Here is a 281,783-nt window from a genome sequence, read left to right on the forward strand (position 1 = left end):
TCTCAGGTGTCTTTAAAGAATCACACTGCTTTTTGTGGGACTGTCATTTGTTTAATGCCTAATCCAAGGTGTTTCAGAAACACTTTGGCCTGGAAAGAGTTAATAAAAATGCAAGAGTTCTGTGTTTTCATTTCTAAAATATGGGACAAGGTAAAAGCCAAAATGGTACGGAATGGGCCAGAACAGATTAAACAAACAGGAGTAACTCACAAAAACAGTGGGATGCAGGGGTAGTCAAATTTCATTTAGAAATGAAAAAGTAGAATTCTCGCCCCTTTATTAACCCTTTCCAGGCCAAAAAGCCTCTGGAGCATCCTGGAACAGGCTGGAACAGGCATTAAACAAATAATAGTACCTCAAAAGGCAGTGGGGTGTAGTTAAGGCATGCCAGAATAATATTTTGGTACTCCAGATGCAGAAATATTGTGCACATTAACCTGTTTGGGGCCAAAATACCTCCAGAACACCTCAGAACAGACTGGAATGAACATTAAACAAACCATAGTACCTCAAAAAACAGTGGGATGCATTCAAGGCACTCCAGAACAATATTTTGGAAATCAAAACACAGAAATACTGTGCACAGATTAACCCTTTTCAGGCCAAAATGCCTCCAGAATGGAGGAAAGGGGAGGAAGCATTCAACAGTTAAATGGCTGCATTCCAAACTGAGCAGAGGTTTCCAGAGAGGTGCTGGGTAGTTGTTGCTCATGGATTCAGGAGTGGACAGAAAAAACCCAGGGCCAACAAGAAGCTTGAAATTCACAGTGCCACTCCTCAGAATGTAAAGCTTCACTAAACTTGCTGGGCATGTAAGGGGGCGTCCCAGGGAGAGGAGCTGCAAGTGTCTACATTTAGAGTACCAAAATATTCTTCTCAGGTGGCTTTAACACGTCCCACTATTGTGTTTTTGCAGTACTCTTTGTGCAATAAAAACACTAATGGTTGTGCAGATGAAAGTCATAGGACATACTCAGAAATAACATAGTAATTTTGTTTACATTGGATAGTACAGCATCAGAGCTTTTTAAATCCAGAGTCTTTTCATTTCCAATATATGCTCACCAAAGATTCTCCTTCTTGATAATGCATGCTGTAGAGTCTCCTAATTAGACTGGAGGAGTAAGTTAATCCCTTTTTAACAAAAGCTCTCCAAACGCTTTAGCATGTCATAGGCTGACTTTTGTCTTAGTAAATCACGGTATTCAGCTGTACTCACCATACGCCATAAAATGAGCTGTGCCCATAACCTGAAGGATATTGATTGGTAGACTTGTGGTAAAGTTTTAATATCCTGAAAGTTAGCTGAGTACCTGGTTTGGCTGATAAGTGCAGTGTGCAGCTGAGTGCGTGTGGTCAAAAAACAACAAACAAAGAAAAACACATTGTCCAAGGTTGTGCTTAACTAATATAGAAACTATTTATTAGTAGACTTAATTCTACACAACCTTGTAGAAGAGAAGATTCCTATTCTGATCTAAATAGCTGGATGGGGAGAGATGCTGGAGGCATCTCTGCACTCACCACGTTGTAGGCTTGAAGGAAGAGGAAGAAAGTATCAAGAAACAGGAACTTAACCCTCTAAGTGTTCCTAGCTATCTTACTAACTGTGTGATAAAGAGAGTTCCTGTTTGCAGGTAGAAACAAAGCGGCATCACTTTGGAGAGAGTTGTTGTCCTTGGACAATCAAAGAGGGTATAAAAGAAAGGGAGTTACCTAACTCAATTACTTGCCTGCTGATCTATTCTGATCAAGAGAAGACTTGCTGAGTCTGACCCCCAGATATTTTGCCAGTGGGCTTGTTGAGGCTCACTGGATTCCCATTGCTGTAGAAGACTACACCAGTTTGGCTGGAGGGAATCTCTGAAAAAGTTACATTTCCTTTTTTCTTCTTTTTATAAAACTTATTTTTCATTTTTTGTCTCACTCTTTGAGTTTCTACAAGTGTGTGGGTGGCTGTGGGTGAGTGGGGTTTGTGATTTTAAATTATCTCTCTCTTCTGGGTTTTATGGCTTTTTAATTGTTTATTTTTTAAAAGCTTAAAATTCTATTTTGATATTCTCTTTGGTGGAGTCTGCTGAGACAACATTCCAACTAACATGACTCTCAGAATATTGTTTCCCTCTCCCCTCTTATTATGGGAGAGCCAATGTATAGCATTTGCACGTGGTTTTACTTTGTTGAATGTTGCTCTAAATTGGGAGTCCTAGATTAATTTTCAAAGAAAATCCCCAAATAGGAGAAGATATTAATCTGCTCAGTATTGCTTCTTAGTTATAAAGATTTCTCTTTGCAGTGGCTTAGTATTGGAGACCTGTTAAAGATCTTAAACTTTTGAGTATAGCCCTCTATCTTGACAGCTATTAAAGTTGATCTGATTATTTAGTGGTTTGATAGCTGCCAAAGATGATCTAATGCCTACTGGTTTGACAACTTGTTTGCAGTCAAAGCTCAGGTGATTGGCTTCAGCTGTTTACAATTAACTCTTACTCCATTCAGCTGAGTATTATTAGCAAGTTGTATTTCACTATGGTGCCTTGTGGGTCTACATAATGCAACAGACTGGATCCATGTAATGCAGGTTATTACACTGCTTGGGAGCAAAAGAAATTTCTGTGCTGGTAAGCATTTGGAATGTATTAAATGTTTGGGGAGTGGTTCTTCTAGATATTGTAATGGCTCTGTTTGTATTTTCTGTATTTATCATATTTCATATCTTTTCAGATGAAATGTGCTATGACAAAGCAGAAGTGAAACAAGGTATTCAATACTGGACTCTTGTTGCATATTATATATTATTACAAAATAATATGTGCAACTGGAATAAAAAAGAAGACAACTTTTATATGCACCTTTGAATTTTTTTTTGTTGGTTTTGTCAGCTATGCCATGGTGTTTTTTCTTATACTTATGTTGTAACCGTTTTCTGTAAAAGGGATCCCTTGTGCAAGCACCGAGTCATGTCTGACCCTTGGGGTGACGCCCTCCAGCATTTTCGTGGCAGACTCAACAGGGTAGATTGCCAGTGCCTTCCCCGGTGATTACCATTTTACCCCACAGCAAGCTGGGTACTCATTTTACCGACCTCGGAAGGATGGAAGGCTGAGTCAACCTTGAGCCAGCTGGTGGGATCGAACTCCCAGCCTCATGGTCAGAGCTTCAGACAGCATGTCGGCTGCCTTACCACCCTGTGTGACAAGAGGCTCTTAACAGTTTTCTGTAGCTATCTGTAATTACCTCGTTGGTGCCTTTTCCACTGCCTGTCTTAAGCCAGATTGTTACAGTGGTTGGTGTTTTCAGTTTATTTGTTAAATCTAAAATTATAGTTTTCACCAAGACCAGGAAATGGGACCCACTTCAGTGGTCAATTCACAGGTTCAATATTGAGCAGATTAAGACCTTCTCCTATTTGGGGATTCTGTTCTTGGCAAATTAATCGTGGAAATTAGAAAGCAAATGGAAGAGACCATGAAGTGTATGGTATTGGTGATAGTGGATAGAATAATCTATGAAGAAAAATCAGATGAATGTCGAAATTGAGAAGAATGAGGGGGACTTGCTGATTATGCAGTAATGGTAAAATTAACAACTTATTCATAAAATAGATCAATTTTGAAATTCAAAGAGAGGTGGGGTGTTTATAATTACACAAGCAGGTGATAAACCTAGGATGATAAACAGTTTCAAAATTATATTAACATGTATTAAATTGCAGAAATAGAATGAGAATAAGTTTTGAATATAAAGATATAAGAAAAATAGATTTTGAACAAAAATATCCTTATTTACAATGTGAGATAAATAACGTATTATTTATCACCTCCACCACCCCACCATTCTATATATTAGAAGTTGTGGTAAATATGTAGAAAAAAATAAATATAGAATACAGTATATATGTTAATGATGAAATTAATAATATAGATGTAAAACAAATTTATTATGAAATTAGAAGTTTGAAAATGGCTGAAGTTTGAAATATTGTATTTCATAAAGAATGTTTTGAGGATTGTAATGAAGGGGATGTTGGGAAGAAAACTCTTTCTATTTTATATTTGGCTAGTCTTTCAGTTTCTCAGACTTTTGCTTAAGAAGGGACTCCTGAGGGATCTCATTTGCCCTGGCTCTGGCTCATTTAATGATTTCAATTGGGTGACCCCATTCAAGAAATGAATCCTCTAAGGTATCTGCAGATTTTTTACAAGAGTCCTGGCTCATATTAATTCTTTTATGTTGCAAAAGGTAAGTTTCTTTTGAGATGTAATGGATGGTAGGATCTGAAGCTTAGGAGTGTATTCCTATCTAATAGTTTTCTATAGGAGTTAACACTTAAAGAGCCCTCATCAGAAAGCAAAACCAAAGTGGCTAAAACAGTAGTTGTTTTGTATCAGTATTGGCCATAAATGTAATAGTGGGGTGCTGCTCATTCACCCATTTTAGAAAAGACCCTAGGGCTAATTTGCCACTCAAAATTAAGAAAATAGCATCCAAAAACCATTAATAGAAATTAACAAAATGATAAGATGAATTAACTTCTGAATTGCGCAGCCAGTTAAGTTCCAACATAAATTAGCAATTACTTTATGACTTGTAAACATGATCATATGAATTTAAGATTTAAGGTTCTTTGATCTGAAGATAATTTCTCATAAGATAAATCAGAAAACCAACACTGCAAAGATTTTGCTCTAACACAAAGATTTTTGATTTTTCGTTTGCATACCTGGACATTTGAATAACATTCATCTATGTCACTAATTAGATTATGAGGCATTTGGCTATGTATACTAGGGCTCCAAAATTCTCTTTCTATCAAATTAAAGACACTAATGGTCTGCCCATTGTACTTTAAAAACCATGTCATTTCTTAATGACGACATCATGACCATGACATTTCGCAATAGTTGGTATGTACGATATCTATAGATGTAATCATTATGAGAATCCCACCTTGTTCACACACAATTTAATAAGGAGGCTAATCCTCAGTGATTGCCAATTAATTCAATTAGAACTTAGGATGGTCTTAATTTAAATCATTAAAACCTCATGTTATATAATTTTAAAAAAATTAAGATTGTATTAAACATAATAGACCATATGTACACTATATACAATATCCCAAAATAGGTGCAGTCAAATTTTGCTGGTCTGCATTCGCCACTTTTATCATCTTGCTATCAATTGTACCTCCACTCATGAATATGTGAATCATATCTACTGAACTCTGTAGAGTCCTTGTACTAATTCTCTGAACAATATCTTTCTGCTGGTTTCCTGGGATATCCAAGATAGAGGCCTAGAGGCCTCTGACAGATAGACATGTTTCCTTCCCTCCAACTACCCACCCCCATCACAGACAAGAGTGGGTCAGTCCTGTTTCCTGAATGGACCAGTGAAATGTGAAGAGTTGTTTTGTGGTGCCTCACTTTTTTCTTTCCAAGTGCTGTAAAGTCACCTGCCCTGGCCTCTGGAGAGAATTGATGGACCTATATACACGCTTTCCAGCTGTGTTTGAGTAGACTGAAAACTCACATATTAGTATTGAGGGGGGATTTGCCTGAACTGTCAGCATGGCCCTTGTTCCTACTAGGATGTATGTTTTAGATGGAGGTTTGCTTCTTAGGTGCCACTCTGCAGTGTGATTTTTAAATAAATCAACAAATGGTAGGTAGGTATGTAGGTTGGTAAGCTCTGTTTTATGATTTTAACCTTCGTACAAATTTTATGAGGTAAGATGCCTTGAGTCTGCTGTGCAAGGAGGGGCAGCCTAGACATTTAATAATAATAATAATGATAATAATGATAATAATCAGCCAGTTTGGTGTAGTGGTTAGGAGTGCGGACTTCTAATCTGGCATGCCAGGTTCGATTCTGCACTCCCCCACATGCAACCAGCTGGGTGACCTTGGGCTCGCCACGGCACTGATAAAACTGTTCTGACCGAGCAGTGATATCAGGGCTCTCTCAGCCTCACCCACCCCACAGGGTGTCTGTTGTGGGGAGAGGAATGGGAAGGCGACTGTAAGCCGCTTTGAGCCTCCTTCGGGTAGGGAAAAGCGGCATATAAGAACCAACTCTTCTTCTTCTTCTAATAATACAGACAACCTTACTTTGCCTACCACAGGCCTCTTGTGATAGAGGTGAAGCTCAGAGAGCTCTCAGAGAACTTTGGAAACCCTGGGGGTGGCATGTGGAGGGATGGGGAAACCAACCTGCAAGATGAAGGTGAAGACAGCCAGCCATTGCCAGCCACTTAATTTCTGCTCCAGGGTGTTCCAGAGGCATTTTGGCCTAGTAAGCATCCTTGAGTGTCATAATGCATCCCATAGTTTTCCGTGGTACTGTTGTTCTTTTAGTACCTGTTCTGGTGTTTTCCAGGGGCATTTTGGCCTGATATAAGGGTTAATTAATGGGTGAGCATTACACTTCTTCATTCATTAAATATTGTCCTTGAGTGTCTATAATGCATCCCACTGTTTTTCGTGGTACTTTTTCCCCATTTAATGTCCATTCTGGGGTGTTCCAGAGGCGTTTTGCTTAGAACGGGTTAATAAAGGGGTGAGAGTTCCGCCTTTTCATTTCTAAAATATTGTCCTCAAGTGTCTATAATGCATCCCCCAGTTTTGTGGGGCACTCTTGTTTGTTTCATGCGCGTTACGGGCAGTTCTGGCTTTTACCCTGTTCCCTAAAATATTGACCTCTAGTGTCTGTAGTGCATCCCACTTTGTTGCTGTTTTTTTTCTTTGCCGGGACTATGTTTATTTAATGCCCATTCCAGCTGATTCATGACTATTCCTGTAAACCATACATTAAAGTGGCTGGATGGGACAAAATCAGGGCCACAAATGAAAGCGGAGAGGCAGGGAGAAACTCACAGCCTGCCATTTCCCTGCTGTGTAACCAACATGCTTGTGAGACGGAGCAGGACTCAAAGCCATCCCTATTGCAGGACCTTTGGAGCTGTCTCCCCTCCCACCAGACCCTGCAGTCTGTCTCTCAAACAAGGACAAGTCCCAAAAGCTCTTCTTTTGCCCGTGGGGAGAGGTGTAGGGGGGGTGTGCTTTTGAGAGCCTCCCTGTCTCCTTGCTGCAGGGGACAGATGGCAGCCTGAAGCCCAACTGAGGTGAAACCTTTGTGTGTGAGAGAGAAAAAAAGGGGGGGGGAACCTCCCAGCTCAGCTGCTCTGTGAGAACCCAAGAATGCTGGCGAAAAGGCCTAGGGGGGTTGGGGGGCGGGGTGGGAGGCAGGGAGGGGGAGTGAAGAAAAGGCAGGCGAGAGAGGGCTGGAATCAACAGAAGGGCTGCCAAGCCGCCAACCCCCCCCCCCCTCCACGGAGGATTCCTCTTGCACACAATATCATGTCCGCATTCTCACACAGGCACACAGCAGAGCTGATCTCCCCTCCCCCTCTGGCCTGATCTTTAAGCCGCTCTTTCACAAAATCGTTTGTCATGCTCGAGCACCGACAAAATAAGAATTCCAGGTCTCACATGGCTTTAGCATGGCTAAGGCACAGTCCTTGGGGCTACTTTCAATGCCAGGCCTCTGTGACGGCGCATCCGTGCCAAAGAGCCTCTCAAGGTGTGCATTCCTGTTACCCTGCGGTGGCTGACATGCCAACAATGTCCTCCTAAGCAGAAATGACAGTAGACTTAGGCAGGTGCAGCTGGGTAGGATGACCCTTCAAGGCATTCTCATTCTCGCACAGACTGCTTCAGTGACTCCATCCAGCCACCTCATTCTCTGTCGTCCCCTTCTTCTTTTGCCCTCAATCGCTCCCAGCATTAGGCTCTTCTCCTGGGAGTCCTTCCTTCTCATGAGGTGGCCAAAGTATTTGAGTTTCATCTTCAGGATCTGGCCTTCTAAAGAGCAGTCAGGCCTGATCTCCTCTAGGACTAACCGTTTGCAATCCTCTAGGACAGCCCATGGCACTGAATTGCTAAAAGCAGTGGAGTGCCAGCCTCCAGGCCGGCCTAGGGTATGTCCTGGAATTACAGCTTATCTTGAGATATGGATGCCAGTCTCCACTTGGGACCTAGGGATCCCCCAGTATTGCAGGTCATCTCCAAGCTACAGAGAACACGGCTGCTTTGGAAGGTAGACTCTCAAGCCTTGTACCCCACTGAGGTCCCTGTCCTGCCCAGGTTCCATCCCTAAATCTCCAGGAGTTTCCTAACCTGGAACTGGCAACCCTACCCCCACCGCACCCCTCAACAGTGCCCAGGGGAACCTGGCAGCCCTAGAAGTTCAGGCTACAGGCATCTAGTAAAGCCAGCTATCTGAAGCCCCTGAAGGTAGGGTCAGTTGCTTAGACCCATCCTATTTGATTAGGTGCCTAAAAGTGGGATTTGCTGAATGAATAACAAAATGGCCTGGCCACTGATATAAAATCTCAGGATGTTAAAATGGGGGGAAATCATTTATAAGCCACCTGTTTTCTTCTTCATTTATACCCCCAATAGAGTCCTGAGGTAGTTTATATCACTCCCCTCAACTCTATTTTATCTTCACAACAACCCTGTGAGGTAGGTTAGGCTATGAGCAGGAGACTGGGAGGCATCCAAGACAGTGTGAGGATTCAAACCTAGGGCACCCGGATTCTAGTTTCTTGCTTGTGTGGTGCAAAGGCATTGCCTCTGAGCACGTTATGCACATTGGAGGTGTTGAAATGTCTGTGTGTCAAGAATTTGGTGGTGGTGCAAATAGCATCACTGTTTGGGTTTGGACTGAGTGGTCCATGCACTGCAGGGGCTATGCTAATTTCCAAGCCCAGTGCTGCTATGAGGTCAAGTGATTTCGTGGCTTTATTGTTTTCCCACCCAAATGGGGAAAATGAAAAATGACATGTTTACAATTTGCTAATGAGGAAAAACCTGAAATGTGAGAATTCGGCAAGAAGACTTTAGGTTTTACAAAAATTGAGAACAGTCTTCATATTCTTGAATATTGAATCATAGAGTTGGCAGGGGCCAGACAGGCCACCTAGTCCAACCCCCTGCTCAATGCAAGATCAGCCTAAAGCATCCATGAGAAGGATCTGTCCAGCTGCTGCTTGAAGACTGCCAGTGAGGGGGAGCTCACCACTTCCTTAGGCAGCTGATTCCACTGCTGAACTACTCTGACTGACATACTTCCTAAAGTGAACAGTAAAGATGTTTGTTTGTTTTTAATTTAAAAACTCCCCACAAATTAAGAAAGCAAAATAAGCAGGTGACCGTTCCGGGCTTAGAATGCAGAATCTGGGAGGAGAAGGCCAGCCGTCAGTCCGGTCAATGCAACATCTGGCAGTTCTGGTGATCATTTGTCAGTGGATTGGGGCTGTCAGAGACCCACCCCCTTTCTTTCTAGAATTTGTAACTAAAACCGGTTTGGGGGGAACTCAGCCTGAAATTTGACATGCAGGTGGTTTGCAGATTCAATAGTCGCTAATGTAGTATTATTGTTCTTAAAATGGCTCTTCTCACTCCATGGCTTCTGGAGATCAAAATGAAATTCCACTAACCAACTTGTTCCTTGCAACAAAACCAGAAACCAAAACGGGACGAAGAATTGCAGGGGGGAACCATATGCAATGAGTTCCACTTCTGACTCTAGCTGTATGGCAAGAAAAACAGTTTCAGTGAGTACCTTTTCCAGTTCTCCTCTCTGACCCTGTGTAATATTTTGAGTCTGCAGATCAAGGACTACCCAAAAAAGTAACGGTGCGAGACGCCTTCAGTGTGAAGAACAACTAAGCTAGAGCATTCAGTGGAGCGTGGATTGCAAGAATTTTAAAATCTCCATGGCTATTGTAGACATCTTTTGTCTTTTGCCTGCCTCTTCGTCTCCCTAAGTTTATACCATTATTGAGAGGGCACTTTTGGTGGTCAAATTCCCTGCCCCTGCCTCTTGTGGTTCCATTCCAGACTGGTGCTGCGCACAACCGCAATTTAAAAGCCGCAGCAAATCCAGTTACAGAGTTCTTATCTTGTCCCAGTCTAATGGGGCCATTGTCGTCTGACCTCCACCCATCCCTGCCTTTATACCTTTCTTTGTGTTTCCTTTTCTTGTCCAAGAAGAGGATGTTCCTGCCTTTCCATCTCCGCTTCTCCTCCCCCCTGTGTTTTTTTTTTTGTAAATGCCCACATTTCACTGTCAAGGAGGCTGCTTGAATGGCTGTGCATGGGAACAGTTGCGCCTCCAGAAACGGCATTAGAATTGCGGAGCTGAATGTGTTAAGAGACACTTGACAAGGATACCCATCAACCTCTGCTCTTTTCACACCAAACAAGCAGGCAGGACTTGGGAGGAGACTGTTCATAGAGGGGGAGGGGGGGAGGTTTTAATTAAGCCTCTTAGCTGAGAATTGTTCCCCCTGCTTCCTTTCTCCCTTTAATAAATCAGAGGCGACTTTGATGCAATATTGTTTCCATCTAATCAGCGGCATCCCAAAATTACCATGTTGTTCTTCCATTCGAAATCCCACTCGCAATCTCACAATGTCAGGTAGAAAAGTGGCTCTCCTGCCTTTTGCCTGCCTGGGCTCACACAAACAGAAGTGGTTGGAATCTGAACTGACACCGGATTCTGTAGGAAAGGAGGCCCGCAACGTAACAATTTGGCGTTCAATGAGGATAAGCAGTGAAGGTCTGAAATACCTGATACATATTGGGTGACTCATGCCTGCCATTCACAGAAGCAAGAGGGGGAAGTGGGCCAAGAAAGGACACGCCAGTTCGGGGGGGGGGGGGCAGCACTTACATTGGTCTTCCCCCTCGCTTTGCCTAATGCAAATTTGAATTTTTTGCAGCCTTTCCTCCCCCCCTTCTGCAAGGAATATAATAAAAGTCCTCTGGCTAGTTGTCAGATTGGGGTTTTAAGTGAGTTTTAAAAAATGAGTCTGGAGCTCAGCTTGGTGTGAAGGAAACCCATCTACAAACCTGGAGTTTATTGTGGGAATTATGCATTTTTTCCTATGCTGGGATGATAACGACAGACTTCTCTCTCACTCTCAGCCAGCACTGAGCTTGGCTTCCACTTTGGCTGCCGCGCATGAAATGTGGGGAGAGAGAGACGCCGGAGATGCAGCTGGGTGAAGGAAGCCTCTTGCCTAGCAGCTGGGCCAACTCCTCTGTTTGGGCTGCATTCTTCTGGGCAAGTTGGGTGGCAAATGTGATACAAGACTATAAGAAGGACGGTCTAATAATTAAACCAAACAGAGAGAGACAGACCTATCCACTGGCAATATAATAAATGCATAAAAGAAAGAAAAGCGTCCTATTTTTGTAGTTTTCCTTGTTTCTTTATTCTGTAGGACTTCTGTCAAAACGAAATCCAAGTAATATCCGTTTGCAGTGAGATTCTTTCATCAGTGACAAGTCCTTATATATATTAATAGTATAATACTGGCCACAGGCTCACATAGGTATGGGGATACCTGGTCTGTATTGACACGTCTGTTTCTCTCTGGGTGGCTCTGCCCAATGCCTGTATAAAGGTGCTGAAAGGGCTGTGCTTTCCAGGCCAAAAAGTGCTGAAACCCCACAGATTTCACTGCCGGTGGTGATGGGCCTTTGCATTGTGGCAGATTCTGAAAGCAAAAACCAAAAAGGAGGGGGGGCACCTGGAACTGGAATCATAAAAACCCAACCAATGACAGTTAGGACTTTCAAAGGTTATATGTCTGTATTAATGTTAAAATTATATGACTTTTATTGTGCACAATTCTAAAACCTTTAGAAATTAAAAACATCTATATTGCAATGAGTGAAGTCACTCATTGAAATACATGCACTAGTAAGAGAACACACTATTGAAATTTTGGGCAACCTCTTCATTAATTAAATGACTCTGATACTTTCCAGCTCTTACTTTGGAGCTTTTATTGGATGCTAAACATACATGTGATGAACTGGTGCGTGTTAAAACCATACCTTTGAAGAAGACCCTATAAGGGCCGAAATGCGTCTGTCTGTTGGTTCTTCTAGTGCATAGCACACTGTTTTGCAATAGCCTAGGGGCTGCATATATGTTTTCAGTTCCTAAAGTTTTTTTTTAATTGTGCACAATAAAAGTAATATAATTTTAACATTAATGCAGTTGGGTTTTTATGGTTCCAGATTCTGAAAGCAGGAGGATTGCTGCCCCACAGGTACAGTTCTCCATATAGCTTTCATGGTACTGACAATGGAGCATCCATGTGGCTGTTTCCCTGCACTTCCCTTGCCTCTCCCCCACCCCGTGGTCTCCAGTCTTCCCTACCCTTGTGCCACCAAAGTGCTTCAGGGGGGTTGAGAAAAGAAACTCTGGCTATTGACATATCACTAGGGGTGCCAGCTTCCAGGTGGTGGCAGGAGATAGCCTGGGGTTACAACTGTTCTCCAGGGGACCAAGATCGCTTCATCTGGAGAAAATGGCTGCTTCAGAAGGTGGGCCCTTTGACATTATACCCTGCTGAGGTCCCTCCAAGCCCTGCTTTCCTCAGGCTCCACCCCCAAAATCTCCAGGTGTTCTGAGTTGGCAACCCTACATCTCACTGTAACACTATAATACTGCAAGATCTATCAGCAAGATCCTCTGAAGCCCCTTTCATTGAAGAGATACAAGGGGAAAGGCATATCTCCATGGCAAAAGGGAACAGAATTTTTTTTTTAATCTGGCAATTCAGATGCAGTTGTTTATGAATTGCCAATTTGTAGCTATGTTGCAGTTGTTTATGAACTGCCAATTTGTTTTCAAAAGCCGTGCAGTGGCATGGCAGCCAGGCGAGGGGCTGAGGGAAGGGAAATGATGCTAGCAGGAGGGGGGTTAAAACTATGCATCTTCCTATTTATACAGCATACAGCTTTCCTTTGACTGCGATCTTCAAAAAAACCCAAAAAAGATCATACCGAATCAAAAACTAGGAGAGAACACAGTACGCTTGGATCAAAAACAGCAAGTAACCAATTTGGGACAGTATCATGGATACTCTTTTAAAAAGAAGAAGAAGGAAAGCTCAGTCTAGTTTGGATGTCAATGAGAAGTAACCACCCATTTGGAAGCAGCTTTGCTAAGATCAGTTTTGTGCTCAGGGACTCGGTCAGTGAAGTGCAAACAGCCGTGCTGGCAAAACTCCTCCTTGAAGACCTTTTTTACCTCCCGTATGCTCCATCCCCACTTCAGTGCAGACTCCCCCCCCCCCCCGCCCCCCAGTCCCTTGCTTGGAAACTGAGTCGAATCCTTTATGTCAAGATTTGCCCATGAAAGGCCAATAGTCCTTTCTCCCTGGGGAGGCAGGAAGGGAGCAGACTTTTGGGGGCGGAACCGGTCCACCCCCAATCTGCTCCCCGTTCCATCCGCCCGTCACTTGCCTCGCGTGTGAAATGAAACGGCTGTTCCAGGACTCCACAAAGGGAGGCCCAGGCAATGGGAAGAGGTCAAAGGGCAGGTCTGTTTGGGGAAGGGCCTGGCAACTCTTCCACCGCTGCCCCGCATGCCTGGGAGAAAAGAGACTCGGTCACACCGCACACATACGGATGGTCCTCGTGTCACCAACGTAGCAGGCAGCGGGAATTGTTTTCGGAGGGTCAGTCGGTGAGGCAAGGGGGGGGGAATCATGTCTGTCATGGAGGCTTCCTCTGCCATGGGTTATATGGATCAGAATAAGCATGATAAAAATGAAAAGAGGGGATCCCTCTCATGTTCAGGAGGGCAGATGGAATATACATACACATCCTGGCCTGATGGGGGATCCATTGCCTTTATTTTCTTCCGTATTCCACACTGGACAGCTACTGCCCTTCTTGCCCAGTCAGAATATGTTTTTTCTCAGAATAACCAGGAGCTGCTGAGGCTAGAGTTGCCAACCTCCAGGTGGTGGCCAAAAATCTCCTGAGCTCCAGACACCAGAAATTAGTTCACTGGCAGGAAATGGCTGCTGTGGGAGGGGGACTCTGTGGCATTGTCCTTTTCTGAAGTCCCTTCCCACCCAAACTCTGCTCTCCTCAGGCTCCATCTCTCCCACCCACCCCCAAAAAACCTCCAGGTGTGTCCCAACCCAGAGCTACCTCAAGCCCTTCAAAGTCCAACACATCTGTGCATGAAGAGCTGGAACCTTCGGATGGGGAAAATGGCAGGCAGGGAAATGATGTCATCACAATGGTCAACCAGTCTGGAAGACCGGGGACATCCTATAACTACACTCAACATGTAAGAAAGCAAGACTGGGGAACAAACAAAATGAGATGCTGTAGAAAAAATATGGAGACCCAGAATAGACCTGCTTAGTCTGAGCTTGTCAGAAGTTAGAAACGAAGCTGGGTCCACTCTGGTTAGCACTGGGATGGGAGACCACCTTGGAAGTCCAGGAAGTCTATGTGGAAGATACAGTAGCCAACCACCACAGCTTATCAGCCAACCACCACAGCTGGAATGCCTTGTAGAAGAGGTTCCCATAAGCTGATGATGCATTCTTCTTGGGGCTTCACTTTGGAAGACGGATGATGCTTAACACAAAACCTCCTGCTTGCCCACTATTGTCCCTTCACAGCAATAACTCCTGTGGAATGTTCTTAGTAAAAAAAAAAGGAGGCAAGTACTTTGTCTTTATTCTCCCTTTGGAGAGGGAGTCACTTTTGCACAGAGAAATCACTGCTCCCAGTGTCATAGCTGAACCTTCATTCAGAAAAACAAATGGCCATACCTTTGACCATCCCCAAATGGTGATGAATCGCCACACCCAATAATGCACTGGAGGTAGAGTTGCCAACTGGAGAAATGCCTGGAGATTTGGGACCTCAGCAGAATACAACTTCATGGAGTCCACCCTCCAGGGGAACTAATCTTGGTCATAATGGGAGGTGTTCTCCATGTGAAACCTGGAAGTTGGCAACCCTTATTGGAGAGTTTTGCAGCAGGTGGGGCAGAGATGTTGGGGAAGTCCTGGCCTTCCTGGGAAGTGCTCTTCAAGTGACTGGCACTGGGGTGTGCAAAAGGAGAGGGAGACCCTGTCATGAAGCTAAGCCTCTGCATGGCAAACCTCCACATTCAGAGGTAGTCAAACCCTGGATCCCAGGACCAGGAGCAACATTGGGGGAAAGCCTCAGCCTCTGTGTCAACATGCACTTGGGAGGATGGCTGCCAGGGCTCAGGGGTTCTGGCAGGGCCCACAACTGCTATCCGTTCCCTGCCTGCTTGTTGCTTGTGCTCTGCCACCCATGCAGCCATTTGCATACTCTGCCCAGTGCCTTAAGGCAGGGGTAGAACCTGTGGTCCTCCAGATGTCCATGGACTACAATTCCCATGAGCCCCTGCCAGCAAACGCTGGCAGGGGCTCATGGGAATTGTAGTCCATGACAATCTGGAGGACCACAGGTTGACTACTCCTGCCTTAAGGCAAGGACTTCAGGCAGTGGGAAGTTTGCACACAAGACAGGGAGAGGATGCACAGGCAGGCAGGGAAACACATGGGGGAGTGAGCAGGAGGGCCCTCCCCTGGGAACACTCTGCCCAGGGACCTCCAAAACCTGGAACCAACCCTGGCTGGCCTCGGTTGACCACCAAGGGATCTGGGATAATCAACATGCTTGCAATTAGCCCGTCAATCCTCTTTTATATTCCTTGTGTTTCTCGTACAAGCTAAGGACCTATGTGGCTCGGGAGGGGGGAGGTATGAATCCTATTATTTGTGCTCCTCACCATTTGAGCGGCCCAGTTGCCATTCAGCTCACCTGCCCAAAGCCCCAACAGCAACAGTTGTCTGGTGGAGGGCAGTAGCCATGGAGGTCATGGCTCAGCCACCCCATCCTTCCTGCCTGCCTGCTTGCCTTCCACAGCACTGCCGCTGCCTACCGTAATAGCTCATGTGGTGGGAGGCCTCCTGCTCTCTTCTCCATCCGTTCGTCCATCCTTCCCACCCACTATCTGCAGCATGGCACCACTTCTAGAGTGGCCACGTTTATTTGGTGATTTATTGGTCTTATAAACTGCCCTTCCCCGTGAGCAGGCTTGGGGTGGCTCACAACATGCATTGCATGTGCATCACTATAAAGTCACAGTTCAAACATCTTAAACCTTATGGTGCTCTATTGTTCCTGCCTGTTAGTTGATCGATCCTCCACCTAGTTCACTTGATGGAAGATTAATTTCATGGAGGGAATAGCCCAGAGGTGGATGGAGGGAGGCCTGCAGGTTTTATTGGCTATATTAGCTTGTACCGAAGGCCTGATGGAAGAGCACCATTTTACAGGCCCTGCAGAACGTAAGTAGTTCCGTCAGGGCCTGGGTCTCAACTGGGAGCTTGTTCCACCAGGCAGGGGCCATGGCCAAGGAGGACCTGGCCCTGGCTGAGGCCAGACTGGAGACCACCAACATGTTGAGTCCCAGGAGAAAGGCAGGCTATAAATTTCATAAATAAATAAATAATAAAAATAATAATTATAAGATCTTAACATTCTTCCGGGGAGCATACTGAGAGAGGCGGTCCCACAGGAAGTGCCAAACTTCTGCTTGGCCCCTACCAGGATGCTCTCTTAACACTATCTGTTCTTGTCTCCATCTCTGTGTCCTCCACTTTTTCAAAACTGTTCACATTTCCCTGCACATCTAAAGGATCCTTTAGAAGCCTGGATAGCCCTGACTAGTTTGAGCTTTTCAGAGCTTGGAAGTTAAGCAGGGCAGGCCCTGGTTAGCAGTTGGCTGGGAGGCCACCAAGGGATTGCTACTATTACTATTACTATTACTATTACTATTACTATTACTATTACTATTACTATTACTATTACTATTACTATTACTATTACTATTACTATTACTATTACTATTATGGCTTATTATCTGCCACTTTGGCTCGTGGCGGGTTACAATTTGTCCATATAAAAACCCAATAAAACACCATTAAAAAATTCCAGACACAACGTACAATAAATTCAGATTCCTAAACCATGGCAGTCTTCAACCCCCTAACACCCCAAAAAAGCATCTTCATAGAGGAGTGGGAGGAGGGATCATGGATGATAATGCTAACGCCTACCCTCTTAGCACCGGGGGGCCCATCAGACCTTCCTCGCCACGCTGGCCTCAACCATAAACCTGGCAGAAGAGCTCAGTTTTGCAGGCCCTGCAGAATGCCAGAAGCTCCCACAGAGAAGGACAATGACAAACCACCTCTCTCTATCTCTTGCCTTGAAAACCCCATGGTTGGAGTCACCATATGTTGGCTGCAACTTGATACTATTTAATTATTACAATTAACTAGTCCTTCCCTCACCCCAAGGTTGGAAGAAGAAGAAGAAGAAGAGTTGGTTCTTATATGCCGCTTTTCTCTACCCGAAGGAGTCTCAAAGTGGCTTACAATTGCCTTCCCTTTCCTCTCCCCACAACAGGCTCCCTGCGAGGGAGGTGAGGCTGAGAGAGCCCTGACATCACTGCTCGGTCAGAACAGCTTTATCAGTGCTGTGTTGAGCCCAAGGTCACCCAGCTGGCTGCATGTGGGGGAGCGCAGAATCAAACCCGGATCGCCAGATTAGAAGTCCACGCTCCTAACCACTACATCAAGCTGGTGATGGTCGATAGACCTACTTGTGAGGAGCAATAGGGTAATTAAATCCTCTTTGTCTGAATTAAAACAACTCATTGGCCACTATAATTCACAAGAGTATATGATAGGAGAAAACACCACTAATTTCCACCCTTTGTAGATGTCATCCTTCCAACTTTGAGCAAGGTCAGGAGTCTGTTTATTTAATCCACATTTGGGATGAGAAGCCATATATTTCCCAAGTCAATGATCACTCAGTGGTTTCGTTCAAACATTTATTTAAAATAAATCATTATTCTTCAAATGATTAGATAGGCAATGCTCCCAAATATACAGATTAAACTTGCATAAATCAGAGCAATAAGGAACAGATTAGCATACATGACATTTCTACGCTGTCTGGCTGAATAAATTGAAATGTCTAAGATTCTTACCCAGAGTTCTATCATGGAGAAAGAAAGCAGCTTTCACTGAATTTCGGATGATTCACATGTCTCACAGGATGGAACCAGCTATATAGGCTACGCTTACATAGGCAAACACGTCACTCTAATAATGCATCGCCTGATTTTTTGCAGCCAGGGCAGGACATTCCTTGGTGTGGGGATTGACGCTTTCCAACAAGTAGCCATTTCTATACTATTCCATCCAGATATTTTTTTCTTCTTCTGGGCATAGAACCAACCCTTTATAACTCACTGGAACAGTTAACAATCGCCTTTTCAACTCCCTCCAGGAATGTATCTGCTTGAAAGCTAAACAGGGAATGTTGAGACAATAAGCTATGTTGGCTTGTTACAGGAAGAAACAAGCTGAGCTGAGCAATAAAATAAACCAATGTTCCAATAGAAACAAACTTATGGGGGGGGTTAGGTGTCCCCCCCCCCAGTTGCAACAGGCTCCCCCCTTGGCCAACATCGCCTGGTGACACCTAATGGAACATCACAACTGTGAACAGAAGGGTTGAGGTGCTATGGGGTCAGTGGATAGAATACTGTTGCCGCCATCCATTGTATAGTTTTGTTGGCAAGATGGTAGTTTTGCCGGTTGTATGGGGATTGTATTTTAGTATTTTATGTTTTTAATGTAAACCACCAGCAGCCGGCTGGTCCGAGAGTGGCAGTCTATAAGTCTAATAAACAAACAAACAAACAAACGAATACAGATACAAACTATATAACATACATTAGTAACATGAAATCCCATTGCATCACAATGTTATTTTGTAGTACAATGCCTCAATCTTTGCATCTAAGGATCCGCAGCCAAGGCCATGTTAAGAATATAATGACACTCAGATTAAGCAACCGTCGCAATGGGTTATCCTTGTCTTACTCCTCTATGGACATGAATAGCGTTATCTGTTCTTTAAAAAAAGGACAGTGGCATAAACTGGGTTCACCGTTTTGTGCTACCCAAAGACAGCGGAAATTCCCTCCGAAATTTGATCCGGTCAAATCTATTTGTTGGCCACAACAGAGAACCTCAGGTCAAGGCTGGAATTAGAGCTGATGTCCAGACTACATGGATTGCTTATTTTATTTTTTGTTTAAGATATGGATTCCACTTCCTTAAGAGGAAATGAATGCTTTGGAAGGTGGGCTGCTTGGCCTTATGGCCTACTAAGGTGCCTCCCCTCCCTAAAGCCCACTATTCCAGGCCCTACCCTCAAATCTCCAGGTATTTCCAACCCCAGAGTTGGCAACCCTAAGCAAAATGCCAGTATGCCTTGCATTTTTGCTAGGTGCAAAGTCTTGCTTTTTCTGATTGTTTGTTTTACACATAAACAGTCCTCCTGGGATAAAACCCTGCTGATTTCTTTCCACAATGTTTGAAGTTCCCCTGTTAATTCTCTTTGCTGGCATCTTAGATAGCATTGTAGAGTTTAAACCAGAGGCACTTTGATAAGATTCTGCCTGTTGTTGGTCTTTCCTTTTGTTTTGGGATCACTTCAGCTGTTTCCCAGATAATGCACTTTCTCCCAGCATTGTAATTTGGGTGAAGAGAAAGAGAGAGAAAAATGGCTACTTCTCCGCTGAATGCATGATAGAATTCATTATGAAGCCCATCTGCTTCAGGAAACGTACCACTCTTCAGGAACTGAATCACTTCCTAAACTCTCTCTCTCTATGATTTACAGAAAGTTGAGGGGTTTCCAAACAGTTTATATAATTTTAAATTTCTCCCCCTGAGTTTTATATAAAATTATTACAATAATTTAACACGGCAAAAGTGATTCACTGTCACGGGCATTGTACTTTATCTTTGGCTTCTTACATTTTCTTAATTTTTCCTCTTATGATAAGAAAGAAAGAAAGAAAGAAAGAGAGAGAGAGAGAGAGAGAGAGAGAGAGAGAGAGAGAGAGAGAGAAAGAAAGAAAGAAAGAAAGAAAGAAAGAAAGAAAGAAAGAAAGAAAGAAAGAAAGAAAGAAAGAAAGAAAGAAAGAAAGAAATGAACTTTGGCCACCTAATTAATTTTTCCCCGACCTCTGTTTGACTTCTGCACTACTTCAGCATGTTATAAACCCCACAGCTTTATATCTTTTGCCAATGAATCTCTATTTATTTATGCCCTTTGGCTCTATCCACGCCCGGGTTAAATACCTGTAATAGAGAAGGAACAGAAATTCAGACCAGATCTCATTCAGCTGGCAAGAGTATATTCTCAACCTTCCTTCTTAAAGAAAATACCTCCTTGTACGGACCTGAAATGGCCCCCCGGGCATTTCTTGCCTTATGAGATGCTGCATGCATACTGAGGGGCTATTCTTGCCATCACCCTTCATGGGTCAAATAGGACTCCCCAGGGTCATTTTAGGTCAGGAAAATGGAGGGTGGATTTTCTCCCCCTGCATCATTGCTCTGGTCCAAATCAGGACCCAGTATGCTTGGGGAATGAATTCCCAATTGCATGATGCCACAGCTGACAGTCTGAGACCTGAGTTGGGGAACCACAGACCTGACTATAAAAAAAAATCCCAAAAACCTTTCTTCCAGATTGTACCTCAGGTGTCAAATGCAAAGGCATCCAGCACACATTGGATAATGCACTTTCAAAACACTTTAGAAGTTTCACACATGTTTCACACATGAAAATCCAGCTGCAAAAGCACATTGAATGAGCCTGTACAGATTCCTTAAAAAATCGAGAGCGTAGGAAAACTACAGCAAGTCTTTATTTTGAGAAATATCTTGGAGATTTAGTACTTTCAGCACTGTTTGGCACTGGAGAGACACCTGAACCCTATATCATTTTTGCTCCCAGCATACCAAGAGTACACTTTGACAGCCATTCTCCACACACTATGCCGGGTGGGGGCAAACTATGGTTCTCCAGATGTTCATGGACTAGAATTCCATGAACCAGGGGCTCTTGGGAATTGTAGTCAATGGATATCTGGAGAGCCACAGTTCACCCCCCACCCCCGGCTCTATGACCATTGAAATCAACCAAGCGTCCTACATGTGATACAAACTGAGAGGCCACACAGCAGTGGCCTAAAAGCTTCCCGCTTGTTTTATTTATTTATTTTTTATTCTATATATCTTCCGGCCCAGTGAAGTGCTCTGGAGAACATGAACTGTACAGTGGGTTGTGGTGTTTGGGTTGGTCTTACCCAAAGGTATTCAGTGGCTTTGTTTTTGGATTTCGCTATGAAACATTGGCAAGGTTAGGGGCATCCATATCTGTCTGTTCTCCAGAGCTAAACAGGGTTGGTACTTGTATGGGAGGTCACCAAGGAAGGCTCTGCAGAAAATGGCAATGACAAACCCACCCCTGCTTCTCAGTTGCCTTCAGAGCTCTTTGCTTGGGTTGCTATAAAACATAAATCAGCTGGCCTTTTTGACCCATGCTTTACGGCGGAATGGGTTGATATTTTATTGTCCGCCATTTTGTTGTTGTTAGGTGCGAAGTCGTGTCCGACCCATGGGGACCCATCGCGACCCCATGGACAATGATCCTCCAGGCCTTCCTGTCCTCTACCATTCCCCGGAGTCTATCTTGTTATGTCATGTTATTATTCTAGTATGTTCTAATGGGGTAGCGTTAGGGGATTTTATTGATCTTGTAAACCGCCGCGAAACATTTGAGAGCGGCGGTATATAAATATAAATAACAAATAAAAAATCACTTGCATACATTAATTTTTTGCCTACAACAGCTGATGTATTTTTTAACAAAAGAAAACCAAAAAGGGGAATAATGTTACAAAGGACAAAAAGCGACAAACCTAAGCCACAAGTAGTTAGGACCCCAAATGCAAATGATTAAATTGTATTCACATTTATAGTGCACAATTCATAAAGTTAAAAAGTTAAAAACATAAGCAAAGCCGTTGGGCTAATAATATACACCATACAATGTGATAACTAACCCATTTTGACCCCCAAAAATCTGAACACCATGTAATACAGTAGAGAGTGCCGGTAGCAGCCAGTGAGATAAAAAAAATATTTTTCAGTTTATTTTCCATGTATCACAAGGTCAATTAAAATGGTTCTTAGTGGTTCTCAACCTGGGGGTCGGGACCCCTTTGGGGGTCCCACGACCCTTTCACAGGGGTCCCGGCAGGGCGAGCAGCTTGGCTGGGGAGGGGGTGCCTCCACTGTTGCTGCTCCTCCAGCAGGTGCCTGCGATCGGCCACCAGCCGCTCCAGCAGTGCCTCCAGCACAGTGCGGTCTCCCGCCAGGCGCTCCATGTGGTGGTGCAGCTTGGAGGGACAAGAGGAAGAACTGAACTGAGAAACCCGGGGGAAAAAACAATTTATAACCAATCATGAACAATGGATCTTCATGCCATTGGTCAGTTTCGGTTTAATTTCTATGAAAGAACACTGGCATAATTTTATGGTTGGGGGTCACCACAACATGAGGAACTGTATTAAAGGGTCGCAGCATTAGGAAGGTCGAGAACCACTGCGTTGGAAGATGTCCGTTTATCAACTATATATCTCCTTCTCCAAGCTGCTAAAAAGTTCTGGTGTGTGTCAGTAGCTTCTGTGCATGTACGAAAGAAGGTGTTTTCAACAAAACCTGTGACTTCTGTAGCCGTATTGATAGCCGCGGACTTACCTCTGAGCTAATGATAGAGATACAACGAAATTGTCCTTAGAAATCGTCAGTCCCAATTCTGACACTTCAGGGACCTTGGCTGGATCAGCATTCACTCCCCCCCCTCCCATAGAATCATAGAATCATAGAGTTGGAAGGGACCTCATGGGTCATCTAGTCCAACCCGCTGCACTATGCAGGACACTCACAACCCTATCGCTCATCTACTGTAACCTGCCACCCCCTTAACTTGACACCCCCACTGTCCAACCTGTAAATTTGGGGTGAGAAAATGCTTCTGCCCTTCTCCTCCCTGACCATGTCTTCTCCCTGCTGGGCGTATAGTTCTCTCTACCCTCATACCAAGATTTCTCCCCCTGATTGCACTGAATGGTCTCCATACCCACAGATGTTATTGCATGAAATACAGTAACCCAATCTGCTGTTCTTCATCCCCTGCCAAGGAAGCCCCAATGCAAGGGAAGGGAGTAGAGGGAAAGAGGGGCTGGTGGTAGCTTTCCTCTTGCTGCCCTACCCATTTCACAGCTGCTAATCACTTGTCATTTATAGGGTTTCCAGCCTCCAGATGGGGCCTGGAGATCTCCAGAAATTCCAACTGGTCTCCGGACTTCCCCTGGAGAAAATGGCTGCTTTAGAGGGTGATGTCTTGGGCTGACGCCCTTGCATATACATGCACATATTCAGCTGGGGCCCTCTTCTCCCCAAATCCCACCCTTCCCAGGTTCCTCTCTGAAATCTTCAGGAATTGTTCAACCTCTAGGAATCACCAAGAATTTCCCAAGATCACGCTTGAAGACCACTAAGTTGAGTTTTCACAAATGTGAATAGTGTTTTTGTGGTCTCTATTTTTTTCATTGAACCGTAAAGGTCAACAGAAATTCCTTTTTACAATGGGAATCATGGCTCTGCATGTGAGAGGATACCGGTTCTGAATCTAGCAGGATTCAACCCAGATATCTTAGAAACAAATGCTGTCTCTATTCCACGGGTCACGATGACGATGACTACATAACAGTACAAGTCTCTGGGTGGTAAACGATCCAATCAGTGGTGGAGCTTTTTCTATTACTCAGTTTAACCTCTCCACTTCTCACCTCACTTATACCTTTCCGAGACTCCTTTGAAGCACCACACCCACCTGGAGCTCACAGGGAGCTCCCCAGGTGGCCTTTTTGCCTCTCTTTGTGAAGCCGCTCCAAATTTGCATTTTAATCTTCTCCCTGAAGAAATTCTTGGCCTTTAAAAAAAAAAATCTGGTCTGTTCTTGCAGTTCTGTTTTTCAGGATCACCTTGGCTGGGCTGTGATTGCCCTTGAGCTGAAGGGCAAAGGAGGAGCAGCTGCAGCTCCAGCATAGGTGTGGCCTGTGACTTTCCCGCCTGTGTGGTGATCCAGAGGCCTCCCCCGAACAAGAGAGGCCAAATACAGGTCAATCCCTAAGAGGGAGGAGGACTTCACACCCTTCCCTTTCACACCCTGAACTTACAGGAGAGGTTGGAGAACAGGGGAAAGAGTGAGTGCTTCACAAAGCCAACGCTAAAAGTAAGTGCAGCTGACTTACAGGAACTCTGTAGGGTTTTCAAAACACAAGGTGAGCAGAGGTGGTTTGCCAACACCTGCCTCCGCATAACAACCTGTGACTTCCTGGATGGTCTCCCATGCAAGTCCTAACGTAGGCCAACCCTGTTGAGTTTCAAGATCTGATGAGATTGGGTCGGCCTGGGCCATCCATGGCCATCTTTGCAAGTATGGTAGAACGAAGTCATTTTGGGGAGTTTGAGAACTCAAAAGAACCTGGAGGAAAGGTTGGAAACACTCTCACAGTCTTTGTTGAGTGGTCTACCCAAAAGGGATTCTATTTTATATAGCCACAAATTCTGCTTGTTTGATGACGATGATGTCATCCATTCAGTCGTGTCCAACCCTCGGCATTTCTATAGGAAAGTCTTCGTCATGTGCCCCTGTCTTTGACTGCTTCTTTTAGTTGGTTCATGGTCATCCCTGTGTCAGCTTTGATTGTGTTGAGCCAGCGGATCCTTTGGCTACCATGTTTCCTTTTGCCGCTGACTATGCTGAGCATTAATGATCTCTCCAACAAGTTTGATCGCATGATGTGTCCAAAGTAAGTGAGCTTCAGCCGTAATATCTTCTCTTCTCTTCTCCTCTCCTCTCCTCTCCTCTCCTCTCCTCTCCTCTCCTCTCCTCTCCTCTCCTCTCCTCTCCTCTCCTCTCCTCTCCTCTCCTCTCCTCCTTCTTCTGATAGTTTAGGAGAAAGCAAAAGTTGCAAATATAATAGAAAATATATGAAGATACACTAGGGTGAGAAATGTCTTTTGTAGGTATGTGCTGTCAAGACACAACCAATTTATGGTGACCTCAACCAGAGGTTTTCAAGAATAAATGGGTTGCTGCTGCCTTCCTCTGTGGAGCCTTCCTCAGTCGTCTCCCATCCAAGGTCTAACCCTGCTTAGCTTCTGAGATCTGATCAGAGTGAGTTTGGCTACATCATCAACCAAAAGGGAGGCTGCAACCAAGAAATCAAAAGGGTGCTGAGAAGGACGACCATGAAGGAACTAGAAAAGATACTTCAGTGTAAAGATGTTTCACTGATGACCAAGGTCAAGATAATTCATACCATAGTCTTCTTCATTACTGTGCATGGACATGAAAGTTGGGCAATGAAGAAAGCAGACAGGAAGAAAGCAGATTCGTTTGAGAAGAGAGGTGGCATTGGAAGAGTGTTTCATGAGTACAGTGGAGTGCCAACAAGCCAAATAAGTGGGCAGTAGATATAAGCACTTTAAAAGACAATAATGCTAGGAAAAGTTGAAGGTAGCAGGAAAAGAGGAAGCCCCTTGAGCCTGATTGACTCCATAAAGACTTATGGTCTTTAGTTTGTAAGACCTGAGTAAGGCTATTAATGATAGGATGTTTTGGAGGTCATTAATTCAGAGGGTCACCATAAGTCAGAAGCAACTTGATGGCACTTCACACACACAGGCCAGGCAAAGTTCAATAGTCTTAGGACCAAGTAAAATGCCACTTAGTAGAGAGCAAACTTCTAAGTATGCCAGACCTCTTAATCAAGCTGAAACAGGACTGTTCAGTGGCCTCCCCATTGTTGAGACAAATTGGACAGGGTGCAGTTTGCCAATATTCACACTGTACTCGGCTTCAAAGAAAACATATCAAAGAGCAGACAGGAAAGAGCAGGAAACTAAGGGTTATAACACTGGGCTGAAGCCTGTAGACCAGGGTTTCCCAACCAGTGTGCCAGGGTCCAGCACCATACCTCAAGGGCCCCTCAAGTGTAGCGTTCCATGGGGGATTCCAAGATGGTAGCCGTACAGAGCCAGCAGTCATCGCCACAACAGCACTGCTGCTTCCCCTATGGGGTTAGTTGGCCTGGTGGGTCTTATGTTGGGCATCAGGGCTATCTTAAGTGGGGGGAAGCATATTCTAATTTTATTTGGGCATCGCCCGCAAAGTGTGGTGAGGTGAGGAGATGGGGGCTGGTTTTTATGTTCATTTGCATATTATATTTGCATATGGGGCATGGCCAGCTGACATCACTGCCGTGGTACTTCAGAGCCTGAAAGTCAAAAGGTTGATAAAGTCTGGTCTACAGTGAGTGCTCTTATATGGGACAATGTCCAGCTACACCCCTAGGGCCATGCCACTGATGGGCCATCCCTCCTTTGAAATGGGTCTCAGTGGTTGGAGCTGCATGACTGAATTGAGAGCCAAGGAAGCACAGATGCAGGGGGGGGGATGTATCCATTCCACTAATTGGCATGAATAGTTCCTTTGACCCTAATTAGCTGCTTGCAATCTCCCTAATTTGCATATCAGAACAGAAACAAATTTGCATAGTTGTAACTGAGAAATGTTTCTTTCTCGGTAGGGTGTTTAGCAGCTTGTCAGAGAGCATCAGCGGCAGTGGCAGTGCCTGGCAAGATGGCTGGAGTGGCATGCCTACCTGCAGGGAAGGTACCAACCATGTACAGCTGCCTGGGCCAGTCCCGTGAAACACGTTGAGCTGGTGTGGCTAGGATGCCACATCAGACCATGATCATGGAGACTCGAGTTCAGATCCCCATTCTGAAAAAACCACATCCCTGTTTCCAACCAGCCATCAGGAACGGAGGTGAACCCTCAGGCGTTTGAGCGTACCTGTGAAGCCCGTAGGAGGCAAGACGGAAGGGGATAGCCTGATCTTGTTGTATCATGGAAGCTAAGCAGGGTTGGTACTTGGGTGGAACACCATCATGGAAATCTGGGCAGAGGAAGGCAATGACAAGCCTCCTTGCCTTGAGAGCATCTTCCTGGGGTCACCATAAGATGCTATAACCCACACTCATCAGATCTTGGAAGCTAAGCCAAGGCAAAAGATATTGGGTATTGTGACACAGTTTACTAATCCTTATCCATTGTTGTTCCTCTATATATTTCTGAAACAGCCTAGGGAGTGGGACGTGTCCGGCTGTCCAATTTAGAATAGGCCCAATCAGGGTGCAGCCAGCTTTGTCCCGATTGGCCCTGCAGCTCCCGCCCTCTGTACCTGGACTCTAGCCTCTTTGCTCTCAGATGCCTCAGTGCCTGGAGCCAGCAGCAGGTAAGGGGAGAGGGCCCTGGGCAAAGGGTTGTGGTGGAAGGCTTTCTAAGGAGGGCCTATTGGCCTGTTAGGCAGGGCCTGCTAATGAGGGCCTGCTGACTGCCTGCTAAGGAGCTCTGTTCTGGCCCTGCTAATGAGCTGTGCAGCCCCCGCCCACCCCACTTGATCTGGCTGCCCAAGGCCACCTTAAGCTGCCTGGCTAGGGGCCAGGGGAGGGGACCTTTTCAGGGCCCATTCTAAGGAACGGGCTTTGAAGCTAGTTTGCCATAATTTGCTTTTGCCTTATACCTCCACAGTTATGATGGTTGTTCATTTTGTCTGAAGAAGAGTGCCTGCACTCGAAAGCTCACGTCTTGAATAAATCTTTGCTGGTCTTAAAGGCACCATCAGACTCTCTTTTTGTTGTTTCTATTCCAGGCCCCACTGGAGGCTGGTGCAGCCTTAGCCTCCCTTCTCTTTCCAAAGGCCCAATGGACTCTTCAGCCAGAACAGACAGAGATAAGCAGACACTAAAAAAGAAGAGTTGGTTTTTATTACCCCTATTTTCACTGCCAGAAGGAGTCTCAGAGTGGCATACAATTGCCTTCCTGTCCCCACAACAGACATCCTGTGAGGCTGAGAGAGCTCTGACAGAACTGCTCTGTGAGAACAGCTCTAACAGGACTGTGACTAGCCCAAGGTCACCCAGCTGGCTGCATGGGGAGGAAGAGTGGGGAATCAAACCCGGCCGATCTTAACCACTACACCAAGCTGGCTCGTTGGAAATTAGAACTTGAGCTTGCTAGAACTGTTTTACTTTCGAAGCAGTCCTGCTGTTCCCAGGGCGCCTTTGCAAAAATGCCCAAATGCCTCTGCCTTTCCTTGGGCATCAGATTCTCCAGTCCTATTATGCCACCTCCCACACACACACACACACACACACTGCCAGTTTGTGAGGACCCTGGCTGGAAGGGGGAGGGACGGGGGTGTTGTTTTCACTGCTCCCACCCCCGCCCGCTACCTGACACACACAGCCTTCTGCCTGCCTTGAGCTTTCTGGCTTAATATACAATTTTTTAAAGTCAGATTGCTAAAAGGGTTCTACGTTTAAATATAGCATCGCGCAGAACTAATACCTCACATCAGGAGGAGGGTGAGAGGGAAGGGTGAGGAGAGAGTCTGGCTAGTACAGATTGCTCGAGTCATGAATATTCAAGTAGGGAAGGAAAGCCAGACTTGGTATCGCAACTCCCACCCCCACTCCCACCAACAACAACAACTAGCATTGCTACCTTTGCCAGGATGGTGCCAAAAAGAAGAGGGCAGATGCCCTCAAGTAGCAAAGGGTGGGGTCAGCAGGGCCTGCCTCCGCTGGGTCATGCCAGGAGCAAACGCAATGCCTTCAGAAGAAGTGCCCGATATCAAATAGTTATGCATATCACAACCCCCGTCAGCAACTTTGGCCTTTTGCTTTATTTCCTGGTTACATGAAAACTCGTGTGGCACTCCTGAGCATCATGCAGCGTGTCAAAACATCACATGTGGCTCCTGAGCCACTGAGTGAGCGTCCCTGCTATAGGGTTCAGCTATAAGCTACAGCTGCGTCATTTCAGATTACTCCTCTCTTAGAATTCTGCCAAGACAGGAGATGTCAAGGGTTGTTTATTTGTTTTCAAGATGTGCAAGGGGTCTGGCTAGTCCGAATGATTTATGCTGTTGCCATCCCTATGGAGGGAGGCAGCATAGTACATCCCGGTCTCATCAGATCTCAGAAGCTAAGCGGGGTCAGTACTTGAAGAAGAAGAAGAAGAAGAAGAAGAAGAAGAAGAAGAAGAAGAAGAAGAAGAAGAAGAGTTGGTTCTTATATGCCACTTTTCTCTATCCAAAGGAGGCTCAAAGCGGCTTACATTCGCCTTCCCTTTCCTCTCCCCACAATAGATACCCTGTGAGGGAGGTGAGGCTGAGAGAGCCCTGATATTACTGCTCGGTCAGAACAGCTTTATCAGTGCTGTGGCGAGCCCAAGGTCACCCAGCTGGTTGCATGTGGGGGAGTGCAGAATCGAACCCGGCATGCCAGATTAGAAGTCCGCACTCCTAACCACTACACCAAACTGGCTTGGAGATCAGTTTCCAGGGGAAGGTGAGCCTCCTGAGCTTCTCAGTTGCCTTGAAAGCCCCTTGCTAAGATCCCCCTAAATCAGTTGTGATGACCTGATGGCCTGTACACATATACAGTCCATCTGACATACTTTTGCTACTGCCATGGCAGATCATAGAATCATAGAATCATAGAGTTGGAAGGGACCTACTGGGTCATCTAGTCCAACCCCCTGCACTATGCAGGACACTCACACCCCTGTCACTCATCCACTGTCACCTGCCACCCCCTTGAGCCTTCACAGAATCAGCCTCTCCGTCAGATGGCAATCTAGCCTCTGTTTAAAAATTTCCAAAGATGGAGATCTTCATATCTGCTCACAAAGTCCTGAACAGGTGCCATGGCGGTGGTAATACCCATCATGTCCTGCAAAAGATCGCAGTGTGTTTTCCAGGTCTGATTCCCTTGGGAAGCTCTGAAATGACCCATTGCAGAATTGCACAGAGGGAAGTGTGGCACAGATCACATCCACCTCAAGACAAACCAAGTGCACAAAGGTGTGGGAGCTGGTCCTGGCCCCCAGAAATGAAAGGCAGAATGCATGCCAGAAATTAGAGAAAGTAGGGGGAGTGCTTTTTGAAGCACTCTGCAAATGCTAACGCAGACCTCTTCCCTCTTCTCTGAGTTCTTCTCACTTTAGTCACCATCCTTTTTGGAAATGAGGCCTCCAGCACTGCACACAGTATTCCAGGTGCAGTCTGATGAATGTGGTATGCAGCAGGACTGTGATATCTTGCAATTTTGATGTGATGCTTTGGCTGATACAGCCCATGACTGCATTGGCCTTCTTTACCACTGCATTACACTGTCTGCTCATATTTAGCTTACAGTCCACAAGTATCCCAAGACCTCGTTCACACACACTGCTACCCAGAAGTGTATCGCCCATCCAGTATGCATGCTTCTCATTTTCGTGACTCAGAGGTAGAACTCTACACTTATCCTTATTGAATTGCATCTTATTTCCTCATTTGCCTACTTTCCCAGCATGTTCAGACTTCATTGAACACTTTTCTATTGATACTCTTCCCAATTTAGTGTCACCTGAAAATTTAATGAGTAGTCCCTCCACTCCTTCATCCAAATAATTGATTAAATGTTTAAAAGTACTGGACCAAGTACTGTGCTTATGGCACCCCTCTGCTTAGGTTCCTCTAATCTGATGAAACACCATTGACAGCTTCTCCTTGGGTGCATTTTTCTAACCAGCTCCCTATCCACCTAACCATCAACAAACCCAGTCTGCAGTCCTCCAGTTTACCCATCAGAACATCATGGGGACCCTTACTGGAAAAGCCTTCCTGAAATCCAGGTAAACAGCATCAGCTGGGTTTCCATGAGTTTGTCTTAGCCTCTTGAATGTTCTTCTATCATTTGATAAATGAAATTGTCAGAAAGTTACATGACTCTGGAGTAAGGTGACCAGATTGTCCCACTTTTGGAGGAACATCTGGGGGTACCTGGCAGATTGTACTTATGTTAAAATTAAAAAATATATATATTACAATACTATTTTTGCATTCTATACGTTGTATGAAACTTTTTGTTGTTCCATATAGACCAAATTTTTAATCAAGAACCCCACCCCCACCCCCACGGTCAATGGTGTCCCACTTAACCAATGTTAAAATCTGGTCACCTTACTCTGGAGGCTTAGAAGAGTTTGTTACCCAGCCCACATCAAAGAAAACAAGGCCCTGTTGCCTGGATTTTCTATCAAGTAGGTAAAGGAGGGCAGCATCCACATTCTTACCCTGGTCTGGCAGTCTGTAGCATAGAGCTCATTCCCCGAGAGCTACCACTTCCTCCAGCAGAGCTGATCTCTGTAGTCTGCAGATCAGTTTTCATTCTGGGAGGTCTCCAAGTCCCACCTGGAGGCTGGCAACCCTTATTTGTAAGGAGCCAGAGTCACCAGGAGACAGTCAGGGGAACTTAGCTATGATGTTTGATGGAATGTAGCCCGATATAGCTCAAACAATGGAGGCCCTTGTGGATCTTCTTTTAATCTAGAGAAGGGCCTCCAGTTCGAGACCAGCGAGGGCCAGAAGAAAGGTACGCCTGAGTTCTGGGTGTAGATGAGAAGCTGGCAATACCCATTTAAAAAAAAAAAAAAACCCTTGTGGCGTCCTTGAGACGGATGCAGGCATTTGACCCGGAGCAGTTTCTTGCCAAGCAGAGTTGAGCGCGAGAAGCACTGAAATGGAAGAAATCCTGTTGAATATGTTCTTAATTTCTCCTGGCAGCTGCTGACACCAAATAAGCCTCTTCTCCCTCACTACTCATATGGGGAAGGGGCAGGAGACACCCCCGCTGTTCCCCTCCCCTCCCTTTCCCAATTTGCTTTCCGTGATGAGATTCACAGTAATAAGGAGCTTGGTTGTGGGGAAACAGGAGCATTTGCCGCAGCAAAATGCATGGATGGAGGCAAATCCTTGAAGCATATCCGGATACCCCCTCGGCAAACAGAGGGCTGTGTCAACAACACATGCCAAGATTATTATTGTAGTGATATCTTTACGAAGAGATCATGCTGCGCACGATATTGGAGCTCCAGGCCTGGAATTCTAGATGTGAAACTTTACCACGGGAGGGAAGGCGGAATGGCATAGCGGTGTGTTCAGATCATCAGATTGGAGGGGGGTGAGCAGCAGAGGGCCACAAGACTCAGTACTGGGTCAGGTACTTTTCAACATTTTTATCAGTGATCTGGACGAGGGGGTAGAGGGACTCCTTATTAAATTTGCAGATGGCACCAAATTTGGGGGAGTAGCGAGCACCCCAGAAGAGAGAGAGTTCAACAAGATCTGAACATGCTTGAAAAGTGGGCAAATGAGAACAAGATGCAATTCAACAAAGAGAAGTGTAGAGTTCAAGATCTGAGTCACAAAATTGAGAAGCAGGCCTACTGGATGGGAGATACACTTCTGGGTAGCAGTGCGTGTGAACGTTACCTTCGAGTACTTGTGGACTCTATGCTAAATACGAGCAGACAGTGTGATGTGGCAGTAAAGAAGGCAAATGTAGTCTTTGGCCGTATGAACAGAGGCATTGCATCAAAATCGCAAGGTGTCATAATCCTGCTGTATGCAGCATTGATCAGACCCCACCTGGAGTACTGTATGCAATTCTGGAGGCCTCTCTCCACAAAGGACATGGGCCATCAAGGAGAGCATCAAGGATGATCCAGAGTCTGGGGACCAAACCCTATGAGAAAAGGCTGAGGAACTGTATACCAGCTTATACAACCAGCCTTCTTTCTGAGGAACACAGAGGGGTGTGAAGTGCCTCAAGTATTACACCTCAACAGGGGCCGTTGCAGGGACATTTTGTGGCAGAAAGACAGGCCACATTCGGGTAAGGACAATACCCCAAGGAGGATGGCTCAGCTAGTCTGCAGACTTCCATAGTCTGCTCTCCTGGGAGCAAGTGATTAGGCAGGAGCAGGCTGAAGACAAGGCCAGGCATGGAGACTCCAGACTTCAGAGGACTGAATCTAGCTGGCTATACATCTGATAGGTAAGGGGTTCATTGGCTGCTTTGCAGGGAGAAGGTGTTCCCCTGGGGATGTGGGGGCCTGACTGGATCCGGACATACCTGACAGCGAAGTACAAAGAGCAGAGTCAACTGCACCTAGGAGGTTGGCCACCTGAGAGGGATTGACACTCTGTAAGTGGCATGTGTGAAGATAACTGCAGCCCAACAGTGCTGTTAACTAAAGATGGCTATTGGGTTGTAATGATGTCATGGTTAAGAGCAGCAGCCTCTGATCAGGAGAGCCGGGTTGGATTCCCCACTCCTCCTCCACACGCAGCCAGCCGGGGGACCTTGGGCCGGTCACAGTTTCCAGAGCTCTCTCAGGCCTGCCTTCCTCGCCAGCTGTCTGCCGTGGGGAGAGGAAGGGAAGGTGCCACTTTGAGACTGCTTCAGGTAGGAAAAAAGCGGGATATGAAAGCCAACTCTTCTTCTACCCGGGAGGGAGCAACGTCACGCTTGCCTGCACATGGAGTCATGTCCTTTGCCAATTCCACTCCAGCTGGCCCTTGTCCAGGCGAATTAGGAAACAACAGGCCCCACAATACACTGGCTCATTTTGCTGGTCCTTTTACCCTCATCTCTACCTTCACTGGTCACAGGAATACTGAAGCAACGGGGTAGAATTCTACTCCCAGCAAAGAACCTGGGCTCAATTCATCGGAATGACAGCAGCAGACAAATCTTGTTCCGGCCCTCACAGTCTGGCATATGCTCATGGTCATTGCCTGTGCTGCTGAGGGCAGAGAAGCATGGCACTGCACATACTTGCAGATCAGTATGGGCTCACCTTCCTATGCGTTGTGTTACATGTTGCTAAGTCGCTTCTGACTTATGGCAACTTGTTAGCCGACAACAAGGCCCCTCCTAAGGCTATATGGTGACATCTATCGTAGCCCACCTGGGAGGCAGATGGCTGCGGGAAATGGGGGTGGGGCGGGGGGGGGGGGTTATGCTGCCAATCTTGGTTTATGCTGCTCATTTTAACGTGCTGTCAGCATTGTTATGGGACTAGATGGGGTTTCGTGTGTTTGATGGGGATTTTTATATTGGAAATGTTTTTATTTAACCCGCCACAAGTCTCTAGAGAGTGGCAGGCTAAAAATCTAATTCGATGATAGATAGATAGATAGATAGATAGATAGATAGATAGATAGATAGATAGATAGATAGATAGATAGATAGATAGATAGATAGATAGATAGATAGATAGATAGATAGATAGATAGATAGATAGATAGATAGATAGATAGATAGATAGATGACGGACGGACGGACGGACGGACGGACAGCTTATAGCTGGAGCAAGCTAATAGTGTCAATAAAATCTGTGGCCCTCCTCCATTATTCTCTCCCATCCTAGAAGGGAGCTATTTAACCAAACCTAGCAGCTATATCAACTCAATATATTTTAATGCTTTTACTCTTGTGAGGTTTTCTTATGATTATATATTTGTTGTAACCCGCCCTGAGATGGCTGTGCCAAGAGGGACGGTCATAGAAATCCAATAATCAATAAAATCGACGGGCCTCCCTCCATTCATCTCCAGGGTATTCCAGCCACAAACTGAAAAATAAATTCAAAGCAAAAATCAGAGCACTACAAGGTTTTATTTATGTTTTAATTGTAATTTGAATAGTATACATGTTGTGTGAAGTGAACCGTACCGAGCCTGGCTGCTGGGAGGGGGCGGTCTATAAAACCAATAAATAAATCATATGAATTATTTCCCTCTTGGCCTCCTGCGATGCTTGCTTACACTTAATTGGGGGTCTAACTGCACATTCTGCACCGGAATCAGCACGTTTCAATCAGAACCAAATGGAACTGAAAGAACAGAGAGGAAGCAAAAACTTGCCCCAGTTGTACCATTCCCCTTCCCTGCCTGGCTGAATTGCCTGCTCGTTCCTTCCTGCATTGCCTGCCAATATATTTGTATCTGGGGATAAACTTCAGAATCAAAGGGATCCTTAAATGCAAGAGTATTAATTTGGAAGCTGAAATGAAGACAAAAATGCACTGCTGTCTAAGTGGAGCATCGGGAGGGAAGATGTCTCTCCCGCGTGAGCTTACATACAAGTCACAGTTGGCTTATGGCAACCTCAGAGTGGTTCTCAAGACAAGAGCTAAGCAGAGGTGACTTCCCGTTAACTTCCTCTGCGTAGCGACCCTGGTATTTCTCCAGGGGAACTGACCTTTATTGTCTGGAGACTGGCTGTAATTCTGGGAAATCTCCAACCACTGATGAGAACCACAAAGGTTAGTAATAAAACCATATATAGAACAATAGAAACAATTAGCAGAGCTTGAAAATGTTTCAGTGCCATAAAATAATAGCTGATCTATCAAATACACGTAAAACATCTTGGTGTGTACACCACAAATGCCAGCAAGTTTAGGCCTAACACATTTCGATCATACGGCTCTTCCTCAGAAGTCAATATACAGATAAACATGGTTGTATATAACATTTTTTTTCCAATTTTCGACAGATGGGTAAAAACTTATTTAATCTGTTATGGGCTGGTTCTGGTCCTATAAAGTATTCACAGTGGCAGAATCCTTGGCCAGCCAGTATTTCTCATTCCTTCCCTGGGTATTGGAAAATCCTGCTGTGTGTTTCTCTGCAAAAAGGTCCAAAATGAGATCTTTTAAGGGCAAGAGACGAACAGAAGTGTCTTGCCATTGCCCTCCTCTGCATAGCAACCCCAGTTTTCATTGGTGGTCTTCCATCCAAGTAGTAATAATGGCTAACCCTTCTTAGCTTCCAAAATGACAAGCTCAGGATAATTGAGGCTATTCAGGCCACTGCACAATTCACTGAAGTATTTAAGTAGCTTTCAAGTTGCGACCTACTTTTGTCAATCCCATCAAGGGGTCTTTCAAGGCAAGTAAGAAGCAGAGGTGGTCTGCCATCATCTTCCTCTGTAGAGGTGATCTCCCACCCAATTGCCAACCCAGCTAAGCTTTTGAGATCTAAGCTATACCATGCCACCTCCCATCCAAAAAATAAATATTCTGGAAACTGATTACTTGAGTGGGGAATGACCCAAATTTGACACCTGGGAGCACTCCACGTCTACCTTCCTCCAGAATGTAGTTCCCGGATCTGAGTGCCGTCACTGATGTTTCCACCTGCCAAACCCAGCAATGCTGTAGGCACTTTGGGCAGATGTGCTTCTCTCTGGAACAACTTGACCCCCTATGCAATGGAGGGAACGTCTTGGAGGTTATTGACGTAACATTTCACTTGGCTTTCTGCAAAGCTTTCCAGAAAACCAGGCTGGCATGACCAGGTGGGTAGGGCCTCTGTGTGTGTGCTCACCCTTGGCTGACATTGTAGTTTGGATCACCTGCTGATTTTCTTCCTGGAAGCATGATGAGAACTTGAACCAAGTCTGAACCAGCCTTTACCCAGAGGTTCTTGGGATCCTTATTACTCATGTTAGAAGGACAAGCTTTTTCTATCAGCATCGCAGGAAGAAATCTTGCAGTTCTTGTGAATTTCTCACCACTCTGTTCACATCTACTCCCTCTCTTCACTTCTGCCCGCTATAACTTCAGGCTCTTGTAAGACAAGGGCCAGTCTCTTGTCCAAAGAGAATTGCTCAAAAGGAAAAAAAAAACTTAAGGACCGTTTATGCACTGTAGTTTTCATGCCGGGCTGCAGGCTGGAGTTTTAGTTGTGTCAGGTAGCCCCACCTCTTCCTGAACCCACGCAGAGGAGCATTAGGCCCAGTGCTCCTCATCTGTCCCCGATTTTTGCTCCTGCACGGGAGCTGGGGCAGTGAAGTTCCCAGTGCATAAATGGTCCAAGTGAATAATTAGGTGGAGCTGTAAGGGAACATCTGCTTGGTAAGCAGAGAGTCACAGGTTCAATCCCTGGCATCTCCAGTTAAAGGATGTGGCAGCAGATGATTTGAAAAACCTCTGTCTGAAATCCCTGAGAAGCTCTTGGTGGTCTGAATAGACAGTAGTCTTTACAAACAGATCAGAGAATCTCCCCCCTCATCATAGGAAATAGAGATTGGATAAGGGCGTCCTATTTGGGTGTCCCTAGAATTGTACCCCCAAAGCAGCCATTTCTTCCATGGGAACAGATCTCTGTTGTTTATTGATCAGCTGCCCCACCTGGAACCTGGTAACCCTAAACTTGCACCCACAGGGCTATCAGTTATTTGCACATTTTCATTTGCATAGTCTTTTCTATAAGAATAATCACGTACATTTTTAAAATGATATGAGCCTCTTAGTCTCGTCCTACAAGGCACTGTAGGGAAAAGGGAGAAGCGGGGAAGGGAGAGAGGAGAAACTAAGAGCCTGAAAACCACATGTGGAAACTGGCTTTGCCCCCTTCCAGGGAGGAGCAATCAATAAGAACTAATTGCAGGAGGGCGGTAAGCCTCCAGGCCAGTTAAAGCTGTTCTGCTTTGCCCCATTGTTATTGACATTGCAGACTCCGCAACAGATTTACGGGAAGAAGAAGAAGAAGAAGAAGAAGAAGAAGAAGAAGAAGAAGAAGAAGAAGAAGAAGAAGAAGAAGAAGAAGAAGAAGAAGAAGAAGAAGAAGAAGAAGAAGAAGAAGAGGAGGAGGAGGAGGAGGAGGAGGAGGAGGAGGAGGAGGAGGAGGAGGAGGAGGAGGAGGAGGAGGAGGAGGAGGAGGAGGAGTTGGTTCTTATATGCCACTTTTCTCTAACAGGAATCTCAAAGCGACTTACATTCGCCTTCCCTTTCCTCTCCCCACAACAGACACCCTGTGAGGTGGGTGAAGCTCAGAGAGCCCTGATATTACTGCTCAGTCAAAACAGCTTTCTCCGTGCTTCATTAAAAACCAGGTTGTCCCGTTCTGCTCCAGTTATACCTCTGGATACCTTTCCAAGGAAGCACTGCAGAGTTTGAGCATAGCCAAGGAGTGTATGGCTGTGACTGGGTTTTGTCTTCACCAGAAGGAAGCAACCAGTAAACCAAGCTGAGCTGGTTTAACATGCTCCTGGACCCCACTGCCGTCTGTGCATCCAGGACGTACCCAAAACAGTGAAACTTGAGTCTGAAAATACATAGTTACAATCAACTTACCACAATACCAGCAAGGGGCTTCCAAGGCAAGTGTGGAGCAGATATGGTCTGCCACTACCTTCCTCTGCAGAGTCTTCCTTGATGGTCTTCCAAGGAAGCAACAATTTTGCTTTAGCTTCCAAGATCTGACAAGTTCTGGCCATATCATGTTGCCTGTGCTGCCATTACGGACACTACTTATATAGTTTTAAGCATTTTAATGGCAATGCTAAAGCATCTTCCTGCTGTTGAGAGATTGCATGTTCTTCTTCCTCTTCGCATACATACAGGAATAAGTGCAGAAGGCCACTGTCGCCTCTACAGAGAGCACCGTAGGCTGGCTGGCTTGTGAAGGACTATATGCAGGGAACGTAAACAGAGGCTGGCAGGAAGGTGCCCCTGATGCCGCTCCTGGACTCTGAATCTCCTGGAAGGATTTGAAGCCGTCTGGAAATGACGAATGTGACAATTGTTTGTACATCGGTATCATCAAGTCACAACTGATATTTGGCAACTTCAATAAGGGGCTTTCAAGGCAAAAGAGAAGCAATGGGAATTTGCAGTCACCTTCCTCAGTAGAGCCTTCCTTGGTGGACACCCAACCACCCTGGTCTACAGGAGAAGCATAAGACTAGAATCCAGAAGTACCTGGAAGACCATTAAGAGGTTAGAAGCTTTCAAGAGTCATTAGTAGCAGCCGCTAGTACTAAAATTCTATGTGAGAGGTATAGAATTCCTGCATGGGACATTCCAAGCCATACACAGTCTGGGGATGATCAGAGATTCCTAAACCTTTCATTTCCACCACACACAACCCCCACAGTTTCTGCTGCCTTCCCTTCCCACTGCAATCCAAGAATCTGTTCCTGCCCACCTAATTCCCCAGGGCTGGGCACAATTCAGTCATTTGTTCCCTAGAATTACTTCCTAATATGGGAGAAGGGGAAAAATTAACTCTTCTTTGTTTTGGTTCTTCAGAATCCAGTTTCTCAGGCTCAAAGCACGGGATGGAATCTGGAGAGGATCAGGGTGACCTTCTGCCTCCAGGGTTCCCTTGGGGTGTCTTGGGAGATCTCTCTGCCTCATCGCCTTAGCTCTCGTTCCTGCCTGCAGCTTCCTCCCCCCCCCCCCAATTTCCTTCATTGCCAGCTCTGTTTGCACCGCACAGCCAGGTCTCCGCAGAGTAATTTACTGGCAGAATCTCTCCCAGAATCCAGCTTGAAACCAAGCTGTAAAAACAGCTGAGAGTGTAAATAATTCATGCCGACAATATGACTTTTTTATGTAAATTCAGTGCATTAACCCTCTATTATAATGATGGACGACAGATATGGGCGACGTTGCCTTGGTAAGAGCTAATGGATGGCCGCCATAAATTCACTGCACATTTTATTGTGTTGCTGGAAATTGTGCCTTCAGGCCATGCTGTTTACTTTTATGTAAAACTCTGGGTTCCTTAAATATTACAAATATTTTACATCTGACTCCTCAGCATTTCGGCAGAGGGCACAAATCAACCTTTCTTCCTGCGAGTTGTAATTAAAGGTTTGTTGTTTTCTTTTCTAGGGACAATTATCTAGAACTAAAAAGAGAAATATTTTTCCCTTTAGATGTTCAGTCATTGGCATATTAAAAAAAAAAAAGCCCCTTTGAGTGGGTGGGGGGGAAGGAACTGCGAAACATGCATTATAAGGTCAGGTGTCCGACGCGCCGGCAATTCAGGAGGGGCTGCTGTTTTCCAGCATTTAATTGGATTTGGCCCTTGTTTATTTATACAGACAACATGCCCTTCCCAAGTCCATCCCATTTGTTCTATAATTCCTAGCCACTTTGAAACCGAGAAATACTTTGACACATGTTCTGGAGACAATCTCAATAACAGTGAAAATGTAAACTCTCTCTCAAGTGGAATTTTAAATTCCACAGGGTTGGCTGAGGTGGTTGGACACCTCTGGATACATTGGCTTTTGGTCTGAGGACCTGAGAAGAAGAAGAACTGGTTCTTATATGCCTCTTTTTCTCTACCCGAAGGAGTCTCAGAGCAGCTTACAATTGCCTTCCCTTTCCTCTCCCCACCACAGACACCCAGTGAGGGAGGTGAGGCTGAGAGAGCCCTGATATTACTGAAGAAGAAGAAGAAAAACTGGTTCTTCTATGCCACTTTTCTCTACCCGAAGGAGTCTCAAAGCGGCTTACAATCACATTCCCTTTCCTCTCCCCACCATAGACACCCTGTGAGGGAGGTGAGGCTGAGAGAGCCCTGCTATTACTGCTTGGTCAGAACAGTTTTATCAGTGCCGTGGCAAGCCCAAGGACACCCAGCTGGCTGCAAGTCCACACTCCTAACCACTACACCAAACTGGCTCACAACAATACACAAGCTGGCTTTGCTTTCCACATTGCGTTGGTTTACCTTGCAACAGAACGGTTTGGCTTTCTCACGTCTGCTCTGTGGCTGGTCAGGGGGAAGGAAAGATCAGACATGGATGACTTCAGTTTCCACCCAGGTTATATCATAGATTGAGGAGGCAGAGGGGCTGTGTGTGGCCTGGGGTCCTCAGCAAAGACCTTTGCCTTTTGTCCTGTATGTAACCATGTTCTTTGTTTATAATTGCATTCTGTGTACCCAGTTTTTGATTATTGTTTCCTGCAAAGCACAGGGTAAGCTGTCCATTGTCAAAAGGGACAGCATTGAGAGGGCATCCTCATCTGCTTTACTTCTGCTCTATCCATCTACAACTTGGGGAGAACTGACCACCTAAATGCAGCCCTCTCCTTTGCCTGCTTTCACCTGGATGGTCCTCAGATGCTAAGCAGGGGTGACCCTGGTGAGTACTTGGATGGGACGCCACCAAGGAAGTGGAGGGTTGCTGTGCAGAGGCAGACAAGGGCAACCCACCTCCTCCAGCCCTTTTCAACCTTTTGACTGTGGAGGACCCCCTGAAATAATTTTTCAGGCTTGGAGGAGTCCCGGAAGTGATGTCAGCTGGCCACACCTCGCTGTTACGTGGCATCTCTACCCAGGTTAACAGGCAGGTTAGAGGAGGACTGATGGGGAAGAGATGGGAGGCAGTTCGAGCCCAGTTCATTAAAGCAGGATGGGAAAGGCCATGGACCCCCTCTGGAGCTCCCGTGGACCCCTGGTTGAGAGTCCCCGTGCCTTGACCCGAAAACCGTCCAAGGTTGCTGTAACACGCCTATGACTTATTGGCACCTCCCACCCTGGCCCAATAGTTGTACCTTCTAAAAGGATAACAGCAGTATAATAAAAGCTACACTAAGAACTTAATTCCTTGAGAACTGCCATGGTGAGTCTGCCTATGGGTACAGTGAGCATGGCAGTCAGTTTCCAGCATTGTCCTTTGAAGACAGCATCTGTTATTCAGACAAATACTTCCTGTGGGGATGCGGCTGTGAACTCAATCCCAAACAAATGAAAATTGACCTGAACAAACCCAATTGGTTTCTTTCATTCGGGCATGTGGAATGAATAGATGCCATTGGTTTGTTCACGATCGTTCCTCCTCTTTCTCCTTTCTCTTCTCCCAGCAGCCCTGGTTCCGCTATGATAGCAGCTATTACAGCTAGGTTTGCCAATTCTGGGTTGGGAAATTCCTGGAGGTTTAGGGATGGTATCTGGGGAAGGTGAAGTTTGGGGTGGGGAGGGCTCTCAACGGAGTTTAATGCCACAGAGTCCATCCTCCAAAGCAGCCATTTTCTTGAAGAGAACTGGGCTGAATCTGCTCAGAGCTTTTATTCCAATCCCAGGTCCATTCAATCCCTGCCCTCTACACTGAATGCGATTTCCATTTTGATTTTGGGCCATTTAAATTTTCCCTCTGCAACAAGCATAATTGATCCAGAGTGACCCTACCTTTTCCCTGCCATATCCTGGAGTGGCTATAACCCTCAATATTTGGAAAATCGGCATGAGTAAAGGTGCAGCTCCCTGCTTTTTCAGAACTAATTTGCTGCCTTGAGCCTCCAACACTGTAGAAAAGCCCTGATTGGCCAGGGCCTCAGTTCAAAGGCTTCCTCATTCCCAGGTTGCAAGGTTTCCCTTATAGGGGAAGCTCTAACTTCTCCCAGCAGACACTCCCGAAGCCCTAACTTCTCTCAGCAGAGATTTGCCTCTTGGATTTATTCCCCTCCTCTGCTGTCTCCAATCGTCTCCCCCCCCCCTTCAGAAAAAGAAGGAAAGAGGTTCCTGCTGTGCTTGGCTCCCCTCCCCCCCCTTCTGAGCTTCCCTAATCACATGCAGAACACTTTCTGTTTCAATGGGGGGATAGAGGAATACCTGAGTTCCAATCAATCTGAATTCAGCAGGATCCACAACGGAATAAACAAAGTAAGACCTTTGGTTGGTAGAGTTGGTGTTTGGTCAGTGCTTCCTAGCTTGAAACAGTCACCCCTGGTGGAATTGGACAGTGACAAGCTTCCCCATGCCATAGATGGAGGCAAATATGGCTTTTTAGGTTGGTGATACCTGTGAATGTGTCTCTCTATTTTTTGTTGTCCCTAGTTTTCTCGCTCCAAACTACCAGAAAGGATACAGTTTTGCTCAGGACTGCATTTTTATGGATTTCGCTTTTATTCTTGGCAGCTCCAATTGGAGTTTTTTAAACAACAACTTTTATGGATTTTATAATCATTGTTCTTTTGTGTTCTTTAAAAAAAACAGTTTGATTTATATGGTAAGCTACCTTGAGCTCTATGGGGAGAAAGGTGGATAATAACTGCTTTAAAGCAAAAAAAATACAGTCAACTTCTCTTTGCTGATTGCACATTAAACATCCCTTCACTAGTGCCCTGGGGGAAGGGCTGTGGCTCAGGGGCAGAAGGTCCCAGGTTCAATGCCAGAGCTCAAACAATGCCACAGGGCTCGGAAAAGGGAGCTCTTCCACCAGGCTTTTGATCAAGACAAAAAGACATGTGCATTCTCAAAATAGCGGTAGAAAGAATGTCCCTCCCTAGCTCTCACCCCCGAGCTTCTGGAGACGCAATCGCCATTTTTTCCCCCTTAAACCTGCGAAAGCAACAAATAAACAAGTCTTCTTCGGCTGAAGTCCCTCCACAGGCAATTCAGAAGTGCTTAACAGTAAAACAAAGCTCCCTTCTGCAATTGTCTTTAAACTTTCCGAGCACAATACAGTCCCCTGTTTGACACCGCCTGTAATTTTGGCCGTCAATTGCACTCATGGGGGGGGTGTTACTTGAAGAGCATGTAAACGATTAAGCACCAGCTCCTACGCCAATGAAAAAGGTCTTTCTGAGACACTGAATGAACTGGTGTTTTGGGGTTTTTTAAAAACAGTATTTAAAGGGAAAGGGGCTTTTTGGGAGCACGGACACAACATTTCATTGGCTGTTCTGTTTGATTGACGGCCGGGGGCGGGAAGAAGCACGAAAAAATATTGCCTCCTTTGTTGCAATTCCGGCGAGACCAGAAACTTGTGGGAAACAAAAACAGCGCTAGTGGGAGAGCCTTTTTTCCGGTAGGAACGGCTGTGTGCATTATCAAGACCTGCCGTTATTAACTGTAGCACATAGCGCTTACATTTGGCTACAGAGGCAGTTGTGCAGAATGGCTCTCAGTATGTGTTGATTTAATGTTCTTCATATTACCCTATTTTTCTACCATGGTCCTAGCCATTATCACTGTATTATTGTTAAACTGAGTTATCTGTATCGTTTCCATTTCATGGGGCGGGAGACAGACAGACCAACAGACAGACCGACCAACCGACCGACCAAGAATAAGTGTTTGGCAGCTTGATGCATTACCATCTTCACATGGATTTCCTCCTGAAAACTCATCTGTCCCTCTTCCAGGGCTGTTTTCAAGGGAATCTGACCCCAGGAGGAGGAGAAAGCCTTGAACCACCGCCAACCCGTTGTACAAGCCAATCTCATTTGCTCCCATGCTGCCCTGGTAGACTTGTGTGCCTTAGCTAAGTGTTGGGTGTTGTTGAGGTTCGAAAGAAGGCTGGGAAAGAGAAAAGAGAGTGGCTGTCATTTGTCTCTCCTCTGCTCAATCCTCAGTGGCAGCTCCGTCCGGGCCCTGCAAGCATAAAGCGCCCCCAATTTAATACCACTTAAGTAATGCACTCTCTGCTCATAAAGAGCAGCTCCACGCTTCCAAAATTATTCCGAGGCTTCACGTTTGAATGAAATGTGTTGACAAGAGCTGAAGTAAACTTTTTGCTAAGTCTCGGGAGTTTAGCCATGACAAGCAGTATTAATGAATTGAATTAATTAAAAAGCATTTGGAGATGAAACAGGGCTCCATTCTATGTAAAACGGCCGGTACGTTAGAAAGGTATTATGGAAATGCCGGCTTTGTGATGGGCTGTAATGCAGCCATTAAGGAAAGCTGCTCCAGATTCGTGGAGAGCAGGAATGGGGAGCCACTCTGCCATTGCTTTGAAATTCATGGACTGTTGTGCGAGGTCTTTCAAGACAGGAGACTGGGATGGTTCTATTCTCCCATTCTGCCACTGATTTCTGGAACCACTGATTTCTGGCATGTGAGAATGGGTCCCTGGGATTCTGAAAATAGGTCCAGACAGGGAGGTGACTAGCGAGGTCTAGATGGGGCATTGGTAGGATGGCCAACTTTGGGAAATTCCTGGATATTTTATCAGGCATGTTCTTTTATTATTGAAAATTTCACACAACTACACACACACACAAAAAGACACAAAACCTATAAAACACTACCACCAACACCACCTCAATAACCCCCCAATGAAAAATAATAATAAAGACGCTTCCTCCAATAACCAAAAACATACAATGACAAAAAATAAAAACGTTTAGAAAAGACCTCCGACCATCTACGAATCAGGTTCCTCAGTTTTCTAGTACCACATGCACAAAAAGAAATCAAAATTTCACAATTATGTCTTCATTGACCATTCATAATTATAATGTATGTCCTTAATTAAAAATAATATAATCATGAAATACATATTTATATCTATTAAATCTTCACCTTGGAATACATTTTACTCTCTTCTTTCTAATAAAGATATACTCCATCCTTGTCTTAACTAATTTATTCAACATAACCAATAGTAATACTCCCATTTACCTTATTACTTTTAAGATAATTTACAAATGGCTCCCAGTTTATTATAAAACTATCTAGCATTTGGTCCCTCATTAATATTGTTAACTTATCTAATCCTGCACACTCCTGAACCTTATCTAACCATTCATCTACAATTGGTATTTTTTCATTTTTCCAGTACTGAGCATTTGAGGATGGGGCTTGGAAATGACACAGTACGGTGGGGATAGGACTCTGTTATGCCATCCAATCCACCCTCCTGAGCAGCCATTCTCTCCAGGGAACTGTCATCTCTGTAAGTTTACCTCATCAAGTCACATCTTGAAATTACATTTCCTCTATTGTTCCTCACCACCACCACCACCACCACCACCATTTTATATCATGAAGTAGTGTGGCACTGGGCCACGCTGAGCCTTCGAGGAAGGGCAGACTAGAAATCTAATAATATATTAATAAATAAATCTGGAGAAGAGTGGTAAAGGCTCCATGCGGAGGTCTGCAGACCCAGGCCTTAGAAGCATGATAGCTCTAACTGGATGCTCCAGACCATCTTGGAAGTCAAGCAGGGCCAGCACTGGTATAACCAGCTTGGTGTCGTGGTTGAAAGTGGAGGCCTCTAATTTGGAGAACCGGGTTTGTTTCCCCACTCCTCTGCATGCAGCCATCTGGGTGACCCTGGGATAGTCACAGTATGGCTAGAGCTGTTCTTGCAGAGCAGTTCTGTCAGAGCTCTCTCAGCCCCACTTACCTCACAGGGTGTCTGTGGTGGGGAGAGGAAGGGAAGGCGACTGTAAGCCGCTTTGAGACTCCTTCAGGTAGTGAAAAGTGGGGTATAAAAGCCAGCTCTTCATCTTCTACTTGGATGGGAGACCACCCACAAAGTTCAGTAGGTCATGGCAAACCCTACAAATTCACCATAAGTTGGCTGTGACTTTACAGCACTTCCCACCACCAGGCTGATAGGAAACCTTTTGATGGCAGGTCTTTTCTGATAAGAGCCACCCACCTGCCCTGTTAAGAACTTGGATGGGAGACCACCCAGGAAGACTGGGGTTGCTACGCAGACGGTGGCAATGGCAAAGCAATTCTGACCTGGACACCTTCATACCCACTAGATCAGGGGTAGTGAACCTGTGGTCCTCCAGATGTCCATGGACTACAATTCCCATGAACTCCTGCCAGCGTTTACTGGCAGGAGCTCATGGGAATTGTAGTCCATGGACATCTGGAGGACCACAGGTTCACTACCCCTGCGCTAGATAATACATTTTCAGCGCATTCTGCAACTGGGTTTGGCCATGCGACACAGCAGCCTCCCCTTGCAAACAGTTGCTGAAGCATTATCCAACGTGTGCAGAATGGGCCTAACTTTCCTTTAAAACCCTGAGGAGTTTCATACATACAGAGAGGCAGCCCCCCCCCCCATCCCACCCTCTAAGGTGGACACCCTTGCCTCGACTCTTCCGCAGGTTGCCGATGCTGCTGAAAGGGTTATTTCCCATGCAAAGCTGTTTGCAGGGAAAGCTGGCGCCTCTCCCAGAGGCCCTCTCAAACTGTGCAATCCCGCTTTCCCTCCTGCCTGTGCTCCCTTTGTATGGCATCTACCCCACCTCTGCCATGCTTCCCCCGTGCTCCTGAGGCTGTCCGACCCACACGCGCACGCTACACCGTCCTGCAGTCCCTCCCTCCCAGAGAAACCTAGGAGGAAATGTCTTTGGGAAACTTAATTAGCTGCTCTGCCTTTTACTGATGGGCTGCTAAGGGCTAGCTAGCCCTTGCATTAGCCTTCCCATTTGGAGGTTTAACAAGCTGCCCCAATGGGGCCACTTCGGGAAGATGCTAATTGAAGGTGGCAAACCCCAGTTACCTGGGCAGCGCTGGCATCCAGCCGTCACGCATCAATATTTAATTTAATTACTGCTGTTGTGGTGCAGGAGTCACATCTGATTTAGGAGATAAATCGGGCTCTTATTAATGAACATCCTCCCCCTGTCAGTTTTGTGGCTTGGGCACTGGAGGAGGGCAAGGGGGGCATTCATAAAAGGAAAAGCCTGCACAGTGGGGGGGGGGGCGATTTCCCATCACATGCACTTTCCTTTGGGGCGGGGGGGGGTGATCTTTTTTGCCATCAAGGTTGCAGGAATGTACACAGCGGCGTTAGAAGGGAGACAAACTGGCCAGAGTATCTGTGGGAGGGGGGGTGAATGGGGGAGGCACCATTTTTCAATATAAAGATGCACTTGTGTTTTAAATAATTTATCGTTTGCATTATTTTGTTACATCGGTGGTGGGGGGGGAGGGGAGTCCTGCCATTAACGTTGCAATGTGGCTATAGTTAAGTGCAGGGGAGGGGAGGGGGACATGAAGCCTCCCTTGGCCCCAGTTGAGAACAGAAAAGGATTATCCTTGGGGGGCCTCTTATGTCTTGACTGATATCTGCTGATCGATAAGGCAGGTCAAGGGTGGGGTGCACGAGGGGGGGCTGGTCTTTTGAAAGTGGAGGTTTTTGCTATCTGCATTGTTTGGGTGAGGCTAGGGGGGGATGCTGGTCTTCCTGAACTTTTGCATGGGCTGGGTACAAATTGGGACCTTTCTGGATATTTGGGGGTGAAGCTGGGAGATGTCAGGGCTGGGGAAGAGGAAGGACCTCAGCCGGGTATCATGCCATGGAGTCTATCCCCCAAAGCCACCAATTTTCTCCAGGGGAATGGAGCAGTGTTGTCTGGAGATCCCTTATAATTTCGGGAGATCTATAGGCCCTACCTAAAGGCTGGCAACTCTACTTGGGCATCTGTGAAGAGTTGCTTGCCATTTGCCTGTATCGGAAGCCTCCAGGAGCAGAACACAGGCTGGATGGTACTTCTACCATGGTCATCACAAGCTTGGGTGGAGATACTTCTAATCTGGTTGGTCTGGGCCTAACACAATTATTGTTATTATTTATTTGTTATTAAATGTATACCCTGCCCCTCTCCTCAAGTCTGCTCAGGGCGTCTTACAAATAAAAGGCAAACTGCCTTTACAATAATAAATACAAGCAAAACACTAAAATCAACATCCCCCCCCCATTAAAACATAACAATCAAACCCCACAAATGACAAAGCAAGGAAGATGGCGGACAAAAAACCCCAAACAGCTCCAAAGCTTCCAATGCCCAATTAGTTTCTTGGCCCCACGAGTGGGCAGAGATTCACCTGCAGACCCTACTTGCTCCAGTAGGTAAAGGTGGCAGATGGCAGACACAGGTCCCAATTCCCATAGCAGAGGCAGAAAGACTCTCTGACCATACACAGCAAGTGCTGTGGCTGCTGACTGGAGATCTCTGGAGCATTGCAACTGCTCCTCTGGAGTAAATGGTTGCTTTGGAGGGTAGAGTCCACTGCCCAAACAACACTCTCCCCTCGTTCCACCTCTGAACCTCCAGACATTTCCCAACCTGGAGCTGGCAACTAGAGCACTGAAGCAGAGGTCTAGGTGTGGGTTAATGTGCTGTATGAGAGCTGAAAGAGCCTCTTGTGGTGCAGAGTGGTAAGGCAGCCGACATGCTGTCTGAAGCTCTGCCCATAAGGCTGGGAGTTCAATCTCAGCAGCCAGCTCAAGGTTGACTCAGCCTTCCATCCTTCTGAGGTCGGTAAAATGAGTACCCAGCTTGCTGGGGGGTAAACGGTAATGACTAGGGAAGGCACTGGCAAACCACCCCGTATTGAGTCTGCCATGAAAACGCTGGAGGGCGTCACCCCAAGGGTCAGACATGACCCAGTGCTTGCACAGGGGATACCTTTACCTTTACCTTTACCTTTACCTTATGAGAGCTGAAAGACGAATAAGTAAATGAAGGTGAAAAGGTGGAGGAAAGAGAGCAAAAGAGGAGGGAAAGAGAAGAATGCAGAGAATAAAAGCAAGGAAATGCTGGAGAACTTGGAAGATGAAGGCTGAGGAGGCACCAGGTGAAGGGGAGGACGTCCCCGTAGAATTAGTGTTGAGACAGGTCCTATTTCATTCATTCATCATTGATCTAGAATGGAGGAAGAGCCGTTTTCCCATGACGCTCTGACCAGAATAGCTCAGGCTAGCCTAGTCTTGCCCAATGTCTGGAAGCTAAACTGGAACATCTGTGGTTAGTACTTGGACAGAAGACCACCAAGAAAGACCAAGGCAGGGGAAGAGAGCAGCAAATCACCTCTACTTGCCTGTTGCCTTGAACCCTCCATGCGATCATTGTAAATCAGCTACCACTTGACAGCACTCTCCACTCTCAGTTTGCAGCATGATGCCAAATTATTCAGGCTGGTGGGAACCAGGGTGGATTGTCAAGAACTCTAGAGGGATCTTTCTAAGGTCAATGAACGGCCAACGAGGTGGCAAATTAAGTTCATTGTCAGGAAGCATTACGGTGATCATCATAGGGCTGGCAGATCATGTATCTGCCAGGTGTGTACAGCTGTGAGGATGGGGTGGACTGGACCAGCCGTGTTGTACATGACCATTCTGTAACTCTCCTTTCTCCCTGCCATCAACACTGTTGGATGGACCGTTCTCTCAAGACAGCATGACCTATGGGGCCTGCTCCAACAACTCCTGGGGGAACAGCCCCAGACAGAACCAGAGATCAACAGTAGCAGGAAGGACCAAGAAGGAGCTGCACCAGCAGCATGACATCTCCAGGGATGTATTTGCCAGAATCCCCAATGGTGGCATTCAGGGACTTCACAAGCACCTGTCCTTTGTCAATGCCTTGGCCTCAGTGCAAGCTGTCCTGCAAGATATGTTTCTCCTTCATTTCTTGGTCCACTTTTATTCCTGCATCTCTTACCCTCTGTGAGCTCCAGTCAACGAAACAGAGACTGGGATGTGGAAACCACCCATAGTTTTAATGATCAGTGTTGGTCATTCTGCTTGGAGAGCACACCCAGTGACTGACTCCCTGTCTTGTCCCAGGGAGACTCATGTACCTTTGAAGAGGGATGAAGAGATGGCCAGGATTCTAGTAGAGCATTCTTGCATGTCCATATTACTATCTGTGGGGAACCTAGAATGTTTCAAGAGCCAGGGTCAAATGAGAGCCCCACAGCAGAGGGGTGACCAAACTGTGGCTCTCCAGAAGTCCATGGACTACAATTCCCATAAACCCCTGCCAGCATATTATTGGCTCATGGGAATAGTATGCACAGCTTATCTCAGGCTGGCTCATGGGAATTGTAGTCCATGGACTTCTGGAGAGCCACAGTTTGGCCACCCCTGAGCCAGAGGTTGGCCATGTTGCCAACACAGTATGTGGTAGCCTGTCCAGACCAGTTCTACACCTGTCTAGAAAGAGCCCAAAGAAACAACAGTAAGTAGTTCAGGGTGTGGAACCAGCTGCATGTTGGTGAAGTTTCCCTCCTCCCCTTGCTCTCACACCCTTTATGAGAGCCACCTGCTGGGCCAGGGTGCCTGTGGAGGGCTGATACCAGCTGCCAATAGGAGGACATGGTTTGTATACATAAGAATAAGTACAATTGCCAGTCCCTGGAAAGGGCCTGGAAATCTCCTGGAATTAATTTCCGGACTACAGAAATCTGTTCCCCTGGAGAAATGGCTGCTTTGGAATGTGGAGTTTATAGCATTATGCTCTGCTGCCAGGGATATAATGCTATCCCTTTCCCAGACCCCATCTTTCCTAGGCTCTCCCCTGCATAAAAAACAAAACAAAACAAAAACCATCCTCCAGGACCCTCCCAACGCAAGAGGTTCCTATGCATCATGAGGTGATGCTTCAACTGATTAGGGCTCCAAATTGCACCCCACAAGGGTGTGCTCTTTACTTAACAGCTCTATGGTGGTGGTGGTGGTGGTGGGGATGGAGGTAGGATATCCACTGGGTGATGGAACAGAAAGACAACATCAAGGCTATCCTGTAAGGAGGGAGACTTGAAATTGCAGATGGCACTGCCTAGTGATTTGTATGTGGGAGTAAACATGGAGCAGGTGGTGTGGGTGACTGTAAATGAGAAGGGCACCATGCTTTGTGCGGGTCCTACGCAGATTAAGCATGAGCACATGACGGCTGTTGGTATGTCATAACTCAAGGTTGAAGAAAAACTGGGCAACACCCAGAAGAATAAAAGGGCAGGAAGGGGGAATAGGTGACTAGTTAATTATTATTTAAAATCCCCTACGCATTTCTCTTTGCAAGCTTCATTGAAGGATCATTCACCTATTAGTGACAAAGCCTCCATGGTAAAATGTGTATAATGCTTTGTATAATGACAAACCCTTCACGTATCACCTGGCAGTTCCTAACAGTTAAACAATTTAACAATGAATAAAGGTGAAAATACAGTTTATCTTATCTCTTCTTGTAATAGTACTCAAACAACCAAAACGGACTCTAGATTCATACCGTTTTCAATGTAGCATTTTCACCAGTGGTTGTTTCCTCCTATTACTATTCTATGAGCATAAAGTCATGAACTGTCATTGTTCCTTTGATATCCAACCAGTATAAGGTGACCAGATTGTCCTACTTTTCGAGGGACATCTGGGAGTACCTGGCAAATTGTACTTATGTTGAAATTTTAAAAAATATATTACATTACTATTTTTGTGTTCTATGAAACTTTTTGTTGCTCCATATGGACCAAATTTTTAATCAAGAACCCCCCCCCCCCCCGGTCAATGGTGTCCCGCTTTACCAATGTTAAAATCTGGTCACCTTAAACTAGTATGCGTTGCGGATCTAGTCCTCCACTTGAAGCTTTCCCATACCTTTGAGCTAAAAGCCAAAATATATATTGTTAAAATTTAAGTGGAGAATAATAGATTATAGATAAGATTTCCTGAAGTAAATTATAGGTGTTGTTACTGGTTCTTCATGACCCTTGGAGTTTCAGACAGGAAAGTTATAAAGTTGGAGAAAAATGTTAAGTACTGCACAATTAGGGTAGATAAGTGCAGGGAAGGTGATACTGGAAACTGATGAGATTATTACCCAGTCCTTGGGAGACAAATTCTAATCCTGTTGCAGTTATTTGAGTCTCACCAATATACCCATTTTCTCCTGCCTCCAACCTGTCCTGCTCAGCACTGAGTGGATGCAAAGAGCAGTCACATGAATGCATGAATCTGCTTTACATGGAATCAGACCATTGGTCCATCAAGGTCATTAAAGTCGACTCAAACTGGCAGCAGCTCCCCAGGGTCCCATGCTGAGGTCTTTCACATCACCTACAGCCTGAACCTTTTTAAACTGAAGATGCTGGGGATCGAACCTGGGACCATCTGTATGCCAAGCTGATGCTCTGCTACTGCTTGGCATACATAGCCCCTCCCCAGTGCTCAAAAGACCATTGCAGTGCCATCATAAGCGGCTCGACACAGACTCCTACTCAGGATTGCCAAACTCGGGTGGGGACTAGAGAACTCCTAGTATCACAGCTGATCTCCAGGCTACATAGATAAGCTCCCCCCAGAGAAAAGTTAAACTTTTAAGGTTAGAATCAATGGCATTATCCTGCTGAAGTCCTTCTTTTGCCCTCTCCAAGTTCTACCCACCAAAGTTTCAACCCAGAGCTGGCAGCCCTGTCTACTCAGGTCAATTCAATGAGGCTTACTTCCAGGAAAGGATCAAATGGTTCTTCTTAACAGCGTTGGTGCTTGGTCCAACTGGACGCCGCATCCAGACGGGCATTCTGCTGCCAACAAGTAACTGCAGAGCTTGCAAGACCCAGAAAGTCTGCAAAAGGGTGGCAGACAAGGAGAGATGGAAGCCACCTGGAGTCTTACCAGAAGGCAAGTCAGATCTCTGCACCTGCTAGCAGTGGAGACTGTGCTGGGTGTGACCTGCCTCCCTGCTTCATCTACATTCGGCTCCCTCAAAGGCACCGCTGGCTGCTCGGAGCCAGTGCTTGGAAGAGCCGCTCCCTTTGCCTGTGTGTGTTCTGGACTCGGCTGCCAAGTATGTCCACACACAAGCAAAAGGACAGAAGAGATCCCACTGAAAGAACAGCTTGTCTTGCAGCTCAGGCAAAATGGCCATTTGTGCAATCCGGCTGAATAAAAACGTGGACGTATTTTCAAGCTCTGTGTTCAAGTTCTACCGTGTAGCTCTGGCCAAAAAAAAACCCCATCCGGTTTACATGAAGTCAAAAATAGTAAAGAACGATTCAGCAGTTGCCCTAGTGGATGAGGTATTGGGGAAAGCGAAGGAAGAAAGCTTGCTTTTGGAAAAGGGAAGAGAAAGAGAAAAAGCCCAGGGTTGTCACACAAATCATTGTGATCCCAAAAGGATAGATTCAAGTGGGTAGCCGTGTCAGTGTGAAGTAGCACAACAAAATCAGAGTCCAATGGCACCTTTAAGACCAACAAAGATGTATTCAAGGCGTGCACTCGAAAGCTCACGCGGCACCTTGAATATATCTTTGTTGGTCTTAAAGGTGCTGTTGGACTCTGATTTTGTTGTGATCCCAAAAGTCCCTCTTCAGATCCCCATACTCATCTCTTGCCATTCACACTCTCTCAGGGTTTCCAGTCTTCTGTAACATCTTGCAGACTTTTGCTCTATTCACACACACATACTGCTGTCAAGACATGGTAGGATATGGCAGCTGCCTCAAAGCCTTCCCATACGGTAGGGGTAGTCAACCTGTGGCCCTCCAGATGTTCATGGACTACAATTCCCATGAGCCCCTGCCAGCAAATGCCATAAGGTACTATATCCTACCATGTCTTGACAACGGTATAGGTGTGGGGCAGAATAACATCCATAATCTTCCTTTTTGCTTTTACAGATCTGAGTGTGGTTTTGTGGTATTTTTTTTACTTTGCTTCTGAAAATGCCAGAGATGTTTTTGCATTTTACTTGAAGGCATTATTGTTTGATGCACACTAGTATGCATGTTCCTGTGCCAGTTTAGTGTAGTGGTTAGGAGTGCGGACCTCTAATCTGGCATGCTGGGTATGATTTTGCACTCCCCTACATGCAGCCAGCTGGGTGACCTTGGGCTCCCCATAGCATTGATAAAGCTGTTCTGGCCTAGCAGTAATGTCAAGGCTCTCTCAGCCTCACCTACCTCACAGGGTGTCTGTTGTGGGGAGAGGAAAGGGAAGGTGACTGTAAGCCACTTTGAGCCTCCTTTGGGTAGAGAATAGCGGCATATAAGAACCAACTCTTCTTCTTCTTCTTCTTCTTCTTCTTCTTCTTCTTCTTCTTCTTCTTCTTCTTCTTCTTCTTCTTCTTCTTCTTCTTCTTCTTCATACAACTCCGGTTCCCCATCTGCCTCCTTCTCCATTTCCGCTCTCTCCACTCCAGAAGTGTACCATGAATTCAGCCCCTTCCTTGGCTCTGCTCTGTTGAGGATAGTTAGACTATCTATGCAGTGAGACGAGTTGTTAGGGAAGCTGCATAGCTTATCTTATGAAAACTGTGGCAAGATAAGTGCTTATTTCATGCTTGTGAAAAAGACAAGGTCAACTATTGGGGAGGTGAACCTGATCTCACCAGATCTTAGAAGCTCAAGGTCAGCCCTGGTTAGTACATGGATGGGAGACCACCAAGGAAATCCAGGGTTGCTATGCAGAGACAGGCAATGGCAAGCCACTTCTGAACTTCTCTTGTCTTGAAAACCCTATGGGTTTGCCATAAATCAGTTGTGCCTTGATGGTGTTGGTACTAGTGATATAGTAGCGGTCAGTGCTATCCCACCATACTGCTACCAAGTTGTGGAGATTAGGGTTCATAAAATCCCACTGTCCATTTTTTAACAGCGACCCCTGCCCAAGTCACTGTTTGCATGACCTATTTTATTTTGAATATGTAAACCTCTTTAGTAGTTAACCTGTCTATTCCACAGCCTCAGCTTGGTGTAGTGGTTAGGGGTGCAAACTTCTAATCTGGTGAGCCGGGTTTGAATCTGCTCCTCCCCCACATGCAGCAGCTGGGTGACCTTGGGCTCACCACAGCACTGATAAAGCTGTCCTGACAGAGCAGTGATATCAGGGCTCTCTCAGCCTCACCCACCTCACATGATGTCTGTTGTGGGGAGAGGAAAGGGAAGGCGATTGTAAGCCGCTTTGAGACTCCTTTGAGTAGAGAAAAGCAGCATATAAGAACCAACTTCTTTTTCAGTGATATCAGGGCTCTCTCAGCCTCACCCACCTCACAGGGTGTCTGTTGTGGGGAGAGGAAAGGGAAGGCGAATGTCAGCCGCTTTCAGACTCCTTTGGGTAGAGAAAAGCGACATATAAGAACCAGCTCTTCTTCTAAACTTAAAGGTAAAAAGCACCCCTTTCAGTACTGTAGGCCTTTGTTAGCATAAGCAGAGCATAAGCAGACACTAAAAGAAGAAGATACCATCAAGTCACAAGCCAAAGTGTAACAATATTAAAATGTTTATTAAGGAATTAAGGATTCAAAGGCTGACATGGATATTTAACTTGGCATTTGTGGTACGGCTACCCTCTTTGTTAGTTTCTTTAAAGTTGCTGTAATTAAGGGAGGCAGCAATCCTTGTGCTGCTCTCTCCCCATTCAATCCCAATAGCCAATTTCTTTCAGGCTTGTCTTTACCCCCCACGTGAGCCTTATAGTTCCCCTCCTCCACTTGCTTATCTCTGAAGCTTCTTCTGTAGTCAGGCTTTTTCTTGGCTACTGAAAGTAATGACATCACCGCTGGAGTGAGTGATGTATTCCTGCTCAGGAACAAAAAACCCATTGACACTAGGCCAGGTCCTGTTAGTGAGGACTCCTCAGAGGAAGAGTCCTGCCAGGACCTCCCAGCTTCACCCAAGGCTCAGTTGGACGAGAGTTCAGATGCTGAACAGGAAGAAAGCTATGACCAGCAGAAGGAAACTGAGCCACAGGCAAACCAAGGCTTAGACTCTAAAGTGGTTGCAGAAGCCCCTCATTCCTCTGGCCAGTCTCCAGATGCAGCTCCTGGCCCTGTCAGCCCACCTGGCTCACCTGAGCCCTGCTAGCCCACCAATGATTCTCTCCATCCTTTTCCACCCCACAGTTCTTGGCCTACCTTTCCTGGCTGTCTTTTCTGTGACCACCAACATCTACTACCAAATTCTAAGCAATTCTCTTTAGGTCTTTCAGTCAACCAGGGATCACCATGATTCAGACCACCAGCATATTCCTTATCTGAAAACCAGTGACAAATGATAAGTTCATCATTTGTGGCTTGTTCAGATTCTTCTGTTTTTCATATATATGAGGTGGACTTGGGTAAGCCTCAAAGAGAATTCTTCCCTGGCTTACAGTATCAGTGAAGCAAACCTACTTTGTGGGCTGTTCAGAGGCCTACATTTTTGTAGTCCTGGAAATCAACCTTGGCAGTAAAATTGCTGAGCTTTTACCTCATAACTTTGTGAATTCTTTTTCTTAAACAAAAACCTTTCCCTGTAGAGCCGTGATTTTTACATTTTATGTATATTATAAACTGCACCAAGGATTTGAGGTTGTTCCTCTCATATTTTCTACCCGCAACAGTACTTATTCCAGCCCTCCCTTGGCAAGGCTTTCTGCCAAGGACAGATTCAGTCCTTTCCTCAGGTAGCTGCTTAAGCCAGCCAGAACAAATATCCCTGCATTTATTCCCTACTTCCCTCCAGGAACAAAGAACTGTTCTTCAAGGGAGAGGGAGTGGAGCTGGCATCGTTGAAATATTTTAAAATAAGGGACAATCTCCGGTAATAATGATTAGTAATAATAGTTTAAAACCCTGGTTAAAGTGTTGCCAGCATGGACTTCAGAAGAAAATCCTGTTTACTGCATTCAGAGGCTAATTCAATGTCAGTCTGAAGATTTCCCCCCAGCCAAATCTTGCTTGGTGCAAAAAGGAGGAATTAAAAGCAGTCTGGAATCCATAAACCAGGTGCTTTAAACCCTCTGCCATAGCTGCAGGCTGGAATCAATGTAAAAAAAAAACCCCGAATAAACCATTGGTGCTTGTAGGAAAGGATCTTTAACATTGGTGAAATTCCAAATATTAAAGATTCTTTCCCATTTTTTTTCTATTTGTTGTATTTGGTGCAAAAAATCAATGGAATCAATGTCCACAGGTCTTCCTTTCCAAATGTATCGATTCTTTTGACATCTCACTGATTTCTCAGCTGTCTCTAAAATCCTCACTGACGCCAAAATTACCTGCAGACCGAAATCCAGGTACAGCAGTTATACATTGGTTCCTTTTTGGCTAGGAAATTGCAGGATCAGGGGGAAAAACCTAGAAACTTCTTGGTCAACGGGCATCGCATTTCCCTACAGTACCTGAATATCTTTTCTACTAAGCTAACAGCAATTCTTGACTTCAGCACCATGGCCAGATCCTAGAAAGGTATCTTGAAACAGATGACCGTGCTCAACAATTACATTGTGCCTTGTCCTCAGGAATCTTCCCCAGAGACTGCAGATTCCCCAAATGTATTATCTAGAATTTATAGGAAGGAGGGGGCTTGGAAGATCTGGAACAGAATCTTGAGGACCAGCCTGAGGACCAGGCGGGAAAGCTCCCCCTGAAATTGTTGGGACAGAGATTATCAGTGTTTGCCCAGCCCTACCCTTGTAGAGCCTCTTGAGGCGCAAAGCGGCAGAAATGCTGTCTGAAGCTGTCTGTCCATGAGGTTGGGACTTCGATCCTAGCAGCCGACTCAAGGTTGACTCAGCCTTCCATCCTTCCGAGGTCGGTAAAATGAGTGCCCAGCTTGCTGGTGGGTAAAACAGTAATGACTGGGGAAGGCACTGGCAAACCACCCCACAATTGAGTCTGCCATGAAAACGCTAGAAAGCGTCACCCCAAGGGTCAGACATGACTCGGTGCTTGCACAGGAGATACCTTTACCTTTGCCCTTGTACCAATGCTCTCCCAAGGACACATCCCCCAGCTTCCTACAGAATTAAAACAATTAAACCACTCAGTAACAAAAACTTGAACATAAGACACAACACAACTGCGGAGGAGGTCCAATAAGAGTTACTGGAAGGGGTAGGGGTTCTAGCAGTTTTTGCCTCTTTATCTTCCTCTGTCCAACTCAAAGACCTGTTTTTCATTATAAGGGGTGGCAATTTTTCAGGCTGCAGTGATGACTCCTTATTCACTGTTCCCATTTCTTCAAGACCACAAGCAGGTATTGTTTTTATTTTCTATTTATTATTCTTTTGTTACTGAGGCTCAAAGTGGATTTCCCAGCACAAGCCGGCGCAACCCACATGAAGAGACATCCAATAAGCAGTGGACTAGGTCTACAGAAATCTGGATAGGTTTTGCATAATTAGTTACAGTGTAGTTACAGTGCAGAAAAATAGCATTATGTCAGTACCGTAACAACAGTGCCATACGGGCAGCAAAAAGAGAATACAAACTAAAACACAGTAGTACAGTCTATAGCCCCTTCCCCCCCCCCAAAAAAAAGCACCTTCCTGAACAATTTGGTTACAACAGAATTAAACGGTGAAGCGGCTGGTAATGTTGCGAGGCATTCACTGGCCGAGCACCATTTGAGATGCACTTTGGTTTCCTGCAGCTCAGATCTCCGCTCTAAACCACAAATCATACATGACACAACTAAATTAATATTTAAAAATAATTACTCGGTGCCTGAAGGTAAACAGAAAAAGGGGCAAGTAATTGATAGCAGAGGGACCGGCGCGCTGGAAGTCTGTGGGGTGTTTAGCCAAGAAAAGTTCAAAGCAATGGGATCGTGGCGGCATCAAGGGGAGGGTTTTTGCAGACCCAACTAATCCTCCCCCACAACCCCCTACTGACACTCCGTAACACTCATGGAGTTCTGGGATTTAGAACGGAATTTCAGCTTGATTTCAGGCTATAGAAGCTTATTGAAGACAGCAAGTTTCCTATACTGATTTGGGTAAAAGTACCCAAGGGGAGGTGGGAATGGTTGGGGTGAGGGTCTCCCAGCCTGTTGACATCTAAAGAAAGTTTTCATGTGTTCTCTAAGATTATTATTCTTAAGAATTTCTTGAGCCGTTTTGGTTGCATAAAGTACTTTACATTCTGCAGCTGAAAGAATTGTGCTTGTAAGAATCCAGCAAAGGGAGGCTGAGAGGCAGTGATTTATGCATGAGGCCAATTGGAGGTCTCCAAATCTGATCAGGAACTGGAAATTGTGTCTCTCCCTCCCAATACCAATATGTTTTCCATGGCATTTAAGAGAACCATAAGACTGCTTTCTCTCACATGTCATCTATGGAGGCCCAGTCAACTTCCCCAGTAAGCAGACTCTTGGTTGAAGAAATCTCTTTATTTCAAGGATTAGAAAAACAGGCGCATGATGTTGTTTGCCAAAATGAAACACAAACCTGCCCACCTATATGGCTGCTCCAAAGCACATCCTGCAGGCACCCTTTGGCATGCAAAATGCCAAGCTCTACAGCTCTACATTCCCACACCTCCCACACCGCTAGCCTTCCAACACAAAAACAATAAAGCAAATTGCTCAAGACATACCAAAAGCATGGACCCTGCTGCCCAAGGTGAAGAGGTAACCAGGAGATGCAAAGGAGTCTCTTTGGAAATTTACTGTGAGCCTCCTCAATAGTTAAAACAATGAAGTCCATAAGACATTTCCCAGCAGGCCCCATTTTTTGGCAAAGTAATGACAGCAAATTAATGACACATTAACACCCAGATAAATGCAACACAGACCACTGAATCATCATGGCAAGAACACGCAACATGCAACGACAACGTTTTATTGATTTATCTTTATTTATTTGTTCAATTTATTTCCCGCCACTGCTGGCGAACCATCTTGCAGCAGGTTACATAAACAGAAAGATAAAAATCCACATAAAATTAAAACCCATCTCAGACCCCCCATTCCATGGTGGTGAAAACAAAGCCCCAACCTCCTCCTCCTGTTTCCAGCAGCCCCCTCCCGGTGCCTCAGGGGAAGGTCAAAGGTGCCATCAATCAAATCATAGTACAATAGATGTTTAACCTGGAGCGGCCAGCTTTGGGTTCCCTTGCAGTTTGAAGCTGGATGGGTAGCCCCCAAACTTTGGTATGGCTTCCCCAGGGAGATTGGTCCGTCTCCCTCTGTCGTTGTCTTCCACCAGTGAGCGAAAACTCTTTTGTTTCATTTGTAAACTCTTCTTCCCACATTCCCTTTGTGCTGAGCTTGTGTGCCTGTGTTTTTATTATATCATGAAATATTTTACATATTTGAACTGGGGGTCCTATTTGGGCGGAAAGGCCACCAATAAATGTTTTTAAAAGATAAATTGATGGCTAAGAGGAAGAGCTTGAGCAATTTAGATTCTAGAGTGGCCTATGGCCTAGCCTAGCCTCATCTGGTTTTGGAAGCTAAGCAGAATTGACCATGGATGGGAGACTTCTGGTCCAGGGTCTCTGCACAAAGGCAGACAATAACAAACCACTTCTATTTGTTGCTTGCCTTTTAAGCCTCGTGGGTTTGCCGTTAGTTGCTGCAACGTGATGGCACTCTATGCATATGCAAACAAGGGGTATAATTCTGTATAATTACAGGTTATTGCTCACAAACTGTCTCACGGCTTTTTTTAATGCATTCCCTGATCTTCCATATCTTCGGATTTCTGCCTCTGTCCTCCTGATGTTTCCTGCTGTTGATTGTCCAGGGGTGTTTCTGTTTCTAGCCGTCATCCCAATGAAGGTTCGCTGTAGGGCGCCATTTTCCTTGAGCTAATACACTCAGATTGGGAGAGGGGGGTGCTGCTGGATTGTATAGTTTTGTCTACATTTCTACTGTTTACTGTCTGCAACCCACAGAGTCCCTAGTGAGGGAGAAAAAGCAATGAATATGTTTAGATACGTAGCTGCAAAGAGGAAACCCGATCTGGGTAGCCCAGGTTAGCCAGATGTCCTCAGTTTTTGGAAGCTAAGTAGGGGTGACCCTGGTTAAGACTTGGCTGGGCAGATCACCAAGGAAGTTTCAGGGTTACTGTTCAGAGGCTGGCAATGGCAAAACATCCCAAATATCTCTTTCCTTGAAAACGCCCTGGCAGGCTTTCTCAACCAGAGTTTTGTGAAGCCCTCGGGTTTCTTAATGGTCCTGGTAGAATTTCCTGAATGGGGGGGGGGGGAGTGAATTAATTTTTATGTAAATGTGTTAAACATTTATCAGGTGATATGATCCTAGATGGTCATGTTGACCCGCCCCCCATTCCAAAATGGCCAGTGATGGGTCTGGAGGAGGTAGGAAAGGGAAGGACCCTGGTGGACATGTACACAGCTATGTCTCTCAACCATATTCTGCATGACTGCGCCACTTCTGGGGTTTCTTGAAGCCTGAAGAATGTTTCAGGGGTTTCTCAATGGTAAAAAAGTTGAGAAAGGCTGCTCTATGGGGTCACCATGAGTTGGCTGTGACATGACAACAAAAATAAGAAAGCCTCATTTTGTTACCAATATGAACGGTGTAAATGAAGATTATTAGCGTAACTGGATCTGTAGGTTTTTCCAGAATTTCCTCTATTTCTCTGACTCTTTGGAAGGAGAGGATCCTGACTCCACCTCCTGGACCCTGTGGATTCTAAGAAGCCTCTGGATTTCGGGTTGCCAATTCCAGGCAGGGAAATTCCTGGAGATTTCGGAAGGTTATATTTTTGGAGAGAGAAGGGACAGCGGGGTAGCATGCCACAGAGTCCTCCAAGCAGCCTTTAAGTAAACTTATCTCAGTTGCTGGAGATTTAATTCTAGGAGTTCTCCATGGCCCAACTGGAGGTTGGCAACCCAAGTTGTGACATTTCCTCCACAAACAGCCAACATGTCCCTAAGCCTTGTCTAACTCCTGCTTGATGTGACCAGGGATGGCCAAACTGCCACACTGACCCTGAGCTCTGTTTAATAAGTTGTCTATTTAATATATTGTTATATTTTTGTGTCCCTCCCCCTCTTTGGTTCCACAATAGAAGCATGCCCTTGGCTGCTAAGACACTAATAGGCAATTCCTAACTGAAGAAAATGGGTAGGGTGTATTTCTTGGATAGCCTGCTGAGAAAGGAGATCCTAGAAACCTCTGACCAAACAGGGGAGCGGTTGGATCACTAGCATCCGAGCCAAAGGCCGGGGTATACTTTAAACAATTGAATAGGTGCAATAGAGAAACAACCACTGAGGAAAATTACCCTCTGAAAACAGGAGACATCCAGAAACCGTTCTGGTTGGATCCTACAATAAAACAACAAAGAAAGAAGAGACTTTTGACTTTACTTTTCTTTATTTTGTATACATTTTGAAAATATTGAAAGTAGCCTTGGGATAGGGTTTTCTCACTTTTTGATTGTAGACACTACAAACCGTCCCTCTTGTCTGTATTTCTCAATTCACAGCCCACTCATGGAGACCCCAGCAAGGGATTTTCAAGAAGACGAGGTGGTCTGCCATTGCCTTTCTCTGCAGAGTCTTCCTTCGTGGTCTCCCTTCTAAACCAGGGGTAGTCAAACTGTGGCCCTCCAGATGTCCATGGACTACAATTCCCAGGAGCCCTTGCCAGCAAATGCTGGCAGGGGCTCCTGGGAATTGTAGTCCATGGACATCTGGAAGGCCGCAGTTTGACTACCCCTGTTCTAAACACTGACCCTGCTCAGCTTCTGAGATCTGATGAGATCAGGCCATACCGGGCTGCCTTTCCTGCTGTCCAAGCAGATACTGTGATTTTATGAAGAGAGAGCCCGTCTTGGAGAGACGTCTCCTAAGAGCAGCACAGATCTCAGCCGCGAATACAGTTGTCTTTGGGGCCCCACGGATGGTGCTGCCTCCCAAGGGAAGCCGAACGATTCTTCCTGCAAGCAAAACAACCCATAGGCAAGCCACGTGTGCTTGCCAAAGGCATGGAGGTGCTACAGCATCCTTGCTACACGGATGCCCTCCCTTGCCTCTGGGGTTTATCAGTGTGACAGCAGGGCAGAATCGGGCAGCATGAATAATGCATGAAGCTCCCCCTCGGCAGGCAGCCGTGCGCTCCGGCATCCAAGTGTGCGAAGTCGCCATGCGAAGGAAACAAACCCAGGAGCTTGCTCACCGCGAGCCCAAGACAAATTCGAAGCGGGGGGGGGTGGCGGTTTGAAAACCTTTCTGCAACTTTTAGCTAAACGGCAGGATGGAACAAGCCACCAGCTTTGCTGAATCTCAGCTGACAAAGAGGAGGGCTTCCAGACAAAGACTCTGATATCCGTGGCTTCTTGCAGAGATCATTGCAGCTTGGTGCAGAGATAGGAGCGTGGCTGGATGATGAAGATGCAGGAGGGCCAGGCTGGCTTTTATATGGGGCGGGGGAAGAATCTGGGAATGGAGAAGTGCCCGACCTCCCGCTTGAAGAGAAGGGGATGGCAGGAGAAGCAAAATACCAGACCAGAACCACAGTCTAGTCCAAAGGGATACGAATTAGATTTGCATTTTGTTCAGGCCAAAGGTTATGAAATACCTTTTGCAGGAGGGGGAAACAGCACCACTTGTGGGTCTTTCTTTCTCTCTCTCTCTCTCTCTCTTTCTCTCTCTCTCTCCCCCCCCCCTCTTTCTTTCTCTCTCGCTTTCTCCTGGAGCTGAGGCTGACCGCATTTAAAATGAAAAGAAGTCCAGTAAATAAACTGAAAGCACACACTGCATAAGGAAGCACAAACAGACGGAGCAAGGGTGAAAGGAATGGGAATAAATGCAAATCCCCTTCCCCGGCATTACTTATCTCCTACAATGGTAAGAAGAGATAACACTATCGGATTCTGGATTCTTTACGGTGTGGTCATTTAGGACTATTCATGACTGTGGCTCAAGTATTCAGGGGGTCTTCCCTTTAAGGCTGCCAATCTCCCCGTGTGGCCTGGAGATCTCCAGGAATTGCAGCAGCGCCCCCAGAGGTCAGGTTCCCTATAGAAAACAGCTGCTTGCAGGGGGTGTAGGGACTGCCAATTCCAGTTGGGGAAATCCCGGAGATTTGGGGTATGAGGTCCACAGAGGGGAGGGTTTGGGATGAGGAGAGGCCTCAATGAGGTAGAATGCCCTAAGCCAGGGAGGGCCAAACTGTGGCTCTCTGCAGGGGCTCATGGGAATTGTAGTCCATGGACATCTGGAGAGCCACAGTCTTGGCCACTCCTGCCCTAAGGTCAACCCTCCAAAGCAGCCTTTTAAAATAAATCAATAAATCTTTGTTCTTATATCCTGCCCTTCGTAAATGCTCAGGGCAGTTGACAACATTGTTTACAATCAGTAAGAGTGTATAATGTTCAATAAAACATTATATTACAAATAGCTCCTAACTAGTTTGGGTTGTGGGGAATCAGATCTTTGGAGGGCTGATCTTCTCATGAGGCCAGCACTTCTTGATGGTCCTTCTGGGCCCCAGTCATTTTTACAGGGAAACGGATCTGTGTCATCTGGAGATCAGCTGTAATTCCTGGAACACTCCAGTCCCCACCTGGGAGTTGGCAACCCTACCGAGCCAACACTATAGTTGATGGGGCCATCTCTTGCCTCAACCCTCCCCTTTCGACCCAGATAGAAGTCACAAGGGATGCTAGCTGGGACAGGGAGCCCTTCCATTCCCATACTCCTTTCCATAGCTTTCTGCTTCTCCTCCTACTAAGCCCATCAATATTACATGGAGGGGCATCAGGGGGTGAATGCAGGCAGTTTTGGAACCTGAGCTTCCTCCTTGGGGCTGGTCATCCTGCCACACAATGAGATTTTTCTGCAGAAGACAGGACCTCTGGAAAGTTGCCTGGATGGATCCCTTTGCCGCAAGCTCAGCGCCCCTCCTCCCAGCGGCAGCTCACAGCGAGGAGATGTGAGGCTCCTTCGAACCCCCTTCTCAAACAGCAAGACAAGATGTGTGATGTGTGCTGGGCCTGGAGGCTCCTGTTCTCCATGGCTGTTCAAAATCCCACCCAGATGTACCTTAGCCAAGGAATGAGCCACGCCACCCCTGGGAGCTTGTCCTCCCCGGAGCCAAGAATGTACTGCAGGACCAGACAGGTTGAGCCTGTTGTTTTACCAGAAGGGTGTCTCTTCCTATCTTCTTTCCCCCCCCCACACACACACACACACAAACACACATACACTAGCAACTGAGAGGGAACCTGGAGGGAGGGAACACCTCTGCTCTGCTTACGCACTGGAGTCAGGGGAAATTGCGGTGTTCCCTTCCCCCAGGCCCAGCCCAGGCTCCACCTGCCTTTTTACCCTTAGAATCATAGAGTTGGAAGGGACCTCCTGGGTTTTCTAGTCCAACCCCCTGCACTATGCAGGACACCTGCAGGAATTTCCCAACCTGGAACTGGCAGCCCTGTCCTCCTGGGTGAGGATGGTGCATAGTTGTGCATAAGTGTTAGTATATGCAATATGTGTAGAGAGCACAATGGAACAGAATCTGAAGAATATCCTACAGGAAGCATCAGAAGAGACATGTAGCTAGCATATTTAGATCAGGAACTTCCTGTTGTTTTTTTCCTCCGAATTATCTCCTCCTGTGTCCCGACTGGGTCAGTTGGACACTTCTTGCTCCTTAACCGACAGAATGAGGACAACACGACCATTAGACTTTTAGGACTTCTCTTCCCTTGCAATGCTGTTCCTCTTCACGATAAAACTTAAACTCTGTCATCTCTAAGAACCTCAGAAGACCCAAGGGCCATCTGGTCCAGCATTCTGATCCCACAGTGGTCAACCAGCTACTTCTGGGCAGTCCACAAACATGAAGACAGCAACAAGACCGCATTATTATTTTATTTTTTGTATGCCACTGCTCTTCCAGTGGACAAGCTACTGTTAAACAGAAATAAGGAGAGCTGCTTTAGGCAGGGAGAAAACAGTCATCCAAGTCTGCAGGGCAGGCAAGCCAACTAAGGGTACCAGCCTCCAGGTGGAGCCTGGAGATCCCCTGTAATTATAGCCGGTCTCCAAACTGCAGAGCTCGGTCCCCCTGGAGAAAAGGGCCACTTTGGAGGATGGTATCCTACCCAGCTGAGGTCCCTCCCCTCCCTTCTACAAACCCTGCCCTCCCCAGGCTCCACCCTTCCTGGACTGGCAACTCTACCAGCCAAGTGCTGACTGTGTCTCCTCCCCTTTCTCAGTTGGAGGAAATGCAACTTGGTTCAGAATGTGAGCAGAGCAACCGTTGGAATCTTGGGGTGAGTGGTCCATCCTTAGCTCAAGGAAGAATGAGGGCAAATTCTCTTGCTCTTAAAGATGTCAGTTCCAGAGGGGTTTGTGGTATATTGGTACTTGAGGCCAACTTCCATAGGCTGTCGAGAGAGGAGATAGGTCATTACTAGAGGAGGTGTTGAGCCCTAGTTGTGGCCTGTTCAGTTCGTTGACTGTCACATTCCAATAAACATGGCTTTTGTGATCAGCGCTGATTCCTTCCCCATGTAAAGATAATACAGAACAGACACATTATTCTGCAAGACAGCTGTTGCTGCTGTTAGGATAAAATGAGATTGTACTTCTATTGTAATCCACCTTTGGGAGAAGACTAAAGAGAGCACATTCATCGCGGGCATGATGAAAAGTGAAAAGCAGAGTATGAAACCCAACTCTTCTTCTTTGTAACCAGTTACTAATTCATGAAAGGACGCATTGTTTTGTTTTTTGAAATATTTGCACACTGCCTTTCTTCTTGGCTTGAGGTGGCTTGCAAGCAGACATTAAAACATTATTGATTAAAACCAAATAGAAAACCAAGATATCTCTATCCCCACCCCCCACCCCAATGCAGGAGCTTTCAGCGTTCGACAAGGCCTGCAAAACGGAGCTCTTCCGCCAGGTCTACGGTTGATGCTGGGTGGCCAGGTAGATCGTGGCCCCTCCTATAGAAGCGACAGAGGCGAATTCCATCTGCACCCTCTTCCACCCTCCCCCTTTAAGATGATACTGGGGATATTGTTAGGGCTGGGGAGAGTTGCCACTGCGTCTTATGGGATTTTATGAATGTAATATTGTTTTATGTCTGTTTTTAAGTGGGTTTTTATTGGGGGTTTTATTCAGATGTTTGTAACCCGCCATGAACCTTCAGGGAGTGGCAAGCAAGAAATAAATTAAACAAACAAACAAACAAACAAACAAACAAATAAAAGCTGCCTGCAATTCATACTCTCATCAAAAGTCCTGGCAAACAGGCAAACCATGCAGTGCCTCTTAAAGTTTCCCAGTGAGGGGACTCCCCTCCCCTGCCTTTCCACAATGTGCCTTTCCGCCATGTTGGAAAAGGAGTGGGCTCTGGTTGATGCCAGGCAAGCCACCCTGAGTGAGGGAAACAACCAGATGGGACCAGACTGAAGACTGTCGTTGCAGGGGAAGAGGTGATTCTTCAGATATGTGGCTGTGAAGAGCTTTACAAGTCAGTCTGGTCACTCAGAAACAAAGCTGTTTAGAATGAGCAACCTAGTCCCAGACACGAAGGGGATGCCACAGTCCGGATCAGGTGTGGCACTGAGGTCACCTTCATTGGGTGGTGCATTACAGTCATCCAACTACAACTTTACAAGTCAACATGGCCAGCTAAAGAGAAGGCACTCTCGGTCACTGCGTCAGCTTGCTTTTCACCCACCAAGGCACCCCTAATATTGCCCCTTCTGGCTTCCACGACTCAACTCATTAACCACAGTGTCTTCAGGGGTAGTCAAACTGCAGCCCTCCAGATGTCCATTGACTACAATTTCCATGAGCCCCTGCCAGCATGGACATCTGGAGGGCCGCAATTTGTCTACCCCTAGCCGAGGGTGGGCCATGGCTTTGTATCTTTTCTGTGTATCTGAATAAACTTACCAACTTAGTCAGATCAATGTTTCTTTTAAATATATATATTATTTCTGGATTACAGCTGGCCGAGTGTTGAAAATTTTTATCTTTTTCGGGTTTTTTGTTTTTTGGCAAGTTCTCTGACATGCAATTTCCAGGCTATCATAGACTCTAGCAGTCCGTTTATTTTAGTGTGGGTTTTTCCACTTTTAATATAATACATCTTGCGTGATTTTAACCATCGTTGTAGTCCCCGACTAATTGCCTTTTGAGGGGCAAAACACATTGGGGAATTTGGGGGTAGTTTTTTAAAAAAACTGAATTATAAAATAAGGTCACCTCTTTTGCACCAGCAGCCTTCACCTTGTTTTTCCATACAGGTGCAGCTCTTTATTTTCTTTCCCCATTATCACATGTCCTTCTGTAGCCTCTCTGATATCTTCTCTCACCTTTAGAATACTTGCAGAGTCAGTGGCATATCTACCCTATTTGGGGCCAAGGGCAGGTGGGTGGGCATGGATTGGTGATGTGGCAGTCAGAGGCAGGGCCTCCACAGAGAAATGTCCACCCACAAACTGGGCCTGTCCTGGCATCTGATGTCCCACCACCCCCAACAAAGGCAGTGGTGGAGGGGCCAGTCACCTTGGTTTGCCCCCACCATCTGAAAAATGGGATAGGGGATTGGGGAGCATTGGGGCTGGCTCACACGAAGGCCAAGTGGTGTCCCATCAAGTATGGCATCCAGAGCATGTGTCCTGGCCGCCATACCCTATATATGCCATTGCACAGGGTGGAGGAGTTTGTTACAGCTACGCATTCTAATCCTTTTCCCTCAACCTTTTCTTTCATGCCCGGAACGGCCTTCCCCTTCCTTCCTGTAGAATATATATCCAGAGATGTCAGCACCCTACTGACTATCCCCATTCCACCTGGATCCAGATAAGACCACAACATATATACTCTCTTTTGGTACTAAGCATCAATATTGGTTCAGAAACTTCTCAGTGCGGACAGACCAACACCAATACCCTCATCCTCTTTCAAACAACCCAATTGTGTACGATACTTCCTTTGATTCTTTGTCTCCTCCTGATGGGGATCATCTGTCACTGAACACACATCCCCAATATCTATCCTGCTAAGATATTTCTGGGGGCAGTTATGTTGGTCTCTGACAGAATAGCTCAATACATATCCAGGAGCACCTTGGAATCTGACAGGAGTTTTGGACATAAGCTTTAGAGAGCTTTGAATGTTTCCACCGTCAACATTGGCCGATGACCCTGCCTTAGGTCAATTTAGGTCCTTTACAATGTTGATTAACTTTCAACACCTGTGGAACCAACTATGATTTTCCTGGCCTAGCTTGCCGTTTGATCGCCTTTTGAGAGCATTTGCCTATCTGTGGCTCAGTGGGAAGGGTAAGATTAGAAGAAGAGTTGGGTCTTATATGCCGCTTTTTCTCTACCCGAAGGAGTCTCAAAGCAGTTTACATTCTCCTTCCCATTTCTCTCCCCACAACAGACACCCTGTGAGGGAGGTGAGGCTGAGAGAGCCCTGATATTACTGCTCTGCTTTATCAGGGCTGCAGTGAGCCCAAAGTCACCCAGCTGGCAGCACATGGAAGGGGAGTGGGGAATCAAACTCGATTTGCCAGATTAGAAGTCTGCACTACCACTACGCCAAGCTTGCTCTCACACCAAGCTGGCTCTCTTTTTAAGCTATGTTGTTGTATTTAGTCCTTTGTAGTTCAAGATGATGGTGTAGTTCAAGATGATGGTATAGCTCCTTGTTTAGATTTTCTTTTCTCTCACATATTTTCTTTTATCTTACATATTTTTTTAAAAATAGTTCTCCAGACGAAGTTTGACTAAAGCAATATTTACTAGAAATTGTTTGAGAACTAAGTCATAAGGAGGACTCATTCCCTAGATCAGTCCCCAACCTTTTTATCACCGGGGACCGGTCAACGCTTGACAATTTTACTGAGGCCCAGGGAGGTAGTCTTTTGCCGAGGGACGTCGCCACCGCTGCCTGAGCCCCTGCTCCACTTGCTTCCCTGCCGGCGCCCCTGACTTCCCACCACCCACTGGGGGGTGCTGCCAGCAGCAGCTGCGCAGTGCCACACCGAGGGGGAGCCCCAGCCATGTCGGCCACTGGAAAGCACCAAATGTAAGCTGGCAGCAGAGTGGCCGGGCAGCCCCCGAGGCAGCAGCTGGGGAGGAGAACGAGGAGGAGCCATGGCCCAGTACCAACTGATCCACGGACCGGTACTGGTCCCCGACCCGGGGGTTGGGGACCGCTGCCCTAGATGACAAAATGTTTTGTTTGCATCAAAGCAGAAGCTGTTTGATTACATTAATGACATTTCTTGTTTACATTTTCTTTACCTTGTACAGACTCATCTTTTTTGCTTAACTTACCTACTGTGTGGCCACATTTTGGTCCTTAAAACAGATCTCCGAGCAACAGAGACCAGTTTACCTGAAGAAAATGGCCACTTTGGCAGGTGGACTCTCTGACGTTGTACCCCTTCTCCTGCCGAAATCCTGCCCTCTTCAGACTCCATCACAGAATCTCCAGGTATTTCTCACCCATTAAGCTGGCAACTCTACTCTTCCTGTACTCCCCCCTGCTGTTGCTTTATTGCCACTGGATCTCACGCTCTGTGATCTTTTCATTGGTAGGAACAAGCTGCCTGGCTGTTTCATTTCTCACCAAGCCAGTCTTGGCTTGTCCCAAAATGTCACCAACTTCCTAACAAACGAGCCCTTTCTCCTGACACCCCTTCTCATCTACATGTTGACACTCCTGAAGGCAGGCTGCTTATCTGGCCCTGCATGTGGAGCAGGAAAATTCTGAGAAACCTCCCCTGGAGGACTGGGATGTTCATCAAGCAGGTTAGCTTTAGCTTCCAGGACCTCTTGGCTACATTTCCCGACATAATTATTGCTAACATGCACCATGGCTGCTAGCTCCTCCCCCAAACTTCCTAACAACCTATCAATGGGCAACATGACATGTGTGATCCTTCACTCCATGCGAGCAAGTCACTGCAATCATCATAAACCCAACTCTCCATGCATCTCATTTTTAAATCATTCCCTAAGGCAGGGGTAGTCAACCTGTGGTCCTCCAGATGTTCATGGACTACAATTCCCATGAGCCCCTGCCAGAAAACACTGGCAGCGGCTCATGGGAATTGTAGTCCATGAACATCTGGAGGACCACAGGTTGACTACCCCTGCCCTAAGGGGCTCCTTGAGAGGGAAGGCACCACAGTATAGACCAGTCTCAGAAGTTAAGCAGGGTTGGAACTTGGTTGGGGAACCACCAGGAAGCCTTCTCAAAGGCAGACAATGGCAAACCACCTCTGCTTCTCACTTCCCTTGAAATCCCTTTGCTGTGGTTGCCATTAAGTCCTGGAAGTTGAGAGGACATAAGTATGTACATGCAAAGCTCCCCACTCCCCAGCGGCATATCCCCCGTGGGAGAGGACATTTGCTTCTGGTGTCTTCGGAGGGATCATCTCCAAGTCCCTCAGTATGATGCCCCCCTCCCAGCCTCTCCTTGCTTGCTTTCCCAGGTGACGGGAATGATGCAAGATTCAGTCTCTGGAACAGGTTTTCAGGCAGCCGGTGAGAGGAAACACACACATTTCTTGTGAGCTGTAACAAGAACAACCCAGCAACTCATCACCACGGGCGAGTCGGGGCAGGGAGAGGAGGCTGATCCTCCTCAGGGCCTCCTTGACGGCAGTAGGAGTGTGTTGGCGAAACACAATATGAGAAAGATGAGTCGCAGAGCAGATTGCGGCTCCGGGGAGATGAGTTGGAGAAGGGCTGGGGCTCTGCCAATAAGTGGCTTGCAACAGGAGGCAAGGGGAAGCCAAGGGAAGTGGCCGGAATCCAGGCATGGAAAGGCCTGTGAAAGGCCCACCAACACATGCTTCAGATGATACCCCCCCCTTCTGTCCCTGTGGAGGGGTGTGGGGGATATGTGACCATGAGAGAATCATCTGGCTCCATGTGCACAAGACGTAAACAGCCACTATCTGCAGGGCCCTGGTGGAAACTCTTCCAGAGTACAAATGAAACCACATCCATCTCTTACTTTTCTGCTCTTCCTTTAAGGAGGTCAAGAGGAGAGGAGTTAGTTTTTATACCCAGCTTTTCACTACCCAAAGGGGTCTCAGAGTGGCTTCTAATCACCTTCCCATCTCGACAACAGAGACCCGGTCAGTAGGTGGGCCTGAGTGAGAACTGGGCCTAGACAAATGTAGAGTCTCTTTTTGAGACTGGAAACCATTGGAGTTCTAAGGATGGTAAGGGAATGTCTGGGAACTTCCACTCCAAACTTGAGAAGGTATTCCTGGGGGCGAATCTCATTGATGGATGAGCAGGATTCTGTGGACATCTGCCTCGGCATGCGCTGCTGGCCATGGAAGGCTCTCTGGCCATGACCCTAAGCAGGTGGCTGTGTGCTCCCTACAAGCTTCTAGCAATGGAGAGATGTCCCCACCCCCAAGGGAAGCAGTAAGAGCCAGCCTCGTGCAGTGGTTAGGAGCGTGGACTTCTAATCTGGCAAGCTGAATTTGATTCTTCACTCCTCCACATGCAATCAGCTAGGTGATATTCGGCTCACCACAGCACTGATAGAGCAGTTCTGACCAAGCAGTCACATCGGGGCTCTCTCAGCCTCACCTCCCTCACAGGGTGTCTGTTGTGGGGAGACGAAAGAGAAGGTGAATGTAAGCCGCTTTGAGACTCCTTCGGGTAGAGGAAAGTGGCATATAAGAACCAACTCTTCTTCTTCAGTAATAGCAGGGCTCTCTTGGCTTCACAAAATTAGCAGCAGCAGCATAGAGATAGCAGCCACTCCTGCAGCAATTCCACTTCACAGCATCGCTTCCTGCCAAGCCATGCCTGATAACCAGGTTTTGCCAGTCCTCTGTCGAACTCTCAATAAGCAGACTCGCTGTTAAAGAAAATCTCTTTATTAAAGAAAGCAGCAAACAGAGCGTGAGGTGCTTCCCCCCAAATCTGGAACCAGCCTGTATGGGACTCAAAGGCTTCTTAGAGAAGGGGAAGTGGCATAGGCAAGGCATTGCCAGTAATCCAAGAGAAAACCAAGTGCAGAGTTATTCCAGTGCACAAAAACAATCACGCAGGATGCTCCTGTGTTTGTTAATGCCATGCTGTGAGGTCTTGTGTATGCCAATTCCTTCTAAAGGACTCACAACAGCCAGTGCTTGGTCTGGGGAAAGATGATGGATTCTTCATCCCCATATCAATTATCAGCAGTGCTATATTCTTTTCGTCATGCTTATATGCCTTTCTAGTCCGGCTGGCAGTTGCTTTTTTGCTCTGAATTTTCCCAGACAAAACGGGCCATTTCCACCGCTTCTCTGTTTCTCCCTGCAAACTCCCATGTCTCCCTAGAAGCAACGTGTTGTGGAGATTGGAAGGGGATGCAGTGGGAGGGGAGCAGCAGGAAACTCCCACCCCACTGATGGTCCCCACCCCACCCTTAGGCCACCCTCCCTGGAATGCCACAGGTTGTGAGCTTGCCTTATACCATCGGTCCATCAAGGGATTGTCTTCTCAAACTGGGACCATTTCCGCACTTGGAACTTTGTTGCCCCAGCTATCCAAGGCAAATGCTGGCAGGGGCTCATGGTCCATGGACATCTGGAGGACCACAGGTTGACTACCCTTGCTCCAAGGACTCAGAAAGAGATCTTTGTCACCACCTATGGCCCCGTCTCCTTAACCAGAGAGATCCTGCAAGGGCTCCTCGACCACTGAGCCATTAAGGTGCCAGATTAGCATCTGAGTCACCCACATTTAAGCCTAGAAAGCATCAGGCAGCCCATAATATCATTCCTCTCTACACACCAGGTGGAGGTCTGTGGCAGAGAAAGGACAGCCTGTCGCCAAAGAGACTGAAAAGAACATGGAGGGCCTCCCCCATTCTCTGCTTCTGTTTGTAGATGTCATGGGAGGGCAGGCTCGACAGGGGCGGTCTATCAATGCAAATAATGAATAAACAAGATGACTTTTAGGCCGCACTGAAAGGTCCAGAGATCTGAAAACCTGCAGGGCTCTTTATTTTCCCTTGCATGTTGTGCGCTAAACGTCAGCTAATTATGTCTCTCTGTGTGTGGTTTGCACTACCGGCCCTCACTCCCTGTCTCTAGGACCGTTCTCGGAAGTAACTAGTGCTAGAATCGGCAAGACCTCCAGTGGGCCTGATTTAAGGGCATGGCTGAAGATTGTGCCATTGGAGAGGCTCTCCTCCTGTGTCCTCATTGGCTCAGCTGGAGATTTCCTGCACCTTTGAACAGACTTCCCCTGAGTACAGCAAGGGAAGGGCAAACCATGAAACCCTTTCGTGAGTGCCCTGGCCAGAAGAAGGTTGTAGTCGTCAGAAGGGCAAGTCAATGCTCCCTCCTTTGTCTCCTCTGGGTCCGGAGTGTCAGGCCCCTGCCTCGGAAGCTTCTGCCCCAGACAGTTTCTCCCTTTTCCAGCAATCACAGAAAAAGAGTGTGTCTGAGCATGAGCAGAGCGTCTCGTTCAGCATCACCGCTGAACCTGGAAAAGCTGGTCCAGGGCCCTGACCGCTAGTTTAAACCAGGGCCAGTTTTGGGATGCGTGATCGGGAGGTCCCGCCAGGCAGACCGAGCGTCCCTTCAGCGCCCCCCGCCCCCTCAGAAGCTCCAAGACAAGATCCCCGGGCGGAAAGAGTTGCTTCACACACACCCGCCCCCTCGAAGGCGGCCAGCCTGCCGACCCTTCTCTGGGGTCACTCCGGCCGTCGAGGCCCGACCTCCTCAGGGCGATCCGAGGTGTCTGCTCCCGGCAGGGCTGCCGCTCCCTCCCGGCTGCTGCATAGTCCAGCGTCCGCGCCTGCCAAGCGACGGATCCGCCGGCAAGCGAATGGGAGAGGGGCGCAGCCCCCCCCCCTTCGAAAAAGAGACGGGGCCTCCTCCCGATGTCTCCCCCACCCTCCGTTAGCGTTCTGGGCTGGCAAGGCACGGCTCCCGCTTTTGCCCCACACTTCTGAGCGTCTGCAGAGCGCGGGTCGCGCCACGGCCAGATCCTCCCTGAAATCCAGGCGCCGATTGGCAGGGCAGGGAGCGCCCCGCAGGTTTGGACGCCGCAGACGGAATTTGGCCTCGACGCCGGCGCCCTCCGTCGAGCTCTGCGCCGGGTTTTCCGAGCGTCGCGCTTCCTCCTCCGGGGGAGGGGCAATGGGGTGGGCGGAGGAGCGACCAGGGGTCGGAAACAGAAGGGGCGCGCAGACCGCGTAGGTCGCCATCTCCAGCTGTGAGGGGGGGGGGGGGTGCTACGGCGCTCGACGTGGAGCGGCCTGGGACAAAACTCTGGTTAGGGAAGACCCTCCCTCCCCCGGAGGGGGAGTCACGCTGCCCGCGAAGAAGGCCTGGGGGTCCTCCAGGTCAAATGGACAGGGGTGGGGCTCGCTGCTTCCTCGACGGTACCACCAGGCCAGGTGAGAGCTAGGGATGAAAGGCCCACAGAGGAAAAGGAGACAGGAAGGCTTCAGCGCTCCTGGCTTTCCATGCGGGATGCTGACCATTCTGCCCACCTTAGATCATGCCCTTTCCATGCATTTCAGGAGGAGATTTTCCTGTTTGGCCCAAGGAAATCCAGCTGCAAAAGCACCCTGAAAGTGCTTCTCCAGGGTGTCCAGAAGGTGCCCAGAGCCTTCAAGAGGGCTTCTCTGTGTGGCAGCAGCCTACAAACAGTTTCACACCTGCCTACGTTGCACAAGGCACTTTCAAGGTGCTTTGGCAGCTGGATTTTCCCCCAGGCCAAACAGGAAAATCTGCTTCTGAAGTGCACGGAAAGGGCATGATGGGCGGTGGGCCAAAGGGGGGAGAGTTAGGCGGGGCGTGATAAGCTGGAGCCCACACTGTGGCTTTGTGTTGTTCAGTGGCTCATGTCAACCCCAATGCAGGTGAGCACCTCAGTTCTGGGATTTCACGCTTCCGGTTGGTCCTACAACCCCGTTTGTTGAACGTCCCAGAAAGGAGGTCCTGTAGCTACGCCAGCCCTGGACCACTTAGGACAGCCTGTCTCAACTTTTTTACTGTTGAGAAACCCCTGAAACATTATTCAGATTTTGAGAGCCCCCTCCAGATGTGGCATGATTGTGCAGAATATGGTTGGGAAGCAGAGTTGTGTACACGCCCACGTTTAATTAGTTTAATTAACTCCCACCCATTTGGGAAACCCCTCCAGGGCCCTCAAGAGAACTCAGGGTTTCACGAAACCCCGGCTGAGAAAGCCTGGCTTAGGACTACAGAGAAACAGTTTAAATAAAGAGAGAAGAAACAACCACAAATACCCCCAAAGGGGCTGCAGCCCTTCTGCCTTCTCCCTGCAGGACGAGCCACCAAAGACCGCTGGGAGAGACTTCCCTGTCAAGAACCCGGAATGGTTCTCACATTAGTGAGAAAGAGAAAAAGAAAGGAAGGGAGGAAGGAAGGAAGGTTACAGCCTTTTGGATAATAAGTCCAGTAGCACCTTTAAGACCAACAAAGATTTATTCAAGGCGTGAGCTTTCGAGTGCTTGCAGTCAAAAGCCCACACCTTGAATAAATCTTCTTAAAGGTACTACTGGACTCTGATTTTATTGTGCTACTTCAGACCAACATGGCTACTCATTTGAATCTAGCCTTTTGGATAGCGATAGACTAACTCAGGGGTAGTCACACTGCGGCCCTCCAGATGTCCATGGACTACAATTCCCACGAGCCCCTGCCAGCATTCGCTGGCAGGGGTTTGTGGGAATTGCAGTCCATAGACATCTGGAGGGCCGCAGTTTGACTACCCCTGGACTAACTCTACAGAAAAAACTCCACTGCAAGTTGAAATAATTTACCCACCAACTCTCTTTTTCAAGACCGTTTATGCACTGGGAATTTCACTGCCCCAGTTCTCATCCAGGAGCACAAATCGGGGACAGATGAGATGCACCAGACCAAATTCTTCCCCATGTGAGTGCAGGAAGAGGTGGGACAATCTGCCATGAATAAAACTCCAGCCTGCAGCTCAGCATGAAACCTCCAGTGCATAAATGGTCCAAGTGACGCCCCCGCCCTGTACACCGCCATGGCTCAGATATTGGAAAGGAACCAGGCAGCATGTTTTGCCTGTGGCTTGACTAAGTGCATGGGCTGCCTCAAGTGGCGGCAGATCCCAGGTGCCACGGAAGAGCAATCGGTGGACAGCGACAGGCTTCATTGTGATCTTTGACCTTCTGGCTCAGGCTTCCCAAGGTCTCCATCTGCCATAATAGCCTACACTTTGGGCTCAGGTGTTCTTTCCTGGGAAACTCCTTCCAGCAGGGAAGCGATTCAGCCCTTCCTTCCTATTCAGAAGCCAATCCTCGGGCAAAAGTGCAGCTCTCGAAAAAGCTGGTGCCACTGGAGAGCCTAGCAGCGCATGGATAAGATAGGGAGGGGCTGTGACTCGGTGCACGTAGAAGGTCCCCTATCCAACTGCTGGCATCTCCATGAAAAGGACCAGGTAGGTAGTGACGTGAAAGGCTCTGGAGAGCTGCTGCCTGCCTGAGTAGGCAATACCGGCCTTGGTAGACCAGGGGTCTGATTCAGTAGAAGGCAGTGTCATGGGTCCCACCACTGTCCATTTGAAAATCCTCCAGCATTTACAGTCAGGGATGCTTGGCGAAAACTGGGGCTGGAGCCCTGACCCAGCAGCCACATCAAGAACCACTGAAGAACTCCAAAGCCAGCCTTTGGAGGAAGATAGGACAAGTGCCGAGGGGCTCTGTGGCTCAGTGACAGAGTGTTTGCTTGGCACACAGAAGGTCCCAGGTTCAATCCCCAGTCTCTCCAGGGGAAGGTGGCATGAAAGGCCGCTCCATGAAACCCTGGAGAGCAGCAACCAGTCCAAGCAGACAATACTGACCTCCACAGTCCAAGGGTGAGATTCAATATGTTATTTCCTTTGGGCCAGGGATCCGGAAGAGGTTCCTGACAGTCAGAGCGGTTTCTCAGTGGAACAGGCTTCCTCGGGAGGTGGTGGATTCTCCATCTTTGGAGATTTTTAAACAGAGGCTGGATCGCCATCTGACGGAGAGGCTGATTCTGTGACGACAAAGCGGTGGCAGGTTACAGTGGATGAGCGATAGGGTTGTGAGTGTCCTGCATAGTGCAGGGGGTTGGACTAGATGACCCATGAGGTCCCTTCCAACTCTATTATTCTATGAATATAGGGCTGCAGCTTCTCGTGTTTCTGGGTGTTCGAAGCAGAACCAGCCCAGTCCTGAGTCGCAGGTGCTCCAGGCGTCACCTTGGCTGAAGTCAAAGGCGTGGGTCATCCCTGAACCAAGTCAGATCTGGTCAGCCTCTTCACATGCTGTTGGGTCTGGAGGGGAGAAGGAGGTGGAAGAACAGTCCAGTCTTTTCCTGAGCCCCCCAACCCAGCAGCACCTGAAGGGAGCCTAAACAGACAGGAGAGATGGTGCAGTACAGTGGTTGAGCCAGGATCCGGGAGAGCCGGCTTCCAGTTGCTGCTCAGCCGTGGAAGCTCACTGGGCTACCTCAGGCCAGCTTGGTGTGGTGGCATCTTCATGGTATGGTGCAGTACAGTGATCCAACTACAAGGGTACAAATCAACATGGCCAGACAGGCTCAGCCTAAGAGGGGAGAGAGCTGGTGCACCAGATGCAGCTAAAGAGAAGGCCCTCTTGGTCGCTGCAGCAGTTTGCTTTTCACACAGCAAGGCACCCCTCTACATCCAGAATAAGTAGGCCCAAACCCTCACAAACACCCATTCTGCTTCTGGTGAGGCATTTTCAAGGAATTCTGGGAGGTTGGTGAGACAGGACTTCCCGGTGTCATGGTTAAGAGCGGCAGCCTCTAGAGCAGGGGTAGTCAAACTTCGGCCCTCCAGATGTCCATGGACTACAATTCCCATGAGCCCCTGTCAGCGAATGCTGGCAGGGGCTCATGGGAATTGTAGTCCATGGACATCTGGAGGGCCGCAGTTTGACTACTCCTGCTCTAGAGAGACTGGTTTGATTCCTCGCTCCTCCACATGAAACCAGCTAGCTAGGTGACCTTGGGCTAGTCACAGTCCTGACAAGAGCTGTTCTCACAAAGCAGTTTTTCTCAGAGTTCTCTCGGCCTCACCTCCTTCACAAGGTGTCTGTTGTGAGGAGAGGGAGGGAAGGGGATTGTAAGGCACTCTGAGACTCCTTTGGGTGGTGAAAAGCAGGGTACAAAACCCAGCCTCCTTCATCATCAATCACCCCCCCCCATCCCCAGTTTCACAGGATTTGCCATGAGGCTAAAAATGAAGAGAGAGCAGCATAAGCACTCGATTCAGTTAACTGCTGGGATGTATTTTTACCCTGCCTTTCTCAACGATAAGCAGCTTGTCTCTTCTTCCTCCTCCTCCTCCTCTCCTGCATTTTACCCTCCGAATGACCCTGTAAGATAGGCTAGGCTGGGAGCCCAACCTTCCAAGGTAGAAACCTGGGTCTTCCAGATATTCATCCAACTGGCTCCACCACACTGGCTCTGAGCCCCATTGGGGAGGAGCTCAGTGTATACCTGAAGTCAACAAGAATCACCACCACAACAGAGACTTGCAGCACTGTAAGGTGAACACATTAGGATGCAAGCCTGAGGACAGCCTAGCCGTCACCCTCTAAAGAACTCAAAGAGCCACCGGATAGCAGAGGAGGGAAAGCTCCTAGTCTTAAGGGTGTCAGCTTTGCAAAGGTGGGAAAGGAGGCTTTGAGTTGGCAGCTAGGCAGAACGATTGACAAGCGAGGATAAAAACCTGTATTCTTACCCATCACCACTACCCTCCTTCCCATCTTTTTAAACCATCCAAGCCACAGTCGGGGAAGATTCGGCTTCCAGATTACACTCCGGAAGGCAGCACGGAGCAGCAAGCCTGCTCGAGAGAACCACGGGGAACCGCTGGTGTCGTGGCCACCAGACGCAAAAGCTGGGCATCCGACCAAGGAAAGCGGGCCAAGGTCGCCCGCTGAATCGCTGCCCCCTCCCTGCACCCCCGCGACCCCGTCGGGCTTCTCAGGTCAGCCCAGGGGCTCTCACCTGGGTCTTGAGCCCCCTTCGCCCCGTCGGGGCCACGCCACGCCTCTCCGCCCCTGGACAGCAGCCAAGACGGCGACGCGGCCGGCTCCGCTTCACCTTCTCTTCCGAAGCCTCCCCGGGACGGCCGCGGGGCAGCCAAGGAAGACGGACCCGCCTCGGCCTCCCGCCCGCCCGCCTCTAGTCCCGTCCCGTCCAGCCGGGCAGGCGACTCGAGCGCTTTCCCCCCCCACGTGGCGCCGTGCGGCTCGGCATGAATGAAGCGCCTCGGCGGCCAATCAGGGCCTCCCGGGCCGTCCCTCGCGCCAATCCCCGGGCCGGCGCCTCCAGACGGGGCGGGGGCGGGCCCCTTGGCCGGGGGCGCCCTATGGAGGCGCGGCGCCGGCTGCCAGTCGCGGGCGGCGGAGCCAATGGGGCGCGCCGAGGGGGGCGTGGCCGCGCGCGGGCCCGAGCGGGGACTCTAAAGCGCGCCGGGCCGCCGAGGGGGCCCCAGTGAGAGGCGCGGAGCGGAGGCGAGCCGCCCAGGCCATGGCCATGGCCACCACGGCGCAGTACCTGCCGCGCGGCAGCCCGCTCCTGGCCGTGCCCACGCCGGACGCCGCCGAGCGCCTGCACCCGGGCGCCGCGTACCGCGAAGTGCAGAAGATGATGCACCACGAGTACCTGCAGGGGCTGGCCGCCACTCCGGGACACCCCCTGGGCAGCCTGCCGCACCACCAGTGGCTGCCCGGCGGCGCGACGGGCGACTGGGGAGGCGGCGGCGGCGGCGGGGGCTCGCACCTCGAGCATGCCAAAGGCGGCGGCGGCGGCCCGCGAGGGGACCTCGACGGCGGCTTCCATTCCCGCTCGCACTTGGTGCACCAGCAGACGGCAGGCGGCGGCGGCGGCCACTGGGCGCAAGGCGGGCAAGCGCACCACCTCGGCGGTTGCCCCTCGGCCATGTCCCCGACGGCCGGCGGCCACCAGTCGCTCCTCTACTCGCAAGCCGCCTACCCGTCGCTCAACGGCATGCTGGGCCCGCAGGCGCCGGGCCTGCACCTGTCCCACGGCCACGCGCCGCCGCACGGCCACGACGAGGCGGCCGAGGCGCACCTGGACGGCTCCCCGCCGCACCTGGGCCACCCGGGCCACGAGCCGCCGTCGGACGAGGACGCGCCCAGCTCGGACGACCTGGAGCAGTTCGCCAAGCAGTTCAAGCAGCGGCGCATCAAGCTGGGCTTCACGCAGGCCGACGTGGGCCTGGCGCTGGGCACCCTCTACGGCAATGTCTTCTCGCAGACGACCATCTGCCGCTTCGAGGCGCTGCAGCTGAGCTTCAAGAACATGTGCAAGCTCAAGCCCCTCCTCAACAAGTGGCTGGAGGAGACCGACTCGAGCACGGGCAGCCCGGCCAACCTGGACAAGATCGCCGCGCAGGGCCGCAAGCGCAAGAAGCGCACGTCCATCGAGGTGGGCGTCAAGGGCGCCCTGGAGAGCCACTTCCTCAAGTGCCCCAAGCCCTCGGCCCACGAGATCACCTCGCTGGCGGACACTCTGCAGCTGGAGAAGGAGGTGGTGCGCGTCTGGTTCTGCAACCGGCGGCAGAAGGAGAAGCGCATGACGCCCGCCGGCGGCCCCCACCCGCCGGCCATGGAGGACGTTTATTCACAGCCCGACGCCTCGCCGCAGCTCCACCACACGCTCCAGAGCCCCGTGCAATGACTGAGCCGCGGAGGGGGCGGCGGCGACGGCGGGGCCAGCCCCGGAGCACTGGACGGCTGGAGCGGCGTGGACTGGCTGCCGGACGCGCCGTCGGGGTGGTTCACTGCGGCCGACCCCCGGCACTAGGACGGCCGGACAGAGCGCCAGGGGCTGCGGGAGAGGCGCGTTAATTTATTCCTTCAGCCGGCAGGCCACTGACTCGCTTTCTAATTTAAATCTCTGTATTTATTTTGAACTTCCAAAAACAAAACAAAACAACAACAACAAAAGAAGCCAACCACCGACCCAAAACCACCCACCAAACTTGCTCCGCCTGAGCAAACAGCCGCCCGGCGGCGGGTGAGGAGAGCTATAGACCAAAGGTCCCCTCGCGTTGCTTTGGAGCGCACATCCCAGGACATGGAAGGGAGGAGAGGAAAGGTAGGGGGCGGGTGGGGGGGGGGCTGCTCACCCGGGGCTCCCGGCTGGGCGAAACTGGAGGGGCTGGTGGGGGGAGAGAGGGAGGATGGATGCCTCGCTTTCCCCAAGCTAACGGGCTGGCCGGGCGCCTTCTCATCGCCCGCGGCTGCCATTCGCAAGGAGCCGTCCAGGAACTACCGCTTAGGCGGGGGGGGGGTCTTCCAGGGTCCACGCACAACCAGCTGCCCCCCTCCCCGGGGAGTGCTTGGGAATCCGGCTCGCCCCTGCCTGTTTCTTGGCCCAGCGGGCGGTCCTCCCCGGGCCCCTCGATCGGGGCACGTCCTGCTCCTCCGCCTCCCCGCCTGTAAGCTCGCTCCGTTTTTATTTATGTTACAGCCAATATTTTATTACTCGCATAAAACATTTATCCAGGAAGGAACGCGCCTCCTGTCTTTTTTTAAAAAAACCCTTTCTCCTCCGCGTTTTCCCAGGAGGGGGTCAGAGGGAGGGGAGGAGAGAAGCCTTTGGGCCAGAGCGCCTAGCCCTCCCCGGGGACGCAGGGAAACCGTCCAGGGTACGGCGCCCATCCCCTTTCCCCTGCTGCTCTTCAGGCACGGATGCAGCTCGGGCACCTCGTCCTGCCAACTCCGGCTTAGGGAATTCCCGAGGGAAGGGGCGCAATCTCCGCGGAGGATGGAGCCCTGCAAAGCGGCCCTGTTCTCCAGGGGGTCTGGCGCCCGGCCAGAAGCCCCATCTGCAGGATGACCCCCCTGGCACGCCGCAGTCGAGCGAGAACAGGACTCCGGACGCGCGCTGGGGGGCCTCCCTTCGGCTGGGCCGGCCCGTCCCGTCGTTTCTTGGCGATTCTTTGGTCGCTCTATCCAACATTGGTGGGGAGGGTGCTCCGGGGACCCTTCCCTTTCCCCTCCGCCTCCCATTGCCAGACGCAGGAGTCCAGAGAGGAAAAGTTTCCAAACTTCTTGGCCTCCCTAAGAGGCTTTCGCGCGGGCCCCTAAGAGCAGCGTGCCCAGCTCATCCCCCGGCTCCTCCGCTCTCCAAAAGCCGCCTGTGCTTGTTCTTATAAGGCCGAGGCGCTTGGATCCTCCTCGCCCGAGCCAGTTATTTGGAGGGCAGGGGCATTCCCGGACATCTGGAGACCCCTTTGAGGGGGCTGTCAAAGGGAGGCGGGTTCGAGTTCTGGGGGTGAAACTAGAATCGGCAGCAGCTGGCAAGGCAGCGGGGAAGGACGGGGCGCGCTCGGCTGGGAGGCCTGGGGGGAGGGAATGGGGGGGGGAGTTCCTGCTGGTTTCCTTGGGGGGTGGAGGCGGGGGAATGTGGAAGGCTCCCGCAGGCTCGCCGTCCTCGGAAGGAAGCAGCCGGAGGGCAATTTCCGAATCCGAAGCGTGTCTGTCGATCTGGCGGAGCTGTGAAAGCAGCGTTTCGGGGGGGGAGACGAGAAACCCTCCCGGTGGACTCTGGGCACCCACCAGACCCGGGGGAGAGGGCGTCCGTCGGTGCTCTTGCCTCCGACCGCTCTTGGCACTCGTCTCCCGCACGGCCAGCCACCCCGAAGCGGCCTTTCTAGACAATAGAGACGGCTCGACAGTGAGCGTCTGGCTCTGGGTGGGAAGGGAGACGGGGCTGTTCATTCGCCTTCCCTTATCGCGCAGAGCAGCCGCGCCTTCGGGGCTTCTTGGGAGGGGGGGGGGGTCTCTGGCTGCCGAATTGGGCTTCCCTAGTGCTGGACGCAGGAGGGGTCGTTGCTGCTTTGTCGGAGGGGGGGGGGCTGGCTCTTAGCCACGCGCCGAAGGCTTCCCGCAGGCTCCCTCCTTCCGTCCCGTCGGCTGAGGCCGGAGGCCCCGGGTATAGCCTGGGGTGAGCTGACGTTCCTTCAGCTGCTTTGTTTCTTTCTTGCCCCGACGGTGGGAAAGATTGGTTCGGGGCTGACGGCAAACACTGCCAAAATCTGTCGGTCAGGGAGAGCCGCGGCCCGGGCCCTCTTGCCGAAAGATTCAGCTGGAGATCCTCCCCTCTTGGCCTGAGTTGGGACGGGCAGGACGGGCCCTGCCACCTCCCCCATGGTATCTCCTGTTCCAGGGAAGCCCGAGTGGGACCGACAGGGACAAAAGGACCGTGTCGAGGAAGATGTTGGGGTCTCTCTGAGAGGCTTGTGACTGAAGCTGCTGCGTACGCACCTTCGGGGCTTCTTCTCCGCCCGGCCGTCTCTCTGGAACTCGGCGCTGGGCCCGGACATTCAGGCCTGCGGCTGGCTCGAGTTCTTCTCTACTGTAGGGCTAGGCACCATGTCGCTGCCTCTTTTCTCCAAGGAGACCAGCCCGACAAAAGGCTCTCGGGAACACCTCCCCAACCCCCAATATCGAGCTATTGTTAAGGAGAGAAATGGGGGGGGGGACTGCATCCGTCTTGGCTGCCCTGTCGGGCAACTCTACCAACTTTCTACCAGATTCTCAACTCTAAAATGCCAGGCAGCTGTCTTCATCTCAGACATCGTGGCAGGAAGCGGTGGTGGGGGAGCGATCCCACAAAATCCCACCTCAGCTGCCTCAGAATATTGCAGCCGTGCACTACCAGTGTGCTGGCTGCCTGCTTCGGAAGGCAGATACAGGAATCCCCATTTGCCGGGCCTTCCAGCCTCAACATTTCAGGCACCTCCCTCTTTCCCACAGCTTTTTGCTACAGGTGGGTGCCATCCAGACACCCTGTCTCCCCTCCTGCCCTTTGATCCTAGAGGCTACTGACCAGTTGCTGGGCTTTGGTGGCCCGTTCTTTGAGAGGAAGGGCTAGAGGCGGTGGGTTTGGGCGTAGACAGAGCGCTCTCTGCTGTCGTGCCAAAGAAATGTGTTAGGATGGTCTGGTATACTGACACATCGATGTCTTGTGGGATGGGGGGGAAGGGGTTTCAAGCGTTGTGTCTGGCTGTGTTTTGTCATGGGTGGTGTGGTGTCACAGTCTCTGTCAGCAGGAAGATGAATTCTTCAATTAACCTTTGTTGGGGAACTCAAGGTAAAAGGCCCGAGGTCCACCTATGGGACAAGCGGCACTGATTTGGCGCTCGGAGACAGTAACAGAGGCTTCCCTGCCCGGAGGGCTCCATTTGGGACAGTGTGTCTGATACTCTGCTCCAGCAAGGCTGTCTTTTGAGATGGGGCCCCAAGACTGTGTTTGGCCAAGGAGAAAAGGCACATTGGCTCAGCAGGTTGAAATCCAGCCTCGGATGTTGGATGCCGGGAGACAGAAACAAACAAAACAAAAAAACCCTGTCCCGTTCTCCCCACCAAATTGTGACATGCTCAGACAGTGGAAAGGCAAGTGTCGGGAAACTGCCATGAGCCCAGCGACGCCAACGGGGCTGGGAACCCCGAGAACACGTGACCGATGATTTCTTCCCTCTCCAAGAATAATTCCAGATGTCAGTGAAGGAGCCTTTGGTCATGCTGTGGGTAAGGGAGCATCAGGAAGCGGCATAGTCTGGGCGCATGTTTGCTTACGCACGTGCGCACGCACGCACACGCACACTCTGCTGCCAGATGGGTCTGGCTCACAGCCAAAGGACTGGCATTTACACTGCAGGATTGGCAGGCCGTACAGACGGGTGATTTGGGTACTTCCAGGCACCAGTGCACAAACACAGCCCTCTGCAGAAGGCATGCTACTCAGGATCAAGTCCTTTGGGGGGGGGAAGGGTCATTGGTCTAAATCACTGTGGCTCCCTGTAAAGTCCCAGATAAATTGGATGTTATTGCAGGATTTGCCAACGCCAGGCTTGTAGCTTTTGTGTTGTCTTTCTGAGCTCAGTAAATCAACTAGATATTCCCAGGGCCGTGTTTTCCGTGTTCGAAGCTCTGGAGGCCCAGAGGCAAAAATCCAACACCTAGCTTGCTTCACACTCCTTGGTGTGGTCTCTTAATTTTCTCGGGTGTTGTTTGGTCCCTGATATTTTAATATGTATTTCCTACATTACAAACATTTATATTAGCTGACCTGGTACTTCTCTGCCATTAAGGGGTTTCTTTTTGGTGCATGTGGTGGGGGGAGGGGTGTTAAGTCCGGTGCTTTATAAAAACTTTACTAAAGGAAACCTAATTTTACATTTCCATAACTCTTCCAATATTTCAGTTTGATTTCTCTCCATTTCCTTGAGGGAAATACTTCCTTTTTCATTCCTTCGCTGAAACAATTCCATTATTTTAATCATTAAAAATTTATTGAAGTTTAGCATTTCATGTTTTCGTGGCAGTCGAAACTGTGAGTTTTATTTACTCATTAGGAAGGATGATACCGAAACTAGGAAACCCAGATTCAATTAAAATACCAAAGAGGCATTAATTTTATAATAATTTAACGGAGTGAATCACAACAATGGTGCCAACCTGGGAGGCTATATAAAATTAGAATAAACCAGGAGAACATTTTTTGCGATACTAAAACTGTTAGCAATTGGGTACAAAAATTGCGTCTTTCCTATGTGAACGAATGGCAAAGCGAACTGCCACTTAAGACATACAAATCCACACAATTATGCCACTTTAATATAGCTGTACATAAAATGCGGTGCTTTGATTCTCCACAAATGTTGTTATAGAAGTCGTGTTCATTAGCAAAGAGAAGTGTTTTTGTGGGATTCTTTTGTGCCAACCCCCTCCCCAAAGCCTTAACACAATCAACCCATTCTTTTAAAGCTTTGTAAAAAAAATAATAATAAAGCTTTAGGTTTTTAATTTGAAAATGCCATTTAGAGTGCAACTCTTCTATGGATATAAACAAATCAGCAACACATAGCTGCCTAGCGACCTTACATTTCATTTGTAATTTCTAACTTTATCTTAACCAGGGCATTTTTGTTTTTAAAATCGACAGATTATTCTTTCAATTTCAGTAGATGTGTTTATCTGCATGCTTTGCTTTGCTTTATTATTTTTTAAAAAGAAAACACAGACTAAACCATCTTTTCTGGCTTGGGTCTAGATGCTTTTCCATATGGTTTTTCGTAGTCCTTGTGATTTCCGTCTGCCAGAAGGCAGTTGAGAAAAGGACTGTCTTTCTCTTCCAGCAAGTTTATAAGAGGCTTGTTGTGTTCAGGCGAAAAGGAAGATGGGACTCTGAATTCAAAGAGTCTGGATTAAGCAGTAAACTCTCCAGCACTATTTCCTGTAATAATTTTTTCCCCAAACTGCACCAGGGCATTTTTTGTGACGGGATTCACCACGACCAAGTGCTGGCTCCGTTTGGGGGCTCTCCCAAGCCTCGACTGGGAACTAGTCAAAATTGGCACAACCTTCAATATGAGTTGTAGCACCTTTTTAAAAACAAAAACAAAAAGCACACCGATTTGCATGCTCCTTGAAGGGCTACAGAAGTATGTAATCCAAAGCCTACAGAAGCAATGGTGGGGAAGGAGACTGATTTCTCATTGTATGTATTCCCTGCATGAACATGGTCACGAAAGAAGCAAAAGGCAATTTTTCTTGGCAGAAGCTGATCACACAAGAAGGGCGTCAGGTAACGGATTGATATGGGCTGGTATGGGAAAGGACAACAACAGTTGTGCAAAAATAAGGATACTTATGCATATTCTGCTTCGTCTGTACTTAGCATCCCTGAATTGCTCTGGTCTGTAGAAAGGCAGGTGCCAATTCCTAGTTTTCTGAGACCCTTTGCTTGCTTCCCTCGAAAGACACGTTTGATGTGTTGCAGCTGTAGGAGGGGGAAATAAAATTACCTAGGCTAGCAGGGGAAGGAAAATGAAAAATAGCACCCTGCCTCCCCCACCCTCTCTTTCATTAAGACCAACCACAATCATAGAGAACAATGTGGAAGCTTTTGAATTCTTCAGAACTCTTTTTATCAGGACGGATTTCTTGTTAAGAAACCCACTGTTTGGCATTATTTTGTTCTGTCCCAATCCAAGGTATGACATGGCATTTCTGCCTTGCTTGACTCACAGCCAATTTTGGAAGTTGTCACAAAAAATGCCCTCTGGATGCAGCATGCCGCATCTTCTCACAGTCAGTCCCAGGAGTGGGGATGCATGCACGCTCCCCCAAAGGTGCTGGAATCTTGCCAAGATTGAGAGAGGCTCATGTTCCAGGGCTCATTTGTCGTGCTGAAAACCCAAATGAGCAAAATGGCTGGGAAAGGGATGGAGCACCAAACAGACCAGCGAGAAAGATGGGAACTGTTCAGTCAGTTCACAGAGATGATGTGGCTGTACATAGAATCAGACCCTTGGTCCATCCAAGTCCATGTTGTCTAGCTGGCGGTGGTTGTCCAAGGTCTCAGACAGAGGTCTTTCCCATCAGGTTTCATCTGATTTTTTTTACTGGGGATGCTGGGGGTTGAACCTGGGACCTTCTGCATGCCAGGCAGATGCTCCCCCACTGAGCCACAGCCCCTCCCAAACACCATCCTTCAGTAAAATTGGGCATGTGCTTGTTTGACTTTTGCTTGGGGGAAGACAGGCCGATATAGACGTTGATATCAAGGTGCAATATCAATATAACGATGGGTGTTGTCGGAATCAAGAGGGAGTTCATATAGTCTGTAGTTTCCAGTGGGGCCTTTGCAGTGAGGTTCACCTCACATTCTGCAACCCCCCCTCCCCCGGCTCATCTTTGAATGTTTCTCAGTGGTAGGCCTGGAATTGGAGGGAGCCAACCTCCAGGTGGAGCCTAGAAGTCTTCCCAGAATCGCTCTCCAGATGACAGAGGTCAGTCACAGAATCATAGAATCATAGAGTTGGAAGGGGCCAGACAGGCCATCTAGTCCAACCCCCTGCTCAACACAGGATCAGCCCAAACTGTCTCCCACTGGAGAAAAAAATCCCTTTGAAGGATGGAGCGTATGGCATTCCCAGGCTCCACACCCCCCCCCCCAGATCTCCAGGAATTTCCCAGCCTGGAGCTGGCAACCCTACCTGGAACTGAAGTAGAGCTATGGCCGTATCTTTCATTACTCTTCCTGGAGGCAACGAGGGAGGGAGGCTAGAAAGAAATGGCAAAGGATGATCGATTGGGCATAAAATCCACCTTTATTGACCACCTTTCACCTCTGCTCACAGCAGTGATGGAGCTCCCAGTTTGGTGTCCTCGGGCACTAGGCAAATCCATCACACAAAGCCACATAAATCACCCAGGGTCAAACCGCCGTGCGACTCAGCTTACCCCGGAATTTCTGGTATCTCGCCAAAGGCAGGGGTTCTCCAGGGAGGTCCCCATAGGACTTTGGAGGCCTGAGGCCTTTGTCTGGGACTGAGGCTCACAATGGTTTGGTTGCCTTGTATACACTGAGTGGCAGAGTCAAAATTCTTGGGATGTGGGTTAGAAAGCGCAACCCAGATCCATATAAAAATTCCTTAAAGGTAAAGGTATCCCCTGTGCAAGCACCAGGTCATGTCTGACCCTTGGGGTGACGCCCTCTAGCGTTTTCATGGCAGACTCAATACGGGGTGGTTTGCCAGTGCCTTCCCCAGTCATTACCATTTACCCCCCAGCTAGGTGGGTACTCATTTTACCGACCTCGGAAGGATGGAAGGCTGAGTCAACCTTGAGCCGGCTTCTGGGATCGAACTCCCAACCTCATGGACAGAGCTTTCAGACAGCATGTTGCTGCCTTACCACCCTGCACCGCAAGAGGCTCTATAAAAATTCCTTACGCTGGGCCAAAATACACATGACATGGGTCAGCTCTCAGTCACATGTTCATGTGGGGACCAAAACCTCCCCATTCCTTTGTGTGGCTCCAGATGCTGCGAGAGGAAAGGAAGGGACATCGGCCTTCCCGCCTGCACCATTTTTGCCAGCAGAATCAGCTTCAGAAGAGGGGGTCAGTTCACTTCTTCCTCAAGCTGCCTGCGCCCATGTCAACATGCGACTGTTGGTTTGGGCACCCATGACCCAACTTGTATCACGCATAATGTTGCTAGCCTTGAGTGTTTAGGAAGGGTGGGTTATCAAAATGAAGATTTATTTATTAGGTTTAGAAAGCTGTTTCCCAAAGACCACTGCCTTTCGAAGAGCACAGCCACAGTCATCAGAGGAGCAGGCGAGACTGAGATTCCACTTCCTGTTCCCTCAGAAAACTCACTGAATGACATGGGTCCTAACCCACCTAACAGGGTTGTTGTGACGATAAAATGGAGGGGAAAAATGCATGTGCACCGCAGCTGGATGGAGCACAAAATGTGACCCATATTATTGGCTGACCATGCTTCTACTTGAAGAGCGTGGGACTGGCCACAGAGTCACACGTAGCTCATCTCCAGTGTGCAGTGTTTGGGATGATGCCGATTGATTAGCAAGCTGTGCCCTTCCCGATCACATGATGGCCTTCCCGATCCCTGCATGATCATCACCCCAGGGTCATCCCTCTTCCTTGACCGCAAACAATGTTGTTTGTCACGCCTTTCCTTGTGGAGAATTCAAGGGCCACGTTGCATCTCAGCAGCTGGTGGGTTAACCACGGCTTGCAAATGCTTCAAGCACAACAAGAGGGACCTGCTGGCAAACTGATACCACTAGAATATGGGGAACTAGGACACAGTTGGTTCCACAGCAGTTGTTTGGTATTGGCTGGGGGCTATTGGGAAGCAGGGGGATCTTTCCTGCTTCCACACCATTTTGTGTTGCAGCTGTGCAACTTCTGGCTTTCTCCAGCTTTTCTGCATTTTTCCCCAAACCTGCTTTACTTCTAAGTCCAGATCTTTTCCTGTCCCGCCTACATTGATGTCATTTCCCCCACACTCAGTCTATTGTGGTAGCCATCCTCACCCAACCTTTTGCCAGTGGAGGGCTTGGGGGGGGGGGTTAAGATCAGCGATCACTAAATTATTATAATAATTTGTCTACTAGGTCCTGTGAATTCCAAGATTTAATTTTTTAAAAAAATTGAGCACTTTTCACTGCGGAGATATAAGGGGGAAAGCATTATCTCCACAATAAAATGTTTCCCCCTCAAAAAAAAATCCCTGAGAATTCAGAGAAAATGACAGATCATTATAACTTCATATTGATCCAGTGATCTAGTTGTTGGCATTAGAGCAAAACAAAACAAAGCTCAGCTCACCAGTAGCCCAGTGTGAATGGCTTTTACAGGAAACTGAGGCAAGGAAAATGCCAGGCCTCCTGCCATGTGCAAACCCCGTTGCTGCTGCACAAAATCAGCCATCACAGAGACAATGAGAAAAATGCAAGCAATCGTTTCAAAGAGCACACCCTCCCCCAACATCGACTACACAGTGCTGTTTACAATTTGGTACAAGTGCAGACCTGAAAGACATGTGTGTGGGGGGGTACCCCATCCTTACAACAGTAAGTCCATTGTTGGTGAAACAAGCCTACATTTTTAGTGTGGTTGTAAACCCCTTAATTTTTAAAGCCCCCCCCCCCAAAATCTGAGCATTATCCTGCCTCCAAGTGCACACAGCCCCATTCTGCGGCTGTAACAATCTGTGCCACGTTGAGCATAAGATGTTATGTTAATTTTCTGCATTTATTTATATTTTATTTATACTTTAGATTTCTATGCCGCCACTCCTGGGGGCAGCAGCTTGTGACTGCTTACAACATTGTAAATATACAATAAAATCAGTAACAAACCATTAAAACAACCCATAAAACAGGCCAGCAGCAACATCTTGCAGGATTAAAATACTATGTTAATCGCAATTAGTTCTGACTGAGGTCTTCTGGTGGTGTGAGCATCAAGGTTTCGAGGAGGGACCCAAGGTGGCATTTGTTGAGGCCAGGGCATCCTGGCCTCAACCAAACACCTGGCGGAAGAGCTCCCACCTACAGGCCCTGCAGAACTGAGTCAATTCCATCAGGGCCCTTAGCTCTTCCGGGAGCTCATTCCACCAGGTAGGAGCCAGGACCGAAAAGGCCCTGTCCCTGGTCGAGGCCAGGTGGACTTCTCTCAGGCTGGGGACAACCAGCTTATTGGTGTTCGAAGAGCACTCGGTGGGAGGGTATAGGCAGACAGACAGTCCAGGGTATAACAATTAATATTGCTCCAGGACATCTCACTCCCAACATAAGCGCATTTTAAAGAGCCCATGCTATTCCATTCAGATCCTCATTTCAGCACCTAGGCAAGGCTGCCTGTCAAGAGCCCTTCCCCTCCACCACACACCACCCTCATCCCTCACTGGTTAAGTGCTCCAGTGCCTTCTGACGACAGCCGGGCATGCCGCTCAGCGGAAAGCTGCGTAGACAGGACGATTTCTCCTTCCGTTCATTCAAGGCCTGAGTCTCAGAGTTCAGTGCTTCCGCCCTGGAATGCAGCTGGAACACGGAGCGCATTCAGCCGATGCCGGGGCAGGGCATCGCGTTGCACCCAGATGTCCAGCAGCCGGCCTATTCAGTCTTAAACGTCCCCTGTTCCTGCAAGGAAAGAGGTTTCTATCTCTGTCCCACGCAGGGGGCGAATGAGTTGAATGGCATTTGCCTGCTTGCGCGCCTTGGGAACAAAGATGCCCCTGTGCCAGAGGGCCTGGACAAGTGCCAGCTGCAGCCGCAAATGCTAGAGGATCTGTCGGCAGCTGGGCTTGAAGCACTCCTCACCCCTGCCTGGCTTGCTGCATTGATATGAGTTCTGAGATGGTTTGAAATTGAACTGGCATCGCTCTCCCCCTCCCAGGGTGACCTTTTGCAAAGGGAGTGGGAGATGCACTTTGTTGGCTCAATGGGGGACGCCACATTTCCTCACCTGAGTGTAGTCTGCATGGAGCTTTTTACCCACTCCCAGATCGACTAAATTCCTGCAGTCTACACTGGATTTGATTTCCATTTTGATTTGAGGTGCTTTGAATTTTCCCTCTGAAACATGCATGATTGATTCATGGTGACCCTACCTTTCCCCCGCGATATCCTGGAGTGGATATAAGCCTTGTTATTTCAACAACTGCCATGAGTAAATGTGCAGATCTCTGCTTTTTGCAAATTAACTCACTGCTCCGTGCCTGGGAGCAAAGGAGTCTTCCCTGATTGGCCAGGGTGTCAGTTCAAAGATTTCCTGGTTCCCGTTTGAAAGCTTCTCTTAAACTGACTGCACTCCAGAAGCACTAACTTCTCTCAGGAGAGATTTGCCTCTTGGATTTATTCCCCCTCTTCTGCTGTCTCCAATCCTCTCCCCCCCCCTTCAAGAAAGGAAAGAGACTCCTGCTGCGCTTGGCTCCCCTCCTTGCTCTGAGCTTCCCCAATTAAGTGCAGAACACTTTCTGTTTCAATTGAAGGGGGGGGGGATAAAGGAAGACCCGAGTCCAAATTGATCTGAATTCAGCAGGATCCACAACGGAGAAAACAAAGTGCAGAATCAGCCCTGGACACTCCACTTCGTACAGGGATAGTCTACCCCTCCTTTACATGGCCTGTGGATAGGGGTGCCAACTTGCAGGTGATACCTAGAGATCTCCCACTATTACAATTGATCTCCATACAACCAAGATCTGTTGCCTCCATACAACCAAGATCTGTTGACTACCCCTGCTTTAGGCTGATCTTGCATTGAGCAAGATCTAGATGGCCTGTATGGCCCCTTCCAACTCTATGATTCTGATTCTAAGATCAGTTCCCCTGAATAAAATGGCTGCTTTGGGAGGGGGATTTTATGGCATTATACCCCACTGATGTCCCCCCTTCCCAAACCCCCCTCCCCAGGCTCCATTAACCCCTCACACACAAATCTCCAGAAATCTCCCAAACCAGAGCTGGCAACCCTGTGTGGCTGACAGCAATGCCAGTCTAGCTCCACCCAACCGCAGGGTCCACTTTTCCCCAAGAAGATTCCATTGCACCGCCCACCGTCCCAATGGCTGGCTCCTTCCCTGTCGATGCGGTATATAGACCTGTTAGCTAAGTTCAAATGTAGGCACGTCTCGGGTGCTTGGGAGATTAACCTGTTGAGAATCAACATAGTAAGAGTCAGCAGTCTTCTTCCGGGATGAATCCAAAGCATTGCAGTGATCAGGGCAAGGTCCCTAACACAGCGCCCATGGGCACCAATGGCACCTTCTGACACCTTTTCAGTCCCCCTGCTTTGGAGAGTGGACTCTATGGCATTGTACTGTGCTGAAGTCCTTCCTCTCCCCACTTTTAAATCTCCAGGAATTCCATAACTCAGAGTTGGCAATCCTATATTCATCTGACTTTTTTTTTTTTTTGAAGCTTTGGGAGGCAGCATTTTAGCCATTTTCCTGCTCTAAATCCATTCTCAATTGCTCTACCCCTATTGCCAGTGTGTTGGGTGTATGGTGGTGGTGTGTGTGTGGGGGGGAGAGTTGTATAAGGGAATTGGCTAAACGCACACCCGTACCAACACCTTGCTCAAGACTGATGCTCCTGAAGCCTTCCTTGCATTAAACAATGGGAGAAAGTAAAATAACATGCACGGAGCATCTGGTTTGTCCTAGAGAGCAAAGTCTCCCAAGGGAACTCCGCAGAGACAATTAGCCTGGAATCCAGGCGGCACCTGCCTTCCTGGTTCGACCTGAAAGAACCCAACAGAGCAGGATAAGGCTGGCTTCTTCTTTCCCAGGTTTCCAGGCAGATTAATGTTTTCCTTATGCCATTGGGTTGCCAGCCAACTGGACATCCAGGTGGTAGCTGGGGAATCTCCTGGAATTACAACTGATCTCCCGATTGCAGAGATCAGCTCTCCTGGGTACAATTGGCTCCTTTGGAGTAAGACCTCCATGGAATTATTCCCTGCTGAGGTCCCTCCCCTAGCCAAATCCCACCCCTCTCAGGCTCCATCCCCAAATCTCAAGGAATTACCCAATCTGAAGATGGCAGAATGAAACTTGATGGCCTAGCAGCAAATCTTGGGAAAGAGGTTAGGGAAAGGGACAGCTGATGGCTAAATAACAGTATATTGATGGCTTGCCTGTGCAACAGACTGCAGAGATCAGTTCTCCTGGAGGAAATGGCAGCTTTGGAGGATGTACTCTATGTTGTACCTTAGTCCAGGAGAAACTGAAGTCCTAGAGTGACATCACATACCGCCTGAGCACCCTCCCCTCCTCAAACTCCACCTTCTCCAGGCTCCACCAGACAAATCCCCAGGAATTTTCCAACTGGAAGTTGGCAACCCTAGGTGTAGTGGATAGACTGTCATATAGGATCCTGGACAAAGTGGTGTAGTCTGCACGGGGCTTTTTACTCAGTCCCAGTTTGAATGAATCCCTCCCGTGTACACTGAATTCAATTTGCATTTTGATTTTGTGCACTTTAAATTTTCCCTCTGCAACATGCATGATTGATCCAGATATCCCAAAGTGGATATAACCCTCGATATTTCAAAAATTGCCATCAATATGTGTGCAGATTTTTGCTTTCTGTGAATTATCTCCCTTCTCCTGCCTTGAAGCAAAACAGTCTTCCCTGACTGGCCAGGAATTCAGTTCAAAGAGTTCATGGTTCCCAGTTGCAAGGCTTGTCTTAAAGTGACTGCGCTCCAGAATCCCTCAGTTCTCTCAGCAGAGATTTGCCTCCTGGATTTATTCCCCCTCTTCTGCTGTCTCCTTCCCCCCAACTACCTTGTTCAAGAAAAGAAGGAGACTCCTGCTGTGCTTGGCTCCCCTCCCTGCTCTGAGCTTCCCCAATCAAGCGCAGAACACTTTCTATTTCAATGGGTGGGGGGGATAGAGGAAGACCTGAAATCAATCTGAATTCAGCAGGATCCACAACGGAACAAACAAAGCAAGTGCAGAATCAGCCTGTGTTTGAGTCTCAACTTCAAGCATGGAAACTTACTAGGTCACCTTGGGTCCGTCACGAGCTCTCAATCTGGCCTATCTCACGAGGTTTTTGTTAGAGGAGGGGAGAACAGCGTTCTAAGCCACACGGAGTAATAACTGGGGAGAAAAGCAGGGAATGAATGGATGGATGGATGGATGGATGGATGGATGGATGGATGGATGGATGGATGAATGAATGAATGAATGAATGAATGAATGAATGAATGAATGAATGAATGAATGAATGAATGAATGCAAGGGCAGAGGCAAGAAAAAGAGCGCACACCATAGAGTAGTTTCCAGTGGTTTGTCCAGAGACCCCCTGGCTTGGATTTCCAGGCTGTTGGTAGTGATGGAAAAGGCCAAGTCACAACCAACTGGCAGCAATCCCATGCGGTTTTAAAGGCAAGTGATGTTCAGAGGTAGCTTGCCACTGCCTGCCTCACAACCCTAGACATTCTTAGTGGTCTCCCATCCAAAGACTAAGCATGGCCAACCCCACTTTGCTTCCGAGATCTACCGAGATCAAGCTAGCCTGGACCATCATTCAGGCTGCCTACCTGACAGTATTCTGCTCCCTTTGTGCCACTTGCTACTGCCGGGTAGGGCTCTGCTCCCCCACAGCCCAGTACAGGCCCCAAAGAGGAAATCAGCTCAAGCTTCATGCTTTTTTTAAAAAAAAGAACACTACAGGGCATGGAACATTCTTGTCCAAATGCCCAAGGAACAGCCGGGCTGCTAAGCTCTCTTTGTGCGGCCACAGCCCGCGTAGGCCGGGGCAAGGACCGGGGTCCCTTCGCCCAGGGAACACAAGGGCCACCCTGTGAGCAGGAGGGACCTGGGAAGGGGCCAGCGGGCGAGGAAAGAATAACGGCTTGTTTCCGAAGGTCAGCGTCCGAGCCCGTAGGTGGGCAGCACCAGATAAGAACGAAACATTATCTCTTGCCAGGCAGGTCTCCGGGGCAATTTTCGCCATGCGGGCCTGGGCCACAGGCCTCCGAAGCGGCCAGCGACAAAGCACCCAGTGTGGGGCCTCAGTGGGGCCTTTTCTTCCCTCGGGGCTTTGGGAGAGAGGCAAATCTACGCACTGGGGCCCTACAAAGAACATTTGATCTTCCAGCGGAGACCCTCACAAAAAACATTATTGTCTCCGCTTCCCGAGACACGCGGGCAATCTGTGACTCTCTGTGTGGCACTTAACCCCTGCGTCACTTGGGAGGACGGGGGTCACCAGAGGACACACACGTGCCCTTTCCTGTCCTAACGTGCTCCGGAGAAATGCGGCCTTCGCTTTTCTGCTAGTGTTGCCAACCTCCCGGTCGTCGTGCCGGTGATCTCTGGCTCTTCCTGAAGAATGGCTTGCAAGACAAACTGATTTCTCTGACGAAGCCTGTAGGCAAAACGCTTTGGGATTTTTAAAATTATTGTTTAATTACTAAAATAGTTTTGGCACCATCAGCTTTGGCCTTCTCCAGGTGGGGCCCGGACGTCTCCCAGAACGACAACTCACCTCCGGATGACAGAGATTAGTTTTCCTGGGAAAACATGGCTGCTCTAGAGGGCGGACCCTCTGACTCTCCTTCCTGCTGAAGCCCCTCCCCTTTCAAACCCTGTCCTCCACAGGGACCACCCCGAATTTCCAGGCATTTTCCAACCCAGAGAGCAATCCTCCTTCCAACAGGCTAAGAAAAGGCAAGCAGAGTTTCAAGGTGACATTCTGCCAAGGAGGGCAAGTTTATTTTTTATTATTATTATTTTATTTGTATATCACCCTCCCACGCAGGCTCAGGACAGTGTACATCAATGGTAATAATAATCATCTGAATAATTAACATGAACAGTAAAACTTAAAACCATCTCCCATTCAAGTTTCATTCAGCTGTGACACCATCCCAGTCCTCAGTTGTTCCTAACATAGAATCATAACTGATGTTTTCAGCTGGCGGAACATGGTACTTCCATCCTTTGTTGAAGCTACACAACAACCCTGCAAGGAAGGTCATGCTAAGAGAGAAAGACTAGTCCAAGGCAACCCAGGGAGTTTTGTGCCAGAATTAGGATTTGAACCCAGCAGTTTCCAGGGCTAGTATCACACTTTGAATATTACACTCCACTGGCTCATAAGACCTGAGCCATAAACATGGAGGGAGGGAGATCTGGTATACTCCAGTACAGAGTCACATAGAAGCCATGGTGAGTGCCAGCCACGGAGACACACAAGGGGCATTATACTAAATCCATCAGAGTCAGTCTGGTCTACACAGAGTAGCATTGAGTCTCCAAAATCTCAGGCGGGTCTTTCCCATCTCCTACTACCTAAACTTTTAACTGGAGATGTCGGGGATTGAACTTGGGACCTTCTGCGTGCCCAGGCAATGCTCTACCACTGAGCCACATCCTCAGCTCCAGGAACTATAAACTGAGCCTGAGGGCCAAGGAAAAATGGGCCTCCAACACCTCCCAGCTGGAGCTGCTTTGCGACAACCAGAGGTGGGAAAGGCTCCAGGTTCCAGGTAAGTGTAAAATATACGTGGTTTGTAGGTAGAACACCAAGCTACTGGGCCAACAAATAGCTTTTTATTGGTGATCTCAGCAGTGAGTACATGCTGCAGCAGGCGTCAACAAGGCTGAGAAACCCCAAGAAAACCCCAGCTTATATACACACACTCAGACCAAGAAACACCCGCAGCTGTATGTAACTGGCTGGATCGAACATGATTAATGTAAAATGACTGGATGATCCCGAAAGTGGGGATCCTTGCAAAACATAGGCTGGCTTCACCTCTGCCTGGACCCTGCCTTGGACCCCAAGCTCAGTCCTCGGCAGTGCCACACGCACAACAGCAAGCGCCAGCGGGCACAACAAGCGAAAACCGTGCCCACGGAGGGTCAGCCCCAGCTGGGCATGTCTTGGATCGCTTGGCAGGGTGGAGAGGGTGTGCCAGGAGTGCCCGCATTGCCCAAGCCCATGCAAGGTGCCCGGAGGGAGGGGGTGTTTCCTTGGCAGTGCTGGCTGCAGCACACGGGTCGCTGGAATGGTCTTGCACTGGGCAGAAAGTTTCTCGCAAGTTGAAGAAGGATATAGACAAACTGGAGCATGTCCAGAGGAGGGCAACAAGGATGTTGAGGGGTTTGGAGACCAAGATGTATGAGGAAAGGCTGGGGGAGCTAACAATGGCCAGTCTATATGCCCTTGGCTACCCTGAGCAGAAAGAAATGGACAGAGAGGAGGGGAAAGGAAGGGCCCAAGCAGGAGCTGGGGCAGAGGGACTGGTGGGGGCACCCATGGAGGCCACCCTGGACACAGAGAGGCAGGCCTTGGGGCTGAGAAGAACCCAGGGGCACCCCTCAAGGTGACGTCAACTTGTCCCATCCCTAGGCACATGGGGGGGGGCTCCAGTGCTATAGTTGCCAACTTCCATCTGAAGACTGGAGATCTCCCAGAATTGCAATTCCCCTGGAGAACAAGGTTGCTTAAGTTATGGCCTCTCTGGCATTATACCCCGCTGAGCCCACTCCCCTGTCCACCTTCCACAGGTTCCACAGGTTCCACAGGTTCCACAGACCCCCCCCCCCCCCAATTCCCAGGTATTGCTGGAGCTGGCCGCCGGGGCTAGGGCTGGGGCAGGGCGGGAGGCCCCGGGCTCTCCGGGAAGGAAGCCGATTCCCGCCCTTTTCGTCTGGAGGAGAAAGCGGCCGGCGCTGCCAAAGCCCCAGCGAGAGCGGCTCTTCCCCAGGCCCGCGCCGCTCGCCCCAGCTCATTAGAGATGCAGCTCGGCTTGGCTCGCCGCCCGCACCTTCCAGCTCATTAGGCGTATGCCGTCGCGGGCTGGCTCGGCCCCAATCTGCGCTGCAATCAGAGCTTTTAATTAGGTTAATTAAATTGTATCAAACCTCGCAGGGACACCGTTCCCCGGTGCTGATGAGGCAGCCCCAGCAGCCCTCTGCGCCGCCGCTCGCCCTCTTCCGCCCGCTGCAGCCAAAGGTTGAATGAAGGAACACCACGTGGGGGGAGAGAGAGAGAGAGATCGGGGTCTGGTTTTTGGTTCCGGCTCCCGCCAGGGCGTCCAAAAGGGGCCCAACCGGACTAGGGCAATCCCAGCCCAGCTGGAGAGGCCCCTGCCCTTCCCCTCCCGGGTAGCTCTATGATCATTAATTTCTGCTGCCGCCCGCAGGTTTGCAAAGGGCAAGCAGGGGCTCGGGAGTGGGGAATCAATGCTCCCCAAGGTGGGAAGGAGCTCTGCACAGCCCTCCTCTGGGGACCCAATTCGCAGTGGGGCATCGGAGCCCACAGTGCTGGGGATGTTCAGCTTGACAGGGGCAGCGTGGTCTGGGCAAGGCCAGAACAGCAGGAGAGACCTGGCAGTGGCCAGGTGACACTGGAGCTCCTAGAATTAATTCATGGCAAGGATCAGCCTGGCCTGACCTGGACAGCTCAGGATAGCCTAAGCTCATTGGATCTCGGAAGCCAGCTAAGTAGGGTCGGCCTTGGTTGGTACTTGGATGGGAGACCACCAAGGGAGTCCAGGGCTGCTTTGGAGGGGCAGATGATGATCGAACCGTCTCTGTGCCTCTCCAACTTTGACAATCCTATGGGGTAACCACTGAATTGGCAGCAATGTTGACATTTCCCACCCAATGCCCTGCCCAGGCTAAAAGGGAAGTGCTCTTGGCTGAATTAGTATAGGCAAACTGACTAGCTGGTGGCATGGCACTGCTATTTTGGGGGTGTGAAGCACACAGATGGCAAAACCCTCCTGCCAGATCTCTCGTCCTCAGATATGCCAGCAGGAGGGTTTCCTGGGTCGCTACAGCTCCTGCTTTCAAGCACGGGCAGTCCTCGTGAGGCATAGGCTTTGGGCCCGGAGACCCCCTTGGACAACATTTTTGAGATGGTAACAGGGGCAGTCCTGTGCATCAGGGACCTGGACGCAGAGGGTGCGAGCTGACACACACAACCGTGGGGCCAACACGATCCAGATGCCACAGGATGAAAACAGGAAGCCGAAGTGCCTGTCAGGATATGGCTCCAGGTGATAAAAACACGGAGCCAAGTCCCACACTGCACACAGGGATACACCCCTCGATTGCATTGCCAGGGCACTGGTCCTGCTTTCCTGCTGAGCAACCAACGTGAGCAGCGACTCTGTCCACAGCAGGGACTTCTTCGGCAGAGTGAAGCTGGTTCATGATCATGTACCTCTGAGAGTATGCAGAGCACCAAGCACCTCCCCATATTCCGCATGTAAAAGCAAGGTTTCATGCATAATGGCACACTTCCCGCCCATATTAAACCCCAGCACCTCACTGTGTAGAAACCCAGGGCTGATTTCCCTCCACACACGCACACACCACCACTGCCACTCAACGGTCATCAGAAGACATGGATGTCATTTTCCATTCAAGCAACAATCCACTCCTCATTTTCTCCTCCATGTCCCGCTACACTTCTTGGGAAGTTCTTTTGTTTCTCTACAATGTGGCTTAATCTGCCTTTAGATCTCACCAAACCTTGGCCTAGGAGCTTGTTTCCTGTAAGAGGGTTGGGTCCTGGATTATGGGATGGAAAATAACTCTGAGCCTACAGAGTCTCTTGTACGCACCGCTAAAAAGCTGCCTCCCCACACAGATGAAGCTGCCTTATACTGAATGAGACCATTCATTCATCAAGGTTAGTATTGTCACGCCAGGTTTCTCCCTGTTGTTTCTTTTATTCCAAGCAATCTGAGACTAGCAATCATCTAATAACACTAGACTCGTGCAGTTTGTAAAAAAAACATTTTTTGTTAAAAAAATTAAAATGTAAAACAAGGGAAAAACTAATCAATGGAGCTTGAACACAAAATGACCATCATAAAGTACATAGTGGGCAGAATGACCTTGATGTCGACAGGGAGTGATGGTCAAGGGGCAGGAACGGGGTGAGAGGGGAAGAATCCAAGGAAATACATATGCCTTTGAATTGCCTTTGGCTTAGATGTGAAACAAGGGGGAAATTGACACAAAACCACTCTCAGAAAACCGTGTGAAACAGTAAATTGAATGCTGACTGGGGGGTGGGGTGGGGGTCAGGAATCCATGCAGAATGAAAAACAAAACCTGATGGAGATGCACAGCAAATGCAAGGGAAAACACCCATGTCTAATACCCATGTATCTCTGTTTCTTAGTTGCCTTGCAAATCCATTACTGGGGTCACCGTAAGTCGGCTGCAACTTGATAACACTTTACACACAAAGTTGTCTCAGAAGGGACAACCGCTCCATAGTTTTCATGATCAAGAAACCCTGCAAGAAATGCAGAAGAAAACCTTGAAAGGTCTTGGACCAGTGGTTTGAAGACGCACTCTCTCATACTGGGAGCCAAGATCTTCAGCACAAACCCTGATCAAGTGATTCTACCACCAACAGAGATAAGACAGGGGCCCACCTGCAATCACACCAGCTATTCACCTCATGCCTAGGCCTTTTAGCTTACAGGCCATAACAGAGTTTTCTGTTCAGGCAGGACTTTAATTACATGGTGAGTCTGCGTGTTTGTCCTTTGGGTATAGCATCAGCTGGTTTGATTATGCCCTGCAGACTGGCTATACTGATTGCCTTTACACGCTTTATAAAAATAATTTTAACTCATGCATTTTGAATGGAATCCCCACTCCTTGTCCTCCTATGAAGAATCAAAGGTGCTAAAGAACAATCTCAGCGAACAGCAATGTTTTACATGCATCCGATAGCTGAGATCCAAGGAAGGCCTGGCTTCCAAAGCAGTCAGCTGGCAAAAGTCAGATGGTGGACATAACTGGATTCAGGAATGTCCATTATCTGACAGCTGCCCAGAAAGGACACTGCCAGTTTGGTGTAGTGGTTAGGAGGGCAGACTTCTAATCTGGCGAGCCAGGTTTGATTCCCCACTCCCCCACATGCAACCAGCTGGGTGACTTTGGGCTCACCACAGCACTGATAAAGCTGTTCTTGACTGAACAGTAATATCAGGGCTCTCTCAGCCTCACCCACCTCACAGGGTGTCTGTTGTGGGGAGAGGAACGGGAAGCTGCTCTGAGACTCCTTTGAGTAGAGAAAAGCGGCCTATAAGAACCAACTCTGCTTCTTCAGTAATATCAGGGCTCTCTCAGCCTCACCTCCCTCACAGGGTGTCTGTTGTGGAGAGAGGAAAGGGAAGGCAACTGTAAGCTACTCTGAGACTCCTTTGAGTAGAGAAAAGCGGCCTATAAGAACCAACTCTTCTTCTTCAGTAATAGCAGGGTTCTCTCAGCCTCACCTCCCTCACAGGGTGTCTGTTGTGGAGAGAGGAAAGGGAAGGCAACTGTAAGCTACTCTGAGACTCCTTTGAGTAGAGAAAAGCGGCCTATAAGAACCAACTCTGCTTCTTCAGTAATATCAGGGCTCTCTCAGCCTCACCTCCCTCACAGGGTGTCTGTTGTGGAGAGAGGAAAGGGAAGGCAACTGTAAGCTACTCTGAGACTCCTTTGAGTAGAGAAAAGCGGCCTATAAGAACCAACTCTGCTTCTTCAGTAATATCAGGGCTCTCTCAGCCTCACCTCCCTCACAGGGTGTCTGTTGTGGAGAGAGGAAAGGGAAGGCAACTGTAAGCTACTCTGAGACTCCTTTGAGTAGAGAAAAGCGGCCTATAAGAACCAACTCTTCTTCTTCAGTAATAGCAGGGTTCTCTCAGCCTCACCTCCCTCACAGGGTGTCTGTTGTGGGGAGAGGAAAGGGAAGGCGATTGTAAGCTGCTCTGAGACTCCTTTGAGGAGAGAAAAGTGGCACAGAAGAACCAAGTCTTCTTCTCCTGCCTTCACCTTGCAATTGGACATTCACACATTCACATTCAGTGTCCGCTGGAGGTGTTCCACCAAACCTAATCTATGGGCTGTGGCTCGATGGAAGAGCCTCTGCTGGGCTTCATTCCCCCTGGCCTCTCCAAGATCAGAGGGATATCTCTACCTGAGACCCTGGCGAGCTGCTGCCAGTCTGAGTAGGCAATACTGACCTTGATGGACCAAGAATCTAATTCATCATGTGTAACCCATTTTCAGGATCAGGAGAGTTGTCCAGCTTTCCTACCAAGGACTGAGAGACTGGGGCATTAAGCCTAACATTGTCCTACCTTGATTTAGTGACTCAGGAGAGCGCATTTCATCATTTCAGTCCCTATATGTAGGCCACCCTAAACTGCTTATCCCCGACACATGGGGTGCCAGTAAGGGGTCAGCACACACTTGACGTGGGGAGCCGTGTGTTGTGCAAGGAAGGACACATGAGGCAGTCGCTTTTCAAGCAGCCTGAAGGCAGACATGAGTGGCACGAAGCATCCAAAAGAGGAAGCGGCCAGAATGACACCACCTGCCTCCCCAAAGCAGCACCCAGGCCTCCATGGGCTGCATGCACAGACGGCCAGGTGGTACAACCACGTCAGGAAAACTATGCAGCCACTGGCGCCTTTGTTTCTGCAGACACCGAACCCTTGGATGGGCAAGAGATGAAATTGTGGGCCTGTGCCCTGCCAGAAGAGGCAGCTCCAGTAATAAATGCTGGTCTCCTCCAAGGTATTACTGGACAGAAGGGAGCCTGGAAACGCCACTGGTGGCCCAAGTTTTCAAACCGCCCAGTTTGTGCTTCTTTGCTTGCTGTGGCTGGAATGTCCACACAGCATTCCACAGCCAGGCAGCTGTGGAGCAGCACTGCCCCCTGCTGGGCTCTCAATACAGGCCTCCGCTGTTGCAGATTGAGGCGTGGGAAGGCGGGAAAACCTTTGCCGAGTCAGTCAGAGCGCCAAAAACCAGACTGGGCCAGAGAACTGATTTTTTTATTATTATTAATCCCCACCACTCCCTAGCAGACCTCTCTCCAGGAAATCTTTCCCCCTACCCATCAATGAGCACATTTTAACTGGGCAGACAGTACAAGAATCAGACAGAACTGGAAGAGACCACAGAGAGCCATCCAGTCCAGCCCCCCTCCTTCTCAGGGGTTTTATGAACCACACACTCCTGCCAGGTGCTCATTCAATATCCTCCTAAAAACTTCTGACAAAGGAGGAGGAGTTGGTTTTTATATCCCGCTTTTGACTGCCAGGAGTTTCAAAGTGGCTTGTGAGGTAGATGGAGCTGAGAGAGAACTGCTGTAAGAACACCTCTAATAGGACTGTGACTAGCCCAAGGTCACCCAAGCAGGCTGCATGTGGAAGAGCAGGGAGTCAAAGCCAGCTCTCCTAATTAGAAGCTGCTGCTCTTAACCACTACACCAAGCCGGCTCTTCACCAAGCTCTTGAGGCAGCATAATCCAGCATATTGATCTCTTTGCCCTCTCCAGCCTTTCAGCCTCAGCTGCTTCCGCAGGATATTTGCTCATCTCAGTCTGGAGGGGGGCAGCAACACAGTCCTTCCCCTTTGCAGAGGAAGCTTTCTCTTGAATGAGGGAAGGTCAGCCACAAACCCTGCTCCCACATATCCCAGCGCCCTGCAGGAAAACAGCCAGAACCCCCTTCCCCCAATCTTTTTGCTTTCTCCTTTCAAGTCAACATTTTTTTACAGCACTCAGCCAGGAACTAGCTGGAGGCCCACTGCTGACAAAGGGAAGAGCATCTGCTTTACATGCATAAGGTTCCAGGTTCAATCCCCATAATCTCCATTTAAAAGGACTGGACAAGGAGGCGACCTTGAAAGGCTACCATGTGAGAACCTGGACACCCGGAGCCAGATGGTACGGACCTTGAAGGACCAATGATCTGATTCAGTAAAGGCAGCTTTGTGTGTGAGCACACCTGTATGTGTGTTGTCAGGCCAGAAATAAACATCCAGTGTGAAAAATCTGCTCCTTTTTTATAATAACTACATTAGATTACATGTGAACTGTTTCTGTAATAAACAATGAGCAACGGGCATTCAGATATAAGCCTGTTTTGTTATGATTTCCTCGTCCTCATTAAATAATAATATATGGCGGCTCTTTATGGCGGTTCACAACAATAAAACTTTCAATAAAATCAATTAGAATAAAATTACACTACAATTAAAACCCCATGACCACCCTCTACCCACTTTGCCCCCTCTGCCACCTACCCAAGACTGAAGATAACCTCAAAATAAGCAACATGAAGGAGGAGTAGGTGGAGGGAGGCTGATCAAATTTGAACTGCTCTAGTCTCAAGGGCCTGGATCTCAGCAGGCAGCTCATTCTGCCAGGATGGAGTCAGGGCCTAAAAAAGCCCTGGCTCTGGTGGAGACTATGCACACATCCTTGGGGCTAGGGATCACTAGCGGATTGGTGTTTGCAAAGCGTAGTGCCCTCTGGAGGACATACTGGGAGATGCGGTCCTTCGAGTACGCGGGACCCAGTTCGTGTACAGCGCCAAAGGTCAGTAGCAAACCTTGAACCTACATGCCAGGAAATATCTAAACCGAAGGCTTCACACCAGATCAAGAAAATGCTAAGTCTGGCTTGCTTCTCTTACGAGCTTAGAGTTATAAACAATAAGGAAAATATAAGAATCTCTGAGGAACAGTTTGTTACAGAAGATTTTGAAGCACACTTCAAAATAGAAGGTGTTCTGTAATATTACAAGGCCAGGACTCCCCTGCGTTTATGCCACTGTATTACACGGACGTCAGTGATATTTTCATTGTAAGGACAGGTGATGTAATGTAAATTCTAAAAACGTAGATGTTATTTTCACAGTGGATGCTGATTCATAACAGGGAGCCTGCCATCTAATCAATTCCTCTTGGTTCATTTTCATTTATTTTTGTATTTCTACCCCACCCTTCCTCAGATGCTCAGGGCTTGCCCTGTTCCAGCCTTTTTCAACCTTTTGACCATAGAGGAGCCCCTGAAATGATTTTTCAGGCTTCAAGGAGTCCCAGAAGTGGTATAAGCTGGCCACACCTTCAGAAGTGCCAGGTCACCAGAAGTGGTATCACCAGAGGTGTTAACAGGTAGGCTTGAGGAGGACCATGCAGGAGGAGAGGCGGGAGGCAATTTAAGGTGGGAGTAGGCGAGCAGGCTCTTCCCAGGTGCAGAAACCACAACTTGCTCAGGAGGGAGAGCAATGGAAGTTTCTGATTCCCTAGCTTGTGGCCAAGTCTGTTAAGGCAAGAGGGGAGAAGACATGGACCCCCTTCCAGAGCTCCTGTGGACCCCTGGTTGGAAATCCCTGCCCTATCCATTCAACCAAGACTCATGAGCATGCAAAATAGGAAGCCACAAGGAGGTGACCTTTTCTAGCTGCTGAAGGTCACGGCCATTTGAGAGAGTGAACGCCCCGTCTTTTCAACGTGTGCCCTGAAATCAGCAGCATTAGAATGAATCTCATTAGGTTTATTGGAAAAAGTATTTATAGTGGGGCAATGTTGATCCCAAGCCAACAAACAGAAAGCTCCCTCGTTAACCCATGTTAGGAGGAGAGTTGGCCCTCTCCAAGTCTTTAGACTGCCAGCAGTGACATCCTTCACCCCTCAATGGTACGGTGTGGTCAGCGTTTCCGTCTGAACTGAAATTTGTAAACAGCAGCCCTGTTCACTGTCTCTTTCTTCACCTTCACTTTCTGAGTTTTGTCCTAAGAGGCAAGAAAAAAAAGAACCTTCTTAAAACTGACATGCCCTTGGAGAAGAATAAAGGCATGACGACAGAGGAGGGCAAGAGGGGTCACAAGATCCACATCCAGCTTCTCCAACGGAACATGGCTGGCTCCATGCCCCCTTCTCCAAATACCAGCGTGAAGCAAGAGGCTATGACCTCATTCTCGGGAGGTGGGGGAGAAATGGGATCATCTGTCATCTCCCAAAGCAGCCTCGCTTCATACCTTCTAATTGCAGGCTCACTAATAGTTTCAGATGAGTAGCCGTGTTGGTCTGCAGTAGAAGAGCCAGATTTGTGTCCAGGAGCACCTTACAGACCAATAAGAGCTCATTCCACAAACACCGGATAATGCACTTTCAATGTGCTTTTGCGGCTGGATCTTTCCCGTGCAAAACTGGAAAATCTAGGTCTAACGTGCATTGGAAGTGTGCCGAATGAGCTGAGATTTCCAGTGTGTTGGCTTTCAAGAGTCCAACGTGACAACAGGAGTTTAGGCTCAGGGAGCATTCCCTGGAAATCTTGTTGGGCTCTAAGGTGCTACTAGGCTCCCTAATAAGGCTAAAAGAGATGCCTGTGCAAATAATGGCTTGAACAATCTCTGCACAAAGTTATCCAAAGAGCTTTCCAAAATATACAAAGAGTTACATTCGCAACTTACTTATCCCTCAGGCTTCTGTGACTATCACTGTGATCATCCATTAAGAAAAGTCATATTGACAGAAACAATCATCTTGATTGATTTTCTTAGATTTTTATACTGCCCTCCCATACGGCCCAGGGCGGTTTACATGGAACGTCATGGGAGGTAATAAAATAACAGTTATAACATAACATATCAGTAACAATTCTAACATTACATATCAGTAACAATTCTAACATTTTGTGAACCAAGCAATAAATTGAAGAAAAAGACTTCGGACCACAGCATTCGCAGATTTTGTTTCTTATACTTCAAGCCATGATTTGCATATGATTTGCATAGGCATTTCTTTTGGTGTTTAATGATCTCTGTGCAAGCCCTTTTTCTTATCACTGATAAGGCTGCCCAGAGCAGATGCTGAACTCCTCAACACGGCCTTGTGCTGGGCAAGGCAACCTTCCTGAGCCATCACACCACCTTGGAAGACCCAAGGGCAGGAGAGACAAAGGAGGACACAGGCTAGGCCCTCTCACCAAGAGGTCTTTCCGGGTTTGGAGCTTCTGGGCGATCACAAACATCTTCCGCTCCCTTTCGATGCGCTGCATCAGCAGGTTATACTGGTACTTCCTCTGTTTGGCCAATTTCTAGAAACGAAAAAGAAAAGAGTCTTTTAGCAGAGACAGTTACAGAAATGAGCCCAATGGCCGTTGTTCGCAGGCTGGTGGCTTACCGTGATCTGTCCCTTAGCTTGCAAACTGTGGTAGGCATGACTTCTTAGTGTATCAAAGAGCTTAAGGCAGGGGTAGTCAACCTGTGGTCCTCCAGATGTCCATGGACTACAATTCCCACGAGCCCCTCCCAGCATTTGCTGGCAGGAGCTCGTAGGAATTGTAGTCCATGGACATCTGGAGGACCACAGGTTGACTAACCCTGGCTTAAGGCACATCCTTCCTGCATCTAAGCCCCAGCTAAAGCAGCACTGGCAATCACACAAATATTCTTTTGCTGGCAGGCTCTGAAGGGAAGTCACGGGGCCATAAGAAGAGTGACTGGACTAGTGGCCTGACTTATCCAGCATTCTGTCTCACACAGAGCCTAACTGGCTGGAGCATCGACAACACAGCATAGAGGTCAAGGCCCACATACTAATAACTGGTACTCTGAAGGACTTTGGAGGTGGAAGTCTCCTTTAGTCATCATGGCTAGCAGCCACGGATGGACCTCTCCTCCATGGGACTGGCTAATCCCTTTTTAAAGCTACTCTTCTGTAGGCAAGCTCTAGAAGGAAGTCACAAACTCTTAAGAACATAAAAGGAGCCCTGCTGGCCCATCTCATCCAGCAATCTCTTTCATGCAGCAATTTTCCAATTCCTATGGAGGATCGACAACAGGGAACAGAGGCTGAGGACTTGCCCCTGATGTGGGATTCACAAGCTTACCAACTCAATGTGGATGCCCCCTTTACTTCCCATGGCCAGCAGCCACTAACAGACCTCTCCTCCATGAATCTAATCCCTCCTTTAAACTATACTCCTGCAGGCAGGCTCTAGGGGGAAGTCACAGAATCCCTGGAGATGGGGAGTTCCCCCCAGTACCTGCTCTACTGAAAACAGCCCTTTGGAATGATTCATGCCGACACGCTCGGCAGAGTGCCTGCGTGAAGACAGAAAATTCAGGGAAGCCAACCAGGAATGTGTGAAAGGGGTGGGGGTCGTTGTAGAAGATGAGCAGGAGCAGAGGACATCCAGGCCTCTCCTCTTGGACAGATGCCAGCCCTGGGGAACAGGTTGCCTATTCCCACAGCACCCAGGCCCCAGGCCGCCAAACCCCAGCAAGCTTCACTGAGCAAGTCAGATCACAGCAGGTGTGAGCTAATTAGCACTATCGAACAGGATGGATCCCAACTTGCACCGTCTGGAGAAGATGACTCAAGTCTCCTGGAAAAGGAGAAATGCTACCAGTCGGAACTAGCCCAGCTGCTTCAGCAAGAAGCCAGCGGGGGACCGGGAGGGGGGAGGGACACAGAAGATCTGCAGCCGTCTCCGGTTTTTGGACATTTCTCAGTTAAAATTGCTCAACCTGGCTGGCTGATATAGTTCAAGGTGATTCCTGCTCTTTGACTCAGATTCTCTTCCCTCCATGAGGAGGCATGCCGCCGCATGACCCTGTCAGATTTCGAAAGCCTAGTGGGGTTTGTACTTGGATGGGAGACCACTGAGGAAGGCTCTGCGGAGGAAGGCAATGGCAAATTACCTCTGCTTCTCACTTGCCTTGTAGCTCCCCCACCCCACCCCCCCTTGCTGGAGTCACCTAAATTGGTTGCAACGCCATGGCACATAGGCATGTTTTGACTCAGAGAACAGTGAATTCAGCTCTTCAGCCTGCCCATATTGCCTTTATGTCCAGATTCGCCCATCAGGGCTTTTTCATTAAAGGGGAAGGGGTGAAGATATCAGACACAGTGAAAGGGTGTAATTATAAATAAAGGCTTTGGCTTCTCTGTCCCATCTCCCAACGTATAGTAGCTTCAGGCTTTCTATCAGCCCAAGTATTATATTATAATCCATCCAGAGTGGCAGCAGAGACCTGGAGCAAGGATTCTTTGAGAGGGTTTCTCTGATCACTAACCTGTGTGTGTTAACTTGCTAACCTTAGGGCCAAGGGAAGAAGAAAGCTCTCCGCTAGAACATCTCAGATGATGCTAAGAACACAGCAGTGTAGTGGTGAAGAGTGGCAGCCTCTAATCTGGAGAGCCAGGTTTGTTTCCCCACTCCTCCTCCACTACTGGGGCCCCTGGCCCAGTCAGTTCTGTCAGAGCTCTCTCAGCCTCACCTCCCTCACAGGATGTCTGTTGTGGGGAGAGGAAAGGTAGGCGACTGTAAACTGCTTTGAGATTCCTTTGAGTAGAGAAAAGCAGCATATAAAAACCAACTCTTCTTCTCCTTTTTCTCTACATCACAAGGGAGACTACGCAGCAGCTGCAGTAGCCCAGACTAGCTGGAGCTTGTCAGAGCTTGGAAGCTAAGTAGGGTGGGCCATGGTGAGTACTTAGATGGGAGACCACTAAGTCAGTCCAAGGTTGCTATGCAGAGGAAGGCCCAGCCAAGGCACCTCTGCTTGTTTTCCTTGCCTTGAAAACACTTGACAGCACTTAATTATTTGCGAAGAGTTTTGCATAGCAACAGCTATCACAGAATCCATCTGGCAAGCAGAAAGCGGGGAAGGGGGCTTAGGAAGCATGACTTCAAAATGAGCAACTATACATGCCTGCAATTGATCCGGATGAGTGGTTCCCAGAATGCTTTTCTTCTGCAGAGCTTCAAGGGTTGGTCGGTTGTACACTCTTCCCATCAGTTCTGGGGCTGTGTTCAGGTGAGTGGCTGGGTCAAAACTTTGCACTAGGAGGAGGAGGGAGGGAGGGGAAGTAGTTTTTGTTTTTTACAAAAGTGAGGTGGGAACATAGTTCACCACAAATAGAGATGAACTAGCTGGAGCACTTTTATCATCTCAGGCTTTTCAGCACAGCGGCTGGACAGATACTTGCCATGGAAAGGTTAGGCTGAGCCTGTATTGAGCAGGAGGTATGACTAGATGGCCTGTATGGCCCCTTCCAGCTCTATGGTTCTATGAGTCTAAAGCCCCCCTGGTGTCAAGTTCCAACTTTGATTACCTTGCCTCTCCTTCCTCTAGAGGTAGGGATAGGGGGTTTCTCTGCCCTGTTGTTGGATTGTTGGGTACTGGCATTTTTCTGTCCATTTTAATGGGGTTTTAATGGGGGGGATTTAACTGGACATCTGTAACCTGCCATGAGACTGCTTGGGAGTGGCAGGTAATAAATTAAATAATAATAATTTTAAAAAAACCTTTTTTTGAAAGATAGGAAGATGGGCAGACACATTTCTCCCCTCATTGACCGAGGAAGCCCTTACCTTCTTTCTTCGAGTCAAAAAAGAACGTGTGCTTGTTGGGCTGCTTTCCCTCGGCTTCCAGAAGATGGAGCTCTGACTTCAGCCTTTCTATTTTCTGAGAGACAGAAAGGAATCGCTTGGGCTAAGAACCGGCAACTGAAAAATAGGACTGTATGACTTGGAAGTGACTCAGAGGGGTTCTAGGACAGCCTCCTAGCTAGAGGCATGCCCCCCTCCCCACAGTCCTTTGCACATCCCTGCAATTGCAGCTGCCAAGTGCCCCAAGCGCAGCACAAGGGCACTGCAAATAATTGCCTGCAGAGCAAAACTCAAAAGGGCTCTGTCAACGAACAGGTCCAGTCATAAGGTGGACAAACCCGCAGGACTGCAACCCCTCCGACCTGGAGAAAGATTCCTTCCCATCTGCAATCAAGCTCTAAACAAAGACATGATCTTCCCCCACCCCAAGATGCCAGAACAACTGAGCTAGGTACATGTCATTATCTTATCCACTCCTGGCTGAGGCAGATCCCAGTGACCCGGAAGAAATAGAGGGGAAACGGAAGCTTCCTTCTCACCATCGCTTTCTTCAAGATTTGGCCTGAACAATGTGCCAAGATTCCATTTTGATCTCTGTTCCGAGATCATCACGAATAATATATCAATGTTTGTATTTTAATAGATATTTGCTGCTCAATCTTCAGGTTCCTGACTTGTTTACTCAGCTTGGGCTCTCGTTCCGTTTTTGTTTTTCTTCCGAGGACGAGCCAAGGGACAGAGCGCCGCAACTATTAGCGGACAAGGCAATGGCTGTGGGAAAAGCTACAGGCCAAAAGGATGTGCTCTGACCTTGGCTTCAGCGACTCGCTTCATTTCGATGTATTTCAAATCCTGCGTCTTCATCAGCTTCTGCTGCTCCAGCGTCCTTTCTTCTTCCTGCTGCTTAATCACATGAACTCCATCCTGTAGGGAAGTGGAAGCATGCACTGAGCAGAGTGAGAGAAACAGTGGCAGGGCTTACTTGTAATGTAGTTTCACGTAATTTAAAAAGAGTCCCCTACCTTTCCTATGGCTGGGAGGGAGGTTGGGCAGCCTGCATAATGGCCATTGAAAGCATCATGGGCAAGGGCCATGGACCCAGATGAAAGCCCCAAAGTCTTATGGGGGAGGGTTGTCAAGGGCTGGAATGTGTCCCCCAAAGGCAAAGGCTGGGCACTTCGGAATCCCACTGATTTGGGGCTGATGGTAGAGGGAGCTACTCTCTTTGATCAATGTTTGTTGGTTTCTCCAATTCTCCTGAATTCAGTTCTGTGAGGGGATGGTCCTCAGGTTGCTCCCAAGAGAATATTCCTAAAATGCTTGTTAGCGGCTCTTATCTGCAGAGCCTGATTTGTTTTCTCTTACCTGGCTCATCTCTCAATGTCTGAGATAGCATGATTAATAATTTCTTTATCTTAGGCCAGCAATTAGGGTATAAGATGCTTCATTTTGGCTACACATCTCGTGGTTTAGTTAAATTTCGCTCTGTGAGTGTGTATGCACGCGCACATGTATGCCCCAATGGATGGAAACTCAGCCTGATATGTCTGTAATATTGATCACTGGTTACTAAAATCTTCTTCTAAGCAAACCTGGATTGCATATAATTTCCTTGGGATCTCAGCAGAGTTCATGGCCAGAGCTTCTAACACTGACTACAGCTAGCTTGGTGTAGTGGTTAGGAGTGCAGACTTCTAATCTGGCAAGCTAGGTTTGATTCCACACTCCCCCACATGCAGCCAGTTGGGTGGCCTTGCACTCACCACAGCATTGAGAAAGCAGTTCTGACCAAGCAATAATATCAGGGCTCTCTCAGCCTCCCCTACCTCACAAGGTGTCTGTTGTGGGGAGAGGAAAGGGAAGGCGATTGTAAGCCGCTTTGAGACTCCTTCTGGTAGAGAAAAGCAGCATATAAGAACCTCTTCTTCTTCTTCAGTAATATCAGGGCTCTCTCAGCCTCACCTTCCTCACAAGGTGTCTGTTGTGGGGAGAGGAAGAGGAAGGCGAATGTAAGCCACTTTGAGACTCCTTCGGGTAGAGAAAAGCGGCATATAAGAGCCAACTCTTCTTCATCTCTCTCAGTTCTTACGTGTTGGTTTTGACAGTTTCTTTTCTAGAGGTCTCAGAAACATTCCTTTGCAAGAACTGTATGGATGCTTTTCCAAGTTCTCTTCCTGATAGGGCACTGGAAATTGCAAAGGCCACTTCTCACAAAATAGAAGCTTGCTTTTCCTGGCTTCTTAAATTGTGCCAGGATAAGATCAGGCTCCTCTGCCTATGATTCTTCATACACCTCTTACTGAAAGGATGTTGTTGCTTCAAGCACGTCCCTGGAAAGGTGCCATATCAATTTCCTAGGATAATAAACTTCCAAGTTTCTTGGAGACAGTGATTAGGCCACATCTGAGGGGGAGGGGACGGGGAAGCCCTATAAATGAAGTCATTAATTATAAACCAGTTTCAACCTGACTTCTTTGAGCAAAATGCGCAATTGATGTGAGAGCTACTGCAAACAACCTTAAATGACACTTCTTTGGACACTGCCACCCCGAGGTTTGAGACAATGAGAGCTCTGTTAGACAGACTCTGTTTGCAGATTACTGGATATAAACAGTGTAATCAGACAGGAGAAGACAACCAATGAACAAAGACTAAGATTGCAGAATTAAAGAACACTACAAACAATACTACTACCTAAGGCAATAAATACTATACACAATACAGAAAGCAGATTATAAAGATCACCACGCTAGACTGCCGTCCTATTCCATTATCTCCTGTGACATTCATTTGACTACAGTTGTAATCTTATCTTTTCCCCTGTGAAGTAATGGACTCACAAGTCGTGCTCCCTCTTGGTTTCTGGGAGATCAGAAAAAGAACCATGGCCTCCCAAGTCTATGCACAGAGACAATGACTCCCAGGGGATATCAAACTTCTCTCTGGATAGTAACTGCTGCCATCACCATATCAGGGCATCCCTTATTAGATGGATTTGCGCAGTCAGCTCTCTGTATCCACCCTGCAGTTAAGAGGGCCTGCCTAAATGCCTCTTCAGTTGTGCCAGCTAACCTGGGACTGATCTATTACACATTTGCAGTTTTCACTCACTATTTTCAAAGGAGAATGAGCTCACTCTCCTCTTTATTACTCTTTGGATAGCAAGACCCAATAGCAGAGGGTGATCAAAGTTCTCGCTGACTCCACAGAGTAATTTTCATATTAAACACATGCAAACCCCCCTGGGATATATTTGCCTCCCATAGAGAGAGAAAAAAAACATTCAATCGATATCACAGAGGGTTTAATTTTATTTGTTACAAATTTGAAGTGGGGTTACCAGTTAAGATTAGAATCAAAAGCCACACCTAGTTATAGGAATTTGGAGACTTGTTCTAATGGAAGACTGTCAATTCTCCAGACCATAGAGGTAGTTTTTTGGGGTTTCAGAGAAGACTATAACCTTCAACTTTGAATAACTGATCTGAAGTTCTTTGGATTTACAATATTTTGAAAATCAGTTTTAAAGTCTTCTTGCTTTAATCTGAATGTATGACATAAGAATAGCATAATCTGTGTAAAGGAATAGACTTGTTGTCTGTTAGTATAGAAGAAAGAACAGCTGAAAGATCATTTAGATACAAGTTAAAAAGTACGAGTGTTAAGAGACAATCTTGCTTCATAGTGAACTTGAGCCACACAAGAGGAATAGAGGGGTTTTTTATTAGCCAGAACAATCTTTTGTCAATTGAGGTATGTGACATTCATTTGACTACAGTCCCACCATTTACTACTGGGTATGGGGTCAAAAAGAGCCTCTTGTGGCGCAGAGTGGTAAGGCAGCTGTCTGAAAGCTTTGCCCATGAGGCTGGGAGTTCAATCCCAGCAGCCGGCTCAAGGTTGACTCAGCCTTCCATCCTTCCGAGGTCGGTAAAATGAGTACCCAGCTTGCTAGGGGGTAAACGGTAATGACTGGGGAAGGCACTGGCAAACCACCCCATATTGAGTCTGCCATGAAAATGCTAGAGGGCGTCACCCCAAGGGTCAGACATGACCCAGTGCTTGCACAGGGGATACCTTTACCTTTACCTTTTTATGGGGTCAAAAGGTCTCTTGATATCTATGAATGTGACATACAGTTTACCTCTAGTGGGGAGATGTATTTTCCAGCTAAATGGTTTAAGATCAAAGCCCATTCTTAAACCAATTAGACAGCAACAAACAAAGTCCCATCCATACAGATTGTTACCTCAAGCTGTACACGGGTCATTTTGAAATAAAATTCATCCGGGTTCTTCTCCTGCGCCTTTCTGCGAAGCGCCTGGAGGACATTCTGTTTCTTATGGTAGTCACTGCAGGGCAAAACCACAGCATTAATACAGCCTTGCTATATAAAAACAACTTCTCCAAAGATGGGAAGTTCAGCTGAGCACACAAAGAACATATGAAATTGCCTTATCCTGAATCAGATCTCTGATCCACCAAAGTGGGTACTGTCTACTCCAGTCTCGCAGCAGCTCTCCACATCTCAGGCCGATATGTTTCACATCACCTACTAACTGGAGAAGCCAAGGACTGAACCTGGGACCATCTGCATGTTAAGCAGATGCTCTACAACTGAGCCATAGCCACTTTCCAAGGCACAGTTACTCAATGGTGGTACAATGGACCAACTATTACCATACACACAGAATTTACAGATGGTTGCTGCTTTGGAGGAGCATGACACTAACATTTATACTTAGTTCCCAACAGGGATAACAAAATATTCAAAACACTTTTTTTCCAAACTATTCAGAACACATTTGTTCTCAGAACAGCACTATGAGAATCCATCTCAACGCTTAGGCTGCCTCGGCATTTCTAAAAATTAGAAGTGGGCAGTAAAGAAGTGCACAGGCCAAGTGTGGCAGCTTCCCCTAAGTGTCCACAACATATTAAAAAAGATCGACATGTCACCTTCCTAGATACTTCAAATCTGGCCACAGAAGGAACCAAAACATGGTGCTGGATGAGGATGACAGCGTAACATTTCTCAATAAGTTTGACTCTATTGTGTTTCCAATGGAAGCAAACGATCCAAGCTGCAATGCGTGCACCTTGGTGGGCTGTGGCAAACAGCGACTACTTACTCAGCACGAAGCTTGTAATCTTTCTTCTTCTCAAGAAGACCTAGATGCTTCCGGGATGCAAGCTGGTGGAGGAAGAGAAGAGGCAAGCAAAAGACACATAATGAGAAGTCAGTAACAGGAGACCATTTATGCTGGACAACAATGTGATGAAGATCTTTTTCAATCCATGCAAAATCTATGCGCATACAAATCAAACTTGTCAAACCACTGATCATGAATATACCATATCTGATTATTTCAGAAAAAGAGCACTGTTGGTTTTATGTAACAGAGCAAGTCTGGCATCCAGTAGCACCTTAAAGTCCAACAAAAGATCAAGGGTATAAGTGTTTGATATTAAAAGCTTTCTGCACCAAGTACCTGGGTGAAGAGAGCTTTGCCCTTGAAAGTTTATACTCTGGAAATCTCTTTGGTCTTTAAAGTGGTACTGATCCCCAAGGCTGCTCTTTTACCATAACAGAGTATGCAAATAAAGTTTCAAGAGAATGTAGCACACCACTTTAAGGGAGGAGGGAGGGATAATCACACTTTCCTCCTATCAAACCAAACATTTGCTATTAGAAAAACAGGAAGAAAAAGATCCCTTCCCCCCCCCCCCCAGCACTAGTTTTCTAACTGGATGGAGAATTTTACATACAAGACCTACCCTACAATACCATACATTTTCTTGCTGGTCTGACCCAGCCTTTACACTGCCCAGCAGGAGGGCGGCTTAGCCCCCAGTTGCACTTAGGGAGGGGGAGGCGAGGAGGACTTCTCTGCATTTGTTTCCAGGGGCGAACGAGCAGGTAGTCGATTCTTCGTGGCAGCACAAGCAACTTTCCAGGACCCTGAAAATCACTCCAAGAATTTGCTCCCTTCCGCGCACCGGAGCCTCCAGTGCTGAAGGGAGTATGGAGAGTGGCTCCCCCTCCCGAAGCCAGAACGCAGCTCCGAAAATGGACCGCATTCCCGCCGCCCCACCCTGGCTGCACCCAAACATGCCTAGTGGGTAGATTCGGGTGTGGGTCTGAAGCAGCAGGAGAGAGTCAGAGTCCAGGGGCACCTTGAAAGCCAACGCAGTTTTATTCAAGGTGTGAGCTTTCGGGTGCGTGTCTGAGGAAATGCGCCTGCACTCATATGCACACACCTGGACTCAGACTTTGCCTGCCCATTGGAACACGCGTCATGCCACGCTACGCTGTTCACACATGCGGGCCCGCTCTGCCCTGTGCAAACGGGAAGGGCTTCCCGACGCCGCCGTCCTCTCACCTGAGCGCGCTCTCGGTGCTGCCGCTGACCCGCCTTAGCCGCTTTCTTGAATGCCGAAGCCATGCCCGCAGCCCTCGCCCACCAGCCACTTCCGGGGCAGCGCGGGAGCCGCTTCCGGCTGCCCGACACGCCCCTTCAGAGAAGCGGCGGCGGGAGGAAAGCGAAAGAAGCGGCCAATCAGTCGGTAGCTCGAGCCTGTCTGGAGGCAGTGGGGCGGGGTAGACCATCATGTGCTGGCAAGGGCTCATGGGAACTGTAGTCTGTGGATATCTGGCGAGACATCCCAGCCACCCCAGCCCGGTTAATCATCATCATCCTTATTCTCCTCTCTTCGCTCAGAGCGAGTTACAATATATTATTAATCCACACTAAAAACCAGTTTAAATATTAAGAATTTAAAACGTTTTATTCTGCAGGCTAGTTGGTAGAAGATCTCGTTGTGAAGATGGATTTCTGTTGTCCAAAACAGCATAGCCAGCTTGTTTGGCTTTTTATTTTGCTTTTTGCCACATTGCTTGACCAGGCGATTTTTTTCCTATGCTAATATTTTTTATATATGTTTCTGGTACTATTGTACAAGAAGATAACATCGCCATTACTGAGACTGAGTTATTTTTTTGGGTGCCATTACATGTTTGTTTGCCCTATTATGGTGCAACCTCTCTTCCCCCCTCCCCCATAGGTGGCAGTTGGTCTGTCCTTGGGGAGACATGGTAGTTTAGGATCAAGGGCAGTCAACTATGGCTATATTAATTAATTATATTAATTAATTTAATTTAATTAATTAGATGCCTTACCCGCCACTCCCATACGGCTCGTGCCGGGTTACAAATGTCTATATAAACTCCACTAAAATAACCATTAAAACCCCAGACAAAATTACAACAATAAAACAGCGAGATGCGGCAAAACCATTAAACTCTCAAATCTGACCCATAGAGGTGGTAAAACCATTAGCTCCCCAATTCAAATTATTTGTCCCCTAGAGAGGGCAAGGAAGGGCAGATGGCTCCAAGTCCACCATACCGCTGGTAGTGTCTTTTATTATTATCCTAAGGGGGGTAAAGCAGATTGTTCTTCACTCACCAGAAAAGTGTTAGGATTCTAATGCAAATGAACTCTTCCAACAGGAAATAAAAGTGGGCTCTTTTAAAAGGGTGGTAGGCAAGAAACAAGCATGGCAGAGCCGAGTCAAGAGAGGTAAGTACTCTTATTTTAACGGCTGGGGGGGCACGATGGAGCATGATGTCACTTCCGGTGGGGGTGTCTGGGTGATGGCACTTCTGGTGATGTGACTTCCAGAGACATGACAGGGAGATGTGGCCGGCTGACACCTCATCTGGGGTTTCTCAAAGCCTGGATAATGATTCAGGGGTTTCTCAGCGGTAAAGAGGTTGAGAAAGGCTGGACTAAGAAAACATGGCTTTCAAAGCAGGTGCCTTATGGGAGACAGATGGGGCTGCCAGTCCAGGTTGATGTATCCGGCGAGCTCCCCTGAGTATATGGAGCATGGCATGGCATGGAAGAGATCTGTGGATGTGGATTCAAATCTCTTTGCAGCGTTAGCAGGACACTCCCTCAGTAAACATGGGCCTATATAGCAGCCCAACTGTAACTTGCCCAAAGATTCTGGGCTCAGAAGCATCTGACTTTTACCAGGAGGTTTGAGAAATTCTTGGAGATTTGAGTGACAGTACCTAGGGAAAGAGCCTCTTGTGGCGCAGAGTGGTAAGGTAGTAGACATGCAGTCTGAAAGTTCTGCCCATGAGGCTGGGAGTTCGATCCCAGCAGCCGGCTCAAGGTTGACTCAGCCTTCCATCCTTCCGAGGTCGGTAAAATGAGTACCCAGCTTGCTGGGGGGTAAACGGTAATGACTGGGGAAGGCACTGGAAAACCACCCCCTATTGAGTCTGCCAAGAAAACGCTAGAGGGCATCACCCCAAGGGTCATAGATGACCCAGTGCTTGCACAGGGGATACCTTTACCTTACCCAGGGAAAACAGCCTTTGGGCTGGAAAGGAAGCTCAGTCAGGGGACATGTGTCCCTCGGGGGCTTCTGTTGCTCCTAAACTCTGGTATACTATAGAGGTATACCCTCTGAAACCACCATTCCCTGCCGGGAGACAAATCTCTGTATTCTGGAGAACTGTTGTAATTCCAGGAGAACCTCATGCTCTTCCTGGGGGCTAGCGGCCCTTGTGTGGGGACTCACAATGACAGTCTTCTGGGCACCCATGGTTCCTGCTACTAGAAGGAGCTAGCCAGAGGGCAAATAGCTTTGGCCCAGCAACAGCTTCAGGAAAACAGAGGAGAGGGGCTAAACCTCACGTGCTGAGTGGTGGGTCGTTTCGCCCCCACCACCTAGCTGAACAAGACATGGCATGAGAATTGCCAACTCCAGTCTGGGGAATTCCTGAAAGTTTGAAGGATGGTGAAATTGATAAATAAATTGAAGAAGAATTTCACCACAGAGTTTGCCTTCTGAAGCTTCCATTTTCTGCAGAGGAACTGATCTCTGTAGACCGGTTATAATTCCAGGTGAACTCCTGGCCCAGCACAGATTGACTGTGACAGGGAAAGAGCCCGGAGACAGTCTGGATTAAGGTCCCAAGCAAAGCTGATATTTTGCCCCACCAAACTGAATCACACAGAGTACCACTACCCTCCAAGGCAGCATATTCCGTCTGCGAACAACCCTCACCGTCAGAAAATGCCTCTTAATATTTAAGTGGAATCACTTTTCCCATAATTTGAAGAAGAGTTAGTTCTTATATGCCGCTTTTCCCTACCCGAAGGAGGATAAAATAATGTGAGGCTCTCTCAGCCTCACCTCCCTCACAGGGTGTGCAGAGAGGAAAGGGAAGGCGATTGTAAGCTGCTTTCAGACTCCTTTGGGTAGAGAAAAGCAACATATAAGAAACAGCTCTTCTTCTTCAGTAATATCAAGGCTCTCTCAGCCTCCCCTCCCTCACAGGGTGTCTGTTGTGGGGAGAGGAAAGGGAAGGCGACTGTAAGCCACTTTTAGACTCCTTTGGGTAGAGAAAAGCGGCATATAAGAACCAACTCTTCTTCCTAATTAAACTATCTGGAGACTGCTTTTGTCAGTGTGATACCCAAAGCTGCTGAGAGAGGGCAGCAAAGATGCACAGAACAAGGAGACTGCTGAATCAACTGGCATAGCCTGGGACACAAAGGCTTATGAATCGCGGCAGCTCCTGAAACACTATCCCCGCCCATGCTCCGCTATCCTTGAGCAGATGCAGCCATACCAATGTGTGGAAGGGTATACCACTGTGCAGCACTGGACACACATTTCTTCCAGGTAGTCCCTGGGAGGTCATAAAAACCCTGCACTTGTCCCAAGTATCCACTTGGCGATGACACCCCTTCCCCTCTATGTTCCCCAAGCGTGCCAGAAACAGTGACCTTGGGCCCACATCTTGCTAAACAGAGGCATACCTCTAGCAATTAGTCACTGTGCTGCTATTTAGGGTCGCCACCTAGTTGCCACGCCTCCCACTACATTCCTTCCACCTAGACTGGAGAAAAGTCTATTGCAGCTTCAAGCTATTGTACTTCCACTGCCCCTCCCCATTACCACACTTCAGATAATACGACTGAGTAAAGATGATGCATTTCCAGAGGAAGTTTAATTTTAAAAAAATAAGGATATATGCAATCTGGTTGTGCAACAGGTTGAGCAAGGATACAAAGAAAAGGTGAAAACAGAGAATCCCCTTTCCTTACATTTGGAATTTATATTCTCAATAATGTTTGAATAGGGCAGGCCAGTTTTACTGGGGTCCTGGCCTGGATGACCCAGACTAGCTCAGTGAGGTCACAGAAGGTAAGCAAGGTTGGCTGAGGTTAGTACTTGGATAGGAGACTCTCAAGGAAGTTCAGGGTCTCTCTGCAAACCACTAGTGTTCGTTTCTTACCTTGAGCCCACATCTTGCTAAACAGAGTCATATGTCACTGTGCTGTTATTTAGAGTCTCCGCCTAGTTGCCACGCCTCCCACTACATTCCTGCAAGCTAGAACTTTCCAGGATCGCTGTAAATTGGCTGATTGGATGGCACTTTCCGTCACCATTTTTCTCTGAAGTCTCAATAGTTAAGCAATATCTTACTTTTGTCGCTTGTATGTCCTTGGACAGGCGAGCAAAATGGGAGTCCCTAGGTAAAGGTTTAGTCCTTCACGGCTTGTTCCTCCTAAGCAAAAAGCAGGATGCAATGGGTTTCTCAGTGTCTGGAAAATTTATAATCTTCCCTCGATCCCTAGATCCATCTACCCCAAGGAAGTGAATGCATTCTAGCCACTTAGCTGCCCATTCGGGTTGAACCATTTGGTGTCACCTGGCAGGAGACCTCCTTCTCTCTGTCCATTTGGCGTCACCTTCAAGCAGAGTATGGGATTGTAAACTATAGTCCTGTTTCAGCCACAGTCATTAGTATAAGCATGGGGTTAAGTGCTCTGCGCTCAGAATTCGATGGCTCCTTTACCCAATCCCCTGACCAGGGTCCCAGCTCACTTTCTGCTCCAGTGTGGAGAAAGGTATAAATGAATTAAATATCAGCTAACAATAAGGTACCTTCTGGGTCTGAGAACCAGGATGTTTCACTGTGTCTGATCTCAGGCCACTGGAAGCAGCCGCCTGATTCAGGCCAAAGAGAACCTACCGGCCCTTCTTCTTTGGCCAGTGGTCATGCTGCACAGCAGTCCAGGGAGAATACCCAAACAGAATGCTGGCCTGATCCACCTTGGGTTGCCAACCTCCAGGTGAGGCCTGGAGATCTGCTGGAATTACAACTGATTGACAGATGACAGAGACCAGTTCCCCTGGAGAAAATGACAGCTTTGGAAACAGGACTCCATGCAGTTCTGCAGCATTCCAGATGTCCATGGACTACAATCCCCATGAGCTCCCATTAGCACGGTGCTAGCAGGGGCTCATGGTCATTGTAGTCCATGGACATCTAGAGAGCCGCAGTTTGGGCACCTCTGATGTAGCATCACATCCCTGCTGACCTCCCTCCCTTCCCTACAGACCACTCCCAAAATCTCCAGGAATTTCCCAACCTGGTGTTGGCAACCATTCCCTTCCAGTCGACACAGGAGTCTGGCCCGCCCTGACTGCCTGGGATAGGCGCCTATCCAAAGGCTCTAATACCAGCACAACCCCCTCGGCAAGCTGTCGTCCTGACCGGTCACCCCCGCCCTTTCCGTCGCCCCCTGGCCCGGTGTCTCCGGCAGCACGTCGGAAGTGGAGTGCGTCCCCCCGGGGCCGACCGCGGGCCTTTGCAAAGGGCTGCCTCGAAGCGTCGAGCCCGCTCTCCGGTCGACGGGCGCTCAAATTGCACATGTAGCGGAAGCGCGCCGGCCGCCCCCTCCAGCGCGCCCAGCCGGGCAGGTCCCCTCGTGGGCAGCGGCTCCGCCTTCGCGAGGGCCGGGCAGGCGGAGGGCGAGGCCACTCCGACTCGGGCAGCCCGCGGGACTGGAGGGAAGGCGAGAAGCGGCGCCGCCAGAAGCCGGGCACAAGCGGAGAGCCGACGGGGCGCGGTAGGTGGGCGAGGCGTCGCGGGGGAAGGAGCCCCTTCGCCGCCCTCGGCTCCGAGCGAGCGGGGAGGAGGGAAGGTGCTTGGCGACTCGTCGGAAGTCTCTCCCGGGCCGCCGTGCCCCGGTCCCCCACCTGAGGTCCCCGGCCGGGCACCGGAGCAAAGGAGCCGGGGAGGGAGACTCGATCCGTTTCAGGGTGGCCCGTCCGGACTCTCGGCCAGGGGAGGGAGAGCGAGAGCTCCCCCGGGCTCGCCGGCCGGGAAGCCGTCACCCTTTCCCGTTGGAACGGCTCTTGTGGGACCCCCCCCCCCCCCGGTCCGTACCCCCGACGGCTGGAAAAGTCTAGTGAGACGCTACTAATTATTCGGGGGGGGGGGGGGAGTGGGAGCCTCCGGAGACTACGTGCCAACGAGGCCGCAAAGACTGCCCCCCCCCCACGCCCGCAACACACGTGTGAATGTGCCTCTTAGCTGCATTCAGCCTTTGTTGGACCCGGATGGCCGTCTAAGGCCCCCTGCTCCGAAGTCTAGTGGAGGGGAAGGGAGGGCTTCCTCCCCTTCAAGCCGAGGGAGGTGGTAGAGTCCAGCTTTGAATGTTCTTTTGCCTAAGGAGCAAGAGGACCGGCGGAGCGGAGAGCAAGCCGGCGCCTCCGTTTGCTTGCAGCCCTGCTGCTTTTAAGGGAAAGCCACAAACCGGAGCCCTGGCTCGACCCGTGGCATTGTGCTCCTCGAGACAGCAGAAACCGGCCGCCTTCCACGGGACCCGTGAAAAGAGAATCCTAAACGAAAACCCGATCGCTTGTTGCGCTTTCCTCGTTATCCCAAAATTTGCACCCTGGGGCAAGCGGCTTCACCCTCCCTACTGATAGGGCGAGCCCTGCGCAATTCCCTCGCGGGGGAGTTGCTAGGTTTGCAAGGCAACTAATTTTGTAAGCTGCTCTGATCCCCAGATTTGCATTTTCCCCTTTCGGTGGTTGGGTAAGGTAAAGTGGGGGACTCTGTCCCTGGGGGACCCATAGACTGAAATGTCTCTTTTAACATCTCCAACCTGGGATTGGGGCCCTTGTTGATTAAGCCACGGTTAGAGTATTTGTGCAGTGTTCACCTGGATTTATGTATTTGCCCTCAAGTTGAGTTGGGATATGGCCACCCCATGGGAGTTTCCAAAGCAACAGACCATCAGGGGTGCTCTGCCATTGCTTGGCACAACCCTGGTATTCCTTGATGGTATCCCTTCTAACCCCCCCCCCCCGCTCAATTAATCGATCCCTTTGTCGGCATTTAGCCGTCAAAAAATATCCGTGCTGATTCTTTTTAACAAAAAAAAAGTGTTTTTGCTTTAAAAAAACCCTGTTAATATTTAATATTTTCTTATACATCATTAATATGTAATATCTCTATATTTTAAAACTCGCCTCTCATCAGAACAGCAATTTTTCAGAGTCTGCAGATGTGTAGATCGGACAATGCTGCCTTTAATTTGCTTTTTTTCAAGGGCTGTTTCAGCCTTTTTGGAGGGGCAGCTGGGTGACTTCTGACCGGAAAAGGAGAAGTCTGCTCCTGTTTTTTGTCTGGCCTCTTTCCACAGCTTCCGGAAGGCGGGGGGGGGGGGGAGTCATTCTCTGTGCAGCATCTGCTCCTGCCAGCTGTGCAGAGGAGGAGGAGGAGGAACTTCCTCTGTCTAGCCTGTCTAGTAGAGATCAGGCCTCTGGGGGTGAATCACAAGGAAACCTGCCTTTGTGTCAGTGGAATTTAACTTCCTCCCATTACGATCCCTTTCCTACATCCAGGACCCTCAGTAGGCTTTTGGGGAGCCCCACCAGGTTAGAAAGAAGGATATCCTTTGGCACAAATTCTATGGTGAGTGATGGGTGATCACTGTATTGGATGAAGATATATTCCGCTGGGCAGCTGTGTTGGGCTATAACAGCAGAATAAAGTTTGAGTTTAGTGGCAAAGTTTTATTCAAGGGATGAGCTCTCCCTACCTGTATGTGATGGTTGAGGACATTTTGTTTCACTGTATCTGATGAAGTGTGCAGGCACACAAAAGCTTATACCTTGGATAAAACTTTTAAAAATATTTGAGAGGGATATAAAAAAAATACTACAGATGATGTACTACCAAACGGCATTTAGAAAAGATATATACTTAAATCTTGCACAGCATGCTCTAAACTGCTAGGAAATAAATCTGCTGCAGCACAATTGTAATAATTCATAATAATTACGTGCTGTAAAGTTGCAGCCGACTTATAGCAACCTCATGATATTCTGCCTTATGGGGTTTTCCATACATATCTCATTCTTTTACATCTAATGTTACAAACCACAGACTGCATTTTATGTTATGTTATTTATTTGTTAGTTTGTTTATTTATTTATTGTATTTATATACCGCCCTCCTCAAAGGCTCAGGGCGGTTTACATGAAACAACAAAATGGTACAGGTAACATCATTCCGGTAATAGTAAGGTGGTAACAACAATAACATTAAAGGAAGGTGGGACTGCAAAGAGCCTTAGCTCAACTCGTACTGAGACCCAGGGGTTGGGCGGATTCGTAACAGTCATAGTGGGAGGGGGGAGGCTTGGGGGGGGGCGATTGGGAGCGATGGATTGGGCCAACCTCAACCAAATGTCTGGTGTAGGAACTCCCTTTTGCAGGGTCTGTGGAACTGCTTTAGTTCTGTCAGGGCCCTGATCTCCTCTGGGAGCTCGTTCCACCAGGCGGGGGCCAGAATGGAAAAAGCTCTTGCCCTGGTTGAGGTCAAGTAGGATTCCTTGGGGCCAGGGACCACCAGGAGGTTGGAGGTGGTAGAGCGCAAGGCTCTTTGAGGGGTGTAGGCGGAGAGGCGATCCCTCAGGTATACTGGGCCCAGACCACGAATGGCATTTTCCCCATAGTTAGCATTTACAGTCTGAAAATGGCTTCTTTTCATCTTCTTTTCTACTGTTCCATAGAGTCTAGTATTGGACTCCATTTTCTTCTGAATTCTCACGTTGATTTGTGGTGTATTCAATGTGTAAGTTCTGCCATCGTCCCATATTCCATCTGTTTATCCCTGTTTCCATCTTGATGCATAGAGAATCCTAGCAGCTGTTACCATATATTTAACGTCTCTATGCATTTTGATATTATTTGGTACTTTGAATAAAACTTGGTTGTCTTAAAAGACACTGCTGGACTCAAACTTTGTTCAGTGTAGGATGAAGAGCATCTACACAGTCAAGCTGCTGCAAACAGAATCGAAGGCAATCTGGAACCAGAGGCCTCCTTTGTTAATGTAAAAAGCGGAGAGGAGAATGACACGAGCCACTTTAGGGTCCCCAATGGGGAGAAAGGTGGGGAGAGGCGCTGTGGCTCAGAGGCAGAGCATCTGATTGGCATGGAGAAGATCACAGGAAGTTTGGAAGTTCTACTAGCTCCCTGGAGATCTACTACCAGTCTGAATAAACAGTACTGACTCTGATGGGCAGAAGGTCTGATTTGGTATGGCAGCTTCATGTCTATAAATGAAGTATAAAACAAATAACTTACACCCTGCCTTGCATCGGTTTTGTCTTTTGAGAGGGCAGATAGCAGAGACTGTAGATGGAGGAGAGCCATCTTTTGAAGTGACAGGGCCGTAGATTCAAACCTTCCTTGCCCACTATGGGCCCCACTAACCTGCTCTGAGCAGCAGCTAGAATGAACTGTGGCCCCCAATAGAGTTGATGCTCCATGACTGAATGAGAACATTAGAAGAGACCTGTTGGGTCACACCAGTGATCCATCTAGTCCAGCATCCTTTCTCACACAGTGGTCAACCAGTTCCTCTGGAGGTCCAGCTGCAGAGCATAGATGCCAAGACATTCCCATCACAGAATCAGAGTTGGACAGGACCTCCTGGGTCATCTAGTCCAACCCCCTGCACTATGCGGGACACTCACATCCCTATCGCTCATCCACTGTCACCTGCCACCCCCTTGAATCTTCACACAATCAGCCTCTCCATCAGATGGCTATTGAGCCTCTGTTTAAAAAATCTCCAAAGATGGAGAGCCCACCACCTCCCGAGGAAGCCTGTTCCACTGAGAAACCTCCCTGACCGTCAGGAACTTCTTCCAGATGTTTAGACGGAATTTATTTTGTATTAATTTCATCCCCTCATATCGCCTCCTGGCACTGGGATTCAGAGGTTGACTACCTATGATAGCCTCTCTTGCCTTCGCCTTCACTTAAGGACCTGCTGCTGGGTTTTTGCAGAGATCCTGGCCAGTCAAGCTTCTTGGCCCTTCAGAGATTCCTTAGACAAAAGTTGCTGCTGACTAGCCATTCTCTTTGGAATAGGTCCCAGGCTAGCAGCTAGTCTGATCTGATTCTCAATTTGGTAAAGCTGGAAAGACCGCTTCTGGAGCGAGCATATTATTTGTTTTATGAGGCCGCCCTCAGTGGTACAGCAGCCAAGCCGAGGAACCAGGACTGGATATTCTAGCTGCTGCGTCTCTAAAGAGCAACAAAACAAAACAAAAAAATTGCATGAGAAACAACCTATTTTGAGGGTACCCTTTTGGAAACAAGAGGACCTGGAGATCCGATATCACCCTGTTGCCCTTTGAAGGAAAGGAAACGTTGCCAAATTCTTGGACATCGCATTATGGCTCTCAAAGGCTGTGTAGCAAGCAAGTCATTGCTGATGACCTTCAGAGCCAACAAGAGCTGGCAGGCAGCGTGTGTGTGTGTGGTGTGTGTATTGTGTTTTTAGGCAGTGGGACCTCTCCTTTGCAAATATGCTCTTTTGTAATAATAGGGGGCTGAATATGAGAGTTCCAGGTGGCTTAACAGTTTGCTTGTGAGGCATGGGCAATACCTGTGTCCTTTGAGACGTGCTGGAATTGAAGTTAACTGCATGGGACATTTCTTTTTGTTTGTTTGAATAAATGAACCTGCCTGAGACTAAACTGGTCTAGCCAAGTCAGTACTGTCTACTCAGGCTGGCAACAGCTTCCCAGGATCTCAGGCAAAGGTCTTTGGTGCATCAGGGTCATGATTGTCTTCTCAGATTGGCAGCAAGTGATCAGCATCTCAGGCAAAGGTCTTCCAATTACTTGCAGCTTGATCCTTTTCACTGTGGATGCCAGGGATTGAACCTGAGACATTCTGCATGTTTATCAGAAGCTGTTCCACTAATAATAATGGTAATAATATTCTTTAGTTGGAGCCCTTCTCCATTTGCATAATTTCTGGACTTCCTTCTTGTGCACAGCATGCTCGAAATAGCTAGGAAATAAATCTGCTACAGCGCAATTGTAATTCATAATAATTACATGCTGTAAAGTTGCAGCCGACTTATAGCTACCTACTGAAGTTCCACCACGTGGGATTTTCAAGGCAAAAGAAAGACAGGTATGGTTTGCCACTGCCCTCTTCTGCACAGCAAGCCCAATATTGTGCAGAGCAAGCCTTTTCGGTTCTGGCCTCCACCTGGTGGAATGAGCTCCTGGGAGAGATGCGGGAGCTTTGAGCATTCCACAGGGCCTGCAGGTTTATGGTTGAGGCCACAGTTTGAGAGGAAGATCTGGTGGGCCTCCCCCTAGCGTTAAAGGCAGCAGTACACTAGGGGCATCTCTTAGCGTCAGGTCCTGGCTCCCTCTTGCCACTTCCCCCTTTAGGGATGTTCATGGGGGGGATGGATAGTTGATTCCACTGCCATGTTACTTCTTATGTTGTAATTTTTATGTCCTATTTTTAATTTTAATGGAGTTTTATTGGGGTTTTTAATGGACTGTTGTAAGCCACCATGAGCCGGCTCTGGGAGTGGTGGGGAATAAAAATATTAATAATAATAATAATAATAATAATAATAATAATAATAATAATAATAATTTTGTTGGTCTCCCGTCCTAGTACAGACATGGCCAACCCTGCTTAGAGTCTAAGCTTGGGCTAGTCTGCTACAACACAATTGTATTATAAAAATGCCATAAAACAGGAGAAATCATGGAAACCGACTCCATGTAAAAAGCTGAGTTGAACTTAAAGGCTATCGAAAATGAGTCTTTGATAAATGTTGAAAGCCTTGTGATGAAGGGCCGCAAGGAAGATCCCTGGGTGTTCCTCATCAGCTGCCAGGAAAGCTCTCACATCAAACCCCAATAAGTGCTCCTGAGATCAGGCAGACTGCACCCACAAGAGAGTCCCTCAGCAGATCAGAGATTCTGGACAAGAATGGGGCTCTTAAGCACACAAAATACATTGTGGAATGGGGGGAACAATCTGCAGAATGGTGGGAATAAATTGCTGCCATGATTTGTTTTCACCTTTTCATTGTATCCTTGCTCAGCCTGATGCATGGTGTAAGGTTCATGCATCCTATTCCCCAAATCGGTGCCCCAAAAACCCCTTGAAAACCCAACAGTGACCTGATGGTGGCTGAAGCAGCTGAAAAATACCCTGGGTTTCTTCTGCCTCTTCTGAGCTCCCTAGAAAGAATCCTCGCCACTTGCCAGGGGGCCTCTAGGGGCTGTTCAGAAGGTGTGTGGGAGATGGTTGCCCACCTGAGACACTGTGGTTGGGAAAGGGCTGCCTTATACTGAATCTGACCAGGGGTCTATTTTGTCTACTAAGACCAGTCATGTCTCTCCAGGGCCTCATGCCTTTCACGGTACCTATTACCTGATCCTTTAACTGGAGATGTTGGGGATTGAACACGGGACCTTCTGCATTTCAAGCAGATGTTCCAACCACTTAGCTATGGCCCCCACTCCCCATGCAGAACTGCCCACAAGTAGCCAGTTAGCCCTGTGTATTGTGTCCTTGGAGAATTTGTGGGGGGTGTGATGAGAACGGAAGTCTCTGAAAACAGTTCGGTGTATACAGCAAGCCTTAAACCGTTTCCCCTGTGTGCCCTTAGTCCAGTGAAGCAGCCCTTTAAAGGATGCCTGGGGAAAGGTTATCTTCTTACTGGAATGGCTATGGCTTCTGCAGGCATCCCGTTTCCCTGGCAGAACGGACCCATCTTGCAGCTTCCACTTTGTGTGTGATACAGGAGCAGCTGCGGCCTCAAGGACTCTGCTCTCGTTGAATGTTCGGCATCTCCAGACTAAAAATACCAGCGGCAGAATAGGGGTCCCCCTTGTGTCCGGTCAGGTCAGATGGGTGTCCTGAACGCCTCGGGCAGCTGGCCTCCATCTCCATGCCTTGCATGTGTTCCAGGCTGCCCTTTCCGCCTGCTGGCATGAGGCGCCTTCTCATTCTTTTCCAAGCTGTGACAAAAAATAGACCACAGGATTGTCACATCTGCCTTTGTGCCCCATCAAGGGCTGCTTTGTCCCTTCCTAGGCCTGGGAGAGGTGGTTCTGGGCTCAGTGGAAGAGCCTCTGCAGTATGCAGAAAGTCCCTGGTGCAATCCCTGGCATCTCCAAGGACCAGGCAGAAGGTGATGTGAAAGACCTCTGTCAGGTATCTTGGAAAACCGCTGCCAGTCTGAGTAGATAAGATGGACAAAGGCTAGGGTTGCCAGTCCTGGTTTGGGAATTAATATGAAGATTTGGACGGTAGAGCCTAGAGGGCGTGGGGCTTGGGGAGCGGAGGGGCATCAGTGGGGTATAATACCATTGCTGGCATGGATTTGTTTTCACCTTTTCTTTATATCTTTGCTCAGCCTGATGCATGGTGCAAAATTCATGCATCCTATTCCTTAAATCAGTGTCCCCAAGTCCCAACCCAAAGCCCCTTGAAAACCCAACAGTGACTTCATGGTGGCTGAAGCAGCTGAAGAATGCCCTGGATTTCCTCTGGTCCACCTTCCGTAGCAGCCATTTTCTCCAGATGACCAGATCTCTGTCACCTTAAGGTCAGCTGTAAAAGTAGCAGTTCTCCAGGCCCCACTTGGAAGTTGGCAGCTCTAACCGAGGATCTGATTCGACACCTTCCTCTGTGTGTGTGTTTCGTCTTGCAGAGACAAAATCCACACTGTTCGGGGTTTCACCTTCTTGTCCTCCCCTCCCTTCTGCTTGTCAGTGGCGCTCGATCCTGCCACAACCAAGTCCTCCCTTGACTCAGGCAGGGGACCTAGGGCGGCTGGGTTTGCACAGGACTCTGGCAGCTGCTTTGCACGGCTGCCTGCCTTTTTCACGCCGCTGTGCCTCTCGCGCTCACAACCCACCTAGGACCTTAAGCAATCCTGGTGGAAAGCGGGATTCTGCCAACCAGAGCCGCTTACCTCATCCTGGAAAAATGCTTTGTTGCTGAGACTAGGAAAACTGTCTGAGATTTCTGTCTGAGCCGGCCGGGATGGCGGGTTTCTTTTTGAATCACGGCACAGCAGAGAGCAAACTGCAGCTGTTTCTGAGCCGTGGAGAAGCGCAGCTTGCAACGAGGAACTCAGCCGGTGGCCCAACAGGGACCTCTGGCTCGAACTGCCACCAGCCTTTCTGTCTCTAGCTCAGAGGGGTGCCAGAGGATCTCCGAGAAACCCCTGGATGACTTTCCAGCAGTCAGGACTAATCTGGGTTCGACTCCAACTGAATCCCAAACTTGCAGAGTCTTTTATCTGGACGGGAGCCTCTTCTGATAGCTGGGAAAGATGAGGGAGCGGTGAAGGTCAGGGCTCCCAGCGAGATGGGGACCGAAATATCAGGCACGTGGCTCCTTTTCAAATGCCTGTTTGTTGCCAGACTGTCCTTGAGCATTCTGGGAAGGCAGGAGCAGAACCTCCACCCCCACACCCCTCCGTCCCCTTCTCACTTGTGACAGGCATGAAGAGCTGCCTGTGCCTGGCGTGCAAAGGAAAAGGCCATTTACTGCTGTAACTGGTCACGCCTTATCGCACTTGGCTCCAAGACAGTAGACCTGACGTGCGCTTCTACACACATTGGAGAATGCACTGTCAATGCACTTTAGGGATTTCAGGTGGGTTTTTCTGTGTGAAGCAGGAAAATCCACTTTCCAGCAATCACTAAAGTGCATTCAAAGTTAGTGGGGCCAAAAGGAGTGTTCAGTTTGCTAGCTGCCCACTATCTTCCTAATTGCCTCCTTTGAACAGCTTTCGCACCCATTGGAAAATGCACTTTCAATGCACTTTAATGATTGTTTGCGACTGGATTTTCCTGTGTGGAAACAGTGAAATCTGCTTGCAAACAAGCCCTGAAAGCATAAAACAGGAAAAGCCAATTGCAAAAAATCACAATACTTTGAAAGTGCCACCAAAATAATTCCGTTTGCTAGCTGCTCACCATCCTACTGCCTCTCTTGAGCTGCTTTCTCACATATTGCATAAAGCACTTCCAATGCACTTTAAGAATTGCTCGCAACTCGATTTTCCTGGGCGATACAGGAAAATCTGCTTGCAAACAATGCGTAAAGTGCCCTGAAAGAACAAAACAGTAATATCCATTTGCCAGCTGAAGTGCACGGAAAGTACATTGAAGGTGCATTATCCAGCATGTGTGAAAGCAGCTTAAGAGAAGTGGCAGGAAGATGGCCGATGGCCAGCAAATTGAACAGCCATTTCTGCCATGCTAACTTTTGAAGACAATTCCCGGCTTGCCTTAACTTGGCTAGGCCAGAGAACATTAGTGGGTGGCAACTGTGCCCAACAGATTGACGTGTAGCAAAACTCCTGACTTAACAGCACCTTGCCACTTGTGCATATGGGAGACGGCGGGACATATCACTAATATTTATGTGGGTTGCTTTCAGTGATGCATACAGAACAGCTGTGGCTGCTGTATCTCATTGTCTGTGATCATCCGGTTTGCTTTTTTCCTCCTGTTCCCAGAAGCGCTCATGTACTTGGGGGTATACGTCTGTTGAAAGGGGATCTGTTAAAATGGGGATCAGCCATTCTTTATATTTAGGGGAGATTCAGAGAGTAACCTGGACAAGTTGCCCAATTAACTCCTCCTTTGTATTGCCTGAGCAGCTGTTTCCTCACATCAACCTCTTCTGTTGAAATGTGGGTAGTCCTTGCTCCACCTCTATGACTGTCTGCAAGTTTTGTGAATAAGCCTTCTGTTGTCTTCTCAAAAAACTAGAGCAGGGGTTGCCACAACATGGCACCAGAGAACTTGCCAACACCTTTTCTGGTGTCGGCCAAGTGATTTTAGAAAACAAGCATGGCCATGTGGGGCTTTTCCCCAACAAGGTTTGGGGAAAGGTTTGTTGGCTATGCAATTTTTTTTAAGTTGCTTTGGCAGCAGCTAAGATCTTCACTGTGTGACTGAAAGGAAGCTGTGGCAGCTGTTGTGTGGCTGGCTCCGCCTCCTGAGGCAGCCATTTTGTGGCTGTGCCCACCATGTTGTGTCAAAATTCCAGAGGTACCCACAGGATCCCAAAGGTTGGGAAGCCCTGAACCTGAGAGAGGATTTACAGTGCCATCCTAAACAGAACAATACCCATCTTTGCCCACTGAAGTCAGTGAAGGGCATAACTCTGCTCAGAATGGCACAACTTGACATGCGGAAGGTCCCAGGTTCAATCCTTGGCATTTCCATTTAAGGGGACCAGGATGGAAGTGATGGGAAAGACCTTTGCCTAAGACTTTGGACAGCTGCTACCGATCTGAGCAGATAGTGCTGATCTAGATGGACCAAGGGTCTGATTCAGTCAGAGGCAGAGATAAGGGGCCATGATACAGAGATAGAGAATCTGCTTGGCATGCACAAGGTCCCAGATGCAGTCCCCAGCATCTCCAGTTCAAAGGACCAGGCAAGAGGTGATGGGAAAGATCATGGAGAGCTGCTGCCAGTCTGAGTAGACCCTGCTGATGGACAAAAGGTCTGAATGCAACTTCACATGGCATGTGACCTCCTCAGAAATTGGGAATACATAATAGACTTACATAACGGTTTCTAGTGGAATGTCTTTGAATACAATGAGGAAAGAGTTCATTTCTGGAAATACCTTGCTGTGATAAAACCAGAGCGAGAAATAAATACATTCATTTAGAAAGGCAATTTTATAAGTAATTGTTGGGCTGGGCTCTCGTTGGGTCCATTGAAATGTTCAAGCCCACATAAATCAGCCACGTAAGTAGGCTCAAAGCAGATTTCTGCCATTAAAAGGAGGGCAAAAAGATCCACTAGCTTAAATATGTTTTTAATATATTTTGGGTCGAGTGGACAAGCTAAAAGAAGGCAGACAGATACCAAGGCTTGGAAAATGAATAAATACTCCAATCATTCCCCCAGAATGTGGTTGTGAGGGGGGTCAGAGCTGGTTTTTGGTATGGAAACAACTCCATGGGATTGCTTAGTTGTAAGATTGTTACGTCTACCAGGGAAGTTATAGGCATGTGGAGAGTTATAGGGCTGCCTACTATGGGTTGGGAAATACCTGGAGATTTGAGGGGTGGAGCATGAGGAGGGCAGGATTTGGGGAGGGGGCATAATGCCCTAGAGCCCACCTTCCAGAACAGCCAGTTTCTCCAACGGAACTGATTGCTGTCACCTGAAAATGAGTTGTAATCCCAGGAGATCCTCCAGCCACCACCTGGAGGCTGGCACCCCTACCAGAGTCCCTGGCAGTCTTTCAAGGATGGATTGGCCCTAAATGCTGGCATATACCTGGAATGAAAAGGTGGGGCAGGCAGCAGCAAGAAGGCGGGCCCTTGAAACACTGATGAGGTCACCAAAGCTGGAATCTCCTGACTAAAGAAGGAACCTCAGTGGCTGGTAATGCTTGGTTGATTCACGAAGCAAGAGCTCCAGGGCTCAGCTCAGAGTGTAAACTGGCTGCTGCTCAGGTGTGTGTTCAGTAGACCAGGCCATGATCCTTATTTGTTGCTTCAAGGAAGCCTGGGAGAGGGCAGGCTTCTAAATGTTTCCTGGCCAGAGAAACCAGTCAGCCTCTTCAGATGCCAAGTGTCTATATAAAGTGGGTGGGGACCAGGTAGAACTTTGGCCCAGCATGGCTTCAGATTGGCCATTGGAGATTTGATTGGCTGTGCAGATGTTTTAAAAATGTTGCTTTTGCAACAGCTTCCCCCCCTCCCCCCAGCACAAGAATGTTCACTGTGTGGCTGAAAGCATTCTGTGGCAACCACAAAAATGGCTCTTCCCGCCAAGCTGTGTCAGAATTCCCAAGGCGCCTGCCCTCTCAAAAGGGTTGGGGACCACTGCCTTAAAGGAAGTGTGGGATAAAAGCATAATAGACCAGTGATTCCCATTGTGTTGCCTGCCAATGTGTGTTCTGGCTTCTTTCTCAAAACATCTCTTCCCTGAAACAAAAAGGCCATCTTGGCGTTTCTCCTCCTCGTTGGACGAAGGGGGACTTCAGAAGAACCTATGAGCTTTGTCCCTTCAGGAAACATTCTGGAAACAGCTATCTCCATTGGAATTTGCCAGCCTCCTGTGGTACTTGTCAATGTGTTATGATCAGTCACACACCATGTTACCCATTTTGTGATGGCTTCCACATTTCAGGGTTCTAAAAAGTGTTCGTAGGCCCGAGATGGTTGGGGTTTCCTGTTGTAAACACAGCTAGGTGGATTCTAGGAGGCAGTTACAGCATTGAACTCTCCACCAACCCGTTTCCTCTTCTGACCTGTGGCACCACAGGGATCGTAGGAACCAAGATGCACAGTGCAGTCCTTTCCAGCTCAAGACCCACTGTGCTAATGCAGCTGCTTCAGTGGTAGATTAGCCCTATGGGGAGCTCTGAGAACAGAATAATGGAGAGAAGAGCAGGCGGAAAGAAGAAACATTGCTCACCTCAGCTTGGAATCCCATTAACATTAACCTGATACGTTGGAAGCGCACTGCAGTTAGAGAAGTAATTACAATAAACAGAACCCACTTGGAATCTGCACTCAAATGTGCACGTGAGAGACAGAGGGAGACTTCCTTTCAAGAAGCACATTGTGATTATTGCTCAGAAGGCCAGGGAGGCACACCAGCCCCAATACAGGTCTCCAGGAAACATTCTGGTTGTTCAGGGAATGTTTGAGCAAAATTATTCATTTCAGAAATATGTTCATTTGAGCTATGTACCTTTCATGTTAGGCTTAAGGTTTTGAATGGCCCAAAAGATTAGATTGATGAAGACATAACTCCTTTTGCAGCACTGACGAAGGACCCTTTCCATGTGGGGACACCCTAGGTGACATGCGTAGTGCTTGGATGGATTTTGCCCTGCATTAGTCCATCCATCACAAACCATGCAGGACCATTTGGAGAAGTGTTCAGGCAGTACACATCTGAACCAGAAGCAGCACTGTGAATGAGGAACAAGTGCAGGACTGTTCAGTTTAGAAGAATGTCAGGCAATCTTATTGGAGAGTTAAAAAATTAGATGTGGAGTAGAGGAAAGGAGACAGAGAGACTTTTCTTCCCCTTGCCTATCGAGAACTCAGGGCACCCAATGGGCAGTAGATTCAGAAGTGTGAAAAGTTATTCTTAACTCAACAAGTAATTATATTGTGAATTTACTGCCAATAGACCAGAGGTCCCCAAACTTTTTGAGTCTGTGGGTACCTTTGGAATTATGATACCACAAAATGGCTGCCGTAGAAGGCAGAGCCAGCCATAAAATGGCTCCCACAGCTTATCTTCAGTCACATAGCGCAGGTCCTTGCATTGTGGCGGCAGTTGCTGCCAAAACATTTTTTTTAAAGATCTGCATAGCCAATTGGCTCTCCATTGGCCAATCAGAAGCCTCATTGTGTAAAAGCCCCACTGGCCCTGACCACTTTCTAAAAACACTAGTGGGGCACCAGGAAAGCTGTTAGCAAAGCAGGCACAGGGACCATGCTAGGGACCCCTGCATTAGGCATAGTGAAGGCCACAGCAGGTGTCTTAAAAGAGGGATTAGACAGATTCAGGAGGAGAGGGCCATAAGTGGGCACCTGCTGTGGTGACTGAAGGGAACCTCCATGTCCAATGCTAGGAGGCAAATTAGAGTGAGACCTTAACCCAGGGATTCCCAGCAAAGGGTCTGTGGGCCCCCAAGTGTTTGCAGGAGCTCTGGAAGGAGGTTCACAGCCTTTCCCCTCCTGTTTTTATGGACTCAGCCACAAGCTAGGGAACCTGGTGCTTGCATTGCTCCCTTGCCCTGAGCATGTGAGTGCTCTAATGCAGGGGTAGTCAACCTGTGGTCCTCCAGATGTCCATGGATGGGAATTGTAGTCCATGGACATCTGGAGGACCACAGGTTGACTGCCCCTGCTCTAATGGTTTCTGTGGGTGGAAAGGGGTGGAGCCTGCACACCTATTTCCCACCTTAAACTGACTCCTGTCTCCCCCAACCCCAGTTCTCCTCAAGGCTGCCTGTTAATGTGGGTGATGATGTCACTTCTGCTGACATGTCACTTCCAGGGGTGTGGCAGGGAGGCGTGGCTAGTGGACATCACCTTCAGGACTCCTCAAAGTCTGAAAAATTATGGTTAAAAGGTTGAAGAAGGCTGCCATAACCAGTCATGTTCTCTTAATCTAGCCTACCTGAAAGGATTATTGTGAGGATAACATGGGGACAGAGAACCATGTAGCTTGGAGTTCTTTGGAGAAATGCCAAAATAATAAAAGCTCAATAGCTCTTGCTGATCATAGCTGCTGAATATTCCATGCATGCAACCTTGCTAATTGTGCTGGAGCTGCACATGGGAAAGGTCTCATTGAAACTGGCTGCTAAAGAAGGAGATTGACAAAATGCCCATGGATATCTTCTTTCTCCTCTTCATGTGAAGGCTGTTTTCTTGTCGCAACTCATCATAATTCTCTGCAATGTACTCCTTTATGTTTTTGCTGTGTGCATACATACTCATGTACTTCTTTATACCACCAAAGGTTATGGTATGGGTTGGGAGCGATCCGTGAGACAATGTTAACAAATAACCCTGCTCGATTGTGTGCGGCTATCACAGGAGAAGCCTTGAGGAGGTAGATTTCTGAGGCGATTTCTGCAGTCTTGGGGTGATTTACTTGTAAGCCCTGCCTCAGTTATCTCCATGTTCTTCTTGCTCACCACAAAAATTTACCTCATGGCAGCAGAACATCTTGCAACTGAGGGAACGATTTACAATTCAGCATCTCGTAACTAAACGAAAAACTTACAGTTCAATACAAATCTGAATCCCCAAAATTGTAAGAGGCCTCTCAGTTCCCAGAAAGGACCTGTCAGAAAGTGGCGTATTACCAGTTTACTGGTGAATTACTACCATATTAAAATATGTGTCCATGTGCAACATCTGCGTCATACAAATTGGAGGCAATCCAAGGCGGCCGCATGGGCCATCTCTCGAGAAAGCTAGGGTGCTCTGACAGGAAGTGAATAACTGTTCTCACAGTTTTTTATACATGCATTCTGAAGTATAAGCTAAATATTAATGAGAGATAACAAAGTCTTCTTTAAGCTGCTGGGGCTGTCAGGAAGGGAAAAGGACTAGGATTGACCCAGTGAGTATGTTTTTGACCCTGTTCTAATACTTCGTGCCCCGAATGCGGACTTTTGTGTGGTTTCAGCAAGCTTTTTGCTCCATGCCACTGTAGCTGGGTCTTCTTGGGGTCTTGTGCTTGTTACGCTACAGCAGGGTGTATGCTGATACCAACTAACTGGCCTGCTGCTTGCCCTTTCCTGCTGTTCCAATTAGATCCACTCTTTTGTACACACGGCCTCCGTGACTTGTTCCCATGATCCAAAACTAGAGTTTGTCTGACAGATATCAGCATATCCCTGAGGTGGGTCAGCCCAGGGCTCCTGGGGGCCCCACTGCCACTGACTCCCCACATTCACACTCATGCACCTCCACTGCCAGCTGTCCCTATCAATGCTCTTCTCTGCCCAGAGTCATTGAGGAAGGGCATGTGAGTGGTGCACTGTGGAGGCACAACCCAGAGGCCATGGCCACAGCATTCCCTGCTGCATAAAGTAGCCAGTGCTGTCAGGGAAAGGGTGTGCAGGCAACTGAACATGGGTGGGAGAAGGATGCACAGGCAGATGAAGCGCCCAACCCTAATTACCACTTATTAATTGGGATTTAACCTTTGTATCTAAATTGCTTTCTAGTTATTACAACTGTCATTCTTAATCTCCCAAACCCCAAGTCATCGAATCGTTTTTATCTGCATATTGCCAGAAGCCTCTAAAGAGGCTTCAATTAGTAATGAAAGATGCTGTTGATTTTTCTCTAATTAATGAGTTAAGTTTAGCCATTGCTGAAAGTATTCTCATTTTCATCAGTACGTCTTCTAAAATAAGAATATTTGTAGTTTTCCAGTTCTGAGCATACAGTAATCCCACTGTTGATATTATATATAAGGACAGAGTTCCATGAGATTGCATTTCATATGACAATCCCAAAATTGGGGACTTTGAATGTCTTGGGTATGAAAAAAAAGGCAGATTCTCTCTGGCCAAACATCAGTTGTTTGTGGATTGGGGCCAGTTTTCAGGATTGTTCTGTGCCCCATTTTCTGAAGGTCTGTTGCAACCCCAGATCTGCCCTGGTTTCCCAGATGGAAAGCATCCGCGGAACGGCTCCTTCTCTAAGTAGAGTGCAATGCCCGGCCGTCTGCTAAGGAAGAGGCTCTCTCTGGCAGAACTCAGACCACTGACCTTCTGTATGAGGCCTCTGCTCTCTCAGATCTTGTTTAGAGAAGGGGGGTGTCTTTAAAGGCAAGAGCACGTCTCCCACTAATCTTCTGGAACCTGGACTTCCAGGCATCTTCTGGGAGCCCATACTGATTTCCCCCAACGAACTGAATATTTTGACTAGGGCCAACCGAGAGGGTCAAAATCTGTGTTTGCCAGGGGAGCAGCTCTTCACGGATCATTTATGAAGGCCTAAAAATATGAGCCATTCTTCTCCTCCCCCTCCCCCTCTGCCTCCCCCCAGTGGGTCTTGGAGAAAAAACTTGGCAAGAAGGGACGCTACGATTCCCACAGGGAGATGTTTGCAGTGGTACAGAGGGATTTGTAGTTGGCTCAGACTTGCCCTGGGAGCGTAATTGATAGCAGATGGAGCCTGCCCAGCACTCTCTCCAGGACTGGAACATCTCAGCTGTACAGCTGGAAATGCCATCTAGTTTTACTCTGTGGGGGGGTGGAGGAGGGAAGGAGGTGCTCCCTTTGTTGCCTGCAGGACCGCACCAGCCTGTGCTGCTTCTGCAAAGGGGGTGTGTCTGCCTGCCCCCTGCAGAACAGATGGCCTGGATTTCTCAGCCTGCCGTGGGGCACCGTAACCTGAGAAGCATCCCTTTTCGGCTGGTAGGAAACATTCCCAAATTGTGAAGCGTGCGGGAGAGGGAACTCCAGTTCTCTTCCAGATTAAATGCACCGAGATTCTCTCCTCTCTCCCCCCCCCCCACCTCATGGCCTCTCTTGACCTCTTGCTCGCCGTGGTGTCAGCTGGACAGAGTCCAAGTACAAAAGGCGCCTCGGCCCCCTCCCCAAAACCACAAGCGCTTTCACTCTCTTGGATACCTGATCCGCGTCCCTCCCCCCTTGGATAAGTTCCCTCCGGAGAGGCAGTTCTCCAAACAAAGAGCCACAAGCCAGAGCAACTGTTTTGACCAAATTTGGGGAAAAAAGAGTTCCCGTTCACCTTTGTGCAGACATGGAGAGCAATGGCCCTCTCTTGCGCCTTATTTATCGCACCAGGGTGCCTGCGATTGCCCAATTGCAACACACCAGTCCCCACTCACAGACATAACTCATCTGTGTCCAGTTCCCAACCCTGTTGACCTGAGGAATATTCCCATAAATGGATCACAGGAAGGGCTGGATCTGATTCCCAGTTCCTCAGTTAGTGATTCTTTAGTGGATGCAAGGAGAGACCTTTGGAGAGAAGGGACCTGGCTTAGGGACAGAGCATTTGGAGGGCTCAGGTTCAATCCCCAGCATCTCAGGTGAAAGGGTTCAGGTAGTAGGGTAGACCCAGGGGTAGTCAAACTGCGGCCCTCCAGATGCCCATGGACTACAATTCCCATGAGCCCATGCCAGCAAATGCAAATGCTGGCAGGGGCTCATGGGAATTGTAGTCCATGGACATCTGGAGGGCTGCAATTTGACTACCCTGCTTGAGACCCTGGAGATCCATTGCTAATCTGAGTAGACGATACTGAACTTGAAGGACCAAGGTCTGGTTCAGAGAGCTAGCACGAGGCAGTAGGTTAAGAGTGGCAGGTTTGATTCTCTACTCTTTCACACGCAGCCAGCTGGGTGACCTTGGATCACTCACAGTTCTCTTAGAGCTCCATCAGCCTCACCCACCTTACAGGGCGTCTGTTCTGGGGGAGGAGAGAAAGGTGATTGTAAGCTGCTTTGAGACTCCTTTGAGTAATGAAGTATAAGGCAGCTTCATGTATTCCTTGCAGAGATAGAGATTGTCATTCCGCAAAGGGCAGGGGGATCTTGAACTGCCTGCCCCATCTCCGCATGCCCCCTCTGTCCCGCTGTGATGCATCAAAGAAACCCCAGTCCGCTCCCAGGAGTTGGTGCATTTTCCCCCTTGCCTTGGGACAATCTCCCCCTGCTCTATATAGGACATGAGAAACACAGGACATCCACTGGTTTAAGCCTGGCCATCAAGTACACAGAACACCCATGTCCTTGTGGCCCAGCTGTGTTGCTTCCTACTAGTCACTCCTGCCTAAAAACCAGTTTTGCGTCATTTACATCCCAATGAACTGTGCTTATCTGATGGGAGCCACCAGTAGGAAGTTTTCTCTTAAGCTTGACCGGGCATGAACCTGGGACATCATGTGCCCCCGTGCAAATGTAGTGGTGCTAGAGAGGACCGGTGGGCCCTTTCCGAATCCCAAAGCCAAGATAAGTCAATCTCTTCGGTTGGGTTTGCTTGAAGCGAGTGTTGCTTGAGAGCAGGGGAATGCCATGTCTGTGGGCCCAGGGACTTGTTTTCTCTTGTCCTCTGGAAACAGCTGCTGGGTCTGGGGGGTGGCGAAGGCTGCCAGCCTTGAGGTGTGGGACAGGGAAGGCTGAGCACAGAGAGATACAATGCCACAGGCGCCACCCTTCAAAGCAACCGTTTTCTCCAAGAGAATTGATCTCTGCCATCTATCTGGGAGAGATCTCCAGGCAGCATCTGAAGGCTGGCAGCTAAATGACCCACAGGAAGGTTTTCATTAAAAATCTAGACCAGGGGTAGTCAAACTGCGGCCCTCCAGATGTCCATGGACTACAATTCCCAGGAGCCCTTGCCAGCATTCGCTGGAGGGCCGCAGTTTAACTACCCCTGATCTAGACAAACCCCCAACTGAGTGACACCTAGTCTGGAGACTTATGGGCAGGGAATATCTGGAGGCCGCTATTGCTTACTGTTGCTAATTTATTCCTCTTGTTTTATACTGCTAATGTTTATGCTGTTTTTCATTTATTGTTAATAATAATAGGTCATTCAGCTTTACTGACCTGCACTGTAAAGTTCACTGTCTGGTATATGTGCATTTTCTGTAAACTAAAGCGGGCAATTGGGGAAGTGGGAGCCCCCATCAGGAAAGGGGCCATATAGTTAGAGTTAGGAAATTCCTGGAGATTTGGGGGGGGGGGTACCTAGGAAGAGGCAGGAACTCAACAAGGTATAATGCCATAGACTGCTATCTCCAAATCAGCTATTTTCTCCAGGGGGGATGCATCTCTGCAGTCTGGAGATCAGCTGTAATTCCAGGAGATCTCCAGCCACCACCCGGAAGTTGGCAACCCTGTGTACAGCCCACTGCTCAGCACCTGGCCTGACAGACTCAAGGTGCCTTGCCCCGCCTCCCCGTCTGCCTCCTTGTTTCACAAAGTGCCGCACAGACTCCTGAGCACAGCAGTCGTCACAGCGAGAGCCAGACTGCCAGCTGACTCATCCTCATGCCTCTTTCCCTGCCTGCATTTTGACTTTTGTTCTAAAAGGACCGCATCGTCACCGTTTCCCACTGACCCGACTTGCAGCTTGCCCTTGCAGGTCTTTGGCAGGCGAGCCCAGGCACGTCCTGCAAGCTCTTTGCCTGATGCGCCAGACGGAGTTTAGGTCTCGGCACCACAGTGAACAAGGAGATCCTGAAGGCAGCGGCTGTGGGGGATGGGGGGGGGGGCAGACTGTGAAGAGGGCTTCCTTTCAGCTCCAGTGGCTGCTGAGCAGGAATAAGGGGAGTCTCGCCCAGCAGGGATCTCGACTGCTGCCCTGCAGCAGGTAGCAGGTGGTCTGTCTTCTCCCCATTGTGACCGGGGACAGGAATCCCAGTTCTTAGGAGTAGCCCCTGGCTGGAATTCCTGGGCAATCAGAGCGAAGGTCAGAGAGCACGTCTACATACCATAGGAAAGAAGTACAACAAGAGAAAAAAAGAATCTGTGCATTGGCTTAATCGAATAATATTCAAAATATAAGAGCCTCTGGTATCTCTCTTATAATTTTCACCTGGCTAAGTCCAGGTGGAAATTATAATAAAGAGATACCAGAGACTCTTATATTTCGAACATTATTTGGTTAAGCCATTGGACAGATTCCTTTTTTCTCTTGTTGTGTTATTGGATCATCCACTTTTTTCTTGCAGCACGACAAGTTTCCCACCAGTTTCTCCCATTTCCTTTCACTGGAGTGCTCTCTCTTGCGTGCTTCCTGTCTATCCTTCCATTGGACATGCAAGATGTTGCACTGGTTATACCTGGGAGGGCTTCTGAGGCACCCAGCTGAGACCAGCTGAACTTTCCTGGGACAAAGAGTTACCAAAAGAAAGGGGGTGGAATCATAACATTGGCAAAGGGGAAAAAATTATTTCCAATTTCCAAATTGTTCCCCCCTATTTTTTTTCTTGCTTTCACAGGGGTTCAATCTCTTCCAAAAGATGATCCCTGTGCAATGTGGGGAGCAGAGAAGCCAATATACATTTACAGTCAAATTCTGTAAATTATTTACAGAATATACATTTTTGTAATATATAGCAAATGCTGGCAAGGGCTCATGGGAATTGTAGTCCATGGACATCTGGAGGGCCACAATTTGCCCAGCCCTGCCCTAGCCCTAGCCCTTCTGTCCTTTACTTGGTTGTCCACAACCCTTCCAATGGCTCGGAACTCTAGTTAACCGTGTTGCCTTTTCCCCCCAGAAGGCACGTGGACGGGTGACATCTCAGCCGCCATCATGACGGAGGGGTTCGATTGCGCGAGCTGCAAGGAGACCCTCTATGGCCGCAAGTACATCCAAGTGGAAGAAGGGCCGTTCTGCATCCCATGCTACGACACCCGCTTTGCCAACACCTGTGACGAGTGCAAGGAGCTCATTGGCCATGACTGCAGGGTAAGCCAGGTCCCTCAGCTGCTATAACATTCATTCATTCATTCATTCATATCCGGCCACTCCCTTACAATGGCTCATGGCAGGTCATTAAAAAACCCCATTAAAACCCCCATTAAAAGGACATACCGATACAATATAAGAATACACATTGAACAGGCAAAATAACACAAAACCTGCGCCCAAGACTAATACCCACTATTGGGGGGAGAGAGGGGGTCACAAGGCACAGGCACTTCGGTCTCCCTCCTGTTAAGGAGTTTCAAGACTGAAGGCCGGTCACCTAGAGAGGATCAGGGGTAGACAGGATCCTTCTGTCTTCTCACCGCCATTTACACATGCTTGACCTTGCCAGGCCCCTAGTTTCTCTAAGTGGCTCGTTTATTCTTTAGACAAACACAGCCAACTCCCGCTCATCCAGGAGGTAGCCTCTCTCCTTCTTCCCTTTCCCTCTTTAAGGACACTTGGAGCGACACCCCTTTCCACTGTTGGGGGTTGATCCACCCCCCAAGTCTGACTGTTCCTGCCACAATAGTCCTCTGCTTGGGCCCTGCGAATCCTTAAACTGGCTCTGGTGCTACGGGACCTGCAAATCCTTAAACCAGGGGTAGTCAACCTGTGGTCCTCCAGATGTCCGTGGACTACAATTCCCACAAGCCCCTGCCAGCAAACGTGTTTGCTGGCAGGGGCTCGTGGGAATTGTAGTCCACGGACATCTGGAGGACCACAGGTTGACTACCCCTGCCTTAAACCACTCCTGGCCTCACCACCTCAAATCTCCAGAAATTTCCTGATCTGAAGTTGGCAACCCTAGTTTGCCTCCATAACTTGCAGTAACCTGCTAAAGAGAGCTCGTGGGATGGGTCCTCCTCGTCCTACGCAGCAAAGTGGTCTCAGACCCTGCATTTTGGCTGCCAGAGCAGGCGGGGTGGGGAAAGCCTCTTCAATCCTCTCCTCTGCTCTCTTGCCCCAAGGAGCTCTACTACGAAGACCGCCACTACCACGAGGGCTGCTTCCGGTGCTTCCGCTGCGACCGTTCGCTGGCCGACGAGCCCTTCACTTGCCAGGGGGAGGAGCTTCTCTGCAACGACTGCTACTGTCGGGAGTTCTCCTCCCAGTGTGTCGCCTGCCAGCAGATCGTCATGCCAGGTGCGATGCCAGGCGGCCCGCTGGAAAAGGGCGGGAGGGGGGGAGGTTCCCCGGATGCCCACGGCGTCACCGCAGCGCTCTCATCCCCGGTGCTTCCTGCCCCGCAGGCTCCCGGAAGCTGGAGTACAACGGGAAGACTTGGCACGAGCATTGCTTCCTGTGCAGCAGCTGCCAGCAGCCCATCGGGGCACACTCCTTCATCCCCGACCAGCAGGACTACTACTGCGTCCCCTGCTACGAGAGCAAGTTTGCCCCCCGCTGCACACGCTGCAAGAAGGTCAGGGGCATTTGGGAATTTGGGGGATGGTGAGCGGGAGGTGCACGTGTTTCCACAGGCATCCAGGTGGTACGGGTGGTAGGGCTGCCAACTCCAGGTGGGGCCTGGAGGTCTCCTGCTATCCCCTCCAGAAAACAGAGATGAATATTATTACTAATTTTCTAGGCCGTCTCTCTTCAATGGGGCCCGAGGCAGTTTACAAGTTATCCAAATGCAGAGATACTTTAGGAATTGGGTATTGAAATTCTAAAAATTAAATACTCGGAATAACTAACTCTCTGTCCAGCAGCTAATTTGGGTGATTAAGTAACTACCAATCCCTCCCCAGCCATTTTTTGCCATCATTTCTACCTCCGCCTGTAGAATATGGCAAGTAACTCAGCAGCATGGGAAACAGGAGTGGGGAAGAACAGCAAGGATCGGAGGGCAGCCCTTTCAGGAGGTCACCCTGATCTCAACCATAGGCCCGGTGGAAGATTGCTGCCTTGCAGGCACTGCAGAACTTTATTACTGGAAGTTGATTTAGGAAGCGACAAAGGATAGCTCTAGGAAAGTATAGACCAGGGGTAGTCAAACTGCGGCCCTCCAGATGTCCATGGACTACCATTCCCAGAAGCCCCTGCCAGCATTTGCTGGCAGGGGCTTCTGGGAATGGTAGTCCATGGACATCTGGAGGGCCGCAGTTTGACTACCCCTGGTACAGACAGTCAAGTTTATTTGTATGTCGGCACAGGCCATTACAAAACAGATTAAGACTAAAAGAAACATTACAGATCTCAAATTAATAAAATAAACAAAACAAATTACATTTACAGATTGTATATATCCACCTACAGTGACAGTCTGTCGGTAACGGAAGAATTAGTGTCGGATAACCAAAAGAAAAAAAATTCATGATTTAGTTGATGAGAGGGAAATTTGGACCCCGGTTCTGTGTATAACAGAAGTGTTAATCTTTTGTAAATTGTTTGGAAGTGCAGAGAAGTATAAGCAGCTTTGAGACTTTGGGCTGAAAGTTGGACTAAATCTGAGGATCTAAAGCAATCAGTTTTAGAAGTTTGTACCAAGGTCAACTTTGAGATTGCAGAACTAGCGATCTGTCAGTCGTGGTATGAAAAATGTACACCCAGTGAGTTGATTATTATCAACCAAAGTGACTAAGAGGTCGTCAGGAATGGAATATCGTGACAGGATATTAATTAGACAACTTGAGCGACTCTAGGAAACTATAGAGTTTCTGGTACCTCTAGGAAATGCTGGAAACTCTATGACTTCCTATAGTACATGCAGTAAGGACACCAGGCTGCTTTCCCCCCCCCACCCCCGCCTGCCCCACATTTATCCCACTGCCACTCCAAGTGGTGGTGTGCAACAGGACCTGGGGTTAGGGTATCCCCTGCCCCTATCAGGATCTTGCCAGCTCTAGGGAGAGGGAACCTAGGCAGAGCTTCCAGTGTGAACTTCTGTGCCCACAGTCGTTGACCAAGGGAGGCGTGACCTACCGGGATGAGCCGTGGCACAAGGAGTGCTTCGTCTGCACCAGCTGCAGGGCGCCCCTGGCCGGACAACACTTCACCTCCCAGGATGACCAGCCGTACTGCGTGAAATGCTTCGGGAACCTCTATGCCAAGAAGTGCAGCGCCTGCGCAAAACCCATCACGGGTGAGTGGGGGGTCGGGGCCTCCCTTCCTACTTGCCAGCTTGGCTGAGCTGCCCACCTGCAAAGTGGTCTGTCCGGTTGCCACGGGGTGGGGGGGGGGGTGGTGTGGAGCCAGCAGGCAGTTCTGCCCGGGCGTCCTCTGAGTGCTCTCTCCCGCAGGGTTCGGCGGGGGCAAATACGTCTCCTTCGAGGATCGGCACTGGCACCACAACTGCTTCAGCTGCTCTCGCTGCGCCACCTCGCTGGTGGGGAAGGGCTTCATTCCCGAGAACGAGGAGATCCTGTGCCGCGACTGTGCCAGCAGCGACCTCTGAAACGCCCGCCAGGCACCCGTCCGGCAGGCTTTGCGTGTGCCCAAGCCCCTTCCTGGAGCAGCGGGTGTGGAGGGGGCGGGCGGACCCCCCTCCCCAGGAAGGTGCTGGCCCTGCTTTCCTCTGACCTGTGCGGCTGACCTCAGGCTTGCTCGCGCAGGCCGTCCCTGTGATAGCTCTCCTCCTCACCTCCACCCTGAGGGCTGGCAAGGCGTTCTGCAGGACCCCAGCGTCTGTGACTAGCAGGCCCTGCTGGAGGGCGGGTGGGATGTCCAATATGGAGGGCGCTGTGGGCCGGGCAGGTCTTGGCTCAGCTGTCAGAGAAGACCCTCTAGAATCCAAAGCTGCCCCAACTTTGGAGGTTTTGGTCAAATGATCCCCAGCTGGTGATGCAGATGCCTCTTTTCCCCACAGCAAAAGTGCGACCAAGCTTGCTTCTAGGCAGGGCAAGGAGGGTAACGCGAAGGAAAGCACTCCCCCCCTCCAAGTGTTTCCAGCGTACTTTTAGAGAGAAGGCTCCTTCTCCTTCCACTTGTCTTACTGGAGGAGAGCCTGCTGGATGTAGTGGTTAAAGTGTGGTGGCTTCTGATCTGGAGAGCTGGGTTTGATTCCTCACTCTTCCACATGCAGCCAGCTGGGTGACCTTGGGCCAGTCACAGTCCTGTTAGAGCAGTTCTCCCAGAGTGGTTCTCTCAGAACTCTCTCAGCCCCACCTACCTCACAGGGTGTCTTTTGTGGGGAGAAGGGAAGGTGATTGTAAGCCACTTTGAGACTCCTTTGGGTAGTGAAAAGTGGGGCATGAAAAACCAACTCTTCTTCTTTTTCTTCTTCCTAAGTGAGATCAGAAACCCGAGGACACTTGGAAGGTTTGGGTCCTTTGGTCTGAGCTGCCCAAAATGTTTGGGGGAATCAAATGCTTGAAGGCGAAACACAAGGGGAAAGAAGGACAGACAGGGAGACCTCTTGGGTTCCAAATGCCAGCCGTTCCACCAGGAGCTGAGAGGGCTTCAGCTTAGCAGTGGCTGCGGAAGCCACCCATGGCAGCTCTGCTGTGCCAGACCAGGTGAAGCAGAACTTCCAGGACTGAGCAGAGCTCTCAGGGCCTCTGCTCTGAGTTGCTTCCTCTTCGGGTGGGGTGGGAAGTTTTCTTCCTGTACTCCTGGTGAAGTGGTGAAGAAACACATGTCCCCTCCCACTCCTCTGGAGGAAGGTCCTGCAGGCCACCAGCTCTCAGAAACTTTGGAGGGTGTGTGTGGATCAAGCACCAACTAAATGTTTCAGGGTTGTTGTTTTTTGGGGGGTGGGGGGAGGGTTTGCTACCTATAGTCCTGTTCACTCCCGGTAATTGTATGTGCCTCTTCCTTTCCCACTTCTGCCATTGAATAATAAACCATGTTAATGGACCATGAGTGTTATTGGTGTTTTGGGACATTGCCTTTGGTACCTCTTAAATTTGTGGTTTTTCCTTTTCCTTGAGAAGTTCCTACAGCCACTGCCTGAGTTTGGCTACAAGGACAGAAAATTGACTCTTTCCGTCCTCTCTCCCCTTCCTCGGTTTCCTCGCCCAGTCCAGTCAGCCTGGAACTTTCTGGGTTTACAGTCAACATCTCTCTTAGGCCTCAGTCGCAAACAGAAGCTGTGCTCTTCTTGAAATCCCATGCCTGCCTGCCTGTCTTCCCATCAGTCTTGCGGTGAAACGAAGTCCAGCCGGCCCTCGGGAAGCCAAGCCCCTCCCTCTGGCCGTTCAGAAAGTCCCCCCGCGGAGCTGGGCAAATACATTCTGGTGCTCGCGGCAGTGTGACTTTGGCAGTCCCCTCCTTTTGATTCTGTTCATGGGCTTCATTCCCTTTTATTCACAATCGTCTTTCCAGATGTGTCTGCCATTGAAACTTTTCTGGGGAGGGGGGAGCGCTTGGCTCAAATAACAGTCAGCTCCCACAGAGAGAGAGAGAGAGAGAGCTTGGCTTGCAGTTTTTGCCCCTGGGATCTAGTAACTGGTGCTGTTCTCCAAAAAAGGAAACAGCCCAGCTGCATGTGGCCGGCAACATCTGGATCCCATCCCAACATGGAGGGGTGGTGACTCACTTAATGAGGGGGAGAGGGGTGAGGTAATGCAAGGAAGGCTTGGAGCAGGGTGGGGGTGGACCCAGCAGTGCCGCTGGGTGAGGGAGCCAAGTTGGAAAGGGGCCCAGCACCGCTGAGTGAGAAAGCCCAAGGGGGGGGGCAGGAGCGGGAGGAAATCAGCCCCACATACACAAGCCCTCCAAGCCCCAGAGCCTGCCCCACACTTCCCCTCCCATGACCTAGCAGGGGGTCAGAAGGGGGCTCGTAGAACCCTTCTGACAGCCCATTCAAGGACAGCCCTCATTGTGCTCCACTTGTTGTGCTCCTCGCCTGTGGCCTGGTGCTGTGAGACGAGGGTGAGACGACTATTTTACGCCCACCGTCGCCTGCCAAGGCTGGCATTCCACTTTGCCTCATGGGCCCACCAAGGGTGATCTTTCTCCTACCCTGGCACATGCAGTGCCTAGCGGTGCCTTCTCCTTCCCACCCGGGACTGGGCCAAAACAAAGGCTTGGAGCATCCCAGGATCAGGCCCAACTTCCATGGGGCCCACATCAAGAGGGGAGGAAAAATTCTGGGGCGTGTTTTAGGGTAGAGCAGCCTTTCTCAATGTTTTTACTGTTGAGAAACCCCTTGGATATTCCTCAGGCTTTGAGAAACCCCAGAAGTGGCACAATCATGCGGAATATGGTTGGGAAGCATAGCTGCGGACGCACCTACCTGAGGCTCCTCCAGACCCCTCCCTGGCCCTCCAGGTCCCTCTCTGGCCATGGGGGGAGGTTGACGTAGCCATAATCATGAGCAGGCAGTGTGATGCAGCGGTAAAAAAGGCAAATGCATTTTGGGCTGTATCAACAGGGGCATCACATCAAAATCACAAGATGTCATAGTCCCATTGTATACGGCACTGGTCAGACCACACCTGGAGTACAGTGTGCAGTTCTGGAGGCCTCACTTCAAGAAGGACGTAGATAAAATTGAAAAGGTACAGAGGAGAGCGACGAAGATGATCTGGGGCCAAGGGACCAAGCCCTATGAAGATAGGTTGAGGGACTTGGGAATGTTCAGCCTGGAGAAAAGGAGGTTGAGAGGGGACATGATAGCCCTCTTTAAGTATTTGAAAGGTTGTCACTTGGAGGAGGGCAGGATGCTGTTTCTGCTGGCTGCAGAGGAGAGGACACGCAGTAATGGGTTTAAACTTCAAGTACAACGATATAGGCTAGATATCAGGAAAAAAATTTTCACAGTCAGAGTAGTTCAGCAGTGGAATAGGCTGCCTAAGGAGGTGGTGAACTCCCCTCACTGGCAGTCTTCAAGCAAAGGCTGGATACACACTTTTCTTGGATGCTTTAGGATGGTTAGGGCTGATCCTGTGTTGAGCAGGGGGTTGGACTAGATGGCCTGTATGGCCCCTTCCAACAATATGATTCCGTGATTATATGATTCTATGATATAAGGCTATATCACAATTTTAAAAAGGTATCAAAAATTAATTCCCACCCAGTCAGGAAATCCTTCCAGGGCGGTTAGAAAACCCAGTTTTTCACAAAACCCTGGCTGAGAAAGCTTGCAGCAGAGGAATGGCACAGGGCAACCTCAACCTGCATATTTCATAAAACCGCTAGGGAGTTTTTCATCCTGGCAAGAATATTTAGAGCAGGGGTGGCCAAGCTGTGGTTTTCCAGGCGTCCACAGACTACAATTACCATGGCCCCCTGCCAGCATGGCCAATTGGCAGGGGGTCGTGATAATTGTAGTCCAGGGACGTCTGGAGAACCAGTTTAGTCACCCCTGCTTTTGAGGGAAGGGACATGTTGTGCCTGTGCCTTTAAGAAAAGATAAGAGAGTAGAACTCAACCTTGCTCTTCCTGGGCCTGGCAAGGCAGAGCCTCCAGAGCCAGACTTGGAAGCAAAAGGGAGTTCCAGTGTACCAGCTGCATTTGGAGCTATGTACTTGTGCTGTTTCTTTGCACTACCTGGCAGGGGGAATGGGCAGCGCCACCTCCTGGCCAGAAAAATAAGCCGACTTCGTAAACGGTAACCATGGGGAAGGAAAGCAAGAAGAGCAAGGGGGACGGCATATCTCCTACTGATAAGGGAAGGCAGTGACAGTATCATGACTCAGATGTCTCAGGGCCAGTCTGGGGAAAGGTAGCTTTCCAGAGCTTTAATCTTGTTTGGTTCATGTTGACTTTTAGCCTGCTGTTTCCCGTACTCAATGGATGAACTTTTCCATGCCAACTAATTTGAGCTACTGGTGTAAATAATTAAGTGTAATTCTGGACCACAATTTAGGTATGCATGTACCATCAATTCATTTCTGACACAGAGCAACCCCAGAAAGGGGTTTTCATGACAAGTAGAGGTGATCTGCTGTTGCCTCTTCTTTGGTGATCTCCCATCCAAATACCGACCCTGCTTAGCTTCTGAGATCTGACTAAACCAAACCGTTCCATATCCTCAGACAATCTTCCCCAGGCGAGAAAAATGGAGATGAGGCTGTCCCACTACAGTTGGGGGAAGAGGGACTCAGGCGATTGGGAGACACTGAATGGGACTGAGATAGGTATGAGAAGCCAGCCCAAATATGCAAACTGAAAGCTGCTTTCCTATGGCTGTAACCTTATGGAAACTTTTAGCATAAACCCTGAAGTGAGTGGGACTTCTGAGTGACCATGGACAGAATCCAGCTTAGGAAGAGAAAAAAATTACAGACAGGCAGCTGTGTACAATCCTATACAGATTTACTTACAAATAAGTCAAAGATTATTCCATGAGGCTTACTCTCATATTCATATATTCAAGTGGGTAGCCGTGTTGGTCTGAAGTAACACAACAAAATCAGAGACCAGTAGCATTTATAAGACCAACAAAGATTTATGCAAGGTGTGAGCTCGAAAGCTCACGCCTTGAATAAATCTTTGTTGGTCTTAAAGGTGCTATTGGACTCTGATTTTGTTGTCTCATATTCATGGCTGTGAAAATGGGTTCAGCTTATAAAGCAACGCATGATGTGAGAAAACTAAGTTACTGTGTGACGGGAAACCACCTTTAAGAGTTATTTTTTAATCCAGGCTGAAAACAGTATCGTGCAGGGCTATGCCTTGGTGAAAGCTTAGCATGAATTAGAAGAAGAAGAAGAGTTGGTTCTTATATGCCACTTTTCCCTACCCGAAGGAGGCTCAAAGCGGCTTACAGTCGCCTTCCCATTCATCTCCCCACAGCAGACATCCTGTGAGGTGGGTGAGGCTGAGAGAGCCCTGATATCACTACTCGGTCAGAACAGTTTTATCAGTGCCTTGGCAAGCCCACGGTCACCCAGCTGGCTGCATGTGGGGGAGTGTAGAATCGAACCTGGCATGCCAGATTAGAAGTCCGCACTCCTAACCACTACACCAAACTGGCTCTCTATGATAATTAGATAATCATTAAAAGCCAGAGTGGTATAGAGCTTAAAGCAGTGGTCCCCAACCTGCGGGCCACGGCCCGGTGCCAGGCCACAAAGGCCATGGCGCCGGGCCGCGGCTCCCTCTCCCCGCCCCCCCCCCCGCAGTGAAAAACTTCCCAGGCCGCAAGCTTGCAGCCCGGGAAGCTTCTTACTGCGAGAGGGTGGGGAGAGGGAATCAGGGCCGGTCCGCGTGGCCAGTGCGGGCGCGGCCCGATAAGCGGGCGCGGTCCGCGCGGGCGCGGCCGATGCCCTGCCGGTCCCCAGCCTCAGAAAGGTTGGGGACCACTGGCTTAAAGTTTTGGACTAGTCAGTAGACCTTTAACGGCATTAAAAGAACAGTGAAACTTGCAGCAGGTAACCTTATGACAGAAAGTTTTACAACTTTCAATAAAACAGGTATATAAAACAGGTTCAATAAAACAGGTATAGGCCTAACAACAAGAAGACAATCTAGGAACTGCTATCTTTTAGACCAGTGGTTCTCAACCTAGGGATCAGGACCCCTTTGGGGGTCGAATGGCCCTTTCACAGGGGTTGCAGCAGGGCAAGCAACTTGGCCGAGTGGGACATCCACACAACAGCCTTGCAGGGTGGATCGAGATTGAGCGTTCGTCTGTCTGGAGCAGAGGAAAAGAATGAGATCGGCATGGTGGGACAAGAGGCAGAGCTGAAATGAGAAACTCCGGAAAAACACCAATTTATATACAGTCATGAACAATGGATCTTCATGTCATTGGTCAGTTTCGGTTTGATTTCTGTGAAAGAGCACTTGCATAATTTTACAGTTGGCGGTTACCACAACATGAGGAACTATATTAAAGGGTCGCGGCATTAGGAAGGTTGAGAACCACTGGTTTAGACCTAAACAACAAAACTGTAGATAACTCCATGACCTCAGTAATCTCTAGCCAACAAAAGACTGATAGCTGTATCTGGTACATTAATAGAAGGTAACAAAGGAAGAATCAAACAGCAAACTTGAGCATAACTGATGCAACGTAACATAATACGTTGAAGTGAATCTTGTTCATTGTGGCAGTAAGTGCAAACTCTTTCATTGCAAACAGTGCCCTTGTACCTGCTTGTAACCATAGCTGAGGGGGATATGTTAAATCTGGCTAACATAAAAGCTCTATGATAAAATGGGATGATTAGATTAGAGAAGGAGTGGGCCATAAAATTTGGAGGCTAAGAAAGACCCAGGGAGTGTGGGGAGCACATCCCATCCATGCCAGCATAAACTGACTGGCCTTTAATGTTCCAAATTCTTCTTTGACTTGACCAAAATACATAATTGTTGCCAGAGTTGGCCCAGGAGTCCAGGTCAATGCCTAGAGATTTGATTTTGGAAACAATTGGGACCATTTTGAAATATATGGGTCAGCAAATAAAGATGTAACCAAGCTATTTGGTGGTGAACTAATCTGTACCTGAAGGAAATATTTGATGGTGAAAATCCAAGCACAAGATTCAACAGAACGATAACCAACTCAGCACATAGAATAAAATAGGCTACAGACGTGTTTTGGATTAACATCTGGGAGATACACGTTCCAATCCCCACTTGTTGCCATGGAACCTTGCTGGGTAATCTTGGGCCAGTCACACTGTCAATGTAACCAATATGGCAGGACTATTATGATGAAATGGAGAGAATGATTAAGATTATTTAAATCCCCATTGGGAAGAAAATGTGGGGTATAAAGGAATTCAGTTCCAAAGCCCAACAGAGGCAGGGATCAATGTTAGTAAAACAAAAACGGAAAATTGTGCCAATTTAAAAATTAAAGAGATTTACTGTAGCAAAAATTTTCTTGACTAAAGTTTGTTTTCATCATATGGATGAAATGACTCGATCAGCAGATACAATTACGCCCATAGGGGAAAAACTGAACTGGTGAGTGGGGGAGAGAGAGAATGGTTCTGTGCAGAACTCATAAATACAACGTAAGTACAATGAACATTCTCAAAAGCAGTTAACTGTGCTTATTTGCTGGTTAATTAAATGGAAACTTTATTGTCAACTCCTAATTCAACAATTACAAATAAATAAATCTTAAGGTTTTTTTTTTTTTTTTGTAAGAGCCTCTTGTGGCGCAGAGTGGTAAGGCAGCCGTCTGAAAGCTTTGCCCATAAGGCTGGGAGTTCAATCCCAGCAGCCGGCTCAAGGTTGACTCAGCCTTCCATCCTTCCGAGGTCGGTAAAATGAGTACCCAGCTTGCTGGGGGGTAAACGGTCATGACTGGGGAAGGCACTGGCAAACCACCCCGTATTGAGTCTGCCATGAAAACGCTAGAGGGCGTCACCCCAAGGGTCAGACATGACTCGGTGCTTGCACAGGGGATACCTTTACCTTTAAGGTTTTTTTACTATAGGGAAGGAAACCAATTGTGAAAGACATGAGGCCACAGAATTATGATCCATTGCAATTGTATACACACATATGAATAGAAACTATAAACACAAATTAGTCAAGTATGACAAAGAAGTTGAATCCAACCTGAACTCTCCCTGTAAGCTGCAACAAGGCTATCATACTTTGGTCCCATCAGGAAAAGCAGAAGTCTCAACATGAGACGAACTGACTCAGTCAAGGAAGGGCACAGCCCTCCATTTGCAAGACTGTTAACAACAGGGCATTTCGGAGGGCATGCATTAATGGGGTCACCCTTAAGTCAAAAGAGACTTGATTACACACACAGAAAAAAAATAAAATTTAAAAATAAAATAAAAAAACCCAGAAAGTGTAGGCTGTGTTCATGAACCCATGTTTAAGTCTTGGGGTGTACTGAAAGAATACATAAGGCCCTAACTGGCATTGGACAAAAGAAAACCAATTGACATTGACAGTAGGACATAAAACAGATCAAATCCCCACTGTAACCTTAACAGCGCCTCTAATGAGTAAACTGAATACTCTGTGGGAAACTAGCTGTATTCACAATTCTCTCGGGCACCAGATCAATGATAAGACCATGGAGTTTAATTAAGACAGAACTATTAGTATTCTCGGTTTAAAAACTCTCGATGCAAAATTTACGTTGCGGGTCATAAAAGGCACGGCAAAACCACCTATGGGCTAGGGACTCACTGGCACCGACACCACAAGGGCAGAATAAATCTGGAAGGGCGGTATAAAAATCTAAAATAAATCAATAAATATATCTCCCAGGGCAGGAGACGGCCTCGCATGAAACCACGCCTGCGAAATAACCTCCCGCAGATTTGGGCTCGTTAGGACGCTGATGGATGGGGCTGGTGTATCGAGAGCCAAAATCCCTCGGGCTGAAGCTTTAAAAAAGCAAGCTGGGGTCGCAGAGGGCCTGATGGACCTCTTGCTGCAAAGACGCTCAATTGCCAACAAACGCACACACCCCGGGGGGGGAGGAGAGAGGCAAGCGCTGCAGGGAGAACAGCTGCTCCGGAGGAGGAGGAGGCAGGACCAAGCCCACCCAAACCTTCCCACCCGCGCAGCAACCGTCCAAGCCTTGCCGCCATCTTCCTGCAAACTCAGCAGGAACCGTGTCCAAGGCAACGCAACCCCGCGGTGGAGAGGACCCACGCTCGGGCGCGCATCGGGCTCTACTCTCGCGACAACTCAGGGCCGCCTTCAAAGGCTCCAGCCGCCCCCGGCCCTGTCCGCGCGGCCGGAACCGGAACTTTGGCGCCGGAGGCCGGGCGGCGCTTCGACGGACGACTTCCGCCCTGCCGGAGTCCTTCCGGCCACCGTCTCTCTCTTCTCTCCGGCTCCGCCATGGAGACCATCCTCGAGCAGCAGCGTCGTTATCATGAGGAGCGGGAGCGGCTGATGGACGTCATGGTCAAGGAGATGCTGACGCGCAAGTCCACGGTGAGCTAGGCCAGGGTCCGCCCCTCCCGGGCGTGGCGGGAGAGGGGAAATAGGCGATCAATAGGGTTCCCCTGATGCCCCGTTTCCGTCATCTTTTTGGGTCTTTTCTCCTCTCTCTGCAGTTGCGGGATCAAATCAACTCGGACCACCGCACGAGAGCGATGCAGGATGTGAGTACAGCAGGGGTCTCCAGTGTGGTGCCCGTGGGCGCCATGGTGCTCCTCCCACCAAGTGTGTTTAGAAAGTGGTCGTGACTAGGTAGAGCTTTTGCCCCGCTAGTCTTCTGAGTCACTATGGGGGATTTGATTGGCTGTGCAGGCTGTTTAAAATGCTGGTTAGGTGGCAGCTGCTGCTGTGGGACTGAAGGTAAGCGATAGCAAGCATTTAGTGGCAGGCATTTTGTTGCTGTGCCCACCATCTGTCAGAATTTCAAACTGGCTCACAGGATCATAAGAACTAGGGACCCCTGGAACAGAAGGGTCAGGGGGATGCGGCAGGGGTGAGACCGGGCTGGTCATGGACATGTTTAACCACTCTCTTTCCGCAGCGCTACATGGAGGTGAGCGGCAACTTGAGAGACTTATACGACGACAAGGATGGGTAAGCCAGGTGATGGAGGGGTGTCTCAGTTTCCTGGTCGTAAGCGGAGGGGGGTTTCCTTCCCACACTCAGTTTCCTTCCCACACTACTCAAGTGATCTCTTGGGTCACCAGGTTGCGGAAGGAGGAACTCAGTGCCATTTCGGGGCCTAACGAATTTGCAGAGTTTTATAATCGCCTGAAGCAGATCAAGGAGTTTCATCGGAAGCATCCCAATGAGGTGAGGGCAAGAGACCACCTTGGAGTCTTGCATGGGTCAGGAGGAGGGCTGGGTGGGATGTTGGCTCCATGCTTTTGTTGCCCCTGTTTACCCCTGCCATTGAACATTCTGTTATGCTGCTCCTGGACCCTCTGATGGGCAGCCATGACTTGTTGTCCTGGTACCCACCTTTCCCAGAAAATTTTGGCTGGGTGTTCTGGCTTCTCTATATACTTGTGGAACCTCATTGCTGTTGTCTCATTCTACTTCTTCGAGAAACCTATCTCGCCATTTTGCTTCATCAAACAAAAACAGTTTGCAGTGTTTTGTTTTGTTTTTTAGCTGGGAGGGCAATGGTTTCTGTGAGCTGTTCTCCACTTAACATGCTACATCTGAACAGCAGTTTTGTCTTCACAGATCTGTGTTCCAATGTCAGTGGAGTTTGAAGAGCTCTTGAAGGCACGAGAGAATCCTAGTGAAGAGGCTCAGAGTGAGTTAAGCTGGGTCTTTTATCTCTGTTCTGAAAGTGGATAGATTCAGCTGGCAGAGAACTTTCTTTGATTCTTGGGCAGCTTTGACTGGGCCTGTTTCCCTCAAGTGCCTTTCGCTGGTTTTTGTCGTGGCACTTCTGAGCATTTTCCAATCTTTGCTTTCTGCAGACCTGGTGGAGTTCACTGATGAAGAAGGATACGGTCGCTACTTGGATCTGCATGACTGTTACCTTAAATACATTAATCTCAAGTCCTCGGAGGTGAGAGGTGCTTGGTGTCTCTCTCACACACGCACACACGCCTCTAGTAACTGTCCTAGCTTCTTTATCTGCCAAGGCTTCTTATGATGCAAAGAAGACTGGTCACATTGCTAGTCCAGGAAATAAGAAAAAGCTCCAGCCAATTGGCTGACCTTAATTCTCCTTTTTGTCTTTGCTATTCTTTTAAATGTTCACAACTTGAGACTTCCTTATAAGGAAATGTTGATTCTTCCAAATGATATAAAGTATGAACCAAAGAATAACAGGCTCCTGAGAGGCTCAAACATTCTGGGAAGTTTTCTAACAGCTCACAGGCCTTGAAAACGTTCAAGGCTTTCAAGGCTTCTTATGATGGGATAGGGAAAGCAGTGCTAAGGAACCGGTTAGATGGAAGCCCTAAAACCTTGTGTCTGTTTGCTAATGGTTTCCTTTCATTCTTTTGTTGTAGAAACTGGACTATATCACATACCTGTCTACTTTTGACCAGCTCTTTGACATTCCCAAGGAGAGGAAAAATGCAGAGTACAGGAGGTAAACACACCAATTGGGAAGGACTGGGGAACAAGCAGTGTGTCAGGCCCCTCCTTCCCTGGCCTGTATTTGTGTTGTACTTCTATGTCACTGTAAGCTATCATGTCTGGCCGTAGTTTTCTTTCTTTCACACAGCGATTAGCAATATCCCGAACCAAATTTAATGCTGCTGGTATGGAGCATGCAGTCTTCAGGAGTGATGGAGGACTCTTTGCTCCTGGGAGTTCTAGGGAAACATTGCTTGAGTTCAAATATAGCGGTTCTTCTGTCCCCCGCTTCCACCCCCCTTACATTCTTGGTTCATTCCAGGTATCTGGAGATGCTTCTGGAGTACCTGCAAGATTACACAGACCGGGTCAAGCCACTGCTGGATCAGAACGAGCTCTTTGGCAAGATCCAGGGCGACTTTGAAAAGAAGTGGGACAACGGCACATTCCCTGGCTGGCCAGTGAGTTCCTGGGGATAATCTGGCAGATCGGGGTTGAGCCTGGATGATCCTATAGCAGGGGTAGTCAACCTGTGGTCCTCCATATGTTAATGGACTACAATTCCCATGAGCCCCTACCAGAGGGCAGTTTTCCCAGCAGACCTCCCTAGGGCTCCTTGACACTTCGACAGCTGCTTGGGTGCCTGGCCAGGGATGCTCTGGGCATGTGCCCCAGAGGCCTTCAACCAGCAATCTTCCTCTTTTGACAGAAAGAGACCAGCAGCGCCCTCACTCATGCTGGAGCTCACCTGGACCTCTCCGCCTTCTCTTCCTGGGAGGTTTGTCTTTTGTTTTGCTGTCCGTTCATTGTGGGAAGGGGATGAGGTAGTGGGACCCAAAGAGCTTCCTCTTTGGGCTGGGTTGACTTCAGCCAGGGCTGTGTTTAATTCTGGACTCTTATGCCTTTGGATACATCTGCAGGAGTTGGCCTCCCTAGGTCTGGACAGGCTGAAATCCGCACTTCTGGCTTTGGGACTCAAATGTGGCGGGTAAGTAGGGGCGGGGCTTAGCTGCTGTTTGCTGTAGGGAGGTGCCGAACTTTTGTGATTGGGGAAAAGCTCAACAGTGACCCAGGAATCCAGGCTCACTGTCCAAACAGATTCGTCCTCACTGACTTCTTCCTCTTCTCCCCAATTTTGTCCAGAACGCTAGAAGAACGTGCTCAGAGGCTGTTCAGCACCAAGGGCAAGTCCCTGGAAGCCCTTGACCCCGCCCTGTTTGCGAAAAACCCAAAGACCAAAGGCAGCAAGCGGTGAGTTGAGTCCTTTGCACTCCACTTACCAGGCAGGGTGAGTTTGGCAATGGCAATCTTTGGAGATCACTTCCCACCTTTTCTCCTTCACTTGCCTCTCAGTAGCTATTGAAGGGGGGGATGGCTCTTGCTAGCTGCAACTGCATCAGGTCTGTGCTTATGGAGCTGCTGTCTTGACAGGGACACTGAGAGGAACAAGGACCTGGCCTTCTTGGAGGCTCAGATCTACGAATACGTGGAAATCCTCGGGGTAAGCACTGACCTCACTTGCCCCAGTCCTGGTCCTTTTATCAGAAGTAGCGAGTGGGTTGCATTCCCGTTCTCTTGCTCCCATACTACAGGAGCAGCGTCAGCTGACCCACGAGAATGTGCAGCGCAAGCAGGCGCGGACCGGCGAGGAGCGTGAGGAGGAGGAGGAGGAGCAGATCAGCGAAAGCGAGAGCGAGGATGAAGAGAACGAGATCATATACAATCCCAAGAACTTGCCCCTGGGCTGGGATGGCAAGGTGAGGGGAAGGGCTGGAGCTCAGCAGAGGGCAAGCAGGGGTCCCTCATCAGCCTGCCAAGCATCCCAGAGGACAGACCTCTCCTCGGCTTCTAACCACAGTGGCTGAAGTCTAACTACACATTCAGAGACAATCAACCTCTGAACATCCCTGCCAGGAAGCAACACCTTAGCCTTTGCATCCTGTCGTTGGCCCTCTATAATAACTGGTTGGCCACTGGCTCAAATAAAGCCGGCTGAAGTTGAATCCAGTCAAGACAGGGGTCCTCTGGCTGGGTCAGCATGTGGAGAGAGAGTCGGGGCAGCTCCCAGCTCTTGACAGAGCCCAGCTAACACCAGTGCCTTCTGTCGGGAATCTGAGCATGATTCTGGATGCCCCCCTTTCAGCAGAGGCCCGGATCACAAACCTTGCTTACCTGGCACTTCTCCGTCTGCACCAGGCACCACAACCTGCGCCCTGTTTCTCGGCATTGGACCCAGCCAGGGTGTCCTATGATACGTTCGCCTCTAGGTTAGAATTCTGTAACTTGCTCTATACAGAGTTGCCCTTGAGACTGCTCCAGAAACTTCCAACTGGTTCAAAATGCCCTCCAAGGACCTAACCTAACCTAAATTTGTTGGGGGCTACTGTAAATATGTTTTGATTAGGAAATAGTTTACTGGGGGGGGGGGCGGTGTTTCTTTGGTTTTATGTGTTTTTTCATTGTTATTACACATTGTTATCCTCCCTGAGCCTTTAGGCTCCCTGAGCCTTTAGGTTATCCTCCCTGAGCCTTTAGGCTATAAAAATGGTTTATTTAAAAATCTACTTTGTGAAATGGGATGCTGGACTAGATAGACCCCTGGTCTCTGATCCAGCAAGACTCCTGTGTTCTTATCCTCTCCTCTCCCCCTTGCATTCTTTCCTGCCTTCTAGCCTATCCCCTACTGGCTCTACAAACTCCATGGCCTGAACATAAACTACAACTGTGAGATCTGCGGGAACTACACGTATCGGGGGCCGAAAGCGTTTCAGCGGCACTTTGCGGTAGGGGTGCTATCAGATTCTTGCTTGGTCTTCTGCCAAGTGAAGAGTCACTGTGGGCGGAGGAGAAGCTGCTGTGTCGGGACTGCTGCACTGCAGAAGTTCCAGGCTATGGTAGCTGAAGAAAGAGGAGTGGGAAGAATGCCTTTGTTTAGATGCTAAACAGTTAATCATGGCCCTTGTCCTTCTTCTACACTGAGGCATTTTGTGGCTGCCATTCTGGGCCCTTTTGGTGGGAGTGGGAGGGAAAGCATGTGGCTGATTTCCTTGCTGCTCCATTCTCGGTACCCTTTTCTGCTATGTAGGAGTGGCGCCACGCCCATGGGATGCGATGCCTGGGCATCCCCAACACGGCTCACTTTGCAAACGTCACCCAGATTGAAGACGCCGTTTCCTGTAAGTGGCCTTGCAGGTTCTCTTGGGGCCATTTGTCCATGTCTAGGTTGTTAGGTAAAGTGACAGGCACCGAGGAGATTTATTCTACGCTCTGTCCTGTCAAGGGGATTCACAGCTCTTTCATTTTTCTTTGGTTGGGTGTGTTCACACGTGTGAGAAAGGGCAGCTTTGGTCTGGCCAGTGGCTGCAGCTTTCCAGTACAGAACAAGACTTTCCACTTGAGGAATCAACACTAGAAGAAGAAGAGTTGCCTTATATGCCCTGAATTTCACTACCCAAATGAGCCTCAAAGTAGCCTTCCCTTCCTCTCACCACAACAGATACCCTGTTAGCCAGGTGGGGCTGAGAGAGCTCTGATAAAACTATTGTGAGAACAGTTCTAACAGGACTGTGACTAGCCCAAGGTCACCCATCTGGCTTCATATGGAGAATCAAATCCAACTCACCAGATTAGAGGCCACCACTCTTAACCACTACACCAAGCTGACTCTAAACCACTCTACCAAGATACAATCTGGAAAAAAGAATCAAAATATTCATTATAAGAAAAACTTTGTGTCTCCCCTCTTTCCCTAAGACTTCTTTCGGTTGTCCAATTAGATTACATTTATTAAAATATGGCTCCAGGCCAGCTACATTCCAGTTGAAAAACAGAAATTTGAAGGAATGTGGAAATGATAGTGAAATTTTTTTCAAGACAAGGGTTTTTCCATTTTGGTAATTAGTGAAATGTACTAAAGCTGAGAACGTTTCATGCAAAGATGGGTATGATAAGGGACCAAAATGGTAGGGACCTCACAGAAGCAGAAGAGATTAAACAAAGGTGGCAAAATTATACAGAAGAACTGTACAAGAGCGAGCTTAACATCCCTGATGACCACAATGGGGTAGTTACTGACCTGGAGCCAGACATCCTGGAATGTGAAGTCAAATGGGCCTTAGGAAGTCTGAGCAACAATAAAGCTAGTGGTAGTGACAGCATTCCAGTTGAACTATTCAAAATCTTAAAGGACAATGCAGTAAAAGTGCTACACTCAATATGCCAGCAAATTTGGAAAACTCAACAATGGCCACAGGATTGGAAAAGGTCAGTTTACATTCCAATCCCAAAGAAGGGCAATGCCAAAGAATGTTCAAACTACTGCACCATTGCACTAATTTCTCATGCTAGCAAAGTTATGCTCAAAATCCTACAAGCTAGGCTCCAGCAATATGTGGACCGAGAACTTCCAGAAGTACAGGCAGGATTTCGAAGAGGCAGAGGAACTAGAGATCAAATTGCCAACATACGCTGGATCATGGAGAAAGCTAGGGAGTACCAGAAGAACGTCTACTTCTGCTTCATTGACTATGCTAAAGCCTTTGATTGTGTGGAGCACAACAAATTGTGGCAAGTTCTTAAAGAGATGGGAATACCAGAGCATCTTATTTGTCTCTTGAGAAATTTATATGCAGGTCAAGAAGCAACAGTGAGAACTGAACATGGAATCACTGACTGGTTCAAAATTGAGAAAGGAGTTCGGCAAGGCTGTATACTGTCGCCTTGCCTATTTAACTTGTATGCAGAGCACATCATGAGAAATGCGGGATTAGAGGAGTCACAAATTGGGATCAAGATTGCAGGGGGAAATATCAACAACCTCAGATATGCAGATGATACCACTCTAATGGCAGAAAGTGAAGAGGAACTAAAGAGCCTGTTGATGCGGGTGAAGGAGGAGAGTGCGAAAGTTGGCTTGAAACTCAACATCAAGAAAACAAAGATCATGGCATCCGGCCCTCTCAATTCCTGGCAAATAGAAGGGGAAGAAATGAAGATAGTGACAGATTTTATTTTCCTGGGCTCCAAGATCACTGCAGATGGGGACTGCAGCAAAGAAATTAAAAGACGCTTGCTCCTGGGGAGGAATGCTATGGCAAATCTAGACAGCATCCTAAAAAGCAGAGACATCACCCTGCCAACAAAAGTGCGTTTAGTCAAGGCTATGGTCTTCCCAGTTGCAATGTATGGCTGCGAAAGTTGGACCATAAGGAAGGCCGAGCGTCAAAGAATTGAGGCTTTTGAACTCTGGTGCTGGAGAAGACTCTTGTAAGTCCCTTGGACTGCAAGGCGAACAAACCGGTCAGTCCTAGAGGAGATCAGCCCTGACTGCTCTTTAGAAGGCCAGATCCTGAAGATGAAACTCAAATATTTTGGCCACCTCATGAGAAGGAAGGACTCCCTGGAGAAGAGCCTAATGCTGGGAGCGATCGAGGGCAAAAGAAGAAGGGGACGACAGAGAATGAGGTGGCTGGATGGAGTCACTGAAGCAGTAGGTGCAAACTTAAATGGACTCTGGGGAATGGTAGAGGACAGGAAGGCCTGAAGGATCATTGTCCATGGGGTCGCGATGGGTCGGACACGACTTCGCACATAACAACTAACAACTAAAGCTGCAATTAGATGCTGCAGTTTTCAGCACTATCTCACTTTAAAATTGGACGTATTTGCAATTCTTTAAATATATTATAGCAGCCATTACAGCAGCAACATATCTAACCCAGACTCGCTCTGGGGAGTAACGGGTGAAGTTTGATTGAAGTGGCAGAGCCAGTGAGAGCATCTGATTTTGTGCTTCTCTGTGTGTGTTCCAGTGTGGTCGAAGCTGAAGCAACAGAAGGCGTCGGAGAGATGGCAACCAGACACAGAAGTAAGCTGGAGCCCAAGGGTGCTTTATTGATGCTTGGGGGCGGCGGGAATGCCAGGGGTTGATGGCCTGCATGTGTGGATGCCCCAGTGCCCCTTTCTCTTCTCTCACCGTCCTTTGCAAACTGGAACGCAAAATCCGACCAAGGTTCGGTGCTGTTATTTTTTCCCTTCTTATCCTGCCACACATTTGGAATTCCAACAGGCTCCTTTTCATTTCTTTGCAGGAAGAGTACGAAGATTCCAGTGGGAATGTGGTCAACAAAAAGACCTATGAAGATCTGAAACGGCAGGGCCTGCTGTGATGGAAGAGGATTCTGGCCCAATGCCCCCTCTTTGTCATTCTTCTCCTGCTACCCTCCCTTCCGCACCCAATAGGCTGAATCCCCCTCTTCTTTGTGAATGGGCGCTTGGAGGATGCTAGTAGGGTGGATTCCGGAAAATGTTTTTTGTTTTTATATGGAAATAAATGTTGGTGTTAAAGACAAAGCTAGTGGGCATCTGGTGTGGTTTGTAGCCTGCTTTAATGCAGCTCTTCAGAGTACACCACTTCTTCCTGGGGAATTTAGATCCGTGTGCTTCCTCCCCTCCCCTCCCAAATCTCTCTTCAGCTGACCTGGGAAAAACTGACTCGTCCAATTTCCAGTTCTTCAGGAGCTTTGTTCTGGATGTGCTCTAGTCTAAAGCATGTATTCCAAGTAGCATTAGACAGCAGGGAAAGAGATACCTCTTTTCCTTTAGATGTCCAAATTCCCCTACACCCTGCTTTACAAAACAGAAAGACCACACAACTGTATCTGCTGTCTTTTGGCTGTATTTTCCTCCTTACTACTGACTTTCCAGCTTCCTGCCATGATCTGTTGTGGTTTCTATGGTCCTCTGGGTCCCCGGTGATCAGAGTTCCCCTGGGAGCAAGGGAGTGGATAATTAATCTAATTGGGGCGGGCTAGTTACTGCATTTATCCCAGCCTTGCTTTTGGCTCAGGAAGCAGCAGCCTTACTGGTGAGAGGGGGGTAGTGGGCACAGCAGAGGTTGTTTACGTATATTCTTCCCAAAATAATGGGACACAAGCAGAACTGTGCTGTGATTTTGGGGACTAGGTAGAATATGGGGGCAGGGGCTGTGAACGAATGTTTACTCAACAGAGTTCAAGTGGGATACTGTGCCCTAATACTATAGGATACCATACCCTGTGCATTGTCAGGTTGCAACTGACTCATGGCAAACCTGGGAGCATGGGGTTTGCAAAGCAAGAAATTAGCAGGGGTTTGCCGGTGCCTTCCTCAACATACCAGTCCTATTCTTCCTTGCTGGTCTCCTATTTAAGTACTTAACTACAGCCAACCGCACTTGGTTTCCAAGCTCCAGCGAGCTTGGATTAAGAACAGTACAGTCTCCCTTCCACATCTCCAACTCCTTTCAATTCCAAACGGTAACACTTTTCCTTCCACTTCCTTCCCCCAAATAGTCTGCATTGGCTCCATTTTGTTTTCCTCCCCAAACCTAACAGAAACTGGTCCCAAGTCACCTTGAGAAAAACCTTATCCTAAAGTGAAGAGGGGACAAGGAAGAGTTGGGCTTCCTCCTCATCCTGTCTCCTATCTAAAAAATTTTGTGACTTCCTGACGGCACTTGAAAGGTCAATGGCTTATTTTCCTTTGGCTAGGTCTTTTAAGCATGCTTGACCCCTGTCTGCTGCCAAGAGAAAAGATTCCAATGGACAGATTGAAGGAATCCTTGTGGTGAGATTAAGGTCTCCCTGGCTTTAACCAGCTGTTTGGTTTGGCCCATTCTAGGCCCAAGAGGAGAGAGGCAGTCTAGAAGTTGAAGAAGAGCACTGCTGGATCTGACCTGTGGCCCACTTAGTAGAGCATCTTGTTTCACACAGTGGCCGACAAACTTTCTCTGGAGGGCAAACAGCCTTCGCCTGATGTTGCCTCCTGGCACCTGTGTCCAGAGGTTGACTCTGAAGGTGGAGTCACGTGGCCAGTGGCCACTGATAGAGCTGTCCTCCATGAATCAAATATCCTTGCAAAACTGCTTATGCTTACAACCATCATCCCTCCCAGGCTGGGCCTTGCTGTCTAAAAGCACTGGATGCAAAGGAAGTGACCTGTCAGTGGCTGCGGCAAGCAGTAATTCGGAGAATTATGTGGTAATATAAAGAAAAAACATCTTTAACGCATATTAATACATGACACCAAAACATGGGCTGGTTAAAAACATATTTTCACACTTTTCCTCAGTGGCTTAATTATATAATCACAAATTTTACATGGAACCGCGATGACGGTTTGCAAAACGCCTCTAGATGAAATGTATCTATAAACTCTAAGAAGTAGCCGTTAAATTCAGAAAATCTCTTGAAAAGAATAATTTTGGGGGAGGACTGAGAACTAGTAGATCAGCCTACAAAGCTGAATGGAAGCCGTCTCAAAGAATCGAGCTCTTTCAGACACATGGAAAAAATACCTACATCTGTTTGGTTGCAAAATATTTTGGTAAGCAGAAGAGGGCATCCTTCCAAACTCCTTCCGAATTCCATGGAATAGGGTTGCCACCCCCAGGTAGTACCTGGAGATCTTTTGCTATTAAAACTGATGTCCAGCTAACCAAGAACAGTTCCCCTGGAGAAAAGGGCTGCTTTAGAGCAGGGATAGTCAACCTGGGGTCCTCCAGATGTTCATGGACTACAATTCCCATGAGCTCATGGGAATTGTAGTCCAAGAACATCTGGAGGACCACAGGTTGACTACCCCTGCTTTAGAGGGTATGGCCATTATATTCTGCTGAGTTCCTGCCCCTGCCCAAGCCCTGACCTCCTCAAGCTCCCCCTCAAAAAAAATCTCCCAAGAATTTCCCAAACGAGAGCTAGCAACCATACCAAGGGAGCACATCCACTTTCTCAAGGCCTTGATCCAGGAGTCAAAAAATGCAGGATTGCCTGCCTACCTGCCCGTCCTCTGGGCATAACATGAGGCATCTGAACCATGCTTCCTGAGGGCTGCTCAGAGGTTAATGGTTGGATGCATTTCCAGAAGAGCATTCAGTGGTAGGAAAGCTTTTTGAATGAATGAAAAGCTTTTGAATGAAACAAAGCTTTTGGAATTGCATAACGTACACACTTTCTCAGCAATGGGCTGAGCCCCAGGTAGGGAGAGAATACATTGCTTGCAGCATCAGGGAATGAAATGAAATCCCTCCATCCTTACCATGCATCTCTGGCTGCTGGTTGGCGCCGTCTCTGCCTGGGCGGGGAAGAGGGCTCCCCAAGGGGCATCTATTCTGCCAGCGTTGAAGGCAATCAGAAGTTGCTCAGACAGGCAAGCAGGGTTTCCCTGTAGGTGTCAGGCGAGCCAGGTGAGTGAGCTAAACCAGGTGGGTTCCTTTGGGGGAGTGGTGTGATTTTTCTGAGCTCGAAAGGTCGGTAGGGTAGATGTTCCATCAGAGGGACTGGCTGGAAGCTCCATTCCTGCTTCATGCTAAGGTGGCTTGTCCAGCATCCTCAACGCAGGATGGAACTCTGAACAATCATGGTGGAAGGATGGATGATTGGATGATTTCCCCCTCTCTTGCTACATCAGTGTGCGGGCCTTCTCCTCCTTGCCTGTAGTTTGGAGGCTGGTAGTTTCTGAACAACTCACTTGGTTATAGACCATGGGAAATTTGAATGCTTGGGGCCAGTACCCCTGGACTAGAAGAGATGTTTTTGATTGCAAGAGGGTGACAGCCGCGGAATGGAACCAGAAACCAGGGAAGCAGCAGTCACCTTTTGTTCAGGTTGGTGGCCTTCTGTGTGTCCAGGAGGGCCTCAATTTTGGCACAGCCGGCAGCATCACTTGGGTTCGGAGCGTAGCAAATGTCAGGCAGTCCCTTTAGGGGCCGTGGCTGGAAGGGCCAAGTGCTTTTTCCGCAAACTCTTACAAGCAATGTGTGTCGTGTCCCTCACCCTCCAAAGAAAAGCTTCCAAAGGAGCCACTAAAAGGTGTGGGGTTGATTTTGTGAATGATCTAGTGCTCACAGGCTAAGCTTCATCCAGAGCGTTGGACTGGGCGTTGGCCACCCCTTGTTGGCAGGCTGTATGTTGCTGTTCTTGACGTCTGTCTGTGGCTCCACTCTTCCCCTCTGAGGCTCTGCTAAACAGGCTGTTGCTGGGCCAACCATGTGTGTCATTAGTGAACACCTCTGGGCCTCGGAGCTTGTCATTTTCCAGTCTCCATGGTAGCCACCAGCTACCGAGAGGATCTGTAGGGAAACCTAGAGCAGAGCTTTTGAAATGCACTGTCTTGTCAGACTGGTAGGATCGCTCCATCTCTCTACTGAGGTCACTTCCTTATGTCTTCTCTTCCTGCCTTCGATTGCATTGACTGCACCTCAGGAACCCAAGCCTTGGAGGACTGTGTGTTCCTTGTGGGGCTTGAGTGTGTATTTGTGTGTGTTTTAAAGGCCATCTGGTTGCTTCCATCTTATGTCAACCCTGTGAATTAATAACCTTTCCAAAACATCTTATCATTGACCACCATGCTCAGGCCTTGGGAAACAGAGGGCCATGAGTCACTCCATCTCACATATGACTGCCTTCTCCCAAGGATTTTTGTCTTTTCCGTGAGTCTTGTCGTCTATGCCGAGACACAAAGTGATTGTGTATTTTCATGAAGGTCTTTCTTGGCCATCTCTCTCATGAACACAGGCTGGCAACAACAGCTATCAATCTAAATGCGTCCTTGCTAGAGCGGAGCTTATAGATCAGTTGTGGAATAAAATAGATCTCCAAGATTAGGACTGACATAGGCTATTAAGTCCCAGCTACTGAAAGCTTTCCCTCCAGAGACAGGGCTTCTGCAACTCACTTGAATGTTCAGAACCCTTAAGCAAGGAATGGGAGCCCAAAGGGCCGAAGCAATCATAGTTCAGCCATTCCCAATCTTTTTGGGGCGATGGTCCTTGTAGGAGCTCTTCTCAGGTTCCAGGGCCCCCTGCAGGAGGCTGGCTGCTAGTGCAGTGAGGGAGGCTAAAAAAGGTCTAAGTTAAGAGTGAAATAATTCTACATAATTTACCTTGTCTTATATATACCCGAGACAGATTTCTAAAACATTTAACCAAGAAGGCATTTTCTTTCTTTCTTTCTTTCTTTCTTTCTTTCTTTCTTTCTTTCTTTCTTTCTTTCTTTCTTTCTTTCTTTCTTTCTTTCTTTCTTTCTTTCTTTCTTTCTTTCTCTCTTTCTCTCTTTCTCATTTTTTGGAACGCATTAATTCAAGCACACACAAGGGAATACACAAATTCATCTTCTTTCCCTTGAAGGTCAAATTCTCCAGCAATTAATGATGTCATACATGACAAAAAAGAGTATTTAATTGGTTCAGTAACCAGGCTCCCCCCCCCCCCCATAAAGCCTTTGGGCTCCCCTTCTCACATTTTTCAGTCTGTGGCTTCCTTCAAGTGTGCCAGAGGCTCCCTGGGGTCATATGGCCCCCACTAAGAATGGCTGCTCCGGTTGACAAGCCATTTCTGCATTCAAAATTCCTATGGCATTTCATGGATTCAATCAAAGCAATGACAAGGATGGCAAAGGTGGAAGCAGTCTCTTAGGGGGAAATCAAGTTGTTCTCCAGTGCATCTGAGAGTGCTTCCCAGGGAAATCCAGGTGTGGGTTTTGCCCAATCTGGGCTGCAGAAGAGGACTTGATGAGCAGCTTTGGCACTGGGTGGTCTTGGCCAGCATCAGTCCTCATCCCATGAGACATAAAGGGGGAAGAGAAGGGAGCAGGCTGTGGATGTTTAGTGCTTTGTGGATCCATTAGTCAGGGGTGGCCAAAATGTGGTTTTCCAGATGTCCATGGGCCAGCATGGTGCTGGCAGGGGCTCATGGTCTTTGTAGTACATGGACATCCAAAGAGCCACAGTTTGGCTACCCCTGCACTAGGTGCTTGGGTGGGACCTGGCATCAGCCTGTGGGAAGTGAGTTGCTGCCAGTGACACAAGGTATCCTTATAAAATCTGAGTCCAGTAGCACCTTTAAGACCAACAAAGATTTATTCAAGGTGTGAGCTTTCGAGTGTCCTGTAAAACAGATGGCCACATACGGTCATCCTAGTCTAAGGAGCAGAAAGAGCCAACTATTTCCTTTGGGAAAGCAAAGCTAATGAGTGTTCCAGTTGGCAGGCTGGCCTTTTCTGGGACTCTCCTCCCCCAGGAGCAGCGGCTATGGTCAGAGCATCACAAGCTCTGGAACAGAATTCACTCTGGAGGGACCAGGCTGCCTGGACACCTGTGCCCAGACTGTCCTGTTGTTTCCTTCATCAGTGATTGTGCCCCATGGCATATTGGCCAGAGGGAGCAACAGTTCAACAGCCCAGGAGATCTCTTTGTGCCGTTTTATTCCTGGCAGAAGAGGCCCAGAGAGAGTGACATCAATTGTAAAGTGGAGCTCAGGCTGCCTGGTAGACAAAGGGTCCTAGGTATTTGTGTGAATGAGTATGTTTGTGTGTGTGGGGGGGGGGGGGGTTACTACTAGGTTTCTATATCTTGATGGGATCTGCCTTGCTGCCTTTCAGATTACTCTCCCAAAGGGAACTTGTTGGTCTCCCCAGGCCAAGGTTCCAGTAGCAGCAGGTCCCTGTGGCTAACAATGGCACGTCCCACCTACCAGATCACATCGGTCCAAGGTAAGAGCCTTCATTCTTGGGCAGGGGGTGCTTTCTGGGTTGCTGGCCTGTCATGGAACAAGTACCTGCCCCAGGCTGAAGACATGTTCTAGACCAAGGCAGCTAAACTGTGACTCTCCAGATGTCCACAAACTAGTTTCCATGATCTCCTGCCAGCACATGCAAGCTGATGATAATTGTAGTCCATGGACATCTGGAGAGCCACAGGTTGGTCATCCCTGCTGAGCTAAAGACTTTTCAGAGCAAGCATGAAAGCTCTTAACAGGAAACTCTTCCATCCATCCATCCACTCACTCACTCACTCACTCATTTTATTTCAACCTGCTCTGACCTATCTATCTCATCCTGTAGGCTTCCTTCTGTTCTGGGCTGCTCTGCATTTCAGCACCTGGAATGTTTGCACACCAGTAGGTGAGAGGAAGAGGTGCATGCTGGGAGGAGAGGGGAGGGGGTCTTGCCCCAGGACTGGCCTGTCTCTGATCGGACTGGTGCCTTGGCAGGGAGGACTACCCATCAGGACTTCCCATGCCTGAGATCTTCATCTCCCCCAGGGCTGAGTCTGCCTGTGTTCACTCCTCTCTTCTCTTCCAGATCCTGGGCCCATTTCAGGAGCACCTATGGTCCCAGACAGTGCAATGAACAACACTGGCATGATTCCCGTAAGATAACCCAGCCACTAGCTGCAGCATGGGAGTCAGGGTGGGAACTGCAGGGAGGGGAGACTTTCTAGGGGACCATCCTCTGGTGGGACAGACGTCTGTAGTTGTTGGAAGATTTGGGGAGCAAGGAGAAAGAGATAAAAACGAATGTGAAGGCAAGGCAGAAGACCTTGAAGAGAGTTCAGGCAGTGGCTGATTCTGCTGGCGATGCACTGGACGTGTGGCCAGGGAACACCTTGAAACTTGGCAAGGTCACTGCCTCCTCGGGGCCAAGAGATCTCCTGGAATTACAACAGATCTCTGGACAACAGAGATGAGTTCCCCTGGAGAAAACAGCCCCTTCAGAGAGCATGTTCTATGCCTCTGTATTCTGCTAAGGTCCCACTTCTCCCCAAACCCTATCCTCTCCACCCCAAAATCTCCATGAATTTCCCAACCTGGAGCTGGTAAACCCCATTGCCTCCTCTCCTGACAGCTCACCTGCCAAAGCTTCCAGTGCTCTGGGGAGAGATGCTACCAGGAGGAAGCACAGGGCAACAACACAGAGCCCTGCCACAACGCTACTCACTGTGAGGTAGGAGCCCCAGGATGCTCTGCAGGCAGAAGAGCCGGGGAGGGGGTGGGTCAACTGGGGCAGGAAGTGGGATACACCCTTCTCTTCCCCCATCCCCATTAAGGCAACCTGAGAAACACAGGCTGTTGGCTTGCCCCAGCGAATGGTCCTGTTTCTCTTTCAGCTTTTCCGGTTCAACAGCACCAGCTACACAGCCCGGTGCAGCAGTGAGTGTGGGGGTAGCAACGGCACGGAGATGTGCATGACCAATCACAGCATGAGCATGAGCCTGTGCACGGTGGAGTGCTGTGCTTCACCCAACTGCCTCAGTCTCAATGCCACAGCTTACGGTAGGCGAACCTAACGGGAGCCATTTCCTCAGCAAATGGTGTGTCTTTTCCTTGCTACCCATGATATCCAGGTTTGATTCCCTACTCCTCCACCTGCAGCCAGCTGGGTGACCTTGGGCCAGTCACAGTTCTCACAGAGGTCTCTCAGCCTCACCGACCCCACAGGGAGTCTGTGATAGGGAGAGGAAGGGTAGGTGATTGTAAGCTGATTTTACACTCCTTCAAGTAGCGAAAATCGGGGTACAAAGAATCCATCTCTTCTTCTTTTACTAATTGATGTATAGTTGAATCAATACTTAAATATGGGGGATGTGGCCTGTGTTCAAGGTTTCCATCCAGCTGGGCACAGCTATATTCTCAGGCAGGCCTTTCCCAGTTGTCTGGAACACAACTGCCCCTAGATCCATGGAACCAAGAGCTGTCTAAGAAAGATTCTCTTTGAGGCCCCAAACCCTGTCTCCACCCTCTTCTCCTCTTGTGTCTCTTCCAGGTGACCTGCCACCCACCACCACGCCGGCCCCCACAACAACCACCACCAAAGCGCCCCCCAAAAACGTAGGTGCCGTTTCATGTTTGTGCAAGAAGTGACATTTCCCTAGCTGCTCTGGCCCTATAGGATTTTTGTCCTGCTGTGGAAATAATGTTCCTGCCAATCAAGAGCCAGCTTGGTGTAATGGTTAAAGAGCAGTGGACTCTAACCTGGGGAGCCAGATTTGATTCCTCACTCTTACACATGAAGCCAGCTGGGTGACCTTGGGCCAGCCACAGTTCTGTTAGCGGTGTTCTCACAGAGCAGTTCTCTCAGAGCTCTCTCTGCCCTACCTACCTCACCTGGCGTCTATTGTTGGAAGAGGAAGGGCAGGTGATTGTAAGCCTTTTTGAGATGCCTTTGGATAGTGAAAAGCCAGAGTTTCAGAATCAGAATTCTTCTTCTTCTTCTTCTTCTTCTTCTTCTTCTTCTTCTTCTTCTTCTTCTTCTTCTTCTTCTTCTTCTTCTTCTTCTTCTTCTTCTTCCCAACCATGGGCATTCTTCTCTGGGCTCTGAGACTGCCTGTCTTCCTTCCTTCCAGGGGAAAGTGTGCTCAACCTTCACCTGCCATGGAGATGGGTGCTACAAGGGCAAGAAGACTTCAGCTGGCTGCATCGTGGGTTTTGACTTCTGTGAGGTACTGTTTCTCCCCTCACGCAGACCTGCACCAGGCTTTTGCCATGTTGCGCTGCCTTCTTTTGGGCCTGAGTTCTGGGCCTGTTCCACCAATCCATTCTTCTCATTACCTCTCCCCATGCCCCGTAGCAAAGCAGCTGTCCAGTGAGATTGTTGCCATGGCACCTTGGAAGCAAGGAGTCTTTGGTTTGTTTGAGGCCTGCTCTCTTGTTCGTGAGAACATGAAGTGGAGTGACAGTCAGAGAGCGTTGCCAACATCCAGGCAGGATCTGGAGATCTCCTGGGATTATAACTGATCTCCAGATGGCAGAGAGCAGTGCCCCTGGGGACAATGGATGCTTTGAAGGACAGGTTTTATGGGATTACCCCTGGCTGAGGTCCCTCCCCTCCCCCCAAAAATCCTATGTCCTTTGAAGACTCCACATCCAAATATCAATGGATTTCAGAACCTTGAGTTGGCAGCCCTGAAGCCCATTAGCTAGATGTTGGCTGAACTGTCAAACTAGAGGCTGGTCTTTGAAGCCTGAGAAAGAATTATTCTGAGCCATGGCAGTCCTCAGTCCCTCCTGGAGCCCTCATCAGGAAGGGCTGATGATATTGTATTTGAGGGAGTGTGTGTGCACACAAAAGCTCATACCTTTCTTGGTCTTAAAGGTGCTCCGGACTCTAAATTGGCTCGAGAAGGGCTGTAACTCTCCATCCCAAATAGCTGGTAACTGCAGCCCTGGTCTGACTACCTTGTTTCCTTCTCCTTCCAGATGAAGAAGACAGGACCTCACTACGTGGCAGGCTGCAGCAAACTCTGCAAAACATCTGGGAAGCCCTGCACCACTGGATCCACTGCGCCTTGCTACCAGGAATGCTGCCCTGCCATGCCCAAATCCAGCTGCCTCAAGCTGGACGGCAAAGTGCATTTCAACCGGGCTGGGTCTCTGGCTCCAGCCCCACTGCTTCAGATCCTCACTGGGGTGGCACTCCTGGGCATGAACTATGTCCTGTCCTTCTCCTTGGGGTCCCACTGACAGCTGAGCCTCTGGGGTCTTTGGGTCTGAGACCATGCCTCTGGGCTAGCGTGACTCTCACTTTTGGTTAGGGCCCTTCTCCAGAAAAGGAGGGGCAGGCATTCTGGAGCACACCCCCTCCTTCTTTCACCCTATGCTGGGCAGAGCTTATGCACTATGCTTTCCATCCCAAACCTTTGGCTTATGTATTATGGCAATGGAGTTCATCTCTCTACCTGCCTCTTGCTTTGCTGTAGTTGGACCAGGAGCTGGGCTGGAGCAGGCGCACTGGGTTAGACCAGCAGTGCCCCCTGGGAACACTGTCAGGTCTCCCCTGCTTTGTATAGATGGGATTCTGGAAGTGGGGTGGGACCGCTTCTTGCATATAAAAGGCCCCAGCAGGCTTGTGGGAAGAAGCAGCCCCTTCCGGCGCTGGCAGCCAATTCGGTCACTCCATCAGTCCGATGATTTGCCAAGGTGAGCAGTGGGGAAGTCTGATTTGGGAGAAGGTGAGAGAGAAATCTTTGAAGGCAAAGCTAAGCTTCTGTATGATGCTGTTCATCTAGGGTAAGGAAGATGTGTTGTTTCCCCCACTGTGGATGGGGGTTCTGCCTTTCCCACTGGGCACCCACATCCCCTCAATGCTATTTAACAGGATTTCCAGCCATCTTCTCATCATTAGCCACCCACAGGAAGCAAAAAGTGAGACTCAAGTTCTGGCTGGAGATCATAGAGTCAAGTGGGTAGCTGTGTGGGTTTGAAGTAGCGGGACAAAATTTGAGTCCAGGGGCACTTTTGAGACCAACCAGGTTTTCCTCAAGGTGGGAGCAATGCATGCATGTACTTCATGCCTCAGGCAATGGAGATGGGTGGGACTAGCAACAGTGCTGATTCTGCACTTACTTTGTTTTTCTCCATTGTGGATCCTGCTGAATTCAGATTGATTTGAATTCGGGTCTTCCTCTATCCCCCCCCCACACACACACACACTGAAACAGAAAGTATTCTACACTTGATTGGGGAAGCTCAGAGCGGGGAGGGGAGCCAAGCATAGCAAGAGTCTGTTTCTTTTCTTGAAGGAGGGGAGGAGGATTGGCGACAGCAGAGGAGGGGGGAACAAATCCAAGAGGCAAATTTCTGCTGAGAGAAGTTAGGGCTTCTGGAGCACAGTCACTTTAAGGGAAACCTTGCAACCAGGAACCAGGAAAAAGTTCACTGATGCCCTGGCCAATCAGGGAAGACTGCTTTGCTCCAAGGCATGGAGAAGGAAATTATTTGGTAAAAAGCAAAAATCTGCACATTTACTCATGGCAGTTTTTGAAATATCGAGGCTTATATCCACTTCAGGATATCACAGGGGAAAGGAAGGGTCACCACGAATCAATCATGCATGTGGCTGAGGGAAAATTTAAAGTGCCCCAAATCCAAATGGAAATCGAATTCAGTGTAGACTGCAGGGATTTAGTCAATCTGGAAGTGGGTAAAAAGCCCTGTGCAGATTACCCCCAGGTCTATTTTAATGACTTTGTTTCACAACTGGGAAAGCATCTACCATTAATCACTAACCTTAACCTTTTTATTCCCCTTATGTTTTTGTGAACGGGAATTGAACCCAAAGGATTGAGGAATTCAGTTTGCTGTTCTAGCAAGGCATCTGATTGTGCTAAACATCTTAATTATGCTGCATATTTGTTGGATAGCTTCATGATGCTGTTTACTAATGTACTGCAAATTTACTCTCTCCTTATATCTGTACTCCAATCTGTACTGTTTCGTCTGAAGAAGTGCACTCCACATGAAAGCTCGCACCTTGAATAAAACTTTGTTGGTCTTTAAAGATGCCATTGGACTCTAGTTTTGTTCTGGCTAGATAACAGTGGTGAAGGGTAAGGGGGCAGCGTTGCCACCCTCCCCTCACCCAAATCTTGCTGCTTTTTAGGAATTGGGAGTCTTTGACACTGGTGGCTTTGACACTGGTGACCTTTGCTCCACTGGCCTTCTAACCAAGGTTATACTGCCAATAATTTTTCTTTTACAAAATTTAGTGACATTAACTATGTGATCATTTCATGGTGATAAATAATTATTTTCGTGGTTGAAGGAGGGGGAAATAGACCATCCTCCCACTGAGCTGGCTGCATACACATGTTTACCTTGCGCTGGTGACAAGATTTCTAGGAATCCTTAATGAACATGCTTTGGAGTACATAGTCAAGAGCCACATGTGGAGTCACAATCGCCACAAGCCAACAGGACTTGCCATAAGGATGTTATTGGATAGAGGTAAGAATAAGAAGTTTGCACACCTATTCATGTAGAATGTATGTAAATTAGCAACTTGACCAGAAGATCCACCATTTGAAATCGAACATGGCAAAATGGAAATTTCTCTGAGATCAGGGGCTACTTAGAAGGAAAGGAAAGGGAAATACAGGGTAGAGCTGCTGGGCTTCTTTGAACTATCTGGTCAGCTGCTGTGAAAAGGAGAATGTCGAACTTGATGGCCTTGTTCAGCTAAGCTCTTCTAGAAGACTAAGGCCCATTCCACACACACATTGGGTACTGTATTTTCAGTATAGTTTAGAAGTAGATGTTCCTGTTTCACACGGGAAAACTCAGCCGCAAAAGCCATTGAAAGGACATTATACAAAGTGCTCAGAGTTGCCCGAAATATGGCTACTTCAGCAATGGCATCAAGACTCAAAATGCGACACACAATTTCTTGGTGGCCGGGATAATTTTAAGCTTTTGTTCTTCCTTGATTGTGTGATGCTTCTCCTTGGCCCCCGTTAGCCCAATACAATGTCAGGATTTTGGTCCTTATGAGATGAGTCCTGAGATCCGCAGCACCTTAAAGACAAATAAAGAGTTCCAGGGCTTAAACTTTCGAGAGTCAGAGCTCCCTTTGTCAGGTCTTGCAAAGGGGGTTTTTTACTTGCAAAAATATATTCCCTGGGAGGTGCTCCTGGACTTGGATCTTCTACTGCAGACTAGCCCAGCTCCCCATCTGAAACTGAGTTCACACTGTGAAGTCCCTGCGATCATCCTTGGGAATGACAGAACAACTTATTTTAACACAGGACAATGTTCCAGTTTTCCTCTTCTTGCTCTTTAGCTGCATTTTCAAACAAAGAGGCACAAGTAAGATCAGCCCCTTTCCAAGGCTGGCCTTAATGCAAGAATAGCTGTTTGCATGCTGTTTAGTTTGGAACGGCAATGCTTTGTTTGGGAGTGAAGACCAGGCCCCAGCAGAAAAGGGGCTTGGGCCTCAAGGTCAAAGGGGACGGGGCCCTAATGTTTTCGGCACGTGATAATTTTCACCACATGTAATGTGGATCCCTGTTGGACCAAACTGTGACACACTATGGCTGCAATCCTAAAAGCTCTTTCCTGGGAGTAAGCACCATTGGAGATCAGTGGATTTACTTCTGAGTAGATTAGGATTGCTGTGCATCTCAGTTTAAATAAAAATCAAACAATTGCACATGGTGTTTTGGTTTGTGGATTGTTATTTGTATTTTAAGGCTAGGGGCCTGAAACAGTAGATCCAGGAATGGCTTTTAAAGGTCCCATTACCAAATTGGTGGTGCCCTTTGGCCTGTTTCTCTATGTTGCAGCTGCTTATTTGAGTACTCTCTGGAGAAGAAGCTCTCCCTAGATGCAACAGTGTGGAATGGCTCAAAGGGGAAATGCAAATGAGGAAGCAGTGGGCAAACTCCAAGCATCTTACCCAAGCCCTGCTCCTGGCATGAAGTTGGCACTGGTTCATGGGTGAATCTGACTGTTGCTGCGAAACTTATCCACTGTTCTCTGTGTTTTCCTCCCATCTTTTCTCCAGTCTGGTTTGGGGCAATATTCCTGACTGTGAATTTATCTGACCATTTACCTTGTCTTGTCTGGCAAAGCACTGATGCACCTAGCAGAAATGGCTGGGTCAGTAATGCTGTTTCCTGCTAGGGTAAAGGTAAAGGTATCTCCAGTGCAAGCACCGGGTCATGTCTGACACTTGGGGTGACGCCCTCTAGCGTTTTCATGGCAGAATACGGGGTGGTTTGCCAGTGCCTTCCCCAGTCATTACCGTTTACCCCCCAGCAAGCTGGGTCCTCATTTTACCGACCTCGGAAGGATGGAAGGCTGAGTCTACCTTGAGCCGGCTGCTGGGATCGAACTCCCAGCCTCATGGGCAGAGCTTCAGACTGCATGTCTGCTGCCTTACCACTCTGCGCCACAAGAGGCTCTTCCTGCTAGAGTAGCCAGCCTCTAAGTGGGGCCTGGACATCTTCCAGAATTACAACTAACCTCCACATTACAGACAGCCATGTTAATGATTGCTTCACATGATAGACTTTATGGCATTATATCCATCCAAGATCCTTTGTTCATTTACTCCAGTCTCCCCACACTTCGTCCCCCACTCTCCAGAAATTTCCCATCCTGGAGTTGGCAACCATCCTGAAACTACCCTTTTGAAACATGTGGCTGTTTCCATCAGCATTTTCACCATTGCAAAGAGGAAAGGATGTCAAAGGTTTAATTAGAGCCAACTACTCTGGGGATGGAGATGGAGGCAGAACTCCTGTTTGGAATGTATTTATTTAAATTTGTTCTGATATGATCATATATGGTCATGTCGACACCTCCGCATTTTATTTATTTACTACATTTTTATATCGCCCTCCCTTACGGCTCAGGACGGCTTACAGAGAACACGAATCCTGTATGACAGATACAACACAAACTCAGTAACTGCATCAACCTCAGCAACACTGCACATTTAATCATTCATTATTTAACCTTTTAACATTTTGACCCAGCAGATCGGTCATAACGAAATTGCTCAGTGTCTCCAGTGGGCATATCTGACAGGAGTGGGTTCTGGATGTTGTTGGCTCACCGGCCCCAACCAAATGCCTGGCGGAAGAGCTCCATTTTGCAGGCCTTGCGGAACTAGCTCCAGCAGGGCCTGGATCTTCTCTGGGAGCTCATTCCACCAAGCGGGAGCCAGGATGGAGAACAGCCTGGCCCTGGTTGAGGCCAGATCAATGACCAATGATAGGCCGGGAGGGGGTAGAAAAGGGAGGGGCCCTGTCTGGAAGTCCTTCACTTTACTTTTGGGGGTTTTCATGGCCTAAAGAATGTTTCAGGGGTTTCTCAAAGCTAAAGAAGTTGAGAAAGGCTGCATAAGAGTCTCAAAGCAGTTTACCATCACCTTCGCTACCTCTCCCCACAACAGACACTCTGTGAAGTAGGTGGGGCTGAGAGAGCTCTGACAGAACTGTGGCCCAAGGTCCCCCAGCTGGCTGCATGTGGAGGAGGAATGGATAATCAAACCTGGCTCTTCAGATTAGAAGCTGCTGCTCTTAATCATAGCACCACACAGGCTCAAGAGCCAGTAAGGGACAAGGCAAGGAGCAAAGGAGGTCATTTCCATAGTCCAACCACTGCTCTGACCCAAGCTGGGAGGGTGAAGAGAAGCAATTTATCCTAGTAGCACATGCTACGGGCCTTGTGATCCCAGGGGCCCAATAGCGCTGTACAATTATTTTTCTGTTTTCCTTTTTATGCTAAGGAAGCTCACGATAATACTAGTAAATGTTTTCAGCAAAGTGATGCTGTCTCTTGCTGCCAAAGGTCCAGGTATCCCAGGGAAGGGCACCTCGCAATTACTTGGCCAGTCCACTCCCCGCACTCCTTAGATCAGTGGTTCTCAACCTGGGGGTCGGAACTGCTTTGGGAGTCGAATGACCCTTTCACAGGGGTTCTGGCAGGGCGAGCAGCTTGGGGGGGGATCTACACAACAGCCTTGCGGGGTAGATCAAGATAGAGTGTTTGTCTGTCTATCTGGAGCAGCGGAAAAGAGCGAGATCGGCATGGTGGGGCAAGAGGCAGAACTGAACTGGGAACCTCCAGAAGAAGAGAAAAAAAAACAATGTATATAAAATCATGAACAATGGATCTTCAAGCCATTGGTCAGTTTTGGTTTAATTTCTGTGAAAAAACACTTGCATGATTTTATGGTCAGGGGGGTCACCACAACATGAGGAACTGTATTAAAGGGTCGCGGCATTAGGAAGGCTGAGAACCACTGCCTTAGATAATCCGCTTTCAGTGCAATTTCGAAGTGGTGGGTTTCCCTGTTCCACGCAGGAGAATCCAACGGCAAAAGCACATTGAAAGTGGTACCCAGTGTGTGTGGAATAGTCTCCCAAAAGAGCATTACCGGATAGCACAGGTAACTGCTAAGTGGGTGCCTGTGTGTGTGTGTGGGGGGGGGGATGTCCTCTGCTGCCCTTCCAACGTCAGGCCGGGATCGGCTCTGTCTCGGCAGACCCCCCCCCCCCCCGGGGCCAAGCTGGGCCGGCGCGTTGCGCTCGGCCGCTCAAGGGTTACGCCGAGGCCGCTGCCTCCAGGCAGGAGGGGCGGCTGCTGGGCGGCCGCTTGGGAGCGCGGCGTCCGGGCGAAGGAGGGGGCCGCTGCCTGCGAGGGTGCGGCAAGTAACCAGCGCAGCCCGTCGGGGCGAGGCAACCATTGCTTGCAGAGGGAGGGGGGGGGTCTCTTGTCCCGTAGCCTCCGGGCTTGGCGGGGGGGGGGGGCTTCAGCAGCTGGGAGCCGGGGGGAGGCTTATTCTTCCGCGCGGGGAGGGGGAGTTCTTTGCCTGCTGGGGTGAGGAGGACTCGGAGGAGAACTGCCACTATCCGGGGTGGGGCTAGGCAGGGTTCTTTCCGGGGCAGCTGTTTTAGCGCAGTAAGAAAAGAGGCCCGTCAGCGGACGCCCGAGCCAAAGGGAGCCCTCCCCGCTCCCCCAGCCGGGCTGAGGAAGCAAGCAAAGCTGGAGACACGAAGCGTTGCTTTTGGATGCTCTGCTGCTGCTGCTGCGGGCAATCCCGTCGACTTCCCCAAAGTTCGCTCCACCGCCAATTCAGCCCAGTGTGGCCTCCTGCCTGGAGCGCAGGGTGGGCGCTTCCACGTGTGGGTTAGATGTGCTGTCCATCACGTCGAGCTTCCCTGTGCGTGAATGACAGGTTCGGGTCTTGCGAAGGGAGTTGAGCTCTGTACAACAGGACTTGGGACTTCACCTCTTAGGCGGAGGGTTCTGTCCTCTCTGTCGGGGCCCAGCAACTGGGACTACTTTCATCCCTTTCCAGACAGACTTGAAAGGGTCCGCTGCTACCTCAGGGCCTAACAGTTTGTGAGGCAGGATCGTTCGTGCTCCAGGGGCCACTTCAGCAGATGCATGAGGTGTTAGTGAAAGACAAGGAGATGGGAGAAGTTTCTTTTAAATTTATTGATTATTAGATTTATAGGACCGCCTGCATCGGCCCAGTCGTCTGAGGTAGTGGGCAACAATTTTAAACCGGCAACGTAATACAAACAAAATCACTTAAAACCATCTAAAGCAGGGGTAGTCAACCTGTGGTCCTCCAGATGTCCATGGACTACAATTTCCATGAGCCCCTGCCAGCATTTGCTGGCAGGGGCTCGTGGGAATTGTAGTCCATGAACATCTGGAGGACCACAGGTTGACTACCCCTGATCTCAAGCAACAATTGGCATCCTTTGCTTCCAGGCCCCGTTGAATTACCACATCCAGGGTTTTACGAGGGCGTGTTTCAAGTTTCTGGAGAGCCAGGTCCAACTGAATGCCGGACAGAAGAGCTCTGTTTTGCAGGCCCTGCAGAACTCGCCAAGCTCCGACAGAACCCAGGAGCTCATCCCACCAGGTTGGGGCCAGAACCTTAAAACCCTTGGCCCTGGTAGAGGCCAGGTGAGTCTCCCTTGAGCCAGGGACCACCAGCCTTTTGGAACTAGCAGAGCGTAATGCTCTTGCGGGGGGGGGGGGGACATATTCGGATATCTCTCCAGGTTTCTGAGTGCTTCCATTTTTATATGTCATGACTCACATCCATTTGTTTTCCGGCATAGCTGAGTTTGGCCAGGGTTACGGCAGAAAGGCATTGCTGACACATGGGAGGTGAGACATCTGCCAGGGCCCACTAGCACTGACTCCTGCCTGCATACCCTTCCCTCGCCCACAGACTCACAAGCATCCCATCTCCCGTACTTGTCTTTACTTGGGCTGTCGAGCACCATCAAGGAGTATATGGGTGATGCAAGCAGGGCTCCTTTGATCACAGCAGTGAGATATCCAACCACACATGATGCCTAGCACCACTCAGGAAAGGGCATGCAGGTGGCTGTGTGTGTGGGCAGTGGGAAGGGTCATGGTCAGGGGGGCAAATGAGTGGGGGCGAGAAGGGAGGTGCAAGTGGGTGTCCTGGTGGTGGGCAAAGAGGGGCCCTCAGAACTTGGAGCTGGCCCTGGGTTTCTGTTACTCTATATGAAGCTTGCCAGCCACATTTTGGGTCCCTTCAGTTTTCTCTCAGTTCCTCGCAAGCCCAGTTTTCTCTGCTGCTGCTGGTGGCTTCTGGATCCCTAGTCATCGGCACCTGAATTATCATTATAAGGGAAAACCAACAGTCAGGGCTTCCGTACAACATAACATTGAGCACTGTCCTCTGCTCCACAGTCCAGAGAAAACTCTATCAAAACCTGGGTGGCTTTGGTGTCCCTCATGCCCAGTTTGGGTTCAGTCTTCTGAGACCCCTCTGCTTCCTTCTCAACCCACAGGATGGACCAGTCTTTCGCCATCCAGGAGACACTGTCTGCGGGGGAGACCTGCCTGGCCATATCCTTCCGAAAAGGAGAGAATGGGAATGCCAGAAGGGCACTTTGCTTTGCTGGGTTGTCCTCTCAAGTGGGCACGGAGAGAGCGGAGAAGAGTTAGCCGCTCAATATGAGTTCAAGTGGGCTGAGCTATATGTGTGGGAGGGCTCATGTTCCTGGTACACTTCTGTTGACGCTTCCTTGACCTTCCGTTGCACACGGTGCAAGGAATCCTGGCCACTGAGGAGGGCATGGAGAGCCGACTGTTGAGCCTGGTTGAGAGCCATGGAAAGTCCATGTACGTTGCCCAGGTGTTGCCATGGGGTCCGGTGCTGCTACAGTAACACATATTCCAATATCTTCCTCCTCCTTCATGCATCATGTTGCAGCTGAGGAGCACATGGCAGGCATGTCCCATCCTGAGGTCCCGATCCTGGCTCAGCATCAGTGCCACTAGGCAGTATGCTTGGTAGTGGAGAATTATAGTGGGAAAGATCTCCTAATCCCAGGCACAGAGGCCATAGCAATGGCAGCACAATCCACTGCAACCTTACTGCAGCCTACCACTCGTGCCATGGCACGCTGGCAGTGCCCCTGTGACAAGCAGGCAGAAACATCCAACCCATGCATGCTGATGCCAGCCATTCTGGCATTATTTGACCTAGGGGTGTCTTGGTTTGGGGCTTATACAGTACCCAGGTAGAACTGCGACGGGCTGCAGTTGGCATTCCAAGCAGTCTGTTGCTGTGACCATGTGTGAGCCGTGTCAGAATTCCAAATGTGGCTGCAGGCCCGAAAAAATTGGGCGCCTGCAACCGTACATGATGGCAGGGGTTACTGATACTGGGGATTGGTTGGGTTCTCTTTTCTCCTCTATGCCTGCAGGATATGCCTCTACACGCACCGGAGAATGGCCGTCACAGCTGAGGACGTGGGCCTGGACAGGGTTCTACTCATCCAGGAGGGATTTTCAGTGGAAGAAGGTAGAGGGGGTTTTGCCCCTGTGGTTGCCTCCTCTCCTGTGTCAGTCCTGCATCACAGAGGGTATCCAGGAGGAGTGTCTTCTGCTTCCCTTTTGCCTTTTTGTAATTCTGAATGGATTCGGTCAAGCTGAAGAGAGAGACCCATGCCAAATAACGGCTGACAGGTAGTGGGTAGATGCTTCTCCCCCTCCCCCAGCTTCAGGAGAAGTCAATCATCTATTCTCTTGGGTTTGGGGGCAACCTGCACCCCAAGGCCATGATTGATCTGGGCAATTCTCTTGTCACTCCTCCCCCAGTGAAATTGTCCAACGAGGAAAACTGCATTCCTAAAGTTAAATGGAATAAGTGAAATTGTTAAAAAAAATTACTGATAGTTCTTACTGACAAAGTAAACATTAAATACAAGAATGGTCACAGTTTTTACTAGCCCTTTTTAAACTAATTATTTCTTAATGTGCAGAGACAATGTTGACACTGAAATCAGGGCACCAGCTGCCAACCAATGCCAGCTGCCAATCCCATTTCGCTGCTAATTGCTTTCACAAGACGTCTGACAATAGCAAATAAACATATGTCCAATTTATGACTAAGTTAGTCTCTTTTAATAAGCGATATAATTAAACCATGAGTTTAATGGGATTATTCTCTGTGAAAGGCAATGTGAAATGATTGTTTAGACAAAACGTATGTTGTGAGTGCAATATATGCTTGCTGTAGCTTCAGAAAAAATATTTTGAGAATGACACACCTGCTGTCACGGCTAATCAAACTCTAAATGGTGGTGCGAGCCATCACAGATTGGGTTTATTTGAGAATGAAATCCTAGGCAAACCTGTTTTTTGCGAACAATGTAGTTTTTATGAAGATGATGACGTTGTACACAGAATTTACTTAGAAGAGAGGTGTCATACCAGAATTTTAATTTGTAATTTCCCCCCTGGACTCTTACTGGTCAATGACCATATTAATAAAGTTGTTGGGCGTTTTTTTTTTCTGAACCTGTATGTATAACTACATTATCTCTGTATGTTAAGAAATAATTTGTTTTCAAGCTTATTAGCAAAGACTGGCACTATTCTACATTTAGCACTTTGTCAGTAAAATTTGTTAACCATTTAATAGTTTTTTGACTTTCTGTCACACCAGGACTTGCTCCCACTTTAGTTCCTGACTGTCAGTGTACCTCCCCTCTTTTGTATTTTTTTACTCCTCCACCAGTGACAGCTTTTCTCCTCCTGTTTTGACAGTCTCCCTGGAGAATGACCTGCAGATTCCAGGTAAGTGGCTCAGTTAGCCCTGTGGTTCCTAACAGGATGATTCATAAGCAGGGTGAGGCTGTTGTTTCTGCCCCCAGAATATTTCACTCTGCTTCCTGGCAGGTTAGGCTGTCAGAATTATGCATGGGATATAATGGCTTAGAGCAAGGCTCCCCAAGGTGATGCCCATGGCTGCTATGGTCAAATTACAAGGAAACACCTGGGTAAAAGGCTACTAATAATATACTAAACAGTATATGCAATAGTAATAAGAATGTAAACACTCCAGAGTCTTTAAGTTACCAGAAACCTGGCCAAAATAGACCTAGATTTTATTCATTCTCATTTTCTCAGTGCCCAAGATTGTGAATAAAATTTGTTCTCTGATCAGAAAAAAGCAAAGCCTCATTGGGCATTCTGATCAGCTTCTTCAGGCTTTTGGAGGGGCCTTCGACGGTCTCCTAATACAGAAAATTTGACTTGGTAAGATAAACCTTCTCCATCTGAGGGCCCAACCTTCAAAGTGACAATCTACTGGGTGCTTCTGGTTGGGGACCCAGGATTCGAGAGTTGGACTAGGAGCTGGGATACCCAGATTTCCATCCCCACGCATGATGTGGAAGCTTGCTGGGTGACCTTGGGCCAATCAGACACTCTCAGCCTCACCTACCTCACAGGGTTGTTGTGAGGATAAAATGGAGGAGAGGAGACTGATGTAAGCCACTTCAGGTCTCCACTGAAAAAGAAAATGGGAGTATCAATCAAGTAAAGGGGGAAAAGAAAACCCAGATTGTATGTATGAATGATTTGGGTCAGCCTGTCCAGGAGGTAGCTGTAGATTCGTAGCTGAAGATATTACCCAGGCCCTGGTTGTAACAAGCTCAAGGCCCTTCCTTCAGCCTTTTCCACTGTTTAGTTTTGGGTCTGCAGTTGTGTTCATTGCAGGTCACTTTAGCCTGCAGTGGGCAGCTACGGTTGGGCTTTCAAGCTAGACAAGCCTTTGCCATAATAATGTGCATACTGCTCGCCTCTTGTATTCTCAATGTGCAGGCTCTGATGTTACAGTCCAGATCACCTCGGGCAGTGCCACCTTGCTGGTGCGGCTGCCTTTTGGCTCTCACACTCAGATGTTCTTGCGGGAGGTCAGGAAACGCTGCAGTCCAGGTACAGTGCCTCACTACTTCTAGCAGGTGCTGAGCCCATGCTTCCCCTCGCCCCCTGCCCTTTGATGAGAGGTTCTGGGATTCAAGCCTGTCTGGAAGCTCTGCTGTCCAGTGTTGAAACGTGGATGATTGAGAGGGAGCAAAATTACTGGCTCAGTAGTAAAGACACTGTCCGTGCTGGCAACATAAACTTCGCCCAGTCCAAGGCTGCAACCCAAACCAGTTCTGGCACAGAAGCCCTGAGCTTACAGTTGTCAAGACCCACACAAGGATCTCTCAGCAGAGGTGGCACTTGAATACAAATGAATCCATGCAGGCTCAATAAGCAGTTTAATGAGAGAACCTCCTAACAGGAGAATGCCAATTCTCTACACAATTATCAGCAAACAAGTTCCGGTAAATTACCCTTGTTTCAATACACTTCAACAGTGTATAATATAGTAATCAATGGATGAAATTAAATACAATTAGTAAATGCTAGAACTAATTTAGGTTCCAGTGGCACCTTTAAGACCAACCAAGTTTTATTCAAGGGATGAGCTTTCATGTAGCTCATCCCTTGCATAAAACTTGGTTTGTCTTAAAGGTGCCACTAGACTCTAAATTTGTTCTGCTGCTTCAGACCAACATGGCTACCCACTTGAATTTAGCAATTGCCCCTGCATGTTCCTGGAGATGAAGAGAACACAGATCATTCACTAATTGTATCTCATTTCATACATTGGTTATTATATTATACACTGCTGAAGTATATAGAAACAAGGGTAATTCACCGGGACTTGTTTGCTAAAAATTGTGTTGGAAATTGGCACTCTCCTGTTAGAAGGTTCTCTCATTAAACTCTTTATTGAGCCTGGCAGTTTCTCCTGGTCTGTCAAGGTGGAGTTCTTTGTCCAGCTGCATGCCTATTTCTCCTTGGCCTTCCTTGATAGCTGAGTTTCTGTTGGATGGCAGACCTCTTGGGAGGTGAGCAGACCAAAAAACCTTCCCTGGGAGATACGATTGCCAGCTCTGGGTTGGGAAATACCTGGAGGCTTTGAGGGTGGAGCTGGGAGTGAGCGGGATTTGGGATGGGGAGGAACCTCAGTGGAGTATAATGCTATGGAGTCCACCCTCCCAAGCAGCCATTATCTCCAGGGGAACTGATCTCTGCCGCCGGGCAATGAGCTGTAAAACCACAGGATCCCTGGGTCCCACCGGGGACTGGCATCCCTACTGGGAGAAAGCCCTTGGCAGGCTCTGCTGGCATACAGTTACACACAACAACAAAAAAGGCCACTGAGGGCTTTCTTTGGAATTGCAGGGAACAAAGATGTGAAGGTAGCAGACCCAGAACAAAGTACCAGTGATGAGGTGAAGGATGCCCCCAGGTACAGGCACCAGAAGCATCGGCCATGGAGTCTGTGTGTATGGAGAGCATGTTTGTCACTGTGGACTGCCCACAGCCCACTTACATCATCTCTGGGTTGAGATGGAGCTTCCAGGGGCAGGCGGTTTGCATTTCACCCTGGCGGTATGAGAGAGAAGAGAAATCTGATTTTTCTGGGCTGACCCAAGCTGTGGGACCCAGAGCAGGCCTGGTTTGTCAGTCCCGCCTCCCTGAATCCTCTCCTCTCTGCCCTGCTATCTTGCTAGGCCAAAGCCTGCCAGTGAGAGGCTCCATTTTTCCAGTGGGCCAACTTCTGAGCAGACACAGGGCCTGTCCCCTCGACAGTGTGGGCTGAGAGACAACCTCCTCCAGTCTTGGCTGAAGCAGAAGGAAGAATCGTACACCCACCTCCAGAGCTTCAGGTAACGGCAGCCTGGAGGGACAGGTGGGCAGGGAGGCATAAAGAAACGAAGGTTGTTGAAGTGAGAATTACTCTTCCCTCCTTTCCCTCTGCTCCCTTTATAATTAGGGTTGCCAGCACTGGTTTGGAGACTTGGGGGGGGGGGTGGAGCTGGGAGTAGGCAGGATTGGGGGGTGAGGATGGACCTCAGTAGAGCAATATGCTATGACATCCACCCTCCAAAGCAGCCATTTTCTCTAGGGCATTGGTTCTCAACCTGGGGGTCGAGACTCCTTTGGGGGTCGAACAACCCTTTCACAGGGGTTATGGTAGGGCAAGCAGCTTGGCTGGGGGGGGGGCACTGCCACTGTTGCTGCTTCACCTGCAGGTGCCTGCGCTCGGCTGCCAGTTGCTCCAGCAGTGCCTCCAGCACAGGTGCTCCAGGTGGCGGCACAGCTTGGCGGGACAAGAGGCAGAACTGAACTGAGAAACCCTGGGGGAAAAAAACAATCATGAACAATGGATCTTCACGCCATTGGCCAGTTTCGGCTTAATTTCTTGCATAATTTTATCATTGGGGGTCACCTCAACCTGAGGAACTGTATTAAAGGGTCGCGGCATTAGGAAGCTTGAGACCTCTTGGGGGACTGATCTCAGTCACCTGGGGATGAGCTACAATTCCAGGGGATCCCCGAGTCCCACCTGGGGACTGGCATCTCTATTTATAATCGTAAGTGGCCGTTCAGCTGCTTAGGCAGGGCAGAGGCTGGTGTGGAGACCACAGAGGCTGCTTGCTGAGTCTGTCATTATGCTGTCTGTGGGGGTTGGCAGAACTCTGCTGCTCCTTGCAGCTCTGGGCAGCTCCCCTCTCTCTCTCTCTCTCTCTCGGCAGGTTCTTTGCTGGGACGTACAATGTGAACGGTCAGTCCCCTCGAGAAGACCTGCAGCCCTGGCTAAGCCATGAGGGGGAGCCTCCTGACGTTTACTGTGTTGGGTATGTAGGCCTCACTTTCCGTTTCTAGGTACATGCTTTCAGACAGGTGGTCAAACTGTGACTCTCCAGATGTCCATGGACTACAATTCCCATGAGACCCTGCCTCATGGTGCTGGCAGGGGCTCATGGGAATTGTAGTTCATGGACATCTGGCCAGCTGCAGTTTGGCCACTCCTGCTTTAGAGGAATCAGGAACACCTCCAGTCCAGAGGGGGCGCTCTCAATGTAATGCTCAGGCGCTGTGTTTAGTGGGGCTGGGATGCCCAAGCTGGGAGTTCCCACCCATCACTAAAGCTTCTGGTGCTGAAGAGGGAGGGATCTCCAGAAATGTGGGGAAGGACTTCAGAGGGAAGTCAAGTTTTAACACGCTCCATATCTGAATGGCCTTCTTGGGTGGGGGGCTCAATGGAAGATTCAGTTGAGGAATTTTGCATTTGGAAGGGGGGAGTCATAATGCCTCCTCTCTCACTGCCCTCCACAAGAAGATTTTTTCCCATTGCTTCCCTCAGAGATAGTGGGGAAAGTTCCCATTCTGGGGAGGAGAAGGTCAGGAAGAACAGTTGTTTTTTATACTCTGCTTATCACTACCTGAGGGAGTCTCAAAGCAGCTTGCAATCGCCTTCCCTCCCTCTCCCCACAACAGACACCCTGTGAGGGAGGTGGGGCTGAGAGCTCTGACAGAACTGCTCCGTGAGAACAGCTTTAACAAGACTGTGACTAGCCCAAGGTCCCCCAGCCAGCTGCATGTGGAGGAGAGAGCAATCAAACCCAGCTCTCCAGATTAGAGGCCACTGCTCTTAACTGCTACACAAGTTGCATGTGGAGCTGCATGTGGAGCAGTAGGGAATCAAAACAGATTGTAGGCAGTCGCTCTTAACCACTACACTACGCTGGCAACTTCCAAGTCCACTCCATAATGCCGTCACTCAAAGACGGGTAGTCAAACTGCAGCCCTCCAGATGTCCATGGACTACAATTCCCATGAGCCCCTGCCAGCATTGGCTGGCAGGGGCTCGTGGGAATTGTAGTCCATGGACATCTGGAGGGCTGCAGTTTGACTACCCCTGCTCAAAGAGTTAGGTGGGCTTTGACAGAAGCAGACAACATGGGGGGTGGGGGTGGCTCAACTCTGGTCAAGTTCCAGCAAATCCCACATAAGTGCACTCCTGGCATCAAGCCATGCCTCATTCGGTCACTTAAATTCTAATCATCCAAATTGCATTACATACATAAGTGCTGCTGACTTATGTCAACCCCAGCAAGGGGCTTTCAAGGCAAGTGAAAAGCAGAGTTGGTTTGCCATTGGTCTGCAGAGTTGGTCTGCAGAGTCCTTTTTTTGTGCATGTGATCACCCATCCAAGTACTACCCCTGTTTAGTTTCCAAGATTTGACTGGATCAGGCTCCTCCATGTTACCTTCTCAGCCCCCGAATTGCATTACACACCTATAAGTTAGTGGGCAGATGACAGTCCAGTATTTTCTACTGGGGAAGTAATGCCGGGGGATGCATGTGCCAAGGCTTCTCACCCACCGCTTCCTCTCTTGGATGCAGCTTCCAAGAGCTTGATCTGAGCAAAGAGGCCTTTTTCTTCAATGACACACCCAAGGAAGAGGAATGGTTCAAGGCGGTCACAGAGAGCCTGCACCCAGGAGCCAAATATGCCAAGGTAAATTGGGGATGGGCTGCTGAGCAGGCAGGTTGACCTTTTTCTTTGGGGTCATGTCAGCACTTCCTTCCCTCTCCTCCATTCCAAACTTGCAGAGAGGAGCACACAAGTCTGCTCCCTCCTTCCCTGCCTCCACCTGGCAAAGAAGCCTGAGGGTTTGGAGTGTCTGCGAACTGGCTCTGCAATCAAGAAGACCCCTAAGCCCTAGCAGAACTCTGGATCTCTCTTGCGCCGTCCTCCTTGGGTGGGCACAGTGAGCACAAACCTTCCCTCTTCCCTTCCACGTTAACAGGTGAAGCTTGTCCGGCTGGTTGGAATCCTGTTGTTGCTGTATGTAAGGACAGAGCTGGCCATGAACATCTCGGAGGTGGAGGCCGAGACGGTCGGCACAGGCATCATGGGCAGGATGGTGAGGGTTTCTCTGTCCTCTGCTTTCTCTGTCCTCTTTGCACCTTCAGGGGTGCTTGGAAATCCCAGACTTTTCCTTAGGGCAGCAGCCGCATGGCAAAGATTCTCTGATCTGCGTTCGTGACTATTGCAACTGCAGAGCCATTCACACTGGAGTAACCGCAAAGGAGTTTTCTGAACAGTTTCTCCCCTGTTGCCTACCATTTTTCCTGCAGTTTTTCTCACCACAACACTGGAGAGCTTTTAGAGGACTTGGAAAAAAACCCCTATAATTGCTGAAGTGACAGTGCTATTACAATTACTGTGTGTGTGTTCTAAAGTAGCGATCCCCAACCTGTGGGCTGCGGACCACATGTGGTCCTTCGACTAATTGGAGGTGGGCCCCGAAGGATGCCTTCTCCCCCCCCCCCGGCCCTTTACTTCAACAGGAGGCTCCTGTTGATATTCACAATGAGCAGACTTTTAGTAGAAGAAATCTCTTTATTCGGCAACAAGAGAAACATGACTCCTCCAATTCCTTGCTGAGACTAAAGCATGCCTACTCAAGAACCCTTATATTTCCAAACCAATTCCCTCCCCTCTGTTCTGAATTCAGGCATGAAAATGCCAGATAACACCCTTCCCATTCTCTTCTTACGCTGCCCCAAAACAAAACTCCCTGCTAGTCACAATAGGCCCTGCTTGGGCTCCAAGGATGTGGAGATAACTGGAGCCCAGGCACCTACAGATTTACTCCCTGCCCCTCCCAATGGAATGGCAGAAGCAGAAAATATTAATCTGTACCCTCTACCTTCTGAACCCTAGTTGGCCCATCCCAACTACTGCAAAGCAAGGCAGATACTAAAAACAAAGACATACAAAATGGAGTCAAAATACGTAATGGCAAGAGCGTGCAGATACATTGGTAGATAAAGGGTCTTGTGGCACCTCTGAATGTCTCTTGCCTTGTACTCCTGATGGGGTTGCCACAAATCAGCTGCAACTTGATGGCCCTTTCCACTGCCACTGGTGGCGTGGTATGGAAAACGGTACTGATGCGGGTGGGGGCTTAGCACCACCTTCCCATTAAGGTGACATGCCAATATGCTTCCTTCTTTCAAACAACATGGTGAGTGAACCAAGTTTGAGAGAGGGTGTATCGAAGATGGGGAAACCCTGGAAAATGGAGAATTGCTTGAAGGTGTTGTGTGGGTGCTTCCAAAAACAGTACTCCGGGGTGAAAACAAAGGTGGTGGGAAAACATCCATTTGGAAGCCACTCAGGGCAGTCTCCCCACATGAACTCAGAAACCTTTATTAACATAGTAATGTCTTCCTACATGGTAGTGTGCAGGTGGAAAGCATTTGACTTTTTTTCTTTTTCTCTTTCTGTCTCTCTCCCCCCACCTGGTGCCCAGGGCAACAAGGGTGGGGTAGCCATCAGGTTCCAGCTCCACAAAACCACCGTCTGCGTGCTCAATGCCCACCTGGCAGCCCACCCTGAGGAGTACGAGCGGAGGAACCAGGAAGTCCAAGACATCTGTGCTCGCATGCAGTTCCACCAGCTCCAGCCCGGTCACCCACCACTCGCCATCAATGGACATGAGTAGGTTGGCAGAAGCAGGGAAGGGGTCCAATTAGATTGCTTTAGGATGCTGTGCTGTTGCTTGCAAGGAGACAATTGAATGGTGTGTTGTGAATGTGGGAAGAAACACATACACACCTTCCTTTTAAGTGATGTCTTGTTCTCCCTCTGCCTCCTTCTGCTTACGTAAAACCCCTCTAGATGCTGTTTGCAGAGGAAGGTGACGAGTCTGATCTCCTTAGATCTCGGAAGCTAAGCAGGGCTGGAACAAGGGAACTAGTTCTTCACTAGGGAGGGGTACGAACCATCTCACAAACAAAAGTTCATAGTGAATTTGGGGCATTTTGTGAACTGAAAAGCTGCTGTGAACTTCCATAAATTTTAAGGCAGTTCATAAAAGTTTGTGAAGGAAAAAAAGCTGGGATTGAAATGGCTCGGAGCCATTTGGCCCCCTGCTTTCTTCTCCCTGCTGCTTTTCTTGGGGAAACCCTTGCTTTCTGCTCCCCAAGAAATGGAGGCACAGCAGGGGATGAAGGTGCTGTCTTCCTTCAGCTGTTTTTTGGTCAAAATGCCCCTCCCCTTTTCCCCATCTCTATGGCAATCTACAACTCTCCCCATGGGCAAAAAGCAACTTGGAGAGAAGAAATTTTAGCTGCTGCTGCAGTTCCTTTTCACTTTTTAATAATAATGAAAATCTTTATTCTTGTAGCCTACCCTGCCCATGAGGCTCAGGGCAGGTAACATCAACAGGAAAATGCAGTTATGAATAACATTAAAACATATATCAAATTAAAAACATTTTACAATCCATGCCTCTGACAACTGATATGCTCAATCAGGAGACTGTTGGATCAATCTGCAGTCTGGCCCCCAGCTGTATTTTCCACTTATAGCCACAGACTGAAATGACTGTTGAAGGAGCAAGGCCTTAGGGCTGCATTTGGGGAGGGGGTCCCCTCCTGCTCCACCTCCTCTCTTCCCCCGCGGCCTCCTCTACTGGTGCAATTGGTTCATTCTCAACCTGCCCGATGCATTGCTTGTCTTCAGCGCCTTTATTTTTCCTAGTGTTGTCTTGTGGTTGGGAGATCTGAACTACCGGCTGGAGAAGCAGGATCTGGAGCAGGTGAAGAAGCTGATCAGGGCTCGGGACTTCCAAGCCCTTCATCAGCATGACCAGGTACCCAAGGCCTTCTTCTGGGGCAGGTAGCTGTGCTTTCCTTTTGGGTGCAGGGCAGAGGAGACTTCTTGGGAAGCGGCTGGCGTCCCAAAACTGCTTCAAGGCTTCTTGCTTTATTTAACCTGGGCCACCAAACCTTCTTGTGTAGGGGTTAGAGCAGCCATCTCCAGTGGGGGACCACTGATGTGTGTCTTGAATCCTGGGGATAAACTTTAAAGGGGCTCCGATGGACCAGAAACAGAGAGCTCTGGGATATTCTCAGACCAATGACCGTCAATCAATGAGCTGAGCTCACCCCAGATTGGCACCCACACTGGATCAGACCAGTGGCCCATCTAGTCCAGCATCCCATCTCATGCTGTGGCCAACCAGTTCCTCTGGAGGGCCAACCATAGGGCATGAGACCTTCCCCCAATATTGCCTCCTGGCACCGAGATTCAGAGATTTACTGTTTCTGAATGTGGAGGTTAGTTACCATGGCTGGTAGCGCCTAACAGAACTATCTTCCATGAATTTGGGAACTCCAGTGCACTACATGCTGATAAATCCTGGAGATCACAGAACACAGAACACAGGTACTGTATCACAGGTACTGTGATACAGAATTGAGATTGTAAAGGAACAAATGCCTTGAGGCATTTGCGTTCCTGCCTCCCAGCTGAGGCTGGGAAAGTACATATTCCTCTACCTGGAGCTGACTTTAGCTTGTCAGCCGTTCTCCTCTAGAGCAAGAGACGAAGGCAAGTCTAAGCTCCATTTGGTATTACTGGTCTTCATCCTTTTGTCCTCTCGTTCTTTTAGCTGAAGATTCAGATGGGTGCCAAGCTGGTCTTTGAAGGCTTCCAGGAGGGAGAGATTTCCTTCCAGCCAACCTACAAATACAACCCTGGCTCTGATGACTGGGATGACAGGTAGGCAGTATGGCGCAGCATCATGCTTACTTTGCTTTCTGAGCATTGCCTGCTCCCGTTAAAAGGTAAAATGCAAGAGCAGCCATACAATAGAATCATAGAGTTGGAAGGGACCTCCAGGGTCATCTCGTCTTGCCCCCTGCACAATGCAGGAACTCACAACTAACTGCCTATCCACAGTGATCCCAATTTCATGCCCAAATGATCCCCCCCCACACACACACACACCAAAAATCTTCAGAATCCAGCCTGGCCTGGAGGAAATTCACCAACCATCCTACAGTGGCAATCAGCAATTCCCTTGGTATGCAAGGAAGGGCCACAAGGGACAAACACTGACACATTCCTTCCTTTGGCTCTTCAATATGGGGATGCTAGTAAGTGATATCAACTGCCAAAGGCCAATATATATGCTATTATTCAGTAGAGGTTGAATTTCACAATTTGGATATTCATGATATTTACATTCAAAGGACAACCATTGAGGAAAATTTCCATTTGAAAACGGGACATATCTAGAAACGGTTCTGGTTGGATCCTACATGGCAATAAACAAACAAGAACGAAGAACCCTTTACTTCATTTATTCTGTAATAATTTTAGTAACATCCATAGTAGCCTTGGGGTAGGTTTTTTCTTTCTCTTATAGTCTTCTGCATGGAGCAGAGGGTTGGACTAGGTGGCCTGTATGGCTCCTTCCAACTCAGTGATTTTATGATTCTATGATCAGTCTCCCCTAGTAACAAAAGATGCAGTGAGAGGCTCAGTGCATCTCTGACCTTTGCAATTTCAAGCAAAGATGACTGTAAGTGCTTTAGTCTTCACCAGAACTAGTCTGGATCCCTTCTCCCACTTCGATATCAGCAGACTCTGGGGAAAGAGAGAGGGAAAATGGGCTCCCCATGGTAGTGCAGAGTTAGCACCTTCCTGAGAAGGAAATTGGGGTGAGTATGGGGTACCCCAAAGTATCAAATATTTTGGCCACCTCATGAGAAAGATGGACTCCCTGGAGAAGATCGTAATGCTGGGAGAGATTGAGGGCAAAAGAAGAAGGGGACGACAGAGAATGAGGTGGCTGGATGGAGTCACTGAAGCAGTCGGTGCAAACTTTAATGGACTCCGGGGAATGGTAGAGGACAGGAAGGCCTGGAGGATCATTGTCCATGGGGTCGTGATGGATCGGACACGACTTCGCACCTAACAACAACAACATGGGGGTTCCCCAGGCTCTGAATGCTTTTTGGTTTCACTGTCTTTATCCCTGCTGACCAACAAGAGGGAAGGGAGGGCTTCCACAGGCCAAAGAGAGGGTGGCTTCCTTTTGTAGGGCTGCAGGACACCTGCTTATGGCTGGGAGGGGGCTGTGCTCTCTCCATTTCCCTTGCAGTGAGAAGTGTTGTGTCCCAGCTTGGAGTGACAGAATCCTCTGGAGAGGGAAGACCATCTCTCAGCTGAGCTACCAAAGCCACATGGCCCTGAAGAACAGCGACCACAAGCCCGTCAGTGCGGTCTTTGACATTGGGGTAGGCACCCAGGGCTAGGCTTGGGGAGGGGGGATTGGGCAGAGCATGCCTGGGAGGCCCTATGCCCAAGACCTGGACCCTCTTCTTACGCTTCCATCCGTGTGCCCTCACTTGCTTGTGCATTGTTCTCCTGCCCACTGGCAAGATTTCTGTCCATCTGAACTGCCCACGCTGCTTGCTCAACCTTTCCCTGATGGTGCTGGATGGTGGGTGTGATTAGGAACACTGTTGCCATGGCCACCAGGGATGCTGATGATTGGTGCACTGTACGCCCTTCTCCAGCAGCTCTGGGCAACATCCTGAGCTGGAGGCCCAGGTGACAAAGCACTCGGGAGCAGGCCGTGGAAGGGTGCGGGTGCAGGCACCGAAGTAGACACTTGAGTTTGGAGACTGCAGCAGTGGACCCCACCACAGAAGCTATGGGCCCTGGCAGCTGGCCTGCTTGAGGGTGTGCTGGCACCGGCCCTGTAGGCACCCATCCAGTGTTGAGGCTGAACTGGAGTCTGGGAAGGGAACCTTGGAATGGTCCCTTTGTTCACACACACCCTGCTTCTGACCTTGAAGTGGGCCAGGTGTGGATGCCTAAGGAAGTGGTCTGCATGTGTGCATCAGGGTCAGGTGTTAAAAGGCTGGGCTCTCCTTTTCGGGAACCATCATTGCTGCCAGTCACGTGCCCACTGTCTAAGCCAGAAGAATCAGGCTCCTGTGGGCAGCCTCTTGGGTCACCAGAATAACTTGGAAGAGGATTGATTTGTATTCCCATTTGTTTAGTATGGCACTCCTTGGGATGGGGGTTCAGTCTTCTCTACAGCCCAGCTGTTGGGTGCTTAATTTTACATGGCAGGTTCTGCAGAGGTCTTCCCAGCAGAAGAAAGGCCCACCGATGGTGCCAAATGTATCTTCCAGGTAAAAGTGGTGGATGAGAAGTGCTATCGCAAAGCCTTTGAGGAAATTGCGCGGTCCTTGGATAAGATGGAAAACGCCAGCATCCCATCAGTGACCCTGTCCAAAGGAGAGGTAGGATGTGTGGTCTTGACCAGCAGGATTCACTCCACATGCTCTTTCTGACCATGTTAAGAGAGCCAGCTTGGTGTAGTAGGTAGGAGTGTGGACTTCTAATCTGGAGAGACGGGTTTGATTCCACATTCCTCCTTCACATGCAGCAAATGTGACCTTGGGCTCGCCACAGCACTGATAGAGCTGTTCTAACCGAGCAGTAATATCAGGGCTCTCTCAGCCTCACCTCCCTCACAGGGTGTCTGTTGTGGGGAGAGGAAAGGGAAGGCGAATGTAAGCCACTTAGAAACTCCTGGTAGAGAAAAGCGGCATATAAGAACCAACTTTTTTTCTTCTTCTTCTTCTTGGAAGATAATCTCAAAGGGTTCTGCTTAGCTTGCCTAGAACTGCATTTGGGGTGGCCTATTTCCTTCCACAGAGGAATCTAGGCAAGATTTCTACAACTAGGAGCTGTACATCAGAGCAGAGCATTGGCAGGCATAGGGTTACTATGGGTTCAGGCATTCATGAAGATTTGGAGGTGGAGCCTGAGATTTGGGGTTTAGGGAGGGGAGGGACATCTGCGGGGAATAAAGTCCATCCCCAAGCAGCTGTTTTCTCCAGGGGAATGAATCTCTACAGTCTGGAGGTCAGTTATAATTCCAGGGGATCTCCAGACCCCTCCTGGAGATTGGGAACCCTAGGCAGGAGTGTTTGGGTCAGGCATTTGGTCTTTGGCTTTGATTGTGACCCCAAAGCAGGAGGACTAAATGGGAGCTGCCAACCACTTGGGAAAAGTCGAATTGCCAGCTCAGGGTTGGTAAATATGTGGAGGATGGAGCATGGGAAAGATGATGGTTTGTTCTCAAAGATCTCCAAATCTTGTCCATCTGGATATCAGTTGTAATTCTCCAGGTGCCCCGTGGAGGTTGGCATCCCTAGGGCAAAGGCAAGAACAACCTGTGACGCTTGCTGTGTGTTATCCCCCTCCCCCATTCAGTTCCTTTTCAAGGATGTGAAGTTCCTGCAGTTTCAGGAAGAGTCTGTCACCGTCCACAACGGTCCCGTCCCCTGCCAGTTCAAGTTTATTAACAAACCCAATGAAGACACCTATTGCAAGCCGTGGCTGGTCGCAAAACCAAGCGAGGGCTTCCTGTTGCCAGGTGACTTGGCTGCCATGTGTGTATGTCTGAGCGCCTACATCTGCATGCACAGTGCTTCAATTTGTGACTCCTGAAGGGATGGGGATGTAGCCGCCCCTGCACATGAGATGATCACCCCTTTCCCTTTGCATTCATTCAATTCTCCTCATTTTTTTATAATTTCAAGGAGGCAGCATTAGCTGCAGCTAATTTATTGCTGCATGACCTGTTGTAGTCCATCAAACAGAAAGGTTGTGGGTTTGATCTATCTCATTGTCCAGGCTGAGGTTATACATTTTTATCCTGCTTTACTTCCCCTACAAATCCAATAAATAAATAAATAAATAAATAAATAAATAAATACAGCAGTAGTTCTCAACCTGGGGATCGGGACCCCTTTGGAGGGTCGAACGACCCTTTCACAGGGGTCGCGGCAGGGCAAGCAGCTAGGCCCGGGGGGGGGGGGGGTCGCCATCCACACAACAACCTTGCAGGTTAAATCAAGATGGAGCCTTCATCTGTCAGGAGCAGCAGAAAAGAGCGAGATCGGCATGGTGGGACAAGAGGCAGAACTGAACTGAGAAACCCCGGGGCGGGGGGGGGGAACCAATTTATATACAATCATGAACAATGGATCTTCACGCCATTGGTCACTTTCGGTTTTAATTTCTGTGAAAGAACACTGGCATAATGTTATGGTTGGGGGTCACTACAACATGAGGAACTGGATTAAAGGGTTGCGGCATTAGGAAGGTTGAGAACCACTGCCCTACAGGGATCAAAGTGACATAAAAATGCGCTTTGAGACAAGTTGTTGCGAAGCACAATATAAGAAGGAACCAGTGAACAAAAATGGAAGCATGACACCCTGGGCAGATGTCCATCAGGTCAGTCTATGGGCTGTGCTCTCCCTCCTCCTCTTTCCATGCAAAACACAGAACAGAGAAACCTCAGCCTGGGTGCTTCACACTGAGGTCCATCTTCCCTCAATTTTCCCTCTGGCTGTAAGTATTTATAGCCTGGGTGTGGCCAGGGGTGTGCGCAGAGCCTGATTACTAATCTGGTAGATAACCACCCAGGATGCCTTGCATAATACGCACACACCAACTCTCTCTACTCTTCTCTGTCTCAATAAAATTTAATGTTGTGATTACATCTTACTCTGTTCTTCCTGCCCTTCGTCAATCCAGGACATTGTGTTTGTTGCTTCAGGCAGACAGTGTGATGTTGTGGTGAAGAGCAATGGGCTCTAATCTGGAGAACTGAGTATGATCCCCCAGTCCTCCATGTGCAGCCTGCTGGGTGACCTTGGGCCACAGTTCTCTCAGAGCTCTCTCAGCCCCACCTACCTCAAAGGTGTCTGTTGTGTGGAGAGGAAGGGAAAGGTGTTTGTAAGCTGTTTTGGGAATCCTCCAGTTAGTGAAAAGTGGAGCATTACAAAAATTGTTCTTCATAACTTTATATAAAATAGTGGAGAATCTGTAGAAGTAGTTCCAGTCCCTGAATGTGCAACTGTTTGCATAAAATTCTTCATAGTCTTCAACGTGCCTCAAGAGTTCCATTTCATTTTGCTACCGCTCTATAGTTAACCTTTATGGAGAAGTGAGCGGCTTTAGTTTTGGACTTGAACCAATGTGAGTTTTCATGTGAACACATGAAACTGCCTTATACTGAATCAGGCCTCATCAAAGTCAGTTATTCTACTAGCAGCAGCTCTCTAGGCTCCCTGGCTGAGCACATCACCTACTTCCTGGTCCTTTCCACTGGAGAGGCTGGGGATAGAAATTTGGACCTTCTCCATGACAAGCAGACACTATCATTAAGCTGCTGCTTCTAAGGAAAAAATCCTGAAGGCTGGGTTCATCTGATCCTGTAAGCCTTTGCTTCATTCATTAACTTCACTTTCCTTCCCAATGGGGACTTAGAGTGGTTTACAACATTCTACTCATCTCCATTTTATCCTCACAACAATCCTGTGAGGTAGGCTAGGGCCGAGCATGTGTGACTAGCATAAAAGTACCCAGCGAGCTTTCATGGCAGGGGAGAACTTCAAACCTGAGGATCCTAGAGCTTAGCGCAATACTCTTACCAGCATGCCAGGCTGAATTTCGGAGGCCTTTGATACCATTGGTTTTAACCTATGGGCGCCCCTTTCAATGAGCTCTTGGGAGGAATGTGGGGGGGGGCATGTTCTTGGGATTGCTTCCACTTGTTGCTTTTGGAAGACCACAGAAAGCAATTGCTTGTCTCCTATCTGTATCCCTCCCTGTGGAATTTTATGGAATTCCATCTTGTGTCTCACACTTTTCAAAGAGCACAGGAGAATGAATGCCATTTCCTTGCCCCCACTGCCGCCCCCAGGTGGTTGTGTTAGTAAGCATTTGCTTAGTGTAAAAAATTAAACCTTGTACTTGATTTTATAAGAATTTAAATAATTATGGAAAAGAAGCAAACTTTGAGTCAACAAAATAATTGATCAAAAGGAAATATTACAATAAATTTAGCCAAACCGGAAAAACAGCCGGATAGTAAGACTCTCTGTCCTCCCCGAAACTCTGAATGGAATAACGTAACTTCTTTCTTTCTTTCTTTCTTTCTTTCTTTCTTTCTTTCTTTCTTTCTTTCTTTCTTTCTTTCTTTCTTTCTTTCTTTCTTTCTTTCTTTCTTTCTTTCTTTCTTTCATTTTCCGTGAAGATTCAGAGCTGGTGATCAAGTTGGAACTGCTGGTGAATAAATCAACAGCAACGGCTTTGAACGCTGGAGAAGACAAGCTGGAGGATATCTTGGTGCTTCACCTGGACAGGGGCAAGGATTATTTTCTGTCTGTGTCAGGGAACTATTTGCCCAGCTGTTTCGGGTGCCCCATCCAGACACTCTGCTACATAAAGGAACCCATCTGTGAGATGTTGCCAGAGGCGATCAGGGAGCTGGTGGGTTCCTACTGTTTATTATTTGACTGTGCACCACCCTGGAGGTGGAACTGGCAGCAATTTTTTGGAGGGGGGGTATTACACAAGATGAGGAGCATCCATCCATCTAGGATGTTGTGTTGCATTAAGTTATCCCCATCTAAAGCAGTGCTTCCTTTCAGACCCTGATGCCGTTGTTGAAAGACGATGCTTTTCGGGATGAGAAGCCCTTGGACATCCCCAAGGAGTTGTGGATGATGGTGGACCACCTCTACCGCAATGCTTGCCAACAGGTTAGGATGCCTCTGGGCCTGGATTTAGCATTCCTTTTTCAACAGGGCTAGTCCCTGGCTGCCCTGGCCTGGATGGCGAAGCCTAGTCTGATCTCTGTCAGATCTCAGAAGCTAAGCAGGGTTGGCTCTGGTTTTCTACCCTTTTCCTTGCTGTATGCCCAGGATCCTCCTGTGCAAGGCAGACCAGCTGATTGGAAATGTTTTGCAGAGGGGAAAGAGAGCTGGATGTGAGCACAGGAGATATTGCTTGAGCCAGGAATGGAGAAGTGAGTCAAGCTATTTTCTTTCTTATCTCTCCCTACGAGGTGGCTGCTTATATATCCTTTCTTGCAGGAAGACCTCTTTCAACAGCCAGGCTTGAGGCCAGAGTTTGAACAGATCCGTGACTGGTTGGACACAGGTGCCCTGGATGTTCTCGGTATCCTTTGATGAGTCTTTTGGAAAAGTCTCTTTTGCTTCTCTCGTGTTGAGTGCTTTTTTAATTGTTTGTATATTTTAATGCTCTTAAATTGCCTGGATCCTCCATGGCAGCAGAGAGGACTTCTGGCAACCCTATAAATGAATTACCTTCGAAATATCCTATCATTAACAGGCTTGCAAGCCGGAGGGTACAGCTTCCATTATTCGGTCAATGCATCTCATGTTGGGTCTTTTCTCTTCCTACTGTCCAACATTTCCCAGTGTTACTGTCTCTTCCAGTGAGTCTTCTCATGAAGTGCTCAAAGTTTGGTAGCTTCAATTTAGTCATTTTAGCTTCTAAGGAGAAATCAGGCTTAATTTGTTCTAGAACCCACTTTTTTTAATTAAAGGAAGCTCATTACCTCCATAAAACTGCTTTCCAAAACAATTCTCCTCTGCCCTGAGTTCCCAAAGACAGGGTGGAATATAAATCCCATTATAAATAAACAAATAAATAAAATACACAGATGTTATAGGGGTTTCAAAGCAAACACATTGGAAGATGTAGAGCTCCCTGGCCTGTCTGTTCAATCCTTCAATGCCATCCCAGCCATCTCTTCACATAATGAACTGTTGTCCCCAGAAATCAGTTAGTAACTTAAAACATAGAAAATAAATTTTCAAAGAAAATATGTCAGCGATAGGGTTGTGGGTGTCCTGCATAGTGCAGGGGGTTGGACTAGATGACCCAGAAAGTCCCTTCCAACTCTATGATTCTATGAATGTTAAAGCTGCAGGGAAAACTGGAAATTTGGGGAAGTTTAAATATATGCCATACCAGTTTTCTTAGAAATCCTTACTGAACTCATCAAGATGAAGAAGTGAGAAGTGAATCATGAAAGCTCATACCCCTGGCCACAAATTGTGTTAGTCTATAAGGTGCTACTGGACTCTTGCTCTTTTCTGAGTTAAGAATATTAAATACATCACTCATAATTTCAAAGCATATAAAATTACCCTAGTTATGCTGCAGTTATGCTCAAACAAAAGTCTTACATATACTGCGTGCTAGGGAGGGCTCAGGGAGGGGAAGGCATCATGGTATAGCCCGAGATGGCCAAACAGTGGCTCTCCAGATGTCCATGGACTACAATTACCATGAGCCCCTGCCAGCATGCGCTTAGTATTAATTACAGTCGGGGTTGAGAGCCTCAATTTGCTGTCTGTTTCTTTAACCTCCCCTTCCCAGCCCCAGTTGGCAGCAACCACTCTATGGCTGAAGCACTGCTGCTCTTCTTGGAGAGCCTTCCAGAGCCAGTCATCTGCTCCAGGCTGTACAGAAGCAGCCTGGCGTGTGCCAACAGCTATGAGATGAGCAGCCAGGTGAGGCAGGTGCTGGGAGAGGGACAGGACGGAGCGGCCTGATATGTCACTTGCCTGTCTCTGGAAACAGGCATGCAGCACTAACATGCACCCATTCTGCTGCAGGTTATTTCCACGCTGCCCAAGTGCCACCAAAATGTGTTCCATTACCTGGTAGCATTTCTGCGGGAGCTTCTGAAACACTCTGAGAAGAATCATTTGGATGTGAATATTCTTGGTGAGAACCGAATGAGGGATGAAGCCACCTCTTTTGGTACATGTGCGGGGGAGGGGGAGGGGGGGAGGGACAGGAAGAATTCAGTCCATGCATCCGTATGCCTTACATTTTATCCCACCCCTTTCTCCACGGGTGGTGTCCATGGTCCTCTCAATTTTATTCATATTGTGAAGTAGGTTAGGCTGCTGTCCTGCCCTTCTCCCACTGGGCAAGCCATGAATGACCCAGGGCCCTGACGGAGGCAGGAGAAAACCCAGTGTCCAGTTCGGCGGTACATGCAATGACAGGCCCCAGTTAGGCGGTAGCATCTACCAGAATAGAGAGGAGACTGGAAAGCTGGACAGCCCAGCATCAGCTTGTAGGACAGGAGTGGCCACATGGTGGCTCTCCAGATATCTATGGACTACAATTAGCATGAGTCCCTGCTGTAGGATGAAGGCCAGCAACTAAGAAGGGCCAAGGTCTAGGCCTGACACCTTTAAAGTCTAGGAGGGACAGCAAAGGACAGGCAACCAACCCTTCTTTTATCACTTCCAGGAAGAGACAGGGCCAAACCCTGATTGGGCCAAAGTCCAGGGGTTGCGACCAAGGGTGGCTTCCACACCAGGCCTGGGGGGAAATATCAGGTGGACAACACAGGGCCAGAGTGTGAAAAGCTGTGCTCATTTAGGGGAAGAAGGAGGGCCAGGATGCCTAGACCCCGTCTCCTTTTCATTCCAAGCCAGGCAGGGAAGCTGGCCCAGACCCACCCAGAATTTCAGAGGGTGGGCAAATCAGCTTGGGGTAGTGGTTAAGAGTGGTGGCCTCTAATCTATACACCTGGGCTTGATTCCCTGCTCCTTCACACGCAGCCAGCTGGGCAACCTCAGGACAGTCCAAGTCTTCTCAGAACTATTCTCACAGAGGAGTTTCTCTCAGAGTTCTCTCAGGCCCATCTACCTCACAAGGCGTCTGTTGGGAGGGGAAGGGGAAGCGACTGTAAGCCGCTTTGAGACTCCTTCGGACAGTGAAAAGCAGGGTATAAAAACCAACTCTTCTTCTTCTAATCTACAGCAAAGAGGAAGCCTCACAATTGCAAAAGAGTGAGGCAATGATGGATTTTAAAGCTTTGCGGTTTAAGCAAGGAAACAGCGAACCATAATCTTAATTCTGGAGCATTTAAATAAGCAGGACACCGTGCTCCAACTTTCTTCGCCGCTTGCTTGAGTCAGTGGGAGGGTGGGGGTAGGAAAGGGGAGTCTTTCTCAGGACTTGGATGCCCATTTTGTGATTAAAATATTAATGTGTCTTCTTGGTTTTCCCATGCAGCTAGCATTTTTGGAGGCTTGTTGCTGCGCTTGCCCCCTGGCCACACTGAGCCAGGCATGGTTGAGAAGCAGAAGGCTCAGCAGTTTATTCGGCATTTCCTCTGCCAGGAAGAGAGCACAATGTGAAGGTCTCGGACGTCCCTGGTTACAGGCTGCTGCAATGATAACATTTTATACATTCCAAGCATTAGATTTTATACCTTCCAAGCATGTATTCTGGAATACATGTTCAGCATGACATACTACTTGCGCAACTCGGGTGATAAAGCAGTTTTATCTGTGTACTTCCGCCTCCTCGGTTAACCACTTGTAAACTTCAACCAGAGAATTTTGTAACAACATTAAAGGTACAATTTTTTAAGGTATATACTTAACAGGTTGTTAACTTTATGCTCTTTCAGTCAGCCCCATAGTCAGCTGGGCGCTTTCTCCCTCCGTTGTGGCTCACCCTTGCATATCCTCTATATAGCAGCAGGGCTGCTGGAGTTGAGGAAGATCGTTTCAGGAGGGCAGCTGCTTTGGTGTGCGGTAGAAGAGCAAGATTCTGCCTGATTCCCCGCTGATTCCCTTTCCAATTAACTCACTTGGCAGAATAGCAAAAGCAATTTAGTGAAGAATTGATACAAGGCTCAGGAGAAATTGGGACAGTTTGTAGTTATGATATTAAACACAGAAGTAAACCTAACCCTTAGGTATAAGATGCTCCACACACTTTTCATGGAACAAGAGGAGCCTGCCTTTTCCTTGGAAAAAAGGGAAGTTCTGCCTTCTTTGTTTGGGGCAGGCTTATGCAAGCAGGGGGTGGGAGCTTGGAGTTATAATAATCAATGTAAAAAGGTAAAGGTATCCCCTGTGCAAGCACCGAGTCATGTCTGACCGTTGGGGTGACGCCCTCCAGTGCGGAAGGATGGAACCTTGAGCCAGCTGCTGGGATCGACCTCCCAACCTCATGGACAGATAGCTTCAGACAGCATTTCTGCTGCTTACCACTCTGCGCCACAAGAGGCTCAAATCAGTTTCAAAACAGAGAAGTAACCTGTCCCTTAGGCTTAAAATAAAGTCAAAATATCAATATTTTTACAAAACGTATGTCTTTCCAACAAATGTTAACAAATAAAGCTATACAGATAAAGAAACTTGTCTCTTTTATTTTATTGTGAAGGTTCCAACCAAAATGGTCTTTAGATTTTCAAACTTTTCCTCAGTGGTTGTCCCTTAACTGACAAAAGAATTCTTAACATTTCCATACGACATGGATCCAAAGGCCACATTATGTTAAGAATTCTTTTGCCAATTAAGGGACAACCACTGAGGAAAAGTTTGAAAACGTATTTTGCTGTTTCCTACTATTAACTATAACCGAAATTGCCAAATTCCTTGCACGAGAGGGCAGCTTGACATGTGTTGTGCACCCCAGTCACTTCTGTCACGGCCCTAGGAATGAATGAATGACTTCCACACGTCTTATCGCTGGGAATCTTGTTCAGTTTTTGCAAAGCAAAGGCAGTGGCTTCCGATTCATCATATGCTACCAGGACCTTCTTGGCCTTAGAGAGCCTCTTTTGGCATCCACCCCCAGAGCCACCCAGCATCTCAGTTGTGCTTAAGCAGGGATCCCAGTTCCCAGGTGGGACCTGGAGACCCCTGGAATTATAGCCCGTCTCCAGGCGAACGTGATCAGTCCCCCTGGAGAAAAAAAAGGCTGAGTTAGAGGGCCATAGCATTATACTCCGCTGAGGCCCCTCCCCGCCCTGTCCCAGCTCCACCCCCACAGTCTCCAGGCCTTTCCCAACCCAGAGCTGGCAACCCTTTGCTTAAGGAAGACCGGGGAAGGGAAGACACCAGCTGCGGAGGGGCGGGAACTGTGGGGCGGGCAGCCGCCTCTTCTGGGAAGCCCGCAAGGAACGAGGCTCAACCTCCGCCCCCCCCCCCAAGAATAGCCCCTCCCGGCGGGCCAGGGAGCAGAAGCTGCGCGCGCGCAGACGAAGGTCGGCGGAGAGACCGCTCTAGCCCGCCGCCGTCCAGTGACCGGAAGTGGGCCTTGGCCTGCCCCGCCCTAGGCGGAAGCGGAAGCGTCGGTGTCTGAGGGAGCCTCTGGCGGACCGAGTCGGGCTGTGCGGGGCCTGCCGGCGGGTGCCATGGCACCGACACGGGCTGGCCTCGGCTTGGCCTTACGAAGAGCGGGTGAGGCAGCGGCGCAGGGAGGGCGCGTCTTTCGCGTGGGGACCGCTGTGCTCCGGTCTGGGCGGCGGCGGGGTGGGGAGCGGGCTCGGGCGGCGACGCTGAGAGGAGGGACAGGTCGCAGCGGCTCCTTCCCTCCCTTCCGAGCACCACCCGGGCTGGGGCAGGCCTGGGCGCAGCAGAGACGCGCGGAGGCGTCGCTCGGCCCGTCCCTGCCCAAAGCCCGACGCGGGGACTCCTCACTTCTCTCCTGCCCAGACTCCCGACCTGGTTGTGAGTTGTGCGTGTTGTGGTGTTTTTTTGTTTTTTTTAATGGCATTGCCAGCCACTTTGAGAGCCTTTGGCAGAAAGGTGGGACATCAGCGGGTGAAGCCAGCCTTTCTCGACTTTTTCACCCTTGAGAAACACCTCAGACATTCTTCAGGCTTCGAGAAATCCTAGAAGTTACGCGATCGTGCAGAATAGGGTTGGGAAGCAGAGCTGTGGACACGCTCACCCTCCCCACCCTTCCAAGGCCCATAATTGGTCTTGGGGTGGGGGGCGGGTTGACATGATCATATATGGCCCTATCACCTGCTAAGTGTTTAACAAATTTAAATATATATATTACAAAATGATTAACTGCCACCCATTCTGGAAACCCTTCCAGGGCTGTCAAGAAACCTACGTGAAACCCTAGCTGAGAAGGCCTGGTTTAAGCAAATATCCTTTATTGCAGAGGCCTCCTAGGTGTAGGAATGGGCCTGTACATTGAATGCTGTGTGAAGAAAGTTTGGGTTGTGAGTATTCTGTAAGAATTTATTATTATTTCCAAGCCACTTGTTTGTTGTTGTGTGAAATAGATATCCTAATAAAAATGAATAAAGTACCACTCAAACAGGTTAGTATTACAATACAACATCCAGGGAACATCAAGCAACTCACTAAATTGTCAGAATTGGATTTCTTGGTTTGTGGTAAAGCACTGATTAGACTGTCATCATTGTCTTGTCTTATTCCGCTTCAGGTAAGCTGTTGCTTATTTATCCAGTGACTCTACCCTGAATTCCTCTGAACCATGGGGGAACACAGTCCTGAGAGTGTCATCTATTATGAAGTGGAGGAAGATGACTTGACACAGGAGGATAAACCACTAAGGTTTGTGGACAAGAATGGCCTTGTCTCATCTTTGTCACGGACGGTGTACGACAGAACTACTGTTCTTATTGAGCAAGACCAAGGGTCGCTGGAGGAAGAGGAAGAGGAAGGGCAGTGTGGTGATCCTCTGCCTTTTCTACCTGAAGGTCATGAGGACAGGTTTCATTTAATAGCGGACCATGAAGGAATGTCCCAGGGTTATGTCCAGCACATCATTTCTCCAGATCAGATTCATTTGACTATCAATCCTGGTTCAACTCCAATGCCACGAAACATTGAAGGAGCCACCCTCACATTACAATCAGAGTGCCCAGAGACGAAGCTTAAAGAAGTAAGTAATGGACTCTAATCTGGCCACTTTCTTCTTTCTGCAGGCTCTTGTCTGGCAGTCTGGAACTCTACCATAAAGTGTTGCTTTCATGTTATGAAAAAAATGTAACTCTGGATCCTGTACTTACATTGTAAAGCCAATTAATTGCCTTTACTAAAACTCGCTTAAACTTCTGCGCTGATTTTGGATATTTACCTCTCATTGTTTTCCAAAATAGACTTTTGAGAAGCAGAAATTTACCGTTATGCACTCATGTACCTTTATGTTTAGGGTTATTCACAACTGCCTAGTTTAAAAGCAAAATGGAAAGTAAACTTAAGATTTTAAAATAGGAGTATACACCAGCAGGAAGAGCTTTGCGCTGTGCTTCTGTGAGCAGTCCAGATAGTAATGCCTGCTCTCTCATGATTTAAGTTGTGCCTTCTCTCATTTTTTCCATGCTGTTTATTAAAATGCAAAACCCTAAAAATGTAAAACATTAATCCTTGACTGTAATATGAACAGAGCGTAAGAAAGAACCTGCTGGATTGCACAGGTGGTCCTTCTAGTTCAGCATCCTATTTCACACAATGCCCAACCAGTTGCCCAGAAAGGCCAACAAACAAGACATAGAAGTCAATTTCCTTCTCTTTTAATGTGGCTCATGGCATTCTTGACATAAACAGTTCTCTTGATATAAACAGGTTCTGTTTCTGGGTAAGGTGGTTGACTGGGCAGCCATGGATTAACTTCAAGCATTCGTAGAGGAAGCATCAGTCTTGGAGCCATTCCAGTCTGGTTTCCGGCATGGCTATGGGGGAAATGGCCTTGGTTGCCCTTGCAGATGACCTCTGGAGGCAGCTGGACTGAGGCGGGTCAGCGCTTCTAGTGTTGCTAGGCAGTGTTTGACACATCCAATCAGAAGCTTTTGGCTTGCTGCCTTATCAGTGTGGGGATACAGGGGCTGGCCTTGCAGAGGGTAATCTCCTTTCTCCAAGGTCGGGGACAGAGGATAGCCATTGTGCTGCTGTCTACTCTCTTGTGGAATGCCACAAGGTTTGATTCTCTCCCAGATATGTATTCTCTTGCATCTCTGGTACACTGATGACACCCAGTTCTGTCTATTGATGGGCAGCTGGCTGGATACACCCTCAAATTTGTAGGTCAGATGTCTTCAAGCTGTGCCAGGATGGCTCTGGCAGAGTAACCTGAAACTCAAACCCTTAGAAGATGGAGGTCCTGTGGCTGGGGAAGAAAGGATCTAAAGAGGAAATGTGCCTTCTCTGCCTTGGCAGAGCGCAATTAACTGCTTCACACATTGTCAAGAGCCTGGGGCTAACCTTTGATGCCTCCCTGTCAATGAAGGAACAGGTCACAAATGTAGCTTGCCAGGGTTTTTACCATCTGCTTCTAGCCACAGTGACCCATGCAGTCGTCACCTTCAGGCTGGATTACTGCAACTTGCTGTACGTAGGGCTATCCTTTTTCCTAACCTGGAGGGTACAGCTGGTGCAGAACCTGGCTGTACAGGTCCTTATGGGCATCCCATGGAGGGGCCATATTCAATATGCCCTCCAGTAGCTGCATTGACCGGTGGAGTCCAGATCTGATTCAAAGTTCTGGCATTGACCATTAAGACCCTACGTGTTCTGGGCTCTGCATACCTGAGGGATTGCCTCTCCCAGTATGCTCCTCGGAGAGGATTGCAGTCTGCTAATACCAATTTGTTGGCAGTTCCCTGGCCCTAAAGATGGTCCCTTGGCCTCGGCCAGATTTGGTGGAATGAGTTGCCAGTTGAAATCTGGTCCCGGACAGAGCTGTCAAAGTTCTACAGGGCCTGCAGAAAGGCACTCTTCAGCCAGGCTTATGGTTGGGGCAATGGCTGTCCGGGAATGATACGGGCTTCCCTCCTTCTCCTTGGCTCTCCCCATCCCTTATTTTAAACCATCCCCAGTCTGGTTAGCATGGCAGGGGATATTTAAAGGGAAAATGCCCCAAGCCCAATTGTGGGGAGTGGTGGCATAGAAATGAAAGAAATCCTGAGGAAATTCCCCAATGTACATTTTTTGTCACTTCCACAACTGCAACTTCACACAACTTCCTTTTAGGAAAAAGTCCATAGATGGCTAATAGGGCAGAAGTGCTGTTTGCCTAAGTGATGAAGATATTGGATTTGTTTGTTTTTGGCCTGGATCTTCAAAATCATAGTCTACAGTCTTAAAACTACCAATTTCTAAAGCAGACCTGCTAATTTAAATGTGACTTCCATGCCAAATAAACTGAGGAGTTCTGCAGCTCTGGAGAAGGGCTGATGGTCTGTCTGTCTGAAGCACCTTTTTCTTGGCTGAAGATGAGCTGGAGGAAATTTCTCTCATTTCTATGTGTTTACTGGGAATAAAATTCACCTGGCAATTCCATTGTAAACACTGTATATTCAAGTGATTATTTTAAATCAAACCTTGAATTGATACTAGTACTTAGACATTCAAGAAAGAGGTAGTGTTTAGTATTTCTGAACAGTGCAGAAGTTGTTGGCACTCCAATTGAAATCAAAATTCAATTCATTTTTAATTGTAAAGACAAAAGGAAATAGTGGGTGCCATAAGACTGATGGATTTATTGTATGAGAAGTTTGTATGGAGTAGGGTATTCTTCAGACATGTGCACTTTATGCTACCCTCAATCCACGATGTTTTAAAATTACTCAGGATCCTTTTTTGTTTTACACTGGGACGGTCCCTCTGGAATATGACATCTTTGTGCAGAAGGTTGGCTATTAGCTTCCCTCCGAGCAAAAGTATTTGGTCACCTTCTGCAAGCAGGCTAAGCTGAATCTCTCAGTTGCCAATTTTTTTCTCGACGGCATAGAGCTTCCTATTGTGAATTGTCTTACTTTTACATTCAATAGAGCTGGCTAAGGCTGTTTGGGGCATAGTTATTCTTGTTGCCACCATTTGCCCATGAGTGCAAGTCTCCTTTGCCAAGGAACACTGGATTGTGCTGTGAAAGGCCTCTCATGGGCACTGTGCTGTGCCCTGTGGCTTTGCGAGCGTGCAGATTCTTTTTCAGCATCAACAACAGATTTCGTGGTAGGAAAACTTGCAAACAAACTTAAGCCCGGGAACTTTGTTGCAGTGCTTGACCAGAGTACCTCCCTTGGCACTCTTTTTCTTAGCTAGTTAAATCTTAGTTTTCCACTTTGTGACAGTCTTGAATGCACTCGGCCTTTCCCATATGACACCTTGGCTTGCCACAAAGAACAAGGAGCTCAGTTTTGTTGCCTCCTGGGGCACAAACATCTTCCATGCCGGCCATCTTTGAAAGGTAAATTGACTGTAGCTATTGCGTGTAACTTGCTCCTCTGTTGTAATGCTCGTCTCTGCTTGAAGGTAAGACACAGACTAGAAAAAAAATCTGCTGGCTCACACTCACCTAGGAGACTAAAAATGTGAACAGTTAAATAATCTCTGATTCTTGCTGGTGGCAAACACTAGAATTTAATCATTTAAATACAACCCAGCCGTCCTTATTTTTCCTTACGTGCAATTATAAAGTTTTCACTGGTAATTCTGCCAAACTTTCAAGCTGCTGTTGAGTCACCCATGCCTCAGTCATTGCTTATCTTGTGCCTGCAGCCTTTTCTTTCCTAAGTTCTTCAGGATCAGTGTGGATTGGCCAACAGTATTATCTCACTGTTACCAGGGTGAATGGAGGAGGTGTTATCAGAAATGTCAGAGGGCTGTTTCACACAGATCTCTGTGTGTGTGTTTTTTTAAGGGCTTGATACTTTTGGGAGAAGTGTGTTGGTATTTGCCCTGCCGATTTGCTCAAGTAGAGAACAGAAGAACCCAAGTGCCCTTCCAAAGAGTTCCTGAGATTCAGGCCACCTTTCAGTCTTCACCTTGCCATGTAACTTTTATTGAAGCATGAGGCATTTGGGTGTTCATGTGAACATCCCAGGAGATGCCATTGCTATTGCATTAGAGGTAGTTCCTATCAATTCCCTGATTATCTGCTTCTGGGATACAGGGCAGAACCACTGTTCCATTTGCACTGATGAATGCTTCACACTTTGACAATTTAAGGGTTTAATCCAAGGATTCATGCAGTTAGAACCATGTCCTTTATAGAATACACTAAATGGTTTTCTCCTGAGGGTGTTAGAGCAGTTTAGAGGAAAGTATAGAGCGGGCTGTTTGATTCCTATGTGAACTAGCAAGAAAGCCTTAATGATATTTCCAAGAAACGGTGGTTAAAAAGTATAGGAGGCACAGGAAGACCTGTGCAAAGTACAGCAGGAGATGCTCCACTGTAATTTAGCAAGCCCAGGAGTTCTAACGCACACACCTCAATCTCTTGCCACAGAAGCCCCAAGTCCCTTTGATGGAAATGGAAGTTTTGAAAGCAGCAAAACTTTGCCTATAACTCTTTTAATCCCTAAATCCTTACTTGTAGGTTCTGCCAAGAACATTCTCTCATCACCCAGATTGCTGGACACAATCCAGTGTCCATCTCCCCTTTTTTAGAATTTCCGGTCCTGCACTTCCCTTTCAGTTCAGCAAATTCTTGCCTCTTCAGTTTGGGCATGCTTTGGAAAGATGCAGATGCCCAGACACCTGAATCTCATTTCAAGTTTTGAGAGGGGCAGAACTTTTCCTGCTATGTTTGCAGTGTGAGTAATCACAGTGACATGGCTGAGCTTTCTGACGGGTTACGTTCTGTCCCTGTGCTTCCAATGCTAGCAGAATTGACACTGGCCAGGTTCCAGAACTGTTGGCAGCAGATGCTGGAGCTGTTGCTGGCTCCTCTGCCCTTTGTCCTTCAAATTCTTTGCCAGGGCTTATGCTAATGCCTTACCGTTACAATGGTTCGCAGGCCTGGTGTAGTGGTTAAGAGTGGCGGCTTCTAATCTGGCGAGCCGCGGTTTGATTCTCACTCCTCCACATGCAGCCAGCTGGGTGACCTTGGGCTCATCACAGCCCCGATAATGCTGTTCTGGCTGAGCAGACCTGTCAGAGCTCTCTCAGCCTCACCTACTTCACAGGGTGTCTGTTGTGGGGAGAGGAAGGGAAGGCAATTGTAAGCCACTTTCAGATTACTCCGGGCAGTGAAAAGCAGGGTATAAAAAACCAACTCTTCTTCTGGTGAGGAAGATGGGGTGCAATCCCTCTTCCTACCCCTGCTGAGAAACCAAATAAAGGAGGTCTCTCAATCCACAGTGCCAGAATTCACTCTCACTGAGACTGGCTATGTGTCAGCACCACTGATCATTAGAAAACTGGCTTGCTCTTTCATCCTCTTTGCTTGCTCCATCCCTGTTGTGAAAGGAAAGCTCAGTGTGTGAGCTGGCAATTGTTCTGCAGTCGTCTTGCAGTCACCTTCCTGTTTGCCAGCTCCATAGTTCCGTTCTGACAAAAAGGTGGGCTAGTAAAAAAATATGATGATTGAAAATGCTGTCCATTTGCAGCTCAGTTATGGCAACCTTGTAGGCTTTTCAAGGCAAAGATGAGCAGAGGAGTTTTGCCATGGCCTGCTCCTGCATAACAACCCAGGTGGCAGTCTTCTTGGTGGTCTCCCATCTTGAGTACAACTCAGGACTGGCCCTGCTTAAGTTCCACGTACGGATGAAATCGGGCTAGCCTTGGCCCACTTTAGGGATTGTTAAATCTTTCTGAGCCACTTTTCAGAAGGCCTGTGCGTCCATTAACAATTGAGCAAATTTAAACTCCAGAATGACTAGGAATAAAATTCACACAGGTGAACTGGGCTTCATCCTAAAGCTCTCTTTCTTGACAGCATTTTGCTTCAGTTCTGACTGCCTGTCACTCTTAGCATACCTGGAAATTCTTCCTAAGCCTTTGAGGCAGTGTGGGTTCATCCCCTGGCCTTTTGGTGATCTCTTTCATGCTTCCTTTCCCAAACCTTCGGCAGAATTATGCAAAGAAGGAGGCATCATGTCCTTCCTGCTGGGACTTGAAACTGCCTCTCTCGGCTTCTGTTCTCTCTCTCTCAGCAAATACCTTTTTACTTTTGTGACAAGTTGGGAAGTGCCACTACTGTTACCCTCAAGTGAAATAACTTCACCCAGAGAGCCATTGCCTCTTTGCCCTTGCAGAGCAGTTTATTTAATCCAATGGGAATAAGCTTTGAGTTAACACCTGGGATGGCCTTTCCCTGGTCACCTCACAGAGCTGGATGTATATATATATTTTGTTTGTTTGTTGTATTTCTATACTGCCCTCCCATAAGGCTCAGGGTAGTTTACATAAAACAGGGGTATACATTGTAACCATAACAATAATCATAACATAACAGTAACAGTAAGAACCAGTACTGAACAATAATATGACAACAATAGAACTTTTCAACAGAGCCTGTAGGGAGTCAGTTGGATCCAGGATGTGGAAGGATGTCTGGGGTGTCAGCTGAATGGTGTTAAGTCTGTTATCCTCAGCCAAATGCCTGGTGGAGGAGTTCCATTTTGCAGGCCCTGCGGAATTGTGGGAGTCCAGGAAGGGCCCTGATCTCTTCAGGAAGCTCATTCCACCAGGTCAGGGCCAGGACAAAAAAGGCTTTGGCCCTGTTTGAGGCCTGACATGCTGCTTTGGGGCCAGGGAACTTCAGCCATTTGGTGGTGGCAGAATGTAATGCTCGTTGGGGGTATAGGCATTGAGGCGGTCTCTCAGATACACTGGGCCCCAACCACATATGGCCTTGAAGGTAATTACTAGAACCTTAAGCCTGATCTGGAATTCAGTGAAGTTGTTGAAGGGCAGGCTGGATGTGGGACCTCCAAAGTGTGTTGGTGAGGATCCTGGCATTCCGGACCAGTTGCAGTTTCCGGGTCAAGGTTAAGGGAAGGCTTACATAGAGCGAGTTATAGAAGTCCAGTCTAGAGGTGACCGTCACATGGATCACTGTGGCTAGAAGTTCTGGGGCCGGCGCTAATAGCTTGGCCTGGCACAGATAGAAGGCCTGCCATGCTACTCTTGTGACCTGTGCCTCTATGGAAACTTTGACTGAACTGCTTAACTCCTGTTTCTCCTCAGTCTTCTCTTGTGAGGGAAATAGTGATCAATGTGGCAAAAACGTAACACAACACGGGGGATGGGAATGGTGGTCTAGGATCACTGTTGGAACAGTCCACAAACACCTAGTTTTTTTAAATGAAACGAAGTCTTCTGGGCCAGATGAACTGCATCCAAGGGTACTAAAAGAACTTGCAGATGTCATCTCTGAACCTCTGTCCATTACTTTTGACACTTCTTGGAGAACAGGTGAAGTGCCAGACGATTGGAAGAGGGCAAATGTTGTCCCCATCTTCAAGAAAGGGAAAAAGGAGGATCCGGGTAATTATCAAGCTGTCAGCTTGACATCTGTAGCTGACAAAATTTTGGAACAAATAATCAAACACTCAGTCCTTGAGCAGCTGGAACTGAGAGCTGTGATTTCTAAGACTCAGCATGGGTTTCACAAGAACAAGTCATGTCAGACCAACCTTATCTCTTTTTTCGAGAAAGTGACTACCTTGCTGGATCAGGGGAATGCGGTGTACATAGTTTATCTGAATTTCAGTAAAGCTTTTGATAAGGTTCCACATGATATTCTTGTTCACAAGTTGGTAAAATGCGGTATGGATCCTAATTCTGTCAAGTGGATCAATAACTGGTTGACAAAGCGCACCCAGAGGGTACTTGTTAATGGTTCAGCATCTTCTTGCAAAAGAGTGACAAGTGGAGTACCCCAAGGATCTGTCCTGAGGCCTGTGTTGTACAACATATTTATAAATTATTTGGATGAGGGATTAGAGGGGATACATTAAATTTGCAGATGATACTAAACTGGGAGGGGTAGCAAACACAACTGAAGACAGCAACAGAATACTGGATGACCATGATAGGCTTGAGAAGTGGGCTAAACTGAATAAAATGAAGTTCAATAGGGACAAATGTAAAGTCTGCATTTAGGTAGGAAAAACCAAATACACCAATATAAGATGGGGGAGACTTGTCTTGGCAGTAGCATGTGCAAAAAGGATCTAGGAGTCTTAGTAGACCATACATTGAACATGAGTCAGCAGTGTGACTCAGTGGCTAAAAAGGCAAATGGGATTTTGGGCTGTATCAAACGGAGCATCGTGTCCAGATCACGAGAGGTGATGGTACCGCTATACTCTGCTCTGGTTTGGCCTCACTTGGAGTACTGTGTTCAGTTTTGGGCACCCCAATTGAAGAGGGATGTTGACAAACTGGAAAGTGTCCAGAGAAGGGCAACAAAGATGGTGAGACCAAGACATATGAAGAAAGGTTGGGGGAGCTTGGTCTGTTTAGCCTAGAGAGGAGATGACTGAGAGGGGATCTGATAACCATCTTCAAGTATTTAAAAGGGTGCCATATGGAGGATGGAGCAGAATTGTTCTCTCTTGCCACAGAGGGACAGACCAAAACAAATGGGATGAAATTAATTCAAAAGAAATTCCATCTAAACATCCGGAAGAAGTTCCTAACAATTAGAGCGGTTTCTCAGTGGAACAGGCTTCCTCGGGAGGTGGTAGGTTCTCCATCTTTGGAAATTTTTAAACAGATGCTAGATAGCTATCTGACAGAGAGACTGTCTCTGTGAAGGCAAAGGGGTGGCAGGTTACAGTAGATGAGCGATTGGGATGTGAGTGTCCTGCATAGTGCAGGGGGTTGGACTAGATGACCCAGGAGGTCCCTTCCAATTCTATGATTCTATGACTAATGTGAGGCTTAGTTGTGGTGTCTGATGAGCTAAAAGCTTCCAGTTAAGCATGCTGTAGTTTTTTGTATTGGAAGGAACATGACCTCTTTGGTTCTTCCTGGTAAATAGGTTGGGCTTACAGAAAGTAACTTGTCCAGGTCAAAAGGAGTACAACCATTTTTAATTAATGGTCATTTAGACCAACACAAGGTAAAGTATAATAGTATAGTGATACTATTCACTGGATAGAATGTATAATATACATACACACACATCAAATATCGATCCAGTTAAATAATGTAAAAGTTGCTAAAACATAGAAACAATAAAGCAGAGACCATAAAGCCATATCAAACTGAAAACAAATATCTTATTATCCTCTAAGATTAATGCATAATTTAATCGTGGCCACACGAAACCTAGCAGTATAAGCTGTAATTTGTCATTTATCGTCACTCAACAATTTTTTCATTTTTCCTACTGACAGACTTGAAGATCTTTCTGATAACTGATTGTAAGGATGTCTCATGTAGTGTGGCTTATATTGGGTAATAAAGTAAAAAGTGTTCCACTGTCTATCTGCCCACTTGTGCAGAGACAGAGTCTCTGAGAAAAAGGGATTGGTCAAGAGGAGAAAGAATGTCTGCAGTAGGTGGACTTGACTCCGCCCTCTTTGCTTTTCCCAATAGGTGAAACGCTACCAGTGCACATTTGAGGGCTGTCCTCGTACCTACAGCACCGCAGGCAACCTGCGCACCCACCAGAAGACACACCGAGGGGAGTACACCTTTGTGTGTAACCAGGAGGGCTGTGGGAAGGCTTTCCTGACCTCCTACAGTCTCAAAATCCACGTTCGCGTCCACACTAAGGAGAAACCTTTTGAGTGTGACGTTCAAGGCTGTGAAAAAGCCTTTAATACACTGTACAGGTAAGCATCAGGGGGCTCTCTCTCTTCTCATGTGCACTCATCTTTCAGCCTTTCTGAAAGCCTCTACCTGAAAGTAGTTTTGCCACAACCTTTTCCTTCTAGACTGTGGCTGTGTTGGATGGGCCTGCTGTTCCAGGCTGCCCTTGGGATCTGAGTGGAGAACCTCAGCTTTGGGCTGATCGTGCGTTGAGCAGGGGGTTGGACTAGATGGCCTATATGGCGCCTTCCAACTCTATGATTCTATGAATGTCAACTGTTTCTGCATGCAGGCCCCCTGCATGCCACTAGGTTCAGCTATTTCTCTAGGCCTGTCTTGGTGGGTGGATCCAGTCCAGAAGATGTCAGTAACAGAGTCTCCTTTTTCCTATTCTATAGGTTGAAAGCCCATCAGAGGCTTCACACAGGGAAAACATTCAACTGTGAATCAGAGGGTTGCAGCAAGTATTTCACTACGCTCAGTGATCTACGGAAACACATTAGGACTCACACGGGCGAGAAGCCCTTTAGGTGAGCTCTTGAGACGGGGGAATCAAGCGGAGTTGGCAAACAGCTTGGGATTAGGTTCCTATAAAGATGGATGAGAAATGTGGAGATTGGTACATTGTTGTTGAGTCAACCGTGTTGATGATCAGTTTGATTTCAAGCTCAGTTCATTGAGCGTTAATGTCCTAGTTCTTAATTTGGAGTATATTGGTGAGTACCTTCTTCTCCATAAGCCTCCCCAAAATTTCAGCTCAGCCAACAAGACCCCATTTTTAAGCTAGATTGGCTTCCACAAGAGACAGGTCCTTGCTTTGTGTTGAGCTGCTTTTGTAGACGCTTCTGCAGTTGTTCATCTCCTTCTTTAGTGGTGCTCCGTAAACAAGTATGGAACCATTTTTGTTTCGTTAGCCCTTTTGGAAGTTAGCCTGTTCGTTTATTTATCTGTGTACTGCTTTGGAAGTGCAAGTTTGCAAAGCAGTATATGAATTTCACAGAGAAACAAACCCTATTCCCTCTCATTGTTCACACGACTTTTGCCTAGAGGAACCGGTATGTGAACATTGTGGACCTTAATAGTTGCTTAGGGAGGAGAGTTTCAGCAGCTGGGGAGCTGCAGCATTGAGAGAAATTGTGGCTCCATTTACAGGAGCACAGGAACCGTCCACCTTGAGGCACCTTAGGATATTCTAGCTGCCCCCTGAGATATGCAAATGGACTGAAATTATGTTTGTTCCTTTCTATTCTGCACCGCTGTTGTGTTCAGAGGCAGACTGAGACCCAAGCTGGGTTGTGTCCTCCAAGGCCAGAATAGTCAACCTGTGGTCCTCCAGATGTTCATGGACTACAATTTCCATGACCCCTGCCAGCGTTTGCTGGCCAGGGCTCATGGGACTTGTAGTCCATGAACATCTGGAGGACCACAGGTTGACTACCCCTGCTCCAAGGGACTTCCACTGCCCTGAGGGCGAGTAAATGCCCAGTAGGAGGCAAAGGAGCCTTCTTAGAAGTGGTAGCTACAGGAAGCCTCTTGTTGATACTTCTTCCCTTCCCTTTCCCTGTAGGTGTGACCATGATGGCTGTGGAAAGGCCTTTGCAGCAAGTCACCACCTGAAAACACATGTCCGGACACACACGGGTAAGCAGCTCTGGAGCCACCTTTGTAAGGTGGTTTCACTTGCCACTGAAGTTGCTGCCGGACAACAGTGGTGAGCGGCTAGCGGTTAATGACTGGGAATTAAGTGCAGGTTAAAAGTTGACTGAACTCAAAAGAAGGCCCAGCACACTAGAACAAGCGGTCAGGCCCAAGCAGTTTCTCACTGAAGCTTGTTAGCCACCCCTCTGTCCACCCTTGCACAGTTAGCACGTGAATCTTCTTTGGCCGTTTGAATTCATGTGAATGCATGAAGCTGCCTTATACTGAATCAGACTATTGGGGCTAGTATTGTCTACTCAGACTTGTAGTGGTTTTCCAGAGTCTCAGGCGGAGCTGAGTCAAAGCTGACCCAGCATGCATATGATGGACATCCTTAAGGCCAACAAACTTAGATTAGAGGTAGCAAACTGAAAGGTATGTGTGGGGTCTTACAAAGAGATACAAGTTTAAAACGATACAATCAAACCAGGAATCAATCCACGCAGAAAAATAGTTTGCAGAGAACTGCTGTCTACTCAGACTTGCAGTGGCTCTCCAGGGATTCAAGCTGAGGTCTTTTACATCACCCACTACCAGGTTCTTTCAAGGGATTGAGCCTGGGACTGTCCACGTGCCAAGCAGAGGCTCTTCCACTGAGCCACAGCTCCTCTCCAAGAAAATCCCAGGTCTGTTGAGCAGTAAGGAGCTTTTGTACTGGCCCCAGCATAGAAGCAGCCGGCTGTGCACAGGTTCATACCCGTTTGTGCTGTTGCAGGTGAGAGACCCTTCTTCTGTCCCAGCAATGGTTGTGAGAAGACCTTCAGCACACAGTACAGCCTCAAGAGTCACATGAAGGGGCACGAGAAAGGGCCCTCCTACACTGTGCTTTCCAACAACAACAACATCTCCGAGGTGGGTGGCTTCTTCCGTCGAAGAAAGAACATGCTGTGCTTTGCCTGTCAATACCTCGGGTGTTCAAGGCTGGGACTCTTGTAGAAGTCCAGCTGCTTGGGAGTCTTGCCAATGAAATTGTGGATCAGAGAACAATCAAAAAGGTGCCCTTTTCCTTATAGTGTAGTCAGGAAGATTCTCGATCATTGGAACGGCTGATGCCGCGATTTGAGCAACTTCAGTAACAAAGTAGGAATTCAAGTGTGCCATAAATACTAACCAAAATTCATTCTAGCGTTCGTGAGTCAACTCTCCCTCATCAAGCATATAATTTATTTGTTAAATTTCTTAACCGCCGCTCCCACAAGGCTCATAGCGGGTTACAGTGCGTGCTAAAAGGCCAATTAAGGTGGTAAACCAAAAGGTTATGTTCTCAAGAGAGAAACGAGACCCAATGAAAACAGGAATCGGTCCGCTCCGAATAGCAGTTTGCAGAAGGCATGGATACTGCTGGAAGGAAGAGATAGAAATGTGATTGCTTCGTTGTTCAGAATGCCATGGCTTAGTTGGAGGAAGAACATTCTCGGTGGTGTTAATCCCACCTCCCTCCATCCCCCCTTCCCACTTGCAGTTACCTGTGGGATGAATGGTTTATGATGATTCCACCTGAATTTCAAGATACAACAGGCCTGTCACCATGATCCAGTTTGGGAGAAAATCTCTTTGAAAGAATTGGGACTTATGCCTTTGTAATCATGCCTCGGATTGTGACATGTGTTCTTTTCTCCTTTCTTGGGACCAGTCTTCCTTGAGCTTTATTTTTATTCATGCAGAGCTTGTCACACCTTGGCTTGGCATGCCTAAATTCACACTTGTGTCATTAATGATGTTTGACTCACTGGAAGCTCACTTGAGCACCGTTGGAAAATGCAGTCCAAAATGCCTTTAAGTGATAGCTGAGTGCTTCGTTGCTGTATTTCAGCTGTGGGCTGCTGGCACATTCAGTAGTGCCTCCTAATTCTGTTTATAAAAGGGCCAGCAGAAATCTTGGTTCCCCAGGCTGACGCACTAGGGAAGGATGAGACAAAGTACCCTCATAATTTCAAGTGTTCCACAGAGTGAAAGAATTCTCATCTTCTTTCACTGCAGGATACAAACCACTCGCTCTGTCTGAGTGACCTGAGCCTCATGTCCACGGATTCAGAACTGCGGGATAATTCTAATCCGGTAAATATTCTTTGGATTAAGTTGTCGACAGCACAGTGGGCTTGTGTGAGACACAACAGCAATCCACGACTAGCTTCTTCAGATAAGGACTAATGTTCTCTGTTTCAGCCATGGATTTCTGTTGTGCCAGTGAAAGCAAACCTTTGCATCTATGTGAACTGATTGCATCAGGAAATAGATTTTGAGAGCAGAAGCCTGCTCTTTAAGTTTGAGCAAGTGGCTGGCAGTGCCATTAAACTGGGTCCCGGTCCAGAGAACTGTCAAATGGGATTCCCTAATTGCTCCCTTCTTTTTCCAGATGCATGGGCAAGACCTGAGCACCATCTCACCAGCCAGCATTTTTGAGTCCATGTTCCAGAGCCCGGAACCTCCTGCCACTCAAGAGGACTCTCAACAGACAGGTACAGGCCCAGTCTGCATGATCTCTCCCTTTTTCACATGGATAGCTACAGTGTCCCAGGATGGACACCAGCCACACCACCCACTGCAGCTTTGAAACGAGTGATGCCCAGCAGGTTTCTGCTGCAATAGGGATCTGTGGCTGGAGGAGCCCCATGTCTAGAAATATAGGAGAAGACCATCATTCCATTTCTGGTTTAAGAGGCCTTTTCAGTCCCCATCTTGCCTTCTATGCCTCATAGTGCTAGTATAGTCAGTAATGTAATAAGCTCTTGTTTAACATTCAACGTGGTAGGGTTCATCACCTTGGCCTCTCTTGGGAAACCAGGCCTCCTCAAGATGGGGGGGGGGGATCTATCCTGGTTTGATGTTTTTATCCCACCCTTCCACCCACCCCTGGTCACCAGTTCATGCATCACTGAAGCCCAGGCAGCAAGAACAGCATATAGAACACACCCACTGAAGTTAGTGGAGAAAGAGACTGTGGCTAAAAGCGCCTCCCCCTCCAAAGCCAAAGTTCCTTCCCCACTGGAGATGTAGTAGCTGGGACCTCATACATGAAAAGCTTCTGCAGATCCCACAGAGCTTTTCTCATTTTGAGCCTGTGGAGACAGGGCAGAATATATGTTCAAATACAAATTAAAATCCTGCTTCTCTTTTGGCAGCCGCTTTGATTGAAGGCGTCAGTGGCGATGCAGACTTGGCCCCTGCCAGCCAGCCATCCGCGGGAGAGACCAGACCGTTACCCCTGCCGCTTGTTCTGCAGCTTGGCATCTCTGAGCCCACCCATCCTGCGCCACCCCCACCCCCTGCCCTGGCCAGCCCTCCACGAGAAGCATATGGAACTCCTGCCACTCTCTTACAGACCCCAGAAGTGCCTGCTCCTAACAGCACATTCTTTGCAGCAAACCCTCAGAATTTCCTGCAGCCTGTTCAGCCGCCTCTGCAGCCCCTTGGGACTGGGCTTCCTGTGGTAACAGGCGCCCCTGCACAAGCTACGCCAAGTGCTCCTGAGGTGCTGCCCGGGGGAGTTCAGCCCATGCCTCTTGGAGGGAGCTCTGTGCTGTCTGGCAATCCAACGATCACCATCACCCCTTCGCAAAGCGCAGCCATTCTGCAGTCCAGCATCGTCATGGGAGAGCAGAACCTCCAGTGGATTCTCAACGGGGCCAGCAGGATGTCCCAGAACCAAGAGCAAATGGTTTGTGATGGCTCCCGTCATCCGACAGAGCAAATGCCAAGGGGGAATGTGGATTGTCCTTATAGCTGGGGAGCTCTGGGCCTGTAACTGTCAGAGCCAGTTTGGTGTAGTGGTTAAGAGTGCAGACTTCTCATCTGGCGAGCCGGGTTCGATTCTGCACTCCCCCACATGCAGCCAGCTGAGTGACCTTGGGCTCCCCGCAGCACTGAGAAAGCTGTTTTGACCAAGCAGTGATATCAGGGCTCTCTCAGCCTCACCTCCCTCACAGGGCGTCTGTTGTGGGGAGAGGAAAGTGAAGGCGAAGGTAAGCCGCTTTGAGACGCCTTCGGGTAGAGAAAAGCGGCATATGAGAGCCAACTTTTCTTCTTCTTCAGTAATATCAGGGCTCCCTCAGCCTCACCTCCCTCACAGGGCATCTGTTGTGGGGAGAGGAAAGGGAAGGTGAATGTAAGCCGCTTTGAGTCTCCTTCGGGTAGAGAAAAGCAACATATAAGAACCAACCAACTCTACTTCTTCTACTGTGGGAGTCAGTGGGGGAGGATTTTGGCCGAGTCCATTTGATGTCCCCTTTCCCCTAATCTGAAAGATGTCTTTTCTCCTCTCACAGCCACAGGCCCCAGTGGTAGAGAATGTCTTCTTTACTACCACCTTGCCCGTTGCTGCCAATGCAGGTAAGTAGTCATTAAGGCGCTTGAGTCTCATCCTTCGCTTTCTTCATGGTTTCTGACATGGAAATAAGACACTTAGTGGCCTCATCTTATTGGGTCTCAGAAGCTAAGCAGAGTTGGTCCTGTTTAGGACCAAGGAAGTCCCGGGTTGCCAAGCCAAGGCAAGCAATGGCAAACTGTCTTGATGGTTCTTGCCTTGAAAATGCTGCAGGGTTGCCTTAAGTCGGCTGGTATTCGACAGCACTTCCCACTCCCACCAAATGGGGTGTCCTCATCAGATCAGCCTGCTCCCACAGACACTGATTTGAGGAAGGGAAGGACCAGTCTGGGAGAGTTTTTATTTTCCAAGGTAGCACGCTAAGCACCACCCCAGAAACCTCCCTTCTCAGTGAGATTTTACTCAAATGCTAATGCCGTTTGCTTGTCTGCCTCCCCTACCAATGCCTGACATTTGCCTTCTGTGAGAAGACTGCTTGGGTCTGGAAAACAGGGCCAATGAAGACTTAGGGCGGTTGGGCAGACAGCTGAGCAAGAAAGAATAACCATTCCCCTGGAGCAGGAAATCAATGTGGGGTGTAATGACATTTCCGAACTGCTGCGGCCGGGCAGATTGCCCAAGTCAGGATCTGTCATCTTGGGTTCTCTCTCTGAAATGCATGCTCCTCAGTGCTGAGATGGCTTAGTGTTTAGATTGTGTTTGTGTGTGTGTGTTCTCTTTATGGCCTGCCTCTCCCATTGGGTAAGCCAGGGTTCCCCAGTGTGGCAGCCGTCCATGCTTCCCTTGGCCAACACAAAGCTTTTCAGGAGTGGGTGGGGCCTTTGTAAGGCAGGGTGTGTTATTTCTGCAATGACAGGGTCAGGAGGGCTGGTAAGTACACGGTCTTCCCTTAGTTAGTGTATGGTTTCATTCTTTCGTCAGGCATGCCTTCTTCCCAAGGGTGCATCTGGCTCTGCCTCCCATGGAGCTATTTTAGGTTCAGCTTTGCATTCTGCCACAGCTGTTCCGGGGCAGCACACACCATCCCGTTTCTAAATTCCATACATGCCCATTGGGTCAAAAAAGTTGTGGATGCCTGGTATAGATCCATGCAGTCAATAGGATGAGACATCTAATAAGCAGTGCAGTAGCACTAGGATTACTGTAATCTGAAGCAAAGCTGTTAGACTTGATATGTTAAGCAAGGCAGCAAATGAGATTACATATGTATAAAAACAAAGCAGTGAGAGCAAGATAATACACACTGCCAAAAGATGATAATTGCTATATGCAGTTCACATTTGTATTCTTCCTTCTGGAATGTTTTTTGTTATAATGTAGAATTATTGTCTGTATTTAAGTGCCCTCCTGCATAATTTGCAGAATGCCCAGAGGGTGGGGAGCCTTTATGACTTCCTCAGACAGTCCATTCCACCAGGCCACAATAGCAAAGGCAGTTGCCAGTCTTTCCCATGCAGGGTGGCACCTGTGGAAGGCCCTAAACAGGTGATCGTGCAAACAGGAGAGTCTGAGGCCACAGACTTGCTTGTGATTAGAGTACTTTAAATTGAACCTGGTAACTGATTGGCAGCCAATAGAGTGTCTGCAGAGTGGAAGTAACATGCATTGCTCCACCTGATAGTATTGGAGAGGCAATGTTCTGTAACAACAGCAGTCTCTGTTTTGACTGCAAGGGCAAACCCACGGAGAGTGCATTACAGTAGTCCAGTCTCAGTGTTAACTGTAGTATGGATCCAGGCGGGCAGATCGGGCGAGTCAAGATGGAGGGCTAGCCTCTGACCTGAATGCAGTTGGAAGAAAGCATTTCTTGTGGTTGTCTTAATTTGCTTCTCCAGCAGTAATGCTCTGGGTCCAGTGTAGGCTATATCTACCTCTCTCATTTATACCATACCTTTGTCCCCAGTAGGGATGCAAAGCATCTTACATTGCTTTGCTCTCCAGTGTTTCATCATCACAACTTCCCTGTGAGAAATGTTAGGCTGAGGATGTGTGTGACTGGCCCAAAGAAACTCCCCAGCAAGCCTCCATGGCAGATCTGAGTCTCCCGGATTCTGGGCCAACACTCCTAGCCTTGCGTCCATGCTGTGGTGCTTGGCCACCTGCCTCTTGCTGCTGCCTGATCAGTTATCCACTCCCAGGACTGTTCTCTACACCAGCAAAATCTTGGCTTTCCCCTTGCCATCAGGCATGCCAGGGCAGGGAAGGGAGCAGGAAAAGACATATCCTGTTGTGTAGGGGTGGGTGCTGGAGGCATCTTTGCTATTGAGCTTGTCCAAAATGTTGCTGCCATGTGAAAAATAGAACAAGGGAAAGAAAGAATCTGTCCAATGGCTTAATTAAAGATCAAAAGTTTAAGAATCTCTGTTATCTCTTTTAGTTACACTTGGACTCTGCCATGGCTTACACAAGGGTATTTGTCAAAATATAAAGTTTTAACCTTAATTGTCTAAAAAGTTTGAAAAAATCAACTCTCATCCTAAAGGCACTGAATTTATAAGTAGGTACAATTGTTAACCCTCTACTTAAAACATCTAATTGAGTTGGTGTTAATGCCTTATTTGATAAATAAAATACTATCTCCTGTGATTTTGATGCATCCCTCCCTGAAAATCCACCTGAAACCGCTCAAGTGGACATGATTGTCTATGTGGTCTGAATGAACTTCTCTGGGGTAATGGTTCCTCTCCTGTAGAACTTAAAGAATCTGTGCTGGAAAAAAGTTTCTGGGCCCCAAGTCACATTTTTCAACTTGAACCTTGGGTGCTTTTGGGAAAGCCATGGGTACATATTGTCTGCTGCATAATCTCTCTGATCCCTGCTAAATTTGGGGTTCTTAAATTTCCTTAAGTTTTCAGTAGATTTTTTCATATCTTCCTCCAGATCATTAACTTTCTTTTGAAACGTGGCTTCTGGCATTGTTAATTTGACTACTTCCTTCATTTCACGTCAAAATCACAGGAGATAGTATTTAATTTATCAAATAAGGCATTAACACCAAGCCAATTAGATGTTTTTAAGTAGAGGGTTACCATTTGTACCTAATAAATTCAATGGCAGAGTCCAAGTGTAAATGAAAGAGATAACAGAGACTCTTAAACTTCTGATCTTTAATTAAGCCATTGGACAGATTCTTTCTTTCTTATGTGAAAAATAGAGACACAAATGGGATACATGGTAATTACAATATTCAGGGGGGGCGGGGAAACCTGTAGGCTAAACAATGGGATACATAAAATTGCACTCTTTTCAGTAGAGGTGACTTCAGAGTAGTGCTTTTTAATGTAGATATTCTTTAATTTCCTGTGTATTTCACAGCAGCAGCAACATGCAGCTTTACAAGAATCTTCTCTGTGTTTTTCACAGCAGCATGAAGAAGCCTGTTTCAATTTTTAAATCAACTTGAGTATAATAACTTACTATAAACCAGAAACATGCTCGCAAGAAAATGCATAGAGCTTAACACGATGTTTTTAAATGTGGCTGCAAAAAGAAATCCACATTAAGGTACATTCACAACAAGAACTAACAAAGGAATGCTGAATTACCTGCTAGCATACAGGAGTCAGAACCATTTTTTGTTAGTTTTTGGTCTGAATATTATGAGCCAACATATTTGTATTGTATAGTGATTTACATGGAAAAAGACTTAATAACCAAACCACTTGTTCATACTGCTATGAAGCACGCAGAACATTCCTGTTAGCTGTCAGCATGTCGCCGCTGCTGTGAAATGCACAGATAAAAGAATATCTCCATAAAAGACCACTACTCTGAAGTCACCTCTGTTGAACTCCACAAGAGTGCAATTCTGTGTATCTCACTGTTTAGCTTACCCGGGTCTTTTCCCCCTGCAACACGTGAGCAATAGAAACCGAAAGCCTTAGGGATCCCCCCATAGCCCTGTGCCAGCCTCGGTCCTGACGCACCCGGTGTTTGTCTCCAGGGAGCTCCGTGCAGCAAATCGGCCTGAGCGTGCCTGTGATCATCATCAAGCAAGAGGAGGCCTGCCAGTGCCAGTGTGCCTGCCGGGACATGGGCAAGGAGAAAGCCAACAGCAACAGGAAGAACTGTTCCCCGTCTGACTCCAAGCCTTCAGGGGAGCCTCCTGCACCGGGGCCTCAGCCTCAGCCCTTCCCCACGGCTGCCGCCACCGCCCCCCTCTCTTCCACGTTGCCTCCTCCCTGCGAGCAGAGCACTCTGGCGGGGAAGCCGCCGGACTCGCAGACCCAATCCCTAAGTGCCATGGATGTTTCGGACTTCCTCTCCCTCCAGAGCCGCGAGGTCCCCTCCCCCCTGATCCCCATTGAAGCCTTGCTGCAGGGGGAGGAAGAGCTCACCCTCGGCAGCAGCTTCCCCAAGTGACGCCCTTGTGATCCCAAGGGAAGGTTCAGCAGGAGCCAGCGGTGCTCCGTGGCCATTGAGTCCTGTCCTTAGGAGAAGGGGCCTGTCCGGAGGGGGAAAGGCAAAAGATGCGTCGGGCCGCGCTGTCCGTCTCATCCCCTTCAGCTCCTGGTGGACGAACGGGGGGATTGGAGTCGCGTGGAGGAGGCTGTTGGGGCTGGCGCTGCCTACTTGCACATAGCTTGGTGGAGGTTGGGGCATGGCGCGGGCCGCAGGTTGAAGTCCTTGTTACAGTCTTCAGTAGAGTGTGCACTATTATGGGGGAGGGGAACAGCGCGGTGGGCTCCCATTTGAGAAGCAACTGCACTTTTCAAGATGGTGTCACCAACTTTTCAAGGCCAGGGAGGAAGAGAGCCCGCGCTCCTTCCCAAAGAGGGTTCCCCCCCTTCTTGGAAGGTCTAGAAGTCTAAGCGAGGCACATCTCAGAGTTTGCACTGGAGTAAAATGCTCTGTAGAGGCAGCTGGGTCTTCAGACTCTCTCTTTCTCTCTCTCTTTCTCTCTCTCTCTCTCTCTTGCTTGGTAGTCGAGTGCTACTCTCAGGAGCAGCAGCCTGGGTGTTTACACAGACATCGGTGGCTCATTTTGCACTGTTTCAGCTTTACCAGAACCACTTGCCTGGCACAGCCGTTTTTGCAACGTGTAGCAAACACAGCCATAGGAGCTGAGCAAGTTTTCTGTAAGTGGGCAGCTTTGGCTGTGGACGTTGCGCTCCCCACATAGGAATGGTCCAGCCACTTGGGGGAAAGCCCTTTTTGATGATGCTGCCCAGCCCTTGGGCAACTGAAGGCCAGTCTTTTACCAGGAAGGAGTAGGTAATTGTCTGCTTCCCAGGTGCTTCCTAGATGCTGGCAGGCAGTTCCATTCCTGCCCAATTCTGCCCTTGGCATGCTGCTGTGGAAACTGCATCCTCCTCCTAACTTTACTCAGGGTAAAATCCTAATACAGATTCCCTTCACGCCAAAGCCTGTAGTGTACTGGGAAGCATCCTCTCCTTTTCTGACATTCTAATAAGATCCTGTCATTTTTATGAAGTTGGTGCCATTTTGAGGGTTCCGCCCAAGCGTATGTGGGTTTGCAGCTAGTCCTTTTCTGTTCCCGGGACTTCCTTTCACATGCAGAGTAGTTTGACAGCAGGTGGCTACTGACAGCAGGTGGGAAGCATCTTACGTACTGAGAGGCAAATGATATTGGATGCTCCAGGAAGCCAAGAGCACACCTGGCTCTTCCTTAAGCCTTCTTTGGAATTTGCCCTACTGGCTAGCAACCTCCAGCCCTAGTAGCCTGGGGTGGGCAGGTTCCAGGGAACGCTATTAGAGCCAGCCATAAAGAAGGGGCTTAAGCATTTCCTTAGGTCTGAGCCAGCTTTGGGGAGGGGAAGAGTTTGTCTGCACTAAAAGTGGGTTCTGACACTGTAAATAATGCACTTCAGTTCACCTGTGCTCTGTGCACTTTTGTTGGCAAAATCTACTTGCCAGCGAATGCTGAAGTGCATTGGAAATTGATTGGAAGTGCATCATTCAGTTTGTGAAAGCACCCTTTAGAGCATGGGTAGTCAACCTGTGGTCCTCCAGATGTACATGGACTACAATTCCCATTAGCCCCTGCTGGCATTTGCTGGCAGGGGCTCATGGGAATTGTAGTCCAAGAACATCTAGAGGACCACAGGTTGACTACCCCTGCTTTAGGGTGCTTTCACCCATGCTAAGAATGCACTTTCACTAGACTTTCCATGCTCTTTAGTGACCGTTTGCAAGTTGCAAAATACTTTGAAAGTGGATTGAATGTACATTATTTTGGTGTGCATGAAAGCATCATTTTTGGGTTTTTTTGAAGTGTAGGAAGGGACAGCCTGGCCTGCACAGAGTTGTCTCAAAATCGTAGCCCAACTTAAGCTAGGCTATAGCACGGTAGAGAGCAGAGGGCAAACCTTGGCCTGGAAATGTTTTGGCTATATTGGTTGGCTTGGAGTCCCATGCAACACAGCCCAGAGGCGGAGATCTTTTTCTCTGGCCTTCACCGTGATCTGCTGTTGGTTTTTCAAGTGGCCTCCTTGGTCCTCCAACTACTGCAGAATTGGCTTCAACCGTTCAGCTGTCCCCTTAGTATACCCTCCAAAGTTGCTGGCTGTCCTGTCTCCTGTGGCAACCAGTCAGAGACTTGGGACAGCTGGCTCTCTTTTGCTGCTGCTGCTGGGCTTGGGTTGGAAAGCAGAGCAGCTGTTGGGGAAGTCCCTTTTTTGGGGGGATCTACGCTTTCTGCTCCTTTAAGTTTATTTATTATTAAATTGAACTCAAACACTCACTTTGGGAATTGCCATCTCCTTCCCATGCATGGGTGAGGATTGATGTAACTTGGAGGGGTTCTTGGTTGGCTGTCAGATAGAGGCCTCCATGCTGGGCTGTCAAGAATTGGGACACCACCTTTTTGTAGGTTTGTCTGCTTGGAATGGCCATTGGGGACCTGCCAAGGAGCATGGATGCTGCTGCCACCTAACACATTTAGGGCCTGACACACATTGCTGCTCTGCTGAGCTCCCTGGGCTTGGGTGATGTGGTTGTGTTAAGAACCCTGGGCGGGGATAGCATCATGCTGGGGGGGACTGAAGGGAATGTTTCTGTGATCTGCTGCATTTGCTGGAAGCTGCTAATGGGAGTCCAGAGAAGGAAGGTTACTTTGCTAGGGCTGCTCCATTTACATGGACATGCTGGGCTATATAATGCACTTTAGTTCTTTTAAAAACCAACTGCTGCAATTTTCATTTGTAAATATTTTTTTCATCCCCCCCCCCTTCCCTTTTTCTGCTCTAACTAAAAGTTTAATATGGTCGTGCAAAAAGAAGAGCACTTAATCTCAGTGCAATATGTATATCTAGAAACAGCATTCACATGCACTCCGGGTGTTGGTGTGACTGCGCATGTGTGATATGGGTGGAATTGGTGTAGGAATCAGCTCAGCGATGTGCGCTCTGCCCCCTTCTGATTTATGCATTCTTAAGCAAATGTCCAGTCTATGCAAAAAAAAAAAAGAAAGAAAAAGGTTCAGCTGTACAAAATCAGGCTGGGGTCACTTGTGTTTTCTGAAGTGACTCTGGCCATTGTTGACATACAGAATCTAGTTTGATACATCTGCTTTCTTCTTTTAAAAGCCTCCCAGAGAGGAAGGAGCCAGAGGAGAAAGGGAGAAGCCTGTTTTTCATTGGGACTGTAGCATCTTCTGCTCTACTGGGTATCGTATTTTGGCTGTACTGTGAGGGATTCCCCATCCAAAGTGGAAAAATCCTTCAAAGAGTTTGCAGTCACTTCTGGCACCTCACAAACATGGCAGAGCTTGAACCATAAGGGGCCTAAAGAAACAAATTCATTTTGTTGGACATGGAGACAATGTCTGCCATTACACTGAATGGCTCCCTCTTCTTTGCAACCCCCCCCCCCCAAAAAAAAAAGCTACTTGGTGATTGGGTCAGCTGGGCTAGGATGTAGATGCTCCTTATTCTGGGTCACAGGTGTTTAACAGGGCCCTATTTTGGTAACCTCTTTTGCAAGTGGTCTCTCCAGATTAGTCACAAGCATCCTCTGTAGTTGGGAACAGGGCTAACCTTTAAACTTTTGCACCTTGTCCTGCCGTTTCTGTCTAGAGTTTGGACTCTGGTCCTGCATTGCGAAATGCCAAGAAAACTGGATAGCTATGTGGGACACATGGGTCCATGTGTGCTCAATTTGTGAAACTATTTTAGTACTGTGCACACTGGCCAAAAAAAGGAGGAGACACTTTCAGATTTCTACTTAACACCCTCCTCTTTGTTTTGCTATTTTCTCCCTTCAGTCTTTCCCACTCAAGACCTGGGGAGGTCTTCAGATGGGTGAACAGGGCTGTCTGTTAACTGAACTGGTCCTTTGTTTGTTCTGCCCTGTTGTCTCTTCCCATCTACTGAGATACTGAAGCTCTTTATGCAGGGAAAGAGGAACTGCCATTCTTTCCAGTGCTGGCTAGAAAAACTTGGAGAGTGGTGCTAAGGCCTGTCGCTGTGCCTTAGAGGGGATTTTGGCTTTCCCTTTCTCATGGTTTGGGGCATATAAGAAAGAGAGAGGTGGCTTTGACTTTGGAAGCCAGTCATGAATATTTTGCCTGTTCTCAGTGTGCAGGGAGATGACAGTTCTTGTCATTCCCTCACTTGGGAAGTGAGAGGTAGAGGACAAAGTTGGGGAAGCAAACCCCTTATTGCTGCCACATGGGGGGCGGGGGGCAAAGTCCATCAACTATCTTGCAAGGGGGACTTGGGTTGCATCTGTTTCCAGCCTGGATTTCAGTGGGTGACCTGCATCCTGAGCACACCTCTGGCTCCCTCCCTGGCAAAGAGGCCCAGAATTTTAGTCTCCTGCTGCCTGCATCTTCAGCTATACGCTAGAAATGGAGATGATTCGAGGTCAGCTTCTCTCAGGAGTTGTGTGTATTGTGTTTAAACAAACTTTTAATTTAACTCTGAACATGGGAACAAATGTCCTTGCATTGAGTGATGTGAAGATGTTAGTTACAGGTACAGTACTTCCAAAGGAAGAGTTTCTCCCAAACACCCCCCCCACTCCCCAGAAATGTAAACATGAATTTGTATTTTTGAAGAATGTAAAATGTGAAATAACAGTGTTTGCTTCAAACGACTCGAATTTTTGTATAAAAAAACACATTAATATTGTACTTTGCAATACCAACAAGGAAGTGAAAATTAATTTTTTTTCTTTTGTAATTGAGAGCAATATTAATACGAATGGAATCCTAATTAAACGCTTATTTAAACCTGCTGCCTTCGGGAGGGTCTTTCGCGGCTGAACGGCGAGCGCAGCATCCAGGGAGGCGGCAACATCTTTCTGCGCGTGCTCAGGGCGCGCGGGCGGAAGAGTGCCGGCCGGCGCGTGTGGCTGTTTCCGCCGGAATAGGAGGCTTCCCATGCTGCGCGGCGGGCGGCGCTGGGTCGCGCGGGCGCTGAGCGGAGAAGGGGCCACCCGGGCCGGCTCTGCAGCCTCCGCCGCCGCCGCAGCCATTCCTCTGCTCCCGCTGGCCGGGCCGGAGGCGGCAGGTGAGTGTGGGGCGCGCGGGCGGCCTCCCGCCGCCTTCCCTTCCCCGGGGAGGGGGGGGGGGTCTCGGCGTCCGACCGGCGCCCTCCTGCCCCCTCTTTCGCGTTGTGTCTCCGCCAGGCCGGGAGCGCGCCCTGTCTGCCGCCGCCGCCGCGCTGGGCCAGGGGGGCCTGGTGGCCGTGCCCACCGACACCGTCTACGGCGTGGCCTGCCTGGCTCAGGACTCGCGGGCCCTGCGGGCCGTCTACCGGCTGAAGGGGCGCGACGGCGCCAAGCCGCTGGCCATCTGCCTCGCCGACGTGGCTCAGGTGCACAGGTGGGGACCGGCCTTGCCAACTCTCGGGAGGCGGGGGCGCAGCAGGAAGCCAGCTTCTCAAGCTGCCCGTGCCTCCGAAGGAACCCATCCTCAGGGCCTGCCTGCCAGTGCATCTCCCTACCCGCATCTCCTCCTCCTCCTTCTCTGGCTCAGGGGTTCTTGACAGCACTGGAAGGGGTTCCCGAATGGGTGGGAGTTAATTAATTTTTAATCTATTGTTAAAATGTGTTAAAGGTTTACTTGGTGATATGACTCTATACCAGTCAAACTGCGGCGCTCCAGATGTCCATGCCAGCATTCGCTGGCAGGGGCTCATGGGAATTGTAGTCCATGGGCATCTGGAGGGCCGCAGTTTGACTACCCCTGCTCTATACAGCCATGTAAACCCCCCAATGGCCAATGATGGGTCTGGGGTGGGGGTCGGAAGGGGAAGAGCCTCCAATGGGGCCTGTACACAGTGACACTTCCCAACCAGGATCGTACCACTTCTGTGGTTTCTCTAAATTTGAAGAACGTTTCAGGGGTTTCCCAATGGTGAAGTGGAGAAAGGCTGCTTTGGTGGCTGACTGAGCCCCTCTTCTTTCCTCCCTGGTAGATACTGCAAGGTGGCCGTTCCTGATCAGCTCCTTCATGATCTCTTGCCGGGGCCTGTCACGCTGGTCCTAGAACGCTCTCAGGCCCTCAATCCGGACCTCAACCCCTTCACGCCTGTGAGTCTCTTTTTGGTGGTGGGGGGGGGGGGGGTTGACCTTTCAGATCTGGCCAAGCCAATGGATAATTGACCTGGGACCACAGTCTTGCTTGGTAGCTTGGGGCAGTGCAAGCTGGTTGCTGTGAATGCTCTTGGCAGCCTTGGCTGTGAACACACCTTTCCCTCTTCCCTCGCAGCTGGTTGGTGTCCGTGTCCCCAGTCACTGGTTCGTCAGGGAACTGGCCAGAGTGTGTGCCACCCCCTTGGCCTTAACAAGCGCTAACATCAGTGCCCAGGCTAGCAGCCTGGCAGTCACGGTAAGGGCCCTCTGAATGCCTATACGGGGACTGAGAAAGAGAGGGGAGAAAAGGGAGGGGGAATTCTCAGGATAATTTAAAAAAAATCTTGAACATACTGTTTTTTCTTTTGGAATCAATGGAGAGCTTCTCCTTAATGTGTGGGGGGAAGAACGATACCAACATGAAGCACTAAGGAACTTTAATTCCCGTGTGCATTGTTAGAGACATGACGTATTCGCAATGCATATTGTTTAGCTGTGACTAATTTTGCCTAAAATTCTGTCCATTACACATTTTTCTATTCTAAGAAATTAGTTTTTCTGATTCTGTTTTTTCGTATTAACTAAGATGGATGTGCAGTGTGCACCCACTTTATCTCTCCTGTTAATAATTTTGGTGGTAGAAAACTTGTATTCTCAATGGCCATTCCATTCAGTTTTATATATGAAGCAACATGTGAGGGTCGCACATATTTTTAAAGCAGTTTACCAAACAAGTTTGGTGAAATCACTATTGCATGTATGTCAACTTTTTTTTTTTTTGTATACATCCTTGGGATGGAGTGGAAACTTGCTTTTTTCTCATAGCTTCAAACATTTCCCAAAATGTGATGACTTTAGGTACAGGATAGATCCCTCTTCAGTCCCATGGTGAGCCACGGAGAAAAGCACGTGTTCCCTTTTAACACTTGCTGCAAAGCTGTTTTGTTGTAATAAAACAACTTCTGTTATTCTGTAGTTTTGGATGGATAGTCTTCCAAATTAATATTTCTGTTTCTTTTTTTTAATGTCCTTCTTAACCTGTACATGGAATACTTCTACCTTCTTCCTTCCAGGAATTCCAAGAGCTTTGGCCTCATCTAGCACTAGTGGTGGATGGAGGCCCAGTTGGGGACCCAAAGAAGGCAGAGTGCCGTCTAGGCTCCACAGTGGTTGACATCTCTGTCCCTGGCAAGTTCAAGGTCATTCGCCCAGGCTGGTAAGGCCCCCTAGAGCTTGTGGTCAAAAGTTGTCTTTTGGAGCAACGAAAAAAATAGCGCAATTATAATCCCCAGTGATTTTTTTTCTTTGCTTCGTCCTTGGTGTGGCCCTTTTCCCCTGTATGGAGGTTTGGAGGCTTTAAGGACTCTTTTCTGGCTCCTTGCCCTACATATGAAGAGGGTGGAATCCTGCAGTGTCCAGAATATTGGGGGGCCAAGAGAATCCTCTGGAATGACTTCACAAACCATTGCGTTTGATCTCACTTGTGGTATGGGAAGACGATCTTAACAGACGCAAACCTTGCACTGTTCCCTCTAGCTTGCTCTATGGTCTTGGATGACCCAAGTTCAGATTTGCACTGAGATAAGAATGTTAGAACAAATCTGGTGCTGTGAGCATTCAAAAATAATATCACTGTGCAACTCGTTATTCAGTTCTCACCCCCTTTCTATATTTGTCTTTCCACAGTGCGCTTACGCAGACGGTTGAAATCCTGGTAAAGAAACATGGCTTGACAGCTGAATCTCCTGAGCTATAAACTCATGAGACGGTGCCATTAAGTGCTCTATGGCTCTTCGGGAAACTGCTCTCAGCGGTCTTGTTTATCAAGGTATAAGGGGTTGAATTCTGCTCAGGTGGAAACTGTTTGGTTAAAAGGGAACTTCCCCCCTACTTCCCTTTTCTCCTTACAGCTTAAAAATATATCCTTTTTGTAACTCAGGCACTGACCCCATAGGTAATGGGACCCTTTTTGAAATGCAGATTTCTAAGTACTGGAAAATTAAAATGTAAGAATTCCCAACATGAAGCAGTCAGTTCTCTCTGCTGACAAGACTGGTGATTTGCATGATCCAAAGGTTGAGGGATTCTATCAAAAGCCTGTTTTATTGACTGCTGTTTCCTCGGGCAAGTGTGATTTTGGGAGGGGGGGATCAGTGGGAACAATTTGGAGAGATGCAAAGAAATGGAAGGTGGGTTGGAAGTATACTCCTTAGTTAGGGACCAGTCTATCTTTAAACCTACCTCTGCTGAGCAGACATGGTTCATAGCACTTAACAGGCTGCATTTGAATCAGTGTAATTAAAATGGAAACTTTGTTCAGAAAGTTGCCTCTGTCTGCATTCTTCCAACCACATGGCAGCGGGGGGGGGGGGGGTCTATCATGTAGGTGTGACATGCAGCTCTTGCTGATCTTTGCTGTTAACCAGGTTGGAGCCAGCTAAGTGCCAGAAACCCATAGCTAAGGTGGTTCCCTCTTCTCGCTCAGTCCTCCCTCTCCTCCATGTACTCCATTGGATCCTCCTGATTTCTGATTGCTCCATCTTCCTTCCTGTGTGTCCTTCCTTACCATGTTCAATCATGCCACTGCTTTCCTGCATTTGTCAAAACCCATCCTATAACCTATACTCCTTTGTTCAGTGTCCTTGTAAAATCCTAGAGCAGGGGTGGTCAAATTGCGGCCCTCCAGATGTCCATGGACTACAATTCCCACGAGCCCCTGCCAGCGCTGTCAGGGGCTCATGGGAATTGTAGTCCATGGACATCTGGAGGGCTGCAGTTTGACTACCCCTGTCCTGGAGTATATTGTTTACTCTGTCAATTTTCACTCTTATCTCAAGATCTTAGAAACTTTCACCCCCTTCACTGAACTGATACCACTGACACCATCAAGCCAATGTATTGGGGGGGGGGGTCATGTGATCCCAGAACCTGGCTCTGATCAGCAGTCCAGCTATGTCATTGTGCACAACAGGTGAAGACCCATCAGCTGTAATATAAGCAGAAGAAAAAAGTCTCAAGCTGGCAATGGCGAAATGATTTATTCCAATGAAAACAATGTTCAACAAAATTTCAAAACGGATTCCTAGGTATAGTCTGTTTTCGATATCTTCATCAGTGATATTCTCAATATTGTTAATAACTCAGTCTTCTCTAATTGTGCTCTTTTGGGTGATGAAATTATAGAAAATAAGTTAGTCTCTGGTAATATTTTGCATTGTGTAGTTCAATTCCAAAATGGTCATATAATACCCAAATTTGTAGGGGTCTACTATTAATATCACAATGTGTAATTAATCTTCAGCAGTGACCTGTTTTGAAATTGCTTTGAACATTGTTTTCATTGGAATAAATCATTTCGCCATTGCATCTTGAGACTTTTTTCTTCTGCTGCTTACATCATTGTGCACAAGCTGCAGCTTCTGAACACTCCTCAAAGGCAACCTCAAATAGAGTACATTGTGGTAGTTCAGCCTAAGATATCGGTCACTCTGTCTACATCAGACCAGCAGTCCTCGGTCCGAGGACTGGTCCGTGGGTCAGTCAGTACCGGGCCACGGCTCCTCCTCGTCCTCCTTCCCGGCTGCTGCCTCGGGGGCTGCCCTGCCACTCTGCCGCTGGCTCACCTTTGGTGCTCTCTGGTGGCTGCCATGGCTGGGGCTCTCCCTTAGCGTGGCACTGTGCAGCTGCTGCTGGCAGCGCCCTCCAGCGGGTGGCAGGAAGTCAGGGACACCAATGGAAAAGCAAGCGGAGCAGGGGCTCAGGTGGTGGCAGCGACGTCCCTCGCCAAAAGACTACACCGGGCCTCAGTAAAATTGTCAAGCGTTGACCAGTCCCCAGTGATAAAAAGGTTGGGGACCACTGCATCAGACTAAGCCAGGAATGGTTGAAGCGGCACACCATCTGAAGCTGGGTCCAAGGCACTTCTGACCACAGCAGCCATCTGACTTTCTAAGGTGACTGCCTATGTCAAGCAGCACTCCCAAATTGATCTTTAGGGGGAGTGTAACCTCCATCCGAAATGGGAAATCTGAAATCCCTGCTCTGCTCTTCTACTAATCTATAGCATTTCTGCCTTGTTAGGATTCAGTTTCAGCTTGTACACCCATCCAGCCCATTTCTGACTTCAAGAAACAGGTTAGCACTTCAGCAGCTTCCTTTAGGTAGCAGTGAAATGTTAGCTGGATATTATCCACGTATTGGTGACACTGCAGCCCACACCTCGTGATGACCTCTCCCAGTAGCTTCCTATAGATATTAAATGGTATGGGGAATAAAACTGACCTCTGCAAAATCCTGCAGGCCAGGCCTTTTATTGCTCCTCCCTCTTTCCCGCTTCTACATCAAAATGATGGCAATTGTTTTCTTTCTTTCTGCACTTGTCAGGAATCAACAGCACTAGAATGAAGTCTGTTAAGTCATTAAGCTACCTTGTGTAGACTTTTGTTGTTTTTGGTGGCAGCTATCTGGTTTGCCACAATTATAAGCATTGGCCTCATCCCTCTGCTATCAATGGATCTGTTGGAGGATGGAGCTCTTGATCTCCTGAGGGAGCTGACATGAGTGAAAGTAAGCAAAGGCCCATTAATTGTCCAGGTGCCCCAGTGGCTCACAAGTTGCCCCTTGAGACACTAGTATTCCCATTTTCCCTTTTTTTACCAGAGCTTACAGATAAGGGACTCTGGCTCCATGGGGGGGGGGGGGTTGACTAGGCACTCCCTTGCCACACTAGACTGAAGCAGCAACCAAGTAAGCAGGAACAAAGGGAACTTGTCAAATTTGTTTATACACAACCCAGAAGCAATGGTCCTGAATCCAAAAGACTTGGCCATAATCCACACAATGCATAATACCTTTTATTATATACATGCCATAAAGCTGCACGTTACGGCCAAGGGGCTTACAGCAACTGACAGCAAGAGAACCAGGAAGGGGCTTTCAAGGGAAGCAAGCAGCGGAGGTGGTTTGCCGTTGCCGCCTCCTGCAGAGCCTTGGTGGTTTTCCATCCAAGTGCCGATCCCGTTTAGCTTCCAAGATGGGGCTCTCTAGGGGTGGCCAAACTGTGGCTCTCCAGATGTCCATGGACTACAATTACCAGGAGCCCCTGCCAGTTGAGTCCACAGGCACCTGGTGAGCCACAGTTTGGCCATCCCGGCATACAGTTCTACACCACAGTTCTTGGCATCAGCCAAACAACACAAATCTGCAAAATGGCCCGAATTCCCAGTAACAAAAGAGAGCGACTCCTCCTGGGTGCGAACAATGCCTTTCTCGGCTCTCGAACACGCTCAGTGGTCCTGCGGACTTCTCCTGCACGGCCGGATGGCATTTCATGCACCCCTTGCCTTAGGTCAGACGGCGCGTGCGCGGGGCGGCGATAGTGGAAGGGGACCGGCGCTCTATATATTGTTCCTCTCTCTGGTCCCTCCGGAAGTGCGTCATGACTGCGGCGCCGGAAGTGGTGTCGGCGTGTGAGGCAGAGCCGGGCGGGTGTTGGCGCGCAGGTGAGGCGAGGGATCTTGTCTGACAGGCTCCAGGGCGATGCCGGGACTTCAGCCCTGAGTCTCGGTGTCCTGCAGTCCGGGGCTGGGGGGCATTTTCGTCCCGGGTCGACGGGTCATACCCGGTGGAAGGTGCCGCTGTTCAGTCCGGCATTCAACTAGTCAGCTCGTCCTGCCCCCGAATCACAGGTCGCCGCTTGCAGACGGGGAGGCATCCGAGGGCTGTCCTAGCTGCGGATCCCTCCCAGCTGGTGCTGCGTTTCCGCAGGACAGTGATGTGCTTTTGTAGAGGTTAGGGCGACAGTGGGAAGCAGAGCCCGGCAAGGTGCTTTCTGGTTAAGCCCCTCCTGGGAACAGAAGGGCCCGTCCGGCAGAACGTGGCCAGGGTGTTTCCCCTTAGGGGAGTTCCCGCGTTTCAAGGCTGACGTCCGAGTTGCTGGAGCAGTTAGCTTGGCCAGGTTGCTGCCTTTAGTAAGCAAATGATGTGTTATTTGGACACGTATTTATCGTGGACAAAATTAGTTACATTTAAATCACAAGAATATCTTTGAAAATATGTTGTATATGTATCACAGCATGCACAGGAATTATCATTACCTGACTTCCCGGTGCAAACCTGGATGTGCCCAGAAGCCTGACTCTGTATGTCAGCTTCATGTGTCATGTTAAAATCATGGAGAAGTAGCCTCTGCAAGATGGGGCCCCACTTCCTATCTAGCAGCAGGTCAGTTCTGTAAAGCTTTGGCGAACCTGCTTCGCTGCCGATGCCTTCCAGGGATGCAACCAGGATATCTTTAATGCTGCCTTCCCTGTCTTGGATACCCCAATGCCAGCAATGTAAAGCTGCCTGTTTCTTCCTAAGGCGTGCCTTGTCTTGAGGCTTCTAGTTGATTTCTTGGATTGTCAAATTGCCTGTGTGCCTGCCTGCAAAGTGGACTTGTCATTTAAATTTAAAAGGGCAGCTCATCCTGCTGTCTGGCTAAAATTTGGCAGGCAGCATCTGGAGGTTGGATTGGATAGGCAGCAGAGTCAAATCGGGAACTGTTTCCTGGAGAAATCAGTGGAAAGAAAAATGTAACTCAGAAGCAAATGGGGATATTTTAGCCACCCTGGGACACAAGTGGTGGGTGGGATATAAATCAAATAATGAATAATATGAACCCAAATCTGGAAAAGCACAACTTGCATGTTTTTCTGCTACCACAGCCAGCAGCCCAGCTGGGGCCACTTTAGCTTACTGTATTCAAGTGTCCACATAAGACCTCTGAGTGTTCCTGGAGTGTATTAAGCAAATATAAAAAACAAGCCCTTACCAAGGATAGCTATACAATCTAGCTTTAGATGTGGGAGAAACCAGAGCCAAGGGATGGACAAGACAAGTTAACATGATGCCTCTCTGGAAGAGGCTTGAATGACTATGCAGCTTTCTGCATGCGGCCCATGTCAGCCCCAGTTCTGTTTGTTTGCCCCTAGGATGGCCTCGGACGACTCGACTCTCCCTCCTGCCCTGCGCTGCTCCCTGCAGAAGTGTTTTCGCAATCTCCAGGAGCAGCATGACACCTGGAAGAGTGCGCTGGCTGCATGCACGCCTCTCCTGGGTTCCCTGAGCAACCTGGCAGAGCAGATGCAGGCATCCCAAAAAGTGGCCTTTGCCAACACCCCGCTGCGAGACTTCCCACGTCTACCAGAGAGACTCAGATACCGCCAGCAATGTGCAGCAGAAGCATTGCTGGAAGAGCTGTGGGGAAAACTGTAAGTCTCCTTTGCGTGTGGTGTATTTAAGGGGCCAGTGTACATTTCTCAGAAGAATTGGGGAACGCCTGAAAATCACCAGTTTTACTGTCATCAACGAGTCACTGTTTCTCTTGCCAGGGTGCATCACTGTGGCAGTGTTGAGATAAATCTGACTACTTATTCTACAGCAGTTTCCAGTATGCTTAGGATCCCCGGCCCCCAAGAGATCAAATTGGCTTCAACCAGAGGCGAGGCTTTTTTTGCCCTGCTGGAATGCTCTGCCAGCTGAGACCAGAGCCCTGCGAGACCTACAACAGTTCCACAGGGATTGCAAGGCAGAGCTGTTCTGTCAGGCCCACGGCTGAGGCCAAGCTGCCATCTGATCTGATAGCCTCTCCGCTTGTGCTTGCATCCACTGAATGGCTCCCTTGCAGAAGCAATGCCATACCCTCCCAAACCCCAGGACAATTTTGTGGGCAATATAAGAGATTCATTTGTTTTGGAATTTTAATTTAATTAATTTAAAGCTGTATTTTAATAATTTAATATAATTTTAAATCTGTTGCGATCTACCCTGAAGATGGCAGAGACAGGGTGGAAAAGGAAGGAAGAAGGAGGGAGGGAGGGAGGACAGACCCTGACTACCCAATGAACTGTCCAAGTCCATCTCAGTATGTTGAGTCACTTCAAAACTGCTGGCTTCTGTCTTTCCTTGAGAAGAAAGAACATACTTTCGAGTTGCAACTGACTCTTGGCACCCCATCCACAGGGCGTTCCAGCCAAAGATCAGCCGGGCTAGCAGGCTGATAGGAATCTGAGTCCCAATTGCTGCAGAGGGATATAGTGAACCAACACAGACTTGATGAGGTGGTGGAAAGGGCTGTCACAGTGCAGTCTGGCTCATGGCAATGCCTCATGAGGCTTATGAGGCGCAGGTGGTTTTCCATCACCTTCCTCTACGTAGCAGCTCCGTTTTTTCTAGGTGGAAGTACTGCTGATGGCCAACCCAGCTTGGCTTCCGAGCTCCCACGAGCTTTTTCCTCGAGGAATGCTAGCAAGCAGTGCTCATAGAGGGTCAGCTGGACTTGCCCAGGAAGTGAGGCACACCTTATCCCCAATTTGAGCTTGCATGTACAGATTTGGGGGGTAGGGAAGGAAGGAATTCAGCTTGCGATTATAGGAACTTCTGGCAATGTCCAGAGTTGCTCCATATAGCTGCATTTATGATGTATTTTCTGTTTTGTATATAGACTTGAGCTGCAGAAAGTGCGGGATACCATTGGTGTTCACGTAGCCTCTCTATTCCAGCTCTATGAACAGCAAGAAGGCCTGTGCCAGGAGCGGGCTTTCCAGCGCTCTGTGCTTTGCCCTTCATTGGCGGATATGTTAGAGTGGCTGCTGGATGCAGAGGGTTTTTATCACAGCATGTATCCTTTGAACAAGGTCTTCCCAAGATGATCTCTGAAGTCAGACTGTGTTCTGCCTGTAGGGGAAAGGAAACAACGCCTGCCTCATCCTGTCGGAGTGTGGATTAGGTGAAGTGCTCAGGGAGGGGGGGGGGTTGCAGGCCCTCAAGCCCGTTCTGACTCTCACCAGGAACATCTGGAGCAGCTTGTAAAGGCGACTCTAGCCTAGTATCGTCTGCAGCAGCTGGCCAGGGTCTTGGGCAGAGAAGGGCTTTCCCTGGCAGCTTGTTACTCGCCCAAAGCGTCTCATGGCAACACACAACATTAAAACCAAGAAGGTACGTGAAGACAAATAAATATAAAACATTAATACTGAAATATTAAGAATTTTTTTTATACAGTGCTTTTCACTACCTGAAGGAATCTCAAAGCGATTTACAATCACCTTTCCTTCCTCACCTCACAACAGACACCTTGTGAGATAGGTGGGGCTGAGAGAGCTCTGACAGAACTGCTCTATGAGAACAGCTTTAACAGGACTGTGGGAAGCCCTAAGTCACCCATCTGTCTGCATGTGGAGGAGAGAGCAATCAAACCCAGCTCTCCAGATTAGAGGCCGCTGCTCTTAACCGCTACACAAGTTGTCTGTCACCAAACCACTTTCAAAGCAGCCCAAACTTGTGGTCACCGTTCAAGGGCCAACCTAAATAATTCAGCTTTGCATGCTGTGCAGACATTAAACAAGTCTGGCAAAGCACGGGCGTCATCTGAGTGTGTATTCCACAGGGCAGGGGCCACAACTAAGAAGGTGACAACCAACCAAGCCATCCTGGGGCCAAGCACCTGCAAGAGGCCCCTTGATGAGGACCGAATGGGGTTATAGTGGGAAAGGCAGTCCTGTAGATATGAGGGCCCCAGACCATTGAGGGCTTTGAAGGGTAACTCACCCTGAATGGGATCCAGAGACTTAATTGGTAGCCAGTGCAGCTGGCCAGAAATTTACAGTAATATGAGTTGACCACGATGTACCAGTCAGTAACCTGGCAGCGGCATTCTGGACCACCTGCATTTTGAAGTGCTTTCAAGGGTGGAGTGAATGACACTAGTTAAATGTGTAGGTAACTGTTACATGGATCAATGTGGTAGGTCTGACCCAAGCAAAGAGCCAGCTGGTGAGCCTGGCACAGGTGAAAAAACTCTGACTGAACTACCCTAGCCAGTTGTTTATCCAATGAGCGTACAGAATCCAAGCACACACAAACACACCCTGTCCAGGCTCTTTAAAGAGTCTGCAGCTGCCAACTGGACATCATCCGTCTTTTCCAGCCACATGACCTCTGTCTTAGGTAGATTCGACTTCAGCCAGCTTCGCCTTCACCCTAAAGTATACACAATGCCAACGGGCTCTTCCTCCACTGTTCACCCTTCAGAAGCCGAGAAAGCAAGGGGGAGGCAGTGTGCTTTCAGAATAACCTTTCCTTTAGCAGTGGCAGGAGTCAGGTCTTCTTGATAGCTCCACCAATCTTCTCCTTCCTACTCTGTTTGCCCCTCTGCTTTGTACAGGGTGAGGACATTATACTATCAGTATCCCAGCTTCTCTAGGCTTCTGTTCCTCTATAGTTCTTAACTCCTAGAAAAGCTGCTTGGAGGTCAAGATGCTGCTTCTCCAGGCCACATATGAACACTTGCCCAAGATGCAGACTCTTCCACAGGCCTGGGAACAAGTGCTGCAGCACAGCCGCCAAAATGTGGTAGAAGGTAACCATAGCCATGAGGAGGATCTTGCCTTTGGGGGTGGGGAGAGCCGTATGGGACCCCAGAATCTGAGGATTAGAGAGAAACTTGCTTCCAGATATGTCAAGACTTATTAGGATATCAAAAACTGCATAATTAATAGTTAAATGCTGTCAAGTTGAGATTAGGCTTGTGTGCTTAGGTGAGGTTTGGCTGCCTTGGCAATCACCGGAGCCCGAAGCGGCCAGCGCTGGGGTGTGGAGAAGAGGGGCGGTGGCGGCGGCACGTCAGCTGGCGGCCACACACAGGTGCAGAGCTCTGTGCCTCCTGTGTGCAGCCACTGGCTGGCATGCTGCCACCGCCCCTCCTCTGCACCATGGCGCTGGCCTCCTACGTACCGCCTTGGTAATCGCCGAGGCAGCTGAAGTGCACAACCCTAGTTGGGACTGACTGATGTTGACCACTGGCGGCGTTTTAAAGTAAGGTGGCCAGATTTTAACATTGGTAAAGCAGGACACCATTGACGGGGGGGGGGGGGTCTTGATTAAGAATTTGGTTTATATGGAGCAACAAAAAGTTTCATAGAACGCAAAAATAGTATTGTAATATGTATATTTTACTTTCAACATAAGTCCAATTTGCCAGGTACCCCCAGATGTCCCTCCAAAAGTGGGACAATCTGGTCACCTTGTTTTTAAGGCAAGAAAAGAACAGAGGCAGTTTGCCACAGCCTCCCTCTGCATTGGGACTCTAGACTTCCTTGGTGGGCTCTCCTCTAAATAGTGATTAGTTTCTCAGATGTGACAAACTCAGGCTGGTCAGAGCTATTAAGACTGCTACAACTGTATAGCAAACTGTATAGCAGTGTAGAATGTCTGGGGCACTCCGAATGCGTTGATTAATAGTCCTGTAACGCAGTGTAATCTCCATAGAACAGCAGCTGCAGGGAGAGGGAACTAATACCAAGAGAAAATTAATTGTAGAGATCAGACTTTTGGCCCAGTCTTTTAGTTACCATCCTTTATCAGCTTTCTAGCTCTAAGGGTTAGTGCTCATTTGATCGTTTCTGAGTCTGCGGGCATCTAACAGGTTGATTCTGTGGTTTTAACTTGCTTGGCTGATGCACAAGGAGGGGCCGCGTATCTAGGGTTTTCATATGATTTTTCTTCTCAGATGCGGTACTGAAGGTCTCCTTCTTCCTGGAAGCTGGGTGAGGACCTGCCTCTGCGTTATGGCCCAAGCAGCTCTCCAATTAATAATTAAATGTTTAATTAATAGTTAAATATTGAGCTTTCCAGCCCTGCAGTCTTAAAACAAACCAGTCTGGATTTTTAGGCAGGTGACCTGCCTGGGAGTGAGCAGCCTGTGAAATCAGCGGCAGTTGTAGGCTGTTGCCCTTGGGCTCCTCACAACCATTTGGGATGGGTGAGGAGGCTCTCAGCGTGAATAGAAATGGATTATGTGCCCTTGAATGTTGAAGTCGTTCTTCCCCTCGCTTAGAGGGACGGTTTGCCCACAGACACCTGTCATCAATGCTGCCTGCACCCCACTATTATATTGCTTTGCGATTGCAACTTGGTATTAGAAATACACAAATATGTGTCAGCCTTGCCAAGGATTGACCAGCGGTGTTTGCACTGATGCAGAGAGGAAAAAGGGACAAACCAGATGCCATGCTTTGCAGGAGCTGCCCCTGGATTCCTCAGGTGACATCATCCTCAGCCCAAAGGCTAGCTTTTCTCTCCCCTCCCTGGAAACAATACCCATTTTCAGGTCAATGGCACACCTAAGCTCTGCCACTTTTTAAAAATGTATTAGATTTATTAGCTATCCCTCCCTAGAATAGGCTTGGGGCGGCTGATCTCAATAAATGAAATATACATATATAATCTTATCACCCTTTAAGTGCTTCTTTCATCCCACCCCACCTATGAAGTTCCATTAGTCCTGATTAACTTACCTGCCACACCTAAAGCCATTTCCCATCCACTGGTCCCAAGGTCATCAAGACAATATTTACATTTTTGCCTAACTCATTCAGTGTAATTAAGTCTTTGTCCTTTGCCTGGAAAACTCATCAGGGGTCCACCCAGAGCGATCGCTGGTATTGTCTTCTGGAAAACCTCCTATGCTTTGTCCACACTGGACAAGAATATCACCTGCTCCCCTGATTTCTTAATGTTACACTGGCACCTAAGTCATTGTTCTAGGGGCTACAGAGCTGTACCTTAGCCTCCAGCCACAACTCTGGTTATTTAAGGCTCACACTGGAAATCCTCAGTGTGTGTGTTCTTTGGGATTCTTTTCACACACCAACCTCCATGTGGGTTTTTCAGTGTGTGTGTCTCTTCCCGATATCTTGCATAAACTCAGGGTGCAGGCCACTTTTGCTGCTGCTGCTTCTGGGCTTCTACATGTTGGAAGGTGACTATAATCTATCTTTCCTCCCCTGAAATCCTGTATTGCACTGTCTCAACTGTTTTTCTTCTTGTGTGTGTGTTTAAGTTGTGTGAAAGTATGTTTTAGTTTTAATTTTATTTTTCAATAAAAATAATTAATTTTCAGTTGGTCACGTTGTGAGTTTTCTGAAGGAAAGGACCTTTGTGTACACAAGTGGAGTTTCCTATTGTTGCCCCTCTTACTGCCTCTCCTAGAATTTGCTAATTCCCCCATCTAAACTCAGGAGATCATCTATTTTAGATAACCCCCTCTCTCTTTGGTGCAGTTAGACTTGATAGGGATGTCAGTCACAACTGAGGATGAATAATTGAAGAAACCACTCCCAGGTCTGGAAAAGCACTTTCCACTCCCCTGGCCATGAGCCTCAGTGGCCCTGAATGGATGTATGATTTTTCTTCCTGGTGAGATAGCATGACCATGCCTCTCTGTGGGTGGGAATTTTCAGAGAATCCTCCCCACCACATGTTCCTTTTCTCCCAGGTGCAGTATTTCAGGACACACTGTAGGTTGCCCTGGGAAGGGGAAGGAGGGGATGTGGCATTCCACAATCAGAAATCCCTGGTGGATCCTCCAAGATAGGCAATCTGGATTAACAGTTGGTACAAGGGATGCTTATACACAATTGCAGACTCAAACTGGAAATCCTAGTTGTTTGGCCTATTTGCATTTAGACCGACCTGGATTTTAATCAACTGCAGTTCATAAACAGCAGCTTATTGTAATGTTTGAACAGAGCCACAGTAGCACTAAGATTGCTAGAGGTGCAGACTAGGGATGGGCAATTTATTTATTTCATTTATATACTGCCCTCCTCTAAGATTCAGGACAGGTCGCGTGGAACAAGAACAAGAATAACATTAAACTTAGTGACCATATTGAATGAAAGTCAACAGTAATAATCCTTATCCATTGTTTCTCTTAATATTTGTGAAACAGCTTGGGGGTGGAACGAGTCCGGGGTGTGTGAGTTGGAATAGGGCCAATTTGCTGACTGCACCCTGATTGGCCCTGCCCCTACAGCTCCACCCTCCTTCTCTGGACGCTAGCCACTTTGCTCTCAGATGCCTGAGAGAGACACACAGAGAGCCCTGCCAAACCACAAACGAGCCCTGATTACCTGCTATGGCTCCTGCTATGAGAGAGATCTGCACCTACTGGTGTCCCCTGGGTCCTAGCGCCCATTGCATTCCTGGTTGAAATGGGCTTTCTTGCTAGTAATGACAATAAACAGAGAACACAACATTCTAGCAGAGTAAACAGTCTAAGAGACCCATGGTTGGTCAGTCCAGGCATATGGGTTCAAGGAAGGGAGGTTCGGCGGTCCAATAGATTTTGAGCTTCGGTCGACCTTAACCAAATACTTGGCAGAGAAGCTCCCTTTTGCAAGCCCCGCAGAACTGTTTCAGCTCTACCAGGGCCCTGATCGCCTCTGGGAGCTCATTCCACCAGGTGGGGGCCAGGACAGAGAAGGCTCTGGTTGAGGTCAAGCGGACTTCCTTGGGGCCAGGGATCACTAGCCAGTTGGAGGTGGCAGAGCGCAGAGCTCTAAGAGGGGTGTAGGTAGCTCAGATAAGCCTGAAAATACTCATATCAATGCGGATTTGAGTACTGTTTGTGCTTCTGTGGGCTGGTTTGCACATTTCATCAGTTCAAACGAGCCGAGACAGAGAAGTCTGAATCATGATTCGGTGGATTTGGACCATTTAAAATTTAAATGGAAACATATTCACCTTCTTTTTACATTCACTGTTCTCTAGCTAGTCTTCCCTGCCCTTGGCCCTGGCTTCTGGAGCAACAGGAGGGGAGGGAGAAGAAGCATCCTGACAGACCAAATGCAGAACCCCCCTAGAAGGAACTAGAGTCAGTCATTGCAATGCATTTTGCAAATTCAATTGCAATGAGGTCTGGAAGCTTGCAAAACTTTTTGCTGGTTTCAGCCAAGTCAACAGGAGAAGGAGGTGGGGGGGGGAGGTTTCAGCCAATAGGAAAGCAGGTTTGTGGGGAAACTGTTCTTTGGCCAATCAAAGAAGGTGGTTCTTTTTTTTTTAATCCTTCTGTGCATGGTCAGAGGACATAACAGTAAGTGTCTTGACTCCATTGCTTTGCTGAGTCTGGTGATGAAGAGATGTATGGCTGGGTTCTTGGCTTGTTCGCTGCTATTCAGACCACCTGATTTAGTTGCCTGGAACACCCAGTAGTTGATAATCTGGAGTAACCTACTTGGATCATCGCTGGAGAAGACTTCACCTGGTTTGATTTGAGGGGAATCTTTCACAAAGTTCTCCTCTTTCACTCTTGGGGCTCAGTGAGTGCAGCTGGGTGGTGGGTAGTTGGTGGGGTGGGGCTGGGTTTGTGGCCAAGGGGAGCTCCCTTTCAGGCCTTCTTTAGTTAATCCCTCGTTCTGTTTTGTTTCATTTCTGCTTGTTTTCCTATTTAGGCCTACTGCTTGTGTGTGTGCGTGAGGGGGGCAAATTAGGAAAACTGCAAGCCTCAGGCATACTTTTTAAATTTTTGGTTGACTCTGGTTTCTGGTTCATTTAGGTTCTCTAATCTGGGTTTTGGTGGCATTTCTGGATTTGTGTTTTCTCTTTCTTGGCCAAGTGGCCTTGCTTGTGGTTGTGGGGGGAGGAGGGAGAGTGAGGAGAACAGAAAGCTTCAAGCCTACTCTAGCCTGGTGGGACTTTGGATTGGTATTCTGTTTTCTTGGTAAAGCCAGCGGAGAGTCTCCCCGCCCCTTGCTTTGGCCTTATTGTTACATAGTTAGGGTGGAGGCTTTCTCTGAGTGTATTAGGGTTTCTCCCAGAATTGTAGGCTTCCTTTGAATTCCTTGAGGTTTGGTTTGTTAAAGGAGGGGAGGGGTTGAATCTTGTGGTTTCAAGATTGAGCAATTTAGGTGGATTCTGCTAATTTGCTGTTTGATAATAAGGATGTTGTTAGGATTTCTCATAACTCATGCAACTCCCATGCATCCCCAGACTACTGAATAGACCAGGGGTAGTCAAACTGCGGCCTTCCAGATATCCATGGACTACAATTCCCAGAAGCCCCTGCCAGCTGGCAGGGGCTTCTGGGAATTGTAGTCCATGGACATCTGGAGGGCCGCAGTTTGACTACCCCTGGAATAGACAGACAGGCAAAATTTGACTTCAATGGCTCTGTAGGTTATAACAGACCCGAATTGATTCAGCTGTACCCAAATCCGAGTATAAAAAATGGGTGATTCAGATATACTTGAATCAATTGTGGCCAAATCAGACAAGTAATGAATTGTTTTTCTTTGGTGCACATCTCTAATGCAGACTGCTGAGCTGGATTGGCCACCAGGCCATCAGGAGTGCTTCAGGGGAGAGTCTTGTCTCCAACCAGTTTACAGGAAGACTGCTAGCGACTGTCCTCACTCTGTTTCTGTTTGTATGGGATGTCCCGCAAAGCCCAGGTTATAAGGAGATTCTCATCATTCGTCAGATGCAGTAATGTTACTTCATTTTTGACCACCTTCTCCAGGGCCTCAGCAGGTGTCTTTTGTTTTGCTATTTCTATTTGTTCTTTGCTACAACAGGTGTCAGTAATGGAGGGAGGAGATTCCTTCCTCCCTGTCTAAAGAAGGAAACAGCCTGCCCGAAAATAGCTTTGTGCAATCAATCGACCAGCCTCTCCCTTCCTGTGCTGATTCCATGTCCTCCTTGCAGTCTAGATTCAGCTTCTTGGCCAGGAGCTTCCTGACACCTTCACAGATCCTGGGAGAGGCTCTTTCTGGGGTGACCTCTTTCCGTGCACAACTCAGTCTGAGCAGCCAGGAAGTGGAGACAAAGCTTAACTGCAAAAGTAGCTTGTGGTCAACAGAAATTCTGAGGCATTTGCAGCCTGGCTCACGAGAAGCAATTCCTCTTGTTTATGCCTTCAAGAAGAGTTGGCTTGGAAGAGCATGCCAGAGTTCTGGCACTGCCTTCAAGAGGCTGTAAGAATCCCACTGTGTCTTCTCACTTGAATAAACACAGACATCTCCAGGAAGAGTCTCTCTTTTTAATGACCTGGATGCTGGTTTTATTTGTGATATTTTGGGAGCCCACGTCCAGTATTTCTCTGGAGGGCCAGAGTACAAAAAGATGCAAAACAAGTGGCTGGCTGAACGGCTACAAAGCTGAGAAAGGTTGGTGAAGGTGCTGGCAGGTAGACCCTTCCTCGTTCTGAGAGGAAGTTTGCCTACAAACACCTTTCATTCAACATGCTTGCAGCCCGCTCCTGTATGGCTTTCTTTCTGGACAGGCAGTGTACCAGAGTGTGCCAATATCAGCCCGATAGACGATATCAATATCTGCACACAGGCAGCCTTGGGAAAAAGGTACACTCAAGCCAGAATCCATTTTGTCCAGCAAGTAACATTGCAGCCAACCTGGGAAGGGGCCCTGTTTGCTCATCTTTCCCTTTCCCAACACAGCAACAATGCATTATCTGTAATACTATGGCTTGTCCTAGAAGGTTTCATAACCCCATTTTTGGCTAAACGGTTTTTCCCTTCCTGCTCCACCCAAAGCAAACACACATGGTCCAACTTCTCATCCAAGCCTACCCCAGGAATGTCAAACTCACATCTGTAGTTAAGCATCTATTCAGGTGGATCATTTACACCTTTTTGCTTTTGCTTGGGAAATTCCTCTTCAGGACTTCCCCAGCCATCACCGGTACTTATTACAGACTGAGACACCTCTGGTGAAAATCACACTGTCATTATCAGGACACCAGGTCAGATCTCACCCTCTTAACTTTCTTTAGTACTAATCTCATCAACACACTGATATAGGACCGCCATGCCCAATCTTTAGCCCCAAGATACAAATCAGGCTACAAAAAAGAGACGGTAGTTATCGTTGTCCCATGTTTTGGCTTTTCATATATGAACCCAACATACAGGCCGGGCTGCTACTTCTCCTTCCCAGTACTAGACCACTGCATGGCTTGAATGGTAAGTATAAAATCCTCTTGCCCCAGAAACTTAATCGCACTTTTGCACCCAATCACCTCTTTTATTTCCTTTGTGTGTATTATGAAACATTCTCCAGGCTTTGAGAAATCCCAGAAGTTGGGTGATTGTGCAGAATATGGTTGGGAAGCATAGCTGTGTTTTCCATAGCTGTGGGAAGCATAGCTGCCCACCTAGCCCCCTTCCCCTTCCCACTCCCTCCAGGCCCATCATTGGCCATTTTGGGAGGGGTGGGGGGGTGGGCATGACTATATATGGTCATATCACCCAATAAATGTTTTAACAAAGTTAAAAAATATTTTAAAATTAATTAACTCCCATCATTCAGGAAACCCTTCAAGGGCTGTTTAACCCTGGTTGAGAAATCCTGATCTATTGTGTGGGGAAATTATTCAGTTACTGCCAGAGAATAATTGCAGATTAGCTGAAGGGGTAACGGGTTCTTCAGAGTTGTGTCATTTTCAGCTGACACTACCTTAGATTCCCTGATTTTTGCCTCCAGGGGGATAGTTTCAGCTGTTGCTACCAGGTGACTACTAGGGCCAAGAGTGTGGGCAGCAGATAACCCCTCCAAGGCTACTGTGTTGTCTTATCCCTTTCAGGAGAGAAATTCTTTGGAAAGTCTCTGAATAGGATTCTGATTGAAACTAAAGATAAAAAACAAGTCCTTCCCAGGTATGTGAGGAAAGGAGGTGACAGTAGATTATCCCAGGGGTTCTCTTTTTGTACCCTAACACCTTGTTGTTCTGCTCAGACATCAGGAGGGGTTCCTGGAGCGGTCCTTTCATAGTCCTATAAGATAAGGTTACCAGATTTTAAGATTGGTAAAGCAGGACACCATTGATCTATATGTAGCAACAAAAAATTTCATAGAACGCAAAATACGCAAAAATAGTATTGTAATATATATTTTAAAATTTCAACATAAGTACAATTTGCCAGGTGCCCCCAAATGTCCCTCCAAAATCTGGCCACCTTACTATAAGTTCAACAAGCAAGACCCAAACAGACAGAACAAGTCTGATAGGGACATAAAACAAAATAGAGCATGACTGTCTAGATCTACTACTGGAAGGGCACCTGACCTTATTCAGCAACATTTGGGCCAGAAATCAGACAGACGAATGGGCTGCCAATGTGGTAATACTGGGTTACAAAACAGAATTCTCAGCCTTGCCTCTGGATCATTTTCTGTCCTCTCCCACAAGTCAAGATCCATCAAAAAGACCTAGAATTGTGCAAGCAATTTCACACCTACTCCTACAAACAATCAAGGAGGTTCCAGCCTCAGAACACAGAAGGAGAGAGTGTATTCCAACTTTTTCACCATCCCCAAGTGCAATGGGGATTGGTGGTCCATTCTGGACCTCAAGTACATGAACAAGTTTATCCGGTTGAGAAGGTTTTGCATGGAGACTCTGCATTTGATTTCAGAGGCATTAAAGACAGGAGAATATCTCTCTTCGTTAGAGCTCACCAAAGCCTATATTCACATACCAATCTTCCTGTCTCATTGCAGGTTCCTGCAGTGATCTGATTCAAAAATCAAATCTTCCAGTTCAAGAACATGTCCTTCAATTTGTCAACAGTTCTGAGGGTGTTTATCAAGATTTTAGTAATTCCAGTGGTCACCTTATGACAGCAGGGGATCCACTTGCATCTTTATTTAGGCAATATGTCAATAAGAGCTTCGTCAAATCAGCAATCAATGGCGGACACCAAACAATCTCAACTCTATAAAAATGTGGGTTCCTGCTAAATCTTCAAAAGAGGTTACTGATCCCAGTGCAGCAGTTAGAACATCTAAGTCTTCTTATAGACAGATGACAGGCTCTATTTTTACTGTCAGACAATAGAATCACCAAGAGCAGGGAGATGATCCCCCCCCCCCCCATAATCAAAAGCAAACGTTCTTCTCTGTTAACTCTTGCAAGCCATATGTGTCTGTTCATGGCTGACAAGGAGGCACTGCGGTGGGGTTGCATGCACTTGTGACAATTATGATTCCTGAGACCACATCAAGACAGCATAACCAAACAAGTCAGTGTATCCTTACAGGTCCCCCTAGCAGTAAAACAAAGTTTAGTCTAATGGAGCAAGCCTGCAAATGGGAAGTTTTTCACCATATCAGAAGTGCTGGAGATCTTCACAGAGAAGAGTCTACGCAGTTGGGGAGCAGTTCTCCACGGACAGTTGACTCATGGGTGTTGATCCTAGGAAGAAGCTACACTTTTGGAAATCAGAGCCATTTGGCTGACCTTGTTACACTTCAGTCCGCGTGTCCTCATTTGGATGGACAGCGAAAAGCTATGCCAACAAACAAGGAGGATCAAAGACATCCTTACTACATAAGGAAGTTACAAATATTGTAATGTGGGCAGGAAAATCTCTCTCATCCATCAGGGTGTAACACACTCAGGACATACTGAATGTGCAGGCAGACTGGCTAAATCATTGGACTGTACAGGAAGCGGAATGTTCTAGATAATATGCAGTCAGTTCAGACATCCAATAGTGGACTTCTTCTCCAGTGACGACAATTGCTGACTTCCAAGATTCTTTAATAGGTATCTGCATAGCAAGGTGGAAAAGACAGACACCCTCATGTCTGTCTTTCTGAGAGGTCTGCTGTACATGGTCCCACCTTTTCCCATACTGACAAAGATCCAGGAGCAGAAGGCACAAGTACTTCTGATGGCCCCATATTGGTCCAGGAGGCCTTGATTTTCAATTATTCTACACATGGCAAAGGGACCTCACATGATGCTTCCAGTTATGGTGGATCTACTTCAGGGGCCCAATTGGCACCTGAATCCAGACTGGCTGCACTTGACCTTTTGGCAACTGATTGGCCAGTGCTCCTAAAATAGAAATATAGGTTATGGATGCTATTGCTTCCAGTAAACAGTCTATAAAATGCATATTCAATTGTTCCTGCTCCTTTTAAATGGAGGTGCCAGTGATTGAATCTGGGACCTTCTGCATGTCAAGCAAATGTTCTTCCACTACTCTATGGCCACTCCCGAATTGTTTTCTAGGGCTGTGGATGATCTTACATGAAAATCTTCATACTGTACATTCTGAGTGAGTAAATCTTTGTCATAGAAAGCATTCCATTCATTCCAAAAGAGAAATATTTCATAGGAATGTTGTTTTTCAGTGCTCCCAAACATTTCTATTTTTTCCCCATAGGCAAAAAAATTACTGAAGAAAGCCCACAAGAAGGAAAGAATAGTCTCCTCCCCATAAGTTTTCCAGACTTTCTCTAGCCCAATCTTGTCTATGCTGACTGACAGGTCTGATGGCCTTTTAACTGGAAATCCTGCCAATGATACAGCTAGAAACAGCGAGAGCCAGCTTGGTATAGTGGCTAGAGGAGCAGACTTCTAATCTGGTGAGCCGGGTTTGATTCTGCACTCACTCCCCCACATGCAGTCATCTGGGTGACCTTGGGTTCAACATGGCACTGATAAGGCTGTTCTGGCTGAGCAGTAATATCAGGACTCTCTCAGCCTCATCTACCGCACAAGGTGTCTGTTGTGGGGAGAGGAAAGGGAAGGTGACTGTAAGCTGCTTTGAGACTCCTTTGGGTAGAGAAAAGCGGCATATAAGAACCAACTCTTCTTCTTCAGGAATATCAGGGCTCTCTCAGCCTCACCTCCCTCAGAGGGTGTCTGTTGTGGGGAGAGGAAAGGGAAGGCGATTGTAAGCCGCTTTGAGACTCCTTTGGGTAGAGAAAAGCGGCATATAAGAACCAACTCTTCTTCTTCTTCTTCCTTTGTTGTGTGCCTTGGGAGGGAATGCGGCTCAGATGAAGAGCCTGTGCTTTGCATGCTGAAGGTCCCAGGTTCCATCTCTGGCGTCTCCAGGTAAAAAGACCAGGCAGTAGCTGATGTGAAAGACCTCAGCCTGAAACTTCGTAGAGCTGCTGCCAGTCTAAGTGGACAAGACAGAGCTTGATGGATTCAATATCAGGCAGCTTCATTCCTCCCCAGTATCTGTTGGCTGTGGGCCACGGTACAAGCCTGCTGCCCATCAGAACAACTGGAGGTCTCTGCTGGTTAACGTTCATGCCCACAAGGGCGCCAGCAAGAGGGAGAGGGAAGGAGCAGTGGCTGGTGTGTGCACAAGGCATCCCATTTCCATGTCTTGCGCTAGCATGCAAGGGGTTTTGGCTGCCACAAGGTGGAGACACGATAAGGCTTCTTTCTGCAGCTCTTCCCTCCCAACACTTTTCCCCCCTTGCCGAAGGCAGCTGCGTGTCTGCTGGCGGAAGGCCCAGCAGCGGAGAAGGGAGAGGAATTAAATCTCATTTAAGCCCACTTCGGTTGTAAATAAACTATAATCACTTCAAATGTTTTGCTTAATAAGGAAAGGATGTTAACCATTAGGCAGGCAAACACTCAGCAGGCGGGTCTCCGCTGCCAAGCTGGAGAGAGCGAGACCAAAGTGGAAGGTGGTTCCTCTTGCATCATGAAAACGAATCCCTTTGCCGGCCCGAGAAGGGTCTTAAAAAAAGAAGAAGAATTCTTCAGGCCTTGGGGCTGTTTGTGACCTGCTACGCTACACAGCCAAATAATCAAGTTAGTGACTGTGCTTGAGCTGGGGTTGGAGGAGAGCGGATTCCTCTGCAACGCCCAGATCTGTGCAGCTCCTTGCTGAGAAGCACATCTTCAAAGAAGGGACCACATTTCACCCTCCAGGCATGACACAAAACAATTCTTTAGAGCCAAGTCCCCTCCATATGCTGCTGCTGCTTGAAAGCAATTTCAGCGCCATCTGAGCATCAGTAGATGGTTATTCCTTCAAAATTTGTCTTCCACACACGCACCCCCTGGAAGTTCCTGTTCTCTTACCCTTCCTGCTCTTTCCTCTCTCCTGAGAGCCCGTTTGGTGTAGTGGTTAGGGGTGCGGTTCTGACCGAGCAGGGATATTAGGGCTCTCTCAGCCTCACCCACCCCACAGGGTGTCTGTTGTGGGGAGAGGAATGGGAAGGCGACTGTAAGCTGCTTTGAGACTCCTTCGGGTAGAGAAAAGCAGCATATAAGAACCAACTCTTCTTCTTCTTCTTTCGCCAACCAACAGGGGAAAGGGATTTTGCCCATTGCAGTGAAAAATACAGACCTGAGGAAGGGATATGAATGGATGGGCTGAGAACTAGCAAATCTCAGGATGGTGTCATCCATTCCCCATAAATGACTACAGCCTAGCGTAGTGGTGTGGGTGCTGGACTAGGATCATGGAGACTCAGGTGCGAATCCTTGACGTCCCATGGAAGCTTGTCCTGTGACCTTGGACTGGTCACATGCTCTCAACCTATCTTCCCTCATAGGGTTGTTGAGGGGGTAAAATGAAGAATGTTGTAAGCCACTTTGGGTCCCTGTAGGGGAGAAAAGTGGGGTTCGAAGGTAGTAAACTAAACAAAATAGAACCGAGGGACGCTGTGGGGAGCTCTTCTAGTCTGCTTGGCCTAGGTAGAGGAAGCCAATTGCCCAGCCCACATGTGTTAGCGATTGAGCCCGGTGTGTCTCTGACATCATGGCCAAGAGTTATTTATGGCCCAACCGGAAGGCTAGGAGTGGGGCTTGGCTCCCCTTGCCCCAAGGGTGTGGAAGTCTTCTGAACTGTTATTGCCAAGTGTTATTGATGAAGTGGTGAGCTCATCATGAGCTGCTCGAGCACTGCCAAATTTCAAGCCCTTCTCTTTTTTTTCATTTTAACAGAACCAAAAATTATTTTAACATGAGAGAGAGATCTATGGATTCTGGACAGCTTTATGGAGATGAGCTATAATTCTAGGTTCGAAATGTTATTTGCTTTGCTGCACGCTCAGTTATCTCAGCGAGTGCTTCAGGTTTTTCCTCCAGTTCATATTTTCATTAGCGCTGGCCAAAAAGTACCAGCCACATCTCCAAATGGACTTTCGATCAGGCTGGGTTCAGCCAGCTGCTTTGCACTGCAATCTGCCTCTGCAGTGAGGCGCCAGGGTGCCATGGATGCGGCCAGTTGGCCTTCTGTGGCCATTACACAGAGAGTAAATCAATGACATCTGCTCCTTCGCAAACCCTAGACTGTATGGTGAACTCACCAAAGTCCCTAGCAGCACACCACTGTCCTTTGGGTGTACAATATGGAATTCGGAACTCTCTGGAGGTTCGGATCAGGGGTAGTCAAACTACGGCCCTCCAGATGTCCATGAACTACAATTCCCATGAGCCCTTGCCAGCATTCGCTAATCTCAGTTTGTCTGGAGATAAATTGTAATAGGTTTAAACAGGTGCCACCGGGTACAACCCTGTTCCCCAGGTAGTGTTTAGCTTCACTTGGCCAACCTCTTCTCAAATGAAAGATCTCCTAAGCCTCCTGTCTCCTGAGGCCTTGAGGAAGCTGAATCCATTCATGGCTTTCCAAAGAAATCTTTTAAGGTCTCCCCACACGAGTGCACGGACACACAAAAATCCCTCTGGATTACTTTCTTACTAGCAGTAATCCTGTTGCACAAAAAATACAACTGGCTCTTGGCTGCCCATGGTCCCTTTCAATATCCCCCCCCCCTTCCTGAAGCCTGCAAAGATGGGAGGAGAATTGAAAGGAAGTCTGGGCCGCTTAACAGCTGATCATGACAGCCACAGCTATAACACAGGGCCTGTCCCTTTCAGTGCCCCTTGCCAGCCTGGCAACACAGGGGAGAGCAGGTTTCCCATATGAAGCAGGTTTCCCATATTACATCTGACTACAACAGCCCCAGGGTTAAGAGTAGTGGATTATAATCTGGTGAGTCGGGTTTGATTTCCCCATTCCTCCACATGCAGACAGCTGGATGACCTTGAGCTAATCACAGTCCTGACAGTTCTGTTTCCACAGAGCACTCTCAGCCCCACCTACCTCACAGGGTGTCTGTTGTGGGGAGAGGAAGGCAAGGCAGTTGTAAACTGCTTTGAGACTCCATCTGCTAGTGAAAAGTTGGGTATAAAAAATAAATTTTCTTCTTTAAATGCTCCCTGCCAGCCTGGCAAGGCAGGGGAAGAGTGTTTAAATGGAACATGGGTCCCTCGTTATAGCTGCTCATGAATCAGCTGTAACATGGCAATGCATTCCCTTTAATACCTCCCACCTTTGCAGGCAAAGCTTTGCATGAGAAGGTGTGGACACCTACTTAATAGAGGTCATTGGATTTTGTGCAATCTGAAGAGAGGCTGCACTGTAACTAATGCAGTAGCCAGCAAGGAGAAAACTGCAGAAACATTTCACCCAGGGGAAATACAATTTATGCAAATCGCCTTGACAATTAAACAATGACCTTGCATTTGGTGCATCAGGCACTGGCTGTTCTGAGACCCTCCTTCACGCCAAGAGTCCCTGCCCTCCTTGCTAAGGTTGCCAACCCAAGATCTCCAGACATCTGTTCCTATGGAGAAAATGGCTATTTTGAAGGGTGGACTCTCTGGCATCATAGCCCACTGAAGTCCTCCTACAACCCTACATCCTTGCCCTCTGCATCCCATCAAAAAAGCCTGAGCCATTGCATAGGAATTGCACCAGGGTGGGGCTGCTCCAGCCCAGAAATGCTTTTGCATGCGCTTGCTCCAGGACTGACTCCCATCCCCTTTGAAACAACGTGGTTTGCATTAAGGTTTTAATATTATGTTGCGGGCAGGAAAAAACACCCCACGTATGTGTATGTTTTCCCACATATTTAATTTAGAAGGTTTAAAGTTTATAAATAAGACAGTAATTTGGGGGCACTGGAAGGAGATTTCATGTGAGGAGGAGATAAATCAGTCCTTCATTTACATGCTTAATCTATTCCACATTTGATTCACCAGGCTTCTTGGAAAGGACTCAAAGGGATTTCTCTGAAGGATCTGCCTTTGACAACAACATCTCCTATGGCTGCTGAGCCCAGAGGCAGCAAGGGAGTTCCGTGTTACGGTGGACAGATGTCACAGAGCAAACCCTCTGGGGCAAAACCCACAGTCTATCGCTGTCCCAGAGCAACTCGGAGAGGACAGACTTGCCGCTCAGGGAGCTCTTGCACTGGATGGGCAAGGCAGAGAAGCAAAGGCCAGTGGGAGTATGCATCGATGCTCCATTGTTAGCCCTGGGGGCTAGCCATAGCTTCAAGGTACTGTTTTTGGCCACGAAAGCCCTGAACAGTTCGGACACTCAGCCACTGGATGCGTATGAAGCTGCCTGATACCATCCTATGATTAAGCATTTAAATACCTAATCCCAACATAGACCGGTGGTTCTCAAGCTTCCTAATGCCGCAACCTTTTTAATACAGCTCCTCATGTTGTGGTGATCCCCAACCATAAAATTATGCAAGGGTTCTTTCACAGAAATTAAACTGAAACTCATCAATGGCATGAAGATCCAATGTTCATGATTGTATATAAGGTAAAGGTATCCCCTGTGCAAGCACTGACTCATATCTGACCCTTGGGGTGACGCCCTCTAGCGTTTTCATGGCAGACTCAATACGGGGTGGTTTGCCAGTGCCTTCCCCAGTCATTACCGTTTACTCCCCAGCAAGCTGGGTACTCATTTTACCGACTTCGGAAGGATGGAAGGCTGAGTCAATCTTGAGCCGGCTGCTGGGATTGAACTCCCAGCCTCATGGGCAGAGCTTTCAGACTGCATGCCTGCTGCCTTACCACTCTGCGCCACCAGAGGCTCTTATGATTGTATATAAATTGTTTCTTTTCCCGGGGTTTCTCAGTTCAGTTCTGCCTCTTGTCCCACTGAGCTGTGCTGCCACCTGGAGCGCCTGGCGGGAGACTGCGCTGCACTGGAGGCACTACTGGAGCACCTGACAGCCGAGCGCAGGCACCTGCAGAGGGAGTGGCAACAGTGGCAGTGCCCCCCCCCCCGGGCATGCTGCTCACCCTGTGAAAGGGTCATTCGATCCCCAAAGGGGTCCCAATCCCCAGGTTGAAAACCACTGACATAGACAAATGTTCAATCGTATTAATACAGATTTAAAGGCACTTAGTGTTTGATATGCAAAAAAAAAATATCAAACAGGTTTCAGCAATAAGCCTTCCTCAGTGGTATAATTCAAGCTGTGCTTTATGAGTGCTGCTGTGAAGTTTTTGGTGACTGGGGAAACCCTCCTGGAGATTCTGGGAGTAGATCCTGAAGAGGCCAGCCCACCTCCCGAAGTGGCCATTTTCTCAAGGTGGACTGCTCACCGTCCCCTGGAAATCACTTGTAAACCCAAGAGATCTCCAGCCACCACCTGGAGATTGGCAACCTTCTTTTGGAGGTCATTCATTCACAGGCCCACTGTAAGTCAGAAGCAACTTGATGGCACCTGACAACAGTTCCCATTTCACTAGAACGATTGTCACTATCTCTTACTTCCTCCGAATTCGTGGCTTCCCCACCCCCCCAAAGTCAGCCTCTCACCCATTGCCCTGCAGAGATATCCCTTTATATGTCAGCAACTGTGGGGGTGAGAGACTTGTTGTTTTAAACAAACAAAAGCCAAGGAATTCAAACTGGTAGATTGTAACAACAGATGTTTATTGTTAGCTTGAGCTGGCTGTGTGCACAGGGAGGGGAGGAGGCTGCCTTAGGATAAAGACCACATGAGGTTTGTTGCTCGGAGAAAGGAGAGGATATTCTTTATTGGTTAAGAAATCTATATGGTGGTAGGAAAGGTGAAAGAGGCCTTCCAGTTAGTTGTCTAATTAGGAGATGCAGAGAGCATGGGATGGAGGGGAGGAGGAACAGCAGCTGAAAAGAAGGAAGCCCCTAAGACCAGCGGTGCAAGTAAGAAAGGAATATCAGCAGAACAGACAAGTGGGGAACAGACAGAACGATTCAACCTGTGCACCTTGCTAGTTCCAATTCCCTTGCTTCTAACTGCTTGCAGCAAATACTGAGGGCCATTCCGCACAATGACCAATGTTGCTAAATGTTTGCAGTATGCAGAAACACTATATTTAATAGTGGAATTTCGTCATTCCGCATACCTTCAATTCTAGTGGAATATTGAAGTCCCAGTAGCGGTCTATTCATTCCCCACAGGTTTCCGGTCTTGCCAGAATCGCAACAAGGGAGGTGATATTTTTTCGCACTTCTTCCCGCTCCTCGCCGTCAATCAAACAGAACAACCAATGAACTGTTGTGTTTGTGCTCCCGAAAAGCACCTTTCCCTTTAAAAACTGTTTTAAAAAACCGAAAACACCAGTAGCAACAAGTTTTTATTAATTCGATGTCTCAAGACCTTTTTCGCTGGTATACGAGCTGGCGTTTAATCATTTACACGCTCTTCAAGTAACCCCCCCCCCCACAATGGGTGCAATTTCTGGTTGAAATTATGGGCAATTTCGAACAGAGGACTGTATTGTTCTTGGGAATTTTAAATACAATTGCAGAAGGGAGCTTTGTTTTACTGTTAAGCACTTCTGAATTGCTTGTGGAGAGACTTCAGCCAGAGAAGCCTTGCTTATTCGTTGCTTTCGCCGGTTTAAGGGGGGGGGGGGAATGGCGATCACATCTCTGGAAGCTCAGGGGCGAGAGCTAGAGAGGGACATTCTTTCTACCACTATTTTGAGAACGCACATGTCTTTCGCTGATGTTTTGCAGCTTGTCCGCAGAAGTGTAGCGGTTTTCTCAGGGGGATTCCACTTTTCTGGATTTCCCCCTATGCGCTATAAAATTCCGATTGTTGCTGGAGTTTTGCAGGAGATTTGCGGCTTGTTTACGATGTCATGCGGAACGTTAAATTAATAGCGTTTACAAAAGGTAAGACTTTGGCTACATTTAAGTTGTGCGGAATAGACCCGAAAGATTCTTCATTTCCAGCAGTTGTAACTTCATCAAGCCTTCACTCCCAACAGTTATAATGCTACAGTGATGTAGCAATTCTTAGAGTTATAAATCCTGTCAAGTCACAATTGATTTACAGTGACCTCTCGTGGACTTTTCAAGGCAAAAGATTAGCAGGAGTTAGTTTACCATTGGCTGCCACTGCAAATTAACCCTGATTTCCTTGGGGTTCTCCCATCCAGGCACTACCAGAGCCAACCCTGCTTAGCTTCCAATCTCAGACAAGCTCAGGCTAGCCTGGGCTACTAGGTGACTAATCTATTAGTTGCTCATTTTTAGAAGCTCTGCAGGGTTGGTATTGGAGGGGCCTGTTTTGGCTACAGGGATTGGGGTAGAGAAGCTGGTGAGGGCAGGATTCTCAAAAAGATGTGCCTTCAAATGCACGTGTCAGGCAAGCATGCTTTGACTGTGATTTTCCTAAAAACTAGAAAGCAGAGGGGAATACGGAAAGTGGATGATGTCAAGTGGATGCTCCCCAAAAGTCAGACTGGAGCAAACCCTCCCTGTGGAAGCTGGCCAAATGTCACAGTGTACAAGAAGGGAGGTTACACCACCCCCTGAGAAATGTGGCACAAGAGCGGAGGGGAGCTTAGATCAGCTGAAAACACCAGACAAACAATGCAAAAATCTCTTACGTAGAAAACACATAAGATCTGGCATCCATACAGCTCTCCGGTTCTAAATAAACAAAACTGCACCACTTGACAGTTTATTAGTTATGGGGTAGGGGGAAGCAGGCCAACGAAGACCTTATTTCCCAAACGCTTGAATTACATGAAATATGTTTCTTTCAAGTGGAACGTTGCACCTCTTGCCTCTAACCTCACCACCACGGCTTGTGGTGCCAAGGGCACTGCGGCCTTGACTTACTCCGCTTGGGACGAGGAATCTAGAAGGCTCTGACGTTGCTTGGCTCGTTGACCTTTGTCCGAGATCTTAGCTTTCCTAGAATCTGCTGTCCTGATTCAGATGGACCAGGCTCGCCTGATCTCATCAGAGCTAGGAAGCTAAGCAGGGTGAGCCTCGGTCAGCACTTGATATAACATACTCTGCCACAGAGCCGTTTTTCCCAACCTTTGGATCAGGACCCAAAAGTAGGTCACAAAGCCTCTAAAAATGAGTTGAGGGCCCACCATCCCCATTGGCCGCAACGGCTCTCTTTTGTATTTTGGAAACCAAGATCCGACCCCAGAAACCGTATCTTCCATATCATTCTTTAGTTGGTGTTTTTTCTTCACTGTGTATGCCTGTCAATCAAGTGAAACTTGCCCAAGTTTCTTAGAATCTTGGTGGGGATTAGAGGGAGTAAAGGAGAGAGAGAGGGTGGCCAAAGCCTGGATTGTAACCTCCTCCTGCTGAGGCTGTGCATGTTGGAATGCCGCTCACATCCGTTTCTTAGTGGGGGTAGCTGCACCCTTGGTGCAATGTGCGTTGGTTTCTCCAAAACACTTGGGTTGAGTCTGCACGGGACTTTTTATCCATTCCCAGCCTGAATACATCCCTCCCATCTACACTGAATTTGATTTCCATTTTGATTTTGGGCACTCTAAATTTTCCCTCTGCAACATGCACGATTGATCCATGGTGACCCTAGCTTTCCCTTGCAATATCCAGGAGTGGATATAAGCCTCAATATTTGAAAAACTGCCACCAGTAAAAGTGTAGATTTCTGCTTTTTGCGAATTAACTTCCTTCTCCATGCCTGAAACGCTGATGTAGCAAAGCAATCTTCCCTGACTGGCCAGGGCACCAGTTCAAAGACCTCCTGGTTCCTGGTTGCAAAGCTTCCCTCCCTGTTTTAAAGTGACTACGCTCCAGAAGCCCACACTTCTCTCAGCAGAGATTTGCCTCATTCTTTGAGAGGCTGCTGCTCACTCAGGAGTCAAAAGAGAAGAAATAAAGCACTAATGATGACTAGACTTCACCCCCCACCCTTGCCAGTTCAGGAGAAGTCGTTCAACTTTGTGACCACCGCTCCCCTCCCCACTCTGAGCTTCCCCAATCAAGTGCAGAAGGCTTTCTGTTCAATTTTTGGTGGTGGTGGTGGGGGGGAAGACCCGGGTTCTGAATTCGGCAGGATTGACAGTGGGGGGGAAAGTAAGTGCAGAATGAGCCCTGTACAGAATGGAATGCTGAACTCGATGGATGCCATGGTCATAGTTGGCCTAGGGTGCCAAAAATTTTGGGCAAGCCTTGGAGGAGTCATTGCAGAAAGCAAACTTGGACTTTTGGGTCCCACACCAAATAAATTCGGACTTATGGATCAACATATGGAAAAGGTTGGGAACTGCTGCCATAAAGCTGAGGAGGAATGGAAGTCCTAAAGTGACATCATATCCCCAATGAGGACCCTCCCCTCAACACCCTCTGTCTTTTCCACATCCCGCCCTAACCACCTGCCAATCAGGAGAAATGTCCCCAGCTGAGGCTGGTGATTTCATCGAGGACAGGAGCCAGCTGCAGTTCATGACTCAAATAGCACTTTCTCCTTCAGTAACTAGTAAGTTCATGATGGGGCTGCCAAGACTGGGGTGGAAACTTTGAGGGTGGAGGGAAGGGGCCTCAGTGGGGTGTCATTCCATAAACCCTGCCCTACAAAGCAGCTGTTTTCTCCAGGGGAGCTCATCTCGGTCACCTGCAGGAGATGAGTGGGAATTCCAGGAGATCTCCAAGTTCCACAATCCCAATTCCCGGGCAGGGTCAAAACAACAGAAACACTCCCAGCGCCCTGAGCCAGGCACAGCAACAACGCCACCTACAAGAAGAGGTTGGCCTTCCAGAACGATTAATTTTTGGACGCCCAAATGACCCTGGCTGTTGGAGGGGGAAAGGAATACCCAGTCGAGACCCTTTCCTCGATATTTCTGAGGACGGCTTGCAACTCCTGCATCTGAAAACAAATGCAAAAAATGCTAGGTACATTTGTAAGTGATTAGTGCCGTGCCTTTATGAAACCCTAACCACCCTGGCAAGAGGAGGGAGAGGGCAGCCTCCCAACTATTTCCTCTTAAATGAGAAAGCGAGCCTCAGATCCAGTCCGTGCTTATGCAGCTGCCTCTTCCCCCGAAGTTGAAAACAAAGCTTGCGCTGCCCGCAAAACTGATCTTATCGCTCTCACGCCAGGCAAAAAGGCCTCCTTGCCAGACGTGCAGCCATCGCCACGCCGTCCTAAATGTCAGGGCATGGGGCGTGACCCAGAAGTGGAAGGGGGGGGGCAGCTCTCCTCCATGTTTAACTTCCCACATTTGGCCTAGGAGCAAATCTGGTCTCCAGGTAGGACCTGAGGATCCCCTGGAATTGCACCTTATCTCCAGACCTTGGAGAAAATGACTGTTTGGAGGACAGACTCTACTGTGGCACTGAAGCCTACTGAGTTCTCTTTTCTTCCTAGGCTACATCCCCAAATTGCCAACCTGGATCTGGCAGCCGTAACCCATCACTGTCACCGCCACTCCCTGCTGGTGGCCAGAGGGAACCTGGCAACTCCAGCCAATGAACAGGGGGCAGGAACATTTTAAAGGGGAGGATGCTCTGTAGTTGCCACCTCTGGGTGGGGAAACACTTGTGGTAGAGCCGGCGGACGGCAGGGCTTGGGGAGCAGAGTAGGATATACTCCCATACAGCAGCCGTTTTCTTTGGAGGGGTCTCCTGGATGGGTGGGAGTTAGCTAATTTTTAATATGTTTTTAACATTTGTTAAACATTGATTGAGTGGTCATGTCAACCTGCCCCCCTCTCCCAAAACGGCCAGTGATGGGCCTGGAGAGGTGAGAAGGGAGGGCCCTGAAGTAGCTGTGAAGTTGCTCTTCTGCCAGCAGCCCTTTTGTCCACCTCCTAGACTGCTTGACCAACCAGAACCCCCAAGTTATGAGGTTCCCCCTTACTGTTCCTCCATCCCTGGTGGAACTCCAGCTCTTGTATGTCGGGGAGGGGGTCACCCAAAAAGTGGTATCATACATCCCACCCTCTGAAGCAGCCATTTCCTCCTGGGAAACTGATCTTTTCAGAATGGCTACTGCAAATGGCCAACAGTCTCAGTTGTTATCTGGACATGGGGAAGCCCTACAAGTTGGGGAATTATGACTATTTTCGCTAGAGCACTTGAATGACTGTATATTTAATGACCTTTCTGAAATAGAATAAAAGTGTCTTATTTCCTATTTACTATGTCTTACCCCCCTTTTGCAGGCAGCCTTTCCTCCAGGCTACCAGGCTGCATTAGGGTGGCCAACTACATCTTGGGAAATTCCTGGAGATGTGGGACCTGGGAAGGGCACAGTCTGAGTTGGGAAGGGAGCTCAGTGAGGAAGTGATGCCACTCTAGGACTTGTGTTCCTCCTAGTCTCTATGGTAAATGACAGAGTCTGCCACCCAAAGCTGCCGTTTTCTATGTAGCCTGGGCATGAGTTGTAATTCCAGGAGAACTCCAGTCCCTACGTGGAGGTTGGCCACTCTGGGCTCCAGTTCTCTACCTGATGAAGAGCACAGATGGGCCATTTTCATCATGAGGCCATTTTCACTTTTCAGTCTACCTTTGCAAATGACTTTTTCAACAGGCCTTTTTTCTCTCTTTTTTTGCAGCCCTAGGCTGGTCCCCTGGACCATACTGAAGACAGCCCTGCTCGCGCATCCAGCAAGGGTTATGATGAAAGGCATATTTATTGTACTCCACTGCGGCAAGTAGTATCAGATGTTTCCAATTCATTGGCAAGTTTGGACATCTGTTCCTGGTTGGATCAGAAAAGGCTTAACGAGCAGGGAAAAGTGTTTCCTTTGGAAACATTTAAGCCCTCCCCATAATCCTGGTGACATCCACTATCGCTGGTGGGCAGGTGGGTGAGAGTTAGGCATATTAGAATGACGGCCAGCCCCGGTAGGAGCCGGCGTCTTCCTTTAAGCTGTTTATGACCTGCTTCCTCTTCCTGCTGGAAGGAAAACCCTGGGGTCCCGAGCTTTTAGGTACAACAGTTGCTGCCCCCTTGAAATAACCTCCCTGGCCCAATTCTGCCGACATAGATCAGGGGTCCCAAATGTGCTTGAGCCTGCCAGCATCTTTGGGATGTGAATGCAGTGTGGTGGGTGTAGCTATTCCAGACTTAGGTCTACTGCGTCCTGGACGGCCCATCTATCAGCATAAATGTGATGGTCCTGGGTTTATCTTCAGTCGTACTGTGAACATCCTTCTGCTGTGGAGGCAGCTGCTGCCAAAGCAGCATTTTAAAATAACTGTGCAGCGAATCTGCACTCCAGGGCTCAGTCAGAAGCCTACGAGGCCCTGCCCGGTTTCTAGAAATGCTTGGGCAGTGCCAGAAAAAGGGGTGGTGGTGCTCACGGGCACCACACTTGGGGACCCCTGGCATAAAATAAGCTGGGGGATGAAAGATGAATGCAAGGGGAAGGGGATGACCTTCCCAAGGACAGGGGATGCTACATCCCTCTCTTGTTGGGAGCCACAGTTGCACGGGTCATAGACCAGTGTGCATCCACATATAGTCACCCGCCCAGGCTGGGTTTGCCTCATTCACAGACTTCCCTGTGTCCAGGCCACTACGATGTGGTTTCTAGGAGCAGTTGCAGCCCATGCAGCCCCGCTTCTGGGTCTGTGGGCAACCTCCCAGCCTCTGCCCAAACCCTATAGGGCAGTGATCCCCAACCTTTTTATCACCGGGGACCGGTCAGCGCTTGACAATTTTACTGAGGCCGGGGGGGGGGGGGCGTAGTCTTTTGCCGAGGGACGTCACTGCTGCCTGAGCCCCTGCTCTCCTTGCTTTCTCACTGGCGCCCCTGACTTCCCGCCACCCTCTGGGGGGTGCTGCCAGCAGCAGCTGCGCAGTGCCAGGCCAAGGGGAGCCCAGCCACGGCAGCCACCAGAGAGCATCAAAGGAGAGCCGGTGGCAGAGTGGCAAGGCAGCAGCCGGGGAAGAGGATGAGGAGGAGCCGCAGACTGGTACCGACTGATCCACGGACCGGGACTGATCCTGAAACCAGGGATTGCGGACAGCTGCTAGGGAACCGACTAGTGACTCCAGAAGCGGACCAGTGGCCAGGTGCTGAGGCACAAGCAGCCCTCTGGATGGGTGGCCCAAAGCAGTTTACAGCATTCTCTTCTTCATTTTACCTTCACCACAACTCTGTGAGGTAGGTTAGGCTGGGACTGAATGCTGAGCCAGCAAGTTTGAGTGCCTGACCCACCAGGTGTCCATAGCAGAGGTGTGTGTGTGTGTGGGGGGTGCAGTTCAGACCTGCCTAACCTGCCTCGAATCCAATGCTCTCACCCAGGGGGCCCCAACCTTTTGAACCTGTGGAAACCTATGGAATGGCTGTAATAAGCAGAGGAGCCACAAACCCGGAAGGAAGCCCGTGTGCAGGGAAGAAAAAATCCTAATATGGCAGCAGAGTAGGATTCCTCCCACCCTTTCTTTCAATTTAAGTTGATTTTGCCTGCCTTTCTGCCTGCCTGTTTGCCACAGTCATTTGTTTGTCTCGTCGCCTTTCACCTGCCTGATCAGCTGCCTTTGTGCTGCCTGTCTGCCTGCCTGCTACCTAGCTGGCTGGGTCGGCTACCTGTTTGCCTGCCTGTTAAACAATGTTAAAAAATCCTTACAAATATTTATTAAACAAAGTGTACTGATACCATATTTTAAAAAACAAAGTAATAGATCAAAATCTCAAGGCTTGCTGGGTGGCAAAGAAAAATCTGTTCGGTGTAGCTCCAACTACTATTTCTAAAGTATCTGATTTGGAGCCCACTTTCTCAAATATGTATTATCTGAGGCCACCCCTCTCAGCTTTTGCCTAACTCTACCACAAGATGCTTAGGGGGGAGGGGGCGATATTGATCCAGGAGATGAACGTGTGGGCCTGATGTGGGATGCAGTGGAGAGTTTGAACATCTAGCTAGTGTACCAACTGGCTAACGCACTAGCAGATGCCCTACCAAATCTCCTGGAGCTGGTGACTGGGTGGACCTTGCAGATCCCCTGGCTGTTAGTCCTGGAGGACTTACATGGTCATGTGAAGAAAACTGGCACCATGCAGACCTCGGACCTAGGCCATAGCAACACCAGGAGTCTCCCAATTGTTACTGGTCCCACCAAGGACACCACACACTGGATTTGATCTTTGGGATATGAATACATATTTGTCTGGTACAATCAACTAGACTGCCATGATCAAACCGTTTCACTTCGAAGGCCCAAATCAATACCCCGTTGCCAAACAGATTAAATACCCCATTTCCACCCTGCATAGGCAGAGAGCAGATTTATGTTCACCCAAAGAAGACTCATGGATCCAATTGGCTTCTGGAATTCTCTGTGGGATCCAATGCCCCCCAGTGACTCTGTAGATGTTCTGGTGGGGCTCTGGCACAGCTGTCTATCCAAAGCCTTTGACAAGATTGCTCCCCGATGCCCTCTCCATCCCCGTCTCCCAAGCTGTCTCCTCAGAGTTGTGCAAATGGGGAAGGGATCTGAGATGGCCACAGCGAATTTGGTGGAAAACCCATGACGAAGCCTCAAGAACATCTTATAAGATGCTGTTGAGAGCTTATGAGGTGGCAGTGAAGGCCACTGAATGGGAATACTCTGCAGCCTCTATTGCCTCTGCTAACTCACACCCAACACAATTATTTAGAAGAACTTAGTCTTTGATATCCTTAGTTGCAGGACCTTCTGAAATTAAATAGTTGGACATTAGTTGTGAGGCTTTTGCAAGCTTTTTTGCAGAGGGAATGTTGCTCTGCCATGACTTATCCACTAACCTTGATATAGTTAGGGAACTGAGGGCCCTGTGGCCATCTCAAGATCCTCTTTTAGACCTCTTTTAGACACTTCAGTTCACTCTCCCTAGCCAGTGTGGACAGGACCCTGGCAGCTGTTCATCCTACCGTGTGCCTCCTTGACCAGTTTCCCCCATGGCTAGTGAAGACTGGTGGTGAGGAGATTTGGGCCCCTTTCTGGGAGATTATTAACCTGTCTCTAAATTTAGGGGTTTTCCTGGCGAGATTGAAACAGGCTGTGGTTAGGCCACTTTTGAAAAAACTGAAACTGGACCATCTGACCCAGCCAACTATCGCCCACGTTTGCATCTGCCGTTTCTGGGTAAGATGAATGAATGAGCAGTTGCAGAAAAGCTACAGAGTTTCCTGGAAGAAGCATCACCCCTTGATCTATTCCAGTCTGGTTTCTGACCTGGCCACAGGGTGGAGACAGCTCTGGTCGCTTTCACTGACGCTCTCCAGAGACAGCTGGATCTAAGCAAGACAGCGCTGCTGTTACTGTTAGATCTGACAGCCGCATTTGACACTGGGCTACTAGCCCACCACCTAGCCAATGTGGGGATCCAGGATGTTGCAATCCTTTCTAGGACATAATGTGTTGCAAGGAGAGACTCTCCCTGCAACTTGCTCAAGGATGTGGGATTCCACAGGAAGTTGTTCTCTCTCTGATGTTGTTTAACATATATATGTGCCCCCTCAACCAGCTGATCCCATGTTTCACACTGATCTGTGATCAATATTTTGATGACATCCAGTTGTACCTGTTGATGGGTGGCCATCTATCTGAACTCCTAGAGTCCTTAGCCAAGTGCCTGGAGGCTGTGGTGGACTGGCTCAAGCAGAGGTGACTGAAATTTAATCCAGCTAAGACGGAGATCCTCTAGCTTAAGTCAGCATCTCCCAGGTGAAGTTGTGTAACTCTCAGTTCTTCACAGGGTCCAACTGATTGCTTTGGTGACCATCAAGAACCTGGGAATGAACCTGGATGCCTCCTAGCTCACCAGGACTTCTACCATCTCCACCAGGCACAATGATCGGCACCTTACCTGTCAACCCCCTACTTAGCCACTGTAATCCATGCAGTGGTCATCTCCAGGTGCGATTCCTGTACTTGCTCCATTCAGGCTACTCTTGAAGCTGCTCCAGAAGTTTCAATTGTTCCAGAGTGCAGCAGTGTGGGTCCCTACAGGGACCTAATGGAGAGAACATATTTGACCTGTGATCTCCCAGCTGCACTGGCTACAGGTTAAAGACCAAATCAAGATCAAAGTGGTATGAGTCCCCCTTGATATTGGCATCGGACTTCCTGATGCAGGTTGGTCTCTCCCTATGCCATCCTCATAAGGTCTTTCCCCAGGTGACGTTTGGCCATCTGTTTGGGGTTGTAATATTGTTGATTGGGGTTCTAATGGTTTTTATTGTCGGATTACTGTTGTTACCCGCCATGAGCCAGTTTCGAGAGCGGTGGGTTATAAATCCAATAAATAAATAAATAAAAATAAATAAGGTTTGGGTTCTAACCTTCAAAGCCCTGAATGGTCTGGGACCACTGTATCTGTGAGACCATCTTTCCCACTATGTCCCCCAAAGAGCACTCCGATCAAGTGAACGAAAGATTCTCAAGGCCTCTGGCTTCAAAGGAATCCAACTGGCCCCCATCTGGACTCACTTTCTAAAAACATTTGGGGAGCACCAGAAAAAGTGTCACTGGGAACCACAATAAAACCAGAGTCCACAATAGCACCTTTAAGACCAACAAAGAATCAATTTTGTTGCTCTTAAAGGTGCTACTGGACTCTGATTTTATGGTGCTACTTCAGACCAACACGGCTACTCATTTGAATCTATCCACTGGGGACCACATCACCCATGGGCAGCAAGCTGAGGACCCTTGCTCAAACCACTGCATCCTAGTGGCTTTTCTTTCTGGTTGTAAGCCATTTTGAACAGATGCTAGGAAAACATGTTTAAGTACTTAGGTGTAAAATAAATAAGTCAATGTGGGGAAAGGATTGCAGGAAGAAGAGGAAGAGGGAGCAAGAGGTTGACGGCTGTCACTCACACGTCCCATTTGGCACCTGTAGTCCCGGCTCCATCCTTTAAGTGCAGACAAGGCTCCAGCCTTGCCAATTCCTCCTGGCTGCACTTCCTGCCCTGCTCAAGCATCCCGCACTTGCTGCAGCTGCTGTGTTGCTTCCAATTAGCCCACATCTGTTATAGCTCCAATGCGCCCTCCCAGCACCCCCTCCAGCAGAGAGCTCAGCCGCCTGCAAGTGATTTCATGTGGCAATAACGGGAATCACGAAACCTACAAAGAATCTAAACAAGAATATCCATTCCAATTAACCTTAACCTTTGAAAAAGCTGGGCCACACCCACCTCAGGATGATTTCAAGGACCTACAAGGTTAGGAATCTGGGGCTCGGAGGTATCCAATCCCAAATGAGCTGTCCACATCGCTGGCTCTAGAGAACATCATGGGGAGATGGAACTGAAATAGTTGCAAAGTCAAAAGGCCATAGGGTTAATCACTCTGGATTGGGAAATTCCTGGAGATTTGGGGGTGGGGGGGGGCTTGGGGAGGGGAGGGATCTCCGTGGAGTATAATCCCATGGCATCCACCCACCAGAGTAACTATGTTCTCCAGGGCTGATTCCGCACACATAGGATAATGCACTTTCAATGTGCTTTGGCAGCTGGATTTTCCTGTGCAGAATAGGAAAATCTACTTCTAAAGTGCATTGGAAGTGCATTATCTATTGTGTGCAGAACAGGACCTGGGAAACTGATCTCTGCAGCTTGGAGAGCAGTTGAAGTTCTGAGACATATCCAAGCTCTTGCTGGGGGCTAGCAGCTCTAGGTAACACTTGGGCCAAATAGTCACAGCCCTCTCTCATCCTTCAGTGAGAAGAGCCAGAATTCAGTGCAGATCCCTGCAGGATAGATGGCCTGACACCCAGCTTTATGCTACACAACAAACCCTCTTCGGTAGTGTAGGAAAAGCGTGGCTTTCAGTTTCTGTGCCATAAATTAAAAATAGCACTGGAGCATTCTTGATCATATGATACGACAATAAAATGTTAATTGAATAGTGCAGGGGAACAAAAAAGGAGAGAGAGAGAAACCATTGCAACAGACGTGGTAAAGAAAAACAAACAAAAGCACACCCATGTGTTTCTTGTCAGCCCCAACTGGAAACCTCACTAATGAGGATATTGACTAGTCGCTGCCTGTGAGGAGCTGCCAGAGGGAACCCACCTGGCTGCGGGGAGCAGTGAAAAGGCGTACAGGGAGCAACAGGAGCAGGTGGCCATAGGCCAGGTGTGCACCAAGCAGGGCATCATCTTTGACCGACTGGCTCCTAGGGCAGACATTGAGCTGCCATTGCTAGCCAAACGTTGCATTGGCAAGGAGTCCACACAGCTCTCCATGGGAAGAGAAGGCCAAAGGGGGAGAAGGCAGTAGGAAGCAGGGATGAAAGGCTAGAGATAGGGAGGGAGGGAAGCCCCAGAGGAGCCAGAAGCCTCCAGCCAGGGAGAGGGTAAAAAAGGGCACCCCTCCCCCAAAGGAAATTCCCAAGAGGGAGTTCTGAGGAAAGAAGGACATAATTGCCATGAGCACCTTGAGGAGGGGAACAGATTAATGAAGCTCTGAAGAAACCATATGATGGTGTCTGGTTTCCCGAGACTCCAAACCTTCTGGAAGGTCCAGCTGCAACACCTCAGATCAGGAAGGTTCCCAGGTGGCAAGCCTGGTTTAAGGATTTACAGGGCCACCAGAACCAGTTTAAGGATTTATGGGGTGCTAGCAGAGCACAACAGCCTGCCTACATTCAATCCCACCCTCCTGCTCAATGCAGGATCAGCCTAAAACATCCATGATAAGCACCTTTCCAGCTGCTGCTTAAAGACTGCCTGTGAGGGAGAGCTCACCACCCACTTAGGCAGCCAATTCCTCAGCTGAACTACTCTGTGAAATCCCCCACCCCGATATCTAGTCAGTACTGTTCTGTGTGTAGTTTAAACTCATTACTGCATGTTCTTTCCTCTGCTGCCAACAGGAACTGCTCCCTGCCCTCCCTGAAAAGTGAAAACCTTTCAGATACTTAAAGAGAGGCATCGCGTCCCCTTTCAACCTCCTCTTCTCCAGGCTGAACATTCCCCTCAGCCTTTCCTCATGGGATTGGTCCCCAGGCCCTGAATCATCTTTGTTGCTCTCCTCTGAGCCCTCTCAATTTTGTCCACTTCCTTTTTGAAGTGAGGCCTCCAGAACTGCACACGGGACTCCAGGTGGGATGTGACCAATGCAGTATACAGTGGGACTACACCATCTTGCGATTTGGATGTGATGCCTCTGTTGATACAGCCCAAGACTGCATTCACCTTTTTAACCACTGTATCACATTGTCTCCTTATATGTAGCTTACAGTCCACAAGTACCCCAAGATCTCATTCACGCACTGCTACCCAGAAGTATATCTCCCATCCAGCATGCATCCTTCTTATTTTTGTGACCCAGATGTAGAATTTTGCACTTATCCTTATTGAATTACATCTTGTTCTCATTTCTCTGTTTTCCCAGCATGTTCAGATCTTGCTGAACTTTTGCAGTGCTTTCTACTCCTTCCAATTAGACCCCACTCTTATTGGTCAACATCTCTTGGGTTGAGGAGCTCTCTCCTGCAGCTGGCTTGCCTACAGGTGCCTACTTAGATGGCAGGCAAAGTCAAGGCAACCAAGCCAAGACTGAGCCTCCTATCACCATGGATAAAGACCCAACAGGTTAGATGGGCATGGCCCAGTCTGGGCAATTACTTATGGTACATCAAGCCTTAGATAAGTCATGCAGCACCAGCAAAAGTTTTGAAACTTTTGTCAGGTTTGTCACAAGGTGCTTTCCTACAGAACCCTGATTCTGAGCAACTCTTCGTGGTGCAGACTGGTACATCAGACTCTGGACTAGGAGCCATTACTATCCCAGATGGAGGGCCAGGAACAACCCATCTTATTCATAGACTGGAAGTTACAGAAAGGTGGTCTTCCACAACTGAAAAGGAAGCTCTGGCTATTAGCCAGCTTGGTGTAGTGGTTAGGAATGTAGACTTCTAATCTGGCGAGCCGGGTTTGAATCTGCACTCCCCCACATGCAACCAGCTGGGTGACCTTGGGCTCGCCACAGCACTGAGAAAACTGCTCTGAACGAGCAGGAATATCAGGGCTCTCTCAGCCTCACCTACCCCACAGGGTGTCTGTTGTGGGGAGAGGAAAGGGAAGGCGACTGTAAGCCGCTTTGAGCTTCTTTCGGGTAGAGAAAAGCGGCATATAAGAACCAACTCTTCTTCTTCTTCTTCTTAAGTGGGCAATAGGGGCTCTTCAATATAGTTCATAACCCTTTTACTTTTATAACTAACCATGAAGACCTCTGTGGGTGTCCTGGGCCAAGGACCATAACCCCCGTATTAGTGATGGTACCTCTCCCTCTTGCCTTTCACTTTTGTCATACAATACCCCTCATTACATCAGTGTGCCAAGGTGGAATGTAGGTCCAGAATTTTCAAGACTGACAGTCTGAACCAAACACCGGGTGGGAGTGGGGGGGGGGAGGGGGAGAGAAGGTGTCTGATTCCCCAGGACTCTGAATTCCACAGAGGGCCCCTCTGAGATGCCTCAAGTTGGGAAGATTCCTGGGGTGAGGCAAAGGCTGCAGGGGAAGAGGAGTCTCAGCACAGGACAGCATTGTGTGCCCAAAAGACCCTGGCAAATTGGGACGAGGGGGAGAGGAAAGAGCCGGCACCCTGTCCACTGCTACCTGATGTCCACAAGGGACAATCTCTCTTGGGACTAGGAGCTGGAGCAGGGTGGTTCGCCACTCTTCTCCTTTTCAGAGGCCTTAGGAGCGTCCCACCAAAGAAGTAAGAGTCAACCCTGACAGGAAGGGCAAACAGCAGCTGGATAGAGATTGACTGATTGATTTTCAGCTTTATGTGCCACCCTTCCCTGAAGGCTAATGGCAGCTCGCAGCGTGTCACACATAAAACAATAATTGAAAACATTTTAAACGTTTAAAACAATTTGATCTGCAGTAAAAACAATCAGGGGAACTCACCACCTTCTCTGCAGTAGGAGGAAGGGGGAAGGTAAAGTGAGTCATTGTTAAAATAGATGGTGTGCAGATGTTTGTTTGTGCAGGGGGGCTAGCTTATTCATGGTATTTGTATTCACCATAGGCCTGGTGAACCAGCTCTGTCTTACAGGTCTGAGAAAGCCCTGACTCTGGTCAAGACCTGTTTAACTTCTCTGGGGCTGGGGATCTTGAGCAGGTTTTGTGTGCTCGATCATAGATTTCTTTGGGGGGCCAAGTGGAGAAGGTGGTCCCACAGGTACAAAGGTTCAAGACTGTTCAGGGCACCAGAACCTTGAACCTGGTTCAGTCTTCAATCGGGAGCCAATGCAGCTGAGTGAGGATTGTTCGAATATGTGCTCTCTACCCTCTGTCCCCTGAATGAAAGATACCAAATTGTTGCATTCTGGACTAGCTGAAGTCTCCAGATCAGATACAAGGGTAGGCCTGCATTGAGTGAGCTGCAGTAGTGTAGTCTGCAAGGGACCATTGCATGGATCACAGCAGCCAGTTTGGGTACTAGCTTGGTAAAGATTACATGCTTAGGCTTCTTCATTGGGCTATGTGTGTGTGGGGTGGGGTAGGTTCTGGATCTCTGTTGTCCAATGTATTATGCGTCATCAAGTCCCCTTTGACACATGGTGGCCTCATGAAATAACTTCCAAAACATCCTATCATTGACAGCCTTGCTCAGGTCTTGCAAACTGAGTCTTCCTGTATAGAGTCCACCTGTCTCACAGTGGGTCTTCCTCTTTTCCTGCTGCCTTCAACTTTTCCTAGCCTGTTGCCCAATGGCCTTCAAGAATGCAAGCGCCATGCCCCTTGGAGATCCACCTCACCTCTGCAGAGGGGCCTGAAACTTAAGCAGGCTGGGTTGGTAGAGCAGCAGCTGCTCCAAGCACAAGAACAAAAGCAGATGTGGCTGTGACTCACCACCCAGATGTTGCAGGCACGGCATCACTGGCTTATGTGACCAGATGATCCAGAGTCCGTGTGCCCCATTTCAGTTACTACTGGGGGGGTGGGGGTGGGAAGGATGAGAGATCACTGTGATTAAAGTAAGCTGCCCAATATGGGTGTCCGCATTGTGGCCCTCTGGTGAGGCCTTTGCAAGGATGGCTACCAGGCAGGCCAGAAGCACCAGGTGGTTGCTGGATTTCTCCTGGGATTTCCAGGTGACAGAGATCAGTTCTCCTGGAGAAAAGGGCTGCTTTGGAAGGGGGACTCGATGGTATTTTACCCAACTGAACCTCCTCCCCAAACCTTGCCTTCCTTAGGCTCCAGCCCCCAAATCTCCAAGTGTCGTCTAACCCTGAGTTGCCAACCCTAATGTATGGCCTAAGGCAGGAGAAGTCAACCTGCGGTCCACCAGATGTCCATGGACTACAATTCCCATGAGCCCCTGCCAGCAAATGCTGGCAGGGGCTCATGGGAATTGAAGTCCATGAACATCTGGAGGACCACAGGTTGACTACCCCTGGCCTAAAGGAGATCCTGGGCCTTTTCTGTGGTGGGCTGTCCTTTGGAATGGCCTGCCACAGTAGATGAGGAGGGCATCTTTCCATATTTAGAAGAAGAAAAACTTTGTTTTTGTACCCCCCTTTGTACTACTCACAGGAGTCTCCATGGCTTACAATTGCCTACCCTTCCTCTCTCCTAACCTTCTTCTTCCCACAATAGACTCCTGGTGAGAGAGCTCTAAAAAAACTGTGACAGGCCAAAGGTCACCTAGCTGGTTGCCTCTAGAGGAGAATCCAACCCAGTTCTCCCAATTAGAGGCTGCCACTCTTGAACACTGCACCAAGGTTCCTCTCAAAGACATGTGAGGTAATCTTATTCCCGAGAGCATTTGGCAGGAATTAATTTTTTTCCAGGAGACATGCTGATCCTGTGTGTCTTGTGTGTATTTTCAATCTTGAATGGAATTTGTATGTTATGTATTTTAATAATACGCTTAAATGTTCTTGAACTGGTTAACTGGAATGCTTTAATGTATGTCCTCGTTGCCACCTTGAGTCTGAACAGATATGGCAGGACGGAATTGTTCTCAGTCCATAAATATCACCTCAGGGCTGGGGGTAGGTGATTCCCATTCTGGGCAGGGAAATGGAAGACTTAACTGGGCTCTAGAGTGAAAACATAACAGCCCCCACCAGAAAGGCATCTCAGCTTCTTGTTTTGTCAACTTCTGCACTTCCCCCAGCTCTGCAATAACGTTTTGGGGATGCGGCAACTGGAACTGAAGAAAGTATTCCAGATGAGGCCGCCCCATAAATCGAGGCAAGAGTTGTTTTATCCTCAACCCTTTTCCTAAGAATCCCCAGCATGGGTTTGCCCTTTTCACAGCTGCAGCACAGCGAGTCAACTATTTGTTGAGCTTTCCACTAACCGGCCCAAGATCTCTTGTTGCCCACGCACCAGATTGAGAGAGATACTCCTGGAGTTCATCATAATTCTAAACACAGTTGGGCCCATTGCTTCAGAGTCCTGTTGGATCTGAGTTGAGGACAGATGCCGTGCCTCTGTAGAAGAGCATCTACTTCACATGCAGAAGGTCCCAGGTTCAATCCCTGGTATCTCCAGTTGAAAAGTACCAGGCAGTAGATGATATGAAAGA

The 281,783-nt window shown here is 48.4% G+C and overlaps 9 protein-coding genes across 20 annotated transcripts; 8 read left to right on the top strand and 1 right to left on the bottom strand.

The window, feature by feature from the left end:
• The first annotated feature begins 80,311 nt into the window (after window positions 1-80,311).
• On the top strand, window positions 80,312-81,935 carry POU3F1 (POU class 3 homeobox 1). The gene has a single exon (XM_077337241.1). The coding sequence runs from the start codon at window positions 80,341-80,343 to the stop codon at window positions 81,511-81,513; it is 1,173 nt and encodes a 390-aa protein (XP_077193356.1). The 5' UTR covers window positions 80,312-80,340; the 3' UTR covers window positions 81,514-81,935.
• A 25,047-nt stretch (window positions 81,936-106,982) lies between these two features.
• Window positions 106,983-118,385, bottom strand: UTP11 (UTP11 small subunit processome component). The gene is made up of 8 exons (XM_077337250.1): window positions 118,229-118,385; window positions 116,978-117,039; window positions 116,095-116,197; window positions 112,656-112,769; window positions 111,828-111,921; window positions 111,166-111,296; window positions 108,432-108,542; window positions 106,983-107,235 (listed from the first exon to the last, which is right to left on the bottom strand). Exons 1-8 carry the CDS (start codon window positions 118,289-118,291, stop codon window positions 107,152-107,154), a joined length of 762 nt encoding a protein of 253 aa, XP_077193365.1. The 5' UTR covers window positions 118,292-118,385; the 3' UTR covers window positions 106,983-107,151.
• A 1,024-nt stretch (window positions 118,386-119,409) lies between these two features.
• FHL3 (four and a half LIM domains 3) lies at window positions 119,410-149,797 on the top strand. Of its 4 annotated transcripts, none has more exons than XM_077337249.1 (6): window positions 119,410-119,428; window positions 144,809-144,999; window positions 145,971-146,145; window positions 146,253-146,422; window positions 147,898-148,084; window positions 148,242-149,797. In XM_077337249.1, exons 2-6 carry the CDS (start codon window positions 144,844-144,846, stop codon window positions 148,394-148,396), a joined length of 843 nt encoding a protein of 280 aa, XP_077193364.1. In that variant the 5' UTR covers window positions 119,410-119,428; window positions 144,809-144,843; the 3' UTR covers window positions 148,397-149,797. The 4 variants fall into 4 exon arrangements, with proteins under 4 accessions (XP_077193364.1, XP_077193362.1, XP_077193361.1 ...); XM_077337247.1 differs by lacking the exon at window positions 119,410-119,428 and adding an exon at window positions 123,540-123,787 and having other exon boundaries at window positions 144,812-144,999; XM_077337246.1 differs by lacking the exon at window positions 119,410-119,428 and adding an exon at window positions 123,543-123,787.
• Window positions 149,798-157,563: 7,766 nt separating this feature from the next.
• Window positions 157,564-166,173, top strand: SF3A3 (splicing factor 3a subunit 3). The gene is made up of 17 exons (XM_077337251.1): window positions 157,564-157,755; window positions 157,878-157,925; window positions 158,303-158,355; window positions 158,469-158,574; window positions 158,971-159,043; window positions 159,213-159,304; window positions 159,753-159,835; window positions 160,145-160,283; window positions 160,532-160,600; window positions 160,743-160,810; window positions 160,966-161,073; window positions 161,254-161,323; window positions 161,415-161,579; window positions 162,495-162,605; window positions 162,908-162,998; window positions 165,633-165,688; window positions 165,912-166,173. The coding sequence occupies exons 1-17, from the start codon at window positions 157,660-157,662 to the stop codon at window positions 165,987-165,989; spliced, it is 1,506 nt and encodes a 501-aa protein (XP_077193366.1). The 5' UTR covers window positions 157,564-157,659; the 3' UTR covers window positions 165,990-166,173.
• A 2,795-nt stretch (window positions 166,174-168,968) lies between these two features.
• On the top strand, window positions 168,969-179,453 carry LOC143837438 (uncharacterized). Its single transcript, XM_077337252.1, has 9 exons — window positions 168,969-169,045; window positions 172,239-172,349; window positions 172,701-172,760; window positions 172,941-173,008; window positions 173,484-173,582; window positions 173,746-173,911; window positions 174,402-174,466; window positions 174,982-175,077; window positions 175,835-179,453. Exons 2-9 carry the CDS (start codon window positions 172,313-172,315, stop codon window positions 176,096-176,098), a joined length of 855 nt encoding a protein of 284 aa, XP_077193367.1. The 5' UTR covers window positions 168,969-169,045; window positions 172,239-172,312; the 3' UTR covers window positions 176,099-179,453.
• Window positions 179,454-182,440: 2,987 nt separating this feature from the next.
• On the top strand, window positions 182,441-207,936 carry INPP5B (inositol polyphosphate-5-phosphatase B). Of its 5 annotated transcripts, none has more exons than XM_077337254.1 (24): window positions 182,441-182,562; window positions 183,644-183,841; window positions 184,705-184,761; window positions 184,958-185,038; window positions 185,626-185,723; window positions 186,971-187,000; window positions 188,030-188,143; window positions 189,446-189,512; window positions 189,778-189,933; window positions 190,804-190,905; window positions 192,458-192,572; window positions 192,865-192,981; window positions 194,377-194,564; window positions 195,609-195,720; window positions 196,522-196,631; window positions 198,019-198,154; window positions 199,061-199,171; window positions 200,151-200,313; window positions 202,987-203,222; window positions 203,384-203,494; window positions 203,828-203,912; window positions 205,143-205,276; window positions 205,382-205,493; window positions 206,802-207,936. In XM_077337254.1, exons 2-24 carry the CDS (start codon window positions 183,717-183,719, stop codon window positions 206,924-206,926), a joined length of 2,685 nt encoding a protein of 894 aa, XP_077193369.1. In that variant the 5' UTR covers window positions 182,441-182,562; window positions 183,644-183,716; the 3' UTR covers window positions 206,927-207,936. The 5 variants fall into 5 exon arrangements, with proteins under 5 accessions (XP_077193369.1, XP_077193373.1, XP_077193370.1 ...); XM_077337255.1 differs by lacking the exon at window positions 182,441-182,562 and adding an exon at window positions 182,731-183,083; XM_077337256.1 differs by lacking the exon at window positions 182,441-182,562 and adding an exon at window positions 184,000-184,048 and having other exon boundaries at window positions 183,702-183,841.
• A 783-nt stretch (window positions 207,937-208,719) lies between these two features.
• On the top strand, window positions 208,720-235,269 carry MTF1 (metal regulatory transcription factor 1). Of its 3 annotated transcripts, XM_077337260.1 has the most exons (12): window positions 208,720-208,984; window positions 209,631-209,760; window positions 209,988-210,449; window positions 219,839-220,077; window positions 220,453-220,584; window positions 221,622-221,695; window positions 222,468-222,604; window positions 223,733-223,810; window positions 224,109-224,211; window positions 224,875-225,410; window positions 226,018-226,081; window positions 230,020-235,269. In XM_077337260.1, the coding sequence occupies exons 3-12, from the start codon at window positions 210,039-210,041 to the stop codon at window positions 230,436-230,438; spliced, it is 2,193 nt and encodes a 730-aa protein (XP_077193375.1). In that variant the 5' UTR covers window positions 208,720-208,984; window positions 209,631-209,760; window positions 209,988-210,038; the 3' UTR covers window positions 230,439-235,269. The 3 variants fall into 3 exon arrangements, with proteins under 3 accessions (XP_077193375.1, XP_077193374.1, XP_077193376.1); XM_077337259.1 differs by lacking the exon at window positions 209,631-209,760 and having other exon boundaries at window positions 208,728-208,984; XM_077337261.1 differs by lacking the exons at window positions 208,720-208,984; window positions 209,631-209,760 and adding an exon at window positions 209,033-209,254.
• Window positions 235,196-238,938, top strand: YRDC (yrdC N6-threonylcarbamoyltransferase domain containing). The gene is made up of 6 exons (XM_077337262.1): window positions 235,196-235,549; window positions 235,668-235,863; window positions 236,459-236,573; window positions 236,752-236,871; window positions 237,689-237,831; window positions 238,302-238,938. The coding sequence occupies exons 1-6, from the start codon at window positions 235,420-235,422 to the stop codon at window positions 238,369-238,371; spliced, it is 774 nt and encodes a 257-aa protein (XP_077193377.1). The 5' UTR covers window positions 235,196-235,419; the 3' UTR covers window positions 238,372-238,938.
• A 3,084-nt stretch (window positions 238,939-242,022) lies between these two features.
• Window positions 242,023-249,551, top strand: AIRIM (AFG2 interacting ribosome maturation factor). 3 transcript variants are annotated; one of them, XM_077337263.1, is made up of 5 exons: window positions 242,023-242,116; window positions 243,587-243,865; window positions 245,098-245,274; window positions 246,893-247,011; window positions 248,161-249,551. In XM_077337263.1, exons 2-5 carry the CDS (start codon window positions 243,588-243,590, stop codon window positions 248,199-248,201), a joined length of 615 nt encoding a protein of 204 aa, XP_077193378.1. In that variant the 5' UTR covers window positions 242,023-242,116; window position 243,587; the 3' UTR covers window positions 248,202-249,551. The 3 variants fall into 3 exon arrangements, with proteins under 3 accessions (XP_077193378.1, XP_077193379.1, XP_077193380.1); XM_077337264.1 differs by lacking the exon at window positions 242,023-242,116 and adding an exon at window positions 242,192-242,302; XM_077337265.1 differs by lacking the exon at window positions 242,023-242,116 and adding an exon at window positions 242,225-242,245.
• Window positions 249,552-281,783: the final 32,232 nt, after the last annotated feature.

The sequence above is a fragment of the Paroedura picta genome, chromosome 5, assembly GCF_049243985.1.
Source record: "Paroedura picta isolate Pp20150507F chromosome 5, Ppicta_v3.0, whole genome shotgun sequence".
Classification (NCBI taxonomy): Eukaryota; Metazoa; Chordata; class Lepidosauria; order Squamata; family Gekkonidae; genus Paroedura; species Paroedura picta.

What these genes read in the sequence shown, in the direction of transcription:
- YRDC (XM_077337262.1), top strand. Translation starts at nt 235,420, where the DNA reads ATGCTGCGCGGCGGGCGGCGCTGGGTCGCGCGGGCGCTGAGCGGAGAA. An exon ending in ACCTCAACCCCTTCACGCCT is followed by an intron (nt 236,574 to 236,751) that starts GTGAGTCTCTTT and finishes CTTCCCTCGCAG; the next exon opens with CTGGTTGGTGTCCGTGTCCC. An exon ending in CTAGCAGCCTGGCAGTCACG is followed by an intron (nt 236,872 to 237,688) that starts GTAAGGGCCCTC and finishes TCTTCCTTCCAG; the next exon opens with GAATTCCAAGAGCTTTGGCC.
- MTF1 (XM_077337260.1), top strand. Translation starts at nt 210,039, where the DNA reads ATGGGGGAACACAGTCCTGAGAGTGTCATCTATTATGAAGTGGAGGAA. An exon ending in CAGAGACGAAGCTTAAAGAA is followed by an intron (nt 210,450 to 219,838) that starts GTAAGTAATGGA and finishes TTTTCCCAATAG; the next exon opens with GTGAAACGCTACCAGTGCAC. An exon ending in ACAACAACAACATCTCCGAG is followed by an intron (nt 222,605 to 223,732) that starts GTGGGTGGCTTC and finishes CTTTCACTGCAG; the next exon opens with GATACAAACCACTCGCTCTG.
- POU3F1 (XM_077337241.1), top strand. Translation starts at nt 80,341, where the DNA reads ATGGCCATGGCCACCACGGCGCAGTACCTGCCGCGCGGCAGCCCGCTC.
- FHL3 (XM_077337249.1), top strand. Translation starts at nt 144,844, where the DNA reads ATGACGGAGGGGTTCGATTGCGCGAGCTGCAAGGAGACCCTCTATGGC. An exon ending in TCATTGGCCATGACTGCAGG is followed by an intron (nt 145,000 to 145,970) that starts GTAAGCCAGGTC and finishes TCTTGCCCCAAG; the next exon opens with GAGCTCTACTACGAAGACCG. An exon ending in CTGCGCAAAACCCATCACGG is followed by an intron (nt 148,085 to 148,241) that starts GTGAGTGGGGGG and finishes TCTCTCCCGCAG; the next exon opens with GGTTCGGCGGGGGCAAATAC.
- INPP5B (XM_077337254.1), top strand. Translation starts at nt 183,717, where the DNA reads ATGCCGGACAGAAGAGCTCTGTTTTGCAGGCCCTGCAGAACTCGCCAA. An exon ending in CTCGCCATCAATGGACATGA is followed by an intron (nt 194,565 to 195,608) that starts GTAGGTTGGCAG and finishes TATTTTTCCTAG; the next exon opens with TGTTGTCTTGTGGTTGGGAG. An exon ending in TCTGATGACTGGGATGACAG is followed by an intron (nt 196,632 to 198,018) that starts GTAGGCAGTATG and finishes TTTCCCTTGCAG; the next exon opens with TGAGAAGTGTTGTGTCCCAG.
- SF3A3 (XM_077337251.1), top strand. Translation starts at nt 157,660, where the DNA reads ATGGAGACCATCCTCGAGCAGCAGCGTCGTTATCATGAGGAGCGGGAG. An exon ending in GCACGAGAGCGATGCAGGAT is followed by an intron (nt 157,926 to 158,302) that starts GTGAGTACAGCA and finishes CTCTTTCCGCAG; the next exon opens with CGCTACATGGAGGTGAGCGG. An exon ending in CCGCCTTCTCTTCCTGGGAG is followed by an intron (nt 160,601 to 160,742) that starts GTTTGTCTTTTG and finishes ATACATCTGCAG; the next exon opens with GAGTTGGCCTCCCTAGGTCT.
- LOC143837438 (XM_077337252.1), top strand. Translation starts at nt 172,313, where the DNA reads ATGGCACGTCCCACCTACCAGATCACATCGGTCCAAG. An exon ending in GAATGTTTGCACACCAGTAG is followed by an intron (nt 172,761 to 172,940) that starts GTGAGAGGAAGA and finishes CTTCTCTTCCAG; the next exon opens with ATCCTGGGCCCATTTCAGGA. An exon ending in CCAAAGCGCCCCCCAAAAAC is followed by an intron (nt 174,467 to 174,981) that starts GTAGGTGCCGTT and finishes CCTTCCTTCCAG; the next exon opens with GGGAAAGTGTGCTCAACCTT.
- AIRIM (XM_077337263.1), top strand. Translation starts at nt 243,588, where the DNA reads ATGGCCTCGGACGACTCGACTCTCCCTCCTGCCCTGCGCTGCTCCCTG. An exon ending in GAAGAGCTGTGGGGAAAACT is followed by an intron (nt 243,866 to 245,097) that starts GTAAGTCTCCTT and finishes TTTTGTATATAG; the next exon opens with ACTTGAGCTGCAGAAAGTGC. An exon ending in CCGCCAAAATGTGGTAGAAG is followed by an intron (nt 247,012 to 248,160) that starts GTAACCATAGCC and finishes TTTTCTTCTCAG; the next exon opens with ATGCGGTACTGAAGGTCTCC.
- UTP11 (XM_077337250.1), bottom strand. Translation starts at nt 118,291, where the DNA reads ATGGCTTCGGCATTCAAGAAAGCGGCTAAGGCGGGTCAGCGGCAGCAC. An exon ending in AGCACCGAGAGCGCGCTCAG is followed by an intron (nt 117,040 to 118,228) that starts GTGAGAGGACGG and finishes TTCCTCCACCAG; the next exon opens with CTTGCATCCCGGAAGCATCT. An exon ending in TTTTGACTCGAAGAAAGAAG is followed by an intron (nt 111,297 to 111,827) that starts GTAAGGGCTTCC and finishes TCCTCCTCCTAG; the next exon opens with TGCAAAGTTTTGACCCAGCC.